The 288,358-nt window shown below is 39.3% G+C and overlaps 1 protein-coding gene and 1 pseudogene across 3 annotated transcripts; one reads left to right on the top strand and one right to left on the bottom strand.

The window, feature by feature from the left end:
* The first annotated feature begins 167,069 nt into the window (after positions 1-167,069).
* Positions 167,070-167,411, top strand: LOC308520809 (ribosomal protein eL42-like; annotated as a pseudogene). Its single transcript has one exon. The product of its transcript is annotated as a ribosomal protein eL42-like (transcript).
* Positions 167,412-274,065: 106,654 nt separating this feature from the next.
* TPBG (trophoblast glycoprotein) lies at positions 274,066-278,094 on the bottom strand. Of its 2 annotated transcripts, none has more exons than XM_081094980.1 (2): positions 278,018-278,094; positions 274,066-277,306 (listed from the first exon to the last, which is right to left on the bottom strand). In XM_081094980.1, exon 2 carries the CDS (start codon positions 276,975-276,977, stop codon positions 275,718-275,720), a length of 1,260 nt encoding a protein of 419 aa, XP_080951106.1. In that variant the 5' UTR covers positions 276,978-277,306; positions 278,018-278,094; the 3' UTR covers positions 274,066-275,717. The 2 variants fall into 2 exon arrangements, with proteins under 2 accessions (XP_080951106.1, XP_080951107.1); XM_081094981.1 differs by lacking the exon at positions 278,018-278,094 and adding an exon at positions 277,490-277,628.
* Between the last annotated feature and the right edge of the window lie 10,264 nt (positions 278,095-288,358).

Below are 288,358 nucleotides of genomic sequence, written 5' to 3'. Positions count from 1 at the left end.
CCATGCCTCTATGTCTCTGGTTCTATTTTATTCATCATAAACTGAAGTCAGTCTTATAATGTATTGTTTGCTGTGAAAAACTTCTATTCTTGGGATGTCAGGGTTGAGTGCAGCCACCTATGTTTCTGTAGCAGGCATTGCTGGGAGAGTGAACATATTTTATTCTCATGTAGGAAAACGTGTGTTCCCAGAAAAGGTGAGAACCTTTGCACCCGGGCCAAAGTGTATCACTGTGTCATACTCTGGTCAGTATATGTTAACATGGATGTTGGCCAAGTCGGAGATAGTTAAGTGTCCCAGAGGAATAAAGGGTCTCCCTTTAAATGGAGAAGTGTGGAAACCGGGCTTGTACAGCCTGGGTGCAGAAGGCTCTCATCGCCGTCAAATATTTGGAGAGTTGTCATGGCGATAAGAAGGGGTTGGGCTCGGAAATGCTTCCGAGGACAAAACTAGGACCAGTGGGTGGAAATGACCAGGAGGCCGATCTCAGCCCAATATTACAAAACTCTAATAACTGTCGCTCTTGATCATTGGACGGAGCTGCCTGAAACAGCGGGCAGCTCCCCAGCTGGAGGCTTTTGAAGGCAGGCTGGATAATCTCCTGGCTGTGGGAGGACTCGGTGGGAGGCTGGGCTTCATGACCTCCCAGGCCGCTTCCACCCTGAGATTAATGGCTTTTATGGAAATCTGTATTTGAGTAAAGGGTGGTAGGAGAAAGATCCCTCATTGTACTGCATTTTGGATGCTGGCTAAGTTAGAGATAAAAAAAAAAGTTAATGGCTTATTTCTTTGCCTTCCCCAAAGAAAGGAATATAAGCGTTCATTTAAGAATTTTATAAAATCTGTTCAGTTTGATTTTCTGGTCTCGTGGCTTAGAGGCAAGGAGGTGCTAGCCGGGTTTTCCACCCGGTGACAGGCTAAATGTGTTGCCACAAACTGTTTCTTGTGAATCTTCTTTTGAGTCCATATTTATAGGTTGTAGTTGATATCAGGGCTGTATTTCTTTGCCATGATAATTGGTGCAAAGATGCTTACGCTCTGGCTGTTGGGGAGGCAAGAGCGATTTGTAATCTTCTGCTAACCTGAATTTCCTCAATGACTTGAACAGTTTTCACACACTCTCTACACTCCTGTGGATAATGACATTGTTAGCTGGCTCCCATGCTGCTAATATATTCACGGGCAGTCTGTTTAGAACCAAAAAATGTGCAGTGTGTTGGCTAACGTGATGCCTTCATTTCCTCTTCTTCTCTCTCTCCCAGATGGAACGAAGTCTTTCTTGCCATTGATAATGACCGTGTTTGCATTTTCAAGTAATTAGCAATGGATTTTCTTTTTGGCAATTTGTCTATACCGCTTGCAGTGTATTGTCACACTGTCAGATGCAGAGCTTATATTTATACCTAGCATTGACTAACTCATTTCTATCAAAAACTTGTGTGCCCTGCTATAACCCTACCACTAGGCAGTCTGTACTAGACATCATCGCATTCACCAGCTTATGGGAAAAGCAGAAGCAACTCTTAATTCTGATTTAAAAGAAAACCTCCAACTCTGCACTGTGTCTAGGCTTTCTCTTGAGTTCAAAACATTATTCTGGAAATGTTGGTGTCTCAGAGCAGTTGGAAACAGGGATTGGCTTTAATTAAACTTAAACACAAAATTAACAGTCTCTTGGTGGAGGGGCGTCCCCAGCTCCTCACCTCCCCAGGGGCAGCGGCAACGGCAGAGCGATCGCCCTCCCCACACTGACTGTGGGGAAGGCTCTGTTGCTGGCAGTGTTCTGATTTAATTAGTCCGAGGGACCCAATATGGAATTCAGTTAATTTAAGTGACAATGGGGGGGGGGTATTAGATATATATTAATAATGTTTCTATTAATTTATATTAGATTTAGAAGGTATTCTCCTTAAAATAATTATTAAAGTTTACTAAAAGAGCTCTGAACAAACACAGACACTTCCAGCTCCAACCTAGAAGGGGAGCTAAGAGAGGGAAAAGAAGACTTTGGCAATTATTCACCTACTGCAATAGCTTTCTCCTCTCTGCTCTTGGTGGGAGTATTCGTCCTTCTCTCAAATTCACTAGCAACAGAAAAAGGAAGAGAGGAGGTGTTCCCCCTGCCTCCTCCCCTCATCTCCTGCTCAAACCAGGGGACAAAAGTTGCTGCAGAAAGACCAGCTCCATTTTCTGGTTCTTTCCTAGGTTCAGCAGGTGGCCGTAGAACTCATTTCTTCTCTCTGCGCTTACATTTTGTGCTATTCTCAGGGTTTTATTTTGGATGTGATTGGTCTCACATATCACCAGGTAGAGCCGAGAGAGAAATAATTTCCCCAGGAGGTCTCCCAGCTATTAGGATATTACTATAGAAACAGCCTGTCAGCGCTGACTTTCTCACACATCAGAATTTGTTTATATAAAAAAATGAACTCTATAAATTCATCCTGATTGCACTTGTCCCCCTCCTCCCACTAACTGAGCCATTGTCTGGCTTGGATGTGGGTGCCATTCTCACAATTATTTATTCCACTGCATTAAAGTCGGTAGGGTTCCCCTTGCTTATGGGTTACATCTGCTTCGTGTGCTATTGCAACCTGCATACAGAGTCTCTTGCCCGTCTTGCTGAGCTTCTGCAAGGTGACCAGAGATGCCATCTTGTTTATCAGTGTTGCATCATGTTACCTGAGCTTGTCTTAGATTTTTATGAGCAGAGTTGGAAGCTCATCATCACCAGCTTTAGCCCCCACAGGTCAGGCTCTCCTTCACTTGGTGGCAGGACTTGTTTGGAAGGACATGCTAGCATCTTAGGATAAAATCCGTGAGGCTTTAGACACTCTTGATTTAGATATTAAGCTTAAATTTATGTGCTTACCAAGTTACCACAGCTGTCCAGGCATCTGAGGAGTTTTAATATCCCTAAGAAAAAAAATTCAGAATACAACTTTAAAAATAAAGGATAAAGTAGAACGGGTTAGGGGCGTTAAGATTTGTACAATCTAGTTTACAAAATCAAAGTTGTTTATTACTTTAAAAGAATAATGGCATTGTTCCTTGTTTGCTGGAATATGTTTTGTGGGGTTTTTTTTTCCAGTGACTTCTCTTAGCCTTTTCCGCTTGGTCCTGCATTTTTGTCAATGGAGTGTTCTGCCTGTGAGAGCCAGGCTGTTGGGAGGCTGTACAATGGAGAGAGGAGATTTCAGGGAGATTCAAAAGCTTCGCTCTGTAATTACTGGCATACATTATAACGCCGCCACTCTCTCTGTGAATTTGACATAGAGCACAAATAGCTAAATATGTCATACACGATATTTGTCCTTTAATTCCAATTATTGTTAAGTTCAACTCAACATACATGAAAGAGCATTTTTCTGACTTTCCTTTTAAAAAGCCACATCATCTGCTAGGAAGTTGACCCCATCCAGCTCCCATTTACTCCACTTATCCTGCGATTGTTTGCTGAGAGACACTGCCACCATCGCCAAGCTTCACTCTGTAGCCAAAGTCGGAATTCCTTGTTGTGTGGGGTTGGGGTGCAGGGTGTCAAGGGAAACAGGATGTCAAGGTGAAGATTTTTCATTCTTTGTGGAGTTTGGACACCATGGCCCCTGTAGGTAAACGTAATACTAGTAGACACAGGCGTAAGGGGTGGCTCAGAGAATGTCAGGGAGAGTAGATGAGACTAAGAAGGAAACTTTAAAGAATGATGCAGAAGAGGTACTAAGTGCCATGGGGCGGGGGGGGGGGGGGGGGGGGGGAGATAAGCAAAGCAGGTAGGGGAAAATCCAGTACAGAGCCACAGAGGTTTAATGAGCGTGAGAACCAGGTCATAAGTGGAGATGTGCGTCGCATTTGTCTCCTGTCCCCGCTTGCCGTTTCTGTGCTCTCTCCCTTCTGTTTGGTGGGTACAGCTCTGTCAGCTCCGTTTTCACACTGTTCTAGGTGTGTGAGTGTTCTATATTGCAGTTACGCTGTTCCTTCATAGCTTCTCTCATTTTCTTATTTTATTTTGAAATACTAGATTATAGTCATCAGTTGACTTATGGCCAGAGATTATTATCTTCTGGTATTTGGTAATTGTCTCAGTATGTGACTTGGACCATTTCCCCCTTTTTTCCTATGTTTACCTGGAGCTCCATCACGATTCTCATGGCGAAAGGTGATGACTTTTCCTGTGCTTTTAGGAGTTCCTGTGTCGAGGGTGGGAGCGGGCCAGGAACGCTGTCCCGTCCTCAGGGTTGTTGCCAGGCATTGAAAAAAGGTGGCCTCTTTCAGGAGCCCCCTCTAAGTTCCTCCTCCCTGAATGGTTGAACCTTCTGCCGCCTTCATCCCCAGCACGACTGTTCTGCTCTTAGGTTTTATTTTATTCATCTGGAAGGGCTTTAGTTGAGGACTGTGAGAGCTTTGATTGAGATGGTTCAGATCACCCCTTCCTGCCCCCGCCCTTCCCCCTCCCCGGTCTTCCCACGCCCCTCTTGGGATCCTGGAGCCTTTCTGCACATAATCCCTCATCAGGGGCCTGGGAGCCCTGCAGCTCAGTTTGGTGTTCCCGGACCCCACCAATGTGATTCCTCCTCAGGGTGTGATCTCTGCCTCTGCTGATTTCTTAACCAGAACCATACCTGTAGGGCCAGCCTGCTGGGGAAGGGGATGGGAGAGAAGGTGCTGCCCCCACCTCAACTCCACTTGTTTTTAGAGGATTCCTTTGCATAGATATTCTCTCGATTCTTCCTTTCTCTTTCCTTCTTCCCCCTCCTTTTTGTTACATTATTCGGTTTTGTGAGGGGATTTGTAACTATGAGGTGATGGCTATTAACTAAACTTATTGTGATAATCATTTCACAACATATACATAAATTATTGCATTGTATGCTTTCAACTAATACAATGTTATATGTCAATTATATCTCAATAAAAAGTTGGAATTTAAAAGAAAATACTGAAATCGAAAAAATAAATTGTACTGCCTACATAGATAATCAAGTTAATAATTCCTTAATACCAGTAAAGTACAGCATAAGGAATATAGTCAGTAATATTGTAATAACTATGTATGGGCATCAGGTGGGTACTAGACTTATTGGGAGGATCACTTCACAAGTTATATAAATGTCTAACCATTATGGTGTCACCTAAAACCAATATAATAGTGAATGTCAATGGTAATTGACAAATTTAAAAAATTGTTAGAAAGATAAGTTGGGTTTTAACATGTTTTAAATAAATGTATTTATAAGAAAAGTTTACTAACCTATTAAATATTTACCAAAATATTGAGTTTATTTCAGAGTATGTAGCAACATAATTTTATAAACATCATTAATTTTTCACATTAACAATTGTTTTTATAACTTATATAATTGAGCAGTGCCTCAAAAGTATTTGAAACAACTAAAGGCAAAGAAATTTAGCTGGAAAATACAGTGGAAAATTTCTTAGCATGAGATGAAGTCTTGTCTTCAAGAACATATTGCTATGTATGAGATGAGTCTAATCTATAATATTGTTGGGAAAGTTTTATCGCTTTGAAATGGTTTTCTTTTGCCTTCAATTTTTCTGGCAAGCAAAAGGCTCTTCAGAAGTCCACTATCATAAAAGGAAAATATATTTCTGATCTTTTGAGTCAAGAGGAGGTTATGTGTTCCTCTTTACATTCTCTTTCTTTGAAGCTGATTGTAGTCCCAATTTCCTCACATCTGGTTTTTCCAAGGTAGACTATTTTCCCATTTGTATGCACATGTAATCCTTCTTCAATATATGAAGAGCCTTTTTCATTCCATTACTATTTTGATACATATAAGCAAACTCTTGTCGGTAGAATTGTTATGACTCTTTGTTCATGTCTCCCCTAGATTCTACCAAAGAGACTTTGCTCCAGGCGATGCGTGCAAGATGCAGTGTGCAGATGATGTTTTATTGAGTCGTACACTTAAAATATGTATGGTTTTGCAAACCAAGATCATCCTAATAAACTTGATACAAACAAACAGAAAAAGAGATTCATTATCAGAAACCTGTCCTAAAATATTTCAATTAAAGTAAGTTAATGTTTATGAAAGCTCCTAGCACTGCACTTGCTAGACAGTGGATTCCTAATAAAAGTTAAAACAACAGCAGCAATTAACCCCCACGTATGGGAGTTATAAAGCTCATGCATATTTGATACTAAAAAACAAAAACAAACAAAAAACAGACTGATGGGTCACTACCTTTATTCTGAAATAATTTAGTCTGTTACATTGGTTGTGATACCTCTAACTTTTATTATTTAACTAGAAAGGTTTGGTTGGCATCATCTTTAGTACATGAAAAGTGATGATTACAACTAGCTCTCCTATTATTAGATATCTGAAAAATAATTTTAATATAAATTTAGTCTTTAAACTTCATTATTTTAAAGATTCCCTTTAAGGTCTTTCTTATATTTTTAATTAATTTTTTTTTTCATTTTTAGCAACTTCATTTTTTTTCTTTCTTTTTAAAAAAACCTTTATTGTTGAAAGTACTATTTATGTCCCCATTGACCTCTCCCAGCCCCCTTTTGTTCTGATAAAATGTGATGAAGATAAGTGCTGGGGTCTGACCCCAGCAGGTCCAGGGGTCCCCAAAGGTGTGGACGGAGTCGGCGAAGAAGGAATGACACGGAGACAGCGTTCAGTTGATCAGCAGCCTAGCCAGGATCTCTAGCCAGGTTCTGGTCAGGATCTCCAGCGAAGTTCTGGTTAGGATCTCCAGCCAGGTTCTGTTGATCAGCATAGAGAGGTTCTCCTGCCAGGTTCTATCCAGGTTCTCCAGCCAGGTTCTGTAGCCATGTTCTAGTCAGGTTCTCTTGCCATGTTCTATCCAGGTTCTTCAGCCAGGTTCTCTCACTAGGTTCTGTCTTTAGATTCTGTGGCCAGTTTCTGTCCAGGATCTTTTGCCATGTTCTCTCACTAGGTTCTGTCTCTAGGTTCTGTGTCTAGGTTCTGTAGGTTCTGTTGTCTTGTTACATCTGTATTTATACCAGTTGATTCCAATCCTATCAATCTCTATTCCAAAGGTTAGGGCATTTCTTATCTCCATTCCAGGGAGTAAAGATTATGTAGCTTAAGCATGATTGTTCGTAGTTGAAGTGATTAACTACCTGCCTGGAACTTAGTTAAGGGGTTTTATTCCCTCCCTAACTTCAGGGAAAAATCCCTACCTGGGGAAACAACCTTTCTCAGAGAGGTGACATTGGTTAAAACACATAGCGCCAAGAAGGTGAGCAAACATATTAAGAACAGTATGCCATATACACCAGGTCCCTTGAAACATATGCTGTGCAGATGTTTCTTCCCTGCAGCGACTGTGTCAAGCAGCAAGGATGGACCGGCTCCCGGCAGATAAGTTATTTTTATCTTATTTTAAACAATGTAACTCTTTTATTGGAGAGAAATGACAAAGTAGTTGCAATCTAGTACCATCTTGGAGTTAAGGAAAGCTCTTCTAACATGTTTTGCAAAACAACGAATAGTTGCAAATAGACAAGCCAAATTAATTCCAGAATGGAAATCAGCCATTAGAAAAACTTAAACATTCAATATTGCCTTTTACAAATATGATAAAGCCCTTTGTTAAAAATGAGCTATGGGGTCAGAAGTTCAACTCTTCTAAAAAAAGGGGAGGGTGATATTTAAAACTCATCTCTAATTAATGGAGATATTTAAATGTTTAAAGTGCTTAAAAATAATTAAAGAATATCTAATGAGCCTGGCTTATAATTGGTAAATAAAGAAGTGCATCTGATTTTTGCAAAATCTGTTATTCAATCTTTTTTTCTTCTTTTTGCAAGAAAGCTAATGAAGAAGAGTGAAATCCAGTTGGCCTGACCTTCCAAGCTTCAGGATCCACTTCTCAGGAATTTAGCTGAACCAAATTTTAACTGCCAACTTGCATCCAGCAGTATATTTTCAAAGGCTAGTAAAAGCATACTCCTTATGAATATGCTTGTAATGCCTTGTCCAGGAGTTGTGGGCATAGCCACATGTGTCTTCCCTCAGATCTTTAGAATACCTATATAGGTACGTTAATTTATTCTATATAATAAAAGGCTAATATGCAAATCAACCGAACGGAGGACCAACCTGTCATTATGATGCGCACTGACCACCAGGCAGCAGATGCTCAATGCAGGAGCTGCCCCCTGGGGGTCAGTGCGCTCCCACAGGGGGAGCGCCGCTCAGCCAGAAGCCTGCTCATGGCTGGCCAGTGCAGCGGGGGCAGGGAGAGCCTCTCCCACCTCTGCAGCAGCGCTAAGGACCCCTCATGGGATGTCCGCACCGGGTCTCTAGTAGTGATATAATAGCACTACAGGGAAGCATTTTGCGCTTTGGATTCCAAAGAGATGAGACACAATTTGTAGTTTGGACAGGTTGGGCATTGGGATATGGCCAAATGAGAGTTAAGTAAAAAGGAAGAAGGCAAAGATGTAGAAAAGTATGGATAACACCATTTCAATGATTATTTTTACATCAACTCCTGATTTCTCCCCAAAACTGACTCCTCTCTTCCCATCCCCTATACTGATGGACCCTGGCTCACTAACACCATGCATTTGGTTCCTCAGGCCCCAAACTTTTGGGGTCATCATTGAGTCTTCTTTCTTTCACATTCCACATCCAATCCACAAGCAAATCCTGTTGCCATCACACCACAGATTACATCATAAATTTGGCCATTCTCACCACTTCCGCTTCTACCACTTGAGCCACCATAATCTTTTCCGCCAGGAATTTTGCAACAGCCTCCCAATTGGTATCCCCTATCTCTCCTCTGGCCCCATTATTTGCTTTCTTGTGCTAAGCAGCAGCCAGAATGATCCTCTTAAAACAGAAATCAGATTCATTCCCTTGCTCAAACCTACGCACCTTCCCATCACATTAGATACAAGGCCCCACAGCAGGGCTTCTCAAACATGCCTGCACGTTAGAATCACCCGCGGAGTAATAAACATTACTGCTGCGTGGGCACCACCCAAAGCACCTGAAGTCCCTGCGTTGGGGATGTCTGTGGATTTTTAAAGTTCCAGGTGTTTCTGAGCCACAATGAGGGTTGGGAGCCCCCTGGCTACCCCTGCAGCCCCATGCCTACCGCTCCACCCTTCACTCCCTCTGGCCCACCTTACTGACTAGCCAAGGATGTTCGAACCTCAAGGCCTTTGCGCTTGCTCTTCACTTCCCTCACTCCATTCAGATCTCTGCTCAAATGTCACCTCCTCCGAGAGCCCTACCCTGACTCTCCCATCGAAAATAGTTTGACAGTCCTCACCTGGTTCTGTTCTGTTGCCCTCTTAATTTTCCTTCGGGGGAGTTTTAATATTATATTACAACTACTTGTTCATTGGTGTTTTCCTTCTGTCTAACCATGAGAATTGTAAAATCCAGGGGGCCGGGGAATTTGTCTAATTTGTTCACTGCCGTATTTCAGGTTCATGAACCAGTCACTGGCACACAGGCATGGTAGGGGCTTAATAAATATTTATTGTTAAGTTTGTGTTTTACTATTGATAGTCTGGGCAGTGGCAGAAAGGATGCGCCTGCCAGAGATCTGTGGCTTCGAAATTAGATTTTGTTTCCTATTGTTGTTTTGGTTTTGTTTTGTTTCATTCTGGCTTTTATGGAATGCTCCCACTAGCGCTGGGCTGTGAAGCTTCCTCCCGCCCGCAGCCCGCAGGTGCCTGCAATGTACTCAGGGACAAGCCACCTGCGTGCCCACAGCACCTCGGGGAAAATTCCAACAACCTCGGCCTCGGGGCGTGGGGGTGGGGAGTGGGTCTGGTTCGGGCTTGGCTGGAAATCAGCCCCGGCTGGGCGGGCTCAATGGCCAGTGGAGAAGCGGTGGCTGCTGTTTTAGTTCCCTGCCACCCCCACTCATGCAAGAGTCTGCCCCTCGATGGGTGTTGAATTAGAAGCCACAGCTATGAAGGTAAGCTAACAGGCCGCTTTCATAGGAAGACCAGGCTTCCCAGGTGGCTACCTCCCCACCGTGGGGGCGGGGGAGCTGGTTAAGAACGCTTTCTCTGTTACAGTTCTGTGGGACCTGTTAACCTACCCTCCCCCCCACCCCCACCCCCTCAACAGGGCCAGGCAGTCACATGGTGTGTCCTGAGGCAGTTGCCCAGAATAGGCTTTAGAAATGTGCACGAACTCCTTTCCTGGAGGTCGGGAGACTGGAGTGAGGCAGGAGAGTACAAGAGAGGGCCTGCTGGCCCCTCAGCCTTTGGAGAGGATTTTGGTACGCCTCTCCCTGTTCAATTAGCAGCCTGCCCCTCAGGCGGAAGCTTTAACATAAGCAAACAGGCCTCCTTCACAGAAAGACTGGGGGTGCCTTTCAGTCTGCTCTCTCTGGGCTGTGCTCTTGCAATAGCTGGTGAGGAACGGCTTCTCCGTTTGCTACAGTCCTGGGAGACCTGGGACTGTGAGCCCTGCTGACCACCAGACCCAGGCAATTCAGGGGCGTCCCCTGCACAGCAGCCACAGGAAGCGGGGCACCAGCTGTGTGCACAAGCTCCCTTCAGGGAGATACCGGTGGCCTGGAGCAAGGCAGAGGGAGAGTGCAAAGATGGTGGGTGCTGGCCTGTGTGGGTTTTGTAGAGTATTTCGGTAGGGTCCTAGCTGAGTGCTAAGTTTGATGCCTGCCCCCTCAAACCGATGCTGAAGGTGGGTGAACAGGTCTCTGTCACAGGATGACTGGGGCATTTCAGGCCGCTGTCTCTGTGCCAGGCCCTGGCGCATAGCCACAGTGAGTCCTCCTGAACCCTTAAGAACTGTTTCTCAGTAAACTATAGCCTTGTGGGTATCGTGGACACAAGCCCATTTGTTTTCAAAGCTAAATACTTGGGGGGCTTGTGACTCAGGTGCTGTGACAATTGATGTGCCAGATGCGGGATTCGAGCCCTTCAGGGAGAAGCTAGGAGTTGTGGGTTCTCTCAGATTATGGTTTGCCATGCCAGCGCTGGGTTTATGGTGAGATTGTGTCTCATCCTCTCCTCAATTTGATGTAGATTTTTTTTCTCATTTACCCAATATGTAGGAGTTACTCATCTAGTTTTTTGGTTTCTTCCAGAGGAAAGTATTCCATTTGTAGCTGTAGATTTGGTGTGTCCATGGGAAGAGGCGAGTTCAGGATGCTCCTAAATTGCCATTTTGAACCCACTCAACAATTGCAGTTTAATTTAATGAATATACATATTGGATACCTATTATGTAGTAGGCATTGTAGGAAGTTCTTCAAGGCTGGGGAGGCTCCCATGCCAATGGATCAAAATAGAATCCAGACCACAGCATGTGCTATACACATAATGTGGGAACGTAGGGATAGTCACATTGATGTATCTTCAGGAAGTTCCTTAAATACATAATTTTATTGATGGTGAACATACCGTAGGTTGGTTAGTTCAACATCTGTAACTTCTTGGTACTTTTCTTGGCTTCAAAAGCTGGAAGGCTAATTATGTTTGCTAAACTCTTGCACTTGGGCTTTTGGGTGCTATTTAAATTCTGTCAGTCAAGTGCATAAATAGAAGAGTAATTCAGATATGAATTAAATGGGGAAAGAAACAGTGATACACTAACTATTCACATTGCTGGAGTGGATTGAGCAGATACTACATGGCTCAGCAATTCCTGTAGCCACTTTCCAATCCCAAGATCACCGTGTTTATCATATTTGGGAGGCTATGCACTACTTCACTATCCCACTTGGGTGCTGTTGCCTTAATTTTTTAAAGTCATATTTGCTGGGTATAGCAAGTTTCTTCTGCGAGATTCATTGATCTTGCTACTATTGGTTTATAGTTTTTGTCAATTTTGGCAAAATTTGAGGCATTATTCATTCACATATTCCCTTCCTCCCTTGAAGTTATCCCCAGAGCTCACTGATGCTTTTATTATTAGTAGTATTATTACGTATTTTTCTCTCTGTATTTTAATTTTGATACTTCTTTCTAAAATATCTAACATTCCTTTAGTTTTATCCAGTGTATTTTTCACCTCACATGTGATAAGAAATTATAAAATGGGCCCCCAAGAGATTTTTGCCCTAATCCCCAGAACTGTGAATATGATGAAATCTCACATTCCCAAATATGTAATGTTACATGGCAAAAGGGATTTTTCAAATGTAGTCAAGGTTACTAGTCAGTTGACGTTGAGTTAGTCCAGTGGTTCTCAACCTTCCTAATGCTGCGACCCTTTAATACAGTTCCTCATGTGGTGGTGACCCCCAACCATAAAATTATTTTCGTTGCTACTTCATGACTGTAATTTTGCTACTGTTATGAATGTAAATACCTGATATGCAGGATGTATTTTCATTGTTACAAATTGAACATAATTAAAGCATAGTGGTTAATCACAAAAACAATATGTAATTATATATGTGTTTTCCGGTGGTCTTAGGCAACCATGTGAAAGGGTCGTTTGACCCCCAAAGGGGTCGAGACCCACAGGTTGAGAACCACTGAGTTAGTCAAAAGAGAGATTATCTGGGTGGGCTTATCTATAATAATAAAAGCATAATATGCTAATTAGACCAGACGTCCTTCCAGACGACCTTCTGGACAAAGCTAGGGCTTCGAGGGAAGCCCGGGTTCCAAGTGCCAGAGGGAAGCCGGTACCGGCAGCTGGGGGAAGGAAGGCCTACTCTTGCACGAATTTTGTGCATCAGGTCCCTAGTGTAATTATATAAACCTTTAATGCAAATGAGTTTCCTCAGGACGGTATCAGAAGAGGAAGCCAGAGGGATTTGAAACGTGGAGGATTCAATACATTGCTACTGACTTGAGATAGAAGGAGGCATATAAAAAAAATCTTGAGAGTTGCTTCTAGGTTCCCAGAGTGACCCCTGGTTGACAGCAAGAAAATGGGTTCCTCAGTCCTATATCCACAAGTAACTGACCTTTGTCAATAACCTGAGTGAGCTTGGAAATGAATTCTTTCTCAGAGCCTCCAGATAAGAGTTCAGACCAGCCAATGCCATAATTTCAGCCATATAAAACCCTCATCATAGACCCCAGGAAGCCCTACTGGACTTTTGACTGATAGGACTATGAACTAATATATGAGTGTTCTTTTTTAAGCTACCAATTTTTTGATAGTTTCTTCACCAGCAACAGAAAACCAGTATGTCACACCTTATAATTTTTATCTCTAGACGTTTAGTTGGGGTCATTTTTTATATCTTCCATGTCTCTACTAAGCTTTTTAAACATTAAGAGTGTTATTATAAATCATTTAATATTATTGTGTATTATTTCTAATATCCATGTCAGTTCTGGGTCAGTTTCATTTGTGTGATTTATCTACTCATTGTGGATTGTATTTTCCTGTTTCTTTTTCATGCCTTGAAAATTTTGATTAGATGTCAGACATAATGAATTTTACCTTACTTGCTGCTGGATATTTTTGTTTTCCTATAAATATTCTTGAGCTTAAGTTCTTTGGTAACAGTTTGATCCTTTCAGGTCTTGCCTTTAATATCTGTTAGGCAGCACCAGAATTCTGTTTCGTCTGGTGCTAATCATTCTCCACCGGAGGCTGTACCCTCAACCAATTCCGTGTGAGTTATGAGGTTTAACAGTTTGATGGGTGGGAACAGGCACTCTTCCTAGTCCTGCTTGAGTGTTGGATACTATTCCATCTAATTTTTTCAAGTGGTTCTTTTCCTGGCAGTTTTCACACATATATGAGCTGTGCCAAACTCATGCTTTGAGCCTTTAGACTTCCCTCTGAAGCTCTCTTCTCTCTGATGTTCTTATAACCCAAACTCTAGCTTCTTTATCTCCCTGGACTGGATGCTCAGCTCCGTCTCTTAAACTTCGGGTGTCCACTCGACTCCACTCGGATTCCTTTTCCCTGGAAGTTTTCTCGAGGCTGAAAGCTGGACAATCATAGCATTTGCCTCATTTGTTTGTTAATGTCAGGGATTGCTGGCCTTCAGTGTCTAAGGTTCAGTGTCTTGAAAATTTGTTTCATATTTTCTGCAGGTTTTTTTTTTTAGTGTTGTTTCAGGTTCCATCATAAATCCATTTCCTCCATCTTAGCCAGAAGAAGACTATTATTAATCTTTTGACATATAATGGTATGCTGAGTTCCACTGCTCAAACCTAGAAAATATATTTTATATGATATATATACACATATAGTATGCATTATAAGCATAAATCAATATGTGGAATGTTTTGTACCTACATTTATTTATGAAATTGTTTCCATGCTGTTTTGACATCCAAATAGAAATAGTTATTTGAATTAGATGAAAATGGTCATTAAAGACAGTAGAAAGGCAAGTTGTGAAAATGAGTGGGGATTGATATTGGAGAATATGGCAAATGCAGAATCATGACACAGGAGGGCATATTATAAGGACCAGTGAGGTAGTAGTGTGGGAGGAAGAATGGAAGTAAAGATGAGGAGGGATGTGATCATCTTTGGAGGGCATTCTTTATGTGATGAATATGGTTTTTTATACCGAGGGGATGTAAGGCTTTTGTTCTCTAATTTTACTGTGTCCCTGTATCACTCACATCTGTATAACTCTTTCTTGCATGCATCTATAGGCAGATAGCCCTAATTAGAGGATATAATAAGTGAGGACAGTTATTCATTCCTTCAATAAGTAATTTGATTCGTCTATTCTAATTGAAGCACTGGGCTATAATAAAAGATGCAACTTTTAACAAGGCAGATGCAGTTCTTTGTCCCAAGGATAGTATCTAGCAAGGGGGACAGGTAATAAGCCATTGCAATAGTATGTTGCTAAAATAAAGATAAATAGCATAATGTTCTCCAGGTCCATTCATGCTGTTGCAAAGGGTAAATTTTTCTTCCTTTTTATGGCAGAGTAGTATTGCATTGTATAAATGTACCATAGCCTTTTTTTTTAAAAAGCAGAAATCTTTTTTTTTTAATATATTTTTATTGATTTTCCACAGAGAGGAAGGGAGAGAGACAGAGAGTCAGAAACATCGATGAGAGAGAAACATCGATCAGCTGCCTCCTGCACATCCCCCACTGGGGATATGCCCGCAACTCAGGTACATGCCCTTGACCGGAATCGAACCCGGGACCTCTCAGTCCGCAGGCCGACGACGCTCTATCCACTGAGCCAAACCGGTTTTGGCTCCATAGCCTTTTTTATGCACTCATCTACTGATGGATACCTGTTCCCAAGTCTTGGCTATTTATGTATATAAAAGCCTAAGCAACCATTAAGACTGGACGAATGGCTGGTAGCTATGATGTGCAGTGACCACCAGGGGGCAGACGCTCAATGCAGGAGCTGCCCCCTGGTGGTCAGTGTGCTCCCATAGCCAACCTTCCACGGCCAGCCAACCTCCCATGGTTCCTCCCCTCCAGCCGGCCCCATTGGGACTGGGTGAGATGGCCCCGATTAGCCCCAATCACTGGCCAGGCCGAGAGACCCCACCCATGCACGAATTTGTGCACCAATTCGAGCACCAGGCCTCTAGTTGTAAATAATGCTGCAATGAACATAGGGGTACATATATTCTTTCAAATTAGTGTTTCAGGTTTCTTTGGATAAATTCCCAGAAGTGGAATCACTGGGTAATTAGGCAGTTCCATTGTTAAAATTTTTTAGGTAATTCCATACTGCTTTCCACAATGGCTGCGCCAATCTGCATCCCAACCAACAGTGCACAAAGGTTCCCTTTTCTCCACATCCTTGCCAACACTTATTTGTTGATTTATTGATGACAGCCATTCTGGCAAGAGTGAGGTGATATCTCGTTGTGGTTTTAATTTGCATTTCTTTGATGATTAGTGATATTGAGCATCTTTACATATATCTTATTGGCATCTGTATGCTGTATGTCCTCTTTGGAGAAGTATTTATTCAGGTCTTTTGGCCATTTTTTAATTGGGTTGGTTTTGTATGTGTGTGTTTTTTGTTTTTTTGGTTTTTTTTTATGTTGAGCTTATTCTTTATAAGTTTTGGATATTAACCTCTTATCAGATATATCATTGTTGAATATGTTCTCCCATTCAGTGAGCTCTCTTTTCATATGCTAAGTGAAACAAGCCAGTCAGAGAAAGACAAGTATCATATGATTTCACTCATATGTAGAATTTAAATGAAGAAACTGAACTACCAGGCAAAATAGAGACAGCCCTCAAACAGATGAGAGCAGGCAGATATTTCTGGTGGTGCTGGTGTTGGGGTGTTGGGTGGCATGGGGGGATTGAGAAAAAAGGAGAAAAAAGAGAGAACTCGTGGAGATGGACAATAGTGTGGTGACTGCGGTGGTGGGGGCAGTGGGTTGGGGCAGGGCATAGAAGGGATAAATGGTGGTGGGGGGGTGGGGAGAGTAAACAGGCACTGGGAGAACCATAGGGCACCACCTATCTCAGAGTTGGGGTAGGAGTGCTCAAGGAAAGCCTCTCTGAGGTGAGATTTGAAGGATGGAGAATTGACTAAGGAAAGGAGGGGACAGAGGAGGCAGGCAGAGGTAGCAACAAGTCTATTGTCAAAGAGAATGGTTTTGTAGAATGGTAAAGCTCAGTATGGCTGGAGCATGGAGTATAAAAAGTAAGAGAATTTATTGGAGGTGGACTTGGTACTTTCCAGAAGTTGGCAGTGTAAGTGGTACCTAGAGACTGGAAAGCACCTATGCCTAAGGATTCCTGGTCACTTGTGTCAAGGCAGTTGAATATACATAGAGTTTGTCTCTTGATCCACAGGCATAATGAAGTGAGGATGAAATAGCAGCCAAGGTATAAGAAGGGAGGATAGCTGAAACCGGTTTGGCTCAGTGGATAGAGCGCCGGCCTGCGGACTGAAAGGTCCCAGGTTCGATTCCGGTTCGATGTACCTGGGTTGCGGGCACATCCCCAATAGGAGATGTGCAGGAGGCGGCTGATCAATGTTTCTCTCTCATCGATGTTTCTAACTCTCTCTATCTCTCTCCCTTCCTCTCTGTAAAAAAATCAATAAAACATATTTAAAAAAAAAAAGAAGGGAGGATATATCATAGTGACCCATATGTTGGTATTCTAGAATGTAAACCAAACAATTTTTTAATTGTCTAAGTGTATAGAGTTCAAGAAACAGGTTACATTACCTTCTTTGATCGCTTAAGCAGGTATAAATCACTCTTTAAAGAATTGCAGTGCTTTTTGTTATTTACAGAAGGCTGATAACTTTTAATTTGCATAATATCTTATAATAGTTCATTTAAAATGGTGCACAATGTAGAAAGCAATGTATCATGTAAATTGTTTATGAAGTAAAGCATTCACTTCCCCTAGCCTTATATTTTATTAGAATAATTTTGATTGTAAAATAACATTTTCTTTAAGAGAATTTGTATATATGTATTTATATTAGTTTTCCAAAGATAAAATAAAGGGAAGGACAAAATGATCCTAAATTCTCTATCCTTTGGTGGACAGTTCTCCTAGACAACATAGAGGCAGTGTTGTGTCATGGTCTTGAGCATCTGTCTGGGCTCAAATCCCCGTTCTGCAACTTGATGTGCACAAACTTGAGCAGACTAAACTCTCTGAGCATCACTTATTGAGGTGTCTCAATAATACTGTTAATATTGAATTGAGAATTGACTTATCTCATTAAGCTACTATTAGGCCCATAGTAAAGGCTCAGTAATGAAGGGCTATTATTATTAACTCTTAGAAGAGTGGGGGTAACTGTTTTGGGGCCCATTGAGATTTTTATGAAACCTGTGAATGTTTGCTCAGAAAATACTAAACACAGGAGATTTTGCATATTTTTTTCAGGAGTCTCACCTTGCAGCTCTTTCATAAGTAAGAAAAGATGAGAGGGGGTGAGATTCTACATACAAGGGGAGGGGTGGCTAGATAAGAGCAAGACAGTTGGTTGATACATATGAAAAATTGGTAAACTTGATAATGGGAGGATGTGGAATTCTCTTCTGTTTGCATCTATTTTCTCATTGAAATAAGAGGCAAAGCTATTGGTTGGGAATGAGGAGGGAGGGCACGTTGGAGGCCCGAGGAAAGAACAGGGAATAATTGTTGTAGAGAGTGAGAAAGTGAGTTGCACAGGGAAATACAGCAGCATTTCCAGGCAGCAATGAGCACCATAAGGTTTGTGATCACAGATTTAAAGTGAGACCAGACAACTGCTTGAGCACAAAGTCAGAGTGGAAGGATAGATGGGTAAAATCAGGGCTGGGGATTTCCAGATGAGTACCAGGCAAGGGGATTGTGGGTTATGATCATGTTTCTCCTATGACTTCACCTACCCCTTAGTACAGCCTTTGTATGGAGAACATGGATCATGTGGTGACATGTAGATCTTCTGTTACCAGGAAGTGATGGGAGAGCCATCCTGGGAGAGGTAAGAGCCCCTCTCTTTCCTGCATCTCCCCACTCCTCTCTTCTCAGAATCCTCCATTGCCGTGGGGGAAGGAGGTGCCCTTCTGAGGCAGGGAGGGAATGTGTAGTCTAGAATAGACAGACGCTCAGGTCTCTTTCCACTTATTACTATGTTAGGTAACTGTACTGCTTATGCTAATTCTATCTTAGGTAACTAAATTTCTGATAACAGAGTGTTCTTTGATAATCAAATTATTGATGCATTTAATAAACATTTCCCATGAAAAAAGTATTGAGTGCATAAGAAGTCATGTTCACAGCAAATTTCCATGACTTTAAGGGGTCAGCTTTCTCTGAGGTTGCATAGGGAAAGAGAACATTCATGGAAAGAAATCAAGGCTTTTGTTAGGAAGGAAGAAGGAGGGAATGGATGCAGGGTAAATAACCAACAATTCAATCTACCCAGAACTCATGCATTGCTCTCTCTTAGCTCTCCTGCTCACCTAACAAGTGATCTCCCTTCTCTCTTTGGTTCCAGGTTAAAACTGTTCCGCCACCTGGCCCCAGAGGTCTTTCACGTCTGCCAATAGCATTTCCCTAAAGCAGACTCTCTGGGCACACAGCCTGTACTAGCCTTAGAGACTCTGCCCTCTTTCTTTGTCACTCGGTCTTTGTGCTTTGGTAGCTTGGCTTTTCTGAACAGGATTTTGTATATTCTTTTATTAATCAATCCTCTCCTTGGCACTGTCACCGTCCGAGGTTTCCAGGCTCCTGTTTGAGGTTCCTGTACTCTTCCCAGTGCGTCACCTCATCATCTGGTTTCTTCTTGTTACTGACTTTGGCATCAACTTTGAAAAATCGAAAACCCAACTATGTTTGATTAATCTTCATCCATTACACCAAATTCTTTAAAATTCCCATTTCATTTCCATTATCATCAGGGACATGAACTGAGTAGAAGAGAGAATGTGAGGATGAAAGAAGCAGCCTGGCATATTTAGCACAGGCTGCTGCTAGAGAAGCCACAGTTATGATTTTTTTTAATTGATTTTTTTTGAGAGAGAGTAAGGGAGAGAGAAATATCAATTTGTTGTTCCACATACTTATGCATTTATTGGTTGTGTCCTGGCCAGGGATTGAACCTGAAACCTTGGCATATTAAGAAGATGCTCTAACCAATTGAGATACCCGGCTAGGGCCCAGTTATGATTCTTTTAATGTGACAAAATGACTCCACTGAAGCCTTCACAGCCTATAGACTGGAAGATGAGGCTGCACAGTCCCTCATCTACAACATAAATAATGCGTCTGCTTGCTCTGTTTGGGGGAGTTACTGCTGCAGAAGCAAGGGGAAGTGTTATGCCCCTGTAATCACATCCTCAGACATTATTCAGTGAATAATTTCAGAGAACTTTAAAGCATGGTCAAAATTTTTCAGAAACACAAATTAGAAACTGATTTACTACAGGGTTGTTGTTTTTTACTCCTGACAGCAACTATATGTCATAATCTCTCAAACTCTTTCTCCAGGAAGGAATATGCGAATGAAGAGGGTGAATCAGGCTACTTTCCCATGTTCTCTTTCAGATACAATACTTCTTTTTGCTTCTTGGTGAAAATAATGGCACTAGTTTGGCACTTACAGATGCAAACTTTAAGACCTTTAACATATGTTTAAGATACTAATAAAAGGGTCAATTATTATGATAATTATATGATGATGTTAGCCAACTTTAACTGAGTGTATACTGTGTGCTAGGTATTAATTTATTTAGTCTTCACAAATGGCTCTGAGGGTAAGTGGCATTATTATCCATCTGTTAAAGCTAGGACCCAGAGAGATTAAGTAATTTGTCCTTGTTAACCCAGTTGGTAAATAGCGGAATTGGAGTAAAACCTGATAGTCTGTCTCCAAAGCTCTTGCTCCTAACCATTACACCTTCCTTGTAAGTCTGCTTCCCCCCCCCCCCCCCGCACCCCCCACCCCCGCCCTTTTTAACACATCCTTTGCATAATAGTACATTGTGTTACTTCTCTTACTTTTAGGACTATTCCTTTGTTTCTTTTTTCTTCTTTCTCTCTCCTATTTCTTCTCATGATTTCAATGTCCTTTCCATGTGGAGGGTGGTTTATGCCAGCAAAGAGAGGTCTGACAAAGATGTCTGGGCCCGAGGGAGGAAATGGCTGAGTCAAAAGAGGGGCAGAGACTGGACTGGATGCAGTCAGTGAGCAACAAATTGATTCCAGAAAATCAGGAAGATCCCAGGGTCCTGGAAAAAAGTGACCCAGAACCTTGGCAGCTAGAGAGATATATCTCATGGCCTCAGTAATGGTCAGACACCAGGGGATGGGGCTACTGACTTGCTTTTCACTTTGACTTGTCACCACCTGATTCTATTTAATCAAAGTTCTAGTGCCCAGATCATCCGTATGCCTTTCCAGGCACTGTTCCTTTGACACATCTTAATTTTTCCCTTTCAATCCTGTGTTGGGTTTATTACCTTGAAGTGCTCCTGAAACCTACTGGATGAAATACCAAAAAATAAATTCTAGAGCAGAAGCTGTTGATTAGTTGTGTCGGTTTTTTTTTGTTGTTTTTTTTTTGGTGTGTGTGTGTGTGTGTGTGTGTATGTGTGTGTTTTCTTTGTTTTTTGCATTAAGAATTTATTATATCTGCTATATTTCTGGTCTTCAGTTCAAGAAATTTTTCAGATGATAAAGGCACCTATAGCCCCTCTATAGAGGATGCAAGAAACTGGGGGATGTTCCAATCCTATAAATGTATGTCCATGAGAAAATTCTGGTTCCCATTAGGTGATGATGTTTGTCTTAACTCAGATCTAGACCAGTGATACATCTTCAATCTAGACCATTTATTCTTTCTTTTTCTTTTCTTTTCTTTTCTTTTTATATTTTTGTATATACAGAGTGTTCCAAGTCCCCCAAAATTGTATACACACTTTAATAGCTGATAGCTCAATTTTGAAATTTATTTTAATAAACACTGCCTTTATATTTATTCAAAGTGGGTATATACATTTTTGGGACACCATATATATATAATTTTTTCAATTACGGTTGACATCCAATATTATTTCCTATTAGTTTCAGGTGTATAGCTTAGCAGTTAGACAATTATGTAATTTATAAAGTGATCTAACTGATAATTCAAGTTCCCACCTGGCACCATCCATAGTTATTACAATATTACTTATTATCTTTCTTACGCTATGCTTTATATCCCTGTGACAATTTTGCAACTACCAATTTGTACTTCTTAATCTCTTCATCTTTTTCACCCAGCCTCCTGCCCCCACTCCCATCTGGCAACCATCAGTTTTTTTCTCTGTATCTATGACAGACCATTTATTTTCATCAGGAGATTGAGTTTTAGTCAATTGTCAGTAGATTCAGAACTCCAGGGACCAGGTTTATTCACCACCGTATCTTCAGCACCCATCCCAGGCAGGAGATGCAGCAGCAGCAAGCATGTATTGAAATATATCCCTGTTTATAAACAACTTTGTAATACTACTAAAAAAAAACAACAAAAAACAACAACAAAAAAAACGACACAACTAATCAACAGCTTCTGCTCTAGAATTTATTTTTTGGTATTTCATCCAGTAGGTTTCAGGAGCACTTCAAGGTAATAAACCCAACACAGGATTGAAAGGGAAAAATAAAGATGTGTCAAAGGAACAGTGCTATTTGCATGGATTTCCTTTGCCCCTTCTCCCATTATGACTATCAGCTCTTTCAGATTTTCTAAAGAGTTTGTGGGTATCTCTGTTGGTTAGAGTGCCTTTCCAGGATTTCTTTGGATACACCAAAGTTGCAGGTTCTATCCCCAGTCAGGGTACATACAAGAATGAACCAATGAATGAATAATTAAGTGGAGCAACAAATTGATATCTCTCTCTAAAAAAACATCAATAAGGCTTTTTTGAGAAGGACCCAGGAAATAAAAAGATTCTCAGGAAGCAGAAAAACAAAAACCTTTCTGGAGGAGAGGGAGGCTGACTAACATGGTGACATAGGAGGCTCCTGAACTCCTCTCCTCCCACAGACACACTGAATTGGAAAATACACTCAGAGCAATTACCTCTGAAAGAAATCCAGAAACTAACTGAGCAACTACTACACAGTGGAAGAATGAGGAAAACACCCCCATCGATGAGTAGGAAAGGCTCAGACTCACTCTTGTCATAAACCCCATCCCCAGCACAGCACCAAGCAATCAGGAAGAAGCTCCCAACTCCAGCATCTTCCTGATGAGGAAGGACATGATCTTATATATAGAAAACCGTAAAGGCACCACCAAAAACTGTTAAAACTCATAAATGAATTCAGTAAAGTCGCAAGATACAAAAGTCAATATACAAAAATAAGTTGCATTTCTGTACACTAACAGTGAACTATAAAAAGAGAAATTAAGAAAATTCCACTTACAATTGCATCAAAAAGAATAAAATACTTAGGAATAAATGTAGCCAAGGAGGTGAAAGAACTGTACTCTGAAAACATCAATAAGAAATCGATGAAAGAAAGTAAGACACAAATAAGTGGAAAGGTATTTTGTGCACATGGATTGGAAAAATTAATAGTTAAAATGTCCATATTGATCAAAGCAATCTACAAATGTTTTGCAATCCCTATCAAAAAGTCCAATGGCATTTTTCACAGAAAAGTTTTTCACAGAAAAAGACAAATACTGCATGGGATCACTTTTGTGGAATTTTAAAAAAATTTCAAAGTCAAGCTCATTGAAACAGAGTAGGAACTAGTTGACGGGCTGGGTGGGGAAAGGACAATAAGAGGTTGCTAAGGGAATATATACTTGTAGCTAAAAGATGAATATGGCTTTGGACCTAATGTATAATGAATACAGTTGATAATACTGTATTGTATAAGTGAAATTTGCTAAGAGAGTAGTATTTAAATGCTCTCACCAAAAAAATAAAAAGAAGGTAAATGTTTGAGGTGATGGATGTGTTTAGTAATTTGGGAGGAATCCTTTCACAATGTCTGTGTATATCAAGTCATCATGTTGTACACTTTAAATATCTTACAGTTATATTTGTCAATGACAGCTCAATAAAGCTGAAAGAAATCCAAAAACTTTCTAGACCTTTCCTGTGATTTTGACAGTGGGAGAGAAATGCCATAGGAACAAATTCTATGTGAAATTTTTGCTTGGAGGCCCCCGTAATTAAATTTTAATTGAACTACATGTGATGAGAAGTTATGTTTGTCTTATGAGCCCTTGTATTTTCTCTCATTTTCCCATTGTCTTCAGCTGCAGGTCATCTGAGGCGGGAGAATGTGTGAGAACCGAGATTTCAGAGACTGAAGGTGTGTGGCATAAATGAATCATGACTGAAAACACCGCCTGGCGTCTTCACAGGGCCGCATGTGTGTGACAAGAGAGGCGAGGAAGCGGTAAGAGCTGAGTAAAGGCTGTGGGAGGAGGTTAGCTATTTGCTACTGCATGTTTTTATATTCTGGTGAAAATGTTCAATTACACAGCGTGCTTATTTAAATTCATTTTTGCACCAGAGATAAAATTCTCCCAAGAAAGATGATCAACTTGCCTACTTATTAAAAATCAAGCAAGCTGTGGCTGCAAATGTTTAACTAAAACTTAGACTCTTTGGGGGAAACTGTGCTGAACTATCATCGCTCAAGGGACCACGTGCAGGTTTTCAACGTTGTCAGTACACTCACTCCATCAGCGTGGAGTGGCACCATTTTTTCCTCTGGCCTTTCGCTCCACTGGCTTGTGGCCATTTCTCCGTTCTCAAGGTTAAGCTATGAACAAGAGTGTGGTCATTGGAAGCCTCAGGATCTTTCATTTTTTTGTTCCAATTCTGAATAATGTTCACTTGCAATCTCCATGCTGTCTTTTCTCCCATAAAACCAATGTGATTCTCAGGCTTTCATTTTTTTCACCTGACTAACAGTTTTCTCATCTATTAAATGGAGAAACCAGATTTTGAAGTTCCTTTTGGCTCTCATCTCCTATGACATCTATTATCTGCCCATCTTTGGAAGAGCCGTAAGGGAGATCGTCAATGGGGCAACTCATTTAAAGTAGCAAATGAGTTTCTGAAAAAGTACCTGTGCAGAAAATTATATTCTAAGCATGCTAAAAATAGGTTTCTGAAGGAAATTTTTAGTGACTTGCTTTGTAAAGTTCTTTTCTCTAGCCTCACCTAATGTGATGTGTTTTGATAGCCTAACTTAACCTTCATCACTAAGCTGTCCTAAGTCCTTCAGTTTGTACCTTGCCATTGGATTTATTTTTGCTAAGTATTTCAATATTTTTAATGTATGGTAAGATATTCTAATCTTTTCCTTGAGAATCTCTGCTTTAACCTAACATGCTTATTATTTTCAAAATATATTTTAAGTGACCTCAGTTTGCTGGGACTTTATTCTTACTCTTCATGTTCCGATGCCACTGGCCTTGAATATTAAGACACAGGGTACCTCTCACATAAGAACACATTTTGTGTGATTTGATGTGGAAATAACTCATCATGGTACAGATTTCTTTAGTTACATATTTTCTATAAACCCCTCCTCGGTCTCCCACTTTAGGGAGACTGGATGACTTAATATCTAAAGGTTTCTCCTTTAGCCTTTTTCATCCAAAGATAGGAGTAGAGCCAACCAAGGCATCACTCTTGCCCTGCTAAGCCCAAAGGTGAGGGAAATTCCAAACCAGTGAATTAGTGCAACCCTGTGTTACCTCTCTTGGTATAAAACGAAAGAGAGAGAATTGTTTGTTCGAATCCAGTTTTCCATGTCAGTGATTGCTAGGAACATGGAAAATATCATAAGGCCTTAGCATTCAATCTCTGTAATGTGCCCATTTTCCTCAGTCACAGCTATTTCTGCAAAGAGCAAACCCCCCTCCTAGGGTCTGAATGTTTTTGTCCCTCCACCCCAAATTCATATGTCAAAACCTTAACACCCAATGCAATGGTATTGGGAAGTGGGGCCTTGGAAAATGATTAGGTTATGATGGTAGAGTCTTCATGTATAGGATTAGTGCTCTTATAAAGGAGACCCCACAGAGCCCCCTAGCCCTCCCACCATGCAAGAACATAGGGAGAAGACTTCAAGCTGAAAGAGGGTCTATCACCCAACCATTCGGCCACTCTGTGCGAAGTACATTTCTATTGTTTATAAGCCACCCAGCCTGTGGTTTTTATTTTGGCAGCCCAAGTGGACTGCTATAAGACACATCCCTACACTATCCCAATCTTAAAAAGTGTCATTATTAAGGCTACATGGAAGTTTCAGGGAAGTTCTGAAAATGATGAACAATGAGTCCTTAGGAAGAATGGGCACTGGGGCAGCTCAGCAATCAGGCATGGACTGTCTAGTACTTCATCACTCAGTAGCTTTTATTTCTCCTTGTCCTACCACAATCTGAGGTTCTCAGCATCTCAATTCAAATCTCTAAAAGAAGAATATGACTGCCTCCCACCATACCATGGTGCTCTCTGAAATAATCATCTTGCTTGGGAGAATCACATGGAATAAGCATGGCTTCCTAGGGCTGGCCCTTTATCAGGGGCCAAGCCTGGGAATAATCACTAGAGAAGGTGCTTTGGGTGGAGCAGGACATGTCTGGTCCACCAATCACGTGGTCCACTCCCACTGTTCCTCCTCATACCTTGTTCTACACTTTAGTTTCTTGCCCCTCAGTTGGTCCCTCATTTTTTGCTTTGTTTACCTGCTTTAACCTTATCACCTCTTTCAGGATGTAACTTCAGGTTTTCTGTTTAGCAGTTTGTTTCCACAAGAGGCTCCCTGGCCTATGCCCCACTTTGGAACCTATATACCAATATTGTATTTTCCTTACTACCATCAGGACCTATAAGGAGTAGTAGACATTTTATTCCTTTGTTTCTTTAGCAACAGCTCCTACATTCTATAGGCTATGACCCTATTTTGTGTCTTAAAATGGTCATTCTGGATGCTATATGATGAATGTAAGCCATAAAGAATCAGGAGACAAAACAGCATGACCATCTTAGAGGTCCAGGAGAGGGATGGCCATGGCTTGAACTAGGATGTAGAAGTGGAGGTTATGAAAAGTGATCAGGCACTGTGAAGTTAAAGTCAATAGTATTTGCTGTGGATCAGATGTGGAGGGTGAGAGAAAGGGAGAAGTCAAGAATAACTCCCAGTGTTTTGGTCTGTTTGAGTAAAAGTTTTTGCCATTTCCTGAGCCAGTGAATACTTGGGAAGGAACAAGTTTGGGGGATAGGAAAGAGGCATGTCAATTGAGCTCTTGGTAGCATTTAACATACATCATTAACCATTGCTCCCTTCTTGAAACACTTTCTTCACTTGCCTTTTTCCTGCCTTACTTACCACTCAATCTGTTTCTTTTCTCCTCTTCCAAGTCCACAAAGATTGTAGTAATGTGAGACTATCCTCATAAATTTCTGCCTAGGTTATCCTTTATCCGTTTCTAAATGTATGGGTCCCGCTCAAACATCTCCTTCTAAGTCCAGAATGACACAATAACTTCCTCATCGTGTCAGCTTGGATATCCAATAGATATCTCAAACTCTTGACTCCACTTTTTGAGCAGAGATTGATATTTCTTAATGAACCTCAGATATTCTAAAGGGGGCCTTTCTGTTTCTTGCAAATTGTGTCCTTAGATTATCCTGGGAGCTTCTCTGACTTTCTTAGTCTATTGTGATATAATATCACTGGGTAGGGCTTTTCCTTGGCCATTATATATCTGATTTGGTTCATTCAAGAGATGCTGTTGGAGAACTTTATTAGGGGTTTCTTATCCAAGGCTATCTTATAACTAGTCCTCCAAAAGCATGCTCATGTAGAAGTAATTTGATCGATGACATTTATATACATATGCATATAATATCTTAATCCTGACCTGAGGATATGCCCCCACTGATCTTAGAGAGGAAGAGAGAGAGAAAGAGAGAGAGAGAGAGAGGTGGGAAACATTGATCAGTTACCTCCCATATGCACCCTGACTGGTAATTGAACCCTCAACCTTTTGGTGCATAGGACAATGCTCCAACCAACTGAATCACCTGGCCAGGGTGGATCAATGACATTTTATTATAGTGATACCTCTCTAGGCTGATTTTCTTGGTGAAATGTAAAACTCTTCATTATTACTTTTGGGGTTCATGATGCTCATTTTATAGTTTCACCAAATATCTAGGTTTGTATCTCCACTGAATTTTCTCTTATTTAATTATATATAATTTAATATTGAATGAAATAGTTTTAGCATATGAATCCAAAGAGGCAGAATGGTTGGTGAGAAGTGTTTCTTTAAAAATTTAAAATTTTTCTTCTTTGTAGCTAATCAATATTGTTCATATTTGAATTCCACAGAATTTTAAGTTCAAAATAGATTTCAAAGTATGAGTCCCAGGAGGCACCCTGTTCGCCAGTATGGTGGAGGACAAAGGAATAGATTTTGGGAGTCAGATATTTCTGGATTCAAATTCTAGCTCTTCCACTTACCATTGTGGGAACTTGGGCAAGCATCAGTTTAAGCATCATCTTCTTTTTTTTTTAATATGTTTTCATTGATTTTAGAGAGGGGGAGGAAGGGAGAGGGAGAGAAACGTTGATGAGAACCATTGATTGACAGCCTCCTACACATCCTCTTCTGGGGATTAAGCACACAGCCTGGGCATGTGTCCTGACCAGGAATCGAACTGGTGACCTCTTGGTGACACTGGCCAGGGCTCATCATCCTTCTTTAAGCATCAATCTCCTCATTTGTATTAAGGGGATAATAGCTGCTCTTGCAGTGGGGATTAACTCAGTTGGTGCCCGTAACAGGTCAGCACACTGTCTGCCACTTGGTTGTTTCCCTTTTCTACCGCCTTTATATTCTGTACAGGTCGTTTTACACTGAATGCATTCAAATTTCAGTGTGGCGTTTCTTACCCAGTTACTTGAAATTAGATTTCTACTGCCTGTTGTTCTATACTTAAAAAAAAAAAATAGTATCCCAATCTTGTTGCCAAATAATAATGAATATTAAAAAAATAATATCTTGGGTAACAGGACTCCCAGATTAAATCTAAATTATTTCTCCTCCAGGATTCTAGGGGGATTTTGTGGAGATTTACATTATCGAACTGAAGAACCTAATATGAAAGAATTCAGTTTACACAAAGGAGAGATGTCAGTAAAAGTCTGGTTTCAGGTCAGTGGGCTAGGGCTGGAAGGGCCGAGAGCAGGCTGAATGCAGAGTTGTGGGCCCACATCCTGATTTCAATCAGGGAAGGCTTTTCCTCATTGCATTCTCTTGGAAGGAAGACTTTACACCATAGAAAAGTTTGGATTCTACGTCCCTTTGGTATTTGACCTTGGGACCTGAAGACAATTTAATTCAAAAATCAAAATGAGTCATATTCATGCTAACATTATGTGACTATTCTCCTCACACAGCCTATGGTGTTTTATAGGACTTAAGATTCATTTTAACCTAAAATTTGTCAGGATTCTTGTTCATGACCATTGTTCATCAATTAATAAGCACACATGACCTCAAGGTTAGTTGAGTTTCTTGCCATACTTATAAACTTGTATGTCTTACTATTAACAAACAGTTTTTAAATTTTATTAGACACTATTGCTATATCAAAATGACTTTCGTATTTTTATTTTTTTGTCGAATTCATTGTGACATAGGTTTCAATTATACAATTTTATAATACATCATCTTTATATTGTATTGTGTACTCCCCCTACCCCCCTTCTAGTCTAGTAATCGCCATACAGTTGACAAAATGACTTTCTTGAGTCTGCAAAAGTTTGTGTTTATCTCCATTTTCCAATATTACCTTTTAGAAAGCATTCTTTTCATTTAATATCTACTCCTCTTGAAAGAGATATTACATGAGACCATTTCTTTGGTTCTTAACAATATTCTTCGTTAAAACACCCCACTGCTTTAGATCTCTATTGCAAACATAGACATGCCCGCCCCCCTTCTGTTACTTGAACACTTTTGATATATACTCAGAAACCGAAAGGATAAATTGGGCTGTACAACTCACAATGAACAGAGAAGGAGCAGCATCCATCAATGCTAGTCCACAGAGAAATTTAAACTTATCAGATATATTCATAAATTATGATTAAGCAACATGTTTTTATTTATTTTTCTTGAAAGAAAAAGAGTCATATAGATCTCAGGAGGGGAGCCATATTATTGATATTGGCCAAAGTCACCATGTGCCTTCTTTCAGATGAAGAAGTACAAGCTAAGGTTGCATGAGGTCCTGAAAATCCTAGCTATATCCTAGAACAGTGATTTTCAACTGGTGTGTTGTGACACACTGGTGTGTGGCAAGAATTTTTAAAACATGCAGTACCTGACTATTTAGTTAGGGGCACTGACCTCTTTTCCTTTAGATTGTCAAATTTAAAAAGTGACCAAGCCACAAAAACAATAAGTGTCCAGTGTGAATGAATCAAAATTATACCTATTTTTTTTTTGTCAGATAAGCAAAAGATATATTTTTTGGTGTGCTGTAGAACTTTAGTAATTAGTTTATGTGTGCCATGAGATGAAAAAGGTTGGAAATCACTGTCTTAGAACATATTTTGATATTGTGTTACTTAGAGCTGTGTTTTCCTCATTGAGGTCTCTTCAGTGTAGCAGGAGTTCTCAGCCCGGAAGTCACTGGAAATACTAATGTTCATGCTCCACCATAGACAAATCAAAATTTAAATCAGAATTTTCCCTATAGAGTTTCAATACGCTGTTTGGATGGGGGCCACTAACTTAAGAGTTGAATTCAACATTCATTTATTTCTGAGGGACAATAGATGAATATGGCTTAGAAGGCAGCTGGTGGCTTTTTATTCTATAGCATGTCCCAAAATTCACGCACGATTTGAATTTTGCGTGAGCATTAACAACAACAACAAAAAAATAAATATAGCCTAATTTTACTTGGTTTATTGAATCAGATTCTAATATCTGTTGCCCTTTGATTTCAATCCCTGTGATTTGATAAGCATTACCAAGTACCAATTATGGCCCAGGAGCAGGGACAATGAAGACCAATGAAGACCACGGCTTTGCGTATGTGTCAGCAAAGCCGTGGAGGCCATTTACCTGATGTCCTATTCCATACATAACCCTATACTGTATACTTTATGAATCAATAAAACATTTACAATTTTTAATTATAAACTATGTTTTCTATCAAAATTACTTCTTGCGTGAACTTTGGGACACCCTAAACATCTAGCCTGGTTGCTTCCCTGCGTAATTAAACATTTTATGCAGAGATGGTTCTAAACACTTATTAATGGGATCCCCTGAAATATTAATTTAACCCTTACTAAATGGGGGGTTGCTGCCCCCCCTTTTTCATTCCATTCAGGTGCTAGTGAATTCACATTCACACATCTGACCTTTCACCCATGCAGTGGAAAACAGCTGCCTAAAGAAAACTCAAACTGTGTACTCAGTTAAGAGCTGATCTGCATCCTGGCAGTTTCTTTAAGCTGCTCTGGGGGTTGCTGAGTGCTGTCATGGGAGGTTTTCAGCCGAAGCCATTATTAAGGCTCATTAGGATAGTTGAAATGAACTGTTCGTTTTGCTTCCATCTTCACTTTCTAGCATCTCCATTAGTTTTACAGTCACAGCCTGGGCTGCTGGTCCCTGACTCTGACTTTCGTTTACTTTCCTTCTGCGTAGATCCACCAGTTTCGCCCCTGCATAAGTGCCATGCCCCTTGGCATGCTCACCTGTTACCCCTACCTCCCTGGAGCTGCCATTCATCCTACACTCTTGCTTCCCAAGCTCACAACCCTCTTTTGCCGTTCTTGCTCCTGTTGCTCACTTGCCAATATCTTCCTTGTTTATCTTGACATTCATCTGTTCTGACGCTTTCCATTCCCAAGCCTGAGCTCTGTATCTGCTCCCTCTCCTGACCTCTCTCCACCTCTGCTAGCTACCCTCCATTCACTCAGGAGACCAAGTTATAAATTTCTACCACGTTATGTGACAAAGGATTAGTTTTCCTTTCCTAAAGTGATTTAAATCAAGCTGTTTTTGCTCTTGCTATGAAAACCTTTGATATCTATACCTGCCTGCATTATGACAAAATAACCCATTGGCAGATAAACAAAAAAATCTCTAACATGTAACTAGAGTATAATGTAAAATTACATACAGGGTGGGGCCAAAGTAGGTTTTCAGTTCATATGGAAAATAGTATAATAATTAATGAACAATAATTAGAGTAAACTGTTTTGTGTACTCACAACAATAAACCACTTTTTACAAAATATATATTTTTATTGATTTCAGAGAGGAAGGGTGAGGGAGCGATAGAAACCTCAATGATGAGAGAGAATCATTGATCTGCTGCCTCCTGCACACCCCACACTGGGGATTGAGCCTGCAACCTGGGCATGTGCCCTGACTGGAAATCGAACTGTGACCTCCTGGCTCATAGGTCGATGTTCAACCACTGACCCACTCTGGCTGGGCTGTCAACTACTTTTGCCCCACCCTGTATACTGATATTGAACACTGGGGCAGCAGGGAGCAATCAGCATGCAAAATGCAACCTGAAGTATCAAATAATAATAGTTACATATAGGAGTATAATTACATATAGGAGTAATTAATTTTTCACATCTGGTGAAATATAGCAAGGAAAATAAATCAGAGAGGCTGAAGTCTCAGGTCTGGAAGAACTTACGTCAACCTTAATAAGCATCAGTCTTTGGATAATTGAGCTTTTTTAATAAAAAGGCCAGATCAAAGAACACTTCTGCAGACTAACTGATGCTTTCACCCCTGTGAGCATCATTCCTGCCCACTGTAGGACAGTATCAGGCTTGTGGGTAAATTTGAGGAGCCGTGTAGTTCAGATCTGTGTCAGGCAGTTTATGGGGAATTTCATGAGCAGTCTGGCTCTGAGGGGGAAAGACATGTGTTTGTAGCTCACATATTGTTGATCTGAGTTTCATGATATATATTCAGTTGGGTCTAATTGGAATGAATGGCTCTCAGGGAGCTTTCAGAGACCATTTAAATTTCCAAGTAGTGAGAGTACACCTGGGAAACAGGATATGTACCATTATAAAGTAACCCTGCTTTTAAAAAACAAACAAAAATCCAACAAAATATGGGTGTCTTTGCCTGTACAGAGAACTAATAGAATTAGAAATACAAATTAGGAAAGTTCAAGAATAATCTTTCCAAGGAAAGCTAGAGCCCAACATGAATATTAAACATTAATGTTTTAAAGTAGAAAAAAGAATCCTCAATTTTTTACAGAAGATTTTCTTAATTAAGCAATTCTGGTCTTTTTAAGTGCCTTGGAAACAAGGTAAAAAAAATCTCATTGTGGATACTTGACACAATGAGAAAATTGTTTTGTTTTGTTTTGTTTTCCCTGTAGGGGTAAAAAGGTAACAAGGCAGTTTTCAGATAAGGGACCCCTCTCTATTCAATTTTCAGTCACTTCAGAAGGGGTGCTTTAATTTTTGCTTTGTTATGATATTAAAGGAGGCCACTTTCTGGTAAAATAAGAGAAGTCCTATGGCCTTTTTATCTTATTAAGTAATTAAAAGGTCAACCCTTGATTAGAAAATAATTCAAATTTTATTCAGAAATATCTGATTCCTGGCAATTTGAATAAAAACTCCATTATCTTCCAGGAATAATTTTCAATGCCTATAACTTATGCTATTAAGTGTCTTTTATAGCTCATTTAAAAAAAATTAAAGGAAACATCTTTTTTAAAAGGTTCCTGGAAGATGGTAGGCAGAACATTCAAAGGTATCTATCAGTTTTGGGTTATAGTTGAAGTATTCAGGGGATTTTCATATTGATCTAGATCAGTAGTCCTCAAAGTATACCCTCCTCCCCAACCAACAGCTTTCATTTTACCCAGGAAATTGCTAGGAATGTAAATTTTCAGCTTCTACCCTAGACCTACTGAGTGAGAAACTCTTCAAGTGGAACCCAGCAATCTCTAGGTTAACAAGCCCTCCAGATGATTCCGTTGTATGCTAAAGTTTGAAAAATGAGTGGGCCTATTTGTCAGTTCATTCATTCAATCAACAAATATTTATTGACACCAAATACGTGCTGGATGGTGCTCTAAGTTGATCTAAAGCAGTGGTTCTCAACCTTGGCTGCACTTTAGAATCACCTGGGAATCTTTTTAAAATCCTGAGTTCTGGGCCTCATCCTCCGGAAATTCTGTTTCTTTGTTACTAATGTTGTGGCCCCACCCCATCACAGAGAAACAAATTCACTGAGGCACAGTTTAGAAATCCTGTTAATCACACTCTTGCCCTCCCAAATTAATAGTGTCTCCTTCCTTCCATTTCTTCACCAAACTTGTGTGTACCTTTGTGTTGTGGGTCCTGTGTCCACATTGCCCTGAGTAGCAATGATTTCCAATGAAAGACTCTAGTTTACTCATCAGCCACCCATCAGCTATCGCCTCTTCGCGTTTACTCAGTCACTAGTCAAACCCGGGTGAAATCCAGGCAGTTGAGGTTCATGCCCTCTACCAGGGTTGGTGTCCCTGTTGAGTGTTTTCTGTTTTCCTTCCCGGTGTCCATAATGGGCACTCCTGGCACAGGGCTGGCGGCTGTGCCTGGTTGGCTTTCTATGAAGTCTCACTGTGTCTGCTCTGGACTATCTCTGGCTGGTATTGCTTCTTATCTGTTCTCTTGATATGGTCAGTCTTGCCACTCTCTTCTCTCTCTACTCCCACCAGTGTTGCTGAGCCTCTGAGGCCCCCTGATAGGGACAGAAATAGAATATTTAGGACCAGCTATCATTGTGAGAAATATTAATCATGTTCTGTTAATGTGATTGTTTTGTGATTAAAGAAGGCACATTCTAACCTGTCTGGGAGCTCACCTGGAAATGCAGCTCATCCTCCCCATCAGGGAGCTGAAAGATTAACAACCTTACTACGGAAACCAGGACAGCCAGCCCTTTGAAGACTCCAAGCCCTTTGCATATCACTAGTCCTGTGAAGATCCCCAGCCTTTGCATACCTGCAGGCCTTTGCAAATCTCCAGACCTGTAATCTGCCCATTTGGCATACCTTTTGCCTACCTCCCATGTAATCTTTGTCCTTCTACCCAATATAAGCATCTGGCTTCTGGTGGAGGGAGAGCAGATTTTTGTGGATGACCTGCTGCTCTCCCATACTGCCGGCAATATTGGGATAAACGCTCCTATATGATTCCACCCTGTCTCTGCTTAATTGGCTCAAGTAGTGACAGGCAGCCCGGACCCATTGATTGTCCGGTTACACTCTGACCTTGCAGCCTCTGCAAAAGGGGCCCCTTTCCCCATGACGGCATTCTCAGGTCGGCTCCAGGACTCTTCATACGCTGGAGTTCTTCATTCTCAGATGCCTTCCTTACCCCTCTGAAAGGACTCCAGAGATTTTCTGGGTTGGTTTCACTTTGTGATTGAGTGGAGAATGGGGGTCCATCTCAGACTCTTCCTCAGCCTTAACACAACTTGCTCCAATTGTCCCCACCACCCCAGGGTGGTTTAGTTCCCTGGGAAAGGAGGTCTCCTCCAAGACTTCTGGAAGGAAGTGAAGCTCAGGCCTTCAGCACTCTGGCATTCCCAATTCACCCGGTGCTGCATCTTCCCTCGCACTGAAGGGACCCAAGAGAGTAGCATCTCACCCTCTGGCCTGTCCTTCCTTTTCCCAAGCTTATTCCCTCAGCCTCAGAATAGGCTTTCCTCAAACCCCTGCCCTATCCCTGCCCTGTATCTCTCTACTCTGGGTTTACAGTTAAAACTCCACAATCCAGCCCTTTATGCCTGACTGATTGTTATTTCAAAGCCCATCTTTGAGATTTCTGAGAAAAAAAAAGCTTTCTCTTTTAAGAGTCTAGCTTTTGCAGTTGAAAGCTAGAGATTTTCATGTAAGTTGTGAACCCTGTAAATTAAAAAAACACCCTCATTATAGTGTGTCTGTGACTTGTTTATTTCAGGCAGAGCCACCCTCCCCCTGAAAACAATGAGCACGTCAGCCTCACTGCACGGAGAGTCCTAGGTCGGCATGTTTGATTGGGAATGAAAAATAGAGACATTGAAAAACAAATGAAGATATTTTTTCTGCTACACCTCTTGCTTTATAACATTTTGCCTTTTATCATATTTATATAGCTTTTTGTTTTCACATACCTCTTCCATTTTTCTACTCTCATCAGATTGTCAAATTGAGGTAAGGGTGGGGCCCAAACCCTATATATCTTTAGATACTCTTCAAACCCTACTGTGACATCATCCATATTCATTGGCCTCTGAAAGCATTTTTTCATTATATTGAATTAATTCTCAATGTTTTATTTAGTCTTATTTCTATAACATACTTATCTGTTTTTTATTGAAATAAATTCTCATTTTCCTGTCTCTTATACCTAAGTTGCTATTTAAATCCAGAATAGAAAATGAAGTTCTCGCAGGAGTTTACCTCTGATTTCCCGAAGCTTACATTACCTTTATTTATAGTAATGATACCTAAACCACCACCTGGATACTACTTTTTTTTAAAGGGCACTGGCACTCATTAACTTTGCTTAATTAAAAGCACTCAAATATGATTCCCACAGCTATTAACTACCTCCTCATGCTCTCTCCCCCTCCCCCTCTCTCTCCTTTCTTTCTCTTTCTCGTCCCCCCTCTCATCTAAATGTGCATTTTGAATGTGGATGTATAGACCCATAGGGGCCCTTAAACACACAGCTGTTTGAGGAATGGGTCTAGGGCTCTAGGCAGTTATGCTGAGGAGGGCAGCTAGCTGGCTTGCTCTTTTTCTGTCTCATGTGTCCCAACTTTTAGTGGGGACAACAAGAACCTTGAATCAGGTCCCTAAAATCTGCAAGATTAAAGGAATATTAGCAGTTTTTTTCTTGGAAAAAGGAATCTAAAAACACAGGCTTATATTGTTCACACCAATAAAAAGTTTGTGGATATCAAAAGAAATACCGACCTATCTATAGTCTTATATAGATAGATAGATATATAGATAGACCTACCTCTCTGTAATTATTGCTGTCATTTCATAGATCAATTGCTGCACTTTCATTTCTCATAGTTATTTCAACCATCCAAATATGAAACCTGCATGTATCAGTCAGAGTCTTAAGTTCCAGCTGCCTGGAGCAGAAAGGGGATTTATTAAAAGGATAGTGGTTTGTAAAGAGAACTACCAGAAGTTGGGAGGATCTGGCTCAGGCTCTGAGGACCTTGCTGCCCCAGCTGGACGGTGAGGTGCCGCACTTGGGTTCCTAAGTGGCGCAGAGCTCTGCATGCTGCTGCTGCTGTCTTCTGGAAACCTGATCTCACTGTACCAGATCCCACCGCAGAAGCGGACTTCCCCTCCATCTCATGACCCTTGCTCCTGTGCATTGCTAGCAGGAGCGGGTGCATCTGATTTGGTCAGGTGCTGGCACCCTACCTGCAAGGTTGGCTTGGGAACATAAGAACTTACAGTATTGGCCAGGAGAGATAGCTGGCCTCTCAACTGGATTCACAAGGTGGGAAATTTCTCAGGCAAAGGAAAATGGGGGGGGGGGGGCGGCGGGGGTTCAGATGAATGGCAGTCAAATGAGAAGAGATGGGGACTTGATTACAATTAGAAAGAAGGTGGCATTGGGCATGGAGAAGAACCATTTGTGTCAAACGGGCTTCTGCTTACCCAGGGGAAGATTCGTATGCTTTTGTTCCTAGAATAGAAAGCATTGTGAAGCAATAAATACCTTGGTAAAATTAGTGTCAGTCTCACTAAATCCTAAGTATTTTTATTTTCTCATTATTTTCCTCTGGTGTTCCAAACAGCAAACTTTGGTTGAAAGCCTCTACTCTTCTCTTGACATCATCCCCTTCAGCACTTTGGCTTTATAAACTATCTCAGTTTCTCCCGCCCCCCCTCCCCTCCCCACCTCTCTGATCAAATTGGGACAATATATGAAGCCCAAATTGTTAAATGTTGAGAGAAAAAAGAAAAAGAACTTTTGACTTACCACAGCTTTCTGACTTTCTATGTATTAGGCATCTAAAGAAGGAAATAGCCGAAACCGGTTTGGCTCAGTGGATAGAGCGTGGGTCTGCGGACTGAAAGGTCCCAGGTTGGATTCCGGTCAAGGGCATGTACCTGGGTTGCAGGCACATCTCCAGTAGGAGGTGTGCAGGAGGCAGCTGATTGATGTTTCTCTCTCATTGATGTTTCTAACTCTCTATCTCTCTCCCTTCCTCTCTGTAAAAAATCAATTAAATATATTTAAAAAAAAATTAAAAAAAATAAAGAAGGAAATAAATAATTTAAGTGAGATCATGCTGAGAATATGCAGAAATATAAATATGACAGCTTTTTCTAATTAGGAGAGGATAATTTTCTATCCTCACTTTAAAAAGGGATAAGAATCTTTCTTATACTAAGAAGACTCTCAGTTCAATGGGAAGTGAAAATACGATGTCTCTGATCAATTCTCTCAGAAGTGTCCACAAAACAAGACCAATAACAACAGCAGCAAAGTTACAGGTTTTCAACTTTATCTTTGATCCAGCCAGGAAATATCTGAAACTCTAAACCAGTGGTTCTCAACCTTCTGGCCCTTTAAATACAGCTCCTCATGTTGTGACCCAACCATAAAATTATTTTCGTTGCTACTTCATAACTGTAATGTTGCTACTGTTATGAATCATAATGTAAATATCTGATATGTAGGATGGTCTTAGGCGACCCCTGTGAAAGAGTCGTTTGACCGCCAAAGGGGTCGCGACCCACAGGTTGAGAACCGCTGCTCTAAACTATAATATATGAAGATGGAAAGTAGATGGGTGAGTATTCAGCCATTGAGAAGATCAGAGATAGGTCAAATCCAAAGGGTGTGTGTGGAGTGGCTGGAGGTTACCAATGAGAAGATGGGTGATTTATCTTGCCAAATTCTGGGAATTCTTAGAAATTGGAAGCATGCGGTCCCACATAGGATGGAAGAGAGGCAGGAGGCTCAAAACAAAAGTCTATTTGTTTAAGAAGCAGTTAGACCCCAACCCTCACCTTTATTCTGAGAGTTAGCTGACGATGAGAATGGAGAGATCCATTTCTTGGAGAAATTTCAGAAATAATTTTTGGGATTGTGGATACCAAGTACAGAGGAAGGCAGTGCTTTGGTTCTGAAGAAATACAAGACACAGTGCATATTTAGTAAGAAGGCCTTTCATAGTCTAACTGGGAATACTAGCAGCCTGACACCTATCACAACAAGGAGATTAAAGGATTGTTCTCCTAGGAAACTCAGGCCTACAAATACATGTATTTGAGCATGTCTCAGTGAAAGAGGTGGATCCCCACCTGATTACCCTAGAATGAAGTTCACTAGTTGTCAGGCTCTGCTCATATAGCAGAGCTTCAAGTCAGCATTATAATGCCTTGTTCTTAAATATGAGGAAATGACCAAACATTAAGGAAAGGCTACAACACAAACCACCACCACCCAGAAAAAAGTTAAAAAGAAAAAAAGACACTCATAACAAAAGCAATTCATGGAATTGAATAAAAATATGATAAATTAATTCTAGTTAATATCTTTAATAAAATAAAATTAAAATGCAAAGGGCATTTAGAAATTTAAAATGATACTGGAAAGTAAAAGTGCTCATCACAATTTGGGAGATAAAGTCAAGGAAAGCACCCAGGAAGGAGAAACGATAATAAAGAAACAGACAGTAAAGGAGAAAAGCTAAGACAATTAGAGGCTTAATTTAGGTCCATTATTCTAACAAATAGGACTTTCATAAAGAGAAAATGATAGAGAGGACATTTTCAAAGTAATAATAAAAGGAAATTCCACTAGACATAGGTCCTTAGATTAATAGTGTCCATCATGTACCAAGGACAATGAATAAAAGATATACTCACATTGAACACATCTTTGTGAAGTTTAGGAATAATGGGTATAAAGATATAATTCTAAAAGCTTCCAGAAAAAAAACACACACAGAAACATATAAACGATTGTTTATCAGAGTGGTATCAGCTCTCACAGTAACACTACACAAAGAAAGAAAATCTTCAAAATTCTGGAGGGAAATGATGCTCTCCAAACTTGCAGATTCCTATCTGTTTTTACCCCCAACTCTGCCAATTCTTGAGCCAGTTAAATTATCATTTAAATGTGAGAATATAATAAAGTTATTTCAGAACTATAAAGCCACACACAAAAAATTTACTACTCATGCAATGTTTTCCCCCACCAATTCCTGAAGGGATCCACTAAATGAAAGAGCAGGCTAAGAATTTTATGAAATGCAATCCAGGAAAGAGAAGCAAAAGTAATTTCCAAGGCTCTAGCTATGCATCCAGCCTGGGAAAAGACTAGATTGAAATAGAAAGATGGAGAGTTCCTGGTTCATTTGCCAGGTTTAACCATTAAGAAAATTGCATGAGAAGCATTTACAGAGTTGGTGGAGGGTGTATGAACATTTAGCCTAGTTTCAAATAAAAGCAAGCAAATGAAGAGGAGGAGGAGGAAGAGGAAGAGGAAGAGGAGGAGGAGGAGGAGGAGGAGGAGGAGGAGGAGGAGGAGGAGGAGAGAAGGAAGAGAGGGAGAGGAAACAACTCCAGGGGAAAACAGCACAAAAGAAGAGATGTAATCATAGTGATACATTGTACTTAGATAGTTAGCAGTAATAGGAAAGGAGCAAAGAGGGAAGCCAGACATTACAGGCATGTCATTTGGGCAGCTTCACCAGGGAGCTGCAACTACACACCCCAGGGAACCACCAGTCTATTCCCTGCAAAATACTGGGACAAGGGCAATGGACAAAGGGAAAATAGATGCATGCCCAGTAAAGTTAGGGTGACATAGGGAAGGTACTTTCCTGTCAGTTAAACCTGGGAACAGAGATCATTGACCAGAATGGACGTGGCCACTGGAAGCATGAGTAAACGTGGGAATATCTAATCTCCTTAGCAAAGGGGCGCTCTCCCTCATTGCTCTGTGGCTCTCTTGGGACTCTGTTGTTCTTGGTGGGTTTGGCTCCTGACTCTTGTGACTCTTGGCTCTCCTGCATGCTCCCATATGGCCACTGCCATGCAGACCCCACACACAATGGACTAATGGACTGCAGTGGGGAAACACAAGCTAACCTAGCCTGATGCTGGACTGGACCCAGCTCCAACATGGAAAGGAAACTCTGGACACTGGCTCAGATTTTAGTCTACTGAAGCCCTAGCTACACTTCTTCTATGACTGGATTAAGGGAGATGGGACTTGGAAAACCCAGAGGTGTAATTCTATGGAAATAAAGCTTTCTACTATATCTCATCCTCCCGTGGGAGCCTCCCGAAATGCTTATTCCAGCGGTAGGCCAAGGACCCACTTCCACAAGCAACTGGGGGAGAGGGGGCCCTCTCCTCTCCATTAACTACAGTACATATCATTGCTCAGCAGTAATGATATTTAGATATTTAGATATTATGAAGTTATAATAGTGAAATATTAAGTAGGAATTTTAACTAAAATTTGTGATATAACTATTAGGAAGATGAAGGAGTAGGTGGGCATTATGAAAGAGCTAGAAGTCCCACCTATTTTAATAGGAAGTCAGAAGGTATATATAGTATTTTGAATTAAGAGATAGTAATATACATTATTACTTAGAAACAAGGAGGTAAATGATAGAAAAAAACTGCTAGAGTTGAAAGTGGTTCCCTGGGAAAGGGATTAGAGAGGTAGTTGAGTGCAAGGTGTTTTTTTTTTTTTTATTTAAGTCTGTTTGTCTTCTTAAACTATATACATGCCTTAGTTATAGATTGATTTGATGAGATAATTTTTGAGTATGTACTAGGTAGAAACTTGTAAGCTGTGGTTGCTCTGAGGAAATTAAAAATGACCAAGAAACACTTTTGACCCTAAAGGAACTTCCAAAAAGAAATAATCAAATCTAAAGAACAGTGAATCTATGGTTATAACCTGTATTGTAATCTGTATCCTATATAATAAAAGGGTAATATGCAAATTGACCAAATGGCAGAATGACCAGTCTCTATGATGTGCACTGTCCACCAGGGGGAAGATGCTCAATGCAGGAGCTGCCCCCTGGTTGTCAGCGCACTCCCATGAGGTGGGGAGGTGCCACTCAGACAGAAGCCGGGCTTACCAGCGAGCTCACGACTGGCGAGCACAGCTGCGGTGGCGGGAGCCAGCTCTGTAGCTGGCAGACATCCCCCGAGGGGTCCTGGATTGGAACAGGGCACAGGCTGGGCTGAGGGACCCCCCCGCCCCCCACCAGTGCACTAATGTCGTGCACCAGGCCTTTTGTTTATATATGAAGCCCATGACTGAATGACCTTATATATGAGCTGTCCAATAAAATAGTCACTAGTTCATACGAATATTTAAATTTAAATTAATTACAATTAAGTGAAATTAAAAATTCAGTCTACACTAGTGGCATTCCTAGTGGCATTCAGTAGCTACTAGTATATGTGGCAAATGACTACCATACTGCACACTGCAGGTATAGAGCATTGTCATAGAAAGTTATATTGGAGAGTGCTGCCTCAGACCATCTGTATTTGCCCATGGATCCTGCATTCTGTAGGGGCAAAGTTCTGGCTGTATGTTCGTTTTCTGTTTGTTTGGGAACCCGAGGGAGTGGGGATTGGTATAGACACATTCCATTACCTTGGAAGTGAGCTGCAGAGCAGTTATTCTACATTTACAAGTTAAGTCTGCTGAGTTCTTATGTCAACCTGGGAGAGTGAAAATTGCTCTCCAGCGCTTCTTCCTGAATAGGTAGGCTGTTTCTCCTAATTATAAAACTGTCAGTGAGCCAGGCCAGAGCCCCATCTATAGAAAAGGAGATGCTTAAGTATGAGCTTATCTTTCTTATGTTGGGGAAGGTTGGAGGGATAGAGTGAGGTGGGCAGGAGTGAGATTAAAAAGGCAATTCTCTTGTGTCATTGTGTTCTGAGAGACTGGTCCTCTTCCTTCTGTGTCTGAATCTCCTAGAGTTTCAGGCGGTAGTGCTGGTGCAGGTATAGATGGTGTATGTGCATTTGTGTGTGTATATGGTATGTGTGTATAGGTTATGTGTTTGGGAGATGTTAAAAAGCTCATTGCCAGGTCACACTCTGAATATAATGAATTAGAATCTCTGGTGGTCAGGACCAGAAATTTGTATTTTTCAATTCCCCAGGCAAATCTTTTTATGTTACAGTTTGAGAACTTTTGTATGGTTAAGGTCTATACCAGGTTAATTAAGAAGAAACTGAAAATTGCTATCAGACTCAATTGAATTGTGTTCCTGTTCAGACATTTCTGCTTAAACAAAATGGAGCTTTGCTTTTTCTTATGTCTTATGCTTTTTCTACTAAAACTCTATTAAAACGGTCTTCTAATCATTAACTATATGTTAAGTATCAGTGGAAACAATGATAAAGTATAGCATCCAGGGAAAATAGACTTCAAGATTTTCAAAATGAAGACCTCCTTTTTAGAGACTATAAAAAGTTTTGCCCTTAAGATAAAAATTATACAACTTTGGGGTTTAGCATTCTTTCATTCTGCTCCTTGAACAAATCATCTTGTTCAAGTCCTACCTGTTCTTGTCATGGGGAATGTCATATCTTGGAAAGTTCCTGAAGATTTACGTTAGGATTAAGGGTAAGATTAAAGAGTATCTCACAATTACCTTTAAATTTACACAGCATAAACTAATCTAGTCCTTTGCCCTTGAGATTTAAAGTTATAAAACATATCTGATGGACTGAGGAAAAGGTCTACTGAAGCCAGAGAGAAAACCCACCTGTGGAAGAAAAGTGGAGAGGAGGACTGGTTAATCCTGCAAACATACTTGACCCAATCATTATTGTCACTGGGACGGACATGTCTTTGTGGAAATGGATTATAATTAGGGACTTTAACACTAGAAGCTATGATGCCAGCACAGAGGCAGTTTTAATTTGGATATAACATTGAATTGGGTATTAACAAGTGAAAAGAACATTTTCTTTCAGTTTTCCAAAAGCTTTGGTGCATTTGCAGCTAGCTATCAGCCATGAAAGTTATAAACACAGCTAGAGGCTTGGTGCATGAAATTCGTGCACAGGTAGGGTTCCTAGGCCTGGATGACAATCAGGACCTATCAGGGCTTTCCTACTGCCAACCGGGGCCTCCCTTTGTTCCGCGCTGCCCCCTGGTGGTCAGTGCACATCATAGTGAGCAATAGAACTTCCGGTTGAACTCCTGCAGGGACACTTTCGTATTAGCCATTTATATATATATAGATGGTGGGAGTTTAGCTGTGGGTGGTCTATTCAGGCCCTATGTATTTGGAAGAGCAGCAGGGAGCCAGTTCTGAAGTTGTGATCTCCTAATAGGTAGTAACAGAAGAGTTAGGGGGCAGTCAATTCCTAGGCAGAATAAGGGATCCTGGGGTCCTTAGTTACATAATGAGTACATAGTAAGTGTTCAGTTAATATTTGTTGCATCAATAAAAACATACTGCAATGGTGATGAATGATGTTGTAATGGGTAAAGATGAATATGGACATACAACATTTAGTTGAACTGAATAAAGTTTGAAAACTTGGGTTCTGCAAAATTTTGTGATCTCAGGTTTCTGAGAAAGAAGTTGATATATAGAAGGGATTGATCCTGAGAGTGAGTTGGCAAAGAGAATTGATTGTATATAGATTGCAAAGTAATGGAAGGGACAGGAAGAGGAATCCTGTAAAGCAGAGGATGGCAAAGTGTTAGCAGATATTTTAGGCAGGTCACATGGTCTCTGTTGCAACTACTCAGTTCTGCTGCTGCAGAGCACAAGCAGCCATGGGCAATACTTAAACGAATGAGCATGGCTGTGTTCCAGTAAATATTTCTACTTTTACAAATATTTAAAAATGTAAAAATCATTTAGCGTTCACAGGCAGTACAAAACAGGGGGAAGTGTTTACCAGTCTGGGCTCTAAGCTAGCAAAGACCAAGAGACTGCATTTCTAGCAGTATAACTAGTCACAGGGCTCCGCAACCTGCCTAAGCCCTTCTTGCAGAGGCTGCCAAATGCACATTCCTCTTTAGCTATCAGGTGGAGAGTGCTAGCGCTAGGTAGAGAAGATCATGATAATACATTGTTAATCAGAAAAAGCAGAAGAAAGGGTGCAGGGGTTTTGCCAACTATTACAGCTGCTAAAGCATAAAACATTTGGCAGCCACGTTTTTTTGGAAGGTGCTGGTGATTCTAAGAAAAAAAAATAGGATGAACTGAGCCCTCTTAAATGGACTCAGGGCTAGAATTTGAGCCAAGCCGAATAAAAAACAAGAGAAGAAAATGAATCATCTGGTTGAATCCAGGTGTTTGTTTCTTTTAAGAATTTTTTTCTTCCAATAATTTATCAATTTACATAGAAATCACTATGATTGTCTGTAATTATTCATTGAAAATAAAGTGCACAAGGAAGAGAATCAAGAGGAATGAATTTGAGTCCCAGCTTTAGCCATTAGCTGTATGTCTTTGGCAAATAATCTAACCTTTTTAAATCTTAAGTTTCCTCTTTAGGAGTAGGGGTTTGACTATATAATCTGGAAAGCGACTTCCTGACTGAAAAATTTAAGTACAAGTGTACTTAAAATGTTCTCTCTATTATCCATGTCCATGAGTTCTCTGCCTCTTTTTTTTTTCATTTTTGCTCAATCGCACCCCTACCCCCTGCCCCAAGTTGTCTGCCTGCTCTCTATGGATGAGTCTATCTCTGTTTTGCTTGATAGTTCAGTTTGCCCATTAAATTCCACATATAAGTGAAATCATATGGTACATGTCTTTCTCTGACTGACTTACTTCATACATAATGTTCTCCAGGTCCATCCATGCTGTCACAAAGGATAAAATTTCCTTCCTTTTTACAGCTGAGTAGTATTCCATTGTGTAAATGTACCACAGCTTTTTTAGCCACTCTTCTACTGATGGACACTTGGGCTGCTTCCAAATCTTGGCTATTGTAAATAAGGCTGCTGCAATGAACATAGGGGTGCATATTTTCTTTTGAATTATGTTTCCGGTTTCTTTGGATAAATTCCCAGAAGTGGAATTGCTGGGTCATGAGGCAGTTCCATTTTTAATTTTTTTAAATTTTGTTTTATTGCTTAAAGTATTACAAAGAGTATTATATATGTCTCCTCCCCCCCACCCCCCGCTTGACATTCCCCCGGCCTCCCCTAACCCCCAGTGTCTTGTGTCCATTGGTTATGCTTATATGCATATATACAAGTCCTTCAGTTGATCTCTTACCCCCCCCCCCCTGCCCCCAACCCTCCCCGGGCTTCCTGCTGTAGTTTGATAGTCTGTTTGATGCTGCTCTGCCTCTGTATCTATTTTTGTTCATCAGTTTATAATGTCCATTTTTAATTTTTTGAGGTAACGTCATACTGCTTCCCACAGTGGCTGCACCAATCTGCATTTCCACCAACAGTGGAAGAGGACATAGAGGGGATAAATGGTGATGGAAAATAAACAAACAAAGTAAAAAAAATGTTCACTCTAAAATACACACAAAATAGTATGCTCCCATTTACTTAAGAATGTTTTTAAGATATGAATATATTAAAATGGGAAGACAAAACTCCGAACAAGTTGGCAGGAAAGAGAGTAGAGGTAAAGGGGGAAACACTAGACTTCTCTGATTAAACTTTAGTTTGTAGATTTGGATTTGGAACCACGTCAATATTTTACATAACTCTAAAGGAAAATATTAGAAAAGCAGTCTCAAAAATCGAAAGCAAATGAACCTGTTTATAGAGTTGGTGGCATAATAGAAACTAATTCAAGTAACTATAAAACTCAGTAATTTGATTATACATCATAGAAGACTATATCCTAAGGACAAAAACAACCTAAAGTTTAAAAAACTGTTTTCCATAAGCATATTATTGTTGGTAGTAATTTTGTATTTTTATTCTGAGTCTGGTGTGCATATATTGTGTATATAATATCGTGTTATTGAGAAATGAGAATTTCAGCATGAGAGAAAGAGACTCAGTAATCAGACCAGTGAGATTAAGTACAAATGTATAGCTTACAATTGAATTGGAGAGACCAGTATACAATCATGATTTAGTCTCTCCTTAAAAATAAACATATTTTCTTCATCTCTGTTAACAACCACCTGCTCAGTAGCACACTAAGCACTCACATCAAAGCAAACCTTGCCATCCCAGTAGAGCAAGGATGGGGAAACGTTTTGCTGCCAAGGGCTATTGGATATTTATAACATTCACAGGCCATACAAAATTATCAATTTAAAAACTAGCCTGCTATATTTGGTCAAATATTTAATTAATTCACCCCTAATGCCTTGGCTGCCTTATACTGCCCTTAGGCCTGATGTTCCCACCCCAAGGGAGACGTTGGTGTTTAGGTTCATTGAGTTTCCTGGCTCCCCTGTGTATGCGTGGGATCTCAGAATAGCCAAGGGTCTGGCTGAGGAGTCATCCCGAGGGAGCTCCCTATCAGATGAATTGACTTATTAATGGGTGTGAAGTGACCTTGGACAGGGGACTAATGGAAATCGTGGCCAGACTTGAGAAATGACATGTTAAAGAGCCCAGGTAGGGCTGATTCAGCAGGGAAAAAGTCACAGAGCTGTGGCTTAGCTGAGAGCAAAGAGAAGATGCGGGCCCTAGTCCCTCACATGAGCAACAGAAAACAGACTGCTGAGGGAGGTAAACCCAGACCAGCCACACTGTAGCAGCCTCTACAACCAATTCATAGTTCAAGTGTATGGCCGGGGCCAGGTCTCCCTCTCTGAGGCCATCTGAGGCACCCTCCCTTGCCCACTACCCAGACATCATTTTGTAATGGAGGAGGAAAGAACTCTGAAAGACACCTCATTTTCCTAAATCATATGTTAAGTGTGAGTTCCTTATGGATACATTTTAAATGGTTAGAGATTATTGAATGGGACTAGACACTTTGTTCCCTCCCTGCAACTGAGTGGATGGCACTCATGAACAAGACCGGATCAGATATAGACAAAATAAGAGGCCTATATATTTTTTACAAGTCTGAATTGTAAAGTAAGTAAACTTTCCATCTTACTGCATACCTTATAAATGCAATCTTAATAATTTTCTTCTTTTTGAAAAAACAACAACAATCGTTTACCAATTAGCTGTTGTTCCCTTAAATAAAATGGTATCTCTCTTACTTGCTAACTGAAACACACACACACACACACACACACACACTCACACATGCACACACACTCACACTCACACACTCACACACACACATGCACACACACACACTTTAAGTGTATGATTTCTCAGAGTACATATGGAAAGGACCAGTGACCTCTCCTCAAGGAGCTGTAAAGTCAGATGGCCACAGGCATCTAACCAGGCGAGAGTGAAAGTGACTGAATCCTCCTGGGTGGGGCTTTGGCAAACTGGAGAGCCAGACCTTGCCTATGAGGAGGATGCTAATATTCAACTCTGGGGTTGTCAGATTGTATAAAAAAGTTGAAGCCTAAACTTGTGACTGAAATATGTTTTTAAATGTTGGTGACTCGATAAAACAAAAACTAAACCCCTCACGAGAGGTAAACACCCCAGGTCTGCAGGCTGCTTTAACTCTGGTCCACAGCCTCAGGTCTTAGCCAATCAAGGGCACTTGCACATGGAAACTGAGGGCCAGAGAGCCTGTGACTTGCCCATCTATTGTCATATTTTAATGGCCTTAACGGTTGGATTGATTTTGAAAAAAATATATTTTAGTTATTTGCAATAGGTGATTTATAAAATGGTTCAAAGTTCAAAAAGGACATGAGGCATAAAAGATTATTTAATGCCCTAGGTTAGCAACCAATGTTACCAGTTGCTTGTATATTTTTGGAGAGATTATATGCTCCTTTTTGTGGTTATATAGTATTAAGCATAAAACTGTCTTTATTAGCAGATGTAGAAAACCAAAAAGACTCAACAGATAATTGATTTAGAAATAATAGAAGAGTCGAACAAGGTGGATGGAGATGTACAAAACTCAACTGCACTTTTTCACACCAGCAGCAAGTACCTGGAAAGTATCAGTAATATCAAGTACTCAGGAATAAGTCAAATAAAAGATATGTAAGATCTCTAGGAAAACCTATAAAATGACATATATGTTAAATATATGTTAAGTGGGACATTAAATGAAGGCCTGAAGAATGAAGAGATAAATTATTCATGGGTAAGAAGATTCGATATTATAGAGATATCAATTCTCCATTTGATCTATAGCTTCAATGCAATTTCAATCAAAATCTCAACAGATTTTTTTTTCATAGAGCATGGTAAGCTGATTTTCTTACACATTTTCAGGCAATTCTCCAGCATTGTTGGTGATTTTGGTGAAGTGTTCTTGCCTTAATAAAGAAACCTAATTTTTTCTCTACATTTTTTTACTACCTGTTTTGATGTACATGTTCATCTCACATCTAGATTTGAGCATCTGGTTAAATAACACACTAAGGCTCTGGAATTCTTATGTTTGGACAAAGGGTCTTTTAATTCTGTCCAGTTTTGTCCTCCACAAATTACTAACTCCACAAATTACTAATTTGCCAGGACAATGCAAATTAATTAAAAATGTGGGCAGTTGTATTCCTTCTTCCATGCTTTTTTGGAAATCCTCTTGGTCTGTGTGTGGCATCATCAGTTTCAGCATTCCAGTAACATTTGGAGTAGGGTTCATTCTGCTTCTGTGAGGTGGGTACAGCAATCCATTCATCAAACGTATGAATGCAGCTTTGCAGTTGTAATTTGTTCTCTTCACATTCTGTGTATGCATATGGATAGGAATTGTGGTCATGCATATTCAGGGGCACATGAAACTCAGATAAACAGTTCTTTCTACCTTGGGCTGCAGTAGTAGCTGCAGAAAATGGCCTCAATGATAATGACAGCAATACCAGCACTGCAGACAGGGGTCGGGTTTAGTGGGCTTGGGACCTGGGGGAGGAGGCCTCTGGGTCAGAGATTATGTATAGATTCTACTGTTCAATTCCCAAATTTTTACTTGGAAAATTGTTTTTATCAATCAACTCCCACCAGTAGTGTATGTAGGATGAGCAGTTTTCCCCACAGTCTAGCCAAAGCTAACACCGAACAGACAATTAGAAGAAAAACTTTTCCAGTTCGATACACAAAAATATTTATGCTTTGTTCTCATACCTTTGATTATTAATGAGGTTGAACCTATTTTCCCATATTTATTCATCATTCTGTTTTCTCATTTCAGATAGTTCATGTTTATACTGTTCATTTTTAAGTTAGTCTCTTGCAGAAGAATTTCAATCCATTTCACGTTAAAGTCTGTGTTAAAACCAAAATTTTTATTTTTCTTCAGAATTTACTTTATGAGAAATGTAATAAAAGTAGTCACACTTGGCAACCTCAGTGACAGCAGGAAGGTTCGTGTTTTCCTCTTTATGAAAAGATAAATCCCTGTGAGATTAGTGTGAAGGGGGGAAGGATTTTAGAATTCATTTGTACAGAGTTGTCCCAGGACTTCCCAGTTGACACAAATGGTCTTGGGAGATTTGCCCGGGGAAGCCGTAAGGGAGAGGATGCACTACTTTTCGTAGTGGGCTGTGAAGCAGTGTGAGGCCGAGTCCTGTTTCCACATTGTTGGGACGATGTGCTGGCTCTCAGAGGACAGGTGAGAGAGCTCTTTTCCCTGGGCATAGTTAGTAAATATATTTGGTCAAAATTCACTAATAAATTGAATTAAAAATTTCTCCCCCTGGATGAGACTCTGTCCTGCTGCTAAATTAGGTTCCATAAACAGGAAATCCTATTCTGTGTAAACATCCTTTGAACAGAAGTTAGAGCTTGTAAATATAGGTTTTTCTGTGTTGGTATATTGGCAGTGTAAAGTATAATAAAAAAAGGCAGCATTTAGTAGCAGTGATATTTTAAAGCCAGAACTAAAAGTTTTGGATCCCCCAAATCCTTGTGTGGGCTTGCAGCATATGTTCTTGCTGGGACTTGGATCTGTTAGATTTCTTCTGATCCAGTGTGGTGGCCTATGCTTCGAGACTTACAGTAATCTCAGTGAGATTTCTCTCTTCCTGATAATTCCACCAAAAAGGCTTTGGGAGAGTTACACATAGGGAAACTTTGCTTAATGTGATGTCATGATTCCCCCTCCGCACTGGGCCTAGGAGGGATGGCGTTCAGGGCGAGGTGGAAAGCCGGCCACTCCAGGGGGCTGGGTGTTATTCGAGCAGAGAGGGCCAGAGGGTAACAGGTGCTTGACGTGTGCGTGAAAAAGTTCTTGAAAACTGAAAAATGGTGCCATTGTATCTTCTGCTAGTTTGAAATTCTTGGCATGTTAATTAGTCTATAAAAAGGGCCTTGCCAATGTCATAAGCCAAGTTTTAAAAGCCCGAGGCTTTTAAACTTGAGGTAGTACAGTGAAGGACGGACCTCACATAGAATGTTCATAATGTTTCACAAAAAGTGACAAAAGATGATTAATTGCTCATATTAAAATCACTTCGCAGTGGTGGTATTAATATTCTGAAGCAGTTATTTCCCTCAGTTTGCTTCTTGTGGTTGGGAACCTGTCTTCCTTCTTTATTCATTTCTTAAAGATACCATCTTTCATTTTCCCTCTGTTTTGGGTAACCTGTTTCTTCCCAGGACTGTAAATACTGTTATTTGAGCTTTACTAGTCAAGATTTCCTTCTTGATAGAGGGCCATAGAGAATTCAGTAGCCAAAAATGAATATCTTTGATTTGAAATATCAAATTACTAAAAGAAGAAAGATAAAAATTGAAGACAGCAAGTTCCTTTCTTGGACAGGATGTTTGCAACAATTCTATTAAGCAACACATATTAAGAACATTCCCTCTTCATATGAACCCCTTATTCCCTCCTGCAAGTTCTAATCAACTAATTCAACTTGAGTCTTCTGAAGCTATATTAGTTACCAGCAAGTGTTTCATTTCCAAAAATTTCCTTTCATACGTCTATAAATGATACAGATGTCTGAGCTTAAATTTTTAAGGTATGTAAAGTGCTTATCATAGTGTCTTATCCTAATAAAACAGTAATATGCAAATTAGCTGTCACTCTGTCACAAAGATGGCAGTGCCCATAGCCACAAGATGGCGGCACCCAGTCCTCTCAGCCCCACCAGAGTCCCACAGTCCCCGGGGGGGTGGCCGCTGAGAGTGGGCAGCATTCGGTGCCCGGGCACAGATGGGCCTCTGGCCAGGCTGGGGCACGGAACGCTTGTGTAAGAAGAGAAGGAACCAGCGAGCCGAGCAGAGTCGAGTGGCCCCCGACTCCGGGGCAAGGTCAAGTCTGGGCGGCCAGAGGGTGGAGGGGGTGGAGGATAGCGTGATAGGAGAGGCTGGTGGTGGAGGCACAGGGGTGAAAGCCGGCTGAGAAGAGGAAGGAAGCCCTTTATCAGAGTTCCTGAGAACAGGGAGCGAAGTCGTTTGCATTTCCCAGCCGTGGCAATGAGGCAAGGGCTCCGCACTCAGCCACGGATGGGCCTCTGGGCCACGGAGAGCCTCCAGGGAGTGGGCACAGAGCGGCCAGGCCCCTCAGAGAGCTACTGGTTCACGGATTTGTGCGCAGGGCTACTGGTTTGTAATAAGCCTAAATTTAAAGAAAGTGATTATTTTTCCATCTTGTTGGAAGCATTTCTGCTCTGCCTGTGGTGTGCGTGATGGATGAGGAAGAACTGCCTTCTCTCAGGAGCTCCAGGAGGGCCCCCTGGCTGGGCAGCATAGGGAGCTAGGGCCTCTTCATTGCACTAGTTCTTTTGGGGGGGGAGGGGGGATTTATTCTACTCAGTGGAGTAGAATTTTCCAGGTGTGTTCCATGGAACACTGGTCACAATGGAGACCACACCAAAAGAAGCTTATTTGCTAACTGAATTTGGGGAGCATTAGAAAATAAACATTTATTAAGTTTTGTCTTCTCTACTTAAATGTGAAAACCAGTGATAATCCATGTCTAACTGGCATTGATAAATAATAATGGTGATTCTGCTTTACCACCAGGCTTTAAGTAGTTGCAGTGAATCCTTCTGTATACAGGATTTGTTTGCCTTCTGGGCCCAACCAGACTCCTTTCCACTGAGGCTATCTTTCTCCCAAACTCTTAGGAGGTTAACAAAGCCAACTAGATGTGAATGGCCCCTGTCTTAGCTTTGGTATGCAACTGCTGGCATAATAAAACACTGAATTTTACATTCAACCTGTGGTGCAGCATTTCTTCTCCAAGAATCTTTTCAAGTGCATATTTCTCAATGAGAACAGTCTGGCTAGGAGGGAGGCAGTCTTTTGTGATAATCTGAAGCTAGATGGCAGAGTCTGACTAGCTGAATTTGCTTGTGGATTTGCTATTAATTATGTAGTTGACTGTGGGCAATTACTTGAACTTTCTGTGCTTCAGTATCATCTGTAAAATGGGAATAATGCTAGATCGTCATAGGGTGTTGTGAGGTGAAAAGACATGGTCCTATTGCAAGCAGTTTGGCACAGAACTATCCAGTTATTACAGTGTGGTGAGATAATTGCTACAGTGGAGGTAGGTATACAGTAAGGGTGCCTAAAACACATGAGCTTTGAGTTAACTGTTAAACAGGAATGAGGTTTTCTAAGTGAACATAGACAGTCCATGAAAGCTGGAAGAACATGTACAAGGACTCATGGCTAATTTTGAAGCTGTGAGTAGTAATAACTTATAAAATATGGGGAGAAAATTAGCAACAGGAGATGAGTCTGTAAGAAGTAGGTTCCAGATCTTAAAGGCCCTTATTTTCTATGCTAAGGAACTTAGAACTAAACTGGTAGCTCAGAGGATCAGTACCTGGATGAATCACCTCTGGGCTTTAAGAATACAGTTTCCCAGGCCCTAGCCTAGATCTGCTGCATTGGAATCTATGTGTGGAACCTGGGAATCTATGTTTTTTTAAAAAGATTAACAGTTGATGCTGGTTAACCAGTTAACTGCCGCGTGTCCAAAACAGAAACCATCCCCGCATGCCATAGATGCTTGTGGCGTACAGAGGGTTAAGAATGACTGGCATAGCTGATAAAGAGATAGTGAACATTTTTGATCAGGGGAGTTATAAGATTAGATCTCTTAGAACTATCCAATTATATGCCTAACATATTTTCATTATTTTAAAAAACACATTCCTCTTTCATCTGACAAAATGGTTTCCAATGTAAAGGATGTAATAAATATTATTTGTGTTTCTTCGTTTTTTAAAAAGTTAAGAATTTAAAAAGAATAAGTTTCCATTTTAGAGATATTCAAATAAAATACTTCATGTATGAAATAAAATTTACACTTACTAAACAACAGCCTTTTTGCACTATTGTTGCTGTTTAAGTATTAAACACAAATGAAAGCATCAACTGGTTGCATAGCATGACATAATTGTAACACCTGTTCTATTTATTCTTCTTTATAATTACTGGGCTATTACTGTTGTGAATCTACTACAGGCACCCGTTGCTTTGCATGGTTCTGATGGATAGGAATGTCAGTTACCACAGCTTAGTTAAATAAGAAGGTTCAAATTTTATCACGAGTTTAGTTTATCACTGTGAGTAATTTCATTTACACTACCAGTGCCCCTGCCCACAAGTCACTACGTAAATAACAGATATGGGTCATGGTCATTGACCAATCACAACTTCTTTAATAGTCTTTGGTGACTGTCACTGTGTACCTGTTAGCGAGTTCATGCACAGACAGTGAAGTGTAGAGTTGTGTTACATCCTTGTTGCCCAGTGATAATCCACATGATATTCACAAAAATGCATAATCAAAACAGTAAATTGGCCAACAAAGGAGAAAGTGCAGCAAAGAAACAAAAGTGATGATGCTGGAAGTAAAATTCACATCCAACATGGATGAAGTTATAGAAGAAATAGCTGATCATGAGATTGTTGGCTCTGCATCATTAGACACCCTCGATGTGTTCAGGGGAACTCAGTGGAGGTGAATTTACTGACATTAATGAGGCCAGTGGGTTGTGATGAAAAATAGGAAATAGCACCGGCAAAAACTTCACATTAAAGGAACTCTTGATGATATTTGATGACATTGAAAAAGCGAAGGCTAAATGTTGGAAGCTTATTCAGACTTAGGAAGGAGTATGACAATTTGTCAAGGCACAGAAAACAATGCTGACTCCATATTATAAATTCTAGGATAAGAAGAAGGCAAATGTCATTCAACTACTCTTAAGAAGTGTTTTTATTTTTATTTTTTTTACAAAGAAATAAAACACTTTTAATTCACAATATTTCTAATGTTTTAAATTACAGTATAATAATGAATATTCATTTTATTATTTTTCATTACCTGATTCATTTATAACTGACAGTAAGACAATTTATAATGTTTCAACCAAAAAAATTTAAAGTCACAGAAAAATCACGCTTTCCCCCATTGATTATGAAGCCGTTTTGCATCGTTTTTTGTTTGCTCTGAGCCAAACCAGTTAGGGCTGCATGATCATTTTTTTAGTCCCACACTGCTGTGCAAAGCAAGGACTGCCTCTATGTATGTATGTATTTAGTTTATTTTAAAGTTCTCTTTATTGTTGAAAGTATTATAGATGCCCCCCCTCCCCCGCAATTGTCCCCATCTACCCCACTCCTGCCCCCTCCCCAGGTCCAGAACTACCTGTATTTAAATGTGAGAATGTGTAATACCACAGGGGTTGGAGATATTAATTGCTCCTGAATTGAACTTGAACAATATTGAATCATTACAAACTTACTCATGAGATAAACACATTTAGGGAGTTGACTGTATAATTGGGAATTATCTGAATTAATTTCCATCCAAAAATGTTTATTAAAGGATATGCAATTTAAAATGTTCTAATTTGAAACTCATGTAGGTAATATTAAAACTCAATAATAATTGTAGTAATTGTTTATAATTTTTTTGGTGGGAGGAGTAGTTTGTCACTGACATTATTTAGACTTACTGATTCCTGGATATATTAATAAGCAGACTTGAGTTTTAGTCAGTATTATTATTTTTCAAAATTCTCAGTAGACATGTCCACCTTTTTGCTTGCACTCAGGTGGGCCATTCCCACCACCCTTCCTTAGGTATGTCTCTGAAACTTCACTGGAGAAGCAATGTGAAGGGAGGGTTATTAGAAGGCAGTGAGACAGAACTGAAAAGTATTTTGCAGAAAAACTGATGGAGAAGACCTGAGCTAGGGCAGTCACAGAGGAAATTAACTTATTTTAAACTATTAGTCTTTGTAATGGTAATCAAGTTTAATTTCAGTTTGAGATGGCCACTGCCTTTTAAAATTTCTGCCACGATCAAACCCACTCTTCTGTAGTTGGCATTGCTGAGTACTTCTGACCTTTCCTTGAATTTGTGAACTTGCTAATTGCCTTTCAACTTGCCACTGAATTTCCAGCTCTCCCAGTATCTGCGTATGGCCTCCATTGTGACTTGGCCATGCTTTCAGTTGGGTTTGACAGTCCATCTAACCTGTGCTTAAAAATTGAAAAATGAAATAAAGTTGGGAGTGAAATAGATTCTAGAAGCTATATATATAAAGAGCCAGGGTCCATAAAGTCCAAAAAGACCAAAGGGAAGACTGAACGCTGGGCTGCGCATGCAGCAGGCTTGGGTGGGCGGGGACTGGCAAGCGGCCTGAACTAATGACCTCTGAGAGAGAGAGAGAGAGAGAGAGAGAGAGAGAGAGAGAGAGAGAGAGAGAGAGAGAGGGGCAGGGCTGCTGGTAAGGCCCAGAGAGAGAAGAAGGGTCTGATTTGCAGCCTTTATGGCAGTTGCTGATCAGCCTTTGCTTCTTTCTCTCTCTGGGCCTCCCTCTCTTTCCAGAGGTCAGCAGCTCAGCTCTCTGGCCAGCAGCCTGGGGTGGCTGCTGATCAGCCCCGCCTCTGATCAGGCCCGGAGATAGGCCCATAGACACTGACTGGCATAGAAACCAACCAATCAGAACCAAGTCTGGGTGAACTGTGAGGAGCCAATGGCTGCCTAGGAGGTGGAGCTTTTGATGTTGACTGGCATAGAAACCAACCAATCAGAACCTAATCTGGATGAACTGCAAAGGCAGAATCTAAGATGGGGGCTTAAGAGGGGTTTTAAGGAGATCAGCTGTTTGGTGTAGGGTATAAGAAAGCGGTTCAATTTTTTAATGACCGGTTTGTCAGTATAGTGCATATGGCTGGCTATCAATCCAGATATAAGGATTATGTATTTTTGTCTGGCAAGAGCATCTCCTCCTGCTGAAAAAGATGCCCCCCCCAACCCCATTTAAGCAATCCTATCCTATATAATCTATCTATACTAATAAAAGGGTAATATGCTAATTAGACTGGGTCAACCGGCCATCTTCCGGATGTCTGACTTCCTTCTGGATAAAGCCATGGTGGTGGGGGCCGAGGCAGAGGCAGGTAGGGGTGGTCAGGCCAGCAGGGGAGAGCAGTTGGGGGCAAGATGAGGCCTGCAGGGGAGGGCAGTTAGGGGCGAGATCAGGCCGGAAGGGGAGGGCAGTTAGGGGCAATCAAGCAGGCAGGCAGAGAGGTTAGGGGTGATCAGGCAGGCAGGCAGAGAGGTTAGGGACAATCAGGCAGATAGGCAGAGGCAGTTCAGAGTGATCAGGAAGGCAGGCAGGTGAGTGGTTAGGAGCCAGAGGTCCCAGATTGTGAAGGGGATGTCCGACTGCCGGTTTAGGCCCAGACCGAGCCTAAACTGTTAGTTGGACATCCCTCAAGGGGTCCCCGATTGGAGAGGGTGCATGCAGGGCTAAGGAAATTTCCCCCACCCCGCCATGCACAAATTTCGTGCACCAGGCCACTAGTTTCTTTATATTTAATATCTTCTGAATCTACTAATTTTAAAAAGAATTTACCACCCCTGCTCCCACTGCCCTGTTTCCCTAAAATGACTATGCCTATTTCTTTCTAGGTCCTCATTCTATAACAACCTTTTAAAAATTTGATTCTTTTATCATACTGAAGATACATATTTTTTAATTGTATATTTTTCAATTGTATAATTGAATATATAACAAAACCCGAGAGTTATACTAATGTAGCTAGGCCAGAAGTTATAAATGATGGCCTTCAGTCCAAATTCATACTACAGATATATTTAATTTGGCCCAATTAAAATTTTTAATTGGTTACTAATACTTTAAAAGTGGGCACCTTAAAGAAAACGAATGCTTTTATGATTTTCTTATTAATTAACAAGGCAGCAGTCAGTTGGTGTTAGTGACGGAGTCCAAAGGATAAAGTCAATTTTGCTTGACTTTGGAGCAGAATTTGCATGAAAAAGCAGAAAGGGGGCATCTGTAATACTTTCAACAATAAAGATACTTTTTTTTTTTTTAAAGCAGGAGGGGTGCATTTTCCCAATTATGCAGATAGGAGTAAATTAAGCATTCTAAACGTGTGTTCAAATTTCTTATACAGTGACCACACCCTGCACTAGTCCAGTCTATCATGGAATAGTATCTTGCAGGCGATCTGTAAATATTTGCTTGCATGTTCTTTCCAGGGTGCTCTCCAATTCAAATTCTCGTGGTCAGTCTGAGCACCCAATCATTTAACATGTATTCATGTTTTTTCTAATGTGAAAAACAATGACTGCATAGTCAGAAATCTGCCAAGCTGTATCAAACGGGCAGTTTGCCTAACCAAACAGACTGCTCAGCTCCTCCTTCTGAAATACCTGCCACTTGGGTCAGGTCACTGCTGTTAGGTCTTCCTTAAGAACAAATGATGTGCACTTGCTTTGTATTTTCATAATTAAAAGGTCTATTGTATTGGTTGTCCCAGAACAAAAAAACAATATTAAATCAGAGCTCCTTATTTTAGGAAACAGACTGAAACTTCTGTTCCTTTTTTTAAAAAAATTAAGAAAACTTTTCTTGTAGAATAGTTTTCAGTTTACAGAAAAGTTGCAAAGATAGTAAAGAGTTCCCATGTACACCTCACCAAGTTCCCCCTATTGTTAATATGTTACATTCCTATGGTACATTTGTTACAACTAAGGAATCAACATTGGTACATTACAATGAACTGAACTCTATACTTTATTTTAACTACGTTTTCCCTAATGTTCATTTTTTTGCCCCAGGATCCCATTGCCACAGAAAACACATTACATTTAGTTACCATAACTCTTCAGGCTTTCTTAGCTGTGACATTTTCTCAGATTTTCATTGTTTTGATGACTTTGACAGTTTTGAGTAAAAGTTCCTCAATTTGGGTTTGTCCAATGTTCTTTTCTCTGGATCAGTCTGGACTTATGAAATTTTGGAAATAATATACCTCAGAGGTAAAGTACTCTTCTCATCATGGTACATCAGGGGCACGTGCTATAAACATTACTTGGCAATGATGATGTTAAATTTGATCACCTAATATTTGCCAGGTTTCTCCCCACGCCTTTGCATGCTTGAGAAAGCAAGTCAGTACGTGCAGCCCACACTCAGGCTGTGAGGAGTTAAACATCACTTCTTTGAAGGGGCAGTATCTACATAAATTATTTGGAATTCTTCTGCATTAGAGATTTTTCTCCTTTCTCCATTTATTTATTGAATAATTTATTTATATAACAATGGGCTCATAAATATGAATTTTATGCTCTGGGTTATAATATATAAGCTAATTTATTTTGCTGCTCAGATTACGTTATTTTTGGCTTTGGGAATACTTCCAGGTTGGCTTATGTATTCCTTTGACATCCCCCCCTCCCCCATCATTTTGTTTTTTGAGCATTTTCTTACTTTCTGGCTCTGCAGGAGTCTGCTCATCTTGTATATTCCCTGCGTAAGTCTTAGAATCAGCCATTCCTCCAAGTGCTCGGTTCCTATTATTGGAAAATGGCATTAGAAACCAAGATCTGGGCATTGGATGTGGTCATTGCTGCTGGGATGTCATTGTTTCTAGGCCCCCTCAGTGGGCAGAATAGGGAAATATGTCTACTAGAGGCCTGGTGCATGAAATTCGTGCACGGGTGCAGTCCCTAGGCCGGGACAGTGATTGAAGCGTTAGTGTCTGGCATGGAAGGGCAGGTTCCAGCTGACCTCTAGGCCCTGGGAAGCACCTGGGTCCCCGAGCCCCCATACGTCCCCCTCTGCCTGAGTCGCCTGGGTCCCCGAGCCCCCGCACGTCCCCCTCTGTGGTGAGCGCAGCCGGATGCCGCTGACTGGGGCGCAGCCTGGGCCTCTGGGGTGCCCAGCGGCGCTGCACAGAAGCCGGGCAGGCAGCACGCTCTCTCCTGGCCGGCCTTGCAGACGGGCCTGCGCGAACCCATGGGAAGCCCCACCAGGCCCTGCAGCCCTGGCGGCTGCAGCCCAGCTCAGCCGGAAGAACTGCATGGGTGTGGGGTGGGCTCCTCATGAGTGCCCGGCACCTGAACAGGGTGCTTTCCTGGTGTGCAAGCCCTGGCGTCCTGGGGGAGGGTAGTAGGGGGAGTGAGAGTGAGCTTGGCGGACACCCTCTATCCCTGTCACCCCCCACCCTCGGGTAACTGGCGAGAGGTCACAGCTGTCGCCAATGACCGCCATGTTCCACGCTGACACCCCTGGTGGTCACGTCATAGTGAGCAGTCGAACTCCTAGTCGAACTCTCTGTTGAGGGGACAATTTGCTTATTAGGCTTTTATTATATAGGATGTATTAACCCATATATTCACACATATATAAAATTATTTCTGTATTTTCAAGGTGTCCCCCCAAAAATGTATACATACTTTAACAGCTAATAGCTCAATTTTGAAATGAAATTCACTACCTTTATAATTATTCAAAGTGTGTGTAAAAATTGGGGGGGGCAGCCTATATTTTAGGGTAAACATGAGTTCATAATGATGTTTTTTACTCTAATTCAGTACTACATAATTCTTTCTGGCTTCTAGTTTATCTGTAACTTTTCAACAGTGAGAAACCCAGATCCCACCAGTCACCATCCCTTTATTCATTTGCTCAATTCCAGTGTAAGATTGTCTTATCTCCATAGTCTCTGTCATAGGTTCATGAGAGATCCTGGGCCCAATCTCAAGTAGAAAAAAACACTTTATTTATTATTTATTTTTTCTTTTACTTTTAGTTATTTCTAAAATAGCAGAAAAGCACATTTGGCAACAATGAGAAATAAATCTCTCAGCATTTTTTCTCAATCCATTGAAAGGTAAGTATGCATTAGCAGATAACACATCTGTGGATACCTGGGATACTATGAATGCTAATTAGGGGTATCAAGTTTAGAGCATTTATGAATACAAGTAGTTGAGTGGGTAAATATAGAGTTTAGCTATTCAACATACCAGGAGTACAAACTTTGTTTTTGTATACAGTAGAAACCCCTTAGGAAACTTTAACTATACTCATTACTTGGTTGCAAAAGTAGATTTTTGTATAGAAGGATATTTTGTTGCACAAATGAGATTTTAGACTTTGAGAGCAACAACAAGAATAACCAAGATATCAAGGTGAGTGATATTTAGGGAATTCAATTATAAAATGAGATCATATGAATTTGGGGTATACTGAACTATTGCATTAATAGTTGTTTGCATGCAGATCTAGCTTAATGTCTTTCTGGAGTAAAATAAAAATTATTTTTTTAAATGCTAATGAAAACATTATAAAAATTTTCCATATTATTAGATGGAGGCAACTAAAGTAATTACTGTACCTCTGGGAAAGCCCAGTGCTTTTGGAAGAATTGATCATGTTTCCCAATGTGAGCTTTGCTCTGGGTACTGTAACTATGCCAGAGGCAGAATGTGAAACTACTTTTATTGCAGAGGGATGGAGGACTAATATTAACAAACACCAGAAAACCATTGAAAAAAACTAAAGGAGACCTCGAAAGGTCACAATTAATATAAAATATTGACACAGTATGATGTGTGAGGTGAGACTATGACAATATGAGATAATTCCACAAAACTTTCATGGTCTATTTCTGTAATTAGTGACCATTTCATTCAAGTCAATAGCCAGTTACTTTCAGGCTGGTGAAATGAAATATGTTGCATAAATGGCAACATTAACTTTCAAAAGGCATTATGGAGGTCAGTTCTCTCTGTGTCCTCCTGCTTAGGTAGACAACACTGATTTCTGCTGGGGCACATCTGCTGCCTAGTTGTGGTCATATCACAATATTTAGGGGAGGGGGGGATTAGAAACCCAAATATTACTGCAGAGAGGCATTGAGAAGGAAACTGCCTGAGCTGGATTCAGTTAAATCAGATAGAAGTTTATGAAGTGAATTAAAGGGATAAGATAGGGGATAATAAAGGGAAATTTAGAAAGGTTATTTTGTTTGTGGTATAGCCGTGAAACATTTGCTACACCTATTAAAACTTACTCCATTTCTTAATATGGAGCATTTATGGAATAAGCATCTTTCACTGGCTACAAAAGAATGGATAACCAAGAACTGACTGACCAGACAAAACTGGTGCAATTGCTTCAGTTAGTGCAATTCTCAGGCTGGGTGATTGTGTGTTATTACTGATTTGCTAGTCATCATCTTGGGAATAAAAAAAAAAACATTAAAAAAAATAAAAATACTGATATGCCCTTTTCAGATATTAAAAACTGAATCTTTTAAAAAGTATAGTTCAGCTTTGTTTTTTTTAAAAAAGGTTACGAAAAGTTCCTTACTGATGTGCCGTAACTCTGTCAAATTGGGTAAGTACAAAAATAGATTTTATCTCTATCTTCAGTGAAATCTCTGTTTTATGGTTATAAGAAAATGATGTTCTATATTCTATCGATACAGAATACTTCCAAAATGTGATGTTTACATAATATACCTTTTATGAAACATTCACACAGCCATTATTTCAACTGGAGTTACCCACCAGAAGAAATGTTTTAAGTGTTCTATTAATATTTTATCTATTCAGATATTTCATCTCAACCCCAATGCATGGTATAGTCTTACTAGAGGCCCAATGCATGAAATTCGTGCAAGAGTAGGCCCTCGCAGCCCCAGCTTCATCTGGAAGGTCGTCCAGACGGTCGTTCTGCTGTTCGGCCGTTCGGTCGATTTGCATATTATGCTTTTACTGGTATTATTATAGTTTTAACTTTAGGGTAAAATGTTGTTTTAATGACATAGAAACTTATTAACAATATAATAAATATTCATCATAGGAAATATTTCATTAAAGAAAACAATCTAGTTAAATTTAATTATTGATGATTGCATGTTTACATGGTGGAGGGAGCTAAACTGGATATTAAAGGGGATATCATGAGTAAAACCACTTCTTGCTTTCAAAGATCAATAACCACACCAAAAATAAAAGCAGTTCAACAAGTAGCTTTGGGAATGAGAGAGAGTCAAGAGAGGACAGAAGAAACAATGACACTGAGTTGAACTTGACGATGCTAGAAAAATGAAAGCAATGTATCATGGGAGTCCAAAGGAAGATGATAGAGATCTGAGTTCACAGGATTTGGAAAGCCTCATGGAGATAGTGAGCATGACATATACTTTGAAGAATAAATAGAATTTAAAGAAGTGAAGTTTAAACAGTCATGGGAAGAAATGAAAGTATTTGAGTTGAGGATGTTGTAATTAATTGAACTCTCTTTTCTGCTAAAGATATCTGTAAGTCACCATTTTATCAGCAAGTAACATAAAGTCTTATGATCTGGGTTATCGCATCCAATTTTCTCAGGAAACTCCGGTCCAGAGAAGTTAAGGGCTAGTCCATAAATCCCGGGGTTTTATTGAAGGAATCACAGTAGAGCCCAATCTTATTTCCAGGCCAATGTTAATGACTTACAAACCACAACACAAAACAAAACAACGACACAAATGTTGATGATTTGTGGAGGTTTGTTTCTTTCATTACCTGGGATGTTAATATAAAGAAAACATGGCGGTGACCTTTTTTAGTGATGGGGAATGGGATCTCAGACTTTTTTCCTACACTGTGTGTATTGGTTTGCTATGGCTGCCATAATAAAAATACCACAGACTGAGTGGCTTACACAACAGAAATTTATTCTCTCACAGTTTTGGAGGTTACAGGTCCAAGATTAAAGTGTTGGCAGGATTGGTTTCTCCTGGGTCCTCTCTCCTTGGCTTATAGATGGCTGTCTTATTGCTGTGTCCTCAGGTGGCCCTTTATCTGTGCTTGTGCATCCCTGTTGTCCCTCCTTCATCTTATAAGAGCACTAATATGAATTAGAGTCTACCCGTATGACCTCATTTAATCACAATTCCCTCTTTAAAGCCCTATCTCCAAATATGGTTACATTTGAGGTATTGGGAGTTGAATATCCAACATATGAATTTGGGACAGATGCAATTGAGCCCACAGAGCTATGTCACAGTCTTGACTAAATGAAAAGAAATAATAATAGATGCCATTACTAGGAGGCAGGCATTTAGCATATGTTATCTTATTTAATCCTCACAATAAACAGGCCAAATTAGCATAATTATCATTATGAGGGGAATGATTCTAAGGATAAATGATGCGGCCAGTGACACATATTTAGAAAATACTGAAATCAAGACTCACATATAGTGTGTTGAGCTATGGATCTACACTGCCACTTTGGAGCAGAGGTGTAACAGCCTCTGGAGATGAAGGTGTGAGATCTCGCTAATCCTTTTCAACTACTCCTCCCTTTTTTCTAAGGAAAACAACGTTTGGGGGACACAATTAGGTTATATTTCCTCTAATATTTGGTCTATATGCTATTTGGAAAGATTAAGTGGGTCAATTTCTTCTCTTAGAAACAAAGAAAACACTAAATATGTGGTTATTAATATATGGGCGAGTTTTATGTTAACTATTCCTATTAGTTTATTCTCTATTTAAGAGGTCATTGTTAGGATGTCACCTGCAACCTTGGTCATGTCATAGCTGTCTGAACGGTGCCAAGGCCCAGGATCACTGCCCGCCCCCAGCAACAGCTGCTGTCAGGCAAGGCACTTTCTCCTGGCTGGCCCCATTACTGCTCCTTCCCTGGACACACACAGGGTCTTTGTCCTTGTGTAGAGGCAGTTAGAAGGTCTCTTTTGGTCTTAAAAATTTTTTAAAATACATTTTTATTGATTTAAGAGAGGAAGGGAGAGGGAGAGAGAGAGAAAGAAACATCAATAATGAGAGAGAATCATTGATTGGCTGACTCCTGCATGCCCCACACTGGGGATTGAGCCCGAAACCCGGACCTGTGCCCTGACCGGGAATCGAGCCTTGGTTTATAGGTAGATGCTCAACCCCTCACTGAGCCACGTCAGCTAGGCCACTTTTGGTCTTTTAAGAGGTGAGATTTCCTGAAGGCTGAAGGTAAAAATATTTGTCAAAAAGAGGTCTGTGGAAAGTTGAATTTTCAATTGCACCCAAAAATGGAGAGAAGCAAAATGGAGACTTCCACAATAAAATTTCAAATGTACAGACAGGTGTCCTGATTAAGACAGGCAATTCTCTCAGCATATTGCTCTTGTTTTATTTTTAATTACAGTGAATTACAAGGTTAGTCCTGCTCTTTGGGTGCACTTTAATTATTCTCCCAATGTTGTGTTTCTGTGTTATGATCTCTTTAACAGGCAGGAGGAAATAGACATTTAATTAACCAGATGTCACTCAATAAATCTTAATGTTATTTTCTGTATCAGAAAAGCAAATGCAAACCAGTGAAAAAGGATTTGAATTTTAAATTGATTAACTTGGCATAGTTTAGGGTTTTTATGGTAATGATGCTCTGTCTTGAAGGCCAAATAAAAAATTCTTTTAAAATGGGGTATAGCCCTAACCGGTTTGGCTCAGTGGATAGAGCGTCGGCCTGTGGACTCAAAGGTCCCAGGTTCGATTCTGGTCAAGGGCATATACCTTGGCTGCGGGCACATCCCCAGTAGGGGGTGTGCAGGAGGCAGCTCATCAATGTTTCTCTCTCATTGATGTTTCTAACTCTCTATCCCTCTCCCTTCCTCTCTGTAAAAAATCAATAAAATATATTTAAAAATAAAAAAATAAAATGGGGTATAGAAAAGGATTTCCAATGAGTCAGATGAGCAGTACCATTAATAAATCATCATACGTTTAATCTTTCTACTAGAGGCCCGATGCACGAAAATTTGTGCAAGAGTAGACCTTCCTTCCCCCGGCTGCCAGCACTGGCTTCCCTCTGGTAGCCAGGACCTGGGCTGGCTTTCCTCAGGCCGCTCGCAGGCACCCAGGACCTGGCTGCCTTCCCTCCGGCCCCAGCTTCATCAGGAAGGACGTCCAAAAGGATGTCAGGTCTAATTATCATATTACCCTTTTATTATTATAGATAAGTTTATCTATTGATTTATTGGCTGTAGTGTGTTCTTAAAGTACACTTTTCTTCAAATAAAGGAGGCTGATTATAGAGGAAGACTCAGCAAAGATAGAAAGTTGAAACGTGGGCTGGAACTTTAGATTTGATCAACAGCCATTCCCTTCCTTTGAAAACAGAAACTTGATTTTTGTTCACCCCCCTCCTATGAGTGTTTCCTTCAAGGAGATAACCCTTGATTGCTCTAAGCCAATTATAGTGGTCCCATGGACTTGCCCAAGTAACTGGTTTAAAAGTGTGCATGCAACAAAGCTCTTTGTCCAATTGATACATGAGGGGAAATCTACCCAGGACTTCTGTAGTATTGTTTTTCTTCACTGTTAAAAAGAGACAAAAGACAGGGTAGGTGCGTTTAATGCCTCATGGAATAGTTGAAAGTGAAGCAGGCACCTTGAGCTAAGGAGGGTGGAGGATAGCCTAAGGAAACAGTATGCTGGAGATATGTGGATGGCATAGCAGAAAATAGAAGGAACCTACTTCAATTTTTTTGCTATTTAATTTCTTTCTTTTTAATAGACTTCATTTTTTAGAATAGTTTTAGGTTTATAGTAAAATTGAACAGAAGGCGCAGTGATTTCCCGTATCCCCATATCACACATGCATAGCTACTCCCATTATCAACATCCCTCAGAACAGTGGCACATTTGTGACAATTGATGAACCCTCATTGATACATCATAATCACCCAAAGTCCATAATTCACTCTTGGTGTTGTATATTCTATGGGTTTAAAAAATGTATAACAACATATACCCACCATTATAGCCTCATATAAAGTAGTTTCATTGCCTTAAAGATTCCCTGCGCTCTGCCTATTCAACGCTGCCTTCCCCACACTCCCGCCCTTGGGAACCCCCGCTATTTTCACTTGCTCTGCATTTTTTCCTTTCCAAGAATGTCATCGAGTTGGAATCATATAGTATGTAGCCTCTTCACACTAGCTTCTTCCACGTACTAGTGTGCATTTAAGGTTCCTCCGTGTCTTCTCATGGCTTAATAGCCATTTTGTTTTAGTGCTGAATAATATATTCGATTGTTTAGATGTATCACAATTAATCTATCCATTCACCTATTAAAAGATGTCTTAGTTGCTTCCAAGTTTTGGGTGGATATAAGTTTTTAGCTCCTTTGGGTAAATACTAAGCAACACAGTTGCTGGATTATATGGTAAGAGTGTATTTAGTTTGCAGACACTGTCTTCCAAAGTGACTTTATCATTTTCCATTCCTTCTGTGAGGGACTTTTTACAGATAAGGTTAAGTAATTTGTTTAAGGTTAGTTATGGACTCTGTTTCACTCTATCACAGTGGTTCTCAAAGTGTGGTCACAGTCCCCTGGGGTTCTATAAGATCCTTTCAAGGGTCCATGTAGTTAAAACCATCTCTCTATATAAAAGCCTAAACGACTGAATGACTGAATGACCGGATGACCGGTTGACTGGTTGCTATGATGTGCACTGACCACCAGGGGGCTGACTCTCAATTGAGGAGCTCCCCCTGGTGGTCAGTATGCTCTCACAGTGGGAGCACTGCTCAGCTGACCAGTGGGCGCCAGATGCCGGGCTTACAGCTGGTGAGTGCAGCTGTGGTGGCGTGAGCCTCTCCCACCTCCGTGGCAGCGCTACTGAGCAGTGGTGGTGGCAGGCGCAGTGGGGTCAGGATGAGCTGGAGTGGTGCTCCTTCTCTGGCTCCTTCTCGGCCACTTTGCACACTACTACATTCCTCGGGGGATGCTGGACTGCTGGTTTTGGCCCAATCCCCACAGGCCAGGCTGGGGATCAGGCCGAAACCGGCAGTCCAACATCCCCCAAGGGGTCCTGAATTGTGAGAGGGCACAGGCCAGGCTGAGGGACTCCACCAGTGCACAAATCATCTCTAGTTGAAAAGTAATACTAAAATGTTATTGTCTCTTCCACTGTATTGACATTTGCAACGATGGAACAAAAGAAATAAAGGGTAAAACTCTTCGTAACTTAGCAAAAATCAAGACAGTGGCTCCCAACCATGATTGCAGTCACTGTGTTCTTTAACTGCCCCACACTTACAAAAAACACACCAAAATGCCAGTTTCACTTAAGAACATCCTTGGCTAAGCAATTTGAAAATGATTAATTTTATGAAAACTTGGCCCATAAATACATGTGTTTTTAATACCCCAGGGAATGAAATGAGCATTTCTATAAAATACTGAAGTGCATAGGTCATCTTGAGGAACAGCATTGTGCAGTTGTTTTTGTTGTGAGGTAGGTTAGCTGCTTTTTTTATGGCGCAACGGTTTTATTGGAAGGAATGATTGACAGACAAGGAAATTATTCAGACGTGGATATTTGGCAGAAATGTTCTCAAAATAAATCAAGTGAACTTATTGCTTCAAAGAAAACAACTAATGATATTTGTTGCCAATGATAAAACTCAAGCTTTCAAGTGAAATTGGAATTTTGGAAAACTTTGAATATCTCCAGGAGTTTGACAGCTTCTCAATAGTTGAAGAATTTTATTTTGAAATGTGATTTTTAAAAATATTGTATAATCGCCCTGGCTGGGTGGCTTCATTGTTTAGAGCATTGCCCAGTACACCAAAAGGCTGAAGATTCAGCTCCTGGTCAGGGCACATACCTAAGTTGTGGGTTCGATTCCCTAGCTGGGGCACATATGGGCGGCAACCGATCCTCCTGATTCTTGTTTCTTTCTCACATCAATGTTTCTCTCTCTTTCTCTCAAATCAATAATAAACATATCCTTGGGTGAGGATTAAAGTAAAACAATAAAAATATTCTATAATCAAATATGACATTTGTAAGATCTGCATAACTCCGTGAATCAATATTTTCCAAATGATCAGCACCATGTTAAAAAATCATACATGGTAAACAGATTTATTCAAGTGAAAAATAGACCCGTAATTTAATGCAACAATATGAAAAGTTCATTAATATTGTTTGAGATTTCACATTGAAACTAACATTCATGACTTGGTGTGGTGAATACACAACAGTATACAGGTGATATATTATAGAATTATACACATGAAACCTATATAATTTTATTAACCAATGTCACCCCAATAAATTCAATAAAAAGGGAAAATGAATGAATAACATAAATAAATAAATAAATAAATAAATAAATAAATAAATAAATAAAACATTTAAGAAACGACCACTTGTAGAGTTTTGGTGTGGTATCAAAAAAGAATATCCACAATTATCTGAAAAGGCTATCAAAATACTCCTCTCCTTTCCAACTACACATTATATAAAGCTGGTTTTTCAGATGTTTCCATCAAAGCAATATACTGTAACATATTATCTGCAGTAGAAGATGTAAGAATCAGCTGCCTGTCTTCTATTAAACTAGACCTTAAAGAGATCTGCAAAATATAAAGCAATGCCAATCTAATCATGATTTTGAGGGAAATATAGTTATTTATGACGAAAGTGTATTATTTATGCCAATATGTAATGAGTTTACTATTATTAGTTTTAGTAAATAATAAATATTTCGTTTTTTCAGTTTTATTTTTTAGTATGGTGAACATTGATAGGTGTAACTCATTTAAATAAAACCTCTCCGAGGCCTGCAGTATGTTTTAGAGAATACTGCGATTCTGAGACTATACTGATGTCCCAGCATTCACCTAGGAGGATCCAGAAAAGCTCCCTAGCATTTGATACGGTCTTTAGAATTGTCTGGGAATTTAGCACTTGACAACTGGGGCTGTTTGTGTGACAGGATGTTCTAGGCAGAGGGGTCAATGTGAGCTGAGGCCCAGAGATGTGAACGTGTGAAGAGCATTTAGGAAACAGTGGATAGTCCGTTTCAGTTTAACAAGTAACTGCAGAGTGCCTTTGGTGTGGCCCGTGGGTGCTGTGTGTACAGTGCTGGGGAAGAAGGCATAGTCTCCCTTCAGCTTACGGTTCATGTTGGTGGGAGCCCTGGAATTGAGTGGGAAAGTAGTCCAGGATACACGTTGCTTGATTTCAGTATTATCTGTTAGGTGCTTTCATTTTTAAGAAAGACACCCATTTGCTTTGATTATAATAATTTCTCACTTTTTGTTCTGTGCAACAACTTCTATTTAATTAATTAGGATGCCTTTGGACTCTGTTACCAAGACAATCTGAGCAACAGCCTCAGGGTGTTTGTGTGTGTGTGTGTGTGTGTGTGTGTGTGTGTGTGTGTGTGTGTGTGTGGCGGGGGGGGGGGGGGGTGGCACCTTTTTCCTTATGCAGCCGGTGTCACACAGAAGCAGGTGGAGTCCTTGAGCTGATATATGGGTAGGTTACGTCCATTAAAACTAATGGGAGCCGAATATGTGCACTGAGGGGAGAACATACCTCAGAAAGTCCATTTACACAGTCTTTCTTGTTAAGTTCTCGTGCAGGATTTCTATTTCAATTTTACTTAATGAGTTGTATTAGATGCCCCCGTCTCTAAGGTTAGTGACCTCAAGTATGCTTTTAGTTCTGCTTTATGTCTTGGCCTGCCAAAGCAATCTTTTTGAAGTGAAATGAACCTCACCACCTGTGATGTTAGACAAACGTAACGGTTTCCAATACAGCTCAATATCAAAGTTTCCACAGCAGGAGAACATGATTAAGAGACTAGTAAAGGAGAGGTAATAGATCGCTTGTGAAACACATGACTTGAAGAGATAGTAAATGACATGTGGTTCATTACAAGAGCATTCCTAGTTATAAAAACAAACGAAACCATGGCACAAACGCATGGATACCCCTGGGAAGAAGGGAACCTTTTCTCTCAGCGATCCCTCGTGGGTTGTGTACTTTGTCAGCAAACCTTGGTTTCATTAAATTTTATTCATCCTTGTTCTAATGAACCAAATTTTCCAAGAAATCCCAGAACAACAGGATGGCAAACACAAATCCCACATTGATATTATTTTCTACTTACTGGCTTCTGGATACAAATGGACCCTCTATTGACTTGGCTGTGTCAGCCTCTCTGCTGGGCCCAGGAACTGCCTGGGGCTTTCACTCACAGGAGCCAAGGAATTGTTGTTGTGGTTGTTATTCTTAATAATCTTTCCTAATGTCTTCCAAAGGAACACCTAGAAAGTGCCTTAACTCTCCATCAGCGTCATTGACATTATTATTGCAGGACCCTCTTGCTGTTTCCTCGCTGTGCTGCTTCTGGTGCCCTTTAATTGGTTCTTGGAGAGAATTAATGTGGTATTTCAGTGTGTCAAGATGCTGTCCTTGGATAGAACTTTTGTAATTTGAGCATTTTCTTTTGAGGGAGTGGGTATGGGGAAAAAGTGTGGGTGGTGAAACAGGTCTTGCTTTACTCGATGATTTTTTAATAGCATCTCTTGCTATCCAAACTCGCCTTCCTTTTGAGGGCCTGTCTGCTAGGGCTGTGCAAAGAACTTTATGTACAGGATTCTCTTATTTATAACACTTTGACGAAAGTACTATGATTATTGTTTCTTTTTTAAAGATGAGGAACTTCAGACTGGGAGGAACTAACAAATTGGCTTGAAACTACACAGAACTGTTTGTTTGTTTTTTAATCCTTACCTGGGATATGTGTTGTTGTTTTATTTTTAATTGATTTTAGAGAAAGAGGAAGGGAGAGAGAGAGACATCAATGTGAAAGAAAAATATCAATTGGTTGCCTCCTGTATGCACCCCTCCTGGGGATTGAACCCGCAACCTAGGTATGTGCCCTGACTGGGAACGGAACCTGCGACCTTTTGGTATGATGCTCCAACCAACTAAGCCACATCAGCCAGAGTGAAACTGCACAGAATTTGAACCTAAACAGATGAACTTCCAGCTTGGACTTTCAGTGACTTTTCGCTTCACTGTATTGTGTGTGGAAAGGAAGATTAAATCAACAGTGAGAAGGTGTGTTTCATTTACCACGACTTGCTGTCTGACCACCCTCTCTATCAAGGTCTCTGTTCTCATAGCATTGCCTTCCACCCATTCATTGTCAAAGCTGATAGGTATGATTACATATGTGTCTACATGTGTATGTATATGTATACCCTATACTTAGGAATTTGCCTCCTATCCCTTTAGGAAGTAGATTAAATATAAAAATAAATGATGAGGAGAGACATGCCAACATCCCGAGTTTTCTAAGCGTCCTTTGTCTGATTACTTTCCTAAGGGGAGGGTTCATTTGTTTATCATTAAGCTTTTGCAAGGCGCGCAGATCATGCTCTGACATCAGCCAGACAGACCTCGCTGTAATCACAGCTCTGCCCTTACTGACGATGATATGGGCAGGTGACAACCTTATGGAACCTCATGGATCTCATCTGAGAACAGGTCTCACCCTGGGGCTACCTCGCAGGGCTGATGGGGGAACTGCAGCACTTCCTGCCTGGAACCTTTAGGATCGCATTATTATAGATGATGCACCCTGCGAAGGATGCTATTTTATTATTAATTTTTACTTTTAGTGACATATACTGATCATTCTAGTTTTTGGAAAATGTTATTCATGCCTTCACTCATTCTTTTGGCATACACGGTAGCAATCATGAACATTTAATTATTCTTCTTAAAGAGCTTTTGGTTTAGTGATGAACTGAATACACACACTTTACTTTCAATGAAAATGAGATTGGAAACCTGGACCGTGGGTTCAGTGAGTGACATGTTGGTTTTGCACACTCATCCTGACGTAATGAGCACCCGGAGCCAAAAGATGAACGCTAAGAGTATGTCTCAGAAATAAAGGTTTTTTGGTTTATATGTTTTAACAGTCTTCTTCGCTAAGAAGGCATTTCACAGCAGAGGGTCTGCGAGCCGAAGTGTAGTTGTGCTGCCCGAGACTCAGAAGGTGGACAACTCTGGTCCCTGTGGAAAGTAGTGACAGGCTGGGCTGGCAGATCCCAGGCACAGAGCTGTGTTTGCACATCTTCATGTTCCCTTTCCTTTCTTTTAACTCCTTTGGTCCAGTCTCTGTCCAAGACTCCTCACCAACTATAGGTTTCTTGTGAAGTTTATTTTGTTCTTAACTTTGTTTTTGTTCTGTGAATTCCCTTTCCTGACCTCTTGAGCTCCTCTGTTTGTACCAGCATTTCTGAGAAGGTGCTGTTTTAGTCACTGTGGGCATTATTTCCAGGCCACCTCGCATGCGTCTCAAACAGGGCAAGGAGCAGAACCTGAGTCCCTACTGGGTGCTGAGGCTCTGAGTGGGCTGGAGGGGTGGGGACTTAGTTTTAACCTGAAGGTTTATGATTTGAACTGAAGTGTTTTTTTTGGGGGGGCGGGGGGCGGGGGGGAAGCACATGGACTGATAGATTTAGGCACAATGGCTGTCTAAATCATGGCAGATGCGGAGGGGGAAGGAAAGCTGCGTGTAAACAGGTGGTAAGGTCTCAAAGTACTAGGATGAAGGGACCCCAAAGGGAATGGAATCTATAGCCAGAGTGAAAATGTCAACTGTCAGATATGTTAAAATGTAAAATGAATCTTTACTGAAAAGAGACTGGGGCTTACAAGGATAAGCAATCTGCCTATTTATTTCTTCTTATCAAATCTATTCAAAATACTGTTCAGTGAATCAATCTCAGGTTGAATGTACATGGAGTAGTCAGATAGCAAATGAAAATCCCATGATAAGAACAGTGTGATGTGATTCCTTCTAGTTCCACCAGGAATGTTTCCCTATGGACTGCACTCTGGGAAGTTCCACACAGGGAAGGGCAGCGGAGATTACTAGATTTGCAGTCAGTGGCATCGAGATCCAGAATGGTTTCCTCGTATTCTAGGAAACTGCAAATATTTAAAATGGTATTGATCATCCAGTTCCATTTTAAACATTTTTTTTTTAAATTTGAGGGCCACTGTGACCGTGGGAATAAAGAACAGACAGATCAGTTCAGAGTAGGTAAAATACTCTTTACACACGCCATTCCAGCTACACCAGCTATGCGAAAGCCCACCTGGCGGTTTCATTTTTATGATGTGATTATGGCACGAGGTAAAATGGAAAGCCACCTGTATGTCTCCTCACCCAGGTACTGCATGTACAGAAACAGGCTCCTCTGTAGATTGTGCATCAGGGAAGTGTGTTGCTGTACTTCACCCAGGTTTGAGGCCTTCTCAGCCACAGATTTTTGGTGAAAGCTCAGCTGCAATACAGCTGAGAGCATCATGTGTTACCTCTTCCACTTGCTGCTGTCTGCCATGTTCAGAATCACTGTCTCTCGTATTTGTGTGCTTGTTCTGTTTTAGTCCTGCAATCAGTTATTAATATTCATCACAAGGATGATGATGATTATTTAACTATGTTTTTCTAACAAGTGCTGAGAAGCTGGATCTGAAATTCACATAATAGAACAGAATGTTTTTATGTCCTAGTATTCTAGAGGTTTAATTAAAAATCAGAGACTTTTAAGCTCCATTTGGTCTGTTCTCTTATTTGTCTTTGACATAAAATCCTGAAAATGAAAGCATTCTAGTTCTTTAAATTAATAGGTTTTTACTTATGTGAATTGTAGTGTTAAGGTCTGATCAAATGCTTGTTACAGTTCTTTAAACTTTGCGATTTCAAAAGCTTTCTTGAATTATGAAGTGGACCCCCGCCCCCCTGCCCCCACTACCTCCACACACCTCCACAAACACATTATGGAATTTGCTTTTCCCCCCTCTCTCAGATGGATACCTTTGAAAAGTTTTAATGAAAAAGTGGAAGGTAAATTATGGTGATTTATTTCACAGGCAAGCTTTATGTGACTGTATCTATTTGGTAATGTGGGAAAATTAGTTTTACAATCAGAGCCACCACTCCCACTCTCGGGGCTGAAAGCCAGCCTGCGATCCAGTCCTCCACCCGGTCGGGGCAAGGGGCTCTTTTTTTCTACTTGGTCCATCCAGAGAGGTGATTTTTTAAAAAATCCTACCAATAGGCTAGCAGCAGCCCTGAATAAGATATTTTAGAAAGCAATTAAAAATGTTTTTAAACATTTAAACATAATACCCCCTATTTACCTTTTTAAACAAAACCAGAAATGGAATCATTGCCAAGTAAGACAACCATGATGCAAAGTCTCATATTTCTAGGAGCATCAAAATATGTTTCCATTCTCACAATATATAAGTGCGCGCGCGTGCGCGCGCGCGCGCGCACACACACACACACACACACACACACACACAGAACTGATTCTCAATATGGCTGTGTCTCCATATTTAAATTTTTACAGATATGTATTTATTGACATTTTCCTTTCTTTTTAAATGAGTTTATTGTGGGGTCATTGGTTAATAAAATTATATAGGTTTCAGGTGTACACTTCTATAATATATCATCTGTATATTGGATTGTATGCTCACTGTGATACTTAATTATTATACTGATATTCCAGAAGTTGAAGATAGTAAATTTTTTGCTATCCATTTATACTAGAAAAAATTAATTGTAGAAATTTTTATGTAGCTATATTTATTGAGTTTTTAAAACTATTTTTCTGAAAAAAATGGTAATATCAGAAAATGATAACTTTGTTTACCTATAATCCAGATTCATAATATTTGCAATGTTACTTTGCTTAGTCTATTTTCTGTTTAGGTCAGAAAGAGACAGTACCCAGTAAACAGGGAAGTTGACAGGAAATTGTAGAAAGAAACTTTTAGACTCTTATAACTAGTAGTTACCAGAAAACTGATCTAAACCGGGGTCCTTGTCAGAGTGAGAAGGAGAGGTGCCCTGGGCAGCAGGCGTGACCTGGAACCATCTCCGGCAAGTTGGAATATATGAAGACCTTGGATACAGTCACAGAACACTCCAAATTAATAATTCAGTGTGGGCTCCAGGATGCTTTAGTGCTTCACACATTTCTTATTTTCTTAAGCAGGCACTAAGCACTTTATATTGTGCAGGTTCTTGACATCATAGTGTGTATAAACATGATTCAAGGACAGATGCTGGCCTTAAAGAGCTTCCAATCAAACAGGAAGTATGTGGCCTGGTTCAGCTCCTTTAAGATGCTGTTTCTGACCTGGTAAGATAAGACATGTCAGGGCACACTCAGAGAAACGCACAATTCTCAGACCAAAGTGCTGAATGCTCTGATTCTCTGAGCTACGTTTGTTTCTCCCATCTCGTCTCAGGCAGGGCTTCAGGTTCTTCCTCGTTGCTCCCCTTGCACCACTTCCTGGCTTTGCATCCAGCTTCCTCTCCCCAGCCTGCTGCTCTCACCCTCTGTCCCATTCCTCTGTCCCCCGAGCTCAACAGGACTTAACCTCCTCCGACTCCTCCAACGCTTCTAGGAGAATGGCAGCTTACTACATGTTTTATGGATTTCTTTTTAGCCTTTATAGCATGGATTAATTTTGTTTGCATATGTACACTGATTTGATAGTGTGTGGGAGATTGTTTATTAGTCAATTTTCTCTCCAACGATATATTTAAGATTTTCAAACCACAGCTGCAACTCATTTTGAGTTTTATTATGTATTATAATTTGTCTTTGAAAATGCACCATGCATGTAAAATTGTCTCCTATTTTAACTTATTCTTAAGTTTTCTTCCCCTGGGAAAGTTGTGGTTCTTTTTATTGTATTCTGTCCAGTACCACAGGAAAAGAATAATAAAACAAGCCAATTAAAAAGGAGATAAGTTATAAACTTCTTACTGAGATAATACTCTGCCTAGTGGATAATATTCCTCAAATTTATTTTCATGAGACTCTTACAATATTAGGTAATCATATTTTATTTCTTAGCAGAGGATTTGGAAGGCAATGGTTATAATTAAGGGAAGGAGCTAATTGCAGAAAGTCCAATATGAAATCCAGTGATGACTGATTCTGCACTGCCCCAAGAGTGGCCGATATTTAGCCACTATCCCTTTGGTCTGATCAATACAGACAGTCAAACTGGGTAATGTAGGCCCTAAATAAAGGGTCCTCAGAGCATCTCCACAGGGATGATCTTAATTTAAGTCTAAGAGTTTAGAATTTCAAAAGTGAGAGCAGAATTCATATTTTAAAAGACACGAATCCTTTCACATTTAACAACAATCAGTGAATCCCTGTGTATTGTATGCCCAGCAATGTAGAGCACTAGGGTTTAGCAGCAAAGAAAATAGAAGCTGTCCCTGTTCTTAAGGTTTTCATTGTAGAGAAGAAGACATTGAACATGAAATTATGAATATGGCAAATGTTTCTGAGGACAGGTACACAGATGCTTGGGAGCTGCGTAGATGAATCATAGGCTGATAGACACTTGGATTTGGTAGAGGCATTTGACTATTCATTGCAAGAGCCAAGTTGAAATCACTTCTAAGGAGTGAGGGTGTTTTAGTAGGAGAAACAAATGTAGACAGGAAGGCAGAGGGCATGGGCAAAGGAAAGAGGGAAGAACACACTAGAGCAGCCGTGGGCAAACTACGGCCCGCGGGCCGGATCCGGCCCTTTTGAAATGAATAAAACTATTGAAAAAAAAGACCGTACCCTTTTATGTAATCATGTTTACTTTGAATTTATATTAGTTCACACAAACACTCCACCCATGCTTTTGTTCCGGCCTTCCTGTCCAGTTTAAGAACCCATTGTGGCCCTCGAGTCAAAAAGTTTGCCCACCCCTGCACTAGAGCATGCCCTGGTGCGAGCATAGATTGAAGCCATTGGACAGCCCTTGAAAATCTGGTCCAAGAGTTAGTGCTTCCTTCAATTGACAGGTAATAGGACCACTGAAGTTTTTTTGTTTGTTGTTGTTTTAGCAGAGAAATGACATCAGAATTACACTTAAAGAAAAATTAATCTAGCAAAAGTGTGCTCAGTGGATAGGAACAGGAGAAGAGTTTGGAGGGCTTTGGAATTGTGCAAGGGAGAGGTACTGAAGTGTATTAGGATGGTGATTATGGAGCTCCAGGGAACGTGAATGAGGCTAAACACATGGCAGACTAAAGGAAACAGTATGGTGATTTCTTAATAAAAATTAAAAATGGAATTACCATGTGATTTAGCAATTCAACTTCTAGGTATATTCCCCAAAGAACTGAAAATAGGGTCTTGAAGAGATATTTGTGCACACTGTTCATTGCAGCACTATTCACAATACCCAAACATGGAAACAACGGCAGTAAGGGCCCACTGATGGATGAATGGATAAACAAAATGTGGTGTATATATACAATGGAGTATTTTTCAGCTCTAGAAAGGAAGGAAATTCTGATACACATTTCAACATGGATAAACGCTGAGAACAATTATGCTAAATGAAGTAAGCCAGTTACACAGACACACACGCGCACACACACAGAGAGACAAATACTGTATGATTCAACTTAAATAAAGAACTTAGAGGGTGGTCAGAGCCATAGAGCCAGAAAGTAGAATGGTGGTTGCAGGGAGTGGGGGTAAATGGGAGGGGCATGGAGGGTTTGAAAGGGTTTAGAGTTTCAGTTTTGCAAAGTGAAAAGAGTTATGGAGATTGGTTGCAAAAAAAAAAGTGTGTTGCCAAAACCGGTTTGGCTCAGTGGATAGAGCGTCGGCCTGCGGACTGGAAGGTCCCAGGTTCGATTCCGGTCAAGGGCATGTACCTGGGTTGCGGGCACATCCCCGGTGGGGGATGTGCAGGAGGCAGCTGATCGATGTTCCTCTCTCATCGATGTTTCTGACTATCTCTCTCCCTTCCTCTCTGTAAAAAATCAATAAAATATTTAAAAAAAAAGTGTGCATGTACTTAACACTACTGAACTATGTACTTAAAAATGGTTAAGGTGGTAAATGTTATGTTGTGTTTACCACAGTTTTAAGAAGAGAGAGATGGCAGAGAGAGTATTCATGGGGTTTAAACAGTGAGGACTGAAAGACAGGGATCAAAGTTGGCTTTAAGATTTTGGGCTTATGTGACTGAGAGAAAAATGGCAACATTAAAAGTGAGAGAGAAATCAGGTGGAGAAGATTGGCTTGGGGTAGTTGGAGTAGGAAAAAGGATCTGGTGGAAATAACGTTGATTTTAAAATGTTGACCTGAAGGTTCTGATGGAACATCCTAATGGAGATAGTTGGAAGGAAGAGAGCTAAAAAAGAGGTTTATTTATCCTTTTCTTAGGTTGATAAAATGTACCTATCTTGTGTATTTGATAAGGCTCCTAATGACTCTGTATTATCCCTTTCAGGTGTAATTTTAAAGGCCTTATAGCAGTGGTTCTCAACCTTGGCTGCACATTAGAATCACCTGGGAATCTTTTTAAAATCCTGATTTCTGGGCCTCATCCTCTGGAAATTCAGTTTCTTTCTTATGGGGTGGGGCCACAACATTAGTAACAAAGAAACAGAATTTCCGGAGGATAAGGCCCAGAAATCAGGATTTTAAAAAGATTCCCAGGTGATTCTAATGTGCAGCCAAGGTTGAGAACCACTGCCTTATAGTTATGCTGCCTAAGACTGACCCTAATGGTAGGAATTTCAGAAAAAATAACAGGACTTATGTTTTTAGGCAATGCCTTTTTCTATTCCTTAAATGATAGCTGATGAAAAGGGAGTGACATCAAAGTCCAACTTTATAAACTGAGTCAAAATTACCTGGACCAGTTCTGATGGTTTTTGTCTCTCCTATAGTCTTAGATGACTTTTTATACCACCCACCAGCTGTGAATGGAAAAGCAGCAGTATTGGTTTGAGCTCTTTGAAAATTTCTCAAAACAAATTTACACAAAACAATAGTATTGTATAAATAGAATAATATTATTATCATAATGAATTCCCCCTTTTCCCCCCCTATAATTATATGAACTGCTTAGGGTAGGGACCATATCTTCCCCACCTTTGTAATCCTAAGAACTAGTAGTAATAAATTCATGGCCCTTGATAATCTATAATATGCTAATTAGACCAGAAGTCCTTCCAGATGAGGTCGGGGCTGCAGCCGTGGCTGTGAGGGAGGGATCCAGGCAGCTGTGGTGGCTGCAAAGCCCTACTCTTGCATGAATTTTGTGCACCGGGCCTCTAGTAGAATTATAACTTACAATGGAAGAAACTGAAGGGGGCATGTAGTCCCTCCCCTTGGCCATCATGAAGAGATGGAGTTCAGAGAGGTAGGTGGGCTTGCCCAAGGAAGTACTGGTGGGCTAGTTGGGACTGGATTTCCTGACTCCTGGATTTCCTGCTTCCACCTTACGCCATCATTTCAGGAAAGTTTCTTAAGCTCACAAACCAAGTTATATCTCACTGCTCGCTTGGTAGTTCCCAACATAGTACCTTGCACTTGGTGATTGTCTAATATTGCATCTCTTCCTTCCAAAGTGAAAATGAAGTGAGAGGGAGGAGCAGCGGCAAATGTAGCATACCCCCGGATGATACCTAAGACAAGCTCTTGTTTGAATTCATATTCTGATATAAAAATTTTTTAGATATTAGGTTATTAAGTCAAAGTCAGGCCCAGTTAAAATGGAGTCTTTCACTTATAACAATCTTAATTATAATGCTTGCTAGCAATATATATATATTGTAAGCCAATCTTTTTTTTTTTTTTTTTGGTAAAGGCAGCCACTGGAGAAATTTGAAATTAATGATGGTAAATAATCCTCCACAGCCTTAGTACAGCTTATAAAGAAATCAGGTCTCAGATGAAATGCTGCCATCCATACAGATATTTATTGAATAAATATTAATTAGAAAGCCAGCATAAAGTAGCAATACAATCAGTTATGTAAGCCTAATGAAGTCCCAGCTCTCTGTCCTTCAGTGTATTCTGACCACCATCTTGCATGCAGAGTTTACTTGAGACAAACACAACCATATTCAAGCAGCAGAGTCCTGTCCTTTTACAGGCAATATCAGGCCACTAAAAATCCTCCTAAACTAATGGCTGAATACAGACTACTTAGTTGGGTGCTTTACTTAAAGATGAAGCCTTAGGTCTCAGTGGATTTGATGCTCCATTCATGCACAGGAGTAGGGGATGGGGGTCTTCCAAAATGTCTTCAATCAACCCATACTATAATACCTTTAATCAACAAGAGCCCTTTCTAAAATTTATCATTCTATTCATCAGGCTACTATTTTAATCAATGAAAACCCATTGCTGATCTTCATTAAGCTAATTATTAGCCATGTGTTGGTTGTTGATTGAGATATGGATGACTCAAGTTATTATGGTAGCTGATTTGGGGGGAAGACTTGCTGAGTAGAACACCCAGCAGACAACCCTTGCCTTGAATTCTTGATTGGTACTTGGGTTGAGTTTACCTTGGGTAATATGCACATTATATTCACACTATATATGTTGAGAACTAAATTATGTTATAGGACAGCACAATATCATGTAGCTGTTCCTATTAGTTAGGTCATTTTAGATAAACTGGCTGGAACTGGTTCACTAATTTCAGTATTTTATTTCTGGGTTAGATGTGAATGTCAGTGAATTGATGTACCCATATGACAAATATAGAAACTGAGCCACAACCTAGTTAAATGATTTGTTCAAGTGTAGAGTTAGTGTAGAGATAGAACCAAGGAGAGAATTCAGAGCTCCTGCTTCATTTCTTTGCCAGTGTGTATTTCATTTGGGGTCCCACAGTATGAGCAAAGAAAAACATTTCTACCTCTGCAGAGTGGTTCATTTGGTTGACCATCATCCCATATACCAAAAAGGGTGTGGGTTTGATCCTCAGTCAGAATGTGTACGGGAGGTAACCCATGGATGTTTCTCACATCGATGTTTCTCTCTCTCTCTCTCTCTCTCTCTCTCTCTCTCTCTCTCTCTCTTTCTCAAATCAATAAAAACATATTCTCGGGTGATGATTGAAAAATAAACACAGTTTTTGGAGAGAATTAAGGGAGACACTGTTCTCACTGTTAGGACTGGGGAGACTTTTAGTTTCTGTACTTCAGTCAGATATTTGTCTCTGTTCTTACCTCAGGGACCATTAGCAAATATAACGCCCTTCCCTGCCTATGAGGCCAAGATCCTTATCACCTGAAGATGAGAGATCTGAAGGGTGTGACCTCCATGTATGTACCTCAAACTCCTGGGGTGATGCTTTCTGGTCACACAATGGTGGCAGCCATGAGGACAGTGGCTGTGATGACAGTGACCTGCCTGAATATAAGACAAATTGTCTGTCTGGGGTTATTTCCCTCTCTCTTCTCTAGAGTCCTATGCCAACAGTGAGTCCATGGTGTTTTAGATTCTGTTAAAAAAAATGCTGTTGGAGTGCAACTCTTGGAATCCTCCTTTGAAAAGTTTTATTTCAAAATCTGCTTTTCTAAGATGTCTATGACCTCAGAGTGACTGGCCCTCCCAGGTTCTTCCTTCTCTCTTTCCTTCTCATCATCCCCTGTTCCTAATGTCCGGGATGCTGGAGACCTGGAGGCCCTTAAGAAGGTATGGACAGAATGGAGAATTTTTCAAAGATTATGTTTTGCCTTAGCCAGTTTGGTTCAGTGGATAGAGTGTTGGCATGCAGACTGAAGGGTATTGGGCTTGATTCTAGTCAAGGGCAGGTATCTCGGTTGCAGACTCCACCTCAGACCCTGATCAGGGTGAGTGCAGGAGGCAACCAGTTCATGTGTCTCCCTCACATTGATGTTTCTGTCTCTCCCCCTGCCTTCCGCTCTCTCTAAAAATCAATGGAAAATATATCCTCGGGTGATATATTTAACAAAAAAAATGTTTTTATGGAAATATAAAGGTTGTCCTAATATACCCAATCCTCCCCCCATCTCCATTTCTATATTTTGAGACAAGATAAGGAATTGAGAGGAGATTTATTGTATCCACTGTTTGGCAATTATCTTCTGTGCCCAGATCTTGAACAGTTCTTTCGTTTTGATAGCTACTTCCCATTCCTTAAGCTGTACAAGTATTTTTAAATCTCAGAAATGCCATAGCCACAGAGATTACTATTTTAACTGAGGGATGTTTCTGAAATCTTGACTGATTCAAGACACTATTTCAAAAAACTCATGTCAATGGTGGGGTTTTATTCTATCATTTCTGCATTTTGTTCTGGGGAATGATTTACTGACTAGATGCTACCTAGCCAAAATGGAATTAAGTCTCATCCTGTATTTGAAGACTGAGCTGTTTTATATAAGCTCAACTTTGTTATGGAAAGTACTGACATGTTTACCCCTTTTGTAAAAAATGTAAGGCCATTCAGAAATCACAATAAAATCAAGTCATGAATAACCTTTAAAATACCAGGATATGAAATATGACTTCACCCAATAAGTATTATAAACACCTCGTTTAATGGAATTTATGAAGGTTTAGAATGAGTAATTAAACTTTTGAAAAATGAAGTTAGTCCTAATATTACATAAGATATAAATCTCTTTGGCTCTAGAAAATTTAATGAAAAATATGTTTTACTTTAGTTTCTACTCAGCTTCCTAGTTGGGTAAGTTTTAGAGTATAGCTCTTGTTTTCCCAGTGTGGGCTCTCTCTTCTGCTTCTGCTCAGTCTCTCTATCTTAGTGATGGTGACGATGATAACCAACCTATTATTGAGCACCAAATATCTATCATCATTGTGGTTAGGACCTACACACACTGTTATTTAATTACTTACCTTAGAAATGAGGAAAATGAGGCTTAGAGGTTAAGTAACAGATGTCAGGTCTTCCAGCTGGGACATGGTAGAACAAGAATGCATAGATTGGCCATGCCACCTTTTGGTCTTCTCAATTTTTCAGCATTTCCTGAATTTCAATTTCTTGATTACCACTGGCATGGGGTCCCCATAGGTTCCTCAGACATTTGACCTAACTCCTTTTTGGCCAACCTTAGGCACTCTCAGACTGGGTAATTCTGTCCAAGGTAGATTCTGCTTGATGGACTGGTTCTTTGGTTGGATCATACAGACTTGTGAAAAACACTCACAGCCATGTAAGAGAAAGAGCCTAGTTGTTCTTGAAGATGCTCAATGTATGTCTCTTCGCTCCTCCCTTTTTCCTTCTTTCCAATATTCTGTTTTACAAAAAAAAAAAAATAGGTTTTTGTTTTTGTCTCTCTCCCCCTCACTCCCCCGCAAAAAAGCATTGTAATTTAGTTCAGAGTGGTCCTTGTATCGATCCTCTAAGAGGCACAGGGACAAGGCAAATGACAGTGCAGAACATGGAATAGGTTATCTGAGAATCAGGTAATAGGCAGTGGCTTCCATGTGATTTATCATCAGCTTAATTAGACTTTGACTCCATCAATCTGCCAAAGAAAGTTGGACTCCCCTCAGCAGAGGGCATACACTTGGGCTTAGAATGAGAAGGTAGATGAGTCAGTTCTATTATAAATTGATCCTTACAATGTCAGAAGCTCAGAGCCAGTAAGTCAGTGTCACTTACTGAGCCCTAACCTGGCCACCATGTAATTACTCCTGGGCTTTTCCCCGTGAGTGCACCACTGTCTTCCTATTTGACAAGGTGTTAATTACTGGACCTGGGAAGTTCAATGCGTCTGATTTCACTCAATCACTCAAGCTCGTGTCAGTCTCTCTGCATGTTATGTTAGGCATGAGCAGTAAGGCTAGTGGAAAATAACGACTAACTTGATCTCCTCAATTCCTCCAGGCAAACCTAAAAAATGTATATACTTGGATGTCAGAAAAATTTTAGTAGTTCATGCCATTCTGTGTTTTTATTGTAATTGTCACTGTTATTGCCATTACTAGAAAATCTACCACATAGGGAAAAATGTGAGTTTTATATTCCAGGACCAACTCAAGTGCAATTTGTGATTCAGAAAAAAAAAGTATGCAGGTTATCTCTAATTTGCAAAATATGCATTCTTAAAGATCAAATGTAGAGTAAATTTCATATACCTGAAGACTCCCTTAAAGTCATTTCTCTGTTAAAGCATCTCTAGGCCTTTGACAGAGTTAGACACCTGCCCCTTTTGTCCGCAGTATGCCCACAGTGTACCTCTTAGGGCAACATAATTCTTCTTCCTATATTTTCCCTTTCCCTGTTTCAAGCAAGTTGCCAGAGCTTTTCGGCCCTCTTGTTTCAGGGATGGTTTATGTTTCTGGGCCAAAGGCCAACTTTTCCTGCAATACACAACTTCTGTTGTTTTTTTGTTGTTTTTTTTTTTTTAAAGCATAATCCCATTGAAGAGATATGCAAGGTGTGTTGCGGTCTATGGCATATAGAGGATTGGATCTTTGAAAAGCTCTGTTGCAGCACCAAGAAGGTGGCATGGCTCAGAGGGGTGGGCTGAGGGCTGAACCCTGATCGGGGTTCTCAGCCTCACCCATGATGATCATGACCCACACAGGGGCAGGAGCAGCGGAGCACTGGCTCTGAAGGGACCGTGCAAGCTCTATAATGGAGATATGGAGCACTAGCCAGGGCAGACTGAGGGCCAGAGACTGCAGCGGCCAGATCTCCTCTTTGCCCTGCCCTACCGAGTCACTTGCAGCAATGGCTTCAGATTCCAGCACCGTCACGGAAGAACTGACCACTATTAACAGCAACAGTAACTCTGCTTTTCTACAAAGCAGTAACAAGGAAATTTCCCTTTACTTTTAAAATCTTTCTCAGACTCCAGGTCAAAAGCATTCTTTTTCCTAACACACTTTGCAAAGTTAATCAAATCCATTCCGTCCAAATATAATTCTCAGTGTTCTGGGGACCTTGGGACTCCTGGTATTAAAGTGGTGACCATGGTAACTCCAGCCCTTTCATTGACTTTAGTTCCTGTGCTTAGCTACTACCTGTCTGAAGTAGGTGCATTATTGGGAGCGAAGTAGAGAAACCCACCCTCTGTGGGTAGGCCGATGATTCTAGAAAGAACGTCTAGAAAAGGCAGAGTAGATCTCAACTTTGGATCATCAAACAGACTAGAACCAGGTAAGCAAAGACATACAGAACTTGGGCCTGAGTGAGTTAAGAAAGGGTTGGGACTTGCCTTTAAGGGTATGTGTCCACCCCTGGGGAGCTCTATCTGCAGAATGGAAGGACAGGAATGTATTGTCTGTTATCCACTTCTGTTGGGCTCAGCTGTCTCCTATCAATGAGTGTACAGGATTGAAAAGATAAGTAACAGCCACAATGAACTTTAATAAACTTAAGTTAGAAACTTTTAGAATCCCCAGGCAGGGTGGATAGTCCCATTGCTGCCAGTGGAGACCCAATAACACATTTACTTTTGTAGTCCGTGTGCCCAGTTGTGTAGTACTCACTCAATTTCCTTTACGTCCTGAATTAGTTCCTCTGTCTCCCCTGGCATCATCTTTCTTGAATCATAGATGCCTAAAGGTTAGGCACAGTGTCTGTTAAATTAGCTTTGTAAAATGCCTAGCCCAGCTCCACACACAGGAAATGATTAAATGTGCTTGGATAATGAGCTGATGTTCGAAAAGTAGAAAAGGGCTCTGAGTCACTTAAAGATTGTATTTCACATAATGCTTCTTAGCCTCTTTGGGGCCTTTTTCTTAGTTTATAGGAAGTGTAAGGGTGTCGCTTGGGGCACATAGGGAACTGGTGTTTATTTCTGTGAGTGAGAACATTTCCCAAGTTCACACTTGCGGACCTACATTGAACCAAGGCCTCCTGTGGATGCCTCGTTGGGTGATGGGAGCACTTGGCTCCAGTTCCTCTGAGCACCCTGGCCCATGCCCGTCTTACCTCAGGAGGCTCAGGGCAGCAGGCTGCAAGATGTGCTTGCAGTGGGTGGGACCCTGGCGCAGGGGAATGAACCATGAGGATGAAATGCATCGCTTTATTCATTTGCTCAAGGCATGAGCTAAAGAAACCAAACTGAACCAAACTCCAGAAACCTTGTTAGCTCAAAGTCTGAGTATAAATTAGCAAAGCTATAAGGAACAGAATCAGTCACAAAGGAAAATCCAAACTTCTCTCTGAGTGGTCAGATTTTGGACATCCATTGTCCTTGCAATGTACAGGGTTGTGAATGTACGTACCCATGACAGAAAGCCTACGACACAATGGGACCAGACAGGACAGGACTATTGTTGGCTCTGACAATAGTCAGATGGGGAGGAATGGAACTCATACAGTGGTAAGAACCTCAGAGCTAATGAGGTTAAAACAAAAAAATAACTTGGAAAAAGCCTTGAAATGGGTGCCTGTCATCATCCCAGAGCAGTTATCACAAGCTGTCCCGTCCGCGGGTCCTCTTTCAATAACTGCTTTCAGAGTCCGTCTTGTTAGATCTCACACACTTGAAGGCTTTTGCTGGCAGATATTTACTGAAGGTGACATCTAGGAAAAGCTCCTAGCAGGCTTGTCAAACCGTCCCATGAAGACTTTCGAGAAGGGCCTGGAAAGGAGAGATGATTAGTATAGAAAGAGAATAAGTCTCTGAAAGTTTTGTCGTATTTGATTAATTACCTCAGGATTAATTGGAGGAGGAAGACTTAAAGGGCCATGCTTACCGGCAACTGTTTTACAGCCCACCTGCCATTAAGGGGGACAGCAGTTCAGGCGCTATCAGCCACAGAGGGGTTTGTTCCCAGCTTTTCTCTGCTCTTTGCCTGCAGAGCGTCTCGGTGCTTGTGCCTTCATCTATCAGCTTGAAGCAGATGGCTTCCACCTCCGTATCTCCGGCCTCAATCTCTCTTCTGAGTCTCTGTCACACATTTTAAATTATTCAGTGGATGTTTCCACTTGGAGACTAAAATCTGGCCTGTATAAACCTAACTCATCACCTCCAGGAAAAACTGCATGCCCCTTTTAACTTGTCCTGTTTCTGAGCGACAGCCCCCCCCCCCCTTTTTTTTTCTGGACCACAAATAGAAAAATCCAAAAGTCAACTTCTCCCTAAGAAATCACTCATCCAAACTAGTTGACTCTCCCCAAATCCTTCCCACTACCTGGCCATTTCAGGCCCTTTTCTTGAGAGACTGGGATTGTTTCACTGATCGCTGCACTGTACCCATTTATGGTTTCAGTCTTCCATGAGAATGGTGATTTGTTACTGAGAACTTTCCCACTGTCACTTACTTGAGACTCACAATGATCTTTATAAGGACAAGGAGCCTGAAGCTCAGTAACTCACCAAGGCCACAGATTGAAGTGGTGGACTAGGTCTCAAATCTCTAGCTGTTTTTGATACAAGAAATCTCTGTAATATGATTTAGGTCAGTGCACTGACATCTCCTCCCCATCCCTATCCCTCTTCAGGCAGTGGAAGCAAATTAACAAATGCACTATCCACTGAAGAGACTGCCTTTAATCCAGGGAATCCTCCAGGGCCTAACATTCATATTCATTCTCATTCTCTCTCTCTCTCTCTCTCTCTCTCTCTCTCTCTCTCTCTCTCTCTCTCTCGACTTTATTTTTTTAGAACAGTCTTAGATCCACAGAAAAATTGAGTAGAGGGTACACAGACTTTCCATATACCTCTTCTCCCCTCACATATACAGCCTCCCTAACTGTCAACATCCAGCACCAGACTGGTACCCTTGTTACAATCCACATTGAACATTATAATCACCCCAAATTCATAGTTTACATTACGGTTTACTCTCGGTGTTGTATATTCTATGGGTCTTGACAAATGTATAATGACAAGTATCTGCCATGGTAGTATAACACAGATAGTACACCATCCTAAAGATCCTCTGTGCTCGACCTCCCCTCTAACACCTGCGTGGGTTGGTCTTTTTCTGCCCCCATAGTTTTCCTTTTCCATAATGTCATATAGTTAGAATCATACAGCATGTAGACTTCTTATTTTGGCTTCTTTCACCTAGTAGTATGCATTTAATATTCCTTCATGTCTTAGCATGGCTTGATAGTTTATTTCTTTTTAGTGCTAACTGTAACTCCACTGTATAGATATACCAGTTTACCCACTTGCCTACTAAAGGACTTGGTTGCTTCCAAGTTTTGACAATTATGAATAAAGCTATTACTAACATCCATGTGCATGTTTGTGTAAACATAAGTTATTAACTCATTTGGGTAAATACCAAGGCATGCAATTACTGGGTTATATGATAAAGATTATGTTTTAGTTTTATAAGAAGCTGCTACGTTGTTCTCCAAAGTGGTTCTACCATTTTGCATTTCCATCAGCAATGAAGGAGAGAGTTCCTGTTGCTTTTGTCAGCATTTGGTGGTAGTGTTTTAAATTTTAGACATCCTGATAGGTGTATGAGGTATCTCATTTTTGCTTAAAATTATAATTCCCTAATGATGTATGATGTTGAGTATCTTTTTGTGAGCTTATTTGCCATCTGTATATCTTCTTTGGTAAGGTGTCTGTTTATATCTTTTGCCCATTAAAAAAATATGTTGTTTGTTTTTTTATTGTTTACGTTTAGGAGTTTTTGATATACTTTACATAACAGTCATTTATCAGATACTAGAGGCCTGGTGCACAAATTCGTGCATGAGTGGAGTCAGGCCGGTCTGCCCCAATGGGGGCTGATTGGAGCCAAGCTGGCTGGGGCAGGGGGAAGGGGGGTGCCGCAAGAGGTCAGCTAGCTCTGCCTCCAATAGGGGGGCCGGTTGGGGATGGGGCTGACTTGGGGGAGCGGCTGCAGGAGGCTGGGGGGATGTGATTGGGGACACCACAGTGCACATCATAGTGACTGGTCATTCCAGTTGTTCCAGTCATTCCATTGTTCTAGTCTCTTGGCTTTTATGTATGTAGATTTTTGCAATGGTTTTCTTCTGGTCAGTGGCTTGTCTTCTCATTTCTCGACACTGGCTTTCACAGAGAGAAAGTTTTTTGCAGAGAAGACATTTTACAGAAATCAAGCTTATTAATTATTTTTTTTAATGGATCATGTCTTTGGTATTATATCTAAAAAGTTATTGCCAAAGAACTTTTGGCATCAAGATTTTCTCCTATGTTATCTTCTAGCAGTTTTATTGTTTTGCATTTTACATTTATATTTGTGATCCATTTTGAGTTAAGTTTTTTGAAGGGTGCAAGGTCTGTGTTTAGGTTATTTTTTTCCATGTGGAAGTCCAGTAGTTTCAGCACCATTTGTTAAAAGACTATCCTTTCTCCATTGAATTGCTTTTGCTTCTTTGTCAAAGATCAGTTGACTACATTTTTAAAATTTATTTCTGGGCTCTCTACTCTGTTTCATTGATTTGTTCTTTCACTGTCTTGATTACTCTAGTCTTATAGTAAGTCTTGAGGTTGGGTAATGTCAGTCCTCTGACTTTGTTCTTTCTTCAATATTGTGTTGACTATTCTGGGTCTTTTGCCTCTCAATATAAGCTTTAGAATAAATTTATTGATATGCACAATATAGCTTGCTGGGATTTTGATTTGGATTGTATTGAATCTGTCTATCAAGTTGCAAAGAACTGACATCGTAACAATATTCAGTCTTCCTGTACATGAACATGGAATATCTCTCCATTTATTTAGTTCTTCTTTGATTCCTTTCTTCTGAGTTTTATAGTTTATTTCATGTAGATTGCATACATATTTTGTTAGATGTATACCTATTTTGGGTGGGGGATATTAATGTAAATGGTATTTTGTTTTTTTAATTTTAAATTCCAATTGTTCAGTCCTAGCTGGTTTGACTCAGTGGATAGAGCATCGGCCTGCAGACTGAAAGGTCCCGGGTTCGATTCCGGTCAAGGGCATGTACCTTGGTTGCGGGCACATCCCCAGTGGGGGGTGTGCAGGAGGCAGCTGATCAAAATTTCTCTCTCATCAATGTTTCTAACTCTCTATACCTCTCCCTTCCTCTCTGTAAAAAAACAATAAAATATATTTAAAAAAAATTCCAATTGTTCATTGCTACTGTATAGGAAAGCAATTGACTTTTGTATATTAATCTCATATTTTCCAACTTTGTTATAATTGCTTATTCCAGGTGTTCCCCCACCCCCCATTCTTTAGCATTTCTACATAGACAAATGGTATCTGTAAATAAGACAGTTGTATTTCCTCCTTTCCAATTCACATACCTTATATTTAATTTTCTTGTCCTATTGCAGTAGCTAGGACTCCAAGGATGAAGCTTAAATGCAGTGGTGAGAGAGGATATTTATGCCCTTTTCCTGATTTTAGCAGGAAAGCTTCTAATGTGAAGTCTGATGTTTACTGTGGATTTTTTTATGGATGTTCTTTACCAACTTGAGGAAGTTCCCTTCTATCTTAGTTTGCTAAGAGTTTTGATCATGAATGAGTGTTTGACTTTTACCAAATGTCTTTTCTGCATCTATCTGTTACAGGCACCTCTCACTGACACCAGAGAGGTATTTCTGGACAAGACAGCCTCCTGAGCCAGTGGGAGAGGGCTATTCCCAACCTCGATCTGTGTCTTCTCATATAAATGAACTAGAGGCCCAGTGCACAACATTTGTGCAATGGAGGGGGGGTGCCTCTCAGCCCGACCTGCACCCTCTTGCAGTCCAGGACCCCCCAGGGGATGTCCGCCTGCTGGGGAGGTGGGAGAGGCTCCTGCCACCGCCGCTGCATTCGCCAGCCATGAGCCTTCTGGCTCAGTGGTGCTCCCTCTGTGGGAGTGCACTGACCACCAGGGGGCAACTCCTACATTGAGCATCTTCCCTCTGGTGGTCAGTGAATATCATAGTGACCGGTTGTTCTGCCGTTCAGTTGATTTGCATATTAGCCTTTTATTATATAGGACTTATAGGAGAGACCTTGACTGCACTGTGAAAGCCAATTTATTAAAGCAATTAAAGCATGCACCTTTATTAAAAATCAAAGGAAGCAAACCTATACATCTGGCTTATGAGCTCAGATGGGCTCTCAGCTGATCTGAAGAGTGAGTTAAGTGGGGGTCCGGGGCCTTATGTCTATAGGTCTCAGAATTCCTCTGCTGAATATTTTGGTGCAGATTAATTATCAAGGTCCCTTTTTTACTTTGTTGTGGCCTTCTCAGAATTCCTGAGAGGCACCTGGCACTTGATTTTGCCAAGTCTTGAGATGGCTGGCTTCTCTGCTTAGGGAGTAAAACGGCCCTTTTTCTCTTTTCCCCTCCTTTTCTGCATTCTCTTCTTAGGAAGGTTTTTAGACATTTGCTCTGGTGTCCTTGACTGGGGACCATAATGGTTTGTTAGTTACAAGCTGGCTGCAAACTGCCCACACTGTTTGGGCAATTTGTTTTAACTTTCTTGTCTCAGTTTCCCTATTCCTCCTGCCCTGGAATCTTATAACATATTGATATAGTCATGTGATTGTTTTCTCTAGTTGGTTGATGGAATTGATTACATTAATTGTTTTTTCAAATGTTGAACCAGCCTTGCACTGCTGAAATACACTTCCCTTGGTTACGGTGTATACTTATTAATATGCTAGAAGCACGTTGCACAAAGATTTGTGCAATAGGCCTTCCTTCCTCTGGCTGCCGGCACCGGTTTTCCTCCGGCACCCGGGACAGGACCCAGGCCTTTGGTCCAGCCACTGCGGAGAAGCCAAGCCTCTTCAGTCTTCAGTCTTCAGTCTTCACTCCGGCCGGAGCCTTCAGTCTTCGCTCCATGCCTGCATATGCAAATTAACTGCCATCTTTGTTGGGTTAATTTGCATAGTCACTCTGATTGGCTGGTAGGCGTAGTGGAGTGACACCAATTTGCATGTTTCTCTCTTATTAGTGTAGATTGTTGCATTTCATTCATTGATATTTTGTTGAGGATTTTACATCTATGTTCATGAGGGATATTGGCCTATAGTTTTCTTTTCTCATAATGTCCTTCTCTGGTTTTGGTATTAGAGTTAATCTGGACTTATAAAATGAATGAAGAAGACTTCCCTCTACTTCTACCTTCTGGAAGAGATTTTAGAGATTTTAGAGAATAATATTTTCTTAAGTATTTGGTAGCACTCACTAGTGAACCTGTCTGATCCTGATTCTTCCTTGGAAGGTTATTAATTATTGATTTGATTTCTTTAATAGATACAATCTAAAAATAGATGGTCTATTTCTTCTTGTGTGAGTTTTGGTAGATTGTGCTTTCAAAGAATTGGTCCATTCATCTCAGTTATCAAGTTTGTGGGTATAATGTTCTTAACAATATTCCCTTATTATCTTTTAATGTACATGGTGCCTGTAGTGATGTTTCCTCTTTCAGTTTTGATATTAGTGATTTGTCTTTTCTCTCCACCTCTTCCCCCCTTAGTTATCCTGGCTAGAGGCTTAACAGTTTTAAGGATCTTTTCAAAACTTGTTGTGTTTCTAACTTGGTTTCCTGTTTCCAATGTTATTTCTGCTCAAAATTTTTCTTTTCTTCTGCTTACTTTGGACTTAATTCTCTCTTTTTTATATAGTTTCCTAAGGTAGGGGCTTAGATGATTGATTTTAGATCTTTCTTCTTTTATAAAATATACATTTAATGCTATAAATTCCCCACTAAATACTGCTTTCACTATATTTCATAAATTGTGATAAGCTGTATTTTCATTGTTATTTAATTAAAATTTTTTTAAATATCTTTTGAGATTTCTTCTTGACCTATATGTTATTGAGGAATGTGCTGTATAATTTCCAGCTATGTGGGGATTTTCCAGCTACCTTTCTGGTATGTATTAAACTAGAAGTTTGATTTCACTGTGGTCTGAGAGCATACACTGTATGATTTTACTCTAAAATTTTTTAAGGTGTGTTTTATGCCTCAGAATGTGGTCTGACTTGGTGAGTCTTTCATATGAGCTTGAGAAGAAATTGTATTATACTGTTGTTGGATGGTGTAGTCTATGGACGTCAATTAGATAACTTGATTGATGATGGTGTAGAGTTCAATTACATCCTTAATAATTTTCTGCCTGCTAGATCTGTCCATTACTGATAGAGGGGTGTTGAAGTCTCCAACTATAATTGTAGATTCATCTATATTTCTTTGCAGTTCTATCAAGTTTTGCCTTATATCTCCTCCTTTTTTTTTTCTTCTTTTTTTTTGTTAATCCTCACTGGAGGATATTTTTTCCAATGATATTTAGAAAGAGTGGAAAGGAGGGAGGGAGGTGGAAGGAGAGAGAGAGAGAGAGAGAGAGAGAGAGAGAGAGAGAGAGAGAGAGAGAGAGAAAGGGAGAGAGAAAGAGGGAGAAAGAAATATTGATGTGAGAAATATATCGATTGGTTGCTTCCCTCATGTGCCTGGACTGGGGCCTGGATCCAACCTGCAAACCAGGTATGAGCCCTTGACCGGGAATGCAGCCTTTCAGTGATCAGGCTGACGCTCTAACTACTGGGCACACCGACCAAGGCTCTCCTCATTTTTACTCAGATATGTTTAGTTTGCCTCTCCACACCCCTTTAGCTTGACAGCATGACCTGATCAAATGTTCTGCTCATCTTTGTTTCACAGTTCCACCTAAGATTCTGCTAGTCCTAGTTTCACATGTTGTGGCCAAGTTCAAACCTGATGTTCTGGCTCAGTCCAGTTTCCCAGATTCTACCTGTTGGGAATGGACAACTAGCTGTGCTACTTAAATTATTTCCTCCTTACTACTTCATGCCAGCTCTTTGTAGGCATATCATGGGCAGTGTACATGGGTCTCAACGGTTTCTTCTAACATTAACAAAATGAGTGTAAGGGCAGGTGTCCTCATTATTGGTCCCTGCACAGTGCCAGGAGCATGGCTGGCACTTGCTACATTTGTTTGACAGTTGAATGAGCACATTAGTGTAGAGCTGGAGGAAGAGATTTTGTTATCTGTTGTTTGAGTTTGAAAAAATAAAGATTAAAGGTGAAGATTTTTTTAAATAAAGAGAAAAAGTAAAGAAAACAGTTTGTTGGAATAAAAACTATTCACTTAAGAAAAAAGAATGCATCAATGTGTAGTGTGAAAATAATATTGTATTTAGAGTTTTGAGATCTAGACATGAGTTCTAGACTTGACATCTTGGACAATTTAATTCTCTCTAAGCTTTAAATAATGCTTACCTCATGAAGTCTTTGTTCTCACAATAAGATATGATGCTTTACAAGTGCTATTAAATATTTCCATTAAATCTTCATCAAGGGTGAGAGTATGATGACATCAAATGTCGGTTCACAGATAACTATTTGAAAAATGCTGTTTGAGCATATGTATACAAAAAAAGAACCGTCTCTGACACACAATTCACTTTTTCATTTTTGTTTAGAGAAGAGGTGAATCCTGCTTTCACTGTTTTACTTGGCTTACATAAAAAAGTTCCACATTGTGTTAGTAGTTTGCAGAATTTGAGATTAATGCTTAATGGATGTTTACAAAGACACATTTTTATTTCTGTAGCATGAGTTCATGCTGTTGGGCTTACACCATCTGTCTAGTATAAGCTTACTTCAATTCTCAGCTACTAATTCTAATTAATGAATGTGTAATAGAAGCATTGAAAAATCCCTTTCATCATGAAGAAGTGAGGCCTGAAATTATTCCTTGGTTTTTTGTGTGCCTTTTTTGTTTGTTTATGTAAGATTTATTGCCAAATGGAGCTTTTATTCCCTATTGCCTCAGCTGAACTAATATTTTCCCATAATAGGTTTTCTGAAATATCACTTATGTAGTGTATATAGGCTTTCTTAAAGTGTAACTAATTTTAAAGGGGTCCTTTTCCAGAACCTGAAACTCTATTTAATTTTTATTAAAAATGCTTTTAGACAAGTTTAACTGAGGCCTCAGTGGGAGGACACGTCTAGGGTAGCAACTCACTTATTCATTCCTGTCTCTTCCCCACAAGAGAAAATACTAATTTATGTCTCCCACCCAGGGTCCGTCTTCTCCAGGCAGCTCCAGCCATAACCCAATCCTAACTATATAGTCATGTTCACATCTGGTGGGGTTGGGGGTTAGTCACGTTACTATAGCCCTGTACCCTCAGTGAGCCCTACATAGCTATTCTGACCAACACGTGCAGCATTCTGTACTCTCCCCAAAAAGAGCGCACAGCCTGTGTATACACAGAAGACACACTCCCTTAGCACCCAGCACTGCTCCGACAGCAGTGTGATCTGCACGCAAATATGAGGAAGGCTCACATAGAGCTATCTTTACTTATTCAAGGGGAACAAGGTTTGAAAATAAGTAAATTGTTATAGGATAATATTTTCTTTTCCATTAAATCTTTCCTACAGAGAGTTGAGATAGTTGAAGCTCATGCCTGTATACCTTTCTTTGAAAAAGGATCTTGGTTACTGTTTTTAATCTTCAAAGTATCTTTAGCAGATAAATGCCATAAATGTAAATTGATAACTTGGTGCAGTGTGTTTATCACATACTAGAGACCCGGTGCACAAAAATTTGTGCACTCGGTGGGGGGCCCTCAGCCTGGCCTGTGCCCTCTCACAGTCTAGGACCCCTCAGGGGATGACCACCTGCTGGTTTAGGCCTGCTACTTGGGGGATTGGGCCTAAGCTGGCAATCAGACATCCCTCTGGCAACCCGGCAACCCTCGGGGGATGTCCACTTGCCAGCAGGGAGCAGACCTAAGCTGTAGTCAGACATCCTTAGCGCTGCTGAGGAGGCAGGAGAGGCTCCCACCACCACTGCTGTACTGGCAGCCATCAGTCTGGCTTGTGGCTGAGCAGAGCTCCCCCACGTGGGAGCGCACTGACCACCAGAGGGCAGCTCCTGCATTGAGGGTCTGCCCCCTGGTGGTCAGTGTGTGTCATAGTGACCAGTCATTCCCAGTCTTTCTGCTGTTCGGGTCAGTTTGCATATTACCCTTTTACTATATAGGATAGAGGCCTGGTGCACGGGTGGGGGCCGGCTGGTTTGCCCTGAAGAGTGTCCCGGATCAGGGTGGGGGTCCCGCTTGGGTGCCTGGCCAGCCTGGGTGAGGGGCTGACGGCTATTTTCAGCTGGTCACACCCCCTTCAGGGTGGGGGTCCCTACTGGGGTGCCTGGCCAGTCTGGGTGAGGGGCTGAGGGCCGTTTTCAGGCTGGCCAGCAACTGAAGCTCCCAGCCTCTCCTTTTTTTTTATTTTTTTTTAATTCTGGGATTTATTTACCTTCTATAATTGAAACTTTGTTGCTGTCACTGGAACTGAGAGCCGCTCACTCCAGCTCTGAGGCCACGACCTGCTGAAAGCAGGTATCTGGGTTTGTTTAGCTTCTATAATTGAAACTTAGTTGCTTTCAGAGCTCAGAGCCAGGCCGCAGCAGGCAGGGAACCTTGGCTTCCTCCATCACTGGAGCAAGCAAACCTCCTGCTCGCTTCAGCTACGTGGCTGCTGGCCGCCATCTTTGTTGGCTGTTAATTTGCATATCGCCCTGATTAGCCAATGGAAAGTGTAGTGAAGGTATAGCCAATTACCCTTTTGTCTTTTATTAGATAGGATTGTTATTTTTTGAGCCCTCTCGTTTAAGTTATACCAAGTGCATACATGGGAAAGAAAAGAAAATGTACAACCAAAATAATTTGGGGAAAATTTTGATGGCACTATCAACTCTTATCTGCTATTTTCAATAAAATTTAAAAAGTCAAATTCAACTGGTTCCTAAAGCTTCATACCTCGCATATAGTAGGTATAAATAATTTAATGTAAAAGTACTATTTTGGGCAATGCAAACACTTAAATATGGGAATTTTATTTTACAGTCTAGGAAGAATATTGAAAAAATCACCTGCCAATGTATTAGATTTTTTTTTTCCTGCTAACCAGAAGTTTGACAAAATTTCAGGGAACATAGATTGGTTGTACCTGTGTTTCAGCAGTTGCTATTATGTTGATATGTCTATAGGATATTATTGTTCTGACTGCCTTAAAGTTCAAAAAGCACCACAACATACCATTGCAATCTATGTGGTCTTAAAATGTAAAACTAATAAGATCGTGGGAAACAGGGAAAAGAGTGCTGAGCATTGCAGTTAACTTTTCTTTTTAATGCTTACTCTTCTTGGAAATTCAAGTAATATTGACTTTCTGATTAAAGATGTTAGGATAACGATCTTTTGGTCCCTTTCTCCATTTAAACACCAACTTTTAGAAAAAAACAGGGAATAAGAAATAGCAAACTTGTCTTTGATGAAATTAGGAAATACTCCAAACTCTGAGTTGCAAATAAATAGAAACTGCTAAGTGTAGTAAGCACTGAACCAGAGAAAGGCTGTGTATGTGGTGGGGGCAGGGGCATGCCAAGAGATGAACTTCATCTCTCCAGCTTTCCAGCAGAGTGCAAGATTCCCCAGAGCTGGCAGCCTACATAGCCCAAGGCACAAGGGTTGGAGTGTTTTGTGAACCACAGAAGGTTCTCTGGACTCTAACTCCAAAGATTAGAGATGTAGGTGGGGCTAAATGCCTGACTTAAGGCAGGATCCCGTCCAGGGTACTGCATTACAGTTTATCATCATGTTTCCTTAGACTCCTGTTGGCTGTACCAGTTTCTTGATTTTTAAAAATGTTTTTGATGACTTTGATGGGTTTGAAGAGTTCCGGTCAGGTATTTTGTAGGATGTTCCTCAGTTTATATCAGTCCAATATTTTTCTCATGATTAAACTGGGGTCGTGGGTGTAAGGGAGGAAGGGCCATTCTGATCATAATGTATCAAGGGTATAGACTATTCATATGCTTATTACTGTTAATAGTAACCTCAATCACCTGGCTGAGGTAGTGTTTCTCAGGTTTCCCCTGTCAAATTACTCTTTCCCAGCCTTCCCACACTGTCCTCTTTGGGAAGACCTTCCTGTGCACAGCCCACACTGAGGGAATGGGGAGTTTTGCTGCCCCTCCTGGAGAGAAGAGAACCTACATAGATTATTTGGAGTCTTCTGCATGGGAGGTTTGTCTGTTCTCCTCTCTTCACTCATTCATCCATTCAACCCATTTTTTTTATATATATCAGGATGGACTCATGACTATTTCTTTTATACTTTGGGGTATAATTCAGTGTGACTGAACTTATTTTATTGCTCAGTTTGTTTCATTCATTATTGGGAGCATTTTGAATCGGCTCCTGTGTCTTTTTGACACCTCCCTTTATTTAGTTTTAGCAGATTTTTACTTTCTGGAACTACAGGTGCTGCAAGTTCATTTTGTATATTTCTTGCTCGAGTCCTAAAAATTAGCTATTTCTTGAGAATGGTGATAGAGAACAAGATCTGGGCACTAAACGTGTTACTGAGGTGCTAGAGCTTCCAGGCCCTCTCAGCTGACAGAATAAAGAAATGCATGTGTGCATACTAACCCATATCTACATATGTCTACATATATATCCATACGTGTCTACATTAAGCAAGACAGTAGTGCATACTGATGACTTTAATACTCACCCATTACCTCATGAGTCATCCTAGACTTCTCCCCTTGCTGGTCTGTAATCTTACTCTAACAGTGAGATGTCTGGCTTCCATCATCTGCTTTTACTTAATTAATCTACCTACTTATTTGTTAATTCATTTTACTTATTATAGTGGTTTCAGAATTGTTCACCAGAATTGTCACAGAAAACATTTTTGTCAACTAGAGTATTTGCAATTACTTTGCCTTTAGTCTTACAGAATTCCATAATTTTTAAAGTTACTTAGCCAGCATATTTCCCCCTACTCCCTTCAGTGAGGTTGTTTACATATTTTTAATATAGTTAGGTTATTGTGTCACAGTCTGCATTTCATCCTGGGATTCCACACCTTCTAAATGATTTTTAAAATTGGCATACAGGGGTTGGTAAAAGTAGTTTTATGGTTGTGAGTAGTTGAAACACAGAGTTTATTCTTGTATTATTATTTTATTTATTTATTATAATATTATAGTATAGCTATTATATGGTATTAACTGTATACCTACCTTTGCCCATTCTTGTGTATTAAGGTTCATCTTTGTACTGTAAAGCTGTACATGTTTTGACAAATGCATGATGTCATGTAGGCACCATTACAGTATCATACAGTTCTACCACGCCCTCCCCCCCAAAACACCCTTTGTTTTACCTATTCAACCCTTTCCCAAGCCCCTAAAATATGGCAGTCATTGATCTGTGTACTGTTTCTATACTTTAATGTCATATAAATGGAAGAATACCATATGTAGCTTTTTCAGAATGTCTTCTTTTACACAGCACTATGTACTTTTACACAGCAACATGCTCCCATGCCTTTTTTTTGGTTTGTTTTACAGCTCATTTCTGTAATCACTGAATAATAGTCCATATTTTATCATTGAATAAGTATACCACGACTTGTTTATTCATTCACTTATTAAAGGTCATTTTGGTTGATTCTAGTTTTTGGCAATTTGAATAAAGCTTTTGTAGTTATTCACATAAAGATTTTTGTGTGGACATAAGTCTTCAAATCAGTTAGAACACTTAGGAGTTTATTGCTGTATTATATGGTAAGATTATGTTAAACTTGGTAAGAAACCGCCAAACTGTCTTCCAAAGTGGCTATAATATTTTGAATTCCCACCAGCAATGAAGGAGTATTCCGTTTCCTCCAATCCTCGCCAACAATTCATAGTATCAGTTTTTTGGATTGTAGCCATTCTCAGAGCTATGTAGTGGCATTTTGCTGTTGAGTTAGTACTCATTTCCCTAATGACATGTGCTGTTGAGCATCCTTTTATGTGCTTATTTGCCATTTGTGTATCTTCTTTGGTGAGATGTCTGTTGAGATCTTTTGCTCAATTTTTAATTGGGCAGTGTTGTTGTTTTTTTCTTATTTTGAAAATGTTTTTATGGGCCTTAGCTTGTTCTTTTTCTGTCTTATCTCTGAATGAGGAGATGCCAGCCAGGCCTGGCATTTGTATTTCAACACCAGTATAGGATCTCCACTCCCTCCCCGCCCCCCACACACACCCATCATGCACCTGGGCTCAGAGGAACCTCCTTGGCTCTTAGAGGGCATGTGATCTTCACTCCTGCTAGTCTTTTACCTGCTGTGGATTTGCTGAGCTGGAAAAGAACCTGGTCTGCTTCTTCTGCCTGATTCTGTGATGTGTGGACAGAAATTCCTCCTGATAATTTGAACCCATCTGTAGTTTGCTCTTGTCTGATGTTATGTATGGAAAACCTCCATAATTTACCATTCCAATGGCTCTTTCTGTCTTTTCTGCTCCTTCCTCTTATGTCCAGCACATTCGATGTGCAGTCAATGCACCTGACCTAATTTTTACTTTCAGCTGCCCGGCATTACTTGGAACTGTAGTCTAACAGAGGAAAAAGAAAGTTACTGATGCATGAATGGAGGATGTTGTAGCCAAGGCTTTAGAAAACAGGCATCCCAGTAGGAGTGTGGCTTCCAGCTTCCACAAATATCCTGCGTCTCCGAGGACAGCAGCACAATGGAAGAGAGAAAAAAGCTCACTAAACAGAACAGCTCCCATTAATAACCTCTTAAAATAAACCCAACACTTTGCTAGCCACTTTCCATATATTGTGATGTTTAATTCTGAAAGCAGCCCTCTGTGATAGTAATAATGGTTCTCAATTTACAGATAAGGGAGTATAAAACTTAGGAAAATAGTTGAAGACACACTGTTAATAAGGAGCAGAGTTAAGATCCAAACTCAAAACCTATGCTGCCAACCAGCATTTTCTTCCTTCTTATCAGGTCCACATTTATGCTTCACTCCTTGAAGATTCTATGGAAGATGGTGATTTCTTTTCAGATTTCTTTTCAGATTATCCAATTCTGTGATAACTTTGTATTTTGATAATTAAAACTTTGAGTCAAGTGAACTATGAATTACTTACTAGCACCATCTTATCTCTTTCCACAATGGACAGTAGAAAAATGAAGTTACAGAAACAGGCTGCAACATCTACATCACAACCCACATTTCTGAGTTACAAAGCACTTCGCTGCTCTGCTTTATTTCAATAAATGAAAATACTGCAGGTATTTTCAATTGATGTAGCACCTTTTATTTGAAAACCTTACCATCTCTGTGCCATTCATAAATCATCAAACCATTTTGGGAAGCAGGAGAATTACTTAATAAATGAACCTTATGTAATTGGAAGTTAAAAATGTTGAATTCTTTGATATGTAAAAAATCTTTCTATGTGTCTTAATAGAAAACAACAAGCAGTGATTTTCCCCCCAAAACAGGAATGAAGCCTTAATGTCTTGGGCCCCCGAGTGTGTGATAATTGTGAAGGCAGCCACAGATACTAATTTATCACCATACTTCGCAGTTCACCAGGGCTGGTTAAGATCTAGGAACTCATAAGTAGTGAAAAGATTAGCGTCCCTTCTTCCACTCCTGTGCCTCAAACATGTAATTTAATATAAAACCAATTCTAAATTGAAAAACCCAAATAAGCATGCTGCAATTAAAATATTTCCCTTTCAGCTTTTATGCTTATAAAATTCTGAAGAGTTCATGAAGTATAATTTTTTAAAAATCTGTATAACAGAAATAATAAATCACCCTATAGGGTTATTGTGGTGATAAAATGATACAATATGTAAAAGTACCTCACATGGTGTCTGGTAAATGTTCTTCTCTTTATGTTAAGGCTGGGAATGGGTGGTAGCAGGGGTATAATGAAGACTTGAGGTGTATTTTGGTTTGTTTCTTGGCTCTCTAGTGACTCAGGGGTTCCAGGTCTATGAAGTAGAGATAGTTTTTCAGTTAATTTGAATGAACATAGCTCTAAAGATTATTGTTCAGGCATCGTCCTACCATACAACTGGCACTTAGTGAACCTCACAACATTTCATTTTTGTACTCCCCCCCCCCCACTCTCCAGATTAAGTCATTTGTGTCTTTCTTATTGGGATGTTCTAGAGCAGCCGTGGGCAAACTACGGCCCGCTGGCCGGATCCGGCCCATTTGAAATGAATAAAACTAAAAAAAAAAAAAAAAAAGACCGTACCCTTTTATGTAATGATGTTTACTTTGAATTTATATTAGTTCACACAAACACTCCATCCATGCTTTTGTTCCGGCCCTCCGGTCCAGTTTAAGAACCCATTGTGGCCCTCGAGTCAAAAAGTTTGCCCACTCCTGTTCTAGAGTCATGAGACAAGATGTAGTTGTATTTGGCTCCCAATAAACAAATAATGAAATAATTTTCATTAGAGGATGAGAGGAAAGTAAGCAGACCTTTCTCCTTGAGATGTTTTTGGGTTGATAAGTGGCTGATTGAGTACATGCGCGCCATACATGGGCCTTAGCATTTCCTCCAAATGAGAAGGAAAATGACATAGTTTCTTTGCAAAATTTTTCAGACTGTCAATTATATCTAACCTCCTGGAGAGACTAACCAGAAAAACTCCACTGACAATATGTAAAAGAAGTACCTCAAGCCCACTGCCCCCAGGGCTTTAGTCACTCATAATACTTCCCTGAGACTATAAAAATCATCCCCCAAAATTATTCTTATTTTTAATTAAAATAATTTTTTGACCATTCTCAAACAGCTGCTCTCTGGAAAATTCCTTTTAGCTGAAACCCTACTTTACCTTGATTTATTTTCGTGCAGTTTTCTTATATTCATTTAAAAATGGGAAAAATAACAACAGGGGAGGTTGGGGTTATAAAATTACTTTCTGGCTTGGCTTCTCATTGAATTAGATCAAACAGACTAGGAGTGTGATCACTCACATGTATTTGCATGTCTGCCTATCTAGAGGCAAATGCTGTGCATTTTTTATATACTCCAGCACATTCTTGATGTTCAACTTCCTATATCTTAAGTTAAGCATGAGCTCAGTCTTAGTAGAATTTAGCAGCTGGCCTGATCATGTGTATTTATTGTTTATAGCCACCTTCAGTTCTGATTGATTGGTGCCCATAGTTGGATGACCACCTTGTTTAACAGCCTTTCTTTAACACCGATTTGTGGAATAAGTGGCTATCGAAGTACATAAAGTATTTAGAAAGTGCCAAAATGTTTGGAAAACATTTTACTTTCTGTAATGGGATGAATCCAATCTCAGTCTTTGGAAGTAGTGGGAAAACTGATGGGCAACATTAGGTCATATCACCATGTGGGTTTGTTTCTCCGTTTAATTTAAATGATAGTTCTTAGGAGAGGCAATCGGCCATGGGCCATGGGTGCCTCTGCACATTCTTGCTGGGTTTGCCAAGAATGCAAGGCTCTTACTACTTTTAACTACACCACTTATCAGGGTTGTGTTTGCAGATCCGGTACTGTCTTCTCCAAAAGAAAGGCCAGGCTTTCTTCCACTTACTGCAAAAGCAGTAAATCCCCAAGCTCAGTGTTTCGGTCCTCTCAATGCAACCCATTTTGTTTGCAGACACCCATCATGAGCCCTTCCATTAAACTTGGGGAACATGGAGACCCAAAGCAAGTGACTGTGAAGCTCTGGCCACCGCTTCTACCGTGAGTAACAAAGTCTTTTCTCTCTGCCCCAGGGATCTCATCCCCTTTGTCAGTATCCATGAAAGAGTAACAGGCTTATTTGTCAGTTTGTAAGTAGGGCAAAATCTCAAGAGGCTACACAGTTCCTGACAGTTTGAAAATATTTCTATTTACACCCCATAAAAATAAGTCCTATATTGGTTATATTATTTCAAACAATTAGTGACCATGACCAGCGTCGAATCTTTGGTCTTTAGTTCTGACTCTATTACTAAGTGAATGGTCTTGAGTAATTGGTTTGTTCTTCTGAAACTCTGTTTCTACATCTGTAAAACGAAGGGGTTCATCTGTATCAGTGGTTTTTCAGCTGTGCTCTAGGAAACCCTTGGCCAGTCATGTCCAGGGCCCTCTCCTTAGCCCCTGGTTGGGGCTGTTGGAGGTAGTAGGAGGCAATGATACTGTTGTGTTGACTGGCCTGTCTCCTACCCTCAGCAGGGCCTCCTGCTGTGCCGTACTTACTGTCCCAAGTCGGTGCCCTGGCACATTTCCTTAGCTGCCATTTCCTTAGAGACTAAGATGGTTTCATTATGATCCCTTTCTAATGAATTTTTAAGTATTGGAGGTGAAAATGTACTTAGAATAAAGGCCTGATACAGAAAAGAACAAAAAGCTAAAGAGAGGGCCTGGGGGAATGTAAAACCACGTAGTAAAAATCAGGAAATAAAAGTAAATATAAGTAATAGTGGTTATTTCTGGTTATTTGTTTTTATTTTAGTGTTATACTTCTTTGTATCTCAACTTGTCTATAATAATCACATATTACTTTTATAATTGGAAAAATTTGATTAAACGAAGCTTAAAAATGAGAAAGAATAAAAGATCTGTCAAGGTTAAAGTGTGAAAGGTCACTGGTGTCTTTTAAGTAAGAAAATAACTTACTTTACTTGATCAGAAAGAGTTGTAGGTCAGATTTTTGAAAGATCCTGCTGGTATGTGGGAAGGTGTTGCCCTGGCTGGGATAGTGGATTTAAACAGAAGTCTTTTCTTGCAGATCTAAAAGTAGCAGAAGTCAGGCCCTCTGACAGGTGCTTGCCAGTGCTTGCCAAATATTTTCACTTAGGTGAGCACTTCTTTCTCTTATTCAAGAGAGCTGCCCTTTTCTTCATCAAAATCATTTAAAGGTCAGTGAGAGAGCTTGTCCCATTTGTCAACCTCCATTGCCTCTGAATTTCTGGTGATCTAAGGATTTCTGAGTTGGATAGCTTTCTTTCTAAAGACTGAGTTTGATTTCGTGTGATTGGTTGTACTAATTTGCAGAGGCACACTACAGTTGTGCAATGAAAAATTATGCAAATATGCATGTGATATTTCAAAAAATTTTTTGCTAGATACATATGTTGGGGATTGGAACTTTATGTGATTCCGTAATCATTTACCACAGAGAATTTGAGTACAAAGAATATAGAGGGGCTTGTTCAAGAAGTGCTTTTAGGCATATTAAGTAATATGACTGTTAATAGCAGAATATGAAGGAAATTGTGAATCGGACTAAGTGCTTCTTAGTTCTCTTCAGTTTCATTTAGTCACAAATTTAGGGGATTCAAGGTATGTGCTAAGCACCATGGCAGCATTATGGAATTGCATCACCAAGTTTCTCTGAGGGTGTTGTTGGCTTTAACTTTGGGTTTTAAAGCACACAACTCTACTGTGTGATTTGTAACTGTTCTGCATTTCAACAAGCATGATCCAAAAGGAATTTCCTGTCTGCTGCTTGCATATCCTGTTGTTGTCATCTTACTAAAACATGAAATGATTTAAGCTTCGAAGTTGTTATTGTTTTCAATGGAACAGCTGCCTGGTACTTCCAGGGACAATACCCGGTGTGTAAGGAGGCTATCTGTGCAAGTCACAGCGAAAAGCTGAGCAATAATCTGGTGGATTTGATCATCATATGTAACCAGCCTCAACTATTCAGAGGCAGACAGTGTGAAGTTATTTTCATTGTTCAGAGCAGTGCAGCAAATTGCTTCAGCTCCTCCACTTAATTTACGTAGTGTCAGACTTAGCCTAAGTGATTGACTTGCACAAATCTATGCGCCTTTTTTTTGCCTAGAATTGTGTTCCTCAGTATTGATGGCCTCCAATATGAGCGCAAGTACTTTCATTTTCCAGAATTCTTCTGCTATCCACCTTCTCTCCCTTTAATCCATGAATTGAGGGAGAATTCTCTCTTTATCTTGTATGTGTATTTTACATCACTTCTGCTATTTTTTCCCCCAGCAAAACCCTTTTATTTTGAAATAATTTTAGACTTGCAAAAAAATTGCAAAAATTGTACAAGGAATTCTGTTCACTGTTCACCTAGCTCCCCCAATAATTTAAATTGCTTAAATAGCCACAGCATAATAATGAGAACCAGGAAATTAACATTGTAACAGTGCCATGAAGTAATCTACAGACTTTATTGAAATTCCAATCATTATCCCATTAATGTCTTTATCTGGTCCTTTATCTGACATACTTCTTTCGTTTTCTCCAATCAGAGACAGCTCCTCAGTCTTTGTTTTTTGTGATCTTGACACTTTTCAAAGTCAGTTTTGTAGAATGTTTTTTTTTTAAAAAAAAATGGCTTTGTCTGCTATCTTCTCATGATTTGGTTCAGGTTATATATTTAGGACAAGAATATCACAAAGGTGATGTGCCCTTTAAGAGGTAAATGATGTTGGTCTGTCTCATTACTGATGATGATTAATCACTAGTTTAAAATGGTCTCCTCCTGCCCTGGCTGGTTTGGCTCACTGGTTTGGCTCATCAGCCTGTGGACTGAAGGGACCCAGGTTCAATTCCAGTCAAGGGCACATGTCTGGGTTGCAAACTCGATCCCCAGTCGGGGGCGTACAGGAGGCAGCCGATCAATGATTCTCTCTCATCATAGATGTTTCTCTCTTTCTCTCTCTCCCTCTCTCTTCTTCTCTGAAATCAGTAAAGGTATCCTATATAATAAAAGTCTAGCTAATGAACGGCAGAATGACCACAATGACCGGTCACTATGCCATGCACTGACCACCAGGGGGCAAATGCTCAACGCAGGAGCTGCCCCCTAGTGGTCAGTGCACTCCCACAGTGGGAGCGCCGCTTGGCTGACCGGGATGAGCAGCTGCTACCTCAGTGGAAGTGGGTCCACAGCTGCATGGCTGACTGGGATGAGTGATGCTCCCCAAAGGCCATGCTCCCAACTAGTGCACGAATCCTGTGCACCAGGCCTCTAGTATTAAAATAAAATAAAATAAAATAAAATAAAATAAAATAAAATAAAATAAAATATAAAATAAAATAAAATGGTCTCTTCCTGCTCTTAACATATTTAGCCTCACATTCTATATACTTTTGTCATAACATTTTAGGACTCAAAGAAATAATTTGTCAGTAATATTAAAAGTAGCATAATAGCAAGTAGTAGACCAGTGATGGCGAACCTATGACACGCGTGTCAGAGGTGACACGCGAACTCATTGTTTTGGTTCATTTTTCTTTGTTAAATGGCATTTAAATATATAAAATAAATATCAAAAATATACATCTTTGTTTTACTATGGTTGCAAATATCAAAAAAATTTCTATATGTGACACGGCACCAGAGTTAAGTTAGGGTTTTTCAAAATGCTGACACGCCGAGCTCAAAAGGTTCGCCATCACTGTGTAGACAGTAGTATTTATTATGTGCTGAGAACTACATACGTTACTTCACTCGCCCCTCAAAATGCTTCTATAGACACTTTATCACCTCCATTTTACCTCTTGGGAGAGGACATTCCTAGTTGCCAAGTGACTGCGTTGGAGAGGGAATACAGCTCTGCTCTTTCTTTTTTTTTTTTTGTGGCAGGTAGAGAGCCCCGCACAAAGCAAGGGGCTGTAAATGTTTGTTAAATCGACATAAATTGAAATTAAATGAAAGGCAAGAGCGTTAAGATTGTATAACTAATTATATATGTCAGCACAGGAGAAGGAGTCATGGGTAATTCTGAGGTACTGAATTTGGGGGAGAGGGATACATAAAAGTAATGATTTATTTTCAAAGGACCAAAGCTAAGAAAGAAGATGAAGTTTTTGTTTTTCAGAGTGGGTTAAGAGCAAAACCTTGGGAAGCACTCACATTCAGGGTATTTGGTGGAAGAAAAATTAAAAAAAAAGAAGGGGAGAAAAGTGTAAACAAAGTAAAAAAAAATAAAGAAGCAATATACAGGGTTGTCACTAGCCAATTTTCAAATCTGGGATGAAGAAAATGAAGTGAAGATGTGCATGGGGCCCTGATTAAATTCCATGGGCCATTTTGGGGAAACTAAAAAACACATTATAAAACGTTGTTATAGATTTTTTTTAAAAAAAATTTGGTCAACACACTGTTACCCAGAGTAATGAAAGAGAAAATTGTCAAGATAAGTCAGAAGAATGGATAACTCAGAACAGGAAGAACTGACTACAAAGCACATTGTATATGATTTCTGATGCAGCACATTTCCCTTTCAATGTTTGCTAAATTTATGTGAAGAATAGCTTTTATTTCTTAATACAAAACCTGAGTGGTGGAAGGGAGAGAGAACCGGAATTTGAAAAGTGGTCCCATGTTTATACTTGTGAGCTTATTATAAATATAAGGCGACTTCGCGTTGTTCTAAATGTAAACCCCTGCTGGCGTTATCTAGCTTCGCATTTTACAATAAGGGAGATCAGATCAGTGGACCAGAACTCACATATGGCTTCAGTGCAGCAAGGAGACTCGCCCAGCCCCGCTGTACCGCAGCTTTCTCACCTAAGAATGAAGAGCTGCAGAGATGACCCCACTTTTGCCCTCTGGAGCTAAAAACTGCCGATGGTGCTGTGGTTGGAGGATGCTAGCTAAATAACTGGTTTGCACTGCGTACAGACTGTGCGTACTAATTATTTGACTTGTGTAACTGCTTCCTTCTAAAGCAGATTTTCTAGAGTAAAATATAAGTGGAGCGATTCACTCTCAGTGCTCCATAGCATGATAATTGTGGAATTAACAGTTACAAGAGGGGCCTTTTATTTAAAACCAGCTGGGCAGTTTTCATTTGTTTGGTGTTTTAGAGCAGTGGTTCTCAACCTTGGCGGCACATTAGAATCACCTGGGAATCTTTTTACTAATGTTGTGGCCCCACCCCATAACAAAGAAACAGAATTTCCGGAGGATGAGGCCCAGAAATCAGGATTTTAAAAAGATTCCCAGGTGATTCTAATGTGCAGCCAAGGTTGAGAACCACTGTTTTAGAGGATGGCCCTTGCCAATTAGTGCTCACTCCCTAATTCCCTGGATGAGCTACTTCTGTGTGAGAGATGGGTCTTGAACGCCCCAGGCAGTGGGAGGAAGGATATTGGGGCTGGAATGCCCAGTGATCCCTCAAAGAGTACAGATGGAGCTGGTAACTAAAGGGGGAGGACCCTGACAAAGGAATGAAATTAATTTGGATGGGACCCGTGAAGATTAGCCAGAGTTAAATAGTCTAACAGCAGGAGGCTTCTTTTGCAGCCAGAAGTAGTTGTTTTTTTTCCCCTGAAAGAAGAGTACTTTACGCAGGGAAACATTCTTGCTTCTTCCATGGCAATCTCTGTTTGGAATCTTTATTCTAGCCTTTCCCATCCTCAACATCAGCTTTCTCCTCCCCCAGCTTCTCTCTGCCCCTTTCTCTCTTCTTAGCACGTCCTTTCATGATTAGATTAGTTTGTGTGCCCAGGCAAGGGGGAGAATGAGAGTGTGCATACTGGTAAGAACAGGCTTCCTGTCCCAGTGCGCTGTAACTCTCAACACGTGGGCCTCTCTCCTCTGCGTGGAGGAGGCTGTCAGCAACAAAAATACCATTTCATCTTAAAACAAAAGCAAAGGTCCTAACATCTTCAGAAACCTGAACTAATCAAAATCCTGCTGTAGTGAGGCGGGGGGGAGTGTACACGTGTGTGTGCGTGTGTGCGTGTGTGTGTGCGAGCGTGTGTGTGCGCGAGTGTGTGTGTGTGTGTGCGAGCGTGTGTGTGTGCGTATGTGTGCGCGAGCGCGTGTGTGCGTGTGTGTGTGTGTGTGTGTGTGTGTGTGTGTGTTGACCCCCAGCCCCACGGACTGTCATGGAGACAATGAGGCTCTGATGCCAAGGTGATGGAGGGTGGGGAGAAGCACACAGGACCCCTGCGGCAGCCACAAGTCGCTCAATATGTTTCCCCAGGGGGAGATAGCCTGAACAGAATGCATTTCTCAAACAGTGCAGTTTTGAAATTGCCAAGTTCATGTTCCCAGAAAGTAGAAGTCTGGAATGGAAGTCTTATGCCTCAATTCTTACCTAAGACCTGTTTCTTATTGATGTGTCGTCCTAAGCAACCTACTTAACCTATCTGCGTCTGTTCCCTAAAATAAAATGGGCACGCTCCTATTTCTCACATGTTTTGGAAAGGCACGAAAAGATCATCTGGGTGATATTCCTTAGAGAGCTGTGTGATAGTAAGTATAGCTCTGAGCACTAAGTTGCCCATCTGTACAATGAAATACTGACACTGAGAGGGTTTGGGGGAGGATTTAATTGGTAACAGAACAGTGCTCAGAATAGGTGGTAGTTATTATGAATATATGGGAAAGAATAACAGCTTAGTTTGTATTGTTAACTTTTGATACGAGCCTAAACCATAGTTAAGGATTTGAGCTAGCTGAAAATCACAGTGTATTTCACAGTCAAATGGGAGAGCATTTTATGTGATTTGCTGTTTTAAATTATCAATTGGCTATTGGTATAGCTAACTCAGAGTTGACTCTGTATGCGCATGTGATTAGCAGGAACAAAATATACAATTATATCATCGCATCAGATAACATTATAACCCACTGGTGCCATGAGAATGGACACCGATCACAGCGCTGGAGCAGGAGCTCCGAGACACCCTATTGTGCCGTTCCAGCCATTGTTAGCCTTTCAATGACTAAACTCAGGGCATTTTGAGGGTTTGGGACAGAGTCTGGAAAAACCAGAACTCCTCAGAGGGGCTGGGGCAGTGACTATTAACTAACTGGCATGAAGGTATTTTGACACTTTAAAAGGTGGAGGGCTGAACCAGTGCAGACAGAGTATCTCTGCTCATCTAAAACTCCACAATAATCTCATGCAAGCAAATAAAAATATCCTAACTCTCAACCTATTGTGATATTGATTGGCAAGTTTCTGAATGGGTTTTCAAGTAACTGAACCTTATTCTTTTGGTAAGCCAACAGAATGGGGGCAGAACAGGGAACCGCCTTAGATGGGACCCCAGATTAGGCATGGGACAGGCGGCTTGCGCTAAATATGTAATCTCCTCTCGACACTTTTTCATGAATGAGGCATCACTTTCTGTACGGTGAGCTGTGGAGTCTGAGTCTATCAGTCATTCTCCTTCAGAGGGATTTATTTAGTTAATTATGGTGAGGACCTGGGGGTTGGGATCAGGATATGAGGAGACAACAGAGATTAATTTGAGGGCTAGCTAACTTTGGAAAGGTCAGACTTGGTGGAGCACTATATCAGAGCATTTGGACCTCCACGGGCAGCTCCTGAAATTACTTGCTATCTAGGAGTTAGGGGAAAAGGATTCCCAAGAAGCAGGAGGTGCCATGTCCTTTTTGCTGGTGGCTGACCCTTCCCAAACACACCATACTTTTGGTATGTGTAGCATCAAATGCTAACATGGATTCCAGCATAAAAAAGAGACTGGTCAAATGGGGCAGCAGTGTCTGCAAACACAGAGGGAAGAATGGAATTGAAAGGTAGCCAATTATCATTTTCTGCTAATTTCAAAGACAATTATGAACTCACCTATATCATTTAAAGACCTGGAACTTGGATTTGTGGGAAGATCATGCTGGGAGAGACAGAAGACAGCCACATAGAGGTCTAGGCATGGTTTCAACAGGAAATCTCTTGGAAGATAACTAACACATCAACATTAATTCCTGAACCACTGAGATGTCCTACATGGAGGGCAGGCTTGCATGAGGAAAACTTTCTCATCAAGAGACAACTGCTGGGATTATAGCTCAAGGCACAAAGCTTCCAGCTGGAATCCTTAGTAAACATAGATACTAGTTTAATGAAGTATCTATCATTAATACTGTTTATACTTTTGAAGTTCTATTATGATCTCTTTTTTTTTCTTTATCCAGAATTACTAAAATACAGAATATATGGTTAATGGAATTTTAAGGAATTGCCTTTAGTACAATATAGAAAGCAAAAACAAGTAAAAATTATAATGTAATAAAATACAACAGTCCCCCCTTATCCATGGGGGAATACATTTCAAGATCCCCTGTGGATGCTTGAAACTGAGGATAGTACCAAACCCTATATATACTATGCTTGTTCTTCTACACACATAACTATGACAAAGTTTAATTTATAAAATAAGTACAGCAAGAAATTAACAACAATGACTAATAATAAAATAGAATAATTATAACAATACTGTAATATAATAAAAGTTACGTGAATGTGCTCTCTCTCTAATAACCAGTCTGATAACCAAGAAGGCTACTAATGACTAATGGGTGGGTAGCATACACCGGGTGGGTACGCTGAACAAAAGGGTGCTCCCATCTCAGGTAGGACTGAGGGGGATGGCGAGAGACTTTACCACTCTACTCAAAATGGTGCGCAATTTGAAACTTCTTAATTGTTTATTTCTGGAATTTTCCATTTAATATTTTTGGACTGTGTTTGACTGCAGATAAATGAAACCATAGAAAGCGAAACCATGAACGGGGGCAGGTGGGCAGGGAGAATACTGTATACTTAACAGTCCAATAGTTGTTTTGTGATTTAGGAAGCCCTTGAGGAACTCATATTGCCTAAAGCTCATCAAGGGTACCAAGTAAAGGATAAAAAATATTGGTCTTAATCTGATGTCACCATAAGACTATACTTGAGGAATTGATTGCATTGATTTTTAGCTAGAATTTTTTTTCAATTTTCTCAAACCTAGAATGCAAAAATATGTAAAATAATCAAATTATATATGCATGTATATGTTATGTTTATATAAACATATATCATTTCAGCATTTATACTGAATAAGTTAATTTTATTTTTTTTCAGAATTTTTCATTGTGAGCTTGACTTAAAAATGATTTTGAACATGATTTAAGAGACAATATTTTCTGATTTATTTTACTAGAGCAATTAAAAAAACCCAACAACAGGAAGTAAGTGTTTCTTAATGGAACTCAGAGTGTAATAATCTGACTCCTAAACTTCCAGTCAGTGTGAATATGTTTGCTTAGAAGAAATCTGCATCCAAACATTTTAAATAAATTTATTTTTCAAATGGGAGTATAATTTACTTACAGTGAAATGTATAAACTTTAACATGTGTATACATCTTTGTAACTACCACTATAAGCAACATATAGAACATTTTACCACTCGACTTTTCCCTTATGTGCTTTGCCAGTCAATCCCTGCCACTTTCTCTACTCCAAGGCGAACACTTTTTTTATCCATATTTATTTAGAGGAGCTCTCTGTATTCCAGTATTTGCATATCTGGTAAATTAAAGATGGCCACATTCTTGAGACTCTGTCCATCAAGCTGTGGGATGTATGTCCCTTAACTTTAAATATAAGAGGATTCTGTTAGAGCTTAACTAATAGAATATGGTGGAAGTTATGCTGTACCATCCTTTAAGCGACTGAGAGCTTCAATTTCCTGAATCATGGGATACTCACTCTGAGAACCCAGCTGGCATGCTGTGAGAGAGTCCAAGTAGCCCATGGAGAGATCCAGGTGGAAAGAAACTGAGGCCAACAGCCAACATCCCTGGCTGAGTTTCCAGTCAACATCCAACTCCAGTTTGCCAGCCCTGTGAATGAGCTGTCTTGGAAGTGGGTCTGACAGTCCCAGTGGAGCTGCCCAGCTGGCATGTATGGGGCTAAGATGTGCTATCCCCACTGATCTTTGCCCAAATTGCCGATTTGAGTGGAAAATACCTAATATTTGTCTTTAAATCATTAAGTTTGGGGATGATCTAGATAACTAGAACAGTTAATAAATTGAATCCTACCATACGTACTCTTAAAATCTGACTTCTTTAACACAAGTACTTTTTTAGATAAATTCATGTCACTGCATGTATTTGTTGTTCATTCCTTTTTATTTGTGAGTAGAATTCTATTAAGTGAATATGCCACAATTTGTTTATTCTTTCTGATGTTGAGGGGGGATATTTCCGTTGTTTCTGGGTTTGCCTGTTATAAATAATGCTGCTGTGAACACTCATGTGCACGTTTTGTGTGGACATATGTCTTCATATCGCTGGGAAAATGCTCAGGAGTGGGATCGCAGGGCCATATGATAATTTTGTGTTTAAGTTTGTAAGAAACTGCCAAATCTTCCCCCAAAGCCATTGCAGTTGTATAGTGCTACCAGCAGTGGGAGAGTTCTTGTTTCTCTTTCTCCTTTGCTACTTTTGGTATTGTCAGTCTTTTAAATTTTAACCATTCTGGTGGATGTGTAGTGATATATTATTGTCCTTTTAATTTTCATTTTCTTGATGAATAATGATGCTGAGTATTTTTCCATGTACTTTGAGAAGCATCTGTGCAAATATTTTTTCCTATTTTTAACTGGACTACTGGCCTTTTTATTATTGATTTGAGGGAGTTATTTATATATTTTGATAGCATTTGTTTTTCATCTATAAGTTTTGTGAATATATTCCCCTAGTATGAGTCTTACCTATTCATTTTATTAATGTCTTTGATGAAGAGTTTTATTTCAATTAGTTCCACTTTATCAATTTTTTTATGATTAGTACTTTCTGTGTCCAGTCTAAGAAATTCAACTAACCCGAAGCCCATGAAGATAGTCTCCTATGTTTTCTTTTAGAAGCTTTACCATTTGTATTTTAGGTCTGTTTTCTAATTTAGGTTAAATTTTATGTACAGTCTGAGGTACGGGTGTGTTTTTTCCAACTGGTGTTTCCAGCACCATAATGGACAAGAATTTCCTCTATTTGTTGATTTATTTTAATACCTCTGTTGGAAATCAATTGATTGTATGTGTGTTGTCTCTTTTTAGACTGTCTCATATATTTTGTTGATCTAGTTTTCTAACCCTCTATCTGAACCACCCTGCCTTGATTAATGTAGTTTTATAGCAAGCCTTGGCATCAGGTTGTATACGCTCTCCAAGTTTATTCTTTTTGTTCCAGGTTGTTTTGCTATTATATGTCTTTTACATTTTTATGCGAACTTCAAATTTAGATTGTCAATTTCTAGGTTAACATAAAGCTAGCATGGATTTTGACTGGGCTTCTGTTGAATCTATAGATCAGTCTGGGGAGAAGCATCGGAACAATTTTATAGAGTCCTCTGATTCATGGATATGGTATATCTCTCAATTTATTCAGATATTTATTTTCTCTTATTAGAGTTTTCAATCTAGATGTTTTGAGAATCTTTCATTACATTTTAATGATGTTATTTTCATTAATTATTCAAAAGTAGGCATTGAGCAATGATATGTCAAGCACTGTTTTTGTGCATCAGAGATAAGCAAGTCCCTTATTGCTATCATTCTAGAAGGGAAGACAGAAAACAAACAAGTAAACAAATGGGCTTTGTTACCATAACTTTATATATTAATAAAGTCTATGAAGGAAATAATGTTCCATAGGAATAGACGCAGTGGTTCTCAACCTTCTGGCCCTTTAAATACAGTTCCTCATGTTGTGACCCAACCATAAAATTATTTTCGTTGCTACTTCATAACTGTAAGTTGCTACTGTTATGAATCATAATATAAATATCTGATATGCAGGATGGTCTTAGGCAGGGGTCCTCAAACTTTAAACAGGGGGCCAGTTCACTGTCCCTCAGACCGTTGAAGGGCCGGATTATAGTTTTAAAAAAAACTAGTCGGCTGCTAAGCAACAGGCAGCGGCGGCAAAAACACCCAGCAGGCCAGATAAATGTTTTCCGCGGGCCGCATGTGGCCCGCGGGGTGAAGTTTGAGGACCCCTGGTCTTAGGCGACCCCTGTGAAAGGGTCGTTCGACCGCCAAAGGGGTCGTGACCCACAGGTTGAGAACCACTGGAATAAAGAATAATGAATGGACACATTTTTTATGGAATAGTCAGGGAGCATCACTCTGAGAAAGTAACAATTCAATAGAGGCTTAACTTATGTTAAGGAGAAAGTCATAGTGGAAATTTGATACAAGAGCTTCCTAGGCAGAAGGCCTAGAGACAGAAATAAGCTTGGTTATATTTCAACAGTATCAAGAAGAGGTACTGGTAATTTTGCAATCTGAGGTACTACCATCATATGATGGCTTTTATTTTCTCAAAGAATAAGAATTGAAATAATTATTTGAGACTGTAGGGACAGATGTTAGAGAAAGGAGAATTTGTAAAGGCGTTCTTTTGAGAAGTGAGAGAGCAGTTATACAAGGGAAATGTAGCAGTATTGCTTGGGCTCTTGAGAGTACACTTTGGGATCTGGATCATGAATTGAAAAGTATTTTAGTAATGATTGTGTGTTTTGCTACAGCCAAATTTATTTTGTTAGAGAGCAGATGTAGAACTAGCGCAGAGTTGGGTTTAACTATCACTAATTTTTTTTGTTCTTTTCCTGGCAACAGTGTCAGTAAAAGAGATAAGGGGGCCATAGTTGAGAATACATGCAGTGGAGAGATTACAATGATGTTTTTATGGAATCCAAGCTGAGAGAAGTGAGAATATAAAGGGAATAAGGGAATTTTTAAAATTGTGACAATGAACTCAACATCTTTGGAGTTGGGATACTGAAATACATGATCTGGAAAGATAGAAATTAGTGTGAAGTAGGTCATTTGAATGAAGATTTTGGAGGTGATTTAGTAACTGTTAATGAAATTTTCTAAGATATAACCTTGGGATTGGATTGCTTAAATGGAGAGGTAAAAAATAAATGGTTAGAAATAAGGAAGTCAGTGAATGAGGGGCCAGGGTATTGAATGGGTATCAACATGAATATCGATCTTACTAAGAATAATGACAGAAATAATGGTGTAATGGATTACAAATGAGAGAGAGGGATCCAGAAGTTGATGGTGACTGTAGCTTCACCATCTATCCCACTATAGACTGGTACTCCGGGTTACTGTGTGATGGACTGTGTTCACAGATCTGGGGTTTTATGGAAGGAGGGAACAAAACAAACATTTCTAGAAGCAGCAGTGAGGATCAGAGACACCAATTTTATCTCCAGGCCTGCGGTGCTACATGGGAGATAAGGAAAAATATCAGCCACCGAGGGCTACAGAGCAGGCAGCATATTCAGAGGTCAGCTACATTTCTGTTAGATGAAGAGTTGAAATTAGTATCTGGAGAAGAGTTAGAAGAATGACTTTCAGAGAATACGGCATTAAAGTTGGAGGGGGTCAAAGAAGATTTTGGTTTAGGGAGCAGACAGAGCCGTGTAAAGGGGTAAGTGTGGGTGATGAAGGGCGATATGAGAATTTTGGTTTTCCAGCGGTGCCTGAAGTAAACAAAGTTGTGAGGAGATGATGAGTTTTCTTCAAATGCTCTTTTAAGAGAAAGTGTGTGGAACTATAGCTTCCTTTTCAGGATTAGTTTTAGGCCATCTGTGCTGGCAAGACAGGTAGTGTTGAAGTTGGGAGAGGCACAGTTTGACCAGGAATACTTAGAGCTCTGCAGGCCTTTCTTATATTTATGAGATGCATGATGAATGTGGCAAAATCTCATGGACCTCACACACTTGTGAACATAAAAAGAACTAAAAGTCATAAGTATGCATGAACTTGAAACAGCTTGAGACAAATTATTGGTCAATTTTTTTGATGTGTTTGTCTTCCTTTATAATTATTTCATGTGCTGAAAACACCAATGAAAATGGCATAAAAGATCAGGGTAGCAATCCTATAAATATAAAGACTGACACTAATCATATATATATATATATGATCATAATATGCTAATTAGACTGGATGTCCTTCCGGACATCCTTCCAGACGAAGCCGGGGCTGCGAGTGAAGCCCGGGTCCCGGGTGCCAGAGAGAAGCCAGTGTTGCAGCCAGGGGAAGGAAGGCCTACTCTTGCACGAATTTCGTGGATCGGGCCTCTAATATATATATAATATATATATATAATATATATGTATATTATATATATATATTATATATATGTATGTAATATATATATACACTCATATATGTATTTATAATTAATATGTTAATGTTATATATATCATTAAATTACATTATATTTTCACATATACTATTTCACAATACTATTTTTTGCACTATAATTTTTCACACCAATGAAAAATGATAGTTTCCCACAAAGATTAAAAAATATTCTATGTGCTTGTGTTTATTGAAAGATTTGTAATCTATTCCTTGAAATGTTTAAGAGTAGTGTTAATCCAAGAAACATTTTTATCGACATTTACTCTCTTGTTTTCCTTTGTTTACTTAGTAATAGCAAGAAGGAATATGTCTATGTTAAAGACAGAAGAAAATCTAAATTTATTATTAATATTCTGTTCTGGGCTAGACAATTAATGTGTAAGGCACGTGAAAGAAAGTTTTGTATATAATTGTATCCTGGAAAGCAGTCATCTCCCTGTGTTATTCTCTCCCACTTCTCACTTAATGGGAGAATTCTTCTGTTCTTGTCGGTTATACCATTACCTTTCCACAGATGCCCTACAATTTTAATTATCTGCTTAAAACCCCTTTCTCTCTGTTCAGCAGCTCCTCTTTACCTGACACCCAGATATATCCACTTAGATGTTTTTTTTTTCTCTTTGCAAGTTAAACATGGAAAAGACAAAAATAGAAGAACTCATTAATCGATGTAAGAAAAACATGTCAGGGTAACAGAATGAAGTTATGTTATAAGGGCAAACACTGTGTTGATATTTAAGCGAGTTGACCCAAGATCATCCTTCATTAAATAGCTTTAGGTCACTGTTTGGATCATGCAAATATTATGAAATACTTATTTGACTTATAAATTTATTATTAATGAATGATATTATTAGTAATAAACTTGAACTAGACTCAGCTGCTTCATTTGGCAATATAATGCTAAAAAAACTCCATGTTCAGATAAATAGAGAAAAAAAGCAATAAAAACAATTTGCCAAAGGGTCCATTTTCCACTTGATATGACAGTGTTCTTAATTTGTTTTCTGTGCCTTTAATCATTTTCTCATTTATTGAAACAGTTTCTGGTTCTGGAAATAAACAAGGTTACATGTAAAATTGTAATTAAATTTTTCCTCCAGTTCACTTACCAAAGTGTTGAGTTTTGAGGCAAAAGCAAGTGTTTAGTGGTATAGCAAGTGGGAATTTTCTTAATTTATTCAGGAAAATGCAATAAACCTGACTATAAGTAGAGAAGTATCCCATGTTCCTCGAGGTGTCATAAAGACCTTAACTCTTCCTGCATAGATCTATAGATTTAATGTAATTACAGTCAAAATCCCAAAAGGATTCTTTGTGTAACTTAATGAAGGTTAAAAATAGCCAAAATACTTCTTAAAAAATAAAAACATGAAGAAGGAGTTGCTCTTCCAGATGTACAGGCTTATGGAGCTATATTAATTAAGATGTATTATTCACACAGGAGAGATAAATTGATGCATGAAATAGAATATGAGTTCTACAAAAGACCCATGCATATACAGGACTTTGATATTTGATAGAGGTGGCATGGAAAATCACTTGGGCAGGGAGTGAAAAAGTTGGTTATCCAGGTGGAAAAGCATGAAAATTCATCTGTACCACACATCACATATAAAACAACTCTCCATGGGTTAAGAATTTGAATGCCATAGGCAACTTTAAAACTTTCAGTAATGTTAATTTGTTTTAAAGATATTTCTACATATACAAATTTGCAGTAACATACTCATACTTAGTTTACTTTAAATATTGTGTCCATAGTGCATAGATTCTAGAGAATACCATGAATAAAAAATTCTTAAGTTTTGTTTTCTTTTATAAGATAATTAAAGACCTGGTGCATGAATTTGTGCACAGGTGGGGTCTGGCCGGCTCGCCCTGATTGGGGAGGGGGCAGTGAGGGGTGGGGCTGGCAGTGGGGGGAGAGGCCACGGGTGGTTGGCTGGCTGGCCTCGCTCCTGATTGGGGTATGGGGGTGATTGGGGATGGGGAAGGACATGGGGAGGGGCGGCAGGAGGTGCAGGGGGAGTAATCCGGGCCCCCATCAGGCCTGTTGGCTGCTGCAGTGCCTGTCATAGCGACCGGTTATTCAGATCGTTGCGGTCGTTCCGCCGTTCTGGTCGCTTGGCTTTTATAGAGAGAGATACCTAACTTTTCTCTATTGCTCTCCCCTTCACAATCCTTTAGGTAATCCTAAATTAGGTGTTAATTACTCTAACCCTTGCAAATTCTTTTTTAAATAAATGGGAATATATGTATGAGGGAGTAAAGGGATGTTGGAGCAGCACTGAGGAAAGCAAGAGGCAGCAAATATTAAAAACTATGAATTCTGCCGAAACCGGTTTGGCTCAGTGGATAGAGCGTCAGCCTGCAGACTGAAAGGTCCCAGGTTCGATTCCGGTCAAGGGCATGTACCTGGGTTGCGGGCACCTCCCCAGTAGGAGATGTGCAGGAGGCAGCTTATCGATGTTTCTCTCTCATCAATGTTTCTAACTCTCTATCCCTCTCCCTTCTTCTCTGTAAAAAATCAATAAAATATATTTAAAAAACAAAACAAAACAAAAAAACACCTGTGAATTCTGAATATGTATTATATATGTAGTTTTTATGTGTGTAAATACTATTAGTTGACTCTCTCACAAAAGTAGACATATAGATCAATGGAACAGAATAGAGAGCCCAGAAATACACCCATGCTTATATGGTCAATTAGTTTACAACAAAGAAGGCAAGAATATACAACGGGAAAAAGATATCCTCTTCAATAAATGGTGTTGGACAGATACATGCCAGAGAGAGAGAGAGAGAGAGAGAGAGAGAGAGAGAGAGAGAGAGAGAGAGACTAGACCACATTTTTACAAAAAGTAAACTCAAAATGGATTAAAGACCTGAAACCATAAAACTCCTAGAAGAAAACATTAGGAAGTAACTTCTTTGATATCACTCATAGCAATTTTTTTTTTTGATATGCCTCTTTGGGCAATGGAAACAAAAGAAAAAATAAACAAATGGGACTACATCAAACTAAAAATTGTGCACAGTGAAGAAAATCATCAACCGAATGAAAAGATAACCTACTGAATGGAGAGGATATTCACAAATGACACGTTTAATAAGGAGTTACCCACTGCAATTTTTTTCATTTTCTTTTCTCCATTTTGGACACAATAAAGCTAAAAGGCTTAATTTTTCAGATCCCTTTTAACTGGAGGTGGCTGTGTGATTCGGTTCTGGCCAAGGAAGTCTGTTGGTGCTGTCTCTTCAGTTTCTGCCTTTCTGTGGCCTGGAAAATAGAAGCCATCCCAGGACTGTAGCAGCCATCACTAAGGAGAACAGAGTAGAAAAGCAAGGGTCCTGCTTTCTTGATGGCTTCCTTGAGCCCCTATTCACTTCCTAGACCTACCTACCTATCTACGCCTTTTTGTTACATAAGCAAAGTAAACCTTTTTTTTTTTTTATTAAGTCACCATTTATTGGGCTTTCTCATACTACTGAATGCAATCTTAACACTCTACAAATAATCCTTACTAATTCACATGTGCGTACCTGAATAGAGTGATTGTCATTCATTCATATGAGTGTATGCAATTTCAGTATACAGTAAGCCCTCACTTAACACCATTGATAGGTTTTTGGAAACCTTGACTTAAATAAAGTGAAATGAAACCGTTTTACCATAAGCTAATTTAAGTTAATGAAAACAATCTTACCATAGGCTAATTGATGTAAACAAGAGTTAAGTTCCTGTGCTATATTTCTGGGTATATTAAACATCACCAAAATTCTAAATAAAGACACCCCCCCCCCAAACACTTCTAATATTAGCCATTGAAATAAATGTGAGCTATGCACATATTTAAGAATATTTAAGAAAGATTAATAAAAACAAGTAAGATAATTATTTTCCAACTCACTTATTCCAGTTCAGAGTCATGGGTGGCTGGAGCTTATTTCAGCAGCTCAGGGTGCCAGGAGGGAACTAACCCTAGACAGGGTGACCGTCCATCTCAGGGCCACTCACATATACCCACACTCACTCAGACTGGGACAATTTAGGCATGCCAATTCTTTTCATTTGCCTTTCTCCATTTTGGATACTATGAAGCTAAAGGCTTAATTTTTCAGATACCTGCTAACTGGAGGTGCTTCATGTGCACATGTTTGAAATGTGGGCGGAAACCAGCTCAGGCAGGCATGGGGAGAATGTGCAAACGCCACACAAAAGTGGCCCCTGCCGGGATGTTATAATGAAACCTTATTCAAGGATCTGCGGGACCTCTCAGAATTTAATAAGTCAGGTAGACACAGATTAAATAGTAAAAGCATATAGGAATTGAATCTTATAGTTAATACACTTAATCTTAATAGGTATGAATAAGCTTTTACGTTCTTCAAGAAAAGAATAAATAATTGTATTCTGGAAATTTCACAAAAATTGAGCATGAATTGGACCACAGAAAATGTTAACCTTTTTAATGATGTTGTCAGCTCTTCATGGATCACATATTCTGGCTGTATATCTATTATATTTGAAATAAATAGTAAATAGGTAAATAGAAATTCTGACCACGTAGAAACATACTTCTAGAAATATTACTTTGGGTCAATGAGGAAATGAAAAAGAAAATTACATGCTATCCAGGAAGCAAGTGAGTAAGAATATTTCATTTTCAAATCTACAAAACACAGCGAAAGCTACACTCAGGAGAAAATCAATAGTTTTAAATGCTTTCTGTGTTGACAAAAAATAGAAAATAAAGGAACTAAGCATCATTTTAAGAAATTAGAAAAGGAATACCAAAAGAAAATAGAAGAAATTTAAAAAGATGAACTGGATTTAATTAAGTAAAAAACAGAACGCTATAGTCAAAGGAAAAAATAAGTCTAAAAGGTGGTTTTTAGATAAGACCAGTAAAACAGATATGCCTGATTTTTAAAAAGAGAGAGGAAAAAATATATATATAAGATTAGGAATAAGGAAGTAGACATAAGTACAGATAATAGGAGAGACTAAAAATAATTATAAAAAACTGTACATATATTTTGATAACAAATTTGGAAATCTGGAGGAGATGGATAATTTTCTAGCAAAAGAAAATTACCAAATTTGACCTAAGAAGATGTAAGACTCTTGAATAGACCAATTACAAAGACAAGATTGAAAAGGTGAATAAAGTTATACCATTCAGGCAGACACCAGGGCCAGATGGGCTCTCAGGCAAGTTTTATCTAACCTTTAAAGAAAGTATAGTTTCAGTTATTTCAACTATCCCTCCCACTCTCCCTCTCTCTTCTCTGAAATCAATAAAAAATTTTGATAAAAGTTCTATCATGTTTTACCATCCCTACAGGAAATACCATTCTGAACAGCACAACACTAAAACTTTTAATTAAATAAAAAAAATAATAGCTAACATTTTTATGGTGCTTACTATGTGCAATGACTGTTCTAGGCATTTAACATATAACAGTTCTCGGGAAAATCATATATGATAGATACTATTATAATCCCCATGTTAAAGATGGGAAAACTGAGGCATCGGGAGGTTAAACTTCCCTAACACACAGCAGCAAGAGGTGAACTTGTGATTGTGCAGCCGTGCCCTTAGCACTGTGCTGTACAGTCTGGAACTAACCAGATTCCTGCTATTGTTGTTACTATTCATTGTTACTATCATACTAGTTTTTGGAGTAACTGGCAATTGCGATGCAATAAGAAAGTGGAAGAAACATTGATGCTGGAAAAGAAGAGATAAATGAACATTTTGTTGATTGTATTCCCTAAAAACTAAAGAGCATCTAGTAAAATCCCACAGAATAAGGAAATCTGATAAGGTAGCTGGGCAAAAGGTAAGCAAATTGTGTTGTTTCTTTTCCTATTCTTGTAATAAAGACCTAGAAATGGAAATAGGGGGAAATGTCTCACTCACAACAGTCTCACACATATTCACATGAAGAAAACAAATTTTTAAAAAACTGGCAAAATTTGATAAAAGCATAAATATAAATAAAATACCTTATTTAAAGGCACACAAAAAAAGACTTGAACAAATGGAAAAACATCTCAAATGGAAAGACTATTTATCATCTCAATTCTCTAAAATTAATATCATTTTAATAAAATTCCAATAACAACATTTTTAGGACATTAGATAAAATTAAGTTAAAGTTCAGATAAAAGAGTAGATACCTCAAAATAGCCAGAAAAATAAAAAGATGAAATGGACGAAAAGTGATGGGGAAATATTTTACCAGCTATTCAACATACCATAATAAATGTAGACCTAGGGAGAGACAAATAGTTCTAAATCTCAGGGTATGTGAGAATTTTGTTTTGTGAGTGAAGACTCAATGTAGTGGGAGAAGGATGGATTATTTCATAAATGGTAATGACACAATTGCCTATTTAATTGGAATGGAAAATAGGATTTTCTTTAATTGGTCAGTTTGCAGCTTTTCAAGTGGCAGACCAAACAGCCAGGCCTTTGGCAATAGCCCTATAGTTAGTAAAAATACTAGTGTCCCAGTGCACGGATTCATGCACATTGAAAGGAAATTAATTAGAAGAAATATTTTAATGTCACTATTTTCATCTTGCAAATGAAAAGAAAATAGGATTCTACTGATTCTTCTATCTACCTATTCCAGGACTTCTGTGAGGATCAAATGAGATGAGGCAAAGGAAAATGCATCACAAACACTTGGTTAAACTGTAAAATGTTTCCATCTGGCTATATAGCAAATCGTGTACCTGGGCTGAAGAAACTCTAAGGAAGCTAGTCACTAGGGCAGTGATGGCAAACCTTTCGAGCTCGGCATGTCAGCATTTTGAAAAACCCTAACTTAACTCTGGTGCCATGTCACATATAGAAATTTTTTGATATTTGCAACCATAGTAAAACAAAGATTTATATTTTTGATATTTATTTTATATATTTAAGTGCCATTTTAACAAAAAAAAAATCAACCAAAATAATGAGTTCATAGGTTCGCCATCACTGCACTAGGGAGAGGAAGCCAGGTGTTGCTACCTGACATCATCACCTGGCACCCACACCCACCGTTTCTGGGCTGGGTTGTGGGCTGCATTTTGCGCCATGGGGTTTTGGCAGTTTTGGTTGCGATTTGGTGGAGTGTCACACCGGGGTGGGATTGGGGGCCTGTGTCCCACTTGGGAGAAGCCAAGTATTGCTTTGTGGGCGCCAGGTCTGTAGTGCCATTTATTTATTTATTTGTTTATCTTTTATTTTCTTTATTGATTAAGGTATTACATATGTGTCCTTATTCCTCCATTGCCCCCCTACTCCCTCCCCCCCACTCATACCCTTACTCCCGTGGTGTCTGTGTCCATCACTTATGCTTATATGCATGCATACAAGTCCTTTGGTTGATCTCTCCCCCTACCCCCACTCTCCCCTGACTTCCCTCTGAGGTTTGACAGTCTGATCAATGCTTTTCTGTCTCTGGATCTGGTTTTGTTCATCAGTTTATGTTGTTCATTATAACCCACAAATGAGTGAGATCATGTGATATTTATCTTTCTCCAACTGACTTATTTCATTTAGCATAATGTTCTCTAGGCCCATCCATGCTGTTGCAAATGATAGGAGTTCCTTCCTTTTTATAGCAGTGTAGTATTCCATTGTGTAGATATACCACCTTTTTTAATCCATTCATCTGCTGATGGGTCCTTAGGCTGTTTCCAAATCTTAGCTATTGTAAATTGTGCTGCTATGAACATAGGGGTGCATATATCCTTTCTGACTGGTGTTTCTGATTTCTTGGGATATATTCCTAGAAGTGGGATAACTGAATCGAATGGGAGTTCCATTTTTAATTTTTTGAGGAAGCTCCACACTGTTCTCCACAGTGGCTGCACCAGTCTGCATTCCCACCAGCAGTGCACGAGGGTTCCTTTTTCTCCGCATCCTCTCCAGCACTTGTCATTTGTTGATGATAGCCATTGTGACAGGTGTGAGATGGTACCTCATTGTCATTTTGATTTGCATCTCTCATATGATTAGTGACTTTGAGCATGTTTTCATATGTCTCTTGGCCTTCTGTATGTCCTCTTTCAAAAAGTATCTATTTAGGTCCTTTGCCCATTTTTTTATTGGATTGTTTATCTTCCTTTTGTTAAGTTTCATGAGATCCCTGTAAATGTTGGAAATTAAATCCTTATCAGTGATAACATTGGCAAAAGTGTTCTCCCATGCAGTGGGCTTTCTTGTTGTTTTGTTGATGGTTTCTTTTGCTGTGCAGAAGCTTTTAATTTTTATGTAGTGCCATTTGTTCATTTTCTCCTTAGTTTCCGTTGCCCAAGGAGCTGTATCGGTGAAGATTCAGCTGTGGATTCCTCTAAGATTTTTATGGTTTCCCCTCTTACCTTTATCCATTTTGAGTTTATTTTTGTGTATGGTGTAAGTTGGTGGTCTACTGTCAGTTTTTTGCATGTATCTGTCCAATTTGCCCAACACCATTTATTGAAGAGACTGTCTTGACTCCATTGTATGTTCTTGCTCCCTTTATCAAATATTAATTGAGTATAGTGGTTTGGATTGATTTCTGGGTTCTCTATTCTATTCTATTGGTCTATATGTCTGTTTTTGTGCCAGTACCGGGCAGTTTTGAGAATAGTGGCTTTGTAATACAGCTTGATATTTGGTATTGAGATCCCTCCTACTTTGTTCTTCTTTCTCAGGATCGCTGCAGCTATTCAGTGTCTTTTTTTATTCCAGATGAATTTTTGGTGAGTTCATTCTAGGTCTGTGAAATATGCCGTTGGTATTTTAATGGGGAGTCCATTGAATCTATAGATTGCTTTGGGTAGTATGGACATTTTAATGATGTTCATATGCCCTGTCGCTAGCGAGAGGAAGCCTGCCGTCGCTACATGATGCCATTACCCGGCGCCTATAGCCACTGTTTCTGGGCTGTGCTCGGCTGGGCTGTGGGTCACATTTTGCGCCATGGGGTCTTGGCAGTGTTGCCTGCAAATTGGTGAGCTGTCACTCCAGGGTGGAAGCTGGACCTGTGTCACACTTGGGGCAAGTCGAGTGTTTGTTTGCCGGTGCCAGGTCTGTGGTGCTGTTTTTTTGTAAATGGCTAGTGCGCGTTACGGCAGCTCCTGCATTGAGCAACTGCCCTCTGGTGGTCAGTGCGTGTCATAGCAACCGGTTGGACAGTTAGAGGGATGCTTAGCATTTTAGCCTTTTATATATATAGATTTCACTCATTTATGGAACCTAAAAAATAAGCAAGTGAAAAATGAATAGGAAGATGAAAACAAAGTTGTAGATACAGAGAACTGATAAGTGGTTACCAGGTGAGTGGACAAAAGGGCGAAGGGGGTCAATTGTATGATCATGGATAGTAACTAGATCACTTTGTAGTGGATACAGATATTGAATTATAATGTCATACAACTGAAACCTATTTAATAAATATAAATAAATAAATGTGACTACTCTCACACAAAAAAGAAATAGCATATTGAATTTTTAAAAACTAGTAATATAGTATTTGCAACAGGTATATTTCACACACTGGTTGATTATTCTGCTTATGTTATTTTAAATATTTAGATAATTTAAAGAAGTTTTGGTAATATTACTTTAAATATGCACAGATATGTCTTTTTTATTTTTATAAAGAATTTTAATTTTTAAAATAGATACTAAGTAGAACTATTTATAAATCCATCAATATAATAAAAAAACAACTTAGAGTCAAGAAATACATGATTTCCTGAGCAATATATAATTTAAAAATTTAGGGCCCTCTTTCAGTATCAAAAATGTCCTGGTGTGGATGACAAATTATCTGTTCATCTAAGTATAAAAGAACCTTAACTGGTGAGAAAAGGATTTCTGAGTGACTGTGGGAGACAAATGGGGAGTGAGAAAGTTTTAAAAAGCTCCCATGTGAAATGTGAAAGTGATCTCATACAGTATACGCATAGAATAGTGCTGTTCATTTATATTTCACCATTCAGAGAATCATTGAACTTTTGAAATAGAAGGAAACTTAGAATTCATTTACTTTAATGTTCAACTTAATGCAATATCTTTTTAAACACCCTATACAGATTTAAATTTTATTTTAAAAGCATTAATTACATTTTTAAATGACAGTGGGCTTGAAAAAAGTAATATGTCAGATATATTCAATGAAAAAGTGTATTATATTCATACTGCTACTGTATGATTGGAAAAATTGGCTATATTCTTTTCTAAGGTTGACTTTCTTCCTTTAAGCTTATTTGACCTTTTCATAAAAGAGCTGCTTTAATTTTCGGCATTTTTTACACCTGCAACAATATCATCTTCTTGATGTCTTCTTCCTTTCAGTAATTACATTAAATTTTAACACCAGTTTTGGTTGCTGAGTAATTTAGTCATGAAGATTAGTGGGGTCCTGGCTGTTTTTCTCAGTGGTTAGAGCATCAGTCCAAGGATCTAAAGGTCTTGGGTTTGATTCCCGCCTTTGGTTGTATGTTTTATTCCCAGTTGGATGGTATGTTTGTCCCAGCAAGAGGCAACCAATCGATGTATCTCTCTCACATGAATGTTTCTCTCTCTCTTTCTCTCTCTCTCGTCCCCCTCAACTCTCTCCTCCTCTCTCTCTCTCAAAATCAATGGAAAAAATATCCTTGGGTAATGATTAAAAAAACAAAAGATGAGTGGGAATATAGCAAAGCCACTAAAAGCTGAGCCTCTGGAGTCAGAACCAATTTTGAGCTCTAGTTTTAGCTCCCACAAGTCATGTGACTTCCATATTTGACCCCTGTAAGCCTCAAATACCTTAGCAGTAAAATGGGGATAATAATGACAGTACTTTACTCACTGAATTGTTGTGAGGATTAAGTGAGGTAATACATGTTTAAAAAGCTTAGTGTAGTGCCAGGCACCTAGTTGACACTTAGTAAACATTAATGATATATGATGAAAATATCAGCGTAATGTAGAAACCAGAAGTTTAAAAACCTCAGTGTAGTCTTAATAAAAAAATAGGCCATTAGTATAAAAATCTAATTAGAACTTTGTTTTATTTATTAATGTATGTATTACCTTGCATTTCATGGCCTTATTTCTGAATAGGTGCCTGATGACTTGTACCATTAGGCCATTTTCTCATCTGAGAGAATCTAGTATGTGGGAGCAGGGAATGAATGATTTGAGTGGGAAAGGATGGTATTGCAAAGGGTGAGCAGAATAAGCATATCTTTGCTTGTCTGCGATTTTTGCAGCCGGATGATTTTTGAGAGCAGTTTACAAAGCTGGGATAACTAATCTGAACCACAGCCCTATTAGTAAAGTCAATATTTTTATCCCTGTGTTACAGATAGAGGAACTGAGCCAACACCTGGAAATGTCTTTGTCAAGGTTATGTAGAAAGTCAGGGGCAGAACTACACATTGATTTCAGAGTCCTGATTCCAAAGCCATAGGTTGTATAATTTGGGCAATGTGCAAAGAAAACTGAAAATATACTCTGTGAGATGGTTGTTTCTAAAATAGAATATGCAGATATTTTCAAAATTTCCTAATCAGGGTCATACCTGCATAATCACTTATTTCTAACATTATTATTTATGCTGGTGGATCTTAAAGCATCAAAGAACATATAATTGTAAAAAGAAACTACTAATTACATTGATAACCCAGTCTTTGGAATGTAGAACCAGAGGGGGAGGGAGAAGTATTGTAGGAGTTGACTTAATACACTTAACAAACATATACCTGATGCATTTTAATATGGAGCTGACATTCATGAAAAAAGAAATTAGTGGTGAGATTTCCCACTCACATAGTGACAGTTCTGACTTCTCTTCCCCTCAGCTCACCTGGGTCTCTATCATTAAGTGAAGGAGTCAGCCAGCCAGTGAATTCATCACAAAATGTAGTCATTCTTGTGCAGCAGAAAAGAGCTATTTATTTCTTCTGTAAAGGAGGGAATGGATAGGGACCTCAATTAGAAGCACATTTCAATGCAGGAAATAAGTGTATTTCCTGTTGCTATTTTAGTCATTAGTTTTTTGCTGAAATGTGTGATCAGGCAGCTCCTGGAAACCATTCAATATAATAAAAGCCTAATATGCAAATCGACCAAACGGCAGAATGACTGGTAGAACGACCGGTCGCTATGACATGCACTGACCACCGGGGGCACATGCTCAATGCAGGAGCTGCCCGCAGGCCCCAGGCCAGCCAAGGCGGGTGCCAGTAGGGGCCCCCTGATCATATTGCTGGTTGCCCAACAGAGGAAGGTGACCGGTGGCAGCGGCAGGGGGTGGGGCCAGCCAATGAGCGGGTGGCAATGGGTGGCAGAACTGGTTGGCGAGCAGGCAGTGATCCCCCCGCCCCTGATCGCCCTGCAGAGGGAGGCGACCGGTGGCAGCGGTGGAGGGTGGGGCCAGCGAGTGGGCAGTGCCAGGCCAGCCAAGGTGGGTGCCATTGGGGGCCCCCCGATTGCCCTGCTGGTTGCCTCACAGATCGGCCCTGATTGTCAGCCAGGCCTAGGGACTGTACTGTGAACAAATTTTGTGCACTGGACCTCTAGTTTTAAATTGGTATAGATGGATCTCCTTTGACAAAATTTAGCAGGATAGTCTGATTTTCAGTAGTCTGTTTTACTCACTCTAACTTAATATCCCACTTAGCATTTGTGCCTGCTAACTGGCTGTTGTTTTTGTGGAAGTGTATAGTTTTGCTCTCCAAGAGAAAAGAGCTGGGGATGGGGTGTAGTCCTCCCTGGAACAGTTATTATTCCAGGATTAGACATCATTTTCATCTTCTAGAGGGAGATGAGCCAGGCATGTCCTGACAAGTCTTTTATACAGTAAAAGCCTGGCTCAGAAAAGCCCTCTATAGAACTTATCCATTTTTGTTATTGCTATTTCAGATAAATTGCAGCCCTAAATATATAAAAATTTTCCAGTTGTTAAATTTGCTTGAAAAAATAATATTCTATTTGGATGGTGGATAAAAGGATATGATCCCTGTGACACCTGATACAATTTAAAAATATCCTTCTGTGGATAGCTAAAGAAAGACAAACCTATCTTGCTTTTGGGATAATTTCAAATACTGTTTTTGTGCTAAACAATAGCCAGCCATATCAACGAGCCAGAGTCTATCACCACCTATAATGAAGAATTTAAAATTTACTAGGTCCACTATGTCTAGTTATTCTACTGGAGCCCCAACAGTGCACTGATCTTTTTCCCATGAACCAGATGATTTCATGAAAAGACCCCTGTGTTGTCTGGTCCCCACCTCCCTCTCAGGAAGCTGTACCTGCGGCATTTCTGCTGCAGCCACAGCCGAAGCTTCTTGAACTAGCCACATCCACCTTTGCATGAGATGTTTTTTCCTTCCCCAGGGAACTTCCTTTGGTTGGGTTTCTGGGTAGGAGTATTCGATGACTTTCTTACCCCCAACCCCAGACTCAGACTACTGGTATAATCCCTTAAGAGAACTATTGCGGCAGATATGGAAGTGATTTCCCGCCCCCCACAATGCTTGATGAACTAACTACAACCCAGAGTTAGAGAACTGAAAGGAGCCCCAAGAGGGAGGCACAACCACGTGGAGATGACTTTGGAGCAGTACATGAGCTTTGGCTCCCACGGTCCTAGTGTGAGAGTACTAGGGATGCCCGATCCAATAGGCAGGGGCCCCGTAGGCTTCACGCTGCTCCATATGTGTGATGACAAGGGTCAGATCTGAGTAAACATCTTTGGTCCCAAACCTCTTCAAATCAAGGCAGCAGCAGCAGCAGCAGCAGCAGCAGTTGGGGTCACATGTGGTGACAGATGAAGGTGTGTTGCAAAAAGATCTCTGGCAAAACACACGTAGTTCTCTTCTGTGCTTGCATTTTTCAAAGTGTGGTTAGTCCTGGGCGTGCTGACACCAGATTCCCCTGTGTGCTTTTTAAAGATTCAGATTTGTACCTGCCCAGACCCAGCTGAATCGGAATTCTCTGTTGTCTGGGAGAATTGGGGCGGTTGGGGATTTGTATTAGATTGCTTGCGTGCAAAACACCATAGACTGGGTGGCTTCGACCCTACAATCCTCATTTTAACTTAATCACCTCTTTAAAGGCCCTGTCTCTAAATAGACTCATATTCTGAGATACTGAGGGTTAGGACTTCACCTAACAGAAACACTAATTAAAAAATGCTTCAGATGATTTCAAAAGTACAAATTTGAAAATGTTCTTTGCCCATTCCCGGGTGGAAAATTGTAGGCCTTTAGCTAGTCCCTGGCAGAACCAGGCACCTTCTGCCTCTTGCTGCTGTAAACTCATTAGACACATCTGTGAGTGTCCTAACCATCCAGGCAAAGGAATGCCATGTACTTTTTAAGTTAATGTGATGACTGTTCCTCCAAACTTAACTGTCCTCATTTGGCACTCAGAACATTAAAACAACTTAACTCTTAGGCTAGGAATATTTACAAGCATAATTTTTATTTTTTCAGGCTCAACAGACATTGTTTTTATGAATTAACAATTCCTAATGGAAGCACCAACTCCATCATTCATTGACCAATGTCTACTGAGCTTCCATGTACAAAGAGCTCAAATAACGTGTCATCAGCCCAGCCTGGCCACCAGTTTGCCTAGCAGCCATGGTACACAGGATTCGGTGTGCCTGTCAAACTTTGCAGTTAGGGGAGGTTTGTTTGTGCCTCTCTGATGGCACGTACCACACTGTATTATAGGTGATTGTTTATATATTTGTTTGTTTTGCCAGCTGGTAAATTTCTTGAGTGTAGGACAAGCACCAGATCTTATTCAGCGTCATTTCTCTAAAAGAGTGACTGGCATAAGTATTTTTTGAATAAATAAATGAGTCTATTTGATAAATGCCTTTGGGTTTGAGATTATTCTGAAAGGTACTTCTTTATCCCACATTTTTACTAACCTCACTAAATTACAAATATTTATTATTTTAGATCTCTGCCTGTGGAGGTGAAAGAAGAAAAACTCAACATTATTCTGTACAGTCTCAAGAACAACTAAATGCAAATAAACATATGAATAAAATTCAAATATATTTCTTTAATAGAAAAGTTTAATGGTAAAACAGTAAGATATGAACAAGGGGATAATCCCATTATGGAAAACACATTTACCTTGGTACTAGGAGCTGAACAGAAATACAGTGGCTCTGGAATGAGAGGAATCAAGTCTTTGAGGGAGAAAGTGCAGACCTTGCCCTCTGTATCCCCCACTTTACCACTCCCCCCCCCAACCTGGCACACACAGCAGAATGATTTGTCTCTGAAGAGAGGGCTGCTTCCAGAAAAGGATCTCTTTTCTTTGAAGAAAGACTGTAAAAAGTGTTATGGCTAAAACCTGAATGTCCAAGGTATAAGCACATTCTTTTGTTGTGCTTCCACCAATAATCAGGTCTTCATTCGGGATTAGGAATCTTATTTCCTTGTGAGAGTTTGTCATTTTATTCATTGTAACAGCATTGAAGCTATATTTGGGCGTTTCATTTGCATGATGAAGAATCTTTTAAAAGGTATATTTTGAAAACCATTTCATATCCTCTTAAACAACTGTTACTAAATATTTCTAGTTTTTTTTAGATTTCTTTATTGATTGTTATTACATACTAGAGGCCTGTTGCATGAAAAGTTTCGTGCAATAGGCCTTCCCTTCCCCTGGCTGCCAGCACCAGTTTTCCTCTGGCACCCGGGACCCAGGCCTTCACTCCGGCCGGAGCCGCCTTCAAGCCTTCGTTGCTCCAGCCAGAGCCGCCTTCAGTGTTCGCTCAGCCGCTTTGCGCCTATGTATGCAAATTAGCCGCCATCTTTGTTAATTTGCATATCTTGCTGATTAGCCAATGGGGGTGTAGCGGAGGTACGGTCAATTACCATGTTTGTCTATTATTAGATAGGATATTACATTGTCGAATATCTAATCTTACTTCTCCATTGTTTTAGCTTGCTTCTCTTTATTTGTGATTTATCTTCAATGGCCAGTCATTTTCATTCCTTAGAGAGGCAGTGTTGCATAGTAGGAAGCTTAAAAGCAAGACCTGGGTTCAAATACTTCCTCTACTTTAGAGGGTTATTGGAAGGATTGGATGATGTCTCCAAGAGTCTCTGGCACACAATTAACATTCAATAAATGCTAATTTGTCTCCTTTGACTCTTTTTGTTGTCTCAATTCCCACCAACCTATTTTATCTGGTTTGGAAGTTTGGATTATTGTCCGTCTAGCAAACAGGGCTTCTTGGCCCTCAATGATTCGTGCATCCCTTTGAAAATTGGATGAGAGCTGAGGATCTTGCTTGCTGAAAAGGACACATACATATGTAATTGTGCTGACCTTGCCAGAGGTTCCCAGGCCCAACAGCCCAGCCCAGGACACCTGCCGTTAGCAGCATTGGCTAGCAGCATCTGGCACCTGCAGCACTGCTGGGCAGGCATGCCTGCCAGTGCCCCAAGATGGCTGCCTTCTTGCTCAGTTTCCTCCTCCTTTGTCCATTAGAACCCCACTGGAGTGTGTGTCCTGCTATTAGAACTCATTAGCGCTTTCAGCTCTGAGCTGTGGTGGAAAATACTTGTCTGCCAGTGAGGCTACCCCCGGTGAAGGATTCTTTCAGTCCCGATCAGTAGCAAGCTAACCTACTGGTCGGAGCATCTGCCCCCTGGTGGTCAGTGCACATCATAGTGACTGGTTGACCAGTCAACTGCCCCCTGGTGGTCAGTGCACATCATAGTGAGTGGTTGAGCGTCCTTAGTATATCATTAGCATATTACGCTTTGGTTGGTTGAACAGACGACTGGATGACAGGGCACTTAGCATATTAGGCTTTTATTATATAGGATGTGGCCTTATCCCCACATTACCCCCCATCCCCCTGTTGTCTGTGTCCATTGGTTAGGCCTATATGCTTGCATATAAGTCCTTTGGTTGATCTCTCCCCCGTACCCCCACCCTCCCCTACCTTCCCTCTGAGGTTTGACGGTCTGATCGATGCTTCTCTGTCTCTGGATCTGTTTTTGTTTATCAGTTTATGTTGTTCATTATATTCCATAAATGAGATCATGTGATATTTATCTTTCTCTGACTGGCTTATTTCACTTAGCACAATGCTCTCCAGTTCCATCCATGGTGTTGCAAATGGTAAGAACTCCTTCTTTTTACCACAGCGTAGTATTCCAAATATTTCTAGTTTAAGACTGAAATGTGAGGTATTTACTGGCGAGTTAAAAATATTACAGAGAACAAACAGACAAAGTGGTGGCAAGTACTCAAAAGAACAATTATAAAAATAGAGTGTCTACTTAGTATAATATCTCACTAATTAGGACTCCCTTAATGAATTTTGATAATTCTGATGGAGTTGAAACTGAAAATAACTTATGTGCTTCTATAGAAAAACAAGGCTTTTCTTTACTAAGTAACGAGATGGCATAAATATGACAGTTCAGAAAGAATCATAAAAACCTACTCAATGAACGTGCCTTTTCAAGTACCTTAGCATGATAAACCTACATATACTTGGGCATAATGTTCCCTTTACCTCTTGTATTTTTTCCCTTCCTCATTATCAGTGGTGAAAAGGGTTGTTAGAAAATTGATCAGAACATGGATCATGCCCTGGGAAGTGATGGCTATTGGCAAGAACAAGGTCGGTTTTGTCTAATAAATACTCCCCTCTGAAGAATGCAGAATCCACTCTCACTCTCCCAGTATAACTTCAGGGATGGCTTCTCAAGTCTTTGATGACAACAGTAGCTGGAGATTCTATGGGAAGACTAAGAGGAAAATAGATTTTGGGTGCCCATTCCTGCCTGGATAACTCTGAACAAGCTGACAGGGACCCAAAGAGGACAGTGAAGTAATGTTGTGGCTTTTGGATTTGGGAGGTTTGGAATTGGCTGCTTATAAGATTGTGGGTGTTCTGTGTCAGGTATTTTTTATTTTTTACCATTGGTTATTAGCATGCCCTTTCAGATAAGTGGGTTATTTTGGCAGGGTTGCATTTACCTCATTTTAAAGGTATCCCTTAATGCATAATTTGCTGTAAGAACTCATAAACAATAAAATTTCATATTTCAGAAATCATATTTTAGAAATCAGACTTTCTTTTTACTAGACTTTCTACCAATTAGCCAGCCCATCTATTGTCTTGATATTTCCAAACAGTTGGATTCTCTGATTTGCCAGGTCTGCTAATATCCTCTGGCTCTGCTGTTAGATTGAGGTCAAGTGACTCCACGGTATGGGGGCCTTGTTTTTCTTTCCTCTTGTAATCTCCAAAGAGCAGGCAGAATAGAATAGAGGAACACAAAAGTGTTCAATACAAATGTATTGCTTATTTGGAATTTTAAAACTCTCACTGCATAAATCAAACAAGGTTCTTCTGATTTCAACTGAGCCTTTTCTCAGCATTTTGTTTAATCACCTTTTGAAAATTTTAAGAAAAAATATGTTGATATTAAAGTTACCAATTTATTTGAAATGACAAAAACAAAAACATCCCCCTTTTGCCAGAAGCAGAAACATTACAAACACAAACTCACTAACTCCTATTCCCCTCCCCTATCACTCAGTAGGTCCTTGTATATAAGTTAGTCATAGATGAGCTATAGCACTCTTCAGTTGATTAAATATGTGACCTATTTTATGTTTTTCATCCATTGTGTCTTCTTGCTGCGCATCAGCCATCCCCCTACAACCTTTGTTATAATTCCCACCCCCTGCTCTCCTCCATTCATTACATACAGCACAGCATTAGGAAATGGGAGCTCTTGAGTTAGAGCAAAAATAGGGAGTTCTTTTTTCCCTTTCATTCTTCATACTTGGTGTTCCCAAAAGATTAGCTCACCCCTGATCATCAAGCTTACTAATGTGAAACCACAGCAGTACCTTTCAGATACATTCTCTCATGATCAGCCCCATGTCCTAATGAATTTACTTGAATATGTATACCATTGCTCTCCAGGGGAATATAATGGGCCTGTTTAAAAATAACAACCCTTTTCCCATGCTGTGCTAGTTCATTCTCAGTAAACAGTACAGTAGAAAAGATTTCTCTCTCTCTCTCTTTCTTTCTTTCTTTTATTTTTTTTTGCTTTTGTGATGATTGAGGAAAGAGCTGGCAAACACCGCATATCAATTATTATTGAGAAAAAATATGAAAATTAACATTTTTTTCTTATCTAGTTTTTAGATAGGCATTGAATTTTTAAAAAATTAATAATAAGATTACTGGGTTGTATATTGAGAAATTGGACCTTTGTTAATGCTTAAGGTAAATGTCTTGATAGATTTCTGTCACAGAATCACAGAATCTTAGAAATTCAAGTATTAACCATGGTTCAGCTGGGGCTATGAGTTTTTGGAAAGACACTCACATAGGTAAATTGCCACATCACATTAAGAATGCATGCTGTCAACATGACTTAACACTATTGATGTTGATCTTGATCAGCTGGCTCAGGTAGTGCTTGTCAGGTTTCTCCACCATAACTACTCTTTTTCCTCTTTCCACACTGTCTTGTTCGTAGGGAAGTCCCTATGTGCAGCCCACACTTAAGGAGTGGGGACTTAGGCTGTTCTTCTTTGAGGGGGGCATCTACATAGATTATTTGTAATTCTCCTGCGTGGGAAATTAGTCTCATCCCTGCCATTTGTTTACTAATTCAATCACTTCTTTAGATCATTATGGACTCATGGATATTTATTTTATGCTTTGAGATATAAGTTAATACTTTATTTGTTTTGATAATTAAATTATTCCAACTTTGACCCTTGGGAGGTCTTTCATCTGACTTCTATATTCTTTTAAGATGATTTCATCATTGTGAGGTGGTTGTTGTTTTTAACATTTCCTAACTTTCTGGCACTACAAGATGCTCCAGGCTCACCTTGCATATTTCCTGCTCCAGTCATAGAATTAGCCATTTTTCCAAGCAGTTTGGTTCCTTTTACTGGAGAATGGTATTAGAAACCAAGATCTGGGTGCAGGTTTTGCTTGTTCTTATTGAAATGTTGTTTCTAGACAGAGCAAGCAAATATATATGTGTGTGTACTAATCCATGTATATACACATATTTACAAATATTTCTATAGGTTGCCAACTATGTCTATAGCAAGCTAAACATGAGTTCATACTCACATCTCTAACTCTAATCTGTTACCTCATGGACCATTCTAGACTTCTTCCCTGGCTTGTCTGTAACTTTTCTCTCCAATAGTGAGATACCTGGATTCCTCCGTCTGCCAACCCCGTTTACGTCATTCTTCAATTCCAGGTGTACTGGTTTTAGAATTATTAGCCTGTATCCCTGTGGGAAGCAACGTTATCAACTCTGAAATAGTGTTTGGGTGTCGTTCCTTTTGTTGTTAGTCTTACAGACTCCCCTTGTTTCCAAAATTACATGAGCAAGCACCTTTCTCCCTTCAGTGAAGTTATTTCATACATTTGTAATAAGTTACTCTTTTGTGTAGTCTGCCATCATCCTGTGATCCACTGACCTCTTAAATGTCTTCTTTTTAATTTGCATATAATAAAGTTTCTCTAAGGGTTGCATATAATAAAATTCTAAGGGTTTTTACAATTGGAATCCACCATTACAGTATCATACGGAATAGATTCTTTATCCTTAAAAATTCCCCTGTGCTTCACCTATTCAATCCTCCCTCAACCTACCCCTTCCTCAACTTCTAAAAAACAGTTATTTGCTTAACATCTTTATAGTTTTGCCTTTTTCATAATGTCATACATATGAAATGACATAGACTGGCCTCTTCTCTGACTTCTTTAAGGTGGCAATGTACATTTAAGATTCATTCATATCTTTGCATTGTTTGATAGCTCATTTCTTTTTGTTGCTGAATAGTATGCCATTGTATCAGCTTGTTTATCCATTCACTTAGCGAAGAGCATTTTGGCTGCTTTAAGAGTAAAAGGGTTATAAATAAAACTGCTATAAACATTCTTGTGCAGTCCAGTGTGTGTTGGGGGGAAGAATTTCTCCATATAACCTCTCAAGGATCCAGGTTGATAAAGAATCTGTCCTCCTCAATGTGTAGCTCTCGCCTTTTCCCTGGTTATTAACATTCAAATGACAATGGAGGAGGACAGAAAAAGTAGAAGACTATGGCATAGATTTTAAGGGCAAGGCCTGGATGTTCACATCAATTCTGTTTCTATTTCTTTGGTCAGAACTCAGTTGAATGGCCCTGTTAACTCTGAAGGATGCTGACCTGTGTGGCCAGGAAGAAAAGTGAGTAGGTGTGGTAACCACATAATATATCTTTGCTTTAGTACCCCCCTCTGGTTTCCAAGCATCTGCTTTATTTTTCCTCATCTACCTAGAATACACTTATTAAATCCTTCCCAAGATACACAATTCGAAGTCCCATCCAGCCCCTGCATCTACTCAAAGCCTAGGACTTGAAGCCGGTTGGCCATCTGTTTGTGGCACTTCATGGTATGGTGACTTTTGATTCAAAGATGCCATACAATTATGGATGAGGGGGAGGATAGCCATGGTATATAGTCCCATTCTAAACAGGGAAGAATGGGAGACATAGTAGTCACTGGTGCAGAGCAATGCAGGAATCCCTTGGTCTTGCATTGCGAAGTTTCTCAGCTTCCTCATTAGCCCCTGATGGAACTTAATTCTGCTAGCTGGTAGGATCTTAGAACTCCATGGCCCCTGGATCCATTATCTAGGAAACTCTTCCTTTTTTCTCTTTCTCTTCTTTAGCCATATCGGAAAGGAACATTTGGTATGCTCTCATTGGAAGCTCTAGGGTTACATGTGTGTGGAAGATTGAAAGCTTAAGGATTTTTTAAGTCACAAAAGTCAAAAAGTTTCTAAGTCTATGCTTGTGGTTTCTTTGGTAATAAAAATTCCTTAAAAAATCTTAGTAAGCTTCCGAGCTATTTTCTTCTAGTCATTCCATATGCCAGTAAACTCACAGCAAATTCTTTACTAGATATGATTCTCAAACTTATTTTTTAGCCTCCCCTCTAATCTTCCCCAATACTATCTCTACCAACTAAGTGGAGGATATTTTGAGGCTATTAATCTTGAGAGGGAATATCACAGGCTTAATGCGATTTTTCTGTGGGACTGGATTTTAATGGTTTCTGTGTCTCAAAGGCTGTTTCGATATTAAATCCTCAAATCTTAAATTAAGATATAGTAGTAGAAGCAGTCAACCAATTCCCATAGGTCATTCTCTCCTATGTACATCTTTTCCACTTACTGACATATTAACTCTGCTAAGATCAACGATGCACACTATTCATTCTTGCCAACCAGTGCCTCTAGAAAGGCCACTTCAGTAGGCACATGGTCTGTCTTCCATGTCACTGCAGTTCTCGCAAATGTTTAACATTTTCCGACAGTATAACATTGACTGCTGTCCTCCTTGCATCTTATATTAATTCCATTGCTAGTGCTACACAGGTTTGTGTTACAGCAACATGCTGCATCAAAAGTATTGAGTTCTATATTAGGATAATTAACACTGCTATTGGTTCTCACGATGAATCTATAATAATAAAAGCATAATATGCTAATTAGACTGGACAGCTGGACGACCTTCTGGACAAAGCCAGGGCTGTGAGGGCAGAGACCGTTATAGAATTTCGTGCATTGGGCCTCTAGTCTTAACATAAAAATCTAGTGATTTAACACACTAAGAGATATTAATTGCTTCTGTAGCATTCCAATAAGGTTCTACAGGGCAAACTGTTCCATGTAGCCATTTAGAGAACCAGGTTTAATATGCATCTCCATCTTCAACATAAGGTGATCTTGAGCAAACATATGGGAGGAAATACCCTATTACATCTGCCTGCATTTCACTGGCCAGGCCTTGATCACATGTTTTTAATTAATTGCAAGGCAGGGTAAGAAATTGATCTAGCTCTGGGTATGTATGTCCAGGAGGAAATAGTAATAGGCTTGATTAATAAGGAGCATAGACTCTATCATAAGTTTTCTGTCACCTCATCAATAACCTGGGATAACCTATATCATAGGATGTTGTGTATAAATGCTATAATTTATGTAATCAACATTTGAGTGCCTGTTCTATTTCCTCATAGTTGAAAAATGAGGATAATCCTACCTGCCCAGTTCCCTTCCTCTCTCTCTCTATTCTTTCTCCCTCCCCCAACTTTTTCTTATAAAAAGTAACTTCAGTTATGCCCTTCAAATTACTAAAGTTGGAACTTGATGATCTTTCACTGTGCATCATATGATCAGTGGCATTAGATTGTAGCTGATTGTAACTCAGTGTTTATATTTGTGGGGTTTTTATTGTTACTCTCTTGGTGTCTGTCTATCTTTTGTTAGCTATACTTAATCCAAAATCTTGTTAATTTTTATCAAGCTAACTAGGTTTCATTGCTCTTTATGGCTTTCTGAGGTACAGACACTAGAGATGAAGAGGGCCTTCCTAGTCTTGTCTTTAGGTCCTTGGATTTTGTCCTCATAAAAAATAGAGTCCTGGAATGCAAAATGCCTATAATTGAATTCATGAAGACATCCATTCATTTATAAGCCAAACACTGAAGATAACGATCATACCTAGATCATCACTCCAGATATGTCAGATAGCTCTGGGTGATAGGTTGCGAGAAATTGCTCTCTTCTCCCAGGGTAGGTACCAACATGTCAGTCTCCTTAAACTAATGCATCATGATAATCAGTGCTTTAAAAAATACTGAAGGCTGCATAATGAAGACCCAGAAACGCTGGAAAGTCTCAGCAATGATTCACCCTAATTGTCACACGACTGAAAGACTGGGATCCCCCAACAGCTGGAAGCTGCTGCCATGGAAACCTTAATGTTCCATCATCTGAGAGATTAAAAATCGAGACTATTAATGGACTCGACAGTAGTTTGCATGTTTCATTAGTAAAAAATGCCATTATCCTAGAGCTCAGCGGAATTGGATTTTTGAGTGATATTTTTTATCCTCTGTTAAAATGGTTCAGGCATAATTAGGATAGTATAACAAAAGAAAGAAAATAAGTGAGGAGGAATTAGGACATTTGGGGCAATCATTGTTTTCTCCCTGCAAGCTGAGTGTTTCATGGGCACAGGTGGGGTTGGAGGATGGATGGGCAGGGAATGAGAGAGAAGACATTTTCATCTTCCACTCAATTCCAGTGCAGGTTCTTCATGAAGTCCTGACTCCTCTGTTTAGGAGGCAGCATAATCAGTGCAGTGTTCAGAAAACTGAGTACCACAACCCATTATTGAGTCATAATTGTGAATCATGACCAAAAAATGTTTAAAAAACATGGTTGTAATTTATGATTAAGATTCCAGGCTATGAAGCTCGACTGTCTGGTTTGAATCCTGATTTTACTATGTACTAGCATATATAATGCAAGTTACTTAACTTCTGTGTGTATGTATTTACTTATCCATAGTATAGGAATGATAATAGTAGAACCATAAGGTTGTTGTAAGAAGGAAATAATTAATTAAACCAGTATAAAATACTCAAATGAGAGTTAGCTGTTGAAAATATGTTATTGATTAATTGGGATAATTACATCTTTTGATTGCTGAACATGCCTAGCCAGGTTCGATTCTAGTCAAGGACACATACCTGGTTGTAGGATCCTCCCTGGCCTGTCTCTCTGTCTTTCCCTCTCTCTTCCATTCTAAAAATCAATGGGAAAAATATCCTCAGATGAGGATTAAAAAAAGGGGAGTGAAATTCTTGCAAGTTTAGGAAAGCACAGTTAGAAGTGATTGTTAGACCACACGGTACATCGCGTTACTCACATAGCTCTTAATATGACCCTGCAGGTTTTATTCCTGTCTCTCGATACCAGAATCATAACGGAGCTCTCCTGCACCAGGAGGTCCTTAGAGAAATATTGTAAAGACAAATGCAAATATTAAAGCTCTTTTTTTTTTTCTAATAAGCAACAAAATTTTTAACCCAATTTCTCCTTAAAGTCTGCATCCTGTCTGAATGGACCACTAGGGCACCATTTAGTGTATCAAAACATAATTCACTAACTGGTGCTGAAAGGTTAATGTAGCCTCTGAAAATGACCGACCTTCTCCCAGAGGTCTGTCCTGGGAGAACAAAGTTATCCAAGTCAGACATGGGCCTTGCTCTGGAGAATGAGTCAGAGGAGAGCAACATGAAGTCTGGGAAGCCAACAAGTAGACTCTGCTGGCATATGGCACCTTTGGGATCTGAGTCTAGGGGTTGCGTCATTTCCTAAAAGTAAAAGATGTCTATATGATTCCAAAACTTGTCTCTTAGCTGACTAAAACTTTGCTAAATGTAACTTACTGGGGACAGGGGTGTTCTGAACACTAAAATGTCATGATAGTTTTGTGTATTTAAAATTCTTTACCTTTGCCCAAGCCCCAGACTGGGTAGAATTAACTCAAAAGCACAATCACATTCTAATCTTCATAGGTGTTGCGATTAAGTACAAATCAAAGAAATGGAGACCAGAGAGAATAAAAGGGGATTTGGGTTTATAGTGATTCTAGTAGCTGTTTACTGAGCACTTACTAGGTGCCAGGTGCTATACTGAATGCTTTATATACATGAACTAATGGAATACAGACCATTTGGAAATTACTCCTATTTTCCATGTGAGGAAATTGAGGCTTCGAAAAATTACTGAATAATTTACTAAGAGTTATAAAGCTGGTAATTACTCTAGCACCTTCACTTCAGCAACCAGTGCTAGAGATCTTTGATTCATTGAGTCCATGGTTTTCTGGCTCTCCACTACCCATCTACCTGTATCCTCATTTCCAAGATTCTGGGCTACTTTTTAAAAATCACTGTCTTACACTGGCCTTTTTTTTTTTGCCCATCTCGCCCATACTGTATTCACCTGGAAAAATTCCAAACCTGGTTACACACAACCTCCAAACAAGGTTGTGTTTGAGCAGTGATTCAGCATCCTGTGCATCAAGTTCTTATTTATTTTACTCTAATATCCTATATAATAAAAAGGTAATATGCAAATTGACCCTCACACCCTCGTGTCACAAGATGGCCGCCCCCACATCATCACAAGATGGCCATCACCATGTCATCACAAGACGGCCGCCCCCACATTGTCACAAGATGGCCACCCCACATTGTCACAAGATGGCCGGCAGGGGAGGGCAGTTGGGGGTGATCAGGCTGGCAGGGGAGCGGTGAGGGGGTGATCAGGCTGGCAGGCAGAGGCGGTTAGGGGCAATCAGGCAGGTAGGCAGGCGAACAGTTGGGAGCCAGCAGTCCTGGATTGTGAGAGGGATGTCTGATGGACATCCCCCAAGGGGTTCCAGATTGGAGAGGGTGCAGACTGGGCTGAGGGACAACCCCCTAGTATAACCATAATTTGTTCCTGTCAGTAGCTCTTCATTGTTGCCACCAGAGACTAACTTGCTGTTATCTCTTGCCTAAACTGCCACAGTAGCCTTTACTCTCTTTGCTTCCCACCCTTGCTCCCTACACTATTCCCTGAACAGCAGTCAGAACATTTTTAAAAATATTATTGAGATCATGTCCTCCATGTGAGCTTCAAGCCTTCCAGCAGTTTGCCAACATGACTGAGCCCCCGAGTGCTTTTTGACGTCATGCTTTCTGTTGTTCTGACACCCTAGCTCCATAGGTCTTCTCTTTGTTTCCCAAACTCTTGCCCCAGGGCCTTTGCAACTGCTATTTCCTCTACCTGGCAGGCTCTATTGTCAGACCATCCCATGCCTGACTCCTTGTTGTCACTCAAGTCTCAGCTCAGATTCACCTCCTCTGGGAAGCCTCCCCTGGATATTCGGTTTAGGGTATTTCATGAGGTAAAGAGGGCAAAGCACTTTCCAAGGTGGTGGCACAGAGAGCTGGTGGCTGAGTCGAGGTCAGATAAGGTTTTCTAACTCCTGTTCTCATGTTCTTTCTGTTACATGGTGCTAACTCCAAGATTTTTATTAATTTATTTATTTTTTATAACACAGACAACCTGGTCCAAATGTTTCAAATTATCACTTTGATCAGGGATATAAAATTCCAGTAGCGTAATGGCAGATTTTCCTCTATGACTTCTTGGTGTTGTATCCTGTGCTGTTGCGGTCAGGCCTGCTCTCGGCTGGTTCCCCACTCCACTGACAGGCAAGCAACTCCGGGAGCCAGCTGTGCAAACATGTGTCACTCCTGTTCCCAGTGCTGGGTGGAGGAGAGACTTCGCGGTCCACGGATGTATCTGCATTTTTTTATATTCACAAAGTCAACTATTATGTCATAATGACCAGTTGTGCGCTTTATGTTTATGCGTACATAATAAAAAAAAAAATGAATGCTGCCTTCTATTGAAGGTCTGCTCTGTGCTGGGTGGTTTTACATATATTATTCCTAAGGTTCAGAGAATGAAAAAAAAACATTTAAGTTCTTGTGTGAGTGATGGCAGAGCCTGTGTTCTTTCTAGAATATTATGTTGCCTTTAAAATAGTACATGTGTTTAATGAGCTGCCCTTTAGGGATTATTTGCAATTAATGCTTTCCAACTCTGTGTTCCACCTCTCTCTCTGTCTCAGCATCCCTGACATAACTACCCCCAGGAGTTTCTTAGTCAAAATGTAAACCTCAAAAATGTATTAGTTGATACATTGAAAGTATGAAGTGGTTGAACTAAAAGGTAGGAGGTTTTTACGGTATTTCGTTAGAGAAATGAAAGTTAGTCATATTGAGGAGGGACTTGGACAAGAGGGCAGAGGAGATTTAAAGAGGGTCTCATTATAAAGCCCTTCACATAAATTTGGGTACCCACTACCTCAGTGCTCGTCTACTAATACTTATGTGCCGACTAGACCCCTGTCCTTGTCTGAATCCTGTTACATCTGATCCTGGAACAGTCTTTCTCAAGGGAAAGTAACCAGCCCGATGACGGATGAACGCTGTATCTTATTTTCATTATCATAGATTTTAACTAGTAGAACTAGCTGTTTCAGACCCAATATCAGAACACAATTTTGGTAATGTGTATCTAGTAGATGTTAAGCATCTGAATGACTATTCTTCTCACATTAGTTCTCAGTGCCTTTTGAGTATAAGATTAAGAACCAGTTAGGAAAAGATCGTGACTTTATTTTATTTTTTTCCTGATAGAATGAGGAGGCCTTGCCACCTGATCATGCTTTCCAAGGCTGCTTTCTATGTCTTCTGGGCAATAACATTACCCATTATCATTTTCTTGGCATGGATTTTATTTGCTGGGGAAGCTATTCAAAGGCTTCCACACCCTCCTCGGTGACCCAGATAGGTAGAATATTGACATCTCTGCAGAGCGCATTACCAAGACGGTAATCGGGAGCCATTGATTAGTAGGACAGAGAGAGCTGCATTTTAAAATTCTATTCCAAATGTTAAGACACTTTTTAACTTTAAAAAAATAATCTGTAGAAACTTTTAATAGACTCTATGGTGGAGCTTGTGCGAGGATAAATCTGAAACAAAATCAACTCTGAGGAACAAAAAGTGGGCAAGAAAGGGAACACTCACATTTTCATCTTACAACTTGAAGTTGAATTAAATGATTTTGATGACCTTTTAATTCTAAATGTACCTCTATATTGGAGAACATTAAGTCTTTGGTTGAACTACAGTTTTTTATGAAAAGTTTTGCAGTGTGTTCCCTGAGGTCACTCCCCAAATTGAAGAATTCTAGACATAGATGCTAGTCACTTGTATATTGTGAGCTCTCTGAGACCAGAAATGATTTTCTGCCATGATCATCACTGTATGCCCAGAACCTAGCATAGTTTCTGTCACATTTGAGCTCTAATCATAAGTTTATATAATAAATGTAATATGCTTACATAAATGCTTATACAAAATCATAATATAAATAAATTGTACATACAACATAAAATAAATCAAGGAATTGAAGCTTGCATGGACTTAAATGGGGTTAACATCACACAGCCAGATAATTCTTTTTATTTCTGATACGTCTACTTGGAAGGACATCTAACTAACGGCCCAAGAGGGTTTTGAGTTCTTTTCCTCGCTCAGAAAAATTTAAACTCAGAAGAGTGCATTTTCATAAAGGCAAAAAGATAGCCCAAGAATACCACAGATGAAAAGTAGGAGATCGAGTTATGATTAACGACTATCCCTAATGATTTCTTATAAATCCATAGAGGTGTATAAACAAATTAAGAAGATGAAATAATGCTAATATATGAGAGAAATATAGCAAGTCCTTAGGGTAGAAGAGTCAAAAAAGAGCAAAGTTGACCCCCATCTATTCCCATTGAAAGGAAAGTGTACGGCGCTGAGAACAAAAGGGTAAATGAACGCTTCACTTGTTAGGTTCAGTGATATCAGGAAAGAAGAAGTAAAATACTTTTGGGCAGCCAGGCCCTGACACTACTTTGGGAGAGAGAGAGAGATAAGAATAGGGGAGAGAAAGGACTCAATAGGTGATATCTATTGAGCTGGGCATCCCAGGTCAAGGATTCAGGCTCTGTTCTGAGAACTTTGCCAAAAAAAGGGGCATATGTAGTAGGTCTTGAGTAAGGAAAGTTTGTGCAATAGACTTCTGTGGGAAAAAAAAGTGAGTAATAATATCTGATCTGCAGCTGAAATTGGAGAGAATATTAAGATTACTTAAGGAGCCCTAACTGGTTTGGCTCAGTGGATAGAGCATCAGCCTGCAGACTGAAAGGTCCCAGGTTTGATTCCGGTCAAGGGCATGTACCTTGGTTGCGGGCACATCCCCAGTAGGAGGTGTGCAGGAGGCAGCTGATTGATGTTTCTCTCTCATCGATGTTTCTAACTCTCTATCCCTCTCCCTTCCTTTCTGTAAAAAAAAAAAAAAAAAAAAATCAATAAAATATATTTTTTTAAAAAGATTACTTAAGGAGAACATGAATCCATTAAGATTGCAGTCCAACTTCATAAAATTGGAAGAAGTAGCATATCAGAGTTGCTATTGATCCTGAGTCAGCAGGTCAAAAGGGGTACATTGTGTATAGGGAAAGCAAAAACAATAATAAAACCATAAAAGTTGGTCTGCTATTTTTCATCACTATGAGCCTACAAGTCTAAACACTTTCTGTGGGAAAATACTCCACCCTGAAAAAAAATATATGTTGGTTTAAGACTAAAAAAGCACAGTTACTGTTGAGTTTTAACTGGATGTGTAATTAGCTGCTTTAAAAGAAAACTTATTCTTCAGTGAACATTGCATTTCAAATTACCTTTGAGAACTGCCAGAGGTCAAGTTGCCCTCTGACACATGTGACTCAGCCACAATGATTTGTTTCAATAGTAAGTTTGTAATGATACAGGATCATTGGCGCTCCCTTCTGCCAAGGTTTGCATATTCACGTATTCCTGTGTTTAAACTGTGGGTTTTAAATAATAGTTATATTTACAATGAAATAGAACTTGAGTTACTTAAGTTCTGTCATTTTATGTAACCACTTAGAATTTTCATTTGGGTTTAAAAGTTTCAAATTTGCAGAAGCTAAAGCTCAAAAGCAAGAACTATTAGTAATAATAATGTTGACTCCTCATGACTGAAATAAACCAATATAGGTATGTCCTCCCTCCTCCCACCCCCAAAAAAGTATCTTGAGTAAATTAAGAACATTGAGAAAGAAATCCATTACTTTCTTTCTTCTTAGTACTGTAGTATTCATTCATTCATTTTTGGTATGATTATATCTATTAAGTTCAATTTAAAAAAAGGTTTGTAATCTGTATTTCTTTTCAGGCCATTATTTTTACTTGTTTCATACCATAGTTATTACTGAAAGTAATTTTGTTGTATAGAGGAAAAATGTTCTCTGTATGCCAGATTTGGTAGGGATGCTGCTGGTGGGTGTACATGGATTACTGTGAATGCAGGGCAAATATCTCCAAATTAGTATTGCAAATAAAGCCCATAAGATCCTAAGTAAAATAAATGCTATCAGTTATGTCCATCCTCTGCTTGTTAACTGATGCCTGAATAGAGAAGAATGAAAGTGCTTGCTATATCATGAACTTCTTAATGATTTACCCACTTAAGACATTTCAATGAATCCTTTTAAGTTTCCTATATGATTTATAGGATTTCATTCTGAGTGACTTTCTTCAAATGGATGCAATATATGTTAGCAGTATATTCCATTTCATCCTTACAGCCAATAAGTTAAGTACAGTTTGCTAGGGTGGGCCATCAGTGAAGATTTTTGACTGAAAATAATAAGATTGACCTCTAGGGTGAAATTATAAAATCAATACAAAATGGACACTTGTTAGAAGCTAATTATATACTTGTTAATTTATCTGTATTTTCCAGGGTTATGAAGAGAGTGCTAAAGTACAATAAAGAAAAAAGTTTTCTACCCTAGCCGGTTTGGCTCAGTGGATAGAGCGTAGGCCCGTGGACCAAAGGGTCCTGGGTTTGATTCTGGTCAAGGGCATGCCAATCAATGTGTTTCTCTGTCTTTCCCTCTTGCCTTTATTCAAGTAACCATTGGCATAGTAACCAATAAATTTCATATTTACTTTCCCTTCAGGACTTAAACTTTTTGTATTTTATTGTGGAATAAGTCAGGGCTAATAAAAATGAATTTGAAACATACAACTTGTTCAGTAAACTGGAAAATTGTAGGTACATAATTGTCTGAGTGTGGCACATGTGATGGGAACAAAGAGATTGACTATAGAATTAGGGAGAGCTGAGCAGGTTCTTCTGGTCATCTGACCATGCTGGTCTCCTCCTTGTGGACAAATGATATGGGCAGCCACATCAACAGTGGGTTCTGTGGCAAGTGGTTCAAATGTGTAATATCAGAGGACTCAGAGCTCCTGCAGCTCTCTCTCACCAGGAAGAGAGTGGCATGCTGAGGTTATCGGAATAATCTGGCCAACACCGCCTCCCTGGATACTCTTTGGACGGGCACTACAAAGGTCTGACTGCAATTCTGCCTTTTCACGCTTTCACAGCTGACAATCTTTAATCAGATGACCGTCCTGTTGATTTTGGATTTTTACCCCAATTGAATCTGAGTCTGGGCCATTTTGTATTGATTTTATAATTTCACCCTAGAGGTCAATCTTATAGTTATTATTTTCTGGCAGTTTATTATTACATGCCAGCTATAGGTACCATTGAGAAGATCACCAAGTAACTAAGGGTTTCATCCTCCTTTTTTTTTTTTTACTGCATTCAAATCTGAATTTATAGACAAGGATAAAGAATTGGAAAAAGTTCAGAGGAAAGTCATGAAGTTGATTAATGAATTTGAGAATGACTCAGGTGGAAAGACCAAAAGTATTGGGGGAAAGAAATTGAGGGTGAATTTAATAATAGTATCAAACAAATACTGGATTGTTAAACATGAGACCAAGTTATTTTACAACATGAGGGAGTTTGGCTAGACAGAAAGAACTTCTTTGTAGTGAGAAATGTAAACAATGAATAGGCTACCCCCCCCCCCCCAAAAAAAAACACACACAATGGATTGGAAATCTGCTCTGCGGAGTTTGAAAAATGACTCTGTTTTCACTTATTATAGACTATAGCCCTTTCTAAAGGAAGAGAAATAGGCCACATAACATTTCCGTTTTTTCCAGATCTGAGATTCATGGATTAACTTTCTCAGGAATAGAGTAATGGATCTTTCCACACTTACGTGAACCAAAAGCTTCAGGTGGTGATTCAAGCTAAATTTTTTAAAAAATTCCTTTTATGCACTGGTTTAACTTCTTTTGTGCAAAAGAACTGTTTGAGAAACTAATATAACCATAGACCACCACACACATGTGTGCAGGCACCACATTTTGCATACAGTTTCTAGGGGTGCATGGATTCCCCTCAACCTATGGAAGGAGCCCTTTAAGGGTCTAGCGCTTTCTAGAGGAAATGTATTCTTTTTCTTTTCTTCTTTTTGAAATTTATTCACCCCGAAAATGGTCAATCCAATTTTTATCTTTATAGAATATTTGTTCTGGAATCTTCTCAGAATCTAGCACGTATTACCGTCATAGCACAGAAAATGTATGATTTGCTACCTCTTCTTTCTCATTTTCTTATCTCATATTCTTCCTCTATTTTCTTTCTTCGTCTGTCGCAGCCCCTTTCCTGGTCTCCATTTTTCCTTCCTTCAAAGTCTACTAGTGGCCCCCAGGACTTAAGCTAAAACTTAAAAAGATCACCTATTAAAGCCCCAAATCTGATTAAATTTAATGGATCTGTTAAACAAAGACCACTTAAGTAAATTTTTGCATTACTTGGTCAAAGTCCTTAATGTCCCTCACACTTTAGAGTTCCTCGTGAAGGAAGAGTTAATGGTATGCAGACTGTGGAATCTGGAAATGATTGTTGTGTTTCTGGGATTCTTCATTTAGAAAAATCTGGGAAGTCCCCTCTTTCAGTTGGGGTCAGAGGCACTTCTGGAAAGCACATTTCTCAACCTCTCCATATGATTGGAATCAATTTCCCTTAAAAAAAAAAAAAAAAAAAGGATTCCATGAGAAGCCAAGGGGAGATTAGGGTGCAACCCTCACTTTATCCCCAACACTTATTTTTTCTGCACCTTTCCGAGAATGAAATTGATTGTGTGAGGAATAAACGTGCCTCCTCGTGTTACTTTGCAGAATTTTCACTTCCGTGCAGCCCTTTCTGTTTTGCTGGTTTCTGTTTGAGGAGCTGTTCTGGAAGCCATTTCCCAGGGAATTGAGGACAACACATTCATTCAATACTTAATTAGAAGTCTGTTCATGGAACTCATCTTTCTCAATTTTGTAGCATTCTAGTGTTTTCATGCCAAAGATACCCTCACTGGGATTCAGATTAAAGAAATCTTACCATAAAATAAACTCTCTGAGTGTTTACATATGAGATTTATGAGGAAATAAGGCCAATAGACATATTTGGAAGATTTTCTCCTACTTTTAACTTTAAAACATCACCAAAGGAAATCAGAGATTTAAATTTTAAGTTGAAGTCTTGACCAAGTTTCTGTTTTAAATCATGAGAAACAAAGAAAGAAAACCATGCTTTCCTTTTAAACAAAGAGTATGACTTACAGAGGAATCTTTCTCTAAACATGTACTCACATAATTTTAATCTAATGGTGGCAAAGGGGGTGGCATTTCTTATTGGAAAATTCTACATCTTGTGATGTCCTCCTACCTTTTCAAGATGAACAGCGGGTCAACCTGGGCTTGCGCTGTCCCACTTGTGAAGTATTTAACATATTACCTCTGGTTTTTAACAATATGAATTCCATAGCTGACTATTCCCCTTCTTGCTTTGGCTACCACAGAGTCCAGAATTTACTATGTGGTTTCCCTTCTTGCTGTGTAGAAACTTGAGGCATGCATTTTTGTGGATTACTTTCCTAAGCATTTCTTTTCCCTCTTTTCACTTTGCTCTAATTTCTTTATCTTTAGGGGAAAAAAATACGATTTCCATAAGCTATCTCAGAGTTGTTTGTACTAGGGCAAGGCATTAAATAAAAAACACAGTTAATTGTCCAATGGTATAATCCTGAAACTTGAAATTTAGGAAGAAATCAAGTTTTGAAAAATGGTTGAGTTGTCAACAAATCCTATTTCAGAAAGAGTTCATCTGTTTGTCTGACTCAAAGTAAATTGGACCACCCTAGCTGGCTTGGTCAGGGGATTTGCGTCAGCCTTTGGACTGAAGGGTCCCGGGTTTGATTCCTGTCAAGGGCATGTACCTTGGTTGCAGGCTTTTCCCCAGCCTGGGCTCTGGTCGGGGCTTGTGCAGGAGGCAACCAATCGCTGCATTTTTATCACATTAATGTTTCTCTCTGTCTTTCCCTCTCTCTTCTACTCTCCCTAAAAATCAGTGAAAAAATTTCTTCAGGTGAGGATTAACAAAGTAAATTGGACCAACCTAAAACTCCCCGCAAGTCAAACCATAGCAATGACACATACTTAAATAAAAAATATTTTTCCAAGTTCAGATTTATGTCACATCTACAAACATATTTGGCAGAATATCATCTATAAGTAATTATATAGAATTTGCAACAAAATCCCATGTTTGTTTGTTTTTTATTATTTCTTAGGATTTTAGGTCAGAATGCTCTATAAAACATGGAAGCCATATACCACATGCCAAATCTTAAATATTATCCCATGGTAGCACTTAAGTCACCTCATTGCTATTTCCAGTAGAGGTCTCCTGTTTCTAGAGCCATTGCTGTTTTTCTAAAAAGTCTAGACAATCCTCTGGAGAACAGACTGGAGTGGTTGAGTATACAGGCGATTACGTAGCTGTGGGTTGAAGGCTGTGGTGCAGGACACAGCACAGTTGAGGAATGAGTGTCTTTATTTGTCTTAAAGGAATAATTTGGTTGGAAGGGGTACATTTCTGAACAAAGTATCAGGTGGTCTTCCCAGCATAGTTTTTTTTTCTTTGATGTCTATGCTAGGCTGCTTGTTTATGTTTTGTTTTTTTGTTTTTTTAGTCTGAATGATTTTTAACTTTGAATTTCTCCTCTATAATCTGTGAATTAAGGAAATGACTCTGGATAATAGGCATTTGACATTTTTTTTTTGGTGGGGGGGACAGAATGCATGGTGACAAAGTGACAAAGAAAGTGACAAAGAAAGGGAGGGTGGAGAGTTGAAGGGAATTACCTAGAGGTTGGAACGAGCAAAGAAACTGAGTTCCTTGCAGCCATCTCTGGCCCCTGGGTCATGGAATAGCTTTTACTTCTTGAGAATCCAGCACTTTAGGGATTCCTTGAATTATGTAGCTAAAGCAATTATAAGTTTGGAAACTGGTAAAACTTTAAAAATAAGCCTTCTGATAAAAGATGTAATCTTTTCCAGCTTCTGAAATTTTTTGGTAGAACCTTAGAAATACTTTTTCCCATTATGTTCAGTCTTCTCCTTTAAGAGTATATTAAATGGACTGAGTTCTGGAAAATATAAGGTGCCAAATAAGATCACAAAGATAAGTACCCCAAAGCTCTATCCAGATAAGAAAAATGAATCGCTCTATCCTGCTCTTCTCCTGATGGGACACTGAGTTACTCTTGGTTTGTAGTGGTCGTAAGGGAGCAGAGTGCAGGGAAATGAAGCAATAGCACAGGAATCAGGGAACCCTGTTGGTGGGCATGAAGGGTCTGGCATGATGACTGTGTTTGAGAGTTCTGATGTTAGATAGATTGATGTTGGGCAGTTACTTCACAGTCTATCTTCAATTCCTATTCTGTAAACATGTCCTAACCTTTAAACAGCATAAAAGTGCTATTTAAAGAAGGTTAAATGAAATACTTTGTGAACAGTATATGGTACCTAATAATGCTCAATATGTGGTAACTATAATAATAAAAGTGTAATATGCTAATTAGACTGGACGGCCGAATGACCTTCCGGATGTCCTTCCAGACAACCTTCAGGACAAAGCTGGGCGGCGAGGGCCAAGCCCCTTGTACGAATTTCATGCATTGGGCCTCTAGTTATCATTATAATTATTAAACCTACCTTTTTGAGAATGCAAATGTCTTTTTTTTTCTGTGCCTGAATTTCAAACCTATATGGGAAATAATTGTGCCAGCAATGATTTTACCTCTTTATAAGGAAGGTGCCTTCATTCATATGTAGTTTTACTCATGTGGGTTAATTTGCTAGAAGGTTAATCTTAATGATTAACATTCAGAACTACACAATGTATTGACATCAATATAGGTGGAGCACTAGCTTAGCCTATAGCACTATTTGATGTTATGAGTGGATTTGATGTTATGAGTGATGTTATGAGAGGATTATTATCTAAAATATTTTTATTATTCGCTCAGTCCTAGAATACATAAGCATAGCTTCAGAATTACTAACCCATTACCTGTTGGAACCCAATTTAATAAAGAGAATACAACATTTGTGTTTTTTTCTTTAGCCTTCCATACATAATAACCTACTGCTTTCAAAGGTACTGGGGTTAGTTCTTTTCTTTCCCAAGTCTTCGGTGTGGCTGTTATTCATCATAATACAGTGAGGTTAGCTCTGTTTAAATTACATTTTGGGCTTCCCAATGTCCAGTTTAATTTTAGTTGTATATTTATTATGTGAAACATTACCATGGTTCTAAATATCAGAAATATTTATAAAGTTATACTTTCCCCCATTATTTCCACCTTATTCCCACCTAATCTCTGTGGATAACTCTTTCTATTGATATTTCTGATTTTTTGTTCTTATATTTTCTTCTTGTATACTTCCTTATTTTATATTGTTTCTTAATGAAGAGAACATACTGGAGATGATCTTTTGAATTTTGTTTCTTGTACTTAGCAATATATCCTGGAAATCACTTAGCAGTTCATAGTGATTGTACTTATTTTTTATACAGTTGCACAGTACTCTATTGTGTGGCTATGCCACGGTTTATTCATACCCTCTCTTATATATGGGGAAATGCACATATAGCTTTGTTACTTATTGCCAAATTCCCCATCCAGTAAATTTGCTCCGGGGTGCATTCCTAGCACTGTAAGAGAATGTCTATTTCTTCACAGTCTGGCCAATATAATATGTTGTCATACTTTCAGATTTTCTCCAATCTGATTGGTGAGAAGTGGTAACTCAGTGTTGGTTTAATTTGCATTAATTTAGTTATGAGTGAGATTAAATATCTTTACATGTGTTTAAAGGCCATATGTTTATATTTGGGTCCTTTGTATATATTTTTGTGACTTGACTATTCATATCGTTTTACCACTTTTCCTTTGGGTTTTGGTCCTTTATCTCTCAGTTTTAGGCATTCTTATATATTCAAGATTTTAGGCTTCTATGTGGGATAAGTACATTACAAGTATTTTATTCCAGTTTGCTAGTTTCCTTTTAACTTTATGGTGTTTGCCAAGCAATTAAAAACATGTCAAATTTATCAATATTTTCTTTTATTGTCTCTGGATTTTGAATCATAGTTAGGAAGCCTTTTCAAACAGTCAGTTTAAAGAGGAATTTGCTGCTGCTTTTTTCTAATACTTATGTGGTTTCATTCATTAAGATTCCTGACCTATTTGGAGTTTATTCTTATATATGAAGCAAGATATTGATCTAATTTTATCTTTTGCCCATCTATTAAAGCGGCTACCATTTATTAAAAAGTTGATCTTTGCTCCAGTAATTCTAGATGCACCTTTATCATGCACTAAATTTCCATGCGTCCTTGGATCTATTTGTATTTTTTTCCTGCGGTCTGTTTGTTTATTCATGTGCCAGCACCACAATGTTTAAGTCATAGAATCTTTACAGTACAGTGTGCTTTAGGTAGGGCTACATCCCCCTCACCGTTTGTTTTTCTCATTGTTTTCCTGATTATTCTCACGTTTGTTTTCCATGTGAACTTTAGTATCGACTTGTATTATTCCATTAAAAAAGCCTATTGGTATTTTATTGGGATTGGATATTTATCAGTTAAGTTGGGGAGAGCTGACATCTTCTTAATGTTGAGTCATTCTACTCAGGAACAGGGGAGATCTCTGAATTTGTTCAAGTCCACTTTTGCATCTACTAATAACAGGAGAGTTCCATTAATGTTATAACCCAAAGAAGAGCCTAATAATGAAAGGTTCAGCACCCAAATGAGTCACTGGGAAGCACCTTCAAATTATGCTGGTGAGTGCCTCCTCCTTATTATCCATTAACTAACACTTACTGAGCATTTACCTGCCAGATGGTGGGCTCTATGCTAGGTCCCGTGGGTACAAAAGTCAAACATCCGGTCCTAGCTTAGGAGGTGCTCACACTCTAGTGGGGGAAACAGATTATTAAATTGACAGTAGCAATTACTCTTCCTTTTGAAGGACAGCCCTGTCTTTTCAGAGGATGAAAATGATTCAGTGTTGAGACATCAAGGGGGATGTTGAAATTGGTGGTATGAAACCTACCTGGAAATTTGTTTCTCGCTATCATTTATACATTCAATAACTTACATGCACAACTGTGTCTTAGAAAATAATTTAAAAGCCTAATTGTAAAGGGTTGAAGCCCTTGTTCATGCACCTGTATTAGTGAGATATCATGTGGAATGTTGTAATGAGTTGGCTCCAGCAGCAGCTGGTATGCAGTTTCTCTTCTCAAATCACTTCACTTTCTGATGGCCATTAATAATTTGCCTAAAAAGGAAGCAAATACTTAAAGACTTTTCTTACTCTGTCCAGATATTTCTACCAGTTCTTGCAGTTTAACATATGGCTAGAACTTTTTTCTTGGGTGGTGGTAGGGGTAACGGCAATGTTGGGTATCATGTTTATATATGTTTAACAAAATATAGTTGCTGCCTAAGTTAACAATCACTTAAATTTTTTACTGTGATTCCTTCAAGCTTAATTCACATCTTATTTGGACCCCAGGTAGAATCAAGCAGGATCCTGAGTCAACCATGATCATATGGGAAATTAATTAACTCTTTCAGGGTTGTCAATTTTTTTTTTAAGAAATTTACCTTCTGGTCTGTTCTCTGGCCAAATATTTAGTATAAAATTCCAAGTCTTGCCTTCTCTCATTAGGAGAGAAGTCTAGGTTTCAAAATGGAACTAAGATAATGATGGGATGCCAAAGTAGATGCATGCTTCTGACTGCAGAAATAGAGGTTGTGATTGCTGATATAGGAAAAGGAGGAGGGGATGGAGAGAGAACGGAGAGCATCCCAGTCTGTTTGATTTTTTCTCGTCTCAGCTGGAAAGTAAAGGGAGACTTGTTGGCTGTAGCTCTTCAAGAAGCAAAGACTGCTTCTTCAGGGTGCCTAAGAGTCCAAGAGGGAAAGTGATGGATATAGTCTTAGAAGCCTTTCAGAATAAAAACCAGACAGTTATTCAAATGCAAGCTGAAAGTAACCTTACATTGAACTTGCTGAAGAGTAACTCCTAGAATTTTATGAGTGTGTTCTTTTTGTTTTCTTTCTTGTTAATTTTTCTGGTCTCTTTTCTGCACAGCACTAGAGTCATTCAAGTAAATCCATTCCCAGTCCTCCATACCCACCCCCTGACCCAGGTCCCCAACCCCTTTCTCCATCCTCACTTGCACTTTTCCTCTTTCATTTTCATTCCAAAGTGGTGCTACAGGAGAATCATATAGTACTGTCTAAAGCAGTGGTTCTCAACCTTCTGGCCCTTTAAATACAGTTCCTCATGTTGTGACCCAACCATAAAATTATTTTCGTTGCTACTTCAAAACTGTAATGTTACTGCTGTTATGAATCGTAATGGAAATATCTGATATGCAGAATGGTCTTAGGTGACCCCTGTGAAAGGGTCGTTCGACTGCCAAAGGGGTCGCGACCCACAGGTTGAGAACCACTGGTCTAAGGCTTTGTGGTTTATCACCACATTCAATGATCTTCAAAGCTGTTCTTTTTTATTTTTGTCCCCATTTACCCAAGAATGTGTTACATCCAAAGATCACATAAAATCAATTAATCTCGCCACTTTGCTTCTAGTCATTCTTCTCAAGCAAGAATATTTATTTTTAAATAATAGTGAAGACTTACATAATGATACAATTTACAATCAGAAAAGTTTAAACACATAGGAAACGGATGCTACTGTACCAAAGGATCTTTAAATACTGGCTGACAAGCTGGGAGATGTGAAATGTGGAAGAAATATGAATTTTCCCATTTAGTCATTTATATACACACACTAGTGGCCCGTTGCACGAAGATTCGTGCAGTAGGCCTTCCTTCCGCTGGCTGCTGTCCCCGGTTTTCCTCTGGCACCCGGGGCCCAGGCCTTTGGTCCGGCCGCAGCAGCGAGGCTTGGCTTCTCCCCTCTGGCTGCTCCCGGCCCCTCCTTTTTTTTTTTCCAGCTCCTCGAGCAGAGGCCAGGGCTGGCTGAAAGCCTGGGTTGCCTCTGGCGACCCAGGCCCCCAGCCATTCCTTGAGGGAGCCCAGGCCCCCAGCCCCTCCTTTAGTGGAGCCCTGGTGACCCAGGCCCCTAGCCCTTCTTTGAGCAGAGTACAGGACCCGTGGGAAGCCTGGCTTCCTCCATCGCCAGGAGCAACCCAAGCCTCCATGCTTGCTCCAGCTCTGTGGCCACCACCATCTTCAGTCGTCTTCAGTCTTCCCTCCACACCTGCGTATGCAAATTAACCTCCATCTTTGTTGGGTTAATTTGCATAGTCACTCTGATTGGCTGGTGGGTGTAGTAGAGTGGCGGGGTGATGGGGTGATGGTTAATTTGCATGTTTCTCTTTTATTAATGTAGATTCCAAACACTGTGAATGAAAGAACATTAGAGCTTTTCTGATCTGGTTGGTGTTTGACCTGGGAGGGGTTGACTGCAGTTTCAGATATATTGGGATCACTTTCAGATGGCCCCAGAATCCAATCACTATGAAAAGGCCCAGGACCATGTGGCTGCCCCCTGCCCACGAGCACCTCCCCCACTGCTGCTCTGTCAGTGTGAGGAAGTTTGGGCAAATAGACTTGCTGGGCCGAATTCTTCCAGGCTCTCAATTCAACCCACCTGCCCAGTCATCCAAGGAAAGCCTGGCTATTTTCCCTCATCCCCACAAAGTTTCCCATCTCTGGAAGCTCACCTGGGCCCTGAATTCAGGAATAGAAGCTGCTGCCATTCTCAGCTCACCTGAGATTGGTTCATTTCTCTCTGGAATATAGTTTATTAAGATTTCCTTGTTGCCACTATTCCTGCATAGAAAAGTGTGGTTTTTATTTATTTATTTTGGGGGGTAGTGGCGTCTTTTCTTGTTACTGTGAGAGAAAAAATCTATTGTAACTGAAAGCAGAAGTCTTTTTTTAAAAATATATTTCTTTATTGATTTCAGAGGGAAAGGAAGAGGGGAAGAGAGAGAGAAACATCAATGATGAGAATCATTGATCGGCTGCCTCCAGCAGGTCCCCTACTGGGGATCAAGCCCACAACCCAGGCATGTGCCCTTGGCCGGAATTGAACCTGGGACCCTTCAGTTTGCAGGCCAATGCTCTATCCATTGAGCCAAACCAGCTAGGGCCAGAAGTCTTACCTTTTTCTTTCACTCAATGTTCATATGCCCTGGGAAAGGACACAAGATGTTGAGAAATATTCATAAAGTCCCAGAGAATTTCCATGGCATTGATGGCTTCTGTGACAAAGTAAGAAAAAACTTGGACAATGAAATTTCTTGAAAATATATCATTTATAAATATGTTTTTCTAAATGAAAAGACAGAGAGAAATATAGAGAAAGGGGATAGATAAACATTGGATCATTAAGAACTCCACATCACAAGACCAGAGAGTGTAAGGAAACCACACTATTGCAATCACAATATTTCAGAGCTAGAAGAAAACCTTAGGCTGTCTAACGTCAAGTTTTTCTCTTATAGACATCAATATAGATTTGAGGTTTAGTTGATAGACTGAATGTTTGCCTTTTCCATTACCCTCAGAAACCTATGACTAGCCAGCGGCATTTTTTCATTAGACCTATAATGAAAGTCAGCCCTTCCTTTTTTATTCCTCATAATAAAAAATCCCAGGAAACATATATTTTACCAAGTTCTAAATTTAAAGTATTTTTTTGGGACATCAAACTTAGACTTCAGAACCCAGAGGAAAATCACACCATCTCTACATAGTGGAAAACAAGTTGTGGTAAATAGTATTGTCATCTTTTGACAAAAAGATAATATCACAACTTAATTTATCTGAGGCAGGGCAGGTCTGAATGATCAAGAATATTTTAGAATGCATATGAATCCTTCCAGATATGTAGAATGTCACAGAAAAAAAAATATGCTAATGAAGCATAGACCTCAAACACTTTAATACTGACTCAGGCTCAGTCACTAAAAACCCATGCTTTGGGCATGCAGAAACTAAAATTCATTGAACTATTCTTCCACCATTTACAAAATGATGGCCCCAATGACTCTTGTTAGGATACAGTCTACTGCTTGTTTAGTTTTCAGTTTGAGCTGCGGTTTGTAGCCTTGCTTCCTTATGTTGCATTTCTCAGATGTACTAGGAAAAGGTGCTTGAGAGTCACCTTCATGCTCTAAATGGAGATCAATAGTTATTTCCTAAGGGAATTTAATAGTTCCAAACAGCTTAAATAATTCAACCAGAAATAGCCAAGAAAGGAAAGAAAAATAGTGCTCCAATGATAAATATCCTAATAAGTAAGATTAGTATACAGAGAAAACAGAATGTTTGGGAGGTGTGTACGTTTTTTGGAAGGAAAAGAGTGAAGTTTCTGGTTGATACAATAGCGTAGTCTGTGATTAGTTGATACAGAGAATCATGCTATTTGTTTAGAAGATAATCTGTTTATTGAATATGGCCAGTGTCTTCTTTGAAATTTATGGAAATACCATAAACTAAGCATGCAACATCTTTCTTAGTCTCTCACAGGAAAGGTAATTTTTATTACTGAAAGAACTTTCAAAAATAGTTATTAAACCCTGATAGCTTTAGAGTAACTCCCAATAGAGATGCTTTGGTGAGAAGAGTTAGAAATAATTGTGATTGTTACTTCCAACCATTTCCAAGGTTCTTAAGGATCCTTTGTGGTTTGCTAAGAAAATGCAAAAAAAAAAAAAATTCTTTGCAGGCTAGTTTCTCTTATCTTGACTTGCATTTGGTTTATTTTATTCATTTATTATTATTATTATTATTACTATTATTTTAATTTTAAGAAGACATTGTCTTACCTTCTCTTCTAGTAGTGTGTATTCCAGAAAGCATTGTCCATAAGGCAGAAGTGGAAAATGGGAAGATTTATGATGCTGAGGTTTGTGCTTTAGTGACTTTAGGCACAAAGAGAGGAAGGGAAATAGCTTCCTACTTCTTCCTACCACTTCCTGCCTGTGCCCTTGCTGGCCAAACCCAGCCAGAAACCAGGTGGGACAGAGGCCTTTGAATCTGACCTACAGTGATCAGCACCCCACCCTCATCTCCCTGGAACAGAGCAGCGTGAGGGCAGGGCAAGGAATGACTGAGTGAAACGAGACCCAGAATCAGCTCAGAATCCAAAACATTAGGGGGCCCGTCATCAAGTAACAATATGGCACTTATAGTAACGCCATGAGACATTGCTCAGCTGGCATGAACCAAGAGCTCTTGCTATCTAATTACTTCATTCCAATATTGGGGGGGGGGATTTATTTTAAATAGGAAGAGTTATTTATAAACAAGGGTTTTCTTTGTAGCTGGGCCATCAGGATTTAACAAAGGTAATTAAACATTAAATAGTTATCATTGTTTTTACAAAATTTAGACTCCTTACAAATGGCATACCATCTGCAGTAACTTGAGAATATTGCTAGATAAAGTAATAATTTATGACCTCAGACAAAAACTTGATTAATGTTCCATACAATTTATAAAAAATAAAATGTTCCTAATCATCTATTCGTTCTAAGTCATAAGGATCTGAGAAAAGGAAAAAAGGAGTATATCAAAATATTTTTTTTAAATTTACAATATTGTTTTCATTCAACCCAGAAACTAAGATAACTTTTCTCTACTGGCATAGTTTTTTGTGTTACTTGTACCACATTTTTTTAATCCTCACCCAAGGATATATTTATTGATTTTTAGAGAGAAAAGGGGAGAGGAAAAGAGAGAGGGCGAGAGAGAGAAACATTGATATGAGAAACATCGATTCGTTGACTCCCATACTCATCCCAACTGGGGATTATTGAACCAGCAACCTGGAAATGTGCCCTGACTGGGACTCAAACCCAAAACGTTTTGGTGTATGGGATGATGCTCTGAGCACCTGAGCCACCCAGATAGGGCTTCTACCACGTTTTTGATATTCACATTAGAAATGTGTGGGTGTGTTTCAGTCATATTAAACTAAAGGCTACCCTACATGTCCCCCTTCATATAAAGGTCACCCCTAATTCTACAGGTTCCATTTGGAGGCTCTGGCAAGCTCCCCTTTCTTCTGAGCACTGCAGCCCAACGAGAGCTTTTCCTGACCTTTTTTGACCATCCTTTTAAACTTATTCACCCAAGAACATATGCTGCTAAGTATGTTGCCTCGTATAGCTATTTTGCATAATTTTTAAACTCTTGAACTCTATTTTAACATTTGGGCACCCACGCATTTTTCCTCTAAGAAGGTTTTATGCTTACCGAACACCATATCCTCTATTTTCCTCAGCCCCTGCACAGTATATGCCATGGAGTTGGCCCTCATTAATCAAAAAGAATACCGGACCAGGCTAATTCTCCACATTTCGAGCAAGAACCCTCTTTCTCATCAGAATCCCTGGGCTTTTAGAATTGCTATACTCCCAAGTCTGTAAAGGTGTTATTCTCTATCTAATGAAATATGTAATTATCTGTTAAAAAACAATGAAACAATTCATGGTAGGTAAACATGTTTTCAAGGCTATCTGCTGGAGTTGGAGCAGTATTACTCCTAAGAAATGCCCTAACCTCCTAAAATATCCTTGGCAGATAGGTCACCCACTGTTACTCTCTTGGCACCCTCAGCAGAAAGTAGCTTTTTGGAAGTCTCCCTATTGGCCCCTAAGTGGTAACTCCAGGACAGTCTGTCTCCTGCTAGATTTGACTGAATATGTGTAAAGTCTTCTACATGACATCAGCAGTGTAACTTCATACCTGCTTTAGTTAGGTTAGATTAGTTTAGTTTATTAGGTTATTGTGTTAGTTAGGGTTCTCCAGGGAAAAAGAACTAATAGGGTGTGTGTGTGTGTGTGTGTGTGTGTGTGTGTGTGTGTGTGTGTGTGTGTATGGAGGCTGGCAGGTCCAAAATTGCAGGGCGGGCTGGCCAGCTAAGGACCCAGATAAGAGCCTGTGCTGCAGTCCAAATCTGCCATCTGCCGCAAAGTTCCTACTTGCTCAGGGTAAGGCCTTTAACTGATTGGATGAGACTCATCTATTATTGAGGACAATCTGCTTCATTCAAAGTCCAACAAATTAAATGTAAATCTTATTCAAATCACCCTCTCAGAAACATCCAGAATAATGTGTCACCAAATAGCTGGGCACCATGGCCCAGCCAAGTTGACAAATGCAAGTTGCCATTACATTTATTTTTATTTTAACTACAGGTGCCCCAACACTCCCTTGCTCAATGTGAAGTTCATCTGCTGAAGGGCAGGGACTCTCTGCAACTTAATTCATCACTGCGTCCTGAGAACCCAGCTCCGTAGATGAATGAATGACTGCATGTGACTCTTTTCCCCCTCCCACTCCCAGTGGCATTTTAGGCAGCACCTGACTTGACAATAGCCTATGATGCTTTTTTGTTTTTTCACCACCACAGACCCAATGCCTCACTTGTAGGCCATAGAGACAGATACTGAAAGTGGGTTATCCTAAATAAACTGATTTATCATCATGACATTGGCCAAATAATATTGCCCTACCTCCACTGTCACAGGAGGCAGGGACTGTGTTTGTTACTTGACAAAGGGGCCTCTACTCCCTAAGCACACTTAAGAATTTGACATTTTTTATTCTTGTTGAATCTCTTCCACGTCATTTGTCCTTTACACACACACACACACACACACACACACGCACACACACATGCACACACCCTTATTCCTCTCTATTCTCCTTTTTTGCCCAACTTTTCTCTATCTTAGTATGGAATGGAAATAATATTACTTCTAGTATTCAAATAGCTTTTTGTAAATCTCTTGTCTTTAGCGAGGACTTTCAGTTGTTCTCTTTGCTTCTTCCCTTCCCTTTTCCTTCTTCCCCATATGTAACTCATTGCACTGTTCACACTCACAGGTTTCAGTGACACATTCAGGCTTGTGGTGGTCGTGACACTTGTGTGGCTATGAAAAAAACCCTGGTGTTGATGCCCAGAACAGAAATGAAACAAGGCAGTAGACCTAGTCTCTACCGCTCTGTTCCTTTGGGGCGAGTTTTTCTCAGATCTGTATCTACAGGTGGAGTCTGACTGTGCAACACAGATGATTTTGTTCTTGCACAGGAAATGAATGGGCATGTTTAGAAAGCAAAGATTCATAATCGATGGACACTTTTTGAGTCTAATGATTTTTAGGGAAAATGTTTATACTATACTTTGTTATGAGTTTTCTTTCCTATAAAAATAGTGTGACATGTAGAAAGCTCACACAGAAATATGGGCTATTTACCTGGGTTTCTTGCTCTGAGCACTAGAATCTTTACTAGCAAATGAGGTAGGACCTGCCAAGTTTTTATTTTTATCCAACATACTGCTTGTTTGCTTTTACCTTTTTTGAATTGCAGATCTCTTTGAGGGTCTAAAGAAACTATGAACCCTTTACCTAGGAAAATTTATGGATAGACATGCAGTTTTGCATAGATTTTCAACCTTGACCCAAAGATCTCATGCATGTCTATCCACAGGACTCTAATTAAGAGATCTTGATCTATGACAAGGGATTTTGCTTACTCCAGACTTTGTAAAGGAGTAGTTGAGAATGGCTGCACTAACTCATATTATGAAAAGTACTGTATGTTTCACTACATTATTAACCTAAAAATGAACTTCAAACGAATGGCAGTGGTGTTTGCCTCAGACATCCTATTTCCTTCTCATAAAGACCTGGTGAAAGCTATGGCATCTCCTGCCCCTTTCCATCACCAGCACCAGTGGAAGTATCTAAGGGTGTGCCCCCTACAACCTCGTCATGCTCAGGAGGCTACGGCAGACTGAGCAATGAATAGGAGCAGAAAATAAACTTAGTTTATTTCATAGTTATCCAGTCTTATCTCACACCTTCTAATCCAGATACTTTTAAAAGTTTACCTCAGGCTGAGGTTTTTAAAGCAAAAGTATTATGTTGTGAAATATTTTGAATCTTGTATCCAAGCAAATAAAATTCAAGAAGGAAAAATTATTTCTAAGTGCTATAATTTTAAAGGCAGTTAATATACTCATTTATTCTTTTTTTTAAATTGATTTTAGAGAGGAAGGGGAAAAGAGAGAGACAGAGACAGAGATATTGACCTGTTGTTCCACTCATTCATGCGTTCATTGGCTGCTTCCTATAGAGGACATTCGTCCACACACCAAGGAGAAAGGCCTCAGAAGAAATAAGCCCAGCTTACACCACTATCTTGCACTTCTAGCCTCCAGAACTACGAGAAAATAACGTTCTGTTGGTTAAGCCACTTAGTCTGTGGTACTTTGAGATGTCAGCCCTAGCAAACTAATACGTGTATAGAGTAGATACATGTGTATATACAGACTGATTACAGTACTTTACACAATCTAAATAAGCAATAGTAGAAAAATAATTAAATTTAAATTGATACAGCAGTGTCTTGGACTGTTATATAGTTATTAAAATGAAAATTATGATGACTTTATTTTAAAAAGGTTAATATAATAGGATATAAGTAAACAATGGAATACTATTCAGCAGGCAAAAGAAGTAAAAGAAAAACTACACGTTTTTACATGCAGAATTCTCCAAGACATGATGGGAGATTTAAAAAGATAAAACAAAACTGAATATTATTTATAACTTAATTGCATTAATATACATTTAGAAGCACTTTCATTATAAATAGTGTATATGGTTTGTGTATAAATATGTACGTAACTAAAAGTAGATAACATGTATTGGGAGAAAATACCTTATATGTATGAGCATGGGTGTCAGGGTGGAGTAAGGGAATGGAATCTGAAAGGAAGGGAACTAACCAAGAAAATAAGTACCATAAGGAGGGGCTGATGAAGATAATGTGCCTGAGGCAGCCCAGGAGTGTGATTGAGTGTGGCAATCCCACCTGCATCTGACGTGCAACTAGAAACAGATAGATGGTAGATGGAAGGCCAGAATGCATCTATTCTGTAGTCATGCTCGTATGGAAGCACTTTTATGTATGAACAATGAATTGAGTAACAGAAACATAGATGAGCAATGACAGTGAAATTGAGGGTGCATTTTTGTTCTTTAACTTTGTTCTTTATTTTTGTTTTGATTAGAGTGCTTTTATTTGTTTTCTGGTCCTCTAAATCAAATTTCTGAGTGGAAATAAAAGCATGAAAGACCTCCTTTCCCTGCTGATAGCCCTCACAAACATGGTGAACTTTCCTAAAACCCGCGGAACTTTCTGTAGGAAGTGTGGCCAGCATCAACCCCACAAAGTAACACAGTACAAGAAGGGCAGGGATTCTCTGTAAGCGCAGGGAAGGCGGTGTTATGACAGGGAGCAAAGTGGCTATGGTGGGCAGACTACGCTGATTTTCCGAAAAAAAAAAAAAAAGAAAAAAAAAAAGGCTAAAACTACAAAGAAGATTGTGCTGACACTTGAATGAGTTAAGCCTAACTGCGGATCTAAAAGAATGCTGGCCATTAAGAGATGCAAGCATTTTGAACTGGGAGGAGATAAGAAGAGAAAGGGCCAAGTGATCCAGTTCTAAGCTTCATATTTTGTTTTATCATATGACAATATAATCTTGATATGTTCACTTAAAAAAAATAAAGCATGAAAGATTGTATTTAGTTCACGATCTTCACTGTGGCACTCTGTTCCATCCAGAGGAAAAAACATCCTTCTGCTGTTATCAACAGAAAATAGAGATAATATTACAGTGTGTCTGATGCAAGCAAAAACTCAACTGTTATCTGAATTAGGTGGGCAGTTAAAACCAAAAGTGAGTTTGCCACTAGCGATCTGGCTTCAGCTGAGTTTTGTCTTTTTCATTCTTGTTCTCCTTGTGTTTTCTTGTTCACAGTTGCCTCTTCCTCTTTCTTGCCCTCCCTCCAGCAAACACCTAAAGTAAGCTTCATGGCAGCCTCGCTTTTCCTTCTACCCTGCTGTCAAATGGAGTCTAAAGAACAAAGAAAAACCAATTTGTTTCTGAATGCTCTGAGGCCTTCAATAGTCATCTCAGTCACAAGAGGGAGAAGAAAAATCCTGCCCACAGATGCCAAGCCACCCCCCCCTCTCTCTGGGCAGCGCATGGAGCTGCCACCCAAGCAGAGTTATGGGAGTGTGCTCTCCCTGGTAGAGGAGAATTCTACGCTAGATTACTTCAAGTGAGGGTGGCTATTTCCTGTGTTCTGTTTTGGAGATTAGATCAAATTTCAAGCCTTTTACTCATAGTCAGCTATGACTTTTTTTCACCTTGAGGTGAAAAGCTTAAATACTAAGCAGTGGTTCTCAGCTCGCACTGCACATTAAAATCACCTGGGGAAGTTGTAAAACGTACCCACGTCTGCTTGCCAACTCAGACCAAATGAATCATAATCTCTAGGGTGGGCCACAGGCACTGGTAAGTCACATGCGCAGCCAGGACCCTGAACCACTGGGCTAGAACGCTCATTAACTCAGTCTAGCTCTTCTACAGTAAATAGAATCAACGTGGTGAGCGTTGCTGCCAGCCATCTACTGTAGCAGATGTCAGGGGGAGACTGTTATCTGTCAGCTCTGATATTGCAGAAGAGGAGCATAGTGATGGGATTATTTCATTTTGGACTACGGCCTTGTTCTTCTGCTGTCGATGTGATTTAATATTGAAATGAATAAATTTTGCTGGCACAACGCACTCTTTTATTTTCTACTTCTAATTAAAAGTATGTGAAAATACCACCCCCTTTCCCTGAATGTTACTTATTAAGAAACACTTTGTAATATTTTAAGCAATAAAAAAATTATATAAATAAATAAATAAATAAATAAATAAATAAAAAGAAACAAAGCAGATCAGAATAGCGTTTAAAAACTGATTCTCAGGTAAAACTAAGTAATATTTCTTCCAGAATTTAACTGAGAAAGGATGCCAAATTTTGACCTCAATTGCATGTTTCCCCTCAGTTGTACTAAGTAATTAATTCAGATAGACTAGAGAGAAGGATCTAAGAAAAGAGATTGAGTACCCCTTCTTAATGAGTATTAGCACACTGTATCTCCTACCTTTAAAGTAAAACAGAACCTCTTGTTGATCCTGTATCCTTTTCTAGCTGACACTGCATGTCTGTATCCCTCTGGAAAGAGTGGTTTGTAATTGCTGTTTTTCATTTTCATTTCTCCTATTCTTCCTTTAACTGTTCCAAACCTGGTTTTGTCCTTACATTCCACTGAATCCTCTTTCGTAAAGGTCACTAATAACCTCCTTGCTTCCAAAAAGCAACAGTCACATCTCAGTCTTTATCTTATCATCAGTAGAATTTGGCAAAGTTATTCCTCTCTTGATCCTTCACTTGTAATCTGGGACCCTACACTGTCCTGATTCCCATCCACCTTCCTGATTGCTCCTCTCTGCTTCCTTTCCTGCTTCCTCCTCTTCTCCCTGATCATTCACATCGGATTGTCTCAAGGCTCTGTCTCTCTGTCCCCACCCTCACCTCTATACCCTCAATCTACAGTCTAGGAGATTTTATATATCCTAAAATTCCACATCTATGTTCACGTCTCCCCATTTATATTTCCATCTTCTACCTCTTTGCCAAAGTATAGGCTCATTTCTAGACATCTCCCCTTGAATATTACCAGACATCACTAATTTAATACAACCAAAGTGATCTCTTGTGTTTTTCTTTTCTTCTCCAAACTGTTCTCCCCACACTCCTCCCCATCTTAGTAAATGCCAACTCCATTCTACCAGTTGCTTAGATCAAAAATCTTGCTATCACCGTTGATTTCATTCTTCCATATTCCATATCTAATTTATTTACTTATTAGTTCTACCTTTGAAATTTATCCAGAAAATTGCTACCACCCTGTTCCCAGCTACCACCACCACTCACCTGGATTACAGTAGTAGCTTACTTATTATTCTTTCTGTTTCCATCTTGCCAACCCCACCCTATTCTCCCTTCACTGCCATCCACATACATCAGTGCACAACTCCACACATAAGCCAGGCCATGTCACTCCTTGTTCAAAACTCCTGATAGGTTCCCACATAGTTCAGGATAAAAGCCAAGTCCCTATAGTGACTTCTAAAGCCCTACATGATAGGCCCCTACAAGCCCTTTGGCCTCACCTCCTAGAACTCTAACGCATGCTCACTGGCTACAGCACAATAGCCTCCTTTCTGTTCTCAGACACTGGCAGCATGTGCGTTTGTTTTCTGGAATGGTCTACTCCCTTCTTCCTTTTTCAGAGTATTCTACTCCCGGGAGGCATCTCACTTGCATTGTTTCCTTCTCTGTGCAAGGGCCACATCCTCAAAGACTGCCCTGATCACCTCATCCAAAATAGCAATCTCCCTCCACTTCCCCCCCCTATTTCATTCCAGACCTCTTTGTTTTTTCTTCATAGCACCTTTTATCAACTGACACTATACATTTATTTTCAATTTCTTGTCTGTTTCCCCTACTATGATGTAAACTCCACAGGGCTGTTCTGTGGAACTTACATCATAGTAGGGGAAACAGACAAGAAATTGAAAATAAATGTATAGTGTCAGTTGATAAAAGGTGCTATGAAGAAAAACAGACCTCTATATTCACAACACCAAGAACAGTCCTGGCAAATAAATGCTCAACAAATATGTACCATTGGAATTGTAACTCTGGCTTCTCTAATTTTTTAGGAAAGTTCTTTCCTAAATTTATGAATTTCTATCATTTGATCACTTACTGTTTGTATTTTTAACTAAACTACATTAACAGATTCCCCCAAACCCTGTATGAATCTCTTTCATTAGGTAAAGTTCAGCACTATCTTTCATTGAGTAGAAGACATATCAAGTTTCAGATGCATGATTATTTTACATGCCATTAAGAAAAAAAGGCTGCCAATTAAAGTATACCATGCTATTTATTGGAAGAAGCATCTTTATAAATTATTAAAATATAAAAAGTAAATATAGAATAGAATGAATAAAAATAATATTAAGCATCTTCTGTGTGGCAGACATTGCCCCTCTAGTCCCTATGTCAAGGGGTACAGAGGCTGGTGTGGGGAGAGACAGGTGTGTGTGGTGGGGGTGGGCAGGGATAGTGAGTGCTATTGAAGAAAGGAGAGAGACAACCAGAGATTACTTGAGTGAGAATGCTTGGAATGTTGGGGTAGGATGAAAGATGATTCCACCTAAATGAGTCTCTCTTATTTTGTGATTTAGTTTGTTATTTTTAAAACCTCATATTGTGGCTGTGGAAAAATGTCTGCTTCTTAAGGGATAAACACAGGTGATAAAAATAGCACAAAACACTAAGACCATGACAAATAATTTTTAAATTAATCCAACCAATTTCTTTTCAAACAAGTAAACAATGCCTGGTGTTATCTTTTGCAGAAGAACCAATTTAGTTTGTTTTCATTTCCAAAGCACTTAAGCTTTCCCAAAAGGATATATCTGGTGCACAAAATGGAAATCCAAGATGAAACTTGCCAGGTCAGTTAGTTATCAGAGCATTTGATTTATACTCTGACAGGCAGTTGACTTATACTCTGCATGTCTTCAAGTCACTGCATCATTGGTAGAGTTTCTTTTAAAATTACTTATGTATAGATACTGAATCACCTTATATGGCAGCTGGTTGTAAAAGATCCAGGACTAAGCAACTATACAATATTAGATTAGCAATATCGTTTTACAGGGACATTATTGCTGGGGACAAACAAAGACACTGAAGGACAAAGAACAATTCCATCCTAAGCTACACGTTGGATTCCTACCCAATAAGTGTTTTCAGTGTCTACTGAGAGAATAAAATGTCTTTCCTCATATGGCAGGTCATTTGCTATAGTGATTTGTTTAAGCTTAGCTCTCACCTCACCCTTAATATTATTTAGGTCCATCTTCTGTTCCTCAAAGCACTGTGTTACGTACATTGAAAACTTGGGAGAGAAAGCAAAAGAGAAACTTGAAAGTGAAAAAGCATATGCAAACTTCCCCCCTCTCCTGTCTTATGAATTCTTTGCTGAGCTCTTTCTGTTAAGCCTTCATTGGACTGATCAGTATACTGTACTATGAGAAGAAAAATGTTTTTAAAGTCAGAACAAGTGGAATATAAGGTTCTGTGTAAGGACAACTGAAGCTACCTGGTCATGGACATCCAAGATCAGGGAGGAAGTAAAGCTACTCAGGGAGGATGTAAAGCTACATAAAGAGAGAAGAGGGAGAAACGAGTTGAAATGTGACAGGTGGCGACTGAGCAGTTTGGGCAGTTTCCTTGAGAAGCGCAGAGGGGAGAACTCTAAAGGGAAAGAAGCCTTGCGGTGTTGCATATACTGCACTCTCAGCTGTAGGCTGCTCTTGCCTCTTGGAACGTCAGTTAAAGCCCATAATCCTTGCAGTGCTTTTTGGAATTAGGTTTATAACTTTTTCCTTCTGGATGTGATGTCTATTGAAATTGGTCATAGGGTGGATGCAAGGCCGTGCAAGTCTAGTTTTACTTGAGTCACATTTTCTTACCTTCCTAAGACTCAGTAGAAGAGTAGGCCCATCTTGGCAGAAATACAAAGTATGCAGAATATGCTTGGTTTGTCCAGCGTCTCTTCCTCATCCTACCTCAGCATATTCACCTCCGTGCGACTGGCCCCTGAGCTGCTCACTTGGGTTGGCCCATGTTTTCCTTTCTGTCTACCAGAAGCACCATGCCCTGAGTCCTGTTCCGTTAGAGACACAATGTGAGTGGCCAGTTAAGGGATGAGTAAGTTGTAGGAGGTGCAGTGGTTAAGATGGGGTGTGGAGTCAGAGAGACGCAGGTTTGAGTGGACTCTGGCCCTTCCTAATCATATGAAATTGGAAAAGTTGCTTAGCCTCATGGAGCCATTGTTTTCTCCAGGTAAAAGAGAGTGACTATCTACCTCTTGGTAGTGGTGAAATAATTTAAAAAACAGTGTTTGTGTAGTGGACATTATTGTTTTGGTCTCGCTAGCACCCCTTCTCTCCTTTTGTTGGTGATAGGTCTGTCCCTGGCTCAGTGTCACATGTCCTCGCTACAGTGAGCTCATCCGAATCTATCCCAGGGAGTTTCCAGACGGCAGCTAAGGAGAGGGTGGCCCTTATGTGTTGTCATCATGGCCCAGACTTGATGACAGCCCCAGTTCCTGGGCTCTGGGGAGTGGCCAGGCTGAATGAATTAAGCTGAAGACTCTCGTTTGGAGACAGATGACAGGTTAGGTTATTTAAATCCATTCTCACACTGAAAAACAAATTAATAATACTGTAAAATATACTTTTATTGTTCTCTTAAAATCATGGAGGAGCCCAGCTGGTGTGGCTCACTGGTTGAGTTTCAACCTATGAACCAGGAGGTTATGGTTTGATTCCTGGTCAGGACACATGCCCAGGTTGTAGGCTTGATCCCCAGTGTGGGACATGCAGGAGGCAGCCAATCAATGTTTCTTTCTCATCATTGATGTTTCTCTCCCTCTCCCTTCCTCTCTGAAATCAATAAAAATATATCTTTAAAAAATCATGGAAGAGCTGACACAATGGTAAGATTATAATCTAATAGAATGGGAACAAAGAGAAGCTGCTTAGACCCATAGAGCATTTGCAAAACTGAGCTTCTGCTTTGATGAAATTAGCTGTTCAGGGGACAGAAATCAATCTTAAGGCCCATCCACGTGGGGATGTTTAATAGAAGACCAGTCCTCATAGCGCTAAGGCCCCAAAAGGGCTATGACCTCAGGGACGGTAACTTTACAACTACAAGCTAGCCTTTCTGCCAATTTGTAGCTCCAAATTATATCATCTGAATAGCCCCCAAACTCATTTAAAGTGGTCCTGGGCTGGTAAAGACTATGTGGTAAAAGCAAAAGAAAAACCTCACTACAGAAATAATTTTATTGTAAGCCTTAAAGACTTTCCACAAATGATTTTCCAGAAAAGATGTGGTGCTCACAATAAAAAATAACAAAGCACACAAGGAAACAAAGCAATATGGGTGAAACTATCAAATAATAGGCAGGAGAAACAAAACTAGAGATCTGAGGTTTATATATTTTTTAATTTTTTAAAACTTTACTGTTGAAAGTATTGTATTCATCCCTCTTTTCCCCCATTGATCTCCTCCAGCCTGCCTCCACCCCCTACACCTGGCCTTTATCACCCTATTGTCTGTGAGATCTGAGATTTTAGAATTAATAAAATATTATTCTTTTAAAACTGTATACCATAATAAAACAAATAAAAGGGAGGCATGTAAACATCAGAAAACAAATTTCAAAAGACCGAATCCATATAGTGCATGTTCTCAAACCACAGTGCAATGAAGTTTACATTAAAATTTAAAAGGCAATAATACTGGACCTATATATTTGATGATTAAGAAATATATACTTATAAATTGAATAGAAAAGCTATGGGCATTATAAAATATTTTTAAGTGGATAATATTGAAAACACTACATTTAAAACTTGTAGGATATAATGAAAGTCAAACATAGAGGAAAATTTATAGTCTTAATAGCCATATAATTTAAAAAAAGATAGACTGAAGATTAATGAGCCAAACATCCTTCCCAAGAAGTAGAAAAGAAATAGCAAAATGAAACCAAAGAAAGTAGAAGGGAGGAAAAAATGAATATGAGAATAGAAGTAAATAAAATACAAAACAAACATATAATAGAGAGAATTGAACAAAGTCAAAAGATGATTCTATAAAAATGCTAATATAGTTTATAAACCTCCAGTAAATCTTGTGAAGAAAACATTTCTGGGTCCATGTTGGGGCACAGAATCTACCTATTTGTTAAGGAAGCTCTATAGGAGAATGTGTAGCATAATCACATTCATACTTGGAAGCCACTGACCTAAAAGAAATTTTTAACAAGAAACAATTATTAATTTTTAGTTGAATTTATTGGGGTGACATTGGTTAATAAAATTATGTAGGTTTAGGTATATAATTCTAAAAGACATCATCTGCATATTGTATTGTATGTTCACCACATCAAGTCAAGTCTCTTTCCATTACCATTTATCCTCCTTTACCCTCTTCTACTTACCCCCACTCCATCTGTCCCTCTGGTAATCACCATGCTATTGTCTGTGTCTATGAGGGTTTTTATTTTCCTTAATCCCTTCACCATCTTTCATTCAACCCCTCAATTCCCCCTCCTCTGACAGTTTGTCAGTCTGTCCTCTATATCTATGAGTCTATTTCTATTTTGTTTGTTAGTTTATTTTATTCATTAGATTTCACATATAAGGGAAATCATATGGTACTCATCTTTCTCTGACCAATTTGCTTCACTTAGCATACTTTCCAGGTCCATCCATGTTGTTACAAAGGGTAAGAGTTCCTTCCTTTTTATGGCCAACTAGTATTCCATTGCGTACATGTAACACAGCTTTTTGATTCACTCATCCCCACGGATGGACTCTTGGGCTGCTTCCAAATTATATATGCCTTGCCAACATTGCCCTCAAAAGTTGTGATTATTTAATCAACTTTATGAAAAGTTAGGATTCAAATAGAAGAGATATTTTTAATGAAAGGGATGAAGCATAGGTGATAATTGTCTATTCCGTTTGGGTCCCTGTCGTCTCTTAACCTCTTACTCAGGTTATTCTTGTTCTAGGGACCTCACAGATTTGAAAATGTATTAGTCAGCATGACAGGGCCATTCTCTGAGATTGTACCAGCTCCTTTTCATAGAAGGCCCTCTAGCTGGCTTAGATGCCCTGGAGCTTGGGCTGTAAGACCTCCCTGGGGGACTTCGAGTCTTCTGTTCTCAGAAGTGGCAAAATTTGTAATTAGGCATTTTGTCTTTAGTATCATTGCTCTTCCTTAAAGTCTCAATCTCTCCTCCCTATGGGCCCAGCCTCCTATATGCCCTCCACCTGCTGAATACCTTTTTACATCCCAATGTGTACTCCTGTATCAAATAATTCTAGGATTCTGGACTTCCTTTGATAGTTCCCTTTCCAGAAGGATCCTGATTGATCTCAGCTAGCTGTGCTGATAAGCTAGTTTATTTCAAGTGTTAATAACCAAAATTATTTAGGGATTACCTCTTTGGGGCTAGCAATTACTCAGCATCTTAGGAAAGGAGGTTGGTCTGGAACTATACAAAGCTTCATTTGGATCTTAAAAAGAATATATTAAATGAAACATTTCATATTTTTAGACACTCGTGGATAGTGAATCTTCTGAGGAGTAAGGCTAGAAATGTTTTATTTGCCATATTCAAGAGTGACTACAAATCCAATGAAGTTTAAAGAAACCATTTCAGTGGTTTCAAGAACCAGAAATGCATAATGACTTTTTTTCTTATTTAATATTGGTATTTTGGGGTTATATAATCTTAGTTCATACAATTTTCAGTCTGATATGTAAAATTAACACAACTTACCAAGTATATGATGTATATACAAACATGACAAAATATGGATCTAAGAAAAATTTGAAGGTTAGCATAAGGGAATAAAACAGCAAATATTTTGTAAGACTGCTCAAGTTAGTGATGGTAATGGATTTAGTCTCACACAAAATCATACTGTTGCCTCCATCTTTGGGGTTGGCAGAAATGACCTTGGACGGTCAAAGTCAATATGTATGCACATGACTCTTCTCTTAATTCCAAATAAGGGTTAAAAGTGCTAGATATATTTAGTTAACACTTTTGGGTATTTTATTTGTTAAATTAATCAAAAGGTGAATAGAGTAATTTAATTTCATGAATGAGAAATGGCAACACAGAAAGGCAGAGTGACTTTGCTGTGGTCACAAAGGAAGATGGTGGCACATTTCCAATATATTTGATCTGTTTCTTCCTGCTAGGCTGCGCTTCATTTAAACAGCTAAAGCACAGCAAACTCTGGCATTTGCTCACATAATTTTTTTTTTTTCAAAAATGGTGAAAAAGCACTCACTGAAGTATTAAAGTTGGGCAGTGAAGCCAGATGTGAGCAGATGGCAGACTGTGTGTGAACAGCCTTGACTCTTTATCGCAAGGTCATTAGAAGGCTGTGGGGTATTTATTTGACATTATATTCCAGTCTATGAGCTCTCCAGGCACAGTAGGAGGGAAGAGCCTCCCTGCCTCCCCAGGGGAACACGGGATAGGAGAAAATATATGTTTCTGTAGGTCAATGAGGGATCTGAAAACAAAAGATAGTTGGTACTGACATTTGCATTCTCTATTTCTTGCTTGCAGATTCACGTGTATACAAGGGGAGGGAATACAGTGTTGTTCATTATAACATTTTTATAACAAGGAACTGAGGAAACAAGCTTGCTGTCCATCAGTAGGGTTGAGGATAATTGCAATTTATTCATTAAATGGGAAACCTTAAGGTAATTAAAGGACATGAACTAGATCTACAAGAATCATTAAATCTAAAAAGCATAATGTGGGAATAAATAAAAGGAAATGGAAGTCATTGTGACTTTTGACACCATCAATGGTAACCTGTGTGGTCCTAATCAAAACAAGATAAAGATTTTTCAAGAAAATCTGCATCTTTGAATTCTTTGATTTGATATTTTCTAATGTATCTTTCTACAGCAAAATAATCTGCAACTGATGTTAGAGTAATTGGTTTCTCTTTTTCACTTTACTGTTAATTCTGCCAACTCTGATAAAGCCTACATACAGAATTCGCATGAAGATGTGGCACTGGATTATATACCTTTTGTGCCTTTAAAAGAAAAATTATATGTAAACCCTGCATTAAGATACACATTTTAATTAGACTTTTAAGCTTTTAATTTTCAATAGTACATGTAAATAATTCAAACATCAAAAATGATAAAAGGGTATATAGAAAAGTTTGCCCCAATCTGTTGTCTATCTACTTACTTCTCACCCTTCCAACAGATAGATACTATTATTATGTTTGTGTTATGATAGAACTTTAAGTCAAGTTAAGATATGTGTGGTAGCTATGGTATCATAGTAATTAATTTATTAAGAAATTTATATAAACACTAGAAGCGAAATTCGTGCATGGGTAGGGTCCCTAGGCCTGGCCAGTGACCAAAGCCAATCTGTGGGGTGACCAGTGGGGTGATTGGGGGGACCCCCACTGGCACCTGTCTTGGCTGGCTTGTGGGCTGGGAGCAGCTCCTGCATTGAGCATCTGCCCCCTGGTGGTCAGCGCACATCATAGCGACCGGTCGTTCCACCATTTGGTCAATTTGCATATTAGGCTTTTATTATATCGGATAGTTAGAGAGAAGCTGGTATACGTAAAGCAATATGCCGATCCAAGATAGGTAAGACCCATTTTCTCCCAGTGCAGAGCCTGTCATCTCGTAAGGAAAACTATTAAAGAAACCATTTCAGTGTTTATAATAGCTCCAATATGATCAGTTTTTGGTCAATCCCATTGTCAGACTCCATGGTGGATCACAATTTCTGATTTTTATTCTGAAAACATGGTCACCATAGCTATAACCATAAGAGTTTTATGAATGAAAGAATATAAAATTGCCTCTGACTTGTCAAAGAGGAGAGAGATTTGCTCTAACATTTAATGGTGGCTTGATGTTGACATTGAAGGGAAGGCATTACACATCAAAGAGACCATGTTCACAAACTTATAGAGGTGGAAGGTTGTGGGCACACTTAAAGAATTAATATAGGTAACCTGTTTGGGTTAAAAGGTAGTATATTGCTGAGATTGTGTTTATATTTTTAAAAATTATGAGAGAAAATCCAGGAAAGTTCAATTTGAGATATGCTGTGGGAAATCATAAATCCTGGAGTAGGCAGTTTGTGTTTAATTCTACATGTAAAGAAAAGCTATTGATAGTTTTTGCACAGGAATGTGGCGAGATCAGAGCTGGGCTCCAAAAAGAGTAATTTAGTGACCATGTAAACTTGAACTGGAAAATGTAAAAACTGGACTCAGAAAAGATGAGTTAGGGGTGGGATGTAAGCTTGCACAGGTCAGGTGTAGTTGATATCTGTTTTCCTTACATAATCATTACTAACACATTATTTCAGTCTCAAAAAACCCTGATGTGGAAATATATTAATATGCTCCCCCTAATTAGGCACATGAAAGTCAGAATGGTCATGTGGGATGCATTTCAAGATGGGGGGGTTACTCTTTTTGATGCTTGGTAATAAGATATGGGGGCAAAAGAAAATAGTCTTTTTAGAGAACCTTTGTAGGATTTTGAGTCAATTAGGTGAGGGGAGACTGGGGGTACCTAGAAACAAAATAGGAAACTTAGGAGAAGGAACAAGTTTAGAGGTAGTCTCAGACATTTTTGGTGGCCTATTCCAAGCTTCCTCTCACCCCCATTTCTTTCTTGCTAGGAGAGACCCAAATTTGCTTAGTTTTTACCTTTTACTACTTAATTACATTCTCAGGAAAAGGTATCTAGTAAGCTTTAACCACTCTCAGTGATTGGCTTGGGAAGGGTCATGTGACCTTGCTCTAGCCAACAAGATGTGAGGGAAAGACTAATGGGAGAGAACATGTCTGGGGAAGATTTATTAGTTCCTATAAAGAAACATAAGGGAGAGATAGAGTCTCTGCCTTCAAACGTTGGTGTGAAAAAGAAAAAAAAATAGGATGCCTACAGCTGCTACAGTCATCTTGAAATCAGAAATATATGCCTGGAAATAAAAAAGAAATGTATGCCTGGTGATGTGCTGAGAAAGAGAATGGTAAGAGGAAAAGGCACTAGACTGATCGCTTCTGGAGCCTCTCTACCTCAGGACTTCTTATGCATGAGGTGACAAATTATCTTGTTGTTTAGATCATTTTGAATTGTGTCTTTTTGTATTCTCCAAATTCTTCCAAGTGATGCAGAGGTAAGTGCAGGATGGACTAGGAAGGGAGGAAAGCATGAGTTTAATTTCCGATTACTATCTCAAGTTGGAGTAAGCACTTCATCTAAACTTCCATAGCATTTTATTCATACTACTCCTCTGTCGCATTCCCATTTCTAACCATACTCTAGCTATCAAAGTCAATGTCCTGTCTCTCCCAGGAGATTATAAATCCTTCTAGATTAAATTCAGTTTCAGATTCAGGTTGTATCTGTGCAGCATACAGTCCAATTCTTATATAATGGATGTCCTGAATAATTATTTCTTCAGTTAATTAATGAATACATTGAACAAAACTAAATAAGGCACTTAGAAGGTAGATTGTCCTAGATGATAAAAATAAATGTGTTATTTAGGCAATATTAGTGGGGTAGGCTATTAGTCAGAGATGTTTGAGAAAAGGTTATATGCATAATCTGCCATTTTGTAGCCTGAACTGTCTGGATGGATAATTTTGGCATAGAAATTAATGTGTGTTTTCTTAGGATAATTGATCAAAGTCAGTAGAAATGTTAATACTAGATGTGCATTTCTGAGGAAGTACAAGAAGTACGAGACTTAATAAAATAGGCACAATAGGCTTTACAATCTACTTCAATAGGAATGATGAGGATAAATAACCTAATGTATGTAAAATCACTGAGCTCTTTGGACACTGCTACATGAATTAAATATATTGTAAATACTAGCAATACATATTTGCATCTGCCAGATTTTTAGCAGTGTTGCATCGATGCCAATGTTCCAAAACACAATTTAGTTTACCCCCCAAAAGTTTTGAAAAACAATACATAGATTACAAATAATGGTTATTGCTTTGCAAAATTGTTATTGCTAAGCGTAATTGTTAATGCATTGCCATGGGACTCTACCACTTCACATTGTTTTGACTTTCAAGACTATTTCTTGCTTACTAACACTTGAGGCTGCTAACACTAACTTGAAGCAGGAGAAGTTTGGGTTTGTCAGATTATAAATATGGAGACTGGTGGAGTTCCAAATGAAACAATGTATTAGTGGTTTCCTGAAGTAGAGATTGATTTTTGGAGATACAGAACTTGAAGATACAAATTTTTGGAAAAGTGAGCTTGAAGATGACCATGGACCAAATGTGAAAAAGAACCATAGATAAAGTGATTAGTTCATTTTCTAAATCAAGCATGTGTTTTACATTAAAATTGATCAATACTAAAGGGTAAAGGTGCTAAAATATTGGATGATGTGGGGATCTGACTTCGGGTGGAAAACACACAGTGCAATATACACATGATATATCATAGAATTGTACACTTGAAAAATAACTTTATTAAGCAATGTTACCCTAATAAATTTAATAAAAAATAAATAAAATTTAAAATATATTATTTTTATAATACTTCTCAGATAAAAATTATTATATAGTATATCTCTAAAACAGTTATATTTTTAAAATATATTAATATACATAAACATAAAATATATTTATAATTATAATAAATTTTATTATATTTAATTAATACTAAATTAATACTTATTGTTAATTTATTATTGCATTTGTTTATTATTATAAATTCTTTTTATAAATCAAATAAAATATTAGCATACATTATATCAGTATACATTAAATAAAAAATTTTTAAAACTTCTTTGTATCTATTAACTAAACATTAAAAATCCAAAAGCACTTACTATATATTTCCCCAATTCTCTTTATTAATACTATTTTCTGAAAAATAGTACTTACTATGTATTTCTCTAATTCTATTTAGTAATAGTTTTTTCTGGAAAAAGAAAACTTTGTTAATTAGTCTTTTATTCATAAAAAATGCATAAAATCTTCAGAGTTTCAAATTATGGTTAATTTTATCTTAAATTTATTTTTTTATAGACCATGATCTTTCAATAGAGAAAATCCTTTCTTCGGATGCTGGTTGATATAAATGGTAAATTCAGAGAAAATTCTGTCAAATAAAGGTGAATGCCAATTACATTTTTTTTGTATTGTCAAAGTATTTCCATCTTTTCACTCCATTTACAGTATCTTTTTTCAACAGATATTTTGTAAGACAACTCATAAGTTGCTTCTATTCACTATTCATTTGAATGTTTGGTCAAGTTTAGATACTACAATATGTTGTCTTATTAATTTATTTCATTAGACTGCAAAATATAAATGTATATAATTAAAATATAAACTACATTCAAAGTTTTTTTTAAAAGTCAAGATATTCCAAGGCAAAATAATAGATATATTTCAAAATTATATCTTTATAGGTTTGATCTCTTAATTCTCTTTCTTGTTTTTGTAGGATATATTTAGATGTCTTCTATTTATAAATTTTATTTTTATTAACTAAAATTTGCTACAGCTTCAAAAGCTGAAGCTTTATTGTCTCCATTTATTATTTCAATAAAGATAGCCAAGTAATTATAAACAAAATACAACCTTAGTTAACGTGGAAAACATTTCAAAAAGGTGCAATATCATGGTAGAACATTAGGTTGACTTAAAAATCAATTCCAACAAATCACTTTAAAAATCTACGTAATTTATGATGGACAGCCAAAAGAGAAATTGCATACTACCATGCTAAATTTTTTTTCAAAGTCATCTCTGAACCCACATCCCCAACTTCAAGTACATTTTTGATCTATAGATTCACAATTTAATAAAAAATAGTTTTTCTATAATGCTTTACTCACCAAAATTTATATTTGTATTTTCACTACAAAGACAATAAATTTTATCTTTAATGATGAACTTTTGAAGTGATTTCCCATTCACAGTAATGAGATATATTTTATTTTTGGCAGAATTGAATTCCAAAATACTATTTTTCCATGAATTTGTTTAAAATATACCTAAAGTTATTAGTAAAATTAATTGATTTTCTATTGAAGCATTTAACTATTTTCACTTTTTTAAATAGTACTGGAGCCAACATAACATTTTAACAATTACTTCTTCATTTCTCACATGTGCACAAAAAGTTGGACTAATGAGTGAAGCAGGTATTTGATCTAAATAAAAAGTCAGGCTTTATAAAGTCTTATGTAAACTTACAATTTGCAGTCTCATGTGTTAAACTATCATCTTTGGGCAGTATTCTAAAAATATGCCTAATTTTTAGGTAGATACTGATGCATCTTCATCATATGTGTATCTTCTAGTTTTTAAATGGTCAGTTATGTTATCATGTTCCAATGGTATTACAAGTTAACAAGTATTTTGTGCAAGTTATACGTTCCTCATGGTCGTGATCTTTTTAAAAGCTCATTCTTTCTGCAATTATTTATTACAAAAGAGAAAAGCATTGCCAAAAGGTTAAATACATATTGTAGAACTGCCCAGACTCTATATTCTACACATATTTCATGCTTACTCTGGGGATGGGTCCCAGAACTTTGTCCATATCAGAGACCTCAGTGTAGAACAAGATACAACCAACTGGTACCAGTAGGGTTAACAGTATCGAATACTTCACCCTCCACCACTACAGAACAGAATGAGGTGGGTGTCCCCAATGACTTCTATCTAAGCATACTTCAGTTTATCAGCAAGGGCTGTGCATGCTATCCTTTAAAGCAGTGATATTCAACCAGTGTGCAGCAAAACTTTCTAAAACATACAATACCTGACTATTTAGTCAAGGGCACTGCCCTCTTTTCCCTTATATTATCAAATTAAAAAAATTACAACAGCCAACACAACAATAGCCATATGGTGTGAATGCCCTGTCTTGAACTATACATAATAGGTCTTTAATAGAGTTGCACCTATCACATAATGAAGTTATGTCTCACTGGTTAATTCTTGGAATCAGAAATCCTTATATACAAGTACAGACACCTGATTTTTTAAAAAGTCACTTAGAGCAAAAAGGGTAAGTAATTACTATTATGTTTTTTTGTGAATCAATTAAAATTATACCTTTTTTTTGTCAGATCGACAAAAAAAATATATCTTTTTGGTGTGCCTCAGAATTTTAGTCATTAGTATATGTGTACCCTGAGATGGAAAAGGTTGAAAATCACTGCTTTAAAGTAATGTGGGGCAGTTCATTAAGATAATAACCTCAAGTAAAGCCTGCCTTTCTATGTAAATAGCCTTCTGCAATGGGACATTGTCATTCTCCCATTGAAGGATGGAATCTATTTTCCAGTCTCTTTAATATGGGTTGACCTGACATCTTGCTTTGACCAATAGAATGTGGTAGAAATAATGTTGAATGAGTTCTGGAGCCTAAGCCTTTACAGGTAGTCTTGTGGCTTCCACCTTGGAACCCTGAAACCATCATGCTGTGAGGAGTTCAGATCAGCATCCACATGGGAGAATACCAAAGCATGCCAGCTGACAGCTAGCACCAAGGCCCCAGACAGGAATGAAGTCACCTTGGACTTGCCAAACTAGCCCAGTTACCAATTAAATGCAGCCAAATGAGTAAGCCCAGGTGAGATTAGCAGAAGAACCACCCAGTAAATCCACAAAATTGTGGACAATAGTAAACCATTGAAGTTATTTTAAGCCATTACATTTGGAGTGATTTCGTATGTAGCAATAGATAGCTAATAAAGAAGGGGTTAATTATATTCTACCTGGAAAGGGTAGGCCAAGGAGAGATGAATTATCTCTGGTCACATGTTAAGTATGGATTGCGATTACTATATGTGTGCTTTATATGTGACTAGATGAGACCTTCTCAGAAGCTGGAAGTATAAAATGGAGGTCTATCAAATACCTTGGCTTATTTTAATACAACTATTGATAATGCAGTAGTAACAATGTTTAAATGCATTCTGGACTAATGCTAAATCAAATGAGACGACAGGGTATCAGGCACAACGCATGACTGTTCCAAGAAAATAGAATATCTGGTCTTATCAGCCATCATCCAGAAGAATTTCCCATCACTAAAGAATTGATGTTCTATGAATTCTATGCAAAATTCAAATGGGGAGATCTTGAAAGTGGTCAGAATTCCAGTGGTCCCAATCTGGGCACATAGGAAATTGTTATTTCCTTCTCTTCCTTGACACACTAATAGTTACTATATGGTTCTGTGAGCTTTCACCTACGTGGTGAGAAAGTAAGATATTAATTCTCTGAATAGGATATATGCTTCCATTTTGGCCTTCGTGAGATTAATGGTTTTTAAAATCTAAGATGATATCCTCTTTCAAAGAACCCCTCAGAGCACTGGCACACCTATGAGCTGAAAGTCCCCCTGCACCCACACTGAAAACTGTTTAGTGCATTTTGATACACTCCTTATCACATTTTTGAAATATTAATTTTCTTATGCACTCTATCCTTGTCCCAGAGTGTTGTACCAAAATGGAAAGTTAAATGCCTAATTTGATTTTTGAAGGGTAGAAGGGGAAAGTAATATCCTAAGGTTGTTTATAATTCCATTTTCTCTATGTATGTGATTTTTGTATCTGTGCAGTAATTGACACTCAAAAAGACTGAAGGGTTTTGCAATTGCTCTGCCTAGAAACAAGTGTTAAGAAGTCAGTTTTCTACAGCAGGCTGGCTAAGTACACAAACACATAGTGACACACATTCACACTCACACATTCTTCAAATGAGTATTTGGAGGTTAGTTTCGCTTGATGTTGCCACAAATCTTTGCAAGCCTGTTGCAACTGCTCGTATGGTATGTGTCCTAAGTGCACTGTATCTGCCAAATAGAAGTCATCAAGAAGGCTAAGTGCAGCACCTCACACATAATAGGATTATTCAGACTCATGTCCACTCTGCTAGAGCAAAGAAAACAGGCACCCGAGTTTACCCAATGACCCTCGCCGCTTGAAGTGCTCTCCCAGGGGCTTCTTTTTGTTTATGCGAAGCACTGCTTCTTAGACTTTTACTTTCCTGATTCTTTTTAGGAATTGAGTAATGTGAATGTTTCTTTGTAATAATCCACTGAGTATCATTTGTCATGTAGGACTATGTGGAAATTTCTATTTGGTATAACTCCTGGCATTTGCAATTCGAACGTTTTCTTATACTGTTGTTGTAAATCTAAGTATTCTTTATACACACTCGCTCACATACACACAGGGGAAAAGTTGCTAAACATTAAAAGCTACTGACATAATTTTTGGAATTCAAAATTCTGTGTCAAAATCCCTTACTGTGGCCGAAACCGGTTTGGCTCAGTGGATAGAGCGTCGGCCTGCGGACCGAAAGGTCCCGGGTTCGATTCCGGTCAAGGGCATGTACCTGGGTTGCGGGCACATCCCCAGTAGGAGATGTGCAGGAGGCAGCTGATCGATGTTTCTCTCTCATCGATGTTTCTAACTCTCTATCTCTCTCCCTTCTTCTCTGTAAAAAATCAATAAAAATATATTAAAAAAAATACCTTAATGTGATCAATTTAAATTCTTATACACATTATAACATTTAATCTAAATGGGATGAGAGGGGAGGTTAAAAGATAACAAAAGGTAGGGAGGAAAATGATAATGAGTTTTTTAAGCCTAGAAGGGGAATTGGGGATTGGTGTGATCACAGTGATAGTAACCAGAGTGGGACCGTCACTCCTAGCTACTGACCGAATCAAGGGTAGCTTAAAACCTTGCTCAGGATAATGTTAGAAAATTCTTTTTTTCTAAAGGAAGCGAGTTCTTTTATCAACAGATTAGAAATATTACAAACCACAGTCTATTAAGTAGATTGTCCCCCCACTCATATTCATGCTAATTTCCTTTGTATATCTGAACAGAAATGCAATCCCTGGTGTGTATCAGTTCTCAGAACATGGAATCTGCATGGTTTAGTTCACAGTAGTAGTCACCCTGGGCATACACCACGAAACAGTGTCCTCAAAGCCTATGTGCTATAGACATGTTCTGAGTATTGGGCTGTTTGAAATAGTAAGTTGGGTTTCATGATGTAAGAGCTCCCTTCATTATAGTGGCAACAACTGTTATTTGTTAGGGCTTTACATCTCATCTGTTCCCCCAAACTATCCTCTGAAATATTATTAATAACTCATCTTTATATTCACAGACATCAGGCTCCAATTGGAAATGCTTGTTGTTATATTTTATACTAACAGTGTCAATGATTGCCTGCCTACCACATCCCTCCTAAGGAAAACTGCATGGCCTATGCTAGGAGATCCATTTTCTACTCCCATCGTAACTCCCTCACCCTGATCACACACAACTGCTTGGTCCTAACATACCTAACTGGCCAGGAGACTTCTACTGAGTAGACTTGCAAAAAACCAGGGACACATCCTGGAATGAAATGCTTATCTCAGCCAATCAGGTTGTTACTCGTAGGAATCAGAGTTAAGAGCCGCAAAGAGAAAGTCAGTCACAGGAGTCGCAGAAGCTGCAAAGTCATGACCATGGCCAACTTCATGGTGTGTGAACTGTGTAGTCACCCAGGACCCCAGTCTTAGAAAGGCCCTCCCTTGTGTTTATGTTCTACTGTCGCCGTCTTGCAATTCTTAATGATTTTTTAACAAGGGACCCTGCATATTCATTTTGCATTAGGGCTCACAAGTTATATAGCCAGCCTTAGTCATAATGTAGAAATTACAGCCATAATTCTAAACTGAAGGGATGGGCTCTAGAGAAATACCAGCATCTCTCGGAGGCGGGGGTATGGGCTGAAGGAGGCAAGTGGAAAATTTGAGAAGACAGAATCAGTCTTATCATTTTCTTTTAAAATCATTTCTATTTTATAGAAGTATAACAAAACTACTATTTTTATAATGCCTGCTCCAATAAACAAAACACAACCACCCCCTTTTTGCTGCTAGGTTACAAAGAAAATACAGAGATTCTTAACTGGAGTTTCCCCTCCCCTAATCCTGGGGGACATGTTAGAATTTCTGGGGAGCATAAATGAGATGTTTATGAAAAGTTGGCATTAGTTTAAAGGGAAAGACTGGAGTAAGGAGGCCGGGGCAACCGAGATGAGTCCAGTGAGAGCCGATGTTGCAGGGAGTGGACCCGAGGAGCAGAAAGCTGGAATGACAGCGCCAAGCTGGAGTCAGGCCTCGCCTCTTGCTCTGTTCGGGCAGCCAGCCAGTCCTGGGCTATCTGAGATCTTCCCTTGTGCATCTGCTGCCCATTAATACAAAAGAACAAAATAAATGTGCTTGGTGTTTAAAAAGAATATGGTCCTCCATTTCTTTCTTGGGTATAGACAATTTGCAGGAGCTTATTAGTTTAAAAAACAAATAATTGTTTTTTAGCACCCAGTCAATGTAATTATAATGTTAGTATTTCAGCTCTCTCTCTCTTTTTACCTGGAGGTCAGGAAATCCTTTACAATCCAAGACAATCTGTCTTCTCTCCCCAACTCTAGGAACAATTTTTAGAGAATAGAGACTTTGCATGATTTGACAAGAAAACTTTGTCTTGCAAAGGCTGTAAATCCTTCTAGCTCTTCTTAATGGCACCTTTAACACTGAGTGGAATTCTTAAAAAAAAAAAAATAATAATAAGGTGGTTTTGTTTTGTTGTTGTTGTTGTTTTTATTTCAGAGAGTTAGGGAGAGGGAGAGAGAGACAGAAACATCAACAATGAGAGAGAATCATTGATCAGCTTTCTCCTGCACGCCCCCTACTGGGGATCAAGCCTGCAACCTGGGACCCTTCAGTCCACAGGCAGATGCTCAATTCACTGAGCCAAGCCAGCTAGGGTGAGTGGAACTCTTAGGACAACAGAAAAACAGCTCTTCACCTCTAAGTACAAAAATAGTCTCAAATTAAAAAAAAAAAAAAAAAAAAAAAAAAGCAGTCATTGGGGCTTTCAGACATTGCAAGCAATTTGTCAACGATATCATTGAAAATTGTCTGAAAATGTGGATTTTTTTTCTTTTAAGTTCAAAGTATGTGGGGCGTTTTATGTTTGATTTAGATGCCCAGTTTTTGTGGGCACAAAATGAAACCACTGTGCAATTTATATTGGAACCAGCATAGATGGGAAGGGCAGTTGAGGGGCATCTGCAATAGTGTCAACATTCAAATATAAATAAATAATTAAAGAAGTAAAAGCATTAAAAAATACTGTATCAGCAATTTCGGGGGGTGGGGGGTGGTTGTTGTTAATTTCAATGCTAACATCCCTCTTTGTCCCTTTCACCACTCTGGAAAATTTCTGTACATAAAATATGTAATTTTTTCAATAGAAGTGACTTAAAATGTTATTCTGAGACACTTTTCAGAATTTCATAACACCTCTTGAAATAGTGAAAGACCCCTGGGGTGCTGCAAATCCAAATAATGAAAGCATTAAAAACAGCAGGGAAAAGTCTCTTGAAGCAACTAGAGGTGAAATTTTACTTCTTTTCTTTGGAATATATGTATGCACACACGCATACACACAGAGTCACCCCATCTGCAAATATTCAGTTCCCATCTCACCCTCAGCCAAAAAGTTTATCTTTCCAGAATTTTGAAACACTTTAATTATATTCTTATTACATGTACTGATAATTATTTCCTTTCTAGCATTAGGTATATTTTTAATTTGATTCTATTAATTCTTAGATACTGGAAAATAACTATAGTAAAAGTGTATGAAATTGAATAATGATGAACCAAAGCAAAGAAAGGTCTCTGTCCATTGTGTTGCTGAAACAAAGATATGCTAAATATTTTAGCATTTTTGGATAAACACATCAGTAAACTTACCCAAAATTTTAATGGAATAAATTGGGAACAACTCACTATTTTTAGTGGACCCATCTTGACTGTAGTTTTTCATTATATCATTTTCTCACAAACCTGTTACTTAAGTTTCCTACAGGCTGATGTTAAGCCTGCTGGTTGTAATTTCTGGGATTTTAGCATTTTTAGCCTTTTGAAAATGAGACATTTGCCCATCTCTAGACTTGTACATACATTTTTCTATACTCCATAATTTCTCAACTATGACTGACAGTAGCTCTGGTGTGGTAACTAAGCAGTTTAATCTGCTGTAATATCATTTTTCTGCAGCTGAAAAATTGACTTCGTTCAAGTAATTTATGGGGACTTTTACTATCCCCTCTCTTGTCTTGACGTTCAATTTTCTCTTAATCATATTTTTCCATTTCTAATTTAGAAAAATATTCCATTTTCTGGCAAGTAGTCACAAAATAACCTAGCAATTCTCTCTGTCATCTGTAAATCTTTTTCCATCTTATGTAAAACATGAGCAAAATGGTATTGCTTAGTGGTTAGGAGCTCAGTCTTAAGGTCATACAAAACAAGCCTTATTCTGAACCAACTGAGAAATAGGACGAGAAAAAAATGAGGCCTCTGGGAAATAAAAATATCATCTGCGTGATTGATGGAGCTGATATTAAAGAATGTGATGTAACTGAAAGCTAGTGAGCTGGAGCTGCACCCCAGAATCTGGCAGACCTTCTCAAGAGGGGAGGCCTTCACCTCTAAGTCACCTCAAGGCCAAAAGCATCTCAGAGCATCACTTACAGAGAAGCTCTCTCCCAAGAGAGAAGGAAAAAGGGCTGGTTAGCACAGTTTCTCCTTCCAAACTCACCCATCAGGTATTTGTTCCTCCACCACCATTGGAGAGGTGAGAGAGAGAAAGGCCAGGGTTAAAGGATGTTCTTCTAGAAATGGGACAGGAGTAAGTGCCATGAGAAATAATAAGAAATTTCTGTTCACCTGTACAGAGGCTATATGATACTACAGAAGCTACTTTACCTCTTTGCACCTTACTTTTCTCCTTATGAAATGGAAAACATGGCAACATACATTTCATGGTTTTCACTACTTGACATATATCTAGTGTTTTAAAACAACATTGTATTGTCCTTAGTGTTTTTTGTTGTCAAGTTCCTTCTCACTGTGGTCTTTGATGTCCCTGACATTATTCCTAATAGCCCATGCTATTATTTGTACTTGCTTTTGTTTTTTCTTGCTGTCCTCTTTATTTGACTCATCTTCTTTAAAAGCCCAAGCTTAAAAAAATAAATAAAATCTATCTATATAAAAGCCTAAGAGACCATTACAACCAAACTACCGGAATGACTGGAATGACCAGTCACTATGACGTGCACTGATGACCAGGGGGCAGACGCTCAACACAGGAGCTGCCCCCTGGTGATTACTGTGCTCCCACAGCCAACTTCCATGGCCAGCAGCCGGCCAATCTCCCATGGTCCCTCTCCTGGCTGGCCAACCTCTCGCGGTCCCTCTCCCCAGACAGCCGAGGGACCCCACCCATGCACGAATCTGTGCATCGGGCCTCTAGTCTATATAATAAAAGCCTAAGTGACCTTTATGGTAGAACGACCAGAACAACCGGTTGCTGTGATGTTCACTGACCATCAGGGGGCAGACGCTCAATGCAGAAGCTGCCCCCTGGTAGTTTGTGCACTCCCACAAGGAGAGCGCCCCTCAGCCAGAAGACGGGCTCACAGCTGGTGAGTGCAATGGCAGTGACAGGAGCCTCTCCTCCCTCTGCATCAGCACTAAAGAGCAGCAAGCCAGGCGGTAAGGAGCAAGGGGTCCTGGACTGTGACAGGGATGTCTGCCTGCAGGCTTGGACCCGCTCCCCTAAGCCGTCAGGCAGACATCCCTCAAGGGCTCCCAGACTGCAAGAAGGACACAGAGAGCAGGCCTAAGCCAGCAGGTGGACATCGCCTGAAGGGTTCCAGACTACAAGAGGGTGCAGGTAGGGCTGAGGGACGCCAACCCCCCCCCCCCGAATCCCCCAGTGCATGAATTTCATGCACTGGGCCTCTAGTAAAAAAAAAAAAAAGCCCAAGCTTGCTCAACTGGTGTGGCTCAGTGGTTGAGCATCAACCCATAAACCAGGTCATGGTTTGATTCCTAGTCAGGGCACAGGTTGTGGGCTTGATCCCCAGTAGAGTGTGCAGGAGGCAGCCAATCAATAATTCTCTCTCATCGTTGATGTATCTATCCTCCTCTCCCTCTCCCTCTCCCTCTTCCGCTCTCTAAAATCAATAAAAACATCTTTTTAAGAAAAATCTGACTTTCTCTATACAGAGAAAGCTCCCTATATAGCCATGCCAATTCCTCCTTATGTCCAGTCCTTGTCCCCATCTCGTATTTGAATTGTTCCACTGTATAGTCAGAATTTTATTGCTCAGGATCTTTGATCTTCATGAGTCATTTTTTTAAAATATATTTTATTGATTTTTTTACAGAGAGGAAGGGAGAGGAATAGAGAGTTAGAAACATTGATGAGAGAGAAACATTGATCAGCTGCCTCCTGCACACCCCCTACTGGGGATGTGCCCACAACCAAGGTACATGCCCTTGACTGGAATCGAACCTGGGACCCTTTAGTCCGCAGGCCAATGCTCTAGCCACTGAGCCAAACCGGTCAGGGCTTCATGAGTCATTTTTGGTTTGTGTCTCTGATTATTGGATTATACTTATTCTTACTGGAACTTTTTGAAGTTGGCTCTTAAGACAGTCTGAAACATATGTCCAGAAATGTCCAGCACTTCCCTCCTTTCCTTTGTGAACTCCAAGATGACATGATCTCTTTCCCCTGTTTATGTTACTCTTATGTTGCCATCAACTCCTCCTTTGTTGATCATAATTAAGTCCTAAGAGACGCTTTGAGTCTTCTCTTACTTTATAAAATTTTACATGAGGATCTAGAATTTCAATTAATAATTCTGGGTGGAAGTAATGTATATGCCCTTGAGGTGTTTAAATGTCAAACATACACTCATTCTTTAGATGTTTTATCATGTTTCTTCTCTTTATCCTGCCAGCCCCATAGTTCCTTTAAAAATTTTATAGATACCTCATAATTCATCTCCATAATCATTCATTACTTTAAAGGCCTATTTTTGAAATAAATAAATATCTGATATATAAAAGTGCCTGAATTTTCTGCCACATTAGGCTTAGTACTCACCAAACAGTATGATGATCGATTGATAGAAACTTTCATATGGTTAAAAGTCTCTTTCAGTTCATTTTCTCCCTTTTTATTGACTTTATTGGGGTGACACTGGTTAACAAAATTATACAGATTTTAGGTGCACAGTTCTACAACATGCAATCTGTACACTGTATTGTGTGTTTCGGTTCATTTTTGTGAAAATTTATATTCTTCCTAAAGTTTATAAAATCTGCCCCCTTGGTTATTTCCTGGTTTATGAGCTGGCGAGTAGGGTTAAGCAATTTTGCAAAGATGTCAACTCCTTGGAGAAATGGGATGGAGATTCTGACCACTTACCCTTTGAGGCCCATTATGGTACGATCTTCTCTGCCATACTGAGTACTGAGGTGTGCTCTCAGGAGAGGACAGAAGAGCCTCTTGGGGATGCTTCAGGCAGTGAGGGGAGTCTACCATAATGCACTTGTACTGTGTTCTGGGTAGAAGCTGGTCATCCGATTCCCCTTCTAAAGAGGGCATAATACTTCAGTAAAGTGTTGGCATTTTCACCTGTCATGCTGACTGTCTTAGTCCATTTGAGCTGAGTATCAAACGGTGCCATAGACTGGGTGGTTTATAAGCAACATAAATTTTTTCTCAAGTTCTAGAGGCTGGGGTCCAAGATCCTAGTGCCTGCAGATTTAGTGTCTGGTAAAATCCAGCTTCCTCGCTGATGGCTGTTTTTCACTGTAACTTCGCATGACAGGAGAGAGTTTTCTCAGTATTCATGAGTTCTAATCCCATTCATGAAGTTTCTAACCTCATGATCTAATGACCACCATAAACTATGCACTTACACATCTATGAACTAATATGGAGTGATTTATAGACTATATTGCTAAGTAAAATGATCAAAGTACAAAATGCTATAAAATGCTACTTTTTGTAATAAAAATATGCTACATTTTGTGTAAGAAAGTTACAGAGGTATAAAGAATGAGAATAGGGTAGGAGGTTTGGGGGAAAAGGATAATTCTTCAAAAAGACCTTTTTATATAGATCTAACATTCATTTAGAACCATATCAATATTTTACATACTCAAAAGATAAAGAGAAGGTAGTGACTCAAAATAAAATAGAAAGCAAAACAAATGTTCTTATTGTATTTCAAATGAGTAACATAACTAATTTAAGTGTAGGGGAGAAGTAGATAGAAACTAATCCAGGTAAATTTTGAAAATTTACCGTAAAACAACTTACCAAAGAAGAGACTGGAATAAATAGAAAACCTGATGAGCACTATGTCAAATGAAACTGAGTCTGTAATTTAAAGACCTTGTGCAAAGAAATATCCAGACTCTCATCAGGGAGTTTCTCCAAATATTTAAGGTAGAAAGAGCAGAAATCTTATCCAACTCTTCCAGCAAATTGAAAAAGTATGAACCCTTCCTAACTTTTCCTAGGTCAGTATCACCTTGATAATAAAACCTGATAAAGTTGTTATGAGAAAGGAAAAGCACAAGTCAATATTAGGTTTGTCCCAAGAATGCAAAAATCATTTAACATACAAAGTTCAATTGATGTAATTCACTATATTTGCAGAATTAAGAAGTAAAATGAAATGATTTTTAATAAATGCAGCAAAAGCATTTGAAAAATTTAATACCCAGTCACAGTTTTTTAAATAAAGGAGAATTAGAGCCTCTTCTACCAGCCAAAAAACAGAGGAAACTTCCCTAATCTTATGAAGAGTATTTAAAAGAAAGTTGAAGCAAATATTATACTCAATGGTAAAATATTTAAAGCTTTTCCTCTAAGTTTGGGATCACTTCTATTTAATATTGTTCTGAAGATCTTAGCCAGTGAAATAAGGCAAAGAAAGTAAATAAAAGTTAAAAAGATTAAAAAGGAAGAAATAAAAATAATTACTTGCAGACAACACAGTTGTGTACATAAAAATATCCCAAGGATCTGTAAAAAAATCTAATATAATTAGTTTGTGAACTTAGCAAGGTCATTAACTACAAGGTCAACTTACTATATATATCTAAATTTTAAAAGTATACCCCATATAATACCATCAACAAATATCAAATATCCAGAAACAGATATAAATGAATGTATGTAAGACCTCTACATAGAATACTACTAAAGCTTTCTTAAGAGGAAATAAGACCTGAATAAATGAAGGGCTATAAGTTCATAGATAGGAAGCATCAGTATTGTGAAAATGCCAGTTATCTATAATCTGACCTATAGATTCAATACAACACCAATTAGAATCCCAGCAGAATTTTTTTGCTCATTTTGAATTGACAAGCTGATTCTGAAATTTATGAGAAAATGCAAAGGGCTAAGAAAAACCAAGATATTCTTAATGAAAAACAAAGCTAGAGGGTTGATACTACCAGGTACCAAAACTTACTATAAAACTGTATTAATTATGTGATGTGATATTGGCACACAAACAAATACCATTTGCAAGAGAACTACACATACATAATTATTAGATTTATGGAAAAAAATGACATTGAGATGAATCACAGATAAAAATGTGAAAGTAAAATAATAAAACTTCTAAATAAAGGAGACTAATTTCATTATCTTGGAGTACTTGAAGATTTCCTAAACAGGACACAAAAACAACTATACATAAAAACAGATTAATGAATTGGACCACATATATTAAGAATTAGAACTCTGTTCATCAAAAGATACTATTAAGAGAGTAAAAATGGCTCTGGCCAGTGTGGCTCAGTTTGTTGGGTGTCATCCTGTGCACCAAAAGGTTGCAGGTTTGATTCCTGGTCAGGGCACACAGGGGGCGTGCAGGAAGCAGCCAACCAATGATTCTCTCTCATCATTGATGTTTCTATATCTCTCTCTCCCTTCCCCTTCCTTTCTTTCTAAAAATCAAATTAAAAATTTTTTTAAAGAATAAAACAAATAACAGAGTGGAGAAGATATGTGTAATACATAAATCTAATAGGACATTTATAATACATATATCTGACAAATGTCTCATCTTTAGAATATGTAAAGAACTTTCATAAATCAACAAGAAAAAGACTCAGAAAAAAAAGTAGTCAGACAACTAGAACACAGAGCACTTAGGTAACTAGCCCAAAGGCATATGACTAGTAATTAACAAATTCCATTCCAGGTTAGTCTACAATTCTGAAGTTCATATTCTTTTTTCCTATGCAGTATCCACAATACTTATTATTATGGACAGTTCTTTGTTATATTTAAAAAGTAAATTTCTTCTAGTTTATTATTGGATTTTAATTTTTTTAAAAATTTTAAATTCACATGCAGAATTTTAAATTATTATATAGCTAAATCTGAGTGGATTTAAAAATAATTTCTAGTGTTTTAAATTTAGAAAATATCTCACAATTTTGTTAAATATTCATTCTCATGTATATAAATGACATACAACTAGCTATAACATTGGATTTGGGTATTTTTTCCTTGTTAGTATATTTTTATATACCAATTATTCTGCCTGTACTTACACAATTTTGTGAAGTAACCCTCCTATAAACTAGCTCACATATATAAAAATTTTAGAAAAAGTGAGTCAACTATTACCTAACAATTTAGCTATAATATACATGAGATAGCACACAACTTGGTTGCATTTTTAAAACTCTCAATTGTAATGTAATTTTAATATTAAAATATTTAAATGCAATATTGCATGTTATTTAAAATTTACTTTATAACATGACATAGTTGATCTGAAAATTATCTTCCAAAGATTATATTTGGCCAAAAGAAACTTCCCCCCACTTTGGAATGTAGCTGGTAAGGGCATTTATTTAACACAAATTTGTAAAGGTGATTTAGAAGTGAAAATATATGAGTGAACTAACCTTAAGAGTCCATTAAAATGCTCAGATATATTATTATGAGTTAAAATTGTGTAATCACAGAGGAGCAGATGTTAGAAAATTACAGTAAGTCATCCTTTTTTGCAGAAACAGTTTAGGCACAGACCAGCATCAATTAAGCATAGAATTGATTTTACTCAGAACACCCAATGTTAACAGAAAGCATACTCCTTAAATAAAGGACTTGGGTCTCTTGTGAAGAGGCAAACAACATTCTGTGAGATAAAGTCATTGAAGAAATAGATCCACAAAAAGCATGAAATGAGAATCCAAAGCCAGGTTGTACCATAACAGCTGTTCAATACAAGTAAATGTGAAAAATATAAATAGGAAGGTTGATACAGTGTAACTAATGCATGCCTCTAATGGAAAATAAAACACTGAGCATAGATCATAATAAAGTTGTTTTCACTTTTTAAGGGATTAAGTATTATGCTAAGTTCAAGTCATTTTATTATTGGATTCCTACCATATTCAAGCTATTTGCTAAAAGGGGTTCAAAGACCCTGATGTACTTACTTGCAGACTTCCCATATGATCCTAGAGCCGTGAAGGTGGGTCTGTAAGTGCCTTTCATTCATCCACTCACTCCTTCAGCATTTATAGAATCCTACCATGCTAAGTAATATGAGGATGCAAAGTTGGATCAAATATTATATTCTCTTGAGGGAGAAAAGGCTGCTACTCATAACTTCATTAAAAGGTAAAAGGAGATTGCCAGTAGAAAAGCACACAGGTAGTGAAGAAAAAGGTCAAAGAGGTGGTTTTCACGCCGAGGAATTAGAGAAGGCTGTGTGAGGAAAGCAACATTTGAACTGTATCATCAAGGATGCATAGGATTTGGTCATGTAGAAAAAGAAGGAAAGTCCAGGAGAAGAAAACAGCAGGAGAAAAGAAAGTGCCCCATCAAGTAGCTCCATTTGTGCTAAAAACATATGGGGCAATGAGGGGAGAAGTAGTAACAGAAATTTGAATCCATCACTGTCTTTTACTGAAAAGATATATTATTATTTTAAAAACTAGGGGCCTGATGCACGAAAACTTATACAAGAGTAGGCCTTCCTTACCCTGGCTGCCAGCACCAGCTTCCCTCCCGCACCCGGGACCCAGGCTTCCCTCTGGCCACTCCCAGCAGGTGCCCAGGACCCGGGCTGCTTTGCTCTGACCCCGGCTTCATCCGGAAGAACATCTGGAATGACACCCGGAAGGATGTTCGGTCTAATTTGCATATTACCCTTTTATTATTCTAGATAAACATTTCAAAAAGAAGTATGGCTCTCTGAAATGCCATGTGGATGCCACTATGCCCATGCTACGAGGCGACATGAGAGACAGTGCACTTCTCTAGAGGCTGACAGACCTGTTTGTAACTCATCTCTGTTTGTTGATATGTGAGAGGTGGGCATATCATGCAAACCCTCTGAGATTCAGCTTTTTCATCTATAAAAGTGATGCATGTTATATTCTAGAGTAACTGTGAAATAATGATCTGACATGCTTGGAACCTAACAGGTATTCAGAAAATGGTAGCTATCATTGTGATTTTGTATTAATGAGGATTCTTTTGATTGGAATTTAAGAGGCCAGCAGAGACTGATAGAAGGCCAGTCCAACAGGACCTTCTAGGCTTATGTCACTGAAAAATCCAAATGTAGTGTTGATCTTCTAGCAGTGTTGGGTTCAGTGTTGCTATGGACTGAATATTTGTGGCCCCTGAAGTTCATATGTTGAAATCTTAATCATCCTGTATGATGGTGTTTGGAAGTATGAGGGTGGAGCCTCCATAAATGGGATTAGTGTCCTTATAAAAGAGGCGCCGTGCCCCTTCTGCCATGTGAGGCACGGTGAGAAGACAGACACCTATGAGCCAGGAAGCCGGTGCTCATCAGACACCGAATTTGCCAGTGTTTTGATCTTGACACAGCCTCCATACTGTGAGAAATACATTTCTGTTGTTAAGCCACCTAGACTGTGTTATAGCAGCCCACATGGATTATTATTATGGCACATGCAATCCCTCTCTTTCTGCATCTTTCTCCATTGCTTTCCTCTGCGTTGGCTCCATTCGCATTCAGGCTTTTTCCATGTGGTAGCAAAAATGGCCTGTGGCATCTCTTAGATGATAATTAACAGTTTAGCAACTCTAGCAGAAAAAGAACTCCCTTGCCACAGTTAAGGTAAGATTCCTGATAACACTGCTTACTGGCCTTGCTTGAGTCATAAGCCCATCCTGGTCTATCAGGCTCCAGTCACTACAGCCAGGTTGTTAGGGCAATTTCAGTGGCCACATTGTTGGTCACCGACCCTGTAGAGGAGGAGGTTGGGGTCGGTCCCTGAAATTACATAAGCATTAGGAAAAGAAGTATATTTAAAAAAAAGGGTTAAGTCAGAAAAAAACATGCCCACTACCGGTAGTATCTCAGCTATTGATTTGCAGTTTAGTCATTGACCTGCCATTTCTACAGTAGAATTTAAGCAGAGTATAGCAGTTTGAATTGCTTTCAGATGCAACTAACATAAAATCTGGCTCCAATACTGAGGACATTTATTATTTAATTTTAATGGTAAGTCTCCAAGTAAAGGAGACATCGAAGTCATTGGCTTAAAGATGTCACTAAGGGCCCGAGATCTTTCATTTCTCTACTCTGCCCTCTCGCTGGGGTTTTCTTCCTCAAGTAGCATGGTGGCTGCATCACTTTCAGGCCTGGAGGCAGAAGAGAGACTGTCTCTTCCTATGGCTGTCTGTTAGGACCAAGGACATATTTCCTGGAATTTGCACCTCTCACCCACACCAGCCAACTCTCATACTTCATGGGCCAGAATTGTGTTACATACTCATTCCCAAGACAGTTCCTGACCTAGCTCAGGATACTCATCACAAAAGTAACGATATTTGAGAAAGGAGCCCCAGTGTTTGCCACACATGGAACTGGATGTGAAAGCAAGTTTCAGAAGCTTGGTTAAATGTGTTTAGCAAATACAATAGGAGAATAATTCTCAGAGACTATGCTTGGAATCTTGATCTAAAAATTGAAGCTCTTTTGAGTATAAAAAATAGGTAGAAATAGACTCTGCCCACCCAAGTACCACAGTGGCATGCATTATAGAAAGTGCAATTATGCCACTCAATGTGTAGATGAGACTGTCTGCCTGGCACCCCTTGAGCTGCATGCCACCTAGCAGACAATTTGTGCCACTTAACTGAAGAGCAATTTAACATTAAGTAGTGATTATTCACACTAGCAAGAACTAATATCCCTACATAACATGGAGAATCTCTCAGTTATATCTTTATTTAGAAAAATAAAAACATGTCTAGAATTTATAATGTCTCAAAATGGCACTGTAGCCGCTAATACGCACTTGGGGGTAAATGGAAACCTCACCCACATCCTCTCCAGAGAAGCAGACCTAATGTGAGAGCAAATTGCATAGGAAGCCTCCTACTCCATTTATCCTGTCTGAGAGTTTGGATTAGTGGACTTTCCATTAACTCTCCTGACGACGGCTTCGAATTTCCCCCATGAATCTGCCTGCCTGGAATGGCTCATGTGCTATTTATCTTCATCTGCATTTGTACTGCATGTCTGAATTCATGAATTACAATGACTTTATTTGAATGGAAAGGTTTCTATGGAGAGTTAAATTCATAAAACCAACCTGAGGCCTCTTCCTCCCCTCAGAGAAGTATATTTTTTAAATTAAAAATTTTCCCCTTATTTTACCTGGACTGGGAGGAGGGGGGCAACCAAATAAAAGTTAGCACACTCCATTATTTAATTATTTGGCTCTGTAATTCCTTCCTGTAGCATCTTTGAATGTATGCTAGAGTCGCTACACTGTTACATTATTCAATATGAGTTGAATTTGTTCCATATGTGCATGTCTTAAATTCTTGAGATATATTTTCATACAAGAGCATTGTAGATATACTACATATGAAAATAGTCTTCATCTCAATGTAATAAATACTTACTGAATTCCCTATAAGGACAGTTTCTGGTACCTCGAAATCTTTACAATCCAGAGACAGAAAGTACACAATTATGGAACAGTATTATCCCTACTATAGTAGAGAGGTGGCAGTTATGGCAGTGAAAAGCACAGTATGCTCATATGGGAAAAGGATATCACCACAGCCTTTGAATGTTGTCTTAGTTTGTTCAGGCTGCCATAACAAAATACCATAGACTGTGGCTTAGAAACAACAGAACAACTATTTTTTATAGTTCTTGTGGCTAGAAAGTATAAAATCAAAGTGCTAACAAATTCAGTGACAGCAGTTCTCACTGTGTCCTCACATGGTGGAAGGGGCGAGGGAGCTGTCTGGATTCTCTTTTATTTTTTTGTATGTATGAATGTATGTATTTATTTATATTGAATTTATCGGGATGACACTGGCTGACAAAATTATATAGACTTCAGGTGCACAATTCTACAACACATCATCTGTACGCTCTATTGTATATTCACTAACCCAATCAAGTCTCCATCCATCACCAATTACCCCCCTTTACCTCCCCCCCCCACCAGAAATCACCACGCTGTTGATCTTGTCCATGAGTTTCTTCTCTTTTTTTGCTTTTTTTGCTCAATCTTTTCACCACCACCCCACACAGCTCTCCAGCCCCCACCCAATGGCTGTCAGCCTGCTCTCTATCTATGAATCTGTCTCTTTTTTGCTTGGTAATTCATTTTGTTCATTAGATTTCACATAGGAGTAAAATCATAAGGTACTTGACTTTCTCTGACTGTCTTTTATACCATCACCAAGCCCATTCATGACATCACCTCCCAAAGGCCCTGCTTTCTAATAGTGTCACATTGGAGGTTAGGGTTTCAACATATGAATTTCAGGGGAATACATTCAATCTATAGCTATAGCTGGGAAGTATATGCCTGAGAATAGCACTTGTATTCATTTAGTGTGTCTTCTGTACCAAAGTCCCACAAGCTGGGTAGCTCAATAATAAATTTATTCCCTCAGCCTTCTGGAGATTAGAAGTCCAAAATCAAGGTATTGTCAGGGCCATTCTATGACTGAAGGCCCTAGGAAGAAATCTTTTCTTGCCTCTTCTCACCTCTGGTTGCTACTGGCATTCCTTGGTGTTACTTAGTTTATAGCTGCATCACTCCAGGCTCTGACTCCATTGTCACCTCGCCTTCCTCCTTGTGTCTGAAAATCTCCCTCTCCTCATACAGACACCATTAAATGGGTGTAGGGCCACCCTAATATAATCTGACTTCATTTTAGCTGGATTACATCTGTAATACTCTATTTCCAAATAATACACTCACAGCTTCCTGGGGTAGGACTTCAACAACATATCTTTTGGGGAGATATAATTCAACCCACAACAGTACTGTAGAGAGAGTAAGAGCTAGTAAGGTCAAGAAGAGCACGAATGTGCCACTGTGCAAAGGCATAGAGGTGAGAAGGAGTTGGGATCCATAATGAGTTGAAACAGGCCAGGTTTGTGGGCAAACGCCATCTGCCACATCCTCTAAGTAAGTGCTCAGCTCTAATCATTTTGTCTTTCTCCTTAATTGCAATCAAATTTTATTTGTCCTTGATACTTTCCCTTCAGACACTTTGTAAGCTACTTGTTATTGTCTGGCTGGGCCATTAACTGGTTAACCTGATTCTTTTTTTTTTAAAATATATTTTATTGATTTTTTACAGAGAGGAAGGGAGAGAGATAGAGAGTTAGAAACATCGATGAGAGAGAAACATTGATCAGCTGCCTCCTGCACATCTCCTACTGGGGATGTGCCCGCAACCCAGGTACATGCCCTTGACCGGAATCGAACCCGGGACCCCTCAGTCCGCAGGCTGACGCTCTATCCACTGAGCCAAACCGGTTTCGGCTAACCTGATTCTTTTGTGATGGGATCTTAAAATGGGTACCAGTGGGTAAATGTATTTACCCCTGTGAGGGGATGCACTTACCTTTTAACTGTACTGTCTGGTCTGTTTCAAAGAACTAAAGGAGTGATTATAATAAAGTAACAAATACAAGAAAAAAACATTTTGCTAAGGAATTGCCATTGTGTTTCTAAAATCATTTTCTCTGCTAATCATTTCTCCTATCCCATACTCCTTCTCAGAGAGCCTGCCCCCATCGCCCCTGCTAAGTATGCAGGCAGCCCAGTAGGCAGACACCAGACCCAAGTTATGCCAATTAGAGGCTCCCTTTTAAGATTTTGGATTTGGGACACTGAGGCTCCAGTGACTATGTGGCAGCCTTAGAACAGAAAATGATGCAAAGCTGAGGCCTGCAGCCATTTTTTGACCTGTGCATCTCAAAACATGGAAAGCCAGTCTGTGGAGAATGGAATGAAGAAAAAACCTTAAGACGAGCAAAGATAGAAGACATGTGGTCCTACAGATACAGATATCTTTTCCGGGGGGGGGGGGGGGGGGGCATCATTCTTTAGTGAGACCATATTGTGCTTCTAGCCCTTGAATCTTTAAACATGCACACACACACACACACACACACACACACCTTTTTCTTAAGCTTACTGGAGTGTGTTTCATTCTCTTGTAACCAAACAATTCTTGACTAAACAACTCTTAACGTGCTCAACTACCCATGTGTAGAACTGGCTCTGAATAGGCCCTTAAATCCTGAAATGTGCAGCCATCCTCCCATTATCTTCCTCCTCTTTTGGAAGGTAGACCCTCCTCAGCTACTGCCCTTCAAGCTTCCTTTTCCAGGCCACATCCCCTGTGCACCATTGTGTGGAAGTGTTAACTCACCTGGGAGAGCCTTCTAGAATGAAGAACTTTGAAGATGGATAAAGTTTTCCATAGGAAAGCTGAACTTATTACATTAGTATTACAAATACCATTTGTATACTTTTATTTCTTCCAATAAAATAATCCTCTTTGTTGCTAAAATGAGAAATGACTTTGAGGGCATAAACCAATGACTTTAGAATGAATTATTGTCCTCCTCTATACCTTCCTTAAATGAAGCTTGCAAGATTAATTGCAACCTTGAGTGTTCCTGTATTGAAGCATGCTCGTTTAGCTTTGGCCTTCTAGAAATATGACATGAGTCATGTCCTACAAACTTAAACATAAAGGAAACATGAAATAATATCTACAAGCATCTGAAAGATAAGTTATTTATAAAGATTTGCGCATGGTTACTGGGGCTTTTCACCCAAGACAAGAACATTTTGACAACATAAAGGACAAACGGAGTTTGTTCCAACAGAGTTGGCTGTCTTTTATCTCAGAACTGCAGTAGGATGGTTAAAGTAAATTGTAGTTGAAATCTATCTGACAAAACTGCATTTTATGCTGAGGAATCAGTGTGATTAAATTGTCATCCTGTGGAGAAGGGTTCAAGTTCAAAATATCTCTTAATTTGCAGTATATTGTCCACTTTCAAGATTCCTTTTCCTCTTCTTGATCATTCCTCTGTCAATTTGCAAGTGTGCAAGTCCAATTCGATTCATTATAGACTGGTTCCTGAGAGAGTCTAGCATAGGTCATTAGTCTGTATCCAACAGGGCAACTCTTTTATGTGCCGCCTCTACCACCTCAATTCCTCAGTGTGGTCCTCAAATAGTTGGATCTATTCCCAATTGCTGTGGGGCTGGAATAAAAGGCAGCAAGAAAAGACATGCTGGTTGACCTCATAGTGGTTCTCCTTCCCTTCTGATCTATAAGCCACCAGAGGAATCACGCTAGATAGCCTCGGAAATCTGTAACTGCTTTAGGAAGCATCTGTGTTGGCTCCAAGATCTGTAATTGGACTGGAACCTCAGTTCTATGTCTATTCTAGTGATACTCTTTACTCTGACTCAGTCTATCCCCATCCCATGCCCAAGATACAAACAAATGTAGATAAGCCTCATGAGAATGAGTACTGGTATTGCTCGTGTTCATTCCCTTCATTATTCCCAAGGATTAGCACATAGTGGCATTCCGCAGTGATTATTAGATTATGAATGATTTTTCTATAGACTCTCATAACTGTGCTCACCCCCTATTACTCTGACCATTCCTGAATACTGTCTCCTTTCAGACTCCTCGATCAGCCTTGCATGTCTTCTATTTCTACCCAGTCCCCTGTCCTCGACTACTCCTGTTTCTTTAGCTAAGGAGTCCCTACTATAGCTTGTGGCCTCACTGAATCCTATCCAAGCTAAAAGAGTTTCCCCACAGCTGATTTCTCCAAGAACCTTTGAATTACAAGTAGTTTAGTTCAGGGATTTATTCACAGATCAGTGACTCTGGTTTAAGATAAAATCGGATCATCCTTCAGGCTCAGGGATGGAGAATATGAGTACATGGTTATTCTAGTGTATTCTTCTGCATGCTATTCATCCATTCTGAGTAGACTGATGTAGTAACTGAGAACAGAAACTAACCATATGATGTAAAAACATGCAAAATAACTTAATCTCTCTAAATCCTCCTTTTGAAAGTATACATTTTTGGAAAAATTATAGTAGTTTACATGTATTGAGGTCTTACTAATTTAGGCACTAGGCTAAATACTTTACTGCAATGTTTTCCTCTATAATTTGTACAACAAATCAACAAATTAGGTACTATTATAACTCCCCAGTTTTACAAATTTGGAAGCTGAGAATCAGAAATTAAATAACTTACCCAAAGCTTGGGGACTTACCTTTTACAACTCCTTGAGTACATTCCCATTGAGGACTAGGTAAGTGGCCCTACCCTGCCCTATTCCAGGAGCGCCATTCATGTAGATTCTAATGTTGACCAAAGCGGTAGGATGGAGTTGAGCCACAGCTTAAACATAGGTCAGCTTGACTTCAAAGCCCAGGATCATCACCACTGAGCTAAACTGGTTCCTGAGATAAACATTTTGGTATAGAAATATGATCTGTCCTTATTATCAAGCGAATAGAGGGATACATGGGGATGTATTATATTACAGTTCAGGTTTTAGCCATTTTTGTGTGTGCAGTTCTTAACACAAAAGGTCCCAGGTCTTTTGGAGCAGAGCCATTTTAGGCTTAATGACACTCAGTGGTGGAAACATGTATCTAACCACATCAGAGGCCAGAAGAGATCAGTGTACGCATCCAAAAAATGGTTCATAAATGAATTTGGGTTTCTTTTTGTTTACAATATATAAGAATGACACTCCCTTCCCCCCCCTTCAAAAAGACATAATTATATTCTGTATCCATCAAGCATTTTAAAAAGCTAATGTCTGGGGAGGCCGGGGGAAGGTCAAGGGGGGAAAAAAGGAGACATATGTAATACTCTTTGTAATACTTTAAGCAATAAAACAAAATTTAAAGAAAAGCCAATGTCTAATTAAAAATCAGAAGGAATCTAAATGCAAAACAAGAGAATGATTTAATAAGCTATGAAATATGAAATAGAATTATACAGGATGGGGCAAAAGTAGATGTACTGTTCTTTGTATAGAAAATAATACAATTACTAATAAATAAAAATACAAAAAATAAACTGTGTTTTGCATATTGACACCTGTAAACTACTTTTGCCTGACCCTGGATAATATCACCACATAAAATATTTGCATATGAAAAAACACTGGAAGAGAATATGCACCAAAAAAGGTAATTATTATCCTATCTAATAAAAGAGAAACATGGTAATTAGCATACGTCTGCTACCCTTCCCATTGGCTAATCAGGGCGATATGAAAATTAACTGCCAGCCAAGATGGCGGCCGGCAGCCAGGCAGCTTGAAACTAACATGAGGCTTGCTTGCTTCAGTGAAGGAGGAAACCAACGTTCTCCGCCTGCCTTGCTGGCCTCTGAGCTTGCAGTTTGAAACAGTTAAAAATATAGAAGCTAAACAAAACCCCAGAAACCTGCTTTCAGCCTGCCAGGATCTCAGAGCTGGAGTTGATACACTGTTTTGATTATAGAACACAAACAAACCAGATACCTGCTTTCAGCAGCAGAGGCCTCAGAGCTGGAGTCAGAGCTAAAGCTGGCCCAGAATAAAAAAAAAAGAAAAAGAAAAAGAAAAAAAGAAAAAAAGGAGCAGTTGGGAGCTTCAGTCACCCACCAGCCTGAAAACAGCCCTCTGCCCCTCACCCAGACTGGCCAGGCACCCCAGTGGGGACCCTCACCCTGAAGGGTGTGTGACCAGCTGCAAACAGCCATCATCCCCTCACCCAGGCTGGCCAGGCACCCCAGTGGGGACCCCCACCCTGATCCAGGACACCCTTCAGGGAAAACCAGCCGGCCCCCACCCACCCGTGTACCAGGCCTCTATCCTATATAGTAAAAGGGTAATATGCCTCCCAGCACCAGGATCAGCGGAGCTGCGAGGCCTCCTGGCACCGGGATCAGTGTGACAGGGGGCAGCTCCCAAACCCCTTGATCACCCTGCGGCTCTGTGTGTGACAGCGTGTGGCACCCCAACCCCCTCTCCCCCCACGGGCCCTGCTCTGTGTGTGACGGGGTAGAGCCATAACCTCCCCATCGGCCCTGCCCTGAGTGTGAGAGTGGCAGCGCCCCAACCCCCTGATTGGCCCTGCTCTGTGGGTGACAGGGGGTGGTGCCCCAACTCCCCTATCGGCCCTACTCTGTGAGTGACAGGGGGGAGCTCCCCAACCCCCTGATTGACCCTGCTCTGTGCATGACAGGGTATGGAGCCCCAACCCCACCATGGGCCCTGCTCTGTGAATGACAGGGGGCAGCACACCAACCCCAATTGGCCCTGCTCTGTGCGTGACGGGGTGGTGCCGCAACCCCCCAAATCGGCCCTACCCTGAGCATGACTGAGGGTGGCATCACAACCTCCCAATCCGCCCTGCTCAGTGCATGACAGGGGGCGGCACCCTAACTCTCCAATCGGCCCTGCTCTGAGCCCGACCAGGGGCTGCACCTAGGGTTTGGGCCTGCCCTCTGCCACCCGGAAGCAGGCCTAAGCCAGCAGGTCATTATTTCCCGAGGGGTCCCAGACTGCGAGAGGGCACAGGCCGGGCTGAGGGACCCCCACCTCCCCCCCCGAGTGCACAAATTTCTGTGCACCGGGCCTCTAGTATTTAAATAATGGCATTATTATATGTATGTGATTCATTTTGTGGTTGTTTCTCCTATTTCGCTTTAGTTCTGTAAAGTTTAAAAACAATTTTTAAAAAGAAAAACAAAAATAATTTTAAAGTATAGTTTGCATATGAGAAAAATATAATTTAACTTTAAACATTTGTTTAGCAGCTTGATTTTCCTCCAAAAGCAAGAAAAAATTCCAGTCAGAATTGTTCATTACATAAACTCTTCCCACACTGCTGCAATTTTCAATAATTCAAGCAGGCATAATGGCCAGTTCTTCTAAAGATCACTGCCTTTATAAACACATTGTAAACCATAAATTATTGTAATTTATGAAATGCAGATTATGTTTGCTTTCCTAAGCATCTGTCAGGGAAAATATTGGTAATTAGTTTGTACACGATTTGTAATTTGATTTTTGAAACTGGTACTTCATTCAGCATTCGCTTTTTTGTTCCATTTTGTTAGGCTCTCAGTTTGCAAATACTGTACTCTAGAGTCAGAGCCCATCATGTTCTAAAATGAATTGCCAAGAAGTACATCTCATATTCAGTTGATTATTTATAAGAGTAACATTGAAAGACAAAAGAAAATTCAGACTAGTGCTGATGACTGACTGGTGCTGAACACTTGTGGTTTTCAATGATGATTTTAAGAAAAATTCAGTCATAAAAGTAATGAACCCAGGGCAAAATGAATCAGTCTTGGCCCTATGAATAATATGTCAGCTCTTTTTTTCTATTACTTCTTGTTTGCTTTTCATGCAAATAAGTGTTGTTGGGAAATTGCAAGATTCTATTGAAGAAGAATGCTTGTCTTTTGGCCTCAAGGTCACAAGTAGAGGTGGGAGAGAGTAGAAAATGCAAACGTTACATCAGGAGGTACAACTGTTGTTGAAATATCCATGTCACTTTAGAGGTCACAATTGTTGCTACCTTCATGCGGACTAGCCTAAACTTGGATGGAGTGCTGGCACGGTCCCCACTTAGAATCTGAAGTCAGTTGCCTGGGTTGGGGACCAGACTTCCTCATTTCCCAGTTCTGTGACATGGGGCATGTTACTCAGTTCCTCATCTCCATAACAGAGTTAGTTAAAAGAGATAAAAGTGTGCAAGTATTTTGTAAAACATGATACTAGTATACAGTGGCCTGTCTCAGTCCACTGTGCCTTTTTCATTCTCTCTGGTACTCAGACTCTTGGCTTTGGGTCTCCTTGGTTCTGGCATCCAGTTAGACCATCTCTGGCCCTCAGAGTCATCTTCCCATTGGACTGGGCACACATTTAGGTGTCCCCCTTGACCTTAATAAACTTTTCTTCCAGGCTCATTTCTGGCCCCATGGAACCCTTCTCCCCTCTTGTACCCTTCCTCATCCCACTAAGAGACAGTTAGCGAGGCCGGGAATCCAAGAAGAGCAGGTTTATAAGGACAGAAGACTGAAAAATATCCAAACATGGTTAGGCCGGGCTGAGTGGAAATGCCTGTGGGACCCCACATCCCTCCTACCCCAAAGAGATGTTTAGGAGGCTGTTGGGACTGGAAATATAGATTGAGAAATTATAAGCCCATTGGGGAGAGTGTGCCAGATGAGAAGAAAAAGAATATAAGGGAGATGCCAAGTAAGGTAAGAAACAGATCCATTCATTGGGTTGACTTTACAAGGTCATGAGTAACCTCAACAAGAGCAATTTCCAAAAAGAAGCAAGCATAGTTTCAGCCAAATTGCAGTGGGATCAATAAATTGGAGGAGGAATGTCTTTATAGTCAATGGCCTGCAGCTATTTGTAGGTTTTATGTGCCTGCCAGTCATAGGCAGGGGGCGGTGGACAAGCTGCAGCGTGCTCTTCATAGAACATGGAAAGGTGGTGGGGGCAGGGCTTAGATTATTTGGGAAAGCTCACCTTGAGATTTGAAGGAATTTATCATACCTGCATTATTTGTATTAAACTGTAAAATATACCAGACCTATTGCAGACACAGTGTTGTGTTTTGTTTTTACATATTTGCAAGATAAATAAATGGAATGAAGAAGAGCTTCATGGAACAACTTACTCTGAATTTATCATGAAATGGGAAAATCCTAATTTTCATGGTATTTATGAAAAAATTGATGATTATATATCATATATGTATATATAGGGGATGGTATAGGTGGGCAATGAATATATAGAAAGTGTAAGTATAAATATATGCTAGCTCTTTTAAAAAAATGTTTTTAGGAGAGGGATAGAGAGATAGAAACATCAATTGGCTGCCTCCTGCATATCCCCTACTGTGCCCTGATGGGGACTCGAACGTGACCTCCTGGGTCATAGGTCAGTGCTCAACCACTGAGCCACACCAGTTGGGCTGTGTTAGCTTTTTTGAGAATGGTATTTTTATGGTATTTCCAAAGAAGCAGGAAATATACCGTATTCCCAAGGAATATAAGAATATGTGGCAGACCTGCCGGATTACCAAAATGTAATCACTGCCTTAAAGAAATACCTCAATCTGAGTGAGTGTTGGGTGGGTATGACTGTGTCTCTGGGAATCCATTAGTGAAGAGGAGGACCCAGTGCTGCCTTTCCAACTGGTAGTGGACAAAGAGGAAAGTGTCAGGGCTGTGATGGAAGGTGTTTGAAATGGACTCCGGCAGCCAATAGTTCTCCCTTCTCCTGTATCTTGATACCGTTTCTCTTAGTCATCCCTCTTGGAAATCATCAAAATAGTGACACTAGTTTATAATCACTTCTGGAGATCCATGTTTGGAATTTCTTGCTAATTGAGCAGAGAAAAGTTAGGGGGTTGGAAGCAGAAGTTGTGTTTCCTATTAAAAAAAAATCCAAAGGCAAAATAAGTGATTGGTTCTTTTTAAGACTATGGGCACTAATTACTGTAACATTATATTGAGAGGTTCAGTGAGAATGATTATTAAAATCTTTCTTGTGATAGAAGTATAGTAATGTCCAGTTGTTGCAGAGTGCTGCCCAATAGGGTTTATTAAACAGTTTATGCTGACTTACATAGGACCAAAACATATCCCTAAATACACTGTAGAATGGAAGCATCATTAATCTCTATCCGAGCTCCTAGGGTCTGGAGTTGCTCCATCTAAATGCTCTTGTCTTGTAGGTGTCCTAAGATATTGAGAAGAAAGCTGCCCCTCAGAGTAAGGTCCCATAGAGTCTAGGGGCACCGACAAGCATGGGTCCTGGTAAGTGGCATCTGGAGAGGAGATGACACACGAATGAAAGGAACAACAAAGTCCCTGGGTAGACTGTCCACGCTTGCAAGAATGAAGTGTGCTAAGGATGATGGCTTCCTCCCTCCCCACTTGTGAGCATTTGAACATCACCCCTGGTGGTGCCCTTTGTGCCTTCATGCCGTACTTGGGGTGCAGGTGTCCCAGCAAAGTTGCCCAGGAGCCTTCTACCTAGAAGTTTCTCACAGTCCATTCTTCTGCAGGGTGTTGCAACTCTGCTTCTCTCCTCCCACCCACACCTGAGGGAGGATTTCCTTGCCTGGGAGAAATCCTCCTCTTTCCTGTCTGCTTTTTAAAAAGCATCTTGTCCATAGATGCAAATCCTTTTTCTTTCAAGTCCTCTGGTGGGAAAAGTCCTTCTTACCATTAAACCCAGAGTTCAACCAATCAAAGCCAGTTCCTCTCTTCATAGAGGGCAAAGACTGTTTAAACTTTAAACCCTCCAAGGGCAGTTAAGAAAGGGAGGAAAAACAAAAGAGCTAATTGCCATATTAGGGAAGCTTATCTATACACTGCCAAAATAACAAAAATATGATTTTTATGTTTTGTCAGACTTGAGGTTACAAACTAACAGATTAAGAAAAAATAGACACATTGCTGAAAAACCAACTTAATCTGAATGGTTTTGTGCAGACAAATGTGCTGGTTATGGATTCAGGGTTTTCTTTACAACTCACACATAGTATTGTGCTGGCTTTCTCGATTTTGTGGATTTGAGTTAAAGGTCTCTCTCTATTTGACCAACACTGGTGTCTTTTTACATCAAGATGTTAAAATGCTGGGTTTGGAGTTAACTAAGCCTTGGTACAACTGTTTTATTCACTAAGGAGCCCACAGGTTTTTGCAGGAAGAGTCAAATACTGTTTAAACCATAAAATGTGAGTGCTGGATGGAAGAGACCTCATCCTGGTGTCTCATCTGCTTTCATATTGATTCAATAGCAAAACTAATCTTTAATATTTAAAAAGTCAGCATCTGATTTTGATAGTCGAAGCAGCTGGAGCCCAGCATGCTCTCTCTCCTAAGTGGGCTCTACTTGCAACTAACACGCTTTCCTTTCCTAGGTCAGCTCACATGCTCTGTTTTAGGGAGGCATCAAGGAAGAAAGAAATAACACATTTCGCTTCCGTGGTGTCAGATTTTTTTTTTTTTACCAAGATTGTTTTCACATTGTTGAGCAGAATAAAAGGGATGCCATTTTTCAAAACTCAAGGAACTGTATTTCCATGGTGAACACTCATGCTGTTTAGATTTTCTTTAGTCATCTCTGCCCCTTTTACCTCCCCCCCAAACACTATTTTCTACCAGATATATTCAGGCTTCACTCAAATATCAATTCATCAGTCAGGCTTTCCCTGCCCACCCCCAGTGTGAAATGGAGAGATAATTTAGGAGGCTATTGAAGTAGTCCAGATAAGATACATCAGAGTAACCTGACCAGAGTGGTAGCAGTAGAGGTAGAGAAATGGGAAGAATTGAGGTACATAAATATTTGTTTGAATAAATGGATAGTGGTTTTCATTGTTGAGTATTTACTATGTGTCAGACATGGTACCCGGTCTTTATACATATTATCTCATTTACCTCATCTACCCTTTATTTTATTTTTTTATTTTATTTTATTTTATTATTTTATTTTATTTTATTTTATTTTATTTATTTTATTTTATTTTATTTTATTTTATTTTATTTATTTTATTTTATTTTATTTTATTTTATTTTATTTTATTTTATTTTATTTTATTTTATTTTATTTTTAATCCTCACCCAAGGAGGAAAAGAGAAACATCGATGTGAGAGAGACACATCAATTGGTTGCTTCCCCCACATGCCCCGAACTGGGGGTCAAACCTGCAACCCAGGCACTTGCCCTTGACCAGGAATTGAACCCACAACCCTTTGGTGCACAGGCCAACACTCTAACCAGTGACAAACCCAGCCAGGGCTCATCTACCCTTTAAGTGAACTTAAAGAAGAGTTGTAATATCTGTAGTGTATAAATGAGGAGATTGACCCTTATGGAGGTTTAATAACATGCCACAGTTACACATAATTTTGGGGGCTGCAATTTGGATTCAGGTCTAATTGATGAAAGCAAAAGAGAAAGAGGGAGAGGAAAAAATATTTCTGTATATCTGTATATAGAGGCATCTATAATAATAAAAGCGTAGTATGCTAATTAGACTGGACATCCTTCTGGATGTCCTTCTGTCCTTCCAGATGAAGCCAGGGCTGCAAGGGAAGCCCGGGTCCCGGGTGCCTGCCAGCGGCCGGAGGGAAGCCCGGGTCCCGGGTGCCAGAGGGAAGCCCATGCTGGCAGCCAGGGGAGGGAAGGCCTACTCCTACACGAATTTCATGCATCAGGCCTCTAGTAGATGGATAAAGAAATAGCTATAGGCCTGTCTAAATCTGTGATGGTTAATATTCTGTGTCAACTTAAGATGATGCTTTTGGAAGAGATTAACATTCAAATTGTAAAGTTTAAGTAAGTGTTACCCTCTATAAGTAGATGAGTCTTATCCAATCAGTTGAAGGCCTGAATAGGACAAAAAGATCTGCCTCCCAGAGCAGAGGGAACTCTCCGGAAGACTGCCTTCAGACTTTATCTGCACCATAAGCTCTCCTGGGTCTCAAGCCTGCTGGCACACTTGGCAGATTTGGACTTTCCAGCCTCCATAATCACATGAGTCAATTCCTTAAAATATATCTCTTTCCTAAGTTTGTCCAGGAGTTGGTATTAAGGAATTTGGGTTATGGGGCCATGGGGGTTCACTATACTATCATTTTTATTTATGCTTGAAATTTCCCAAAGTAAAAAGGCTATTTGTTAGTTTGAATTAGTCACCATTAGGCTTGATTGTTATTTCCCCTTATACCAGTGGTTCTCAACCTTCTGGCCCTTTAAATACACTTCCTCATATTGTGACTCAACCATAAAATTATTTTCGTTGCTACTTCATAACTGTAATGTTGCTACTGTTATAAATCGTAATGTAAATATCTGATATGCAGGATTGCCTTAGGGACCCCTTTGAAAGGGTCATTTGACCGCCAAAGGGGTCGCGACCCACAGGTTGAGAACCGCTGCCTTATACTTTTCTGACTTTTCCAAGTTTTTCACAATGATAGTGACTTATTTTTACTTTAAATAATGGGAAGAATAGTTTTTGACAAAGAATAAAACAAAAAATGTAATCACTGCCTTAAAAAACAAATACACACATACACACATACACACACATCCTATTGGTTCTGTTTCTCTGGAGAACCCTGAGTAATGCAGTATCTGTCTATCTATCTATCTATCTATCTATCTATCTATCATCATCATCATCTATTATCTATCTATCCCTCTGTCTATCATCTATCTATCTATCTATCTGTAGAAAGGGAGGGGGAAAAATTGAGAGAGATATGATAAAGAGATGTTTGTGACATTGAGATATGGGTCACTAGTCATAGACTAGTTACTATAATGATGCATGGAAGAAAGTCAACAATTAAAATGTTTACTATTTGATGGTGTTCTTTCTTGGACACATATGATTTTCAGCTTTGAACATAATATTCTGTATGATAGGCTAGATTATCTTATGGATTGTATATGTACTTTTTATACAAACTTTCCAGATACAAACACACACACACCCACACATAATCTTGGCCAAGAATGCCCATCTGAGTCTGTGGACTTGAGGGCCATTGCTGACCTCTGCTACTTCTAGGGTGACATGGAATGAACATGGCAGCTCAACCCAGGAAGATGCCTAATAGGTAAACATTATTTTCCTGAAAATAGAGCCATGGCAGAAGGGACATTTTCTTATTTCACAAATGGCATCTTTGTTCTCCTGGTGGAGAGAATAAGATACCTCCCACTAAGAACTTGGGAGGCTATATTGTAATGGCCCAGCTGGCTAGGCAAAACAGAGCATGACAAATAACAAAAATGCATTTCAGCTCTTCTAGCTCAAGTGGCTTCTGCCCTAGGATGATACGAAAGGGACTCAATAAAAGGATATTAAAAGACTGAAAATGTCATGGTGACATTATCTTTTGGAAATATCAGACCATCATTTAAAGTGCTGCTTCCCAATAGTACAATTTGCGGGATTCGTTGCTGTGATTTGTGGGTTACCTATTGCAGTACACAGAGGCTGCCTTATTGAGAGTTTTGTGAGGAAAATTGCCCCCCACCCCCAATTCAGCAGGGATTGTATCTAATTGTGCATTCTTTACACATTCTAGCAAAACTTTAAGTGTTGATAAATGACAATAAATCAAAGACATGTGACAACTAATTGCATTTAGTTATAGAAAGAAGTTTTAGAGTGAAAACACATGTGCCTAAAGCTTCATGTTTCCTGTGAAGAGTATCATTGATTTTTCTAGGACTATAGAGCATATGCAGAGGACCAAAGATTTTTATTTCTTTTTTGGAGATTTATAAGAACTACATCAATTGTGTAGATCCCCTAGCTACATACAGAGTGTGGGAATACAGGTACATTTTTGCTAAATTTTATAGATGCCTTCCAGCAAATTCAGCTTTAAAGCCAACCCCATTTCCCTTGGAGGTCCTTTAAAAGTTACAGATGATTTCCCAAAGGGGAAAAATCTTCTAATAATCTTAGCTTCGAACTCTTGGTGAAACAGGGGATAGCCACTGGCATGATGGAACTTGGGGTACGCTAAATATTTTGATTATATAGTATTAGTTTCAATTCAGGAACTCAAAATTTCCTTGTATTTTCCTAACTTTGACCCAATATTATCATTTATTCCTTTAACTTAACTCGCTTTCTCTAAGACCACAGATATCTTTCCTGATGATCATAATTAAGCCTATGATCCTTATTTTCATGGCACTCTTTAATTATCCAATGGAGAGTTATTGGTAGACATAGTGGAGGAATATTGATAAAGAAACAATGCTCTACCCTTAGGAGCTTGCAGTCTATAAGGAGCTTTCTAGTAAATATACTGGAATATATAACTTTCAATTAATACTGAATCTGTATGGCACTTCATAGTATAAAAGCGAATTCCTATTAATTATCCTTTTTAAGCTTTCAACAACTTCTTACACATTAGGTAGGTTGGGTATTTTCAAGCCTCTAAATCTCAGAGAAGGGACTTGCCTAGTCATGTCCTTGCTGGAGCATGCCAGTTCAAACCCTGTGCTCTTCTCACTACACCATGTTATGCCTAGCTGTGATGGTTAATTTTGTGTCGACTGGGTCAAGAAATGCCCAGATATCTGGTTAAGCATTATCTGGATGAGCCTGTGAGGGTGTTTCTACAAGAGATTAGCATTTGGTAGGCTGAGTAAAGCAAGATGGCCCTTTTCAATATTGACGGCATCACCCAATCTACTGGGAGCCTGAATAGAGCAAAAACACAGAGGAAGATTGAAACCACGGGGCCTGATACGGATGGAACTGAGACATGAATCTTCTCCTTCCCTCACCAGTCCTGGATCTCAGGCTGGTATCTACATCAGCTTTTCTGATTCTTCAGCTTGCAGACAGCAGATCATGGGGTTTCTCAGCCTCCATATTCATGTGAGCCAACATCTTATCTATATATATATATACAAGCCAAGTGTCCAGACCAATGGAATGACCGGAATGACCAGAACGACCGGTCGCTATGATGCGCACTGCGGTGGCCAGCCAACCTGATCGGGGCCCCGATTGGCCCCCCTAACCTCCCGTGGCTCCTCCTCCTGGACAGCCCCGGCCCCAATCGCCCCACCCCCACCCCAATTGGGTGCAGGGCCTGCCAGGCAACCACCTGCATCTCCTCCCCCCCAGCCATCCTGGCCCCAATCAGCCCCCATAGGGGCAGGCCGGCTGGACCCCACTCATGCACAAATTCATGCACTGGGCCTCTAGCCCTATATAATAAAAGCCCAGCGACCGAACAACAGAATGGCCAGAACAACCACTCGGCCAGTTGCTGTGATGTGCACTTACCACCAGGAGGCAGACACTCAATGCAGGAACTGTCCCCTGGTGGTCAGTGCGCTACCACAGTGGGAGTGGCCCTCAGCTAACCTGGATGAGCTGCTGCTTCCACTGCGAACCCCAAGCCAATGGGCAGAAACCCAGGCTGCAATCGTTGCCTCCTTGCCCCAGGTTCCTCATTGCTCCCTGCCACCTCCTCCAGACACCCATAGGCCGTGTAGCGCCGCCGCCAGGCTCGTTGAGCTGACCATGGAGGCTGGGGTGTGGGTTCATGGCCGCAGGACTGAGGCCTACTCCACCATGGCTCAGTGCTATTGTATCTGGGCCCAGCCCTGACCGGGTCCCCTGAAGAGGCAAGTGCTCTGGCTCCAGGGAAGATGCTGGACCAGGGAGCAGCTGCTCAGAGGGCAGGTCCATAGCCATTTAGTTGACCGGGATGAGCAGTGCTCCCACAGTGGGCCGATCCCTACAGCCACGCCCCCCACCAGTTCACGAATCCTGTGTACCGGGCCTCTAGTAATAATAAATCTTTTTCCATATATACATGTTCTATTGATTCTGTTTCTCTAGAGCAGTGGTTCTCAACCTTCCTAATGCCGCAACCCTTTAATGCAGTTCCTCATGTTGTGGTGACCCCCAACCATAAAATTATTTTCGTTGCTACTTCATAACTGTAATTTTGCTACTGTTATGAATCATCATGTAAATATCTGATATGCGGGATGTATTTTCATTGTTACAAATTGACCATAATTAAAGCATAGTGATTAATCACAAAAACAACATGTAATTATATATGTGTTTTCCGATGGTCTTAGGTGACCCCTGTGAAAAAGTCATTCGACCCCCAAAGGGGTAGTGACCCACAGGTTGAGAACCACTGCTCTAGAGAATCCTGACTAATACACTAGAAAAGTTTTGTTTTTTTTTAAATATAACTTTATATTTCTTTTTTTTTTGTATAATCCATGTCTACTATCTGGTAGCTGCTACTCTATCTAAAATCTAGAGATTCTGCTCTAACCAGTTTGGCTCAGTGGATAGAGCATCGGCCTGCAGACTCAAGGGTCCCAGGTTCGATTCTGGTCAAGGGCATGTACCTTGGTTGTGGGCACATACTCAGTTGGTAGTGTGCAGGAGGCAGCTGATCGATGTTTCTCTCTCATCCATGTTTCTAACTCTCTATCCCTTTTCCTTCCTCTCTGTAAAAAATCAATAAAATATATTTAAAATCTAGAGATTCTTATGGTTCACTGTTATATTCTAGTTGAATTGGACCCAATAAAATTATAATGATAATAAAATGAAATAGTCTAGTTTTTCTCTCATTATTTCAGCATTCTCTCTGTAGTGAAAAAAAAGAGATGGAGTTGCAGCAAAAAGAAGAGCACAGGATTTCATATAAACCAGGCATCCCCTGGAGAGGCGAGTGCTCCAGCTCCAGGGAAGATGTTTACTAGCTCAATATAGAGAAAACTGAGGTTGTCTCAACACATCCATTCTTTACCTTTTCCCCATTTTGTGGTTAAGATGAGATTGGATGTTTTCTCTTTCTCTACCTAACCCTGCAAAGATGGACTCCGATTGATAGCCTTCTCCAGTCAGAGACTATACGCTCTTGGCCGGCGTGATTGATAAAGGGTGACCCAATTAAACCAAAGGCCAGGGCTCTTATTTGATTGTTCTTAAAGAGAAGATTCTTTTTCTACAGCTTCTCACCCCCTCACCCACAACCCACAGTTAATTTGAATGAGGAAGCATGAAAGACATTGGGTTGGAAGCCACATTAAAAGCATGGAAGAAGCCAGTCAAGATGACACCAACGCGGAGCAGGGCAAATCTGAGCAAACTGGAAAGCATGGGCCCAGAGTCCTGGCTGGACTATGCCGAAGCCTGCCCTACCTCTGGGCTTTTCTGTTTCTGCATCAATAAACTGGTCTAATTGCTTCAGCTCCTATCATTGGGTTTTGTTTTTTGCAGCCAATATAATCCTCACTGAAACAATCCACTCAGAATATGTAGTTAAAAATGAAGAATGCCAGAGCTGAATATCATTTATAAATTTTAACTCAACTAAGACAAGATAAAATGTTCCTGTACAGTCATTTTTAAAAACAAATAAAAAGGTTATAGAAATTATTTATGGACCTTCAAAAATGAGAATTTCAAGAGGATTTTAACTAGGTTCAGCTTTTTTGAAACCAAAAAGAAGATCAAGTCTAAGATAACAAGATTCTACCCAGTAGGAGACTTTATTGCTCAGCATTAGCATATCAATCCCACTGAAAAATGAATACTCAGGTCCATCTCAGTAGCCTAATCACTGTACAAATTGCTGTTCTTATGAAGTGATTGATTTTCTGCCACCTTTGGGATAATATCCTGCAATAGCTAATCAGAAGCTAATGCCCTTGCATACTGTGCTTAGCTTTCTTATGAAGAGAATCACTCATTAGGTCAAGTAAGAATTACTATTTCCTAAAAACTATGATTATATAAAAGCTTTGGTCATGGGTAGACACTTGATTAAAAATTCAAGAAAGATACAAATCACACCAGCAGATGATATTCAAGCTCACTATACTACTAACATAGAAAAATTCTACAGAACTAAGGATATCTAAGTTTAATCCAAAACCATCTTTTAGCTCATAGCAGAACTGCAAACAATAGCTCTGTTGGTGAATATATTACAAATTGTGCTTTGATGATCTGACAAGTCATATGACTCATTGGTGGAAGTCTTTAGGTCACTGTCTATCCAAAATATATCTACAGACTAAAAAAATGCAACTATAAGAAAAATGTAATTCACAACATTACACCCTCTCCCCTCGTATCAAACCAGAAGTGGACTTTCTCTATTGTACTACTGCTGCCTCTGGGTCTTGAAACATAGAGATATAAGAGTAGAGATATCCTCTGGAGAAAAGTTGTTTAGCTATAAGTCTTTGGACCTTATCAATGGACCTTAAAAAAATGGACCTTAAACTTCAAACCTAGGCAAGAATTTATGTATTCAAATAATTCCCATAAGAATATATAAACCAGTTGATAATAAACATTTTAACCATGGTCTAAACAAATGCATTAAATTTTGGATACTGGAATCATACATATTCAAAGATAATATTCCCAAATACAATTGTTTTACCTGTTTGTAGGAAGTTAGCATTTCCATCTGGTGAGATTTTTTGGTTTCCATTATTGTATGGATTTGAAATAGACTTTGGATATGTCTTAAACCCTTTGGGCCTCAGTTCATCTGTAAAATGAAATATTTAGAATGATGATCACTAAGATTACTTTCAGTTTAAAATAACAAAGTTAGTAACAATAGCATCAACAACAAAGTCCCAGTCTTAATGATTCTACGAATCACAGTGGTAGAATGTATGGTGAATGGTCTCCAGACTTGCCATCACAATATTCGGCAGCTCTGTGATTTCATAGGTTGAAATGCGTTGGTCATCCAAAATTTTACATCTTTGGAATAGTTTAACTCATAATGACGACAGTGAGTTCCTACTGCATGCCAGGCATGTTCTATGAGCGTTATATGCCTTAGTTCATTTAATTCTCACAAGAGGTCTTCAAGTTAAAAACTGTTCTTGTTATAAGGCTTAAGCTTAATGTGATTAAGTGACTTTTCTAATATATGACTAATAAGTACAAAAACCAGGATTCCAATACTGCATTATTTGACTTGAAAGCCTATAGTATTTCCAATGTCTATCCATATGAAAGAAAATCTTTAGCTAAAATATCAAAAAAAATTAAAAAACTAACTCTTTAGTATAATAGCTATCATTAAAAAACATTATACTAATTTGCCATTAAAGATGGTGGGCTGCATCAGCAGATGAGTGGATTAAAAAACTGTGGTACATCTACACAATGGAATTCTACGCTGTGGTAAAAAAGAAGGAGTTCTTACCATTTGCAACAGCATGGATGGAACTGGAGAGAATTATGCTAAGCGAAATAAGCCAGTCAAAGAAAGATAAATATCACATGATCTCACTCATTTGTGGATTATAATGAACAACATAAATTGATGAACAAAAACAGATCCAGAGACAGAGAAGCATCGATGAGACCATCAAACCTCAGAGGAAAGGTAGGAGAGTGTGGGGGTAAGGGGGAGAGATCAACCAAAGGACTTGTATGCATGCATATAAGCCTAACCAATGGACACAGACAACAGGGGGGTGAGGGCATGAGTCGGGGGTGGGGGAGGGCAATGGGGCAGTAAGGACACATATGTAATACCTTAATCAATAAAGAAAAAACATTATATAAAAAACAAATGAAAAAAATATAAAATAAAGATGGTGGGCTGATCACACACGATTGTGTCCTCTCTCTTCAGAGACTATATTAAAATGTCGGTAAAAGAAAAACCTCTCTAGAAACGTACAGTGATAAAAAGAATGGTGGAGTCACCATCAATCATGAACCAGGGATTCCCATGAATTTTTGAAGAACAAAGAAGAAAGAGTAACAGTTGCTAATGAAATAGGGCAGAGGAAGCTGAGACTTTACTGAATGCAGAAGAAAATGACTAGAACGGAGAAGATTTGCCTCCAGATTAGAAGAGGCTCAAGAGTAAAGTGGGAGTGAGAGTGGAACAGTGGAAGTGAGACCTAGAACTGAAAATAATGGGGTCAATTGAAAGTAATCATTTGAAACAATTGGACAGATCTTTCTGAAATGGAGATCACCTGCAATCAAGAGTTGAATTCCCAGGCAGAGGACCGAATGCCTGCTATTGGAGGAGCTGAATGGCTCCAGAGGCAAAACATCCCATCATCGTCTATTGAAGAGGATCACTGTCCGTATGCTCTACTTAAAGCAGTGCCTGCTGTCAACAAGCCAGATCAGGTTTTAGTGACTCACTTTTAAATATGAGGAGTCAACCAAAACTTAGACATTTGAGGAAAACCTATTTTTCCAAACATAAACAGTTGGAAAAATAAGCAAACAAGAGGGGAAAAGACAGAAATAATAAGACCTAGGGGAAAAAAATAGAACAGAGAAGAAGTTTAAAGAAATAAAAAGAAAACACTCCAATAAGCATCCTTTGAAATACAAAAGAATGTTATTTCATCAAAAAAAAAAAAAGATGCAGCCCACCATCTTTAATGGCAACAATTGGGAACAAAAAAAGAGTTCTTGGGAACTAAAAAATGAGATTGGAAAAATATTAAATTCAATAGACATCTTGAAAAATAATGTCAAGGAAATGTCCCATAATGCAGAACAGAATGATTAAGAGTCAGATTCAGAAAGAAAAGCTATAAGATCAAAGATCAATCTGTGCATTTTAGAGAGGAAGAAACAAACAAAAGTAAACATACAAAAATTTTCCAAAGCCTGGCCAGAGGCGAGGCTCAGTGGTTGAGCATTGCCCTGTGAACCAAAAGGTCCTGGTTAGAGTCCTGGTCAGGGCTCTATTCCCAGTGTGGTGCATGCAGGAGGCAGTTGATCAATAATTCTCTCTCATCATTGATGTTTCTCTCTTTCTCCCTCTCCCTTCCTTTCTGAAATCAATACAAATATATATATTTTTAAATTTTCCCATAGTCAAGACCAACATGAGTGTCCATATTTAAAGGGCCCACTGATTTTTTAACTCTTTAAATGGGCAAACACATAAACCAAAGAACATAATTGTTGACTTCAGAAGTTCTTGAATGAAGAGATGAACCAAATATCTCTAGAGAGAAAACACTGATTATTTTCAAAGTAGTAAAAATCCAAATGACAGTGGACCTCCCAACAGCATTACTAGGTGCTCAAGTTTTTTAGAGAAAATTAGTTTTTATCTTAAAATTTTATACTCAACCACTCATGTCGAATTTTTATTTAAATACAGTCATGCAAAGACTCAAAACTGAATTTCTCACATGCTCTTCTTAGGAAGTTTTTAGTGTATGTGTCCAAGAAAATAAGGCCATCCACTAAGAAAAAGAATAGAGGAAACATCAAATCCCAAAAGTGAAGCCCTAGGAAGACAGCTGTACAGCAGGCCAAAAACATAACCAATCCAATTTAAAACAGGAGAAAAAGGGACTCTGGTAACAAAAAATTAGGGGATTGATATAATGCCTCACTTGAAAATCTCCACATATGAAAATGGGCAAATATGCAGAAGAGGAAAGCAATAGAGAATGGAGAAATAAAGCATATACGAAAGTAAATGTAATCAAAATATCCTTCTTAGCCTTCCAGTAAGTAATGCATCATTATCAATTTAATTTAAAAGCTTTGGTATGATTGTTTTGGGAGGATGGTGGGAGGAGAGGTGTGCATGTGTATATAAGAGAACCACACCCTTATATGACATAAGTTAATAGATTATGTCTAAGAGTGATAGATCAAGAAGCAGCTTATTACTTGGAGATTTGGGAATAGCTACCAGAAGAGGCAAATAAAAGAGTTATAATTAGTTGCCCCTAGGAAGCTGAGCTGAGAAGTAAGGAGGGCATGGAAACTAAGAATATTATTTTGTTATTATAAGAACTTTAAGGCTATTTGATTTTTTTTAGCTATGTGTATGTTACACAAATTGAAAAGTTACAAAAGGAAAAAATATTATATGTCAAATCATCTGTCAAAAAGTCAACATATGTTTCTGTTTAAATGTATTAAGGGTCCCTGGTCCAAACAGAATAAGAATCAAAGGCAAATACACATTATTAATAAACAATTTCAATTCCTTGACAGCTATTCCATTCTTGTGGGTTCGTGTATCTATTGTTTATTTTCTGACTCAGATATTGATAAATAGGAATTATGTTGAGTAATTCCATTTATAATGTGTCATGTTATAAAACATTAAATATACCTAATTGTATGCAAATGTGTTGAGGACTATTTACCAAACTGGTAATTCTGTGCAATTTGTTCAAACTTAAAATAACATAAATTTTCGGAGAAGTAAGTCTCATGAAAATCAGAAATCCTTTGCCCTTTTATTCTGTGTTGGTTTTTGGAGATTTTTTTAGTATGATTTATATGACATTTTCCCCCTTTTTTATTTTTTCCCCTTTTTTTAAGCAAAGAAAAAAAACATACAATAATTTGTCCTAGATAGGAAACAAGTTAAGGATATATTCCTGTCACCTACCTTTGAGGGAAATATTGCATTCTGGTTTTTATGACAATAGAATAAGGAACACAATTATTATTTGATATGAATAAAATAATACTCATTGCCTGTGTTTGTTCTACCATCATTCAACTTACCTTGAAATACAAAGAATGCCTGTGGCAAACAGCCTCTGCCTGTTGGTTCTGTTCTTTTCTTGAAGAGTATTTTCATCAATGATAAACGTGATATTATACTCTTTTCACTAGACCTGTGGCCATTTCTCTCCATTTGACTGGAGTGGCCTGCCCTGCCGGGCCACAGTCAGTAGCTGAGAGCTCAGGCTCTGGGGTCTAACTGGGGTTTGAATGTTGGCCCAGGTACTTACCAGGTAGGTGACTTTGGACAAGTTATTCCCTCTAAGTTTCATTGTTCTCCCTTCAAAATAAGGTTAATTATAGCACTGACCCAAGAGTTGTGGAAAAGATTAAAGAGATATTTCAAATAAAGTCCTTAATAAAGTGCCTTGAGCACAGTTAAGTGCTCAATAAATGATAGTTATTATTGTTGTTACAAATTTTCAATAACATAGCATGGTTGAAAAATGGGACTAGAGATCTGAAATACTAGGTTATTCCCAAGGTTCCTTCCTGCTGTGGCATTCTATAGGGTATGATTAGGTCTTTAATATCCATGATTTGCAAGACTATTCAGTGCCTTTTAGTAATTCAGAATATAAAATAGTTACTACGGAGTTATCATGGATATTTAAATGTGAAAAAACACTAGATTAAGGAGAAAGATCTGACTAGGAAGATGACTTTAGGAAGCAAGATTGTTGCTTATTGAAGGAGCAAACCATGTGATATAGGACTTAAAGCAAAGAAGGTAGAACAAAGTCATTGAATCAGTACTATTGACATCACATTTGTCTAAGAAAATTCAAGCATTTCACAAAGATACGTCCTCTGTATTTAGAAATAGATTGAAATGTTGTGATTTTTTTCATTTAATTCATTATGTTCGACCATTTTTGGGGGGGTCGGTTTACTAATGAGTTTGAGACAGTTAAGTAGGTGGCCCTGAGGAAGGCATGGGGAGAGATCCAGGTGGTTTTGTACCATAGCTCTGCACCATCTTCATTTATTCTCGTGTGTGTGGAAGTCACCTCACTTTTCTTCTGAGTACAATGATTATAATAATAAAAAAAATATGTCTGAAATTTCTTTGATTTCTTTAATTTTACCTAAAATTTGAGAGAGAAGTTCTATTTTAGCTCGGTCATAAAACATTTCATACACTACGAGAAGAGAGCTATTTTTGTTTCTTGGTCTTTTACTCATTGTATGCCTGGTGCGTAGAACAATATTTGGCAAATGGTAGGCATCCCATAAATATTTGTTGAGTAAATGAGCAAATTAAAGGCAGTGCCTTCTTTTACAGCAGTGCTAGTTTCTGGTATTTTGTTGCTTCTTTGATGTTTCTGTTTTGGCAGAGAATACGCAAACAACTAGATAATCATGTGCTTGGCTAGACAACCGACAACTGATTACTTCTCCATGTCTCCATTCAGCCAACCTATACCTCAGGCATCTGAAGTCTGGTTGTAGTTTGCTCAAAAATGCGTGTGCTTGTTATGTGCAGAAGGATTTTTATCTCAGCTGGCATCTTTTCTTTCTGTTTCATGGCCAGGAGCCAAGCCATGTTAAAGACTGGAAGAAATTAGCAACTGTTTAACATCTGGAAGCAAAAGAGTTCATAACTGGGGGACATAAAAAAGTTAGTTCTGGGATCACTCTTTCTCCCTTACCTTTCCTGGTCATTGCTGGGGGCACTGTGGTTAGTGAACAAGTGGAATGTATCTAGGTAGACCTGACACATTGCATGATGTCCCTGTGTGTAACTCGGCAACAGCGGGGTATGGCTGATCATTTTTTATTTAGCTTAGGAGAATGTTCCATTTGTCACTTGCAGTACTTTCAGTGGCTTTCCTCTGGAAAAGCAGATGAGCAATAAGAAGAGTGACAGACTTGAGGAGACTATTGTCAGCAAGAATTACCCACACTGTATCCTCTGGGGACTGAACATAAGCTCATGTCTATGAGGAATAAAACCCTGGGGTGACTGGGCCGATTGAGAGTTCCGTGAACCACATGAGAGGACTGAGTAAAGTAACTCTTGGTGGGGAAAATACTTCCATTCTGCTGAGGTTAGGTCTGACGGGTAGATTCTTTCAGTCAAAGGGTGAATAAAGAGCCGTTTCTGTTTTGAAACAGGCCTTAAAGAAGGTAAATGGAAAAGCCAGTTCTCATGCACAATAACTATGCAAGTCTAAGAGTTATAACTCAATTATTGTTCCATTAACTATAGAAAGGTAAAACCTTCAAGATTTGACTAATTTGGATGCCTGTAGGAGGTTATAGTTGCCGAAATAGTGCAGAAATCATAGCTGAGACGTTGCTTGCTATAGAAATAGGTGTGGGGTGGGGGTTTCAAAATGATGAGGAACAAAGTTAAAATTTGTCCCCCTTTCCCTGTTACTCATATCTGATGTTTGGTAGACAAGTTCATTCCAGCCCACAATAGGCCCAGCCTTATTATAGTTGGTCCAATCCTTAGGCATATTTTCTATAGCATGACTTTAAAATCTTCATTTTTTAATTTAATTATATTTGTTCTAAAAATAATAACCGCAGAATAACACACATTTAGTAAAGCATACAATTCCTAAGTGAAGTGGTCCATACATTTTACACATGTATTACATTTTACATATCCCAGAAAATTCCCTCATGTCCCTCCCAGTTATAATCCTGCAAAAAAAAAAAATCACACATATACATACTATTTTTACTTCCTTCATGAAAGATTAATTTTGCTTATTCCTGAATCTTCATTTTAATTTTTTTAAGAAACCAAGGGATTCTTATATACATTGAAGTTTGAGAAACTGACTTGAGATTTTGAGCATAAAACAAATTTCTGATCCAGGTCCTTCAAATAAAACCAAGCACAAAATCCATGTGTTTTGATTGATCTATAGTGCAGTGATCACAAATCACTATTTTCAATTTTATCATGAAAGCTCTGCAAGGAAATACAATACAGCTTCGTGCCTGGACTAATATTGATGCCAAATATTAGAGAGGTTCACCTGCAGCCAGACACCTACAAATTCCTGTTGTCATAAATACGCGGTGACGCTTCCTTGACTCAGAGTGTACCTTCATTTGCATGGGCAGGATATTCAGATTCAGCTAATATGTTTCCCCTGTCAGCTGTGGTATATTTTCCTTACCCATTCTAAATCTGTCATTTTTAGTCTTATGGGTAAACTTCATGGTTTACTGTACTATAATTTTAATATTAAATGAAATTTTACCAGGCTGTAGGAGCTGGTACACCTTTCAATGAATCAAAATAAAGTTGTGAATATTAAGGTAGGAACTTTTCATATCCACTTTTTATGTTTTGCAAAATTTTATTTTAGGTTAAATTAAAAAATAGTATTTGGCTATACTTTGGCCAGCATTCCCTGTCTTTTTAGCAATATCTTATAATACCATATGATTCTTCCAGAACATTATCAACAGTCCCTTTGGACTTTCTGGACCAACTTTTGATGACCTGCTTGCCTGATAATCTGTTCATCTCTTCTCAGCTAGTAGTGACTAGTCAAGGTGTTTAAATCTTCCCTGAAACTCCTGAAAACATCACTCTAGATCAGTATTTTCTGATTAATTAATGGACATTTGAACGAGGCTACATTGAGTTTCTTTCATCTCCTACTGTGGGTTGCAATGGACCCAGTCACTCCCAGGAATGTCTGAGGGGTCTTGATGTTTGATAATGTTTGTCAATGTCTATTAGTGATTATTTTCATTATGTATAGTCCCTATTACCATATTCTACAAAGAAGGCACAGTTTCATTGGCTATCGGTGGCTAGAGTTAGGGAGATTCATCAAATCACAGAAAAGTTCACTCTCACACAGACTGGCTCCCACACAGTCCTTGTGATACAAGCAAATGCTGGTAAGTCAGGCCATGGAATCCATGTTGTCATAATGACAGAGATCAAAAATTTTGGCCCAGCCAGTGTGGCTCAATAGTTGAGTGTCGACCCAGGAGGTCAGGGTTGTATTCCCAGTCAGGGCACATGCCCAGGTTGTGGACTTGATCCCCAGTGTGGGGTGTGCAGGAGACAGCCAATCAATGATTCTCTATCATCACTGATGTTTCTATCTTCCCTTCTCCATTCCTCTCTGTAATCAATACAAATATAGTTAAAAAAAATTTTGCACCAACAATTTACATTTTATTCTTACCAATTAAATCCTGTAAAGCAAAACTATGAATTATGAGAGAGGAAATTAGTAATGTTAAACCCATACCTAGATATCTGTATACGTATTTCTATACACTTTTGAAAACCATTATTTACATTATGATGCACAAAGTGCATCTGTTTTGCTGTTAATTACACCAGATTTTAGTATAATTGCACTGGGCTAAAATGAGGCAAGTTAGCATCAACACCTTTCCTAGAAACTAAAACTGACTTTATATTTTTAATTTAAGAAAATACAGGTACATTATAAAAATATAGATAATACAGAAAAGTAGAAAGAATGGAAAACGCACTAATATTCACCCCTCCCCCATAGTGAATTGTCATGCATTTCCTTCTAGGTTTTTCCTGCCTGCAATTTTGATGTGGTTTTGATCACTTTGTAGTCTACTTATTTCATTTGCTATTTTATCATACCACTTCATGTTGCTGAAACATCAATAAATACAATTTTTAACAATTACATATTTTATTGTGAATATAATACTTTAATTTATTATGTATCTAATATTGAACAATTAGCTGTTTCAAATTTGTACTGCTATAATTAAACTATTATGAACATCTTTGTTCATAAGACCTTTCTATTTCTGATTATTTACTTAGGATGCGTACTTTGAAAAATTAATGCAGGTCAAAGGGAATTATCATTTTAAAGGGTACATTTCCCCCCCCAGAATTACACCAAATAAACATCTGTGAGCAGTGCATCTTTTCTGTTTGTTTAATTGATTCAACCCTTAAAACCCAACCTTAGCAAGCTCCTGTCTAGAATTCTTATATAAGAAATTAGTTATACTCTCTTTAATATCCAGGCTCATCTAACAAAAAAACTACATGAGAATAAAATGAAAGGAAAATGAAACAAAGAAAAAAAAGAAGAAAACCTAGATGGGAAGGAAGAATGGAAATAAGGAAAAAAGGGAAGGAGGGAGGAAAAGCAGACAGAAAGAGAGGAAGACAGGCATGCAAGAAGGCAGGACTGTTTGAAGGAAACGGAATCTGCAAAGTTTCCCCAGCCTGAAGGACAACCCTTCACACTAGCTAGTTCTCCTCAGCCTCCTTCCGATTCATGACTAGGGACTGACTTATATATAAAGCAGGTTCCAAATCCTCCTTCCTAAAGAGCCCTCTTCAAAACCCAAAGTGTGTGAAAATAGAAATAGATTTTAAATTATCCCTCTTTCGACTTTTGCCAGGGTACACGAGTTTTCACACGCACCATCTCATTTGAATCTTCAGTCAATTATTGTGAAATAGACACTTATTTCCACAAATTTACAAATGAAAAATCAAACTCAGAGAGGGTAGGCATCTTCTCCTGTGTCAGCCAGTAAAAGGTAGGGCTAGGTCTCAGGTTTTGTGACTCCTAGTTTACTCTGCTCCAAGTTTCCTATGGCTTCTTGATTTCTATTAACTTATTGGATTCCTCATGCCGGTGTTACCTTGGCATTCTTGGAATTTTGCCTGGGCTTTGCTTCTTCATCCTGGGCTTCTTGCCTAGTTCCTTCAAACTGGCACTGCCCACATCTCCATCTGTCAATTTGCCAACTTTGTATTATTGAATAGTGTGTTTATTTAAGAAAACTCCTTTCTGATGTATTTTACACAACAAGGAGACGTTATTAGAATATCTAGTGGAGATATTTCCCCTTAAAGGGAATCACTGACATGCTGTTCGTTTAAAGGTCCGACCTGTTCCCCTGCCAGGAGTCTCCCGTGTACCCACATCACCATGCTGGGTACAGGAGAGCAGCTGCTCTTCCTGTAAATCCCCACACTGATCCAGGTGCTGCAGCACTGTGGTAAAAACCGCTAAGTCTTCGTCAACCTCATGTCTCATCTTCCTGGACACAGAGTATGTGTCCCATCTAACTGAGTGTGGCCATTGAAACGCGAGTGGAAGTCCTACGTGCCACTTGCAGGCCTGGGAAAGTCTTACGTGTGTTAACAACCCTTCACACCCAGTTTCCTTTCACTGGCTTGAAGCAGACCTTTGAAACTGCATGCGGAAGATGGTAGAACCTGGGTTCCTGAATCATTGCTTGAGAGAAAGCCAGCTATGGACAAGGAAAATCCACTTAGGATTTTACATAAGCAAGAAATAAACTTCTTTCTTATTTGTTCCATTATACATTTGGGGGCTTATATGTTTCACCAGTTCACCTACTTTAACTAGTAGAGCCATGAACATCTCGACCTTGGGGATGTTTAATTCCTAATTAAGGCATACCTCTTTGGTGTTTGGTATAGCAGAATTAAAGACATTCATTTTTAAGTGGGAATTTTCCAAGAAGAGTTTGTGAGTGGAATTGTGCATGATTGTGTATGTGTACCAAATACTTTTTAGGATCTAGGACCCTTCCATGTCCTGAAAGCTTTGAATCTATAGAATTAAGCCTGTACCCCTGTTTTGCTTTTTTAAATGGCACAGTTGCATTGCATTTAACAGAATATTACCCCAAGGTTGGAAGGCGGAAGATCCTTGTGAGAGGAGAGTCTCCTAATCCAGACCACAGAAGCATTCCCAAGGCAAGGCCAGCAATCTCCAAGGCAACCCACGTGGCCACCATTAGGCAGGATGCTAAGGCCCTGCTCCCCCTTCCCATTTTAACTGCCAGCAGTGGCGTGTCATGAACCTGACAGGTCATTCTCCGGGCTGTGGGAGATGGGATGAAGGGTTAATGAAGAAGCCTCAATGCCTTATGTGGTGTGTGCAGGACTAATGAGGGTGTGAGAAGCATAAAAGGAAAGTGTCTCCCATTGTTTAAATCCAGCAGATTATAAGGTGCAGGGGTCTATCAGAAATAGGGAAGTCAGAAGGAGAAAGTTTATTCTGAGAAGACAGTGTGTTCCACTTCAGTGTGTTGACCCTGGGGCCCACAGCCCCTCTTGTTTAGTGATTAAGTAAGTATCCTCTTCTCTCCTCTCCTTAGACCCATCCCTCCTGTTATCTGTCCTTAGCCAAAATTCCCTCATCTCTGCCTTTGACGTGTGTTTTAATTTACCACCAAGTGATCCTGCATGCATTTCTAAGTGTGAACATTGTTTGGAGATGCTTTGCCAGACACTGAAATTAAAAAAAAAAAAAGGAGCAAAGGGAAAAGCAAAGTATCATTTATTCATATTTAATTCCATCCTTTTTTTTTAAATGAAAAAGCTGTAATCAAATATCTGCCTGGTTCTTGGGCTGAGGCATAGACTATATTATGTTTTCTATCTTGTTTGATCTGTAATATGTTTTTCTACTTATTAGTTTCACCAGTTAGTCTGCCCACTAAGGACAGCCATGAACATTTTTGCATGGCAACATTGCTGATTAAAGAACTCCCAACAATCAAAGTTAACTGTCAAGACATTCACCAAAGTAATCCCGCCATCACTTTAGTTGTAAGAGGAAACAAACCCTCTCACATGATCATTTTATTTTAAAAGTAATTTTCATTTCTTAAGTTACAGCTCTAACTATTTCTGAGACATCCCCACTCTGAGCTTCTTATCTCTAGCAACCCTTACCTTTGATCCTCTTCAGTTAATCCATTCCCAGGGTCACATCCTGAGCCACTTGAACAGCTTAAATAGCCCTTCTGATCACAGCCCTCATCCTTCCAAAAATCTCATTCCATTGCTCCTAACACATTTTATCTGTGAGCTCATTCCCATGCTCTGACCATCTCTGTTTTCTTGTGGGTTTTCATCCACGCCCCAGCCCTGTCCAAATTCCTTTCAATCCTGCCTAGATTTTATATTTCAACAAATTTCTTATCAGAATCAATTCCCCTATGCTCCAATCCTTGTGATTAAAGACCTTTCTCAAACCTATCATTTGCCTCTATACTTCCTATGCCCAGTCCCCTAACAACTAATATAGATATCACACTGAAAATATACTGCCTCTCATCTCAGCCAAGCTCCTGGGGTCACTAAGCCACCCTTTGGTTGGGTGTCTTTCCCAATTCCTTCAGTAGCAGTCCCTCACATCCATCATTCCCTCTAGATATAATATCCCTTCTCTAATCTCTTCTCCCTCAAAAGATATTTCCTTATAGTTCCCAGGGGAGTTTCAGAGATGTCTATCAGGAAAGATCTTTCTCACACTCCTTTCCCTGCAAAGATATACTTATCCATAATTGTGCCATCTTTTCCTTTTGTCCTGGAGGAAGAAACTTCTACCCAAGTCTGGTCCCTCCTTCTGTTCTTTAGATCCTATCTGCTCTCAATTACTCAAGGTCTTTTTACTATCAATTATTTCTTCTCTTTCCTGCATCATCAACTTCTCAGTTGGATCTTTCAGCATCATGTAAATATATTGAAGTTTCTCCCATCTTAACAAAGAGCTTACCCATGACCTGTATCTACTCCTTTCCTTCTCAGTCACCCTTCCAGTAAGTTATTTTGCTTCCTGTCTCTACATCTTCCTTTGCAGCCCTTAATCTTTTACAATTTGTTGCTGCTTCGGTTATAGTAATGAAATTACTCTTGCTAAGGTCATTTCAATGACCACTGAGTTTATATATTTAAAGGTCAGTTTTTCATTCTCTTACTTGACATCCCTGCAGTATTTGATATTCGCGGCCAATCTCACTCTCTTCAAGTGATCTCTTCTGGATTCTAAAATAACATTCTCCCTTGTTTCTCCTCTAACCTCTCTAACCAGTCCTTCTCATTCTGTTTCCTGGACTCTTCTTCCTATACATACAAGAAAAATTTTTTTAACAAAACAATAACAACGAGATTTCTGTGTTTGATACTCTTTTATTCTCCCTCCTTATATACTTACTGAGTCACTCAGATCTGAATTCCACTGCCCACTGTTCTTGCTCAGGTGATTTTAATATAATGCTGGGTTTGGGAACCACTGGCCTACACATCAACATAATTCCATGCTCCTTCATGGCCTGGCCCCTGAACACCTCTCTGGTTTCCTCTGATCTCTCAACTCTGCATGTCCTAACCTTCAGGGGGGAAAAAGGAACATAAATAGCTATTATTACTGACTATGTAATAATATCACTTACTATGCATAGCATAGTCCAGTGGTTAAGAGCTCAAACTCGGAACCAAAAAGCCTAAGGTCAAATCTTGGATCTGGTGCTTAGTAGCTATGGAACCATGAGCTGACTAAAAATATCCCTTTATGCCTCAGTTTCCTCATTTGAAATAGAAATTATGATAATGATAGCTACCTCATAGTATTGTGAATATCTGTAAAGTGATTAGAACTGTGGCTGGCATGTATTAAGTATTCAACAAATGTTAATGACTCATGGTCATTGTATAGGGGAGTTTGCAAACAATGGCTTATCCCAGGCTTCAATGACATTATGAGCACCACCTCCCTGAGGTAGAAGTGGAAACCTTGCTTTTCCCAACCTCTCTTAAAGATATGCATGTGAGAAAGACATGATGCAAGACTGATTCCAAAGAGAGCCATGTGAGGACTCAGGCACCATGTGGAATCCATTTTTTTTATTTTATTTTTTTGAGGAAGATTGACAGTGGAAGGTACTTGGCTTTAAACAGTGAAGGAGATTTTGATGTGTAATGTACAGTGTCAGCAGTGCGCAGCATGGTGTCTGTGCCCAAAGGTGGCAATGTGATCTTTGCTGGAGCAGCCCCCTCTGTACAGTTGGGTGTTTTACCTGGCCAAGTACCCTGAAAGCCCAACAGCCCTCTCCGAGACTCTGTGGACTCTACAGAATACGCTTTAATTACTTACTCTCCTGCGTAAACTAAGTACAATGGAACCTATTGTTGGCTTCTGTTGCCTCTAATACTCAACTGCTACAACAGAAAATTGCCTGTTGGCTCTGACCTTCTCTGCTTTGTATCACTGGAGGCTGGAACTCTGACATCTCTACGTCCCAGACTCCCTTGCCATGTGGCTGAGCCTCGTCCTGTCGATGGGAGTCAGGGGCAGGAGATCGAAGGTGGCAGAAAAGGATAAGCCACTTTTCCTTTTCTGTCCTGTGTCCTGAGCAATAGCAGCAGCAGTAAGTGCCCGTGGGCTCTGGACTTCCTGCTCTAGCAGCATGGTTTCGGGCGGCAGGAGCAGTGTGACTCTGGCAGCCTTTCTTCTGGTTCGACAGGAAGCTGTGATGGGCCAGGTGACTACAGTCTCCTGGGCTCCTGGTTTTCTTCAGGGTAGTGACTGTTGTGGTCCCAATGGCCCTGCAGCACCATTGGGTGCTCCGGTAATCCTGGCTACAGAGTGTGGGCCCTTTATTTCGATACCCAGCATGGAAGTGCCTTTATGTAATCACTAATCTCTGGGTAATTGCACCACCTACTCTTTTTTTTTTTTCATCTCCAGCCTTTCCAAAACCTTGTGACCACTTCCCTATATTAAGCCCCCTCTGTTTAAAATACCTAGAGGAGTTTCTGTTTCCATGACTGACACAAGAACAAAAGGATATAATTTTTTTTCCCCAAATCCTTGGAAACTTTGTTATTTGTGATTATACTTTCTCAAGGGAAAACTGTGATTAAGTTGTTAAACAGAAGTTGTTGCAGTTGAAGGCTTTTCTGAAAGGGTTTATTGGGCCATGTGCTAGCCAGAAAAGGAGCAGGTCCTGGGCACGCAGCCTAAAACACTAGCACTAGGGCTAGATGGAGACTACAGTATGTCCACCATCCTGGAGCTGACGAGGCTCTTGTGTACATTATTTGGGGAAGAAAGATGTCAGCTGCTTTGAAACAATTGAGATTGGCTATAGATGAAGGGAGTGGGAGAGGCAAGGTGGGGCTAGTTCTGGGACAGGGGCAGCGTCCAAGAGGAAGAAGTGTTTGCTCTTTCGGATTGGTTGTGGGCAATAGTCCGGAAAGTTCATGCATAAGCAAGGCATCTGGTGGTTGGCTATTCTGATAATCATGGAAATAGCCACATGGACGTTCATTCAAAGTTGCAGCTTACACTCAGGAATGTAAGAAGTCTTTTGTTGGTTTTGGCCTGCAGTTCACTGATTAACCTCTCTCCTCTCTTCCTTCCACCTTCCAGCCTGCTGTGATATAATGTAGGACATCTCAGAATATTCTCCTTGTCAAAGTGGTCCTTGAATACTCGTTAATTGAATTGGAGTGTTCATCCTATAACATTTGTAATTTTTATATGTAATTTTTATTATTTATAAAGTTTATAAAGACTTTGATTTCATCAGATAATAAGGGTTGAAAAGACTTCCTGGGCTTACAACTTGGCTTTGGCACTCGCCTGCTGTGTGAACTTGAGCAAGTCAAGTTCTATCTGCCTGTTTCTCCATCTATAAAATGGAAGTAACTTTGTGCCCAGTTGCATGATTCCTCTGACAACTACCCTGGCAGTACATATAAAGTGCTTCGGACAGTGCCTGGCCCATTGTAATCACTTAATAAATCATAGGGGCATTGTTATTATCCTAGCTATTGTTATTATCCTAGCTATTGTTATTATGAAGCCAAAAAAAAGTCAAAAATTTAAAATAATCCAAGTAATGAAGTATCTTAAATCTAAAGTAAAAAAATCTTTGGTAAAATCTTTAAAACAAATGTTTCTATTAGCCTTGTATGAATATTACTGTCTAACATTCACCCCTTAGAATGGTCTAAACACTTTGAAATGCTAATATTCAACAATCAAGAGAATAACAGGAGTCAAAAATACATCTAAATTATACATTCAGTGCCCTCTCAAAAATCCATATTCCCACAAGAAGGAATGAGAAAAAAGAGCAAAAGCATAGCTCAAAATTATTATTCTCATTAGTCCTTCCTGATTTATTTCCTTTTATTTTTGGTGTGAAGACAAATGCCCATTTCCTCTAGTCCAATAAAAGAGCATCAACTATAACAAATAAACTCACCATGCACCTGCCATGCACCCGGCAGTATTCAGGGAACTTGGGAAAGCACTGCAAACAAGAGAGGGTGTCTCTGTTCTCATGAGGCTTAGAGTCTAATGTCGTCTTTTAAAAAAAAGGACCCAATGCTATTTTATATATTGTCTATGTTCATCTTGTAACGTATTAAATTTAAATTGGCATTTTAAAGTTTAAATCTTAGTAACAAATATTAAATTCTGGAATCAGGAATAAAATTAGATCTCTTTATATACAGGTTGGGGCAAAAGTAGGTTACAATTGTGAGTACATGAAATACCAAGTTAATTCTTATATTGTTATTTAAATATTTATTATTGTATTATTTTTATTATTTTTAATTAAGTTTACTGTGCCATTGTGACATTCTTTTGAGGTAATAAAGCTACTATAATAATCATAACCTGCATGTCTTTTTCCATATGAACAACTATAAATCTACTTTTGCCCAACCCTGTATGTTTTCATTTATTTTTAAGAATATAGCAAATGCCTACTCCATGCTAGAAAATGTGAGATTTTAGTCCAGATAGTAATTATCTTTCTCAGACAAGTTTTTTAATATAAAACTAGAAAATAGAATGCTATTGTCATTTTAGATTTTATTGAGCACTTTTCATTAGTGGCTTTTTCTTTTTGCCAGAATTTATTATTAATTTCAAACTTTGAACCAATGAGGCATAAAAACATCCTAAACAATTTATATTAAAATTTTTTCAAGGTAAAACATTAATACCATATAGCATTTATTCAAGAAGAAAGTATATTTCATATGTTTTAGTAAGTTTAACTATGTTTTTTTAAAAATTGGAATAAACAAAATATTGATAAATTCATCTCCAAGAACCAGTTACAAATGTAATTAATAAAAGTTCCCTACAACTAACATGTCTACCATGGTATTACATGTAACATTTGATAAACCAATCTTACCTAATAATAGAGAAACATGCAAATTGACCATCCCTTTGCTAAGACCACCAGCCAATCGGATGAGTATGCAAATTAACCCAACAAAGATGGCAGTTAATTTGCATATGTAGGCACCCAGCAGCGATTGGAGCTGAGTGATCCCCTGCCCAGGCCTAATGCCTCAGCCAGAAGCATTAGGCCTGGGCAGGGGGAGCCAGCGATGGTGGGGAGCAGGGGCAGAGACAGCAATCACGGGAGTTGGGGGGTCCCCTGCCCAGGCCTAACAACTTGGCCACAGGCGTTAGGCCTGGGCAGAGGCAAAGTCGGCGATGGCGGGGAGCAGGGGCGGAGTTGGCAATTGCAGGGAGCTGGGGGTCCTCTGCCCAGGCCTAATGCCTCAGCCAGAAGCATTAGGCCTGGGCATGGGGAGCCAGCGATGGCGGGGAGCAGGGGCGGAGCCAGCGATCACAGGAGCTAGGGGGTCACCTGCCCAGGCCTAACAACTTGGCCACAGGCGTTAGGCCTGGGCAGGGGCAGAGCTGGCAATCACGGGGAGCAGGGGCAGAGCTGGCGATCACAGGGAACTGGAGGACCCCTGCACAGGCCCAATGCATCGGGCAGAGGTGTTAGGCCTGGGCAGGGGCAGAGCCGGCGATGGCGGGAAGCTGGGGGGCCCCTGCCCAGGCCTAACACCTTGACCACAGGCATTAGGCCTGGGCAGGCGCGTAGCCAGCGATCGTGGGGAGCTGGGGGTCCCCTGCACCTTGGTCAGAGGCGTTAGGCCTGGGCAGGGGCCGAGCTGGCAGTTGGTGTGAACTACAGAGGAAACAACTTTTCTGACTGCTCATCGGCTAAGCTCCCTGTATGCCACTGATAATATTCTTAGTAACTTGGGTAATAAGAATCCAAAAAAGTGATCTAGGGTTTTCACCACGCTCCTGGAGAAAAAAAGGAAGGTCCGCTGCTGGAGGGCTAAGAAATGTCATATCCTGTCCTGGCTGGTTTTGCTCAGTGGATAATGCCTTGGCCTGCCGATGGCAGGGTCTGGGTTCAATTCTGACCAAGGGCATGTACCTAGGTTGCAGGCTCCTCCCTGGCCGGGGCTCAGGTCAGGGCTCATGCAGGAGGCAACCAATCAAAGTGTTCCTCTCACTTTGATGTTTCTCTCTGTCTTTCCCTTTCTCTTCCACATTCTCTAAAAATCAATGGAAACATATCCTCAGGTGAGGATTAAAAAAAAAAAAAGAAAGAAAGGTCATATCCTATGAAAGACACATCTTGAAAATGCCTAAAGAAAGTTGTCATTTTTTTCATGGTGAAGGGACTGGAGTCCGTGTTGATGAAAACACTTTGGTGGCTGCAGTGACTGCCAGTGGCTGCAGCAGCAGGGTGATGGGGCTGGTGCCTTTCCCTGATCAGCCCAGTTGCCTCCCACAAAGGGAGGCCAGACTGTGGCTTAGGCCTGCTCCCCAAGGGGAGCAGGGAGCAGGCCTAAGCTGTCAGTAGGATGTCCCCTGAGGTCTCCCAGTATGTGAGAAGGGGCAGGCTGGGCTGAGGGACCTCCCCACCCCCAATGCACAAATTTTTGTGCACCAGGCCTCTAGTGTAATTGATAATCACAACTATGTAATGTTAATTCTTCACTGATACCGCTCCTGGGGCAATGGAAACTAAAGAGAAAGTAAACAAATAGGACTACATCAAAATAAAAAGCTTCTGCACAGCAAAAGAAACCATTAACAAAACAACAAAAAAGCCCACTGCGTGGGAAAACATATTTGCTAATGTCATATCTGATAAGGGCCTAATCTCCAAAATTTATAGGGAACTCATACAACTTAACAAAAGGAAGATAAACAATCCAATAAAAAATGGGCAAAGGACTTAAATAGACACCTTTCAAAAGAGGACATTCAGAAATCCAAGAGACATATGAAAACATGCTCAAAGTCACTAATCATCCGAGAGATGCAAATCAAAACAACAATGAGGTACCATGTCACACCTGTCAGACTGGCTATCATCAAGAAATCAACAGCCGAAACCGGTTTGGCTCAGTGGATAGAGCGTGGGCCTGCGGACTGAAAGGTCCCAGGTTCGATTCCGGTCAAGGGCATGTACCTGGGTTGCAGGCACATCCCCAGTAGGAGATGTGCAGGAGGCAGCTGATCGATGTTTCTCTCTCATTGATGTTTCTAACTCTCTCTATCTCTCTCCCTTCCTCTCTGTAAAAAATCAATAAAATATATTTAAAAAAAGAAAAGAAAAGAAATCAACAAACGACAAGTGCTGGAGAGGATGTGGAGAAAAAGGAACACTCATGCACTGCTGGTGGGAATGCAGACTGGTGCAGCCACTATGGAAGACAGTATGGAGTTTCCTCAAAAAACTAAAAATGGAACTCCCATTTGACCCTGTGATTCCACTTCTAGGAATATATCCCAAGAAACCAGAAACACCAATCAGAAAGGATATATGCACTCATATGTTCATAGCAGCAAAATTCACCAGAGCTAAGATCTGGAAACAGCCTAAGTGCCCATCAGTAGATGAATGGATTAGAAAACTGTGGTACATCTACACGATGGAATACTATGCTGCTGTAAAAAAGAAGGAACTCTTACCATTTGCAACGGCATGGATGGAACTGGAGAGCATTATGCTAAGTGAAATAAGCCAGTCAATGAAGGAAAAATACCACATGATCTCACTCATTCATGGATAATAAGGACCATTATAAACTTTTGAACAATAATAGATACAGAGGCAGAGTTACCTCAAACAGATTGTCAAACTGCAGTGGGAAGGCCGGGGAGGGTTGGGGGGCAGGAGGGAGAGGGGTAAGAGATCAACTGAAGGACTTGTATGCATGCATATAAGCATAACCAATGGACATAAGACACTGGGGGGTAGGAGAGGCCAGGGGATTGTCAAGGGAGGGGGGAAAAAAAAGGACACATATATAATACCCTTTGTAATACTTTAAGCAATAAAAATAAAAGTAAAATAAAAAGAAAGGTCATATCCTATGAAAGACACATCTTGAAAATGCCTAAAGAAAGTTGTCATTTTTTTCATGGTGAAGGGACTGGAGTCCATGTTGATGAAAACACTTTGGTGGCTGCGGTGACTGCCAGTGGCTGCAGCAGCAGGGTGATGGGGCTGGTGCCTTCCCCTGATCAGCCCAGTTGCCTCCCACAAAGGGAGGCCAGACTGTGGCTTAGGCCTGCTCCCCGAGGGGAGCAGGGAGCGGGCCTAAGCTGTCAGTAGGATGTCCCCTGAGGGCTCCCAGTATGTGAGAAGGGGCAGGCTGGGCTGAGGGACCCCTCCACCCCAATGCACAAATTTTTGTGCACCAGGCCTCTAGTGTAATTGATAATCACAACTATGTAATGTCACAATTGTTCAGGTGGGCATCAACTTCATTAAATTAATAAATATTTATCTATTCCTCATAATTATTTGATAGGAAAAGCTATATATCCTTTTATTCTATACAGTTGGCCAAAAGGAGGTAATTAAACATGATGTATTATATAATTACAGATAATATTTATTGAGTAGGGGCCCGGCGCACGAAATTCGTGCACTGGGGGGGGGGTGTCCCTCAGCCCATCCTGCCCCCTCTCACATACCGGGAGCCCTCAGAGGATGTCCTAGTGACGGCTTAGGCCCACTCCCTGCTCCCCTTGGGGTGCGGCCCTAAGCTGCAGTCTGGCCTCTCTTTGTGGGAGGTGACCAGACTGATCAGGAGAATGCACCAGCACCATCACCCCGCTGCTGCAGCCACTGCCAGTCACTGCAGCCACCAAAGTGTTTTCATCAACACGGACTCCAGTCCCTTCACCATGAAAAAAATGACAACTTTCTTTAGGCATTTTCAAGATGTGTCTTTCATAGGATATGACCTTTCTTTTTTTTTTTTTTATCCTCACCTGAGGATATGTTTCCATTGATTTTTAGAGAATGTGGAAGAGAAAGGGAAAGACAGAGAGAAACATCAATGTGAGAGGAACACTTTGATTGGTTGCCTCCTGCATGAGCCCTGACCTGGGCCCCAGCCAGGGAGGACCCTGCAACTTAGGTACATGCCCTTGGTCAGAATTGAACCCAGACCCTGCCATCGGCAGGCCAAGGCATTATCCACTGAGCAAAACCAGCCAGGACAGGATATGACATTTCTTAGCCCTCCAGCAGCGGACCTTCCTTTTTTTCTCCAGGAGTGTGGTGAAAAACCCTAGATCACCTTTTTGGATTCTTATTACCCAAGTTACTAAGAATATTACCAGTGGCATACAGGGAGCTTAGCCAATGAGCGGTCAGAAAAGGTGTTTCCTCTGTAGTTCACACCAATTTCCAGCTTAGCCCCCCTGGCCCAGGCCTGATGCCTTTGGCCCAGGCTTCAGGCCTGGGCAGGGGACTCCCATCTCCCTCCGATCACCGGCTCCACCCTCGACCAGGCCTGACATCAACCTTGGCCAGAGGCGTCGACCCCGATCACCCTCCCATCGCCAGATCGGCCCCTTGCCCAGGCCTGATGCCTCCACCAGAGGTGTCAGGCCTAGGCAGGGGACCCCCATCTCCCCCCATCACTGGCTTCTGAGTGGCTTCTGGGGCTTCTGGGGCCGGCCGGGATCGGATCCAATCACTGGCAGCAGGCCGGCGGCTTATGGGGTCGCATACGGGGACCTGGATGATGGCTCTCCGCTGGCGGCTGCGCTGTCCCGCCCTTCCTGCAGTATGCAAATTAGCCGCCATCTTTGTTGGCGGTTAATTTGCATATCACACTGATTAGCCAATGGGAGACATAGCAAAGGTAGGGCCAATTACCATGTTTGTCTATTATTAGATAGGATTGTTCACTTAATAAAGCACTTTTTTCAATTCATTTAATCTTAATAAGAATCAATGGGTTGAGTACCATTCTCCCCATTTTCAAGTTGAGGAAACTGAGACACAGAGAGTTCAATAACTTGTTCAAGGTTCACAAACACAATAAGAAGCAGTGTAGGGGCTCATACCTGGTGTAGTCTGGGTCAAGGTTCTGTTTTTGTCCCTCATACCATACTCTTATGAAACAGACTCCTTCTCGAAACAATTTGCTGCTGTCTCTTCTTTTACTTTTTTAAAATATATTTTATTGATTTCAGGGAAGAAGGGAGAGGGAAAGGGAGATAGAAACATCAATGATGAGAGAGTATCATTGATCAGCTGCCTCCTACACATCCCACATTGGGGATTGAGCCCACAACCTGGGCATGTGCCCTGACTGGAATCTAACCCTGACCTCCTGGTTCATAGGGCAATGCTCAATCATTGAACCACACCAGCCGAGCACTGTTATCTCTTCTTACTGGCTAAAACACGAGTTTCATCTCCCATTATTTTAATCCTGAGAAAAGGTTAAAAATAAGGCCTGCTTTTCTGTCTCATATCAAGTAATAATGGCTCTGGTGTTCTGGACATTGATTTAGATCCCTTGTTTTTATCTCTAGGTTCTTTGGAAGTGCCTATCATTATAAAGCCTATGCACTCAGACAAATATATGAGACATGCTTAAAAAGAGAGAGATAAATTTCCCCTGGTCTCCATTACACCTTAATAGTGTGAAGAATGCAAAAGACAGTAAATAGAGGAAGGCAAGGAACTGTGGGAAGACATTTCTTTGATGTTTCACTAGACAGTAACTCAGACATTGACTACCCTGGTTTAGATTTCTGAATCTTGGACCAAAAAGACAGAGAAGTAATGGTAACACTGAAATACAATAGTATAAACCCAGTAATATACATCTAATCCATGCAATGTCACAGATTCATAGTGGAGGACTATGCTAAATGTTAATTAGTTTTTCTTGTACTTCCAATAATAACTGTCCATGGATAAGATATACAGTGAGTCTGCCTTACAACGAATTCCACCGTATAGAACAATTAGAACACTGTTAGAGCAAAAATCGAATTTGTGTACACATTAGATATGACTGTATAATTATTAGTAAAATTAAAAGGCCATCTATAAAGATACTAGAAACACATCAAGACAAAAAAATCTATGTAGTTTTCACATTCTTTTCCCAGTTAATATACTTGTAAATAATTTAACTTAGCAGTTTTAATTTTACTGGGTTTTGTTTTCTCTACATTGGGAGTGTACTGGAGGCATGCTCAGCTCCATATTCAGGCTTTGCCCTTATGGGAGATCCCGGAAACAGTAGGTGATGGCCATGTGTCACTCTCACTTTTCTTTGTTTGTCAGGCTTCTGGTCAGCAGGCAGAGAGGTGAGGCAAGTGACAAGGCCCAGTCTTTCAAACCCCTTCTGAAACGGTTATGCTAGTGGCGATGTGTGAGAGAGCTGCTGCTGCCCGGGGAAAGGCAGGAGGTTCCCACTTAGCAACAACCCTGTGCATCACCCCAAAGGCCATTCTTCTCCCTGCGGCTGCCCTGAAGGGCAAGGACACAAACAAGAAAGCTCTGTTTCAATTTGATGTTTGTACCAAATGTCACTTTTGGTGATATAACTTAGAAGAAGAAAACTAATTATTATAGAAGTTCAGTAATTTAGAGAGAAGACAGTAGATCACAAAAGAAGTGCAGTAATTTACATTACCAAAACACCTTTTAACATTTAGAATTTAAAGCACTTTTTAGTCCTGAAATAGATATAGTTCTATTGCCCAAAGAAATTTTTAGCTTAGTGGTTCTGGACTTTTTGATTTTATTCATGCTAAATGAAATGCATGGTAACTGATATTTTTTTAAATATAGAGTAATCCAACATTATTTGTGACTACCATAATATTTACACAGAAATTTCTCACAAACATTATGTTGCTTCAAAAACAACAACAGCCCGGTCAGTGTGTTTCAGTGCTTGATCATTGACCCATGAACCTGGAGGTCACTGTTGTATTCCCAGTGAGGGCACATGCTGAGTTTCAGGTTCAGTCCCCAGTAGGTGGCGTTCAGGAGGCAGCTGATTGATGGTTCTCTCTCATCATTGATGTTTCTATCTCTCCCTCTCGTTTCCTGTCTGAAATCGATAAAAACATATTAAAAAAAAAACAAAACAACTATAAAAAGTATATTTGAATTAATGGTATACTTAAAAATGAGACTTCCTAAAAGGTGGATCTTTGACTTCTAAATCCATTTTCATTGTTCTTGCAAGGTACCTTAATCATAATTATAATCTTTTATTGTTACTTAATATTTTTATTTTCTCAGAACATTTACACTAGGCCTTTTTGAGTAATACTATATGATGATATCATATTACATTAATCTTCAAAGCAATTGCAAAGAATCTATCAGTGTTGATGGAGGTGATCTTGTTTTATGTTGATTTCTTTTAATTCTTGATGTCCAACTAAAAGCAACATAAGATAAAAAAAAAAGTTAGAAAATTATTGATCCTGCATAAATAAGTCACCTTAGACATTGTTTTATTGAACATCTGCATCTTCTGACTCATCTTTGTATTGAGCCATTGGTCGTCATAGTAGTAAGTTGTCAAAAATAATTAATTACAATTTCTGTAGTGTTATACCCATCATTATATTATACTTTTTGATATAATAACTACTATACTCTAATATATTTCTTTCTATTCTTCTTTAGTCTTATTTTTACCTAACCTTTTTAGTTAGTAAAAATTTAAAACCAGTATCTTTATTTCTGAAATCAGATCAATGCAGTCATAATTATCCACTATTTATATAGTGTTATTTTTGAAATTGTAGCCATATTCACCACTAAAATATAGTATTTTAAAAGGCTTATGTCCATTGCTTTATCTCACCATGTCTGATCTGATGGCCTTGGTGGTCTCCCATAGTTTATGTAAAAGCTTAGAGTGCAAGAGATACTAATAAAAACAACAGTGATAATCCGGAGAGTCAGAGAACCTGCGTTCTAATTCAAATTTTTGTCACCTAATAGCATTGTGACTTTTGAAAAATTCTGGTTTTTTGCACTTGTAAATTGGAATAATGCTTCTTGCCTCATGGAGTTGTTATATGAGTTTTGATTTATTAAGTGTCTAACACCAATCATGACTTCAAATAAGTAGTCAGTGCAGTTTCATTTTCTCTACTTCTTTTACCTCCCATCTGCAAATCAGCAATAATAACACCTTTGTAGCCCAGTGGTATACTGGAACTGGCTCATACAAGCTGAAGAAAGCCACTTAACTTTTTAGGAGCTTTGCCAACCTATTATTAAACACAACCAATAATAAAAATTAAATTAGGTAAATATACAACCAAATAAACTCTATTAAAAAACAAAGGCACCAAATAAACTCTATTAAAACAACAAAGGCAATAAATATTTAAAACTCATCACTTTTAAGTATCTTACTATCATCAATGCTCTTGAGATAATTTAGGTGTATTGTACCTGTGTGGTGGAAATATATAAATGACACCACACTCAGTGATGTCATCTGTTGGAAGCTTGAAATTGGTCATGGTGGAAGTATTTACACCATAGAAATTGTCAAATGCTTTAAATCAGGGTTGCTCTTTTTCTCCAAGAGAGCTAATGGCTAAACATTTGTTAGCACTATACATACCTAACTGGTTTTGAAGTGGAAAAGCACTCCACACATATAATTTTAGATTTTTCTTCTAAGTTTAAAGTTCTAATATTCCTATAATTTCATGTTGAAAACATTGTAAAGGAAGAGGAAAAGGTGCTGTTAGAGATCAGGGAAATATCAATAGTTAATACTGATAGTATTAATATGAGTATGTAGCATGGGGTTACATGGCCCTGAAGAGTGGATAGAAAAAATGATTGGGTCCTTGGATCCAGATAGATATTAAACATATGACTTATTAAACATGTTACACATAATCACTTGGTAGGCATGTATTTCAGGAAGTGAGCCCTGCTTATGGCCCTAAATATAATTTTGTCTCTCATTCTAATTATAATCTATACTTCAGTGGCTCCACTTTTAGAACAGACATGCCAATACTTGCATGTCTATTTTTTACAGCATCATGATGTAGATTTATATTTATAGTGTGCCTTGTTGATAAGGAGGTCAGTGAACTTTATAAATGATTCCAAGCAGCTACAGCCTTAAAACCTAATTCCAATGGCTCAAATGAAGTCAAAGGTTTTTATCCATGAGAATATGTATATTTTAATTATTTGGGACAATGATATTCACATACACACACAAAAATCATGTTACTCAAAAGTTCCAAGAAGAGAAAAAGCTGAATATGAACTTATAAATACATACTAGTGATGAGGTATTTCCATATGTTTTTCAATTGTTATTTAGAGTATTTTTTAATGTTAGTGCTGTTATAAAAATCTCTTAAATCCTATAAACCTCTTATTTTGAAGCAGCTGTTTCAAAAGCAGCTGTTACACCTAAGCCCTTTTTCATTTTGCAGTAAAATAAGTTGAATCTGCTGCATAGGCAATCACAGAATGCCAACTTTGGTGGGGCGGGGAGATAAATTATAATGTTTGGGAAAATACTCTAAGTTAGCCATTTTGCAAATAAAAGCTGGCAAATATAAACAATAAAGAACAAGTTAATATTTGAATAATATTTGCAGCAGTAATTTTTATTACCCACCTTATTTATCCAAGAGACTAGTTTCTATTACAAATTACTTTATTACAGAGAAAGTTATTCTAATCTGATTATTCCTAAATTTTATATTGTGTTTTTAAGCTACTAAATCATTTTCCTATTCACATGTTTTGTATTAGTGCATAGTGTTCTCTTTAACATTGTAATTATGAGATTCCGTTTGGTCTCTGTTGCTTACTGATCATGAATAAATTAATATAATTCTCCTGATTATTTCTTGCACTCATAAAAACTAGGAATAACAGAACCTAAGAAGCAGTCCTAAAATTTTTTTTATCAAGCAAAAGTTGATTTCCACAAGTGTTTCTATTGAAGATAACATAGCACTTTGCACACTAAGCTATCGTATGGTCAACGACTGTCCCAGTATCATGCAAGAGTTCAAAATGCCAACAAGAGAGCAGTCCTCACTGAGGTCACCAGCTTTTCACTAAACATTCAACTTAGACATGAATGAGCATGCACAACACTAAAAAGTGAGATTAAACATATTACCTACACAAGACTGTGGAAAGAATCTATCCAAATTATCAGGCATGTTGAGGGAGATTAAGGACAATTTGGGCAGGCCTCAACTCTCACATGAAACGAAGAACACACTTAGAAAATGGTACAAGATGTTTAAAGCCCCTCAACTCCACCACATTTGTCACTGGCTACAAAGAATGAGGGTGTTAACCCATTAGAAAATAAGACGGTCAATTCTCCACGTTCCTTCTCTCTCTCTCTCTCTCTCTCTCTCTCTCTCTCTCTCTCTCTCTCTCTCTCTCTCTCTTCTCTCTCTCTCTCTCTCTCTCTCTCTCTCTCTCTCTCTCTCTCTCTCTCCATATTCCAATGAGGATAGGAGTTGGAGGGATACCCCACAACTCGTCCTTCGGAGAGACAAAGGTCTTCAATGGAATAAAGCCCCAGTTGTCCACAGTTGAAATGAGATAAAAACCACAACATTTATTGACTTTCTCTTCTTTCTCTGCTTCACATTGTTTCATTCCACCTTCCCAAGTTCATGCTGCAATTGACTCTGCACCAGAATCCTTTTCACAGGCTGTTTTCAGAGAAACCCAAACTAATGCAAATTTCCTATTTTCCCCCTTTTGGCTTCTTTATACTTTTATTCACCCTTTGTGACTTAACTCAAATATCACTTCCTCAGCACAGCATTACCTGACTGCTGCACTCCAATTTAGATATCTCTTTAATTATAACACTTTAATTTCTGATTAACTGGAGTCTTTTCCCCACAATTAGATTCTAGCCCCCCTAACTATCAAACATAACAGTTTCCAATTACCTTTGCACCCCAGTGCCTGGTACATGCTAGGCTATCTATGAATATGTGTTGAATAGGTGACTGGATGAATAAAAAGATAAAAGATGATTAAAGAACATGAACAGTATGGCTCAATGGTTGAACGTCGATCAATGCACTGAGAGGTCACTGGTTTGATTCCCAGTCAGGGCACATGCCAGGGTAGCTGGCTCAATCCCAGTATTTTTTTAAAACTAAGATAGAAAGCAATAGACTCGAGTAGAAAAGTATCAGAGGAATTATGTTAGCAGGATGGTGGAATTGAGTTTTCTTCCATCTTCCTCTCGAAGAACACTGGTTTTGACAATCACCCAGAGTTAAGATTACTGCTGTAGAAGTCTGGGAGTCCCGCAGTAAGTTCCAGTGCACCATTGAAGCCCCAAAGCTCAGAATTGGATACACTGAAGGACCGTTTCACTTTACCCCCCAACATTGTTTGTGCCTCACCCACCCCCTCCCACCCCACCCCATGGCTGGCTCCCTGTACACTTCCAAAGGTGGCAAGTGTGAGCCTTGGCAGATGGCATGCGGAAAGCCAGCCTGACACTGTGGCATTGGGAGAGAGCACAACAGCTTGAGGATTCAGCACGCCCTGGGGATAGCATTTGGGAGGTTGTCAACAACTGGCCTGGCTTCGCAGGATCAAGAGAAGGCACACAATCTTAAGAATTTAAGAGGGAATAAGAAGTGTAGAGCAGGAGTATCCACAGTGTGGAGCAGGAGTATCCATAGAAAAGGTCTTAGAAAGCCTCAGAAGCTCTAACAAGATTAATTGAAAGTGTTTCTCTCCTGAAGCCAATCAGGAAACACGGGAGGGCATGACTGCTTCTTCAAATATGAAGATAGCAATTCAAGAATTAAAGGAATATGAAAAATTAAGAAAGCAGGATGCCACCAAAGGAACACAATGATAACTTTCCAGTTACCAAACCCAAAGAAATGGAGATCTGCAATTTTCCCAATAAATAATTCAAAATAGTTGTTTCCAGGAAGCTTGGTGAGTTAAAGAAAACAAACTATTCAACAAAATCAGGAAAACAATACATGACCAAAATGAGAAGTTTAGCAGAGAGATAGAAATCATTAAAAGGGACAAAGTGGAAATTCTGGAGCTGAAGAATTGAACCCAGGCCAGTGTCCTTCCATCAGAGTGGACCTCAGTCCCTGATCTTAACACCAGTGTTCTGGGTAGGAAAATGTATGTGTGTATATTTATATGTAGTTTTATTCTACACATTTCTCATATAAAGGATCTGTAACATACAGTTTACAAGTAATAATAAAATATACAGTATTCTCTATTATAAATTCCATGTGACGAATTGATTCTCAGTGAATGCTTTTGGTTTATTTTTGCTCAATTCTTATATCCATAACCAACCTGTAGCTGCAATTCAATCATGATTTGATTAATAAGTGTAGTAAAACATATAGCATAAAATTTATCATCTTAACCATTTTGAGGATATAGTTTAATAGTGTTAAACATATTCACATTGTTGTGCAACAGATCTCCAAAACTTTTCATCCTGTAAAACTGAAACTATACCAATCAATAAACAACTCCCCATTGCTCCCTTCCACACAGCTGCTGGTAACCACTATTCTACTTTCTGTTTCTATGAATTTCACTGCTCTAGATTCCACTTACTACTTCATATAAGTGGAATCATACAGTATTTGTTATTTTTTTTTTACTAGCTTATTTCACTAAGCATCATGTCCTCAAGTTTTATGCTTTGGCATGTGATAGTAAGTCCTTCCTTTTTAAGGCTAAATATTATTCCATTTAAGTATATACCATATTTTGTTTATCCAGTCATCTGTTGATGGACATATGGGTTGCTTCCTCCTCTTGGCTATTATAAAATAGTACTGCTATGAACATCGGTATAAATATCTCTTTATGACACTGCTTTTAATTCTTTTGTATACATACCCCAAAGCGGAATTGCTGGATGGATCATGTGGTAGTTCTATTTTAAATTATTTGAGGAACTCCCATAGTGGCTGCACCATTTGACATTCCCACCAATGGTATAAAAGAATTTCAGCTTCTCCACATGCTCTGCAGCACCTATTCTCTGTGGTTGTTGTTTACAGTACTCATTCTAATGGGTGTGAGGTGATCCACTAAGTCTTGACTCAATAAAATTGTTGTCATTAAGTCTGATGAGTGATCTACTGTTAATCGGCTTCTCACTCCCATGCAGATTATATTTATTAAACTAAAATCTCTTTTAGGTTCAGCATGCTTATGTTCAAATTTCACTCACTTATCAATAATTTGAGTGATTATTTTGCTGAATCAGATAATAGTTTTCCAACTTTGGGAGAATATTTTTAGTTTTTTGTGCTACTCACAACTTAAGAGCTACAAACAATACGCTTTTAAGCTTAATTTGCATTATTAATATTTTCCTCATCACTTTTTTAAGTCTAGATGAGGGATGCATCAACTTTTTCTATAATGGGCCAGACAGTAAATATTTTAGACTTTGTGCTCCTTCAAAACTATTCAGCTCTACCATTGTAGTGTGAAAGTAGCTATAGACAATGCTGTACATAAGTGAATAGGTGTGGCTGTGCTCCAATAAAACTTTATTTATAAAAACAAATGATGGGCAAGGCCTAGTTTTATGAACCCTGCTCTAGACATTCAACAAAACAACATTGCTGCTTGCCAGTTTTCCTTGTGGCAATACTCTCACCACTGTCTACTTCAGGTTACTAATTTAAAGTTATTGAAAGTGAAATTACAAAGAGATGCGTAGAAATAAGCCAGGTATAGCATTCCCACCACACAGATATAATAGACATAAATAACCTCAGCATCACAGATAGTAGTAAAATAATTAGGAAATGATGAATATTAAGTGTCTATTGCCTGTTTTTAATTATTATTTAATTTTTATTAATGATTGTAATTAAAAACTGGCTCACAAAATTTCAGAAAATTTATCAATTGGTTCTCACTAAGCCAATGTGAACCAGCTCTAGCATTCAGTGGTTCCAGATTCCAGTCTCTGCCAATCACCTCAGAGCACCAAAAAACCAATCCAACCCCTTCTCCTGGTCCCCTTTCAAACTTTAAGAAAATGTTCTCTTCTGAAAAAGGTCAGAAACCTCATTTCTGGGTGTGTATCCTACTCCTCCATAAGGTAATTTATATATACCCTCCTCTTCCAGTAATTATTTAGGCAGTATGGCTGTACATAAATAAATTTCTGACCAAACCTGCACTGTCTTGGAACTTACAGAACCAAGCAATTGCTCATGTGTTTGTTTTGTGAGTCATATTTGGTCTAAAAGAATTCATGTACTCTCTAAAAGTTTCTAAAATTACAGCATTGCTCAATCTTGGATCTAATAACTTTGGGTAGAAAGTAAGGTTGTGTATGTAAGTAGAATCAGGTTATCCATTAACTCAGCCCCAGCATAGACAATGTAATCTAGGACAACTGATTTCACTTATTTTCAGTCTCAATTTTCTCCTTTCTACAAACTAAGGTTGGTAATAATGCTTGGTACTCTTAATGTTTTTGAGGGCTTGTATTGCTCAAGTGACTTGAGAACATTGGCTAATGGGGTGTTAGAAATGTGGGTCATATTTATCATCTGGACATGAACGTGAGGCATTAGAGACTAATTCCATGAACCTGACATAAACACTTAAAGCTTTGAAAAATGTGCTTAGATTAAGATAAACTGAAACGATCAATTGAAATTAGCTTTTAAATTTTTATCTTCATTTCCTACGGTGTGTTTTCTGTTTCTCCCTATGTGATCATTGTAATTAAGAGATGATGACTTTATCTATTCAGATGTTTTTCTTTGTGTATCCCTTGGATCTGGAATAGACAGTCAATGGCACCAATTCTACCATCTCCATGCCTTTCCTTTCTCTGTCTTTTCTTTCTTGCTCTGTACTTCCCATTCTCTTTTTTCTTTCACATTTCCTTTTTCTTGCATGCCAGAGTTCATGTATACCCAAACATTTCAGCCTGGTATGACCTTTAAATCAGTTTGAGCATAAAGTTACGTAACAGTGTATATGATTCTCCTTTAAGTAGGAGGCAACCTAGATTCTGTTAATCATTGAATCTATATTTACCAGGCATTATATTATATCATCCTTTTTCTGTTTCAGAGTTATTTCCAGGTTCTACCTCCCACTTTGCTACAGGTACATATATCAAAAGACAACCCTCCTCACGTATTTATGTCTCTTTAAGAAAAAGACATATGAAAAGGACACAGGGTTTGGGCATGGAATTCACTCTAGTAAAGCATAGCCTTTGCATGTTGACTGCTCTGAGGAGCCCAGTTCTGTTCATGCTTTAGTCTCGTGAGAATGCCAGTCTACCTGTGGGTCCTTCCAGAGCCTGACCTATCTCCCAGTTATGAAAAACCAGTATGAAATCCATATGCTTACTATCACAGATCTATCTATTCTTTACTAGCATGATATGCAAAGGGAAGTGTTCAAAACCGCATCAAGTTGGGAAACATATGTCTCCTTTTTAGTGAAAAACCATATTTATACTGAAAAGTTATTGTTGATGAACATTTTGTTGAGGAGGAATGTTGTGAAAGGGTTATTCAACCCCATATTTTATTTGTCCTTTGTATGTGTAGAGGGTTTGAAAGAAAAAAAAACCGCTTGCTTTAATATCTGTTAAGATTAGCCACAAGTAATTGTGGTTAGCTTTGCTCAAATTCCTAATGATGCAAACACAAATCTCAAAGCACAGAGTTTTAGGTTTCAGAGGTGACTCACAGAGTCTAGCAATCCATCTTGGAAGCCTTAGCGGGCCTATTTTGAGCTGTTCTCCACGCATGGCAAGGCTGAAGAATCCCAGGTGTTCCTGCTGAGAGCAAAGTGAGAGCACTGAGGATTGCCCTGAGAAGCAAGAACATACTCATTAAAGTCGGTTCCTGGTGGGAGGTGACTCTGAGTGGCAGTTCCACGTTTCTCCTTGTGGTGACCCCTTTCCTTGTTAGCGAGGGCGTCTGGTGTCCAAATGTGTTCAGGTTTAATGAGTTGTAGTTCACTGGGGACCCAAAGAGGGCAAAGAAATGCCTACTTGGTGAACTTGGTGTGTTGTTTATTTTGTGGATACTACATTGTTTAAATAATGTGAAAATTTTTCTTTTGTGAGAGCTTTCTATGCCTTCATAGTCTGAAATGGCATATCTGAATAGAGGAAGCCTAGAGCCATGACAAAAAGTGCACATCATATTGACTGATTAATTATCTTCTTCACATAAAATCAATACTCTTAAAAATGACTTTTAAGATCTTTTTACAAGATCAGCAGACATTCATCTATCTCAAATTAAGATGGAATAAAACTAGAGAAACTCTTTTCATAGGTCAACAGATGTATAGTTAATCCCATGAATGAACTAGGGAATTAGGACACCATTCGGATTGTTTTCATCCATCAGGTATTTATTAACAACAAGAATGCTTCGTCTTGCAGGGCACATTTCAGTGAAATGGCAAATAAATGTGTATCTTGGTGAAATCAAAAGTGAGAAATTATATGTAACAAAATTGTGAATAGAAATATGGCAATGTGTATATGGCCAGAGAATATAATTTTATATGAAATATAAAGGGTGTGATGTAGTATAACAAGAAAATGCATGAGAACTACAGCATTATCAAAACCCTCAAGAAACTCCAAGTGTGTATCAGAAGCTAAGCTAAGCATGAACTTGGCATTAAATGTCATGAAAAAAGATTCTTTCTTTTGCTATGATACTTTGAAAGACTTTTCCATCACTCAAAGATGTTTTTTCCCCTGCCAGTATTCTAGAAATAAATCTGAGTGCAGTTAAAGGTATAAAATACTTTTCGACTATTATTAGCATAAAAACCAACTTCAAGGAAGCTCTGTGCTTTCTAAATCAATGTATTAAATGTCCTCTTTGTAGAATCAATTACCTATAACGTCTTCATGATATAAACTTGCTTTCTTCTGTTCACATAAAAGTTTAAATCTTTGGAATTTTGATATAAATACTTAACTTGCTGTTATGCTTTGGATTTTATAACTGATCAATTCACTTTTTCTTGCTTTGGTTTACTAACTAAAAAATTAGAATTATGATATAATTCCACCTTCTTATCATACTTTATAAGAAAAAGTTAAGCCGTGGCCAGTGTGGCTCTGTTGTTTGGAGCACTGTCCTGTACACCAAAAGGTGGTGGGTTCAATTCCTAGTTAGGACACATACCCAGGCTGTGTATTCTATCCCAGGTTGGGGCACATGCTCGAGGCAGCTGGTCAATGTTTCTCTCTTTCTCCTCTCCCTCCTGCCCTCCTCCCTCCCTCAAATTAATTTATTCTTTAAAAAGAAGTTAAACTGAGCCCAAGTTCACTATTTTTATATGCTATAATAAATGTTATATATATATATATATATACCCTTTTAAAAATTTAATTATTACAATTGAAAAAACTGCACAATTTTCCAAATAGAAGAAAAAAAGGTATATAATCTAAATCATCACTGAGCATATCAGGTTGTCAGAGGAAGAAATTGATACAGCAGATATTTTATTGACCAATTCCTGTGTACCTAGTACTTTACATACACTATTTCATTTGATTCTCAGGATGCTTCATAATAAATATTACTATAAGTCTACTTTATAAATGGGAAAATTGGGACTCATGGAAGCCATGTACCTTGCCTAAATTCATCCAAGTGGGAAGTGAGAGAGACCAAGATTTGAACCTAGTCCTGTTTGATCCCACAACCCGTGGTCGGCAAACTGCGGCTCGCGAGATACATGCGGCTCTTTGGCCCCTTGAGTGTGGCTCTTCCACAAAATACCAAGTGTGGGCGCGCGTACAGTGCGATTGAAACTTCGTGGCCCATGCGCAGAAGTCAGTTTTTAGCCTGGGCGAGTCTGTTTTGAAGAAGTACTGTTGATATTTGGCTATGTTGACTAATGAGTTTGCTGACCACTACCACAGCCCAAATCCTTTATTGCACTACTCTGTGACTGCTCTCCAAATTCAAGTTCTCTCTTCAAAAAACTGACCCTGAATAGCTGCAGCAATCCTGAGAAAGAAGAACAAAGTAGGTGGGATCTCAATACCAGATATCAAGCTGTATTACAAAGCCACTGTTCTCAAAACAGCCTGGTACTGGCACAAGAACAGACATATAGATCAATGGAATAGAATAGAGAACCCAGAGATCGACCCAAACCACTATGCTCAATTAATATTCAACAAAGGAGGCAAGAGCATACAATGGAGTCAAGACACTCTTCAATAAATGGCGTTGGGAAAATTGGACAGATATGTGCAAAAAATGAAACTAGACCACCAACTTACACCATACACAAAAATAAACTCAAAATGGATAAAAGACTTAAACATAAGATGGGAAACCATAAAAATACTAGAGAAATCCACAGGCAGCAAAATCTGAGGCATATGCCGAAGCAATTTCTTCACTGATACCACTCCTGGGGCAATGGAAACCAAAGAGAAAGTAAACAAATGGGACTACATCAAAATAAAAAGCTTTTGCACAGCAAAAGAAACCATCAATAAAACAACAAGAAAGCCCACTGCATGGGAGAACATATTTTCCAATGTTATCAAACCGATAAGGGTTATTAAACCGATAAGGGTTTAATCTCCAAAATTTACAGGGAACTCATACAACTTAAAAAAAAAGGAAGATAAACAACCCAATCAAAAAATGGGCAACAGACCTAAAGAGATACTTTTCGAAAGAAGACAGAAGGAAGGCCAAGAGACATATGAAAACATGCTCAAAGTCACTAATTATCCAAGAGATGCAAATCAAAACGACAATGCGGTACCATCTCATACCTGTCAGAATGGCTATCATCAACAAATCAACAAATGACAAGTGCTGGTGAGGATGCGGAGAAAAAGGAACCCTCGTGCACTGCTGGTGGGAATGCAGACCAGTGCAGCCACTGTGGAGAACAGTATGGAGTTTCCTCAAAAAATTAAAAATGGAACTCCCATTTGACCCAGTAATCCCACTTCTAGGAATATATCCCAAGAAACTAGAAACACCAATCAGAAAGGATATATGCACCCCTATGTTCATAGCAGCACAATTCACCATAGCTAAGATTTGGAAACAGCCTAAGTGCCCATCAGCAGATGAGTGGATTAAAAAAGGTGGTACATCTACACAATGGAATACTATGCTGTGGTAAAAAAGAAGGAATTCTTACCATTTGCAACAGCATGGATGGAACTGGAGAACATTATGCTAAGTGAAATAAGCCAGTCAGAGAAAGATAAATATCACATGATCTCACTCATTTATGGAATATAATGAACAACATAAATTGATGAACAAAAACAGATCCAGAGACAGAGAAGCATCGACCAGACCGTCAAACCTCAGAGGGAAGGCATGGGAGGGTAGGGGTAAGGGGGAGAGATCAACCAAAGGACTTGTATGCATGCATATAAGCCTAACCAATGGACACAGACAACAGAGGGCATGAGTAGGGGAGGGGAGGGCTTGGGGGGGGGGGAATAGGGGGATTAAGGACACATATGTAATACCTTAATCAATAAAGAAATTTAAAAAAAAAAACAAGACTTGCAATACTCCATAAAGTCCTATCTCAAAATATAAATGGAATGCTATAGTAGTTGAAGTCAACACACAATTTCTGAGATTTTATTCCATTCCAAACTTCACACTGAAATGTATGCCTTTTGTCATCCAAATGGAAATAAACATAAGAGAACCTTGTTGTATGAGCTAGTAGGAGAAAGAGATGAAAACATTGTCTCCTGCTTTGTTAATTGTATGGGGTATGGTAAGAAGATGCACTTTCTTTGGAGATGATCAAATGTTTCCATGCAATCCATGAAAGCTTCAAACAGAACATTTAGGCAAATATTCATTTACCATCTCAAGGAAATATATGTAACCATGCATTATGTGGAAGTTTCATCTTTGGAGTTATAATAGATATTTTTCACCTCTTCCACATAGGAAAATGTTATAATGCTCCAGGAAAATGACATGTTAGATGCAGCAATATTATCAGTAATCAGTGAAGAATAAGTAAAATAAATAACCTATTCATTGACCTCACAGGTACTCAGTACATTTTTTATCTGACTAAATATTTTAATTTTGACAATTTTCCATAACAGTTATTTTAAAAAGAAATATGTAAGATTACTTTTTAGGAAAATTTAAACAAATATACTCTAAATACAGGGGAGAATGATATATACTAGTATAGTGGTTATTTTTTAATATTGATTTCTTAAGGAAGAATATATATTTGTGTTTATTAAACATAAGAAAAAGAATTATTAAAACTTTTAAGGACTATAAATTGCTTTAGCTTTCAGCTAGGAAAATAGTATTTTTTTCAAAATATATTATATTTAAATGTTTGAGCCTCTTTTTAAATATATATATATACATACATATCTATATCTCTATATCTATATATAGAGATATAGAGATATATAGAGATATAGATATAGATATATTTCAGAGAGGAAGAGAAAAGGAGAGAGAGATAGAAACAATGATGAGAGAGAATTATTAATGCGGATCGAGCCTCCAAACCAAGAGGGGAGAAACTGAACCCTGAGCTCCTGGTTAACAGGTTGATGCTCAACCACTGAGCCACACTGGTCAGGTGAAATGAGCCTCTTAAAACAGGCTAGCTCAGTTTTGTTTTTTTGAGATATATACTTTTTTCTTAATGATACATATGATAAACAGTAAGTGTCACAGTGATTTCAACTCACTTTTTAAAGTCTTACGAGAGAACAAAAATGGAGAGCTACTTAAACACCAGGGAAGGAACCCAATTATTCAGAAACAACTACCATATTATGTAAAAGCTTCACCCAAATGAGGATTTCTGTGTAATGTAAATGAACTCCTTTTACTAAAAGTAGACACCATTGTTATTAACACTTTATCCCAGTAGGTACAAATTATGCAATGCTAAATCGTAACACAAAAATGCACAGTTGTTCTTAAGGGAAAAAAACTGATGTATTCAATTTGCATTTTTGTTATTATTTTGCCAAGACACTGGAACATAGACAAAAAGTACACCATATAAACTTTCACTCTACGTAAAACTTCACAAAGAACTATTTTCCAGCCTGTCAGATGTTTTTCTCCTTTATTATAAGTTAACAGTAGTGATATATCAAGGATATTAAGAAATTCACAAATGTATAGTCTCCTGCTGCCTTGTCTATAAGCATCTTATTCATTGCAATATATATATTAAAGTTTGTACTTAGCATATTCTAACTGAAAAGCTGCTCTAAAAGATAGACATTGTTTTTCTATTAAGCTAATTTGTTACTCTATTCCAACTCAACCTGTAACTGACAAAGAAATTAAAAAGATTCCCTCTTGTTTGCTTTCATGAGAAAATACCACTTAACATTAGTTTGTTAATGTTAAATTAGTCCTATAATTTTCCAGTTCTTTTTTAGTAACTTCTGAAAAGCTATCCAGGATAAAGAGGAGGCTGAGAGAGTCCAGAAGCACAAGGGGAGCCATCGAGGCAGGAAATCTGGCCGTCACAGTGCTGCTTGGTGGTTCAGGGCAGGAGAGTTAGAGGTAGAAACACGCACACACATACATGTGCACACGTACAAGCACACGCGTACAAACACATATACACAGAGTATACCATCAAGCAGATTCCTCTAATGTTATTTGTAATTTCTTTAGCAGACACAACGCCACACCAACATGTGGCCAAATCAGATGTGTTTGGAAAAGAAGCAAAAGGAAAGGCTGATGTCTTTCCTGAAGGAAGTCCAGTGTCTGATGTCTGTTGTAGTTCTGGTATCAGATCAATAAAGGTTCTTTACCCACTCCTGCCAAGAGCATATGTCCCCTGCTCCTTCTCAAAATGGGCTAATGATAGTTCCAAGCCTTCACTTTGGTTTTACACATTACCCATTGTATTGCAACTCAGTGCTTTAGAGTTGCTTGGGCAGGATGCAGTAATATGGGCTATTATTAATGGCATTAAAAGCTTAGAAAATCAGTGGACAGAGCACAGGTCAGTGAGTATCTTAATGCTTACATTTTTTAAAAAATATGTTTTTATTTATTTCAGAGAGGAGGGGAAAGGGAGAGAGACATGGAAACATCAATGATGAGAATCATTGATCAGTTGCCTCCTGCATGCCCCCTACTGGGGATCAAGCCCACAACCCTGGCATGTGTCCTTGACCTGAATCGAACCTGGGACCCTTTAGTCCTCAGGCTGATGCTCTATCCACTGAGCCAAACCAGCTAGGGCTCAATGCAATCTTGATCTCTTGATCAACAGTATACATATTGAAAGATATATTGATGTTAAATTAAAATCCATATCTTCTTAATAAAAAAAAAAGTGAAAACTTGTGACAAAACATGCTCAATATCCCTAATTGTTCTTCTTTTATTCTGGCTCACTCTAAGACAGTGGTTCTCAACCTTCCTAATGCCGCGACCCATTAATACAGTTCCTCATGTTGTGGTGACCCCCAATTTCATTGTTACAAATTGAACATAATTAAAGCATAGTGATTAATCACAAAAACAATATGTAATTATATATGTGTTTTCCGATGGTCTTAGGCGACCCGTGTGAAAGGGTCATTCGACCCCCAAAGGGTCGCAACCCACAGGTTGAGAACCGCTGCTCTAAGAGGTTTTGATGCTATCTTAATTATCACTGCTCTTTTATGCAGTTTTGTTAATGTTTTAAGTCTTGTACTTTTATCCTGAGGCAATTTTATAAAGGAAACTATTTTTAACAAGTAAAAAATGTTACCCCAGCAGTTCTTCAGCTTGGCCAGCTGCACAGGTGTAATCAAGCATTTGGCGCGGTTCCATTCACCCTGTGGCATGCTGGGAATGCTTGTTATGAAGTGTAGTCAAGACTAACAACTTTTATAAAAAAAAATTTTTTATGTTTTATTGATTTTAAAGAGAGAGGTAGGGAGATTGATAAAGGGATAGAAACAATGAGATGAAACATCAATCAGCTGCCTCCTACACGCCCCCTACTGGGGATTGAGCCTGCAACCCAGGCATGTGCCCTGACCGGGAATCGAATCTGTGACCTCTTGGTTCACGGGTTGACCCTCAACCACTGAGCTACACCAGCTGGGCAAGATTAACATCTTAATGGATGTAGGTGATGAAATTTTCTGGCTGAGACCATCTCCTTCATGTCTATTTGGCACTGGTCCCGAAAAGCTTGCTGAGGACTTCCCATTATAGAAAGCGATAGAATAATAAAGGGGAGGGGGGTGAGATGAGGGCTCTGTTCTAGAGCAGAGGCCAGAATGGAAGTTAGATTCAGTGAAGTGCTTCTTGAATAAAGCCTGGCACAGAGTGGATATTAAATGTTCAACTTACGTTAAATCAGCTTGATATGGGGAGAAGGAAAGGAGGAAAGGAGTTAGAGAGCTGGGGCTTAAAATGCTATGTACTGAAGTTTTATTAAATGCTCTCTTACTTAATGAACAGTCAATTGTGTATCTGATACCATATATCAGAGATCATATCTCTAGGTTGTACAGCCTAACTGCATTTCTGATCTTTCTTTCTTGCAAATTCATTTCTAATTACATGTATTTTGTAATTAGGGGATTTTTCCTGCCATAGAAACTGGGATCCACATGTTAATGAGGTAACAATGAAAATTTAAGAATTTCAAGTGGCATGAAAATCTCTTTAGGCTAGTTCCTGACTTCTCAGAGTCTGGCATTCGTGTGACTTAGAATAAAAGTATAAATTCTAGTTAAGATTTGTGGTACTCATCTCTGACCTCAGACTTGATCTTTAAAGAACATCAAATATGACAAATGAACTTGGACAGAAATATATTTAATGACTAGTTTCCTGTCACCCACAGGTAAGGCAGAGAAAATTGCCAGTTCTAAAAAAGAAAAAAGAAAGAAAGTAAATTTGCATCTGGCTCTTGCCCTCAAGAGCTGCCTGGAGGGTTGTTCTCTGTAAGGGAGGGAGTCCTACAGGAGGGGCCCTGCACCCAGGCCTGGGACCCTGGGTCATCTATCTGGAGCCAACACAATGGATAGAGGAGTCTGCTCTTATGTCATTAAAATGCTCTGTTTGTAACCAGTGAGATAAATATTTACTTTCTTTAACCTTTATTTGTGTGAGATGATTTTACTCTAGGAGTGGAAAAAAATCTGCTTTGCAGAAAAAGAAATTTTCTGTTGAATGCCCAGAGTTCAGCATTAAAAAGTAAAACAAAACCACAATCTCTATGTAATGAACATCTCATCTTTTATTAATTATAGGATTAGTTCTGCTTAAACTTATTTTCCCGCTTCAGGAGTGTTTATGAAAAGGCCAGTCACTCGCCTGAATGTCTGCAAAATGGTATCAAACACAAATCCAGCATGTGAGAGACATGAGCTGGTATGAAACTCCAAACAGAAAATTAATAACTTGTTAAGAGTAATTAATGAAAATCACTGCATTTAAATATGTTCAAAGACTTGGGAGAGACTCATTCCAAGTTTCCTCACAGACACAAATCCAAAATATGAAGTTGTATTTGATGATGGATGTCTGCAGCCTAGACTCTAGTTTAAACTTGTATAAGAACGATAGGGCTATGGAGTTATTACGTGCACAAAAGGAAACTATTTTTGAAACTGTAACTGGGTTAAAATCTCATACTTTTTTTTCAGTTTGAATAGTTTGATATTGAATGATGGCCTATCCTGATCACAGCATTTCACAACCAATTTACATGTGATTAAATTGATTGATCAGACAGTTTTCAGAATACATTTTCTGGTTTGGTAACAGGAACAGTTCTTTTTTCTGTTCCTCTAAAACCTTGGTATTCCAAGGAGCCAGTGAACCAGCAGCACTGGCATTGAGATTGTTAGAAATGCAGCATCTCAGGCTCCATCCCAGAGGTTCCGAATCATAAGGTGCATTTTAACAAGAGCCGTGGATGATTTATGTGCACACTGCAGTGTGAGAAGGACTGATCTAAAACACAGCTATGCATATTTCTTATAAAGGACTAATGGGTTTTCACATTTTCAGAATTAATTATTAATGTGAAGCCCAAATGTGTTTTTTTAATTCTAAATTTTAAACTTTTAATACTTAAATCAATCCAATATAATAACAGGCTTTTAGTGTGATGCTAATTTTTTTTCTAGAAATCCCCTCCATACATTTGGAGGTTCGTTATGAATGTCCCAAACAATGTGTAATAAGCAAATCACAAGTTACAGAATCAAAGGATATCTCTTGATGCCAATTATAACAGAAATAACTAGTTTTGCCTGATATTCTTTTTGATGGACGGAGTTTATTTTGCCCTCATTTGTCAAATACTTTGTGTCTTGTGTACAGTACTTTCAGAATTGATGATAACAGAATTATGCTGTAAATCCTCCAGCAAAATTGTAAAGAGCTTTCTTCAGAACAAGAGTAACCTCTGCTGGATTGAGACTGTCCTTCTGGAAGTCCAAAACAAAACCGAGGGTTTACTCCGTTTTTACAGAGGAAGAGAAACTGCCCCGTGTGCGCTAACCTAACCTGCCTCCGCTTTCTGAAATAAATGAGAACTCCTAATGAATAGTATGCTTCTATCCTGAAGAACAAATGACTAAATGATAATTCAGAGCTAGGATAGAACATTTTACTGTCAAATCATAAAATCAGATTTATTTGGCTCACTTACATGTACCAAATACATATTTCAACTTAAATTTAAATATTTTAATGCATTATCACTACGTTTTTAAAAATAAGTTAGTATTGGAGGAAAAAAATTAAAAGACAATTGTGTTCTGAGGATAAAGGAACAATGTTGATTTATTTCTTGTTGCCAAATTTTTGAATTTCCCAAATGTGTAACAATGAAACTTTTAATCAAAAACTTTTATTTTAAAAAGAACAAAAAATTTGCTTCAACTCATGGTAGTAAAAATACAAAATAATTATGTATTAAAATAAAATGAGCATCTCTGAGAAGGGTTCTGCTCATCAGCTAACTGTCCATGATATCAAATATTTTAATTCTAGAGATACTTAAATGAGTCAATCAGAGGGAAACTACCTTATATACTTAAAATCATTAAGCACTGATGTAAAGTTTAACCAGCTACTGGATAAAAGTCTCCCAAGGGCTCATCCTAAAGCAGCGGTTCTCAACCTGTGGGTCGCGACCCCTTTGGGGGTCGAACGACCCTTTCACAGGGGTCGCCTAAGACCTTCGGAAAACACATATGTAATAACATATCGTTTTTGTGATGAATCACTGTGCTTTAATTATATTCAACTTGTAACAATGAAATTGGGGGTCACCACAACATGAGGAACTGTATTGAAGGGTCTCGGCATTAGGAAGGTTGAGAACTACTGCCCTAAAGGGATCACAGACCCAAGCCAACTTACACCAAAAACATTAGGGCTACCTACTAGGGATGGAGAAACAATGAGTTGGAAGCATTCTGAGTTGCTGAGGATTGCGTAGAGCAAGGCAAGCATACCACTTCTGGACTTTAAATCTGCAGACTTTTAAGAGAGAGATAAATTTACCTCTGCTGAGTTTTCTGCCACTCACAGCTGAACCTAATCCTAATTAATGCGCTTGGTCTTCCCTGGAGATGATAGTATTTCCAAAGTCTTTGGAGCTGGTGAGGGAGTTCAGAAGCCATTGCCAGTAGGAAAGTCCTCTTGAATTAAGCCTCAATCCAGCTTGGAACCCAAATAACTTGAAGATTGGCCAAAACTAGTTTCATCTAGACAAGTAACATTGACTCCCTGCACTCAGTTCAGTTGGCAAAATGCTGGCTGCATATTGAGTTTCTCAAGTAAAACAAAGGTCAGTAAGAAATTGTCAAATATTCTAAACATCAACATTGCTGATTGTGTTTAGTTAAATGCCATTTTTCTACCTCAGACTTGACAGGATTGAGTCAGGTCTTCCCAATGCCAAAGCAATTTATCTCCATTCAAGGGGTAGATGAGATAGAAAACTCTCACTTAATAGTCCTTTGCTTTTTATTTATATTACTACATCTTTTACCAAAGATCCTCAGACTGACACTATGGCAATCTATACAAGCAAAACAGTCAAGTGTAGGGGAAGAAAAGTCAAGTCAATCTAAAAATGTATTTTGTGTTTAAATCAATGTTAAATTAATTGGAAAAAAATGTTTCTTGGGAATGAGCAGAGATTTTGTGGTATGGCCAATAAAGTCAAGTTAAAATGATAAGAAGCCAATTTGTACATAAAGATGCAGATTCTTTGAAAAGTATTGCAGTACATATTTACATAAATGGCAGAGGAATCCCTAAAGCTGGGCCTCGGTAAGGGCACTGGGATTAACACGCTGGCAGCCATACAAGAAAGGCAGGAGGCTCCTCCACTCAGAGGGCAATTGTCCAGCCAACATTGAGCTGAAAAGACAAGACAGACTAATCTAAACGCTAACAGGAAGAATGTCACAACCATCTGATTCATATGATAAATGCAGACCTCAGACCACATAATTCAGTTCAAAACATTCAAGGCTTGAAATGTCTGATTTATCTACATTAGTCTCAAAACTAAGATTCACTTTGTGGAAAGCATTTTCCCCCAAAAATGAATGTAGCCAACAGCATAAAACTGATCATTTAAAGTCACAAAAGAAATCTATGAACCCACCTAGATATTGAAAGTAAAATAGTGTTATTATACTTTTAAAAGAAAGTGCTTCCTTGTTAAGCTATTGTGATTTTTTTCATTTTAGATTTGGAATTTGAATTCTCATGGCTCTTTTCCACACACAATGTCTTTTTCAGGCCTTTATATTATTTTATCACAATTTCTTCACATACATTAAATACCACTGAAATGTAATGATTTTGTGTTTATAGTTTAACATCCTATATCATAAAAGCCTAATATGCAAAATTGACCGAATGGCAGAATGACTGTTGGAATGCCTGGTCGCTACGACATGCACTGACCATCAGAGGGCAGCCACTCAATGCAGGAGCTGCCCCCAGCCCACAGGCCCCAGGCTAGCCAAGGCGGGTGCCAGCAGAGAACCCCCAATCACCCAGCCAGTTTCCCCATATAGGCAGGTGACCAGGAAGTGGCAGGCAGGGCCGGCTGGCAAGCGGGCAGTGGCAGGGGGTGGGGCAGTGCTGGCGAGCAGGTAGTGCCAGGCTGGCCAAAGTGGGTGCCAGTGGGGGCCCCCAGATTGCCCTGCCAGTCACCCCACAGATCGGCCCTGATTGCCAGCCAGGCCTAGAGACCCTACCATGCACAAATTTCGTATTCCGGGCCTCTAGTCAAGTAATAAAAAACTAAAGACTTTGAAAATGCAATCAAATTATTTGGATTACTTATCCCATAATCCCTTAAATCATACTTGCTAACGAGAAACCTGTTACACACTTTCTTAACTGCTCTAAGAATATATACCATTGTGGTTATCATGAAACACGTGAGAGGCAATATAGCACAGTGTTTAATATGTGAATTCTGGAGCCAGATTCAAGTTCTAAGATCCTGAGTTTAAACCCTAGCTCTACTACTTACTAGTTCTGTCAACTTGGGCAGATTAACCTCCAAAGTGCTTCAGTTTCCTCATCTATGAAATGGTCCCTACCACATCGTCCCATTAAGAATAAAAAAACTATTTAATATTAATAAAGCACTTAGAATGGTACCTGGAGCATATGAATATGACATAAGGAATTATGAAATACGTCACTTATTAAATAAAAAGCACTTCTGTAAGTAATGTGAAATGTCTCTGCAGTATGTAATATAAACCTCATTAAAAACTACCCTATCTATATGGGATCAACTTACTGTAAGGACTATTAGAACATAATACCACCCAACATTTAACTTCATTAGCCAGTACTAAATTGGTAAGATTGCAGATTTGTTCAAGCATTTTCTTTGGTAAATTCATTTCTCATTAGAACATCTATCAAAGGATGAAAGAGAAAAAGAAGAGACAGAATAGGGACTGCTCTGGCTTGCTAAATAGTGGCAGCATCTTTAAACTTGACCAGGAAAATATATTTTTTTAAATATTTGAGTTAAAAATTACTATAAAGGACCACCTTACCTTAACTACTTGAACAGTCACTTGTCTCCTGTCTCACCCTTCATCACTGCCAGATTAGCCTTCCAAGGTCACTTTCTTTGGGCTAAAAAACGATGGGAATTTCTTGCCTGACAGATAACTAAAATATAAATCAAGGTCACACACATGTCTGCCCATACTAATGCGAAAATAAAAAGCCTCATCAAGCCCTAGTGGGTTTGGCTCAGTGGACAGAGTGTTGGCCTGCGGACTGAAGGGTCCCAGGTTCGATTCCGATAAAGGGCACATGCCTGGGTTGCAGGCTTGACTCCCACTAGGGGGCGTGCAGGAGGCAGCCAATCAATGATTCTCTCTCATCACTGATGTTTCTATCTCTCTCCCTTCCTCTCTGAAATTACACACACACACACACACACACACACACACACACAGCCTCATCAAGACACTTCTTGTCCCCTTTGGAGTCCCAGACATTATTGATGGTAACCAAGGCATGCATTTCACTTCTTAAAATACACACCACAGACTCCTGAACAAGGCATCCAATGGAACTTTCACCTCACTTTATGGTCCCATTCTGTAAGACTCATGGAGAGCTGACTTAAGTTCAAAATCAATTTAATGAGACATAGCATATTTCAGTCACCAAACATCAGTGGTGAATTATAGAGTCTGACTCCATTTGTGATGTCTGAGCACTGACAGCTTGCAAGCCCCAATCCCCCACCTCCCACTTTTTGTCCCATATCTGGGCAAGCCCATAAAAATGCCCATGAGCTTCATACCTTGGCACCTATTGGGTAGTTAAAACTACAAAAACCCAAACCCTCATTCTGGTCCCATCCCCTAATCACAATGAAAAACAAAACCAAGCCCTACTCTCCCAGAAAATCCCACTGTGGGAGTAATAAACCTTTTCATACTCTCTTGATGTCTGTGTGGTATCATGGGCCTTGGGAACCTCCAGGGGGCAGCCATTTCTATGCATATCACTTCCCTCCAATAGCTCCCCACTGTCCACTGAATTAAGTAGAAACTATTTACCATAGCTGAAGATTTATCTTTCTAGTCCACTCTCTACTATTCTCCTTTATAAACATGCTTCAAATGTTACTGTTCCCAGAACACACTTGGGTCTTTAATTGCCTCCATTATCTTTGCTTACGCAGTTTCCTCTGTTCTGAGTTTTCTCTTCCACCCACCATCTCTATTTGCCTCTTCTTCAAGATCATCTCAAAAGCTAACTCCTCCATGAACTCCTTTTCTGAATCTCTCAACCAAACAAGCTCTCTCCTTGCTTTGAATCATGTATCATACTGTTTGAATCCCTGGCAGTGTTTTATCATGTTCTACTGTATAACAAAGTCATTAACATCTTATTGCTCTTAAAGCTCAGAGGTTGAGAGCATGGATCCTGAAAACAGACCAAAAAAAATTCCATTTTGGATTCTTGCTACCTAGTTGTCCTTGGGCAGAACACCTGTCCTCTCTAAGTTTCAATTTCCTCTTCAAATGAGAGGAAATAATACCTCACATGTGAAGGAATTTGCCTAGTGCTTGATTGATACTAAACATGCAATAAAATGTTAGCTATTATCATCACTTATTCTCTCTATTGGATCAGGAACAATTTTATGTCAGAAACTCTTTTTTTCCCCCACCTATCCTCCCATCTGCACAACCATCCCCCCTTCCCATCTTCACAACCATCAAAATGTTCTCTGTATCTATGAGTTTAAAAACTCATTTTTTAATCCAATGCAAAAACAGTGTCATGTGTATAGAAAGCATTTAATAAATATATATTTAATGAACCAAATAAATGCTTTATAGAACTTCACTGAAATTTTAAAACAAATTAACAGTAAGATTAGCAAAATTAAATCACATGCATGGAATCTAAATTAATTCTAAATACACACAGACAAATCATCTAAAAAGAGTAGAATTCAGGCAAAGACATAGTTGTGCCATAAAAACTACTTGCTAACATATAACTAGCTAGGTTAATACCCACCCTCCAACCCCCAACCAGCATATGAGCTTAGCTATCATCTAATTTTGTTATTTTAACAAAAGTAGACACTTGTGAATTAAAAACAGTGGCAAGTTAATTAGCAACTTAACGTTTCTTTCTGTTTAAAATCCTTTCCACAGACCACTCAGTACTCTGTAAAAGTTTAATGTGAGACTCCTAAACTATATAGGGAACTATGGGGATCTACATTTAATATTCCTATTTTTAATAGATATCAAAAATATTTTTAGCAGTGACAAAAGAGAGATCATGCTCTCGGATGCAGTAATTCTCTTTCAAGGATCTACTTTCAGGGGGAAATGGGAGCTGGAGAAACACAGATGGGTACAACAGTGCTCATTAGAATGTTAAGTTAAAATTGTAAGAAACCTCCTCATGTGTAAAATATGTGATTGTCTGCAGTACTGTAAGACCAGATAATAGAATAGTTTTTAATGATAGTGGGGAATTCACAATGCTATAAGTGAAGAGACAAGATATAAACAGAAAGCTGTTTATTTCAATTTTAAGGCACTTTTTCCATAGCGATAATATTATTCATGGTGTTCCCCTGCTGTCCCGTGTGTTTTTAAATAACCTACAAGAAATATGAGTTAATTTAATAATGTGTCTTAAGTTTTTATAGCCATGTTTGCTCTGATCTATAAGAATAACCACAAAATGTGATCTGATTGAAAGATAAAGTCTTCTTTGAAAACAAGTTACTAACTGTATTGTAAAACTGAGAGAAACTGCTTTGTACAAAGCAGTGCATACTTGTACGGTCACCCACTGAATATTTCAGTCAGTCTGATATCCCTATGTGCTAGTAGTCACCTTGAAATGGTATGTATCACAGTTCCCTTTGGGGGAAGAAAAGAAAAAGTAGTAGAAATAGGACTGTGGAGGGAAAGGGGAGTAGGGAAGTCCATAAACTTCTATTTTAAAATAAGCCTATCTTGATAGCATCCTCGGGTTCTTTAAAACATGTTATTAAATATTTACTTTTCACAAAATGTATTAGAGTTGGTCCTCAGTGTTTGCTTCCTTGAAAACAATTGTATCCTTACATTAACCACGTTAAACTGTGAACCACAAACAACTTCTATTAACATAAAATGTCAGCCAAACATAAACTGCATCTCTATTTCTATAAACATTCACATACAAGTTTGTGATATCGCCATCATGACCTGAATCTTAAACCTCGTTTTCAAGTAGTAAAGCAAACCTAATTAATTTCCCATGTGATCCACTAAAAGGCACCCGTGAGAGGATTTTTTTTTTCCAAAATTCACATTCGCGAAAAACCTTTTGTGATCTGTGGCATGCGTACTACACTGTGAGGGCATAGGGCAGTGATGGCAAACCTATGACACACATGTCAGAGGTGACACGAGAACTCATTTTTTTGGTTGATTTTTCTCTGTTAAATGGCATTTAAATATATAACATAAATATCAAAAATATAAGTCTTTGTTTTACTATGGTTGCAAATATCAAAAAAATTCTATATGTGACACGGCACCAGAGTTAAGTTAGGGTTTTTCAAAATGCTGGCATGCCGAGCTCAAAAGGTTCGCCATCACTGACATAAGTGCTCTCATCTTTAGTCCTGCATATGTGAGTAGTAAACTGGCGTCTCACCAGCAAAGTTGCCAAGGTTTGGCCAGTCTGTCCACTGATTTTCCAGGGTGATAATGGATTTGCATTGATTTAGATTCCATGTTTGGTCTAGGGCCCTCAGAGGATGGGTGGTGAGCATGCACCTGGAGTGGGTGTGGGCCTGACGAGCAGACCAGAGCATGCAAAGCTGACTGTCTCACCTGGTGACTGAATGACTGACTTTGTAGAAATGAACTTGGCCTCATTTGTTTAGTGTTCTCACCAGCTGAGCTAACTCATCTTTTAAGATAGACTTACACAAGTCAGCACAGCTTTGCAGAATTTTATTTTCCTTTTTAAAAGAATTACCACCATTAAATGCCCCAAGTATTTCCTATCATATTATGGACTCAGAGAAGCTTTATAATAAAAAGGTTGCTAAGGCAATATTACTTCAAACATATTTAAGCATATCAGGATTATGAAACGGTAATTTTTACACACTAGAAGTTAAATTTAGAGCACACTGAAACAGTGAATGTTTGAGTGCAAAGCAAAAACAATAAAAACAAATTCACAGCAATTGCCATTTTTTATTAGTCACTGGTATGTCAAAGGTCTAAAGGTAGGTAATTAGTAATGCCATCATGTGGCCAAAGGAGAACTAGACCCGGCCGGTGTGGTTCAGTGGTTGAGCATCAACCCAGGAACCAAGAGATTACCAGTGTGATGCCCGGGTTTCAGACTTTATCCCCAGGGAGTATTCCGGAGGCAGCCAATTTGATGATGTTTCTCTCTCATTGATGTTTCCATCTCTCTATCCTTCTCCCTTCCTCTCTCTATAAACAATCAATGAAAACATTAAAAAAAAAAAAGATTACTAGAAGGGGAGTCTGGAACCCTGAGAACAAGTCCTGGCTGTCATTATATAACATTATGATATGTCACAATTATCAGTTTCTTTATTTGTAGAATGGGAAACTGGGCTTGACACATCTAAGAGTCTTTCCAAGTTTGAAATACTAAGAATTCTTATTCTTGTAAAAATTATATAAATCATATATTAAATATCGTTTTTAATCTAGTTATTTTAACCCATGACAAAGATAGAGCTGCTCAAGTATAAGATAAAAGCAGCCTGTGTTTTTTAATCAAATATTTCTAAGAATAAGAACAGAAATAATAACTGTATGAAATAGTTTTAAAGAGCTGTTTTTCTCCATCTAGGAGACAGTAACTCCTGAGCAATACAGAATATAGTTTCTCAAACTAATTATTTCCAATTATCAAGAAATATAATTTCCTGCCTTCCCTCTCCTTTACTGTGAAAATGTCCTTCCATGAGTGTAAAAGTGAATCCAGAATCTCATCTAACAAATGTATACCTTCACTTTATGGTGCTGCTCTCTGAAGGCTAGGGGACTGAACAGATTTTAGAGGAGGAAGAAAAGCACTTACCAATCTGTTTTTAACCTTGTAAGTCCTCATGGTGTCTCTTTTAGTGTAGACTTTAAAGATTTAAATGGAAAGCAGAAATGATATGAGAGATTCCCAAACTAGAGCTGCAAAGCCTCTAATGTCCTCAAGAATGTTAAGCCTCATGTTGGAACATTAGGCCAAAAGGGATAGAGTAAAACAGAATCCCTAAGGAAACAGTCACAGTTCACTTGTTCTTTTTTTACATCCACTTTAATTAAAAAAACAGAAAACAAAGATATGTTATTTCTAATTAAATATTGAGGTGAGCATAATCCACCTAGGCTGCCAATCAAAATCTTGTAAAATAATTTATCGTTTGTGATTTGCTCACTTATTTCAAGGAAGCTTTTTCTCCACCTCTGAAAAAGCATCTTGTCTATTATCGACAATATGAATCTATGTAGCTCCAAATTTTATCGAATGTACTTCTAAGTCTACTTATTTTGTAAAAACGTCTATCCGCTACAAGGTACAATGTGCCTTACAGGTCACCATAATCACACGTGGCAGCAAAATTTATGGTACATATGCACAGTGGGCAAAAGTAGGTTTACAACTGCATTATGACGTTCTTTTGGGTTAAAATAGCTATTGTGCTAATCATAACCTGCATGTCTTTTTCCATATGAACAACTGTAAACCTACTTTTGCCCAACCCTGTATAAATGCTGCAAACCAAAGGGTTATATTGAAAGGGGGGAGTTACAGTTCAGAATCAAATAGCTATATTACCCTAAAATCTTGCCACTTTAAGTAGAGATTTATTGGACTTTTTACAGTTTTTAAAATGGATGGATTTATCAAGTGCTTAAATTTTTAAGTACAAGTATTCCCCACTCTTTAAAAGTTTGAGTTAGGCTACTTCACTTTTAGGAATAACCTACATTAGTACCTAATCCCACTAACCAAAAGAAACCCCAAAAGGACCTTTGGCTTTTAGATTAATGGTAATTGCTCCTTCCCTTTATACCGTTTCAGCCTAGGAAAAGTTTCATAGGAACACTCTACTTTCAGATAGCAGGGGAAACCTGTATTTTTCTAACTTTTTTCAAATGAAGCTTATATAAATGATAAATAAAGGGTGTTTCCTCTGAAAGCTTCGTTAAGCTGAGTAATAAAGTGTATTACTAACCAAAACATATCTTAAAAAATAGGTTACTGGTAGGTTTCTAGGATAAATAATGCATAACGGAACAGTGTTTAAAACAAGTATACTTAGCCCGGCTGGTGTGGCTTAGTGGTTGAGCATCAACCCAGGAACCAAGAGATCAGCATTCGATTCCTGGTAAGAGGACATGCCTGGAGTTCAGGCTCAATCCCCAGTAGGGACCTGCAGGAGGCAATCGATGATGCTTCTAGCTCTCTACCCTTCTCCTTCCTCTCTCTCTAAAAACCCATAAAAACATTTAAAAAAAAACCCACAAAAAAACAAGTATACTTAAGTGATACTTTCTCTGTTTTGTTAAAGCTCAAGTCTTTATGACTTTATTGTTACTTTTTTTCATTATTGATTTTTAGAGAGAGAGAAAGGGAGAGGGAGAAACATTGATATTAGAGGAAAACATAGATTGGCTGCCTCTTGCTCTGACCTGGAATCTAACAGGCAGCCTTTTGGTGCACAGGGATGACACCCAACCAACTGAGCCACACTGGCCAGGGCTAAAGTGATACTTTTCATTTTTCCATACCTCTTGTATTTATTGGATTTACTTAGCACCTATCTTCCAGAGAACTCAGAGTGCCTTATAAGATTATAGACTTAAGAACATTATGACTGCACAATAGCAATTGTTTTCAAACAGTAATATTTCTTACCTTAAGAATGTCCTATTGCCATGTATTGGAATGGAAAGGAGTGACATGATAGATAAGAGAGCCATGGCAAATGGGGAAGTCCATAGAAAGGAAGAAACAAGGCAATAAAAAAGAAGGAAGAAATCCTAACTTCAAAAAAGTTATCCACCTTACAAGTGAAAACTCTGCTTTATTTTATCACAGATTCTGCTTCAGTGAGTTGGAGAGAAAAGCTAGACTAATGAATCTACTGCTTTCCTGGATTTAAGATAAAGCTTGCTTTTTTTCTAAAATATGTTTTTACTAATTTTTTAGAAATGGAAGGAGAGGGATAGAGAGATAGAAACATCAATGAGAGGTGAACATCATCGATCGACTGTCTCCTGCACGCCCCCCCAACTGGGAATTGAACCCTGATCTCTTAGTTCCTGGATTGACACTCAACCACGGAGCCAGACTGGCTAGGCAAGGCTCACTTTCAACTGTTAGGTTATCACATGATGAAGAAATAATTCCTTTGAATAGAGACTCTATAAATACTACAATTTTGTGTTTTCTACAAATCATTAGACTTACCAATAAATGTCCATCAGCAGTTTATTCCTAAGATATGTGCTCTTATTAGATGTGTGCTCTTATTACATGTTTTCACTATTTTTGGCAGGCTAATATCTTCATCATTCTTTGGAAATAATGGCAGCCAGCCAGTTTATGAATTCCTGATGAAAACTTAAAATGTTTAATGGAATTTTAAGTACCATATATTTAAACTATTCTCAGGTAATTATAGGATTTCAAGTATAACCATAAATAATGAATTCTATAATATTTCATAAGATAAACCTTATTAAAGTTAATATAGTTAAAACATCATATTCTAACTATTTAGTCTAATCTACACAAGGAACAGATTACTGTTTTTTGCCCTATTTTGAAAACTTCTGAATGTAACTCAAAAAAGGACTAGGCAAAGATTTCTAGAACCCAAAGTGCTATCTAATCATTTTTCACTCTTGAAAATATGGAAATGAAAATAATATTTCAAATATAAAAACACTGCAGAACATAAAAAAGAAGACCCTAAGACATACTGATGCAAGTTCATTACACTTTAAGTTAAACAATAATGGCTAAATTAAAGTCACTTTCTAGAACAGCTTGGAGATGAACAGAATTTATTTTTAAGCTTAATTGGAAAATAACTGTGGAAAAAAACACTTGTCTATTATTGAGAATATCAATTGATTCACAGATTGCTTTATTTATACCTAAATGTGTTTTATTCTTCGCAAAGATGTATATACCAACATAGAGCTTAGCTAAAATCAAAATATCCCCAAATTCTTAAAAACTGAATTGAACATAAGAACCTGTGATTATTAGTTGAGACACTTGTTTGTGCATTTAGACATTTATCTCACATTTTTTCCTCAAATGCATATCCTATCATAACAATGTTTAAAACATATTTAGCAGGATCTCTGATAAAATTATCTAGCCCAGCCAGTCAGTTTGATTCTTGGTCAGGGCATATGTCCGGGTTGTAGGCTTGATCCCCAGTGTGGAGACAGCCAGTCAATGATTCCCTCTCATCATTAATGTTTCTTTCTCTTTCCCTCTCCCTTCCTCTCTGAAATCAATAAAAATATATTTAAAAAAATACAGAACAATTATCCAAATATATTTTTTAAATATTCTCAGAAAAATCTAAATTATAATTTACATTATGATCTTAGAAAAATTTTTTAAATTTATTTTAGTCTTTGATTTTAGAATATTCTATCTTTAAGACATTTAATTTTCATACATTTATTTGCATTGTATTTGTTTTATACTCTAAACACCCAAATTTCATATGGAGAGGTTTATCAAGTAATTTTGTTCTATCCTAAAAACTTAATCTAGAAAAAGTCCCAAACTGTGAACTGTTTATTATACAGAACTGTTCCTTCTCACCAACTTTATAATGCTCTCACACAATTGTTTCTGAAATTGCATTAATTTGGGGACCATAAGTCTTTTCACATGAATATTCAAATTCTCTATTTAAATCCAGAAAGGATCCACCATCTCAAAATTATCTCCAAAAGTCTACTTATGTAAGATATTGCTCCAGTTTCATTCTCAACTATAATACCTTAATTATCACTGGAACCAAGACCACTCAGTCACATTGTCCCTAATCCTTTATTTCAAATAGCAAACTTGAACACAACTGTCATTCTTTTAAGAATCTTTATTGAATTTTTTTTAACAATTTAGCCTGTTGGATCTCGATGCAGTTTGTAAAACAACTTGCATATAGTTTCATATAAACTGCAATCAAAAAAGTAATTTACTTTCTCAAAGAAGTTATCTGAAGTTGCAAGTTATTTTTTGGGGATATGCAGAACAGTAAAATATAAGCATGCTCTCGGATGCAGGTGCTCCTGTGTACTATGGAGTTACTTTGAAGAGCTTGCTAAGGTCTGCAGGCAGTTTATGGAATGCAATCATTTTCTTCACAATTTAGGTACATGAGAATAAAACTGATACTTATGAATAGAATATTTTTCTGAAAAAGTTGAGGCAGCTTTTGTTGAATGCTATCTGTATTGGTACACTTGTTACATATTGTACTAAAAGAAACAGACAGCCAGGAGTCCATGTTCATGCTGAAACTTGAGAAGTCCCTCCATACATGTTGAGTTCCAAGAAAGGGAAGAGGGTTAAAGACTATGAAATTGTTCATCATCATCTTACATTAATGGACCACACCTAGACACTTTACATGACAAGGGAGCAAATCCCCTTCACTGCTTTCAGTCAAGGCCAGTGGTATCTACAGTGGAGGGTGGAGGTGGAGCAAGCCTAGGACAGGATAAAGCTTAATTAAGTCTACATCTCATGCATAGTTGTCCTTGTTCTGGCCTCAAATGTTTCTCAGACATCCGAATTAGAACTGAGGTTTGTTAACCTGGGGTCCGCATTGATTTCATATCTGTAATGATAACCTTCCATGTGATCCCTGCAGGCATCTCTGATGTTATGCATCCACTTTTTTATCCCCTTACGGTTCAAATACAAAACCAGTAGGAAAATGGCACCTATCAGGGCTAAAACAATACCTAAGAAGACATAAGAAGTCTGCAGGGATGGAGGGAGGATAGGATCACAGTCCAGGTCGGAGCTGTTGAGTTCCAGGAGGACCCGATTCCTCATCTTTTCCGGGAATGCACAGGTGAGCCCGGCTTTTCCCTGCACTATCTCTGTCTCCCTGAGCCAGGTCACCATGTCCACCATGTGGCAGTCGCAGACCCAGGGATTGTTGTCCAGGAAGACCCTGACTTGGGGCAGGCCTTGCAACTCGGCCAGGGTGCCGTTGTGAAGGGCCTTGAGGGCGTTGTCTTCCAGGTGGAGGCTTTCTAGGTGTGTCAGGTTGCGGAAGGACACATAAGTCAGGCTCACCAGCGAGTTGTTGCGCAGGTCCAGGTGCCTGAGGCTCGGCAGCTGGGCCAGCACATCGTGGGGCAGGTAGGCAAAGCAGTTGCTGGTCAGCTCCAGGCGGCGGAGCCCGCGCAGCGCCTGGCCAGCTCGCAGGGCGGCCGCCACCATCCCCTCGAAGCTCCGGTTGTGCCGCTCGTCGTCATCAGGGGGCAGGATGTGGTTGAGGATCAGTTCCACCAGGGGGCTGGGGGGCGAGACGCTGGCGTTGCTGCCCGAGAAGGCGAAGGGGCTGAGAGAGGCCAGCGGGTTGTGGCTGAGGTCGAGCTGGCGCAGGCTGGGCAGATGCTCGAAGGCGCCGGCGCGCACCTCCTCCAGGCGGCTGCCGCTGAGGTTGAGGGCGGCCAGCTCGGCCAGCGGCGGGAGGCGGGAGAACGCGCCGGCGGGGAGCACGGCCAGCTGGTTGCCGGTGAGGAAGAGGTTGCGCACGTAAGGGGGCAGGTCCGCAGGCACCTCCGTCAGGTTGCGGTTAACGCACTTGACGGTGCGCGCCGCTTCCGAGCACTCGCAAGGCGCGGGGCATTGGCCCGGCAGCGGCGGCTGGGCGGACGCAGCCGCGAACGAGGCGGAGGAGGCCGACGAGGTCGCCGAGGAGGTGAGCGAAGATGAGGAGACCCAGCCCAGCAGGACCAGCGCCAGCCGCGCGAGCCGCAGCCAAGCGTCCCCGGCGGCGGGGCCACGGGCGCAACCCCCAGGCATCACGGCACGGGGCTCCCCGGGGCTGGCCTGGGCCGGCGCCCGCTCCGCAGGCTCGAAAGCTGGGCCCCGAGGGCGCGGGTCAGCAGGGAGCTTCTGGAGAAAACTTTCCTCTCGTGGGAGCGCAGGGGGTACGCCGCAACCGGAACTGGGCTAGCGCCCCCTGGCCACGGGCGTCCCCCTCCCGGGGCGATCCCCCCGCCCCTGGCCACGAGGAAGTACGCACGGCGGGTCCGGACGCTCCACTCGCGCTCCTCTTCCTGCCGCCGCCCCTGCGTGTGGGCACCTCTCGCCTCTTTTGTGGGCGCCTCACGCTGGATCCGCTGCAGGACCTGGGACGAGCGGGAGACAAGCGTGAGGAGCGGCACCCGCCGCCGCTTTCCGAGTGCAGGAACCGGTCTATCCCAGCCAAGCGGTCCCACCCGGTCCCCAGGACCTCCCTCCCAAAGCCCTGGAGGGCCTCTCCTTCCCCCCACCTCCCGCCCCCCTCCTCCCCGTCCCAAGCACATCCTTACCCAGGAGAGGGGCGCGCATCCCGAGACCGGAGCGCAAAGTCTTCCTCCCGCCCTGGCCCAAGCTATATACGCATCTTCCCAGCCTCCCGCCCTCCTCCTTTCGCGACCAGACTTGTCCCTCGTGCGCAACTTCTTGCTTAATCCCCAGCGCCTTCCCGACCAAACTTCTCGCTCACCCCCCGCCTCCGCGGACGACCTGCCTTCCGGGTCTCCGCCCCCACGCGGACTTCTCCTCCGGGTCCAGGTTAGGAGGAGAGGGAAGTTTCAGGTTGCAGGAGTCTTTTGATGTCCCTGAGGCCCTCCCAGGGCTAAGCCCCCAGTACAGCTGCTCCCTCCTCCCCGCAGCCCGCGCCTCCGCCAGCCCCTCGGAGCCCGGAGAGGGCTCGAGTCTCCTCCGAAGGGGAGGGGAAAGGCCGCGAACAAAGCGGCGGAGAGAGCCGGGACCGACGCTCCTCCCGCGCCTGGAGCTGGGGAGGAGCGGCGCCGCCTTCCGGTTCTCGCCCGCGCGGCTGGCTCCCAGCTGCTCACCTCCGCGCCCGCCGGCTCCGGAGACAACTCCGAGTCCCACCAGAGTCGCGGCGACTTTCGGGCTCCGAGCTGCGAGTGCCGGCTCCGCTCGCACCCCAGCCCCTGGCCCAACCTCCGCCGCTGGGAAAAACCAACCCGGGGGGCGGGGGAGGGCCAGGCCGGTGCAGGGACTTTTCCTGCCGCGCGGCCAACCCCTGTATTCCTTGGCAGGGAGATTTAGGAAAGGGGACCGGGGGAGATCGGGGCTTCGCGCCTCCTCCTGGTGGAAATTAACGAGGAATATGCGGGAAAGGATGAGGGAATCCCTCTCTCCCCCCTCTTCGGCATCCTTTGGTGGTTCCTCGTTTTGCATATTGTATTTACCTTGGACTGGAACAAAACCGCTAATGAATCTCGTGGAATTCACCCAGATTCGGGTGCCCAGGGCAGTAACGAGGTAGGTTCAGGCGTGACGGAGCAGCGTGAAGTAGCGGCGTGAAGAAATGAGCTGAGAATGCACAGCGGCCGCAGCAAAACGCCCGGCAAACTGCAAGGGAGCGTTAGAAAACCTTCCCGTCAAAGTGATACCTTAGATGCCAACTTCTGATTTAGGTGTAATGAATGCGTCCCCGCCCATCCCGCTTGAACGGTTATGGGACTTGTAAAGAGAGAGAGCCAACTTTGAGATAGATAGAGGAGAGGAGATTCATCCTTATTCATTCGCTTTTCTCCTCGAAAATTAAAAGCAGAGGGGAGAAAAGGCAGCCAAAGCATCCTAGAAACAAAAGGCAAATAGCAACGCCGTGATTCACCCGGAAAGCAGACCCGCCCCCTCTCACCACATGTGGTTGCGGTGGTGGGTCAGTGCCAGTCTCTAGAGCTAGGAGAGTGCGCAGGGTGGGGTGGGGGGTGAGGGGGAGGCCGCCCAGGGAGATCTGAAGCTTGGCCTAAGTCTGTTGCCCTTGGGGGTGCTCGGCAGGGGAGGGGGTACAGAGGTTGGAGTTGGAAAAAGGAATAGATTGAATGACTACTTACTGGGAGGATGTTATATTGGAGAGGTTTGGGGCCCTGAAAGCTCTGTCCTTGCTCTATCAATAACTGTATCCCCTTTGTCCCAATCAAATAATTTCCGTGAAAGGGTGAGAAGGTGCTGGTTAGTCAGTTCAGGTTTCTCCATTTTGGAGAGAAAAGTGGAAATTAGAGAAAACAGTTGGGAAAGTAAGGTCTGGTAATAAAATGATCAGATAAGGAATGCTGAAGTTTGTACATGTATTGTACTCTCAAGTCCATTCCTGACTACTTTGTGACAAGAGATAGTCTGCAGAGCCAATAGCAAAAATGGCCCAGACAGGAGAAAGTTTGGAGGTTGCAGATATTTGAGCAAAAAGTCATTTTTGTTCATTTGTGTCATCTTCACCTTTATCTAAATCCCCTTTTATTATTTTTAAAGGTGTTTTGCAACCTGAATATGAAACACTTTGAAAAAAGAGTCTCAAAAGCTGTAGTCATGTTCTGTATGCCAGCTGTAGTGGTGGTTATGTAACCCAATACATGGGTTAAAATTCATAGATCTATGTACATCAAAACAAAAGAATCCTGTTTGCTCTATGATACATTTTAAAACAAAATTAATTACTTCAGGGGTGGGGAGGAGGAACTGTAGTATGCCCTGGCATGATATTAATTCTGGTTCTGATCTAAAGAGCAGTTTCTCTGTTAAGAATGAGAAGCACTTTACAATTTAGAAAGATTATATATTTAGAAAATATATAATTTTCTAATATATATTTAGAAAAATATATATTATATATATTTTTTCATCTGATCCTCAAATCAACTCAACAATATAGATATAATTAGTTTTATTATCTTGTTGCTACTGGTGGTGTTAACCTGTTCTACAAATGAAAACTCTGGAGTCCTGAGCATTAACTGTCTTTTACTTGCCAAACTCTATGCTGATCACTGTATAGAAATTATATTATTTACTCTGCACATCAGTATTCAGGGAGGCACTCTCACTCCAATTTTACAGACCACAAAATTGAGGCAAAAATAAATAATATAGTGTAGTTCCCCCTTATCTGCTGGGGATATACTCCAAGCAGGTAAACGCCCAAAACTGAGGACAATACCTAACCCCTCATATACTGTTTATTTCCTATACATGATAAAGTTTAATTTATAAATTTGGTACAATAAGAGATTAATAATAAAATAGAACAATTATAAAAACATACTGTAATAAGAGTTATGTGAATGAGGTCTCTCTCACAATATTTTATTGTACTATACTCACCTTTTCACTTAAAGGAAGCACTTTACAGTTTCTCTTTGGCACATCTGAATTGCCAACCTTGCTACTGTTGCACTTTAGGGCCATTCTGAAATAAAATAAGAGTTGCCTGAACACAAGCACTTCAATATCTTGACAGTGATCTGAAAACCAAGATGGCTACTAAATGACTAAGGGGTGGGGAGCGTAGGGAGCATGGAAACACTGGACAAAGGAGTGGTTCTTGGCAGGATGGTGTGAGATTTTATCATTCTGAACAGGCGCACAATTTAAAACTTATGAATTATTTGTCTCTGGAATTTTCTATTTAGTATTTTCCGACCTGGGTTGCCATGAGTAACTGAAACCTTGGAAGGGAAACTGTAGATAAGGGGGGACTACTGTAACTTTTTCCAGTGAATGCTGAGGTGGGGACCAGGCCAGATTTGCCTGCCTTTCATGTATATCCCACATTCCACGTCTAGGCAAGGCTGAGGAGTTTGTGCAAAGCTCTACTCTGCTACTCCAAAGCCTCATTCATCCTGGCTCTTTCCCCCCTTTTCTTCCCCTCCCTCCCTGCGGCTGGCGGTTGACTATGACTGCTGAACCAGGACCCAGGAATGGGATCACTTCTAACTCCACCACGCATTGTGTGACTTCTGTATGCCTCTGTTTCTTAATCCATAAAATAAGAACACTACTACAACTTCAGGGCATTTCCATGAGAGTTAAGATAATGTATATAGCACATTAGCAAAACTACCTGTTATTATTGTGCTCTCCTTAGTTATTCCACCATTTATTGTGTACCTGCTATATCTCTAACTAAATGTGTTAGTAATAATAGTACAAGGATGAAGTTTATGGTCTCCTTAAATACAGTTGTGAGATTTAGCAAGTAAAATTTCAGGATTCTCAATTAAATTTGAATTTCAGTTAAACAATACTTTTTTTTAGTATAAATATGTCCCATGCAATATTTGGGATGTACTTATACTAAAATAATTCATTGTTTGTGTGAAATTTTAATTGAACTGGGCATCCTTTATTAAATCTGGCAATAAAGGATTTCACCACCTGGTGGAACAACCACAGAAACAAAAGCCTTCAATGCAGAACATTGAGTGCAGTTCCGTGTGTGTGCACCTTTCCAATCTCCTCTCTGTATAGATTTTAACTTCTGTTTGTGCTGTTTTTATATGAATGGGATCGGAGAATTATCCATGACTTTTCTGACTTTAAAACACCATGTATTCTTTCATGTCCATACCTATAGGTATGTTTTCTTCTTTATTAAAGACTGCAAAATATTCCTTACTGTGGATTGTTATATACCACGTTTTTAACTGCCCTACTGAAAGACAGATCAGTAAGTACTTTTTAAAGAAGTTTCCTTCAACTGAGAAAAGCTTACTAGGATTGATTCTATTTTGATTGTCATAAGCATTTAATTATCCTAAATTATCATACTTGCCTTACTCTTGACAGCTTGAAAATTTTTTGCTCATGATGCAATTTACATGCTCTGAAGCAGGATAGGGTTTCTGAGCACAGTTTTCCTCATTTATTCTTCCATTCCGAAATGAAAAGAAAGAAGGATCTGCATACCCAGGTGGAGAAGAATCAATTTAGTATATTTCGATTGGTCACTTTGTAGCCTCCAGGAAAATATCTCTGCACTATCATTTATTTGGCAGATTTTTTTCCTTCACGAACCATTTTTCTTCTAATGACCCAAAGGAAATGCATTAATAAATTATTGAAATTTTGCTGCTAAGTCCTGGGAAGGCAAGGAATAATGTAGTATATTTTTAAAAGATGAGTGATGATGGCCCCCCTGCTGGTAAGTAGCAGAGAGAAGCGATGTGATCCAGCATTATTTAAAACTAGTTAATTTTGGTGTCTGACTTAAATTAGCAGAGGAATTAATGAAGGTGAACACTCTGAAATCTGAAAGATATCTAAAACAAAATCTAGTATTGGTGAACATCAAGCACATATGTCATAAAACCATGAACCAATACCTACAACCAGAACAATCAAGTCGAGGGTTGATTCAGGGACAAAACAAAACAAAACAGTTACATACACAGTATATTATTGTATACACACATTCATGGAAAAATAAATTTTAAAATTGTTAATGATTAAAAAATTCTTCTCACGAGTTGATTTCAAATCACTTTTGAAGTAATAGGATTCTTGTCTGAAATGTATAAATTACATGAAGTAAAATATATATTAGGGAATGGGTCAAAAACATTTGTTTCATGAGTCAGTACAATGGGATAGAAGAAAACTATAACAAAGGTATTTCAAAATTCACTGGAGATTAAATAAGTACTAAAGAAAGAACAAAGCTAAAAGGCTATACAGTCCTAGCCGATTTGGCTCAGTGGATAGAGCATCAGCCTGGGTTTGATTCCAGTCAAGGGCACATACCTCGTTGCAGGCTCCGAAGCTTCCAGGGCCCTGGTCAGGGCGCATGCAGGAGGCAACCAATCGATGTGTTTCTCTCACATTGATGTTTCTCTCTGTCTTTCCCTCTCTCTTCCACTCTCTCTAAAAAAATCAATGGAAAATATCCTCAGGTGAAGGTTGAAAAATAAGTAAGTAAATAAATAAATGGCAATAACAGACTGGAGAGATTAAAGTGAGTCGATATATGTGATTCTTCAGGGATGAGAGGATATTAAAAGGTAAAGAAAAACAATTGGCAGGACTTTGCAAATAGCTAACATTAAAGGATCATTCAATTTTAAGTGTTCAACGTTTTAAGACTTTACCATTTGCCCTTCACCTATTGGATGTCCTCAGGATACAAAAGTACGTGGGATAAAAAGTCCTGCCATCAGAGCATTCAAAGGCAGATCATCTCACAGTCGTAAAACATATGGTAAGTGCAGGGGCCAACGGAGGAGTGGGAACCTGTCTGGAGAAGGCATCATTGTGGAAGTGATGCTTGATTGCATTTGAATTCTTATCAAGAACTTGCCAGATAAAAAAAAGAGCGGCAAGTTGGTGAAAAGACAGAGACCATGTTCAGTTCTGTGCGCTAAGTGGGGAGGAGCACAGCACACACTGGAAGGAGTGGTACAAGGACAGATTTGAAATACAGTGGGATCAGCTACTGCCTTCCATGCTAAAAAGTTTGATTTCGTCCCAGAGTGCCTGGGAACCTCTGAAGACATTCGTAAAGAATGACATGATCAGGTTGGCATATTAGAACACCTTTGCTATCTGTTTTGGGGGTGAATTGTAGGCAGAGAAGACTAAAGACAGGCAGAAAAGTTGACTAAGTGACAGGTGATGAAGAACCAAACTAAAGCAGCTGCAAAAAATTGTCAAGGTAGGAACAGATTATATAAATCAGTGATTCTCAACAGGGTGACACTGCCCCTAGTGGGCATTTTAATATTCGTGGAGGCATTTTTCTGTTTGTCACAATGAGTGGGTAGAGCTACTGGCATTTAGTGTGTAGAAGTCAGGGATATTAGACATGCTGTAATTAGGGGATATACCATACAATAAAAAATTCTGCTTCCCACATGACTTTCAAACATCCATCTAGACATTCTTATAGATGTAAAACTTGATTATAATTCATTTTAAACTGCAAATACTTATAGTATGTTTTAATAAATACTGAATTTTCCAGAAATGCAGTTACCAGGTTCGTTGAAGGAAGAATATATATATTTTTTTGTTTGGAATTTTACAAACATTTTATCTGTAACAGCTATGCCACTCATCCTATCTGAATCAGTAATACAACCCAACTGTATCTGCTTTCATTTGCAGTTATTGCATTTACAGTGATCCTCATTTCAAAATGTCTACTATAAAGAAACAGTATCTTTAATATCCAATTGAATATTTGTCTAATTTTTCTTTAACCCTAGCCTATTTATAAGTAGTTAAATTATATTATCATTTCATTGGGTCTTCTATAGTTATGCTGAAATGTTTACATGTTATTCTACATATTACTTAATATTTAATTATTCTATTTTTATTTTTCCTTTATATTATAGTTAATAAATACATATTTTAAACTTTATGTGTAAAGGTATGTTTTATATAAAGAGGGGACTTTATAAAATAATTGTTTTAAAAAGGAAGCATTGGTTTTTAAAAGGTCGAAAACCACCTATACAGATATTTAAGAGTTAGAATCTATAAATTTTAGTGATTTATTCAGTATGGAGTTTAGAATATAGACATTTATAATTTTAAATGGGTGAAAAGGTGAGGGGATTAAGAAATACAAATTGGATGTTACAGAATAGTCAATGGGAATGTTAAGTACAACATAGGGAATATAGTCAATATTATTCTAATAACTATCATGTCAAATGGGTATGAGATTTATTGCAATGATCGTTTAATGTCTAGTCACTAGTGTGTACACCTGAAACTAATTAACATTATATCTCAACTGTAATTAAAAAATAAAAAACGATTTAAAGAAATATTTTAAAACATTAAACCTGATATTAAAAGCTGAAAATAAAGGAGTGAAGCTGGGTGGCGGGGGTGTTCTAATCCTGGCACATTGACAAGCAATCTATTGCATGTCCATGGCAGAGGTTAAACAGATGGACTTGAGCCAAAGCTTAGAATCATGACCCAGGCTTCTCTAGTCTATTTTATAAGTCCTATCCAGCAAGCTAAAGTACATAGGTCAGTAAGTTTCCTGCTAGCACTTCTTGAAATATTCAAAGCCAATAAATGAATATTTTTTAGGTTTGTTTTAGATCCCCATATAAAAGCCCAGGAAGAGAGGATGAAAATAATACATATTTTTTAATAGAAATTTATCACATTACCTTGGTTGTGAACAAAAATGGAAGTTAAAGAGTTAAAACCAGTGTCAAATCGTGTGGCCTGAACAATGTGAGTGATGGTAGAACAAAGGAGTTGGGTGCAGAGTACATGCCAAAGAATGCCTACACTGAATTTGAACAAAAGCCTGCTGAAGGAATGTGTGGCATCAGCGGATACTTGAACCCAAGAAACACTGATGGGATGACATTTGCAAAGGGGTGATATTCAAAGTAGTTTACAACTAGTGCGGCACAGACACTGACCAATAAGTGTTCGATAATCAGACAGGGCGCCACCTGCAAACAACCAGTAGGGCTTTGCTGGGGCAAGCTACCTGAAATCAAAGTCCCGCCCTTATTTGTGGTTTCTCTTTCCGGAGTTTCAGTTACCTGTGGTCAACCATGGTCCAATATAAAATGAAAATTTTCAGAAATAAATAAGTTTTAAATGGTGAGCTATTCTGAGCAATGTGATGAAATCTCACATTGTCCTGCTCCAACCTGCTGGGGGTGTGCATCATTCCTCTGTCCTGTCTCCCCATGTTGTGTATGCTGCCAGCCAGTTTGTCACTTAGTAACCATCTCAGTAGCTATCTCCAATATCAGATCAGCTACTGAGTTATTGAAATACTGTGTCCAAGTGATCCTTATTTTACTTAACTAATGACTCCAAAGCACAATGCTGGCAATTCCGATATGCCACAAAGAAGCTGGAAGGCGCTTCCTTTAATGTAAAGGTGAAAGTTCTTGACTTCATAAAAGAAAAAGAACCATATGCTGAGGTTGCTAAGATCTATGGTAAGAACAAATTTTCTATCCATGAAATGGTCTAATTTATCAATTAAACTTTATCATAGGTATGTATGTATAGGAAAAAAATGGTATATATATAGGGTTTGGTGCTATCTGCAGTTTTAGACATTTACTGGGGGTCTTGGAGCATATCCTTTGAGGATAAGGTGGGGGTTACTTTATATTATAGAGATTTCTGATCATCTCAGCCACTAGCCACCAGTGATTGCGGGCAATCACTCTAAAATTGTTCCATAACTTTTAAGATTTAACATGAAGAATTGGAAGCTTTAAAATAACAAAATAAGCACTAGTTATACATACATTAGGATGTATGTGTTATTTATTAGATAAATAATGTGGAGTGTGTAATGAGTGCTTCTAGGCAGTGTACTGAAAACTGAAGACAATGGCTCTGTTTTCATGGAAACTTATTGTTTCCACTAGTTTAACTCAAGGGTGGGAAATCTAGTTTTATTTTTTGTTTAATTAAAATATATTTTTTTAAATTCTCACCCGAGGATATTTTTCATTGATTTTTTTATAGAGAGAGTGGAGAGAGGGAAGGAAGGAAGGAGGGAGGGAGGGAGGGAGAGAGAGAGAGAGAGAGAGAGAGAGAGAGAGAGAGAGAGAGATCCAAGTGAGAGAAACACATTGATTAGCTGCCTCCTGCATGTGCCCCAACCAGGGCCAGGGATCAAACCTGCAACCCAGGATGTGCCCTTGACCAAGAATCGAACCTATGACCCTTAGGTTCACAGGTGGACACTCTAACCACTGAGAAAACCAGCCAGGGCTAATTAAAATATTTTGGTATTAAAAATTAAAAACACATACTCAACAACAAAGAGTGGTGTAACGAAAATCTGTGCACCTACTACTCAGCTTTACACATTCTAACATTTGATTTCTTTTTTAGTTTTTTTTTCATGTAATTTAAGTGTACAGCTTAACAAGTTTTGACTTTTGTATATACCCTTGAAATAATCATTACAATCAAGAAAATGAACATAGTATTCATCACCCTCAAAAGTTTCCTCATGACTTTTTATAATCCCTCCATCCATGTTACCCTCAGGGAACCATTAATTTTATTTCTGTCCCTATAGATTAGTTTGAATTTTCTAGAATTCATATAAATGGAATCATTCAGTAGGCGCTCTTTTTTTATCTGGCTCCCTTCACTCAGCACAGTTAATTTGAGATTTATCGAGGTTGTTATGAGTATCAGCAATTTATTCCCATTTTTTGCTGAGTAATATTCCATGGTTCAAAGGATCCTTATTTTACTTAAATAATGGACATTTGGACTGTTTCCAGTTTGGGGTTATTACATATAAAGGTGCAATAAACATTCATGTTCAAGCCTTTGTGTAAACATATGCTTTCATTTCTCTTGGGTAAATACCAAGAGGTGGAATGGTTCAGACACATGCCAGATTCATTTTTAACTTTTTTAGAAATTGCCAAACTGTTCTCCAACGTGGTTTATACCATTTTACATTACCTCCAGCAGTGAAAAAGACATTTAGTTGCTCCACATCCTTCCAACACTTGATATGGTTAAACTTATTAATTGTAGATGTCTGAAAGGTGTGCAGTAGTATCTCATTGTGCTTTTAATTGATTAGTGACATCGAGCACCTTTTAATATTCTTATTTGCCATTTGTTTATATTCTTTCATGAAACCTCTGATCAATTCACTTGCCCATTTTTTAATTGGACTGTCTGTTTTCTTATGATTGACTTTTGAGGGTTCTTTCCATATATATTCTAGCTACCAAGAAATAATACCAAATTATAGTTGTACACCTAGACAAATATTGTTGAAACTCCCAAACTCCCAATTCAAGGGGAAAGTAATGAATCCTACAATCATCCAAGCAAAAAATTGTCACTTGCGAAGGAAGAAAAATCTAACTGATTTTAGAATTTTTCTTCTCTATGAGATGCTAGAAGAATTTGGAGTGCTGTGAATAGCCTGAGTTTTTAAAATAGTGTTTTTTTTTCAATATACAATGCATTCAAATAGTTGAAAATTCAAAAGTGACAGAAAGGTATACAAAGGAACTGTCTCTTTCCACTCCTGTCCCTAAGCTCTTCAGTTAACCTGTCCATAGACAACCAACTTTTATCAGGTTTCTATATGTGTCTTTCCCATTATATCTTATACACATGTATGCAAATTTATTTTCACAAATAATTAAACACTACACAGTGTTCTTCATTTTATTTAACTGAACTATAAAGCTCAGAGATTATTTCTTAATAGTATAACAAAAACTCCTTTATTGGTAGATGATATTCATTGCATTAGTGTATTTAGCTATCTATTGCTGTGCAATAAACCACCTCAAAACTTTGACTCAAAACAATTCTTTGTAAGTATAGCTTATGCACTTACAGGTTGGTTGAGGACTGAATAATCTGATTGAATAATGTGGTTGGCAAACTCTGCTAATCTGGGC

This window comes from Myotis nattereri, assembly GCF_964212035.1.
Source record: "Myotis nattereri genome assembly, chromosome: 6".
Classification (NCBI taxonomy): Eukaryota; Metazoa; Chordata; class Mammalia; order Chiroptera; family Vespertilionidae; genus Myotis; species Myotis nattereri.
Note: the sequence above shows the minus strand (reverse complement) of the source record. Positions and strands in the feature narration are given on the sequence as shown.

Excerpts from the sequence above, each read along its gene's own strand:
- TPBG (XM_081094980.1), bottom strand. The coding sequence starts at position 276,977 with ATGCCTGGGGGTTGCGCCCGTGGCCCCGCCGCCGGGGACGCTTGGCTG.